This window comes from Thalassophryne amazonica, chromosome 14 (assembly GCF_902500255.1).
Source record: "Thalassophryne amazonica chromosome 14, fThaAma1.1, whole genome shotgun sequence".
Lineage (NCBI taxonomy): Eukaryota > Metazoa > Chordata > Actinopteri > Batrachoidiformes > Batrachoididae > Thalassophryne > Thalassophryne amazonica.
In genome coordinates, this window is record NC_047116.1 from 77191065 (window position 1) to 77460336 (window position 269272).

At 39.3% G+C, this 269272-nt stretch overlaps 3 protein-coding genes across 4 annotated transcripts; all 3 read left to right on the plus strand.

Moving 5' to 3' along the window:
• Positions 1–2309: 2309 nt before the first annotated feature.
• Positions 2310–19579, plus strand: LOC117524599 (interleukin-1 receptor type 2). Its single transcript, XM_034186412.1, has 8 exons — positions 2310–2459; positions 5162–5420; positions 6418–6592; positions 10739–10910; positions 11983–12048; positions 12148–12283; positions 18628–18773; positions 19011–19579. The coding sequence occupies exons 1-8, from the start codon at positions 2324–2326 to the stop codon at positions 19154–19156; spliced, it is 1236 nt and encodes a 411-aa protein (XP_034042303.1). The 5' UTR covers positions 2310–2323; the 3' UTR covers positions 19157–19579.
• Positions 19580–37338: 17759 nt separating this feature from the next.
• zmp:0000000936 (interleukin-1 receptor type 1) lies at positions 37339–167911 on the plus strand. The gene is given in 15 exon segments (XM_034186182.1): positions 37339–37643; positions 86182–86342; positions 113895–113972; positions 123321–123573; positions 126785–126977; positions 130933–131101; positions 135418–135480; positions 142323–142458; positions 148630–148732; positions 148734–148785; positions 150238–150381; positions 156157–156254; positions 156256–156325; positions 158993–159264; positions 167531–167911. Coding segments are annotated over 13 exon segments (1926 nt in total). The 5' UTR covers positions 37339–37643; positions 86182–86342; positions 113895–113896; the 3' UTR covers positions 167828–167911.
• Positions 167912–180466: 12555 nt separating this feature from the next.
• LOC117524413 (interleukin-1 receptor-like 2) lies at positions 180467–254673 on the plus strand. Of its 2 annotated transcripts, XM_034186184.1 has the most exons (12): positions 180467–180559; positions 185602–185723; positions 194718–194922; positions 212294–212462; positions 213171–213336; positions 216216–216287; positions 225525–225651; positions 233179–233318; positions 235325–235468; positions 247551–247715; positions 251365–251574; positions 254396–254673. In XM_034186184.1, exons 2-12 carry the CDS (start codon positions 185657–185659, stop codon positions 254587–254589), a joined length of 1659 nt encoding a protein of 552 aa, XP_034042075.1. In that variant the 5' UTR covers positions 180467–180559; positions 185602–185656; the 3' UTR covers positions 254590–254673. The 2 variants fall into 2 exon arrangements, with proteins under 2 accessions (XP_034042075.1, XP_034042076.1); XM_034186185.1 differs by lacking the exon at positions 216216–216287.
• Positions 254674–269272: the final 14599 nt, after the last annotated feature.

The window sequence follows — 269272 nt, forward strand, 5'->3', positions numbered from 1 at the left end:
AGCAGGTATTGGCACTGCTGTTCATCCTTCATTAGGATCTGATTAGAATCCTGGATAAGTGCAACTCATCGTTCAGCAAAATCACAGACAGCAGGAACGTTATCCAGGACCTGCTGTGACGACTGGATGGGTTGTCCTCCCACTCTGAGGGTCCTTGATGAGGAAGTCCATTTTGACATCGAATGCCTCAAAAATGAGACATGAGGTAGAGCTAACAAAATTTGCTACTAATGAACTAATGTATCCAGTTCATAACTCAAAATGTCACTCACACGCCACAAAAAACAGGGGCCGGGTGGCAGTGGTTAATATTTTTTAAATCTCATGAAATTTCAGATAATTAATTTTTCCCCCTAAAGGAACCAAAAAAAAAAAAGAAGAAGCACCTTGGAAAATATCGGTTTGTTTTTTTGGGACCACCCTAATATATAATTTATCGGTAACTGTCGTTATGTGGCAGGTAGTGCACCTTCAGAGAGATACAGTGAGGCAAATAAGTATTCAAAGTGTTTGACTGGCATTTTGCAGTGTGATTGCATAGGCTCGGGCCACAAGTTTTTACTTCCATTTCCCACCAATTTATAGCCTAATATTTTGCAAAATTCTTTCAAAGCAACAACTTTTCAGTGCTGAAAATCTTTACATTGCTGTCTGTGCTTAGTGTGTTTTTGGGTAGCTGTGAACTTTGACCCAGCCTAGCGTGCACTGCGTGTACTGAGATGCTGAATTGTCTTATTGACAGTAACATTTGGATAGTGAAGGGGTACAATCACAAAGTTGCAGTTGAAAGCCTTTCATGAGAGCAACCTGACGTGTGCGTGCGTGTTTGTGTCACCTGATTATCACTAAATTTGAACTGGACATCCTAAATCAGATTTCACCATGAAGGGGTTTTACCAACTGTTTTACTGAACAGTGTGTTGTTGATCTTCATCCAGCTGTAAAGTCAGCAGGGACACATGGAGTTTGACTGTTTGCGTGCATGTGAGTTCCTGATGCACTGATATAAATTACCAGTAGTGGATGTGTGACAGATTAGTGTGCATTTTCTAAAAATTGAAAAACAAACAAACAAAACAACAGATGATTGTCTTATATACAAATATCACATTTGATTTTTGTTGGAACAGGATTTCTTTGGACATTTCAAACATGTTGAAGCAGTGATGTGGAAAAATATGTGTCACGACTTTTCAGTTAGAATTGTCAAATCCATTCTCTGACAGCTCTTGGTTTTGATGTCGTCATCCTGCAGTTTCATGATGACGCATGTAAACATGCACAATAAATCGTACAGTGACACTCCTATGGGTTTTATGAATGGATTGCCCTCTGATGACACACTTTGATGTGGTTTTTTTTTCCCCTTTTTTTGGTGTCGAGGGGGGCGGTGGGGGAACCACTAGGATCATGCACTGCTTGTGTGTCACCAGATATTTCCATTCACAACTGAGGAAAGAGAAGCAAAGTGTTTCTATGGAAATGATGATTTTATTGGCTGGACAAGTTCTCTGCAAAATTGCAAAAGTTTCATGTCTGATACAGTCCACTGCGACAACAAAAATAATCAAACCGCTAAAGCATTTGGGAGAAAATTGATTTTTTTTTTTTTTATTACTACAGTCCAATAAAAAGAGAATGTGAATATTTTATCATAGAATATTTGAAAATGATAACTGTTATTGTGCAGATTTAAAAAAAAAACCTTGTTAGAATAGAAGGAAGAGATTACACCAGAGGGATTAAAATGATTAAAACAGTTAAATAGCTGATGATTTTAGATGTGAAGATACTCAAGTAGAAAAAAACAATATTTATATAGAGAATAAATAACTAAAAATAATTTCACAGGGTCACAGTTTGAATACTGTACATATCACTGCATTTTCAATTTTTTAAAACACAAAATATAAGATTAATTTGTCAATGAAAACAATTTTCTACATAGCTTTTTTGTACAGTTTTCATGTCTGGACACAACTTTTCAAATTGTTCTGTAGTTATATTGTGGCCTATAATGACCACATACGATGTAGTAATAATAATAATGCTGAGCTGTCATATGAGTTGTGACTCACATGTGACTCATGTCTTGCTGTGGATAAGCCCCAGTGGCTAATTCTGGCGTTTGTAGGGGCGGGATTACCGGGAGTGCCCATATTTTTTGATGACGGCCATTGTGATGTCATGATTTACACACTATAAATAGAGTGTTTTTCCAAGACAAATGTCATCAAAGCTCAGAGCTGCCTGAAGAATCAGTCAGCACACTGTCAATCCAGAGAACTGAAGCAGAATACGGCACTTGGATTAACACTGTCTTATGTCACTCAGCACACACTGGGTGATGCTTGTGTCTCTGCAGACGTCCATCATGTCCCACTTAGCACTGGTGATCGGTGTGGTCTTCATTCAATACATTCATGGAAAACCTGCATTACCTCCTCTGCCTATGCAAGGTGAGCACATAGTACATGACGCCACTGTCAGCCGCACACATACTCTATGTTAGCTTGTTGTGCTATCACTACTGTCACCAGAGGTTGCTATGGACTCTTGCTATGGACATTCCATTTCTAAGGTAGATCTTTACTAGTGTACACTAAGGTATATCTAAATATCATATTCGTACCTATAAATGATATGCCAATATGATTGGATAAAACACTAAAGAATAAATAGCAATACACCCTTTTCGCGGATGCGTAATATTTTTCATACCACCCAAGTAATCAGCCAATCCGGACAGCGGAGCGGTGCCATGACAAAGAGGTGCGGTCAGAGGAACTGTGAAATACTGGTGAGTCACTATTAATAATTTCTTACGTGTCCAACCTCATAGGTTGATTGTTAAAATTAAATCCATTAGTTCTAAAAGCCATCATAATTATTTATAGGAAAACGTTCTATTTTTTTCTACTAAGGTTTGAACTTTGAGTGTTTACACAGGAGAGAAAAGTGAGAAAATGTTAATGCCTGTTTGAGAAAAGTGTATAAAGTGTGTAGTGAGGGGTTTTACAGCCTTAACACATCTATAAAAATTGTAAAAAAATAACGCTGACTACTTCGCGGATTTCGCCTATCGCGGTTATTTTTAGAACGTAACTCCCGCGATAAACGAGGGACCACTTTATATGATAAAATCGTTATCAAGTTGTTCACCAATGAATATGGCTTTTTACACCCTTCAGAAAACCATACACCATATGGTTTTCTTATTCATTGGTGAACAACTTAATAACTGATAATATCTAAAAAAAAAATAGAAGAGTAGAACAGAGTAGAGCCACTTAGGTGCCTGGTCTTGAGAACCAGGGATGGTAGGTTGAAAAGCTTTTTTATCCCATGGGAACTCACCCAAGCGGCTCAAGAAAATGGACAGCATGTATATAAGTGATATTTACACAATAAGGGTAATAACATATACAAGAAATATAGTAACTACACAATATTATAGGAGTTAGCTTCTAAAACCTAAATATTCATACAGGAAGAGATTGTCATATACGTATACCTAGTCTATAGACTTGTAGTAAAATTAGATTATAGCTAGTAGGCTAAGATATAAATATGGTTATTTTATTAAAGAAACAGAAGCTATGATGTAATATGTTTTAGGTTTGTATCTAAATTTCACCCTGCTAGCTTAATATAGGAAGACAAAATACATATTCTATATGCTATCTAATGGAAACCCTGAACTTAGATACTATCTGTTGATATCTATTAAAGAACCCATAAACTGAAGAATCATTAAAAATCTTCACCATGTAAAATAAAAATGTAAATCACAAAAATAAGTTAACTATAGCTAGATGACCTACCATAAAATTAGCCATTCATAAGCCAACCGTACCTTGCTAGCCAACAAAGTTAAACAAAGCTGGTAATGTCATGTGTAATTTGCATATGATAGAAAGCTGGGCTCTGGGCTCAGAGGCATCCAAGTTGGACTGTCACACAGTGCAAATGGGTATTGTAGTCAGATGAATCAGTATTCCAAATATTTTGGGGGAGAAATGGACACTGTGCTTTGGTCCAAAGACAAAAAGGACTGAGCAGACTCTTATCAGCAACAAGTCCAAAAGTTGTGTCAGTGCTCTTGGCAAAGGTAATTTACACTTCTACACTTCAGTACACTGAGGTTTTAGAGCAACATATGCTGCCTTCAAGAATACATCTTCTCCATGGACATCCATGCAAAGACAATACAAAACCAAATTCTGCGCAGATTACAAAGGCATGGTTAGAGGAGAAGAGGATGTGGACATTGAACCAGCCTGCCTGCAGTCCTGACCTGTCCCCAATGGAGAATGTGTGGAGAATTTTGAAATGACAAATGCAACAATTGCTGTAAACCTTAAGATGCAGGTTGCAGGAAGAACGGGACAAAATAACACCTGAAATCACTTTGTATGCTCAATGCCGAGCTGTTGTTTAAGTGTTGTGAGAAGAAATGCCTTACAGATTGGTTAATGCTTTAATGTTCCAATGTTTTTTACATGGTGTTGCAGGCTGTAAATGCAGAAATGGATGTATATTAACAAATGAAATGAAGTTGATCAGTCAAAACATGAAATATCTTGGGGTTCATACGGTCTGCATAGGAATACAAGTCAAAGTAAATGTCAGAATCACTGCTTTTTGTCATTTTTTGTAAGTCTGAACTTTTTATGATTTGAGGTTGTACATCCTGAACAGTCAAGTACACGGCCAACGTATACAAATAATGAAAGCATTCTCAAATGAATGACATGGCAACTATGGTTGTTGCCATGGCCAAAGACAAGATGATAGGATTGTGGACCCATCAATCAAATCCTCTCCTACAGTGGATTTACAGTAGAAGAAGTAAATCCTACGCCGGCCCACAGGCCCATTGGTGCCACTCAAAACTCAGGATCACGTAGCATGAAGCAGATGAGATTCTACGGCCCGGGACACCAGTCTGTCACAGGTCACTTCCCCAGCCAAGGCAATTCCCATTTACAGAGTGGACTGGGACAACACAAGGTGTCCAGACTGCATAGCGGCATAACAGCGCAGTAAAATGCCATGCTAATGCTCCTTTTGTTGTAAGCTTGCTGTTGATGTCCATATGTGGCTGTTTTGTTAACAATGATTATAAAGTGTCATTGATGTGGGTGTGTCTGATTTGCAGAGGGCTGCTTCGTGGTGACTCCGGAGGTGGGAATATTCAGAGTGGAGGGAGAAGCCGTGATCCTCGCCTTCCCCATTTTCCACAGAGTCCTCGACGTGCGCAACATTTCACCTCCAACAGCAGTGTTCCTCATCAACAAGGCCAACGGGTCAGCTGTTGGTGCCAGTGAGGACGAGGGGCGTGTTCAGCAACATGACAGACAGTTGTGGCTCCTCCCAGCTAAAGCCTCAGACTCTGGAGAATATACCTGCATGTACAGGTACTGCAGGCTTAAGATGCCCTGGGTCTTCTGTACAGCTTTGTAGTTTCTTCTTAAATTATTATCACACCTCACACCACGTCATGTATATATATATATATATATATATATATATATATATATATATATATATATGTACGAGGTCTGTCAATAAAGTATAGGTCTTTTAAAAGTTTAAGGGCTGATGAGAGATTTTGAGGTGATACTGTCGCTTTAAGGACTTCCCACTGAGGGAGACGTCGCGCAGCGGTCCCAGGCGCCGTCGTCAGCCTGTTTCAATATATATATATATATATATACGTGTGTGTGTGTGTGTGTATATATGCACCCACAATGTGTAAATGTTTAATCTGAATTATTTTAGAAGCACTTAGCAATTTAACAAGATGAAGAACAGGAGATTTAACAGAAGTTGAGCAGAGTTAGTGCGTGAGCTGATGTTTCTCTACGTTCAGTGTTACCATTTGAACTGATCTAAACCTGATTTGTTTTACCTGCATGTAAAGTAAATCATTCTAATTCATAGCAGAATTGCATTCGACCTCTGCAGATGTGACAGATGTGAGAACAAACGTGCAAAGGTTCAACGTGGTGGTGTGTGTGTGTGTGTGTGTGTGGGGGGGGGTGTCAATGACTGTAGTGGCCTCAAACAATAGTTTGAATCATCATTTTCCTTTTGAAGAGAAAAACTAAGAATCAGCAATAATAATCAAAACACATTATCAGGACATTTAGTTTGATCTCTTCGGAAATGTTGATTGCATTACCATTTTTTCATATTATTTTAAAATGTGTATTTTCTTCATATTTTAGACTGAGGTCAAAGGTCAGGTTCCTGCTTCAGAGTGGAATCTCTGGAGCTGGCAACTATTTCAGATTTGTTTTTTCTTGAAGAAATTTTAAGAAGGCCTTATTGTTACCATTACCAGGATGTGTGACATGTGAACTCGTATCTTTACCTGCTGTTGACGGGTTCTTTTTGTCTTGTGTTGTGTAGAAATGAGACGTACTGCGTCAGCGGCAGCATCACTCTGCACGTGTTCGAATCCACCTCCGTAAATATGGACAAACTATTGTATCCCATCACAGCTGCAGCGGGTGAGAAGCTGACCTTCAAATGTCCGTCTGTCGGTTACTTCAACATCACAGAGCAACACGTGGAGTGGTTCAAGGTACGAGTGACGTGTCTGCCAGCTGTTCTCATCATCCTTTTCTACTTTATCATCATTCCAACACATTTTTTAAACAACCTGCTGCAGTATCTGCACTGGATAGTTGTTGATGGCTGATATGTTTGTTGTAAAAAAAAAAAAAAAGAGTAAAAGTGAGTAACTGTGCTGCAAATGATTTTGACTGATTTAAAACAAACAAACAAACAAACAAAAAAAAGACAAATCCTGTTAAAAACTTTCACAGCCACATTTATTCATAATACTATTACAGTATTATGTCCGCTAGAGGGCAGTGTAGTACAACTCAGGGCTGACCATCCTGTGGCTGTTTTATTTAGTAGTCCGGCAGCTAAGGGACAAATTTTAGGGGAATCATGCACTTTTATACAAAAGCGCCAAAACTTTATCAGAAGTACCTTATAGTGTCCTGAAGTATATAAGATCGGGAGACATTGAATCCATAAACGTCTACACTCTTAAAACTTGGGTTTAAGAGAATAACCATTTTCAGCCTTCTACAGCATATAATTCATGACAAACTCTTATCCAAATGTCTTTTTAAGTTCATAAGATAAACTTGAAGGTTATGAAAAATGTATTAAGTCTAAGTAGGAATGCTTCGAATGTACTTCAGTGTACTTACACTCTTAGAAAAAGCGTTAATCTAGGGAAAGTGACTAAATATTGTCTAACTCATTGTGAATATCAATATACCTATGCAATATAGCTGTTTGCGAGCTTAGGGCAAAGGAAAGATGCTACTCATGCACTCTAACATATTTACACTCTAAAATAACAACAGTATTTGAACGGAAAGAAATACTTTTTTATTAATTACAAGAAATCAGTTTTGTTTTTATGGCCATAACCATTATTATTATTATTATTGTTGTTGTTGTTATCATTATTATTTTATGTTATTGGTATTAAGATGATTATAACCATATTTTTAAACTGAAAACATTGTAAATACCTGGTTGGCAAACTTCCTAGATATGCACAAATGTTTCATGAATATTTTTAATGAACTACTCTCTACAGCTTTCATGCTAGGAAGATCACAGTGACCTAATTTTATGTCTCAGAGGTAGAGGCCTGTTAAAGATCCCTACAGGCCTGAAATGAGTCCTGTACCTCTTTCCATTTTGAAACATATCACCCTGCTAATGTATAAGGATGTACGACGACGTATGATGCCGCACGACGGACGATACATGATCACATAAGCTCAGTATAGCTTTGCACTAGTTGCAGTAGCCATTCTCTACAGCTTAACAATGTCCAATCTTGATCACTGGCCCCCTACATAATAACCATATGATCGTATTGTCATATGAATAGCAAAATATACACTGTATTATAACCATGCAAACACCCTTTTAAAAAAGCAGGATACAGGGCTAAAATCAAATGTCTCCCGCTTTGACATGACTTAATATAAACTAAAGAGTCCCTGGACAAAGTTTGGCGCTTTAGTAAAAAAGTGCACGATTCTATCCCTTAACTGCTGGACTATAGTGTTTTGTAGAGCTGGTCAAATATTTTTAAAAGGCCACAGAGTTGTGAAGTGTTGCTGCCACTTGAGCCGATTGACTGTTGACCTCCAGCAATGTGATGTAGTGTCTAACTGTGACCACTAGATGTCAGACTTTGTTTAGGACTGCTTTTGTCACGCCAACTTTAGATTAAAACTGGCAATAATAAAAACTGTAATAATAGTCAGGTTTCCCCCCCAAAAAAGTAATAATTATAATGATATATATATATATATATATATGCGTGTGTGTGTGTGTGTATGTATAAAGAATAAAAATTTTGTATTTAACAGTTAATACTGTTGAAGGGGAACTGTAACGAAAATGTATATTTTCATTAAGTCTGTTTAAATATTATGATCTAGGGCACACATATGCACATTTAAAAAACAGGTGGTGTGCTGAAACTGATTTTCCTTTCATAGATACTGTAAATCTTTTAAAACTGACCTTTAGGGGAGGTGATGGTCCAGTGGTTAAGCGTTGGGTTTCAGACCAGAGGATCCTCAGTTCAAACCCCTGCCTGACTGGAAAATCAGTTCAGGCAAGGTCCTTAACCTCCGAGTTGCTCCCGGTGTGTAGTGAGGGCCTTGCATGGCAGCACCCTGACATCGGTGTGTGAGTGTGTCTGTGTGAATAGGTGAATGTATTGAAATTCAGTCCATTTACCAGAGATGGGATGAAGTCACTGTCAAGTCATTTTCACATCATGAATCAGCAAGTCCCAAGTCAAGTCTGAAGTCAGCTTGCAAACAGTCGGTCATTATAACTTGAGACTTGATTTGGGACTTGCTGATTCATGACTTGAGAGTGACTTGTGACTTTGTCCCACCTCTGGTATTTACCATTTAAACCATGATAGATTTGACAGACTCATTTTTTTTTTAGTTTGTCTGTCTTCGTTGATAAATGTTTTGCAGACTAAATGTTAGCATCTTGCTGGTTCCATTGGTATCACAACACTCCAAATTAATCAAACTTAGTTTGCTTCACAAATTAAAATCCTCTCCCTCCCAACTCTTCTGTACTTTGCTGCATGGTGAAACCGTCTGATAAGACCGATGATTAAGTTGTGCACATATCATTCATCACAGAACCTACTGTGGACAAACTGTATCTGCATGAATTACCGACCAATTCCCATTTAAGTCAAAATGGGAGCCTTGCTACTGTCAAGACATGAAGTTTGTAAAATGTGTAAAAAAAAAAATTAGAATTTTGCCTGGGCTGAATTAACCTCGCCTGTGGAGCCTCAGCACCAAAGGGGATCCCATTCCCTGATTTGAGAACCACTGATTTGATGAGCTACTACAACACTCCAAATCTGAAAAAGTTGGGATGATATGGAAGTGTCCCTGCACACATGCAGGGATTCATACATTTATTTGACTTCTGTTTCACTGCCGACAGTATGAAGCCAAGATAATTCATGTTTTGTGTGGTCAACTTCTTTTCATCTGTTAATACATATCCATTACTGCAAAAAAGTTGCATGGTGGCTATTTAGGGCTCGTAATGATGTGGAGGAAAAAAATAAATAAATCACAAATGCCACTTAAATCTTTACTGTGTCAAAAAGAAGTCTTATGTTAAGCTTGTCCAGAAGCTCTGAGGCATCTGTGTTGGACCATCACACAGCGTGGGCAGACAAATCAGTATTCCACATCTTTATTTATTTTTTTGGATGAAATGGATGCCATGTGCTCCATGTCAGGCCACTTGACAAAGGTAATTTTGTTTTTTTTATAATTTATGCTTCTATGATGGCAGCATTAATGCAGAAAAGTACATTATGGTTTTGGAGCAGCATATGCAGCCTTCAAGAAGACATCTTTTCCAGGGACAACAAGACAATGCAAAACCACATTCTACACACATTACAAAGATCTGGCTGTGGAAGAGCAGGGTACAGATACGGGACTGGCCTGCCTGCGGTCCTGACGTGTCCCTGATGAAGAATCTGTAGAGAATACTGAAACAACATGAAAAAAGGCAACAACAGTGTCATTGTACTTACACACTGTAAGATGTGTTTGCAGGGAGAATGGGATAAAATAATACTTGGGACGCTTCATCTCGTGGTATCTTTAATGCCAAAACATCTTCAGAAGTGTTGTAAGAAGTAATGGCAACATTACAAAGTGGTAAATGCTTTTTTTTTTTTGGAATGTGTTGCAGGCCCTAAATCCAGGAATGGATGTGTTCTAAAAAATTAAATGAAGTTGACCACACGAAACATGATTTATCTTGGATTCGTTGGGGTTTTTCCGTAATTATTGTATGGCTTTGCCTTACAATATAAAGCGCCTTGGGGCAACTGTTTGTTGTGATTTGGCGCTATATAAATAAAATTGATTGAAAATTGATTGATTCATGCTGTCGGCAATGAAATAGACGTCAAAGTCCAGTTTCATTCATTTTCCATATTGTTCAACTTTTTTCTGATTTGGGGTTGTATAAAGTTTTAACCCTTTTAAGCACAGTATAAGCCAGGAGTCAGGACCATGCTTATGCAGATTGATGGTCCCCTTTAGGATTCTACCCATCAGCCCTGAATAGTATTAATGCCTTCCTCGTTCTCAGTGAGTGACTCACTTATTCTTCTTGTCAGGACTCCGTCCCTGCCAGTGTCTCTTCAGATGGTTCTGGGTCCAGCCTGAGAGGCCAGCTAATGATCCCTACAGTGAACCAGTCCCACCAGGGTCTGTACACATGTCAGGTCCAAGTCCTCATCAACAACCAGCAGTACAAAGTGAGCAGAGCTGTGCTGCTGCACGTGCAGGGTGAGTGTGTCTGTCAGAGCAACATCAGCCCGGCCCTCTGATGGACCAGGATTAAAAACAAAAAAAATCTTTTATTGTTTTCGAACACCTGCACTGCAGAGTCTGACCAAACATGGGACACGAGGAAACCTGTCAGGCAGTTTGGCTTCTTCTTCTTCTTCTTCAAATGCATTTGGAGGTCACTGTATAAAAGGTCATAATTCCTAAATGGTTAACGCCATATTTTTGTTGATCGTCATGACATAAAGCAACAATCTACACTACAGGCACATCTCGATGAAAATGAGTCACCATATCCTCCAAATCCTGATGGACCCGACTGTATGTCGACAGAAAAACAGTCAGAATAGAGTGTAATTAATTCCTGTGTTTCAAATTCATCCTTCAAGTACATGGATTGGCACAGAAATCATGCAGTCATCAATAAAGACAATATCATCACCTTCCTAAAATAACGGCTTAAGTCATGTTTTGGAAAATATATCTTAGGCCATTATTTTAAGAAGGTGATGTTACTTGTAAATTATTTTGACTAAGCATTATTTATTTGCCCACAAAGTTCAAAACCCTGAAAAGTCCAGTTTCTGTCACACATAGCCTATAATAGTACTACTACTACTACTAATTATTATCATTAATAATAATATTAATAACAATAATACAATATATTAACTATAATAATAATAATAATAATAATAATAATAATAATAATAATAATTATTATTATTATTATTATTATCAAATGTATGTTTTGTGTCTGATCTCCAACTTGAGCCTGATGTTGACCTCTCACCACCATTCACATTGAGTTATTTTGTAGATATTAAAGTCCTTCTGGAATAATTCAGTTAAACAGTATCAAAATCTGATAACGTGTGGTGAAAAATAATAGCACACTGAGACGGCTTTCATTGAAGATGTTTGTGCTCTTGGTTCACATCAATTAAAGCAAATAACTGAATCATTTTTATTTAGTTTCATGTGATGAATCTAAAATTGCTGTTACTGGTGTATTTATTGTGTGGCCAAAAATTGAGCTTCTTCTTGTTATGTGTATTTGTTTTTGTTACAGCTCCAACAGTTCACCCACCTGTGATTGTTAGTCCACTGAATGGGACCATCTTTGAAAGTTTGCACGGTGAGTGATGAATACAATCGTAATAAACTGAAACCTAATGAGCCCCCCCCCCCCCCCAACATATGGATGAATTAATCAAAGCTTTGTCACATTGTCTAGGTTCTGCTATGGAGATGTTTTGCAGGGTGCTCACCGACTGTCAATCAGCAGATTACACTCTGGTCACATGGCTGGTGAATGACCAATCAGTGGAGTCATCGTACCTTGATGGGCGGGCTCTGCAGGGAGGAAGGAGGTAACTTGATTTTTGAAGGTTATCATTCCTTTGAACTGAGAAATAAATAGACTGGTTAAAAAAAAAAGTCAGGTATTAAGATGGTGAATGAGCCTGTCTCCTCATTGTAGAGTTGACAGAAAGGAGGTATTACTGTGACTACTGTCTGATGAAGAAATACTAATTTGTTTGGCTGCCCAGATTATCCACCCTTAAGGTGCCTTGAGAGCGAGACAAAGAACACCTCCGTTTTGGAGTGTCAGAGGACAAGTTGGGACATGCCTATCTTGGCTTTCAGTGGCTTACCAGTCGAGTGAGTATAAGAGAAATTGTGGAGAGCTGGGCATGTCCCAACTTGTCCTCTGACACTCCAAAACAGAGGTGTTCTTTGTCTCGCTCCATCTGCGAATCCGTCGTGATGTGCGAAGCCTCCGCGCGGCTTTCCATGACAAAATCTCTTGTTAAAAGTGAAATCTGCTGGAAAATGGCTGATGTCCAGCTCTTGTGATAACCAGAGAAATTTCACACGATGGTCCCGGATTGACACAGCCATCCGTTTAGAAATGATCTGGTGGTTTCTGCCTGTCGATCGCGGCTTGGAGCGCGGCGCGCCGTGCGCCATTGTGGGCCGTCCTTAAAGCGGTAGTAACACTCCTTAATCTCTGTGAAGCCCATAAAATTTTCACCGAAAGCCATGTGAATTTTCTGAATGGTTTCCAGCTGCCTGTCTCTAACAGTTTCTGAAAAAATTCTGATGGAACAAAGCCCAAATCATTCCGCCATTTCCTCACAATGAAAAAACAACGAGAGGGGTGGACCAGTGCTCACTCAAAAGCCTGCCCACAGGCGAATGACGCAACCAACAGGCGTGAAAAAACTCACGCATGCGCACGAAGGTTCAAGCTTGGCTGACGTAAAAACATATGAATCAAATCCATATATTTTTTGCATAAAATAAAAAGGTCGGATACTTTTCTCACAGACCTCGTGTATATATATATATATATATATATATATATATATATATATATGTGTGTTCTCCACTCAGATTGCAATAGCCAATCACAGATTAGCCTTTCTGTCCATCATTTACCTGTATTTTGGCATGCTTGGTGCCAGAAAGTTATGTTGGATCCAAAAGGATCCAAAAAGGCTAGGACCAAAAGTTATATTGGATCATTTGCCACTGACCAATAGCTTTAGTGCTTACTGCCAACAGCTAGCAAATCAGAGCGCGGCATACGAAGGTCAGAAACTAGCTGACAGACGCTGGTTGAAAAAATGGCAACAGACATGTCAACAACAGCAGAAAATCATCTGCCAGCGAGGTTTGTTGAGTTCACAGAGGAGGAACTGGTGGAAATATTGAACTCCAAGGATGCCAAAAACACTAAGAAGGTAGACAATAGTGTTGTGACGTTCGCGAACGAGCCAATTCTTTTGAACGGCTATTTAATATGAACGAAGGGAGCTGAGTCGTGGCTGCGCGGGAGCCGTTCTTTTTGTCGTTCTTTTTTTCATGCGTGTATGTTTCACACGCTCCCAGGAACATAATCCAGTTGCGGTTGCGGCTGTGGCTCCCCCCGCATAGAAAGAGAGCAGCTACGGGGGGAGACGCACAGGTAGCAGCAGTATGTGCCTTCTCCTGCAGGGGGGAGGGGGGTTCTTGTGGCACGAATAAGCGGCGCCACGCCGAATCGCGCACATGGTGAGGGAAAAAAAGTCACCCAGAGTCAGGCCAGGCCAGTCTTGTGCCACCCACATACGGACGGAGGTGCTGAGGTAAATTTCTGAATTAATGGAGAACAGCATACAATTAGTCTTCAGTGTATTTTCACCATGGTATACAATGAGTTATCTTATGCCGAGTTCACACCGGGCGCGATCAGACGCTACAAATTTGCGTGGGTCGCGTGGCGACGGACGCGCCTCCTTCACCCGGTGTGTCACTCTGCTTTTGCTGCGAAAATTCGCCTCGGTGCGTCATCAAATAGGAGGAGCTTCCATTCCGCTCGCCGGCTCCGGTTGTAAGAGTCAAGTTAACATGACGGACCTTGATCACACGGAGCGAGTTGCTGTGGAAAGCTCCCAATACAGAGAGTATTTTTCCTGCAGTATATTTGCTGCAGGAGCTGCGTCTGGATGAAGGCTGCTTTCAGCGGTCTTTCCTCCTCTGCGGGACCCAGTTTGAGGACATCCTGTCCCGTTCATGCGCGCACATGTAAACAACAATAAAAAAAAAAGAAAGAAACTGCTGCCTGCTGTGGACTGCAGCTTGCTCTTCCCCCAAAACCTCTGTCATACTTATGTTTAGAAACCAGTCACCATTTGTTTTATTATACATCTGTGAAGTTAATTAATAAAATATTCTGGACAGACGATTCGCTCGCACGCGCACATAAAAAAAAAAAAAAAAGAATGAAAGAAACTCTGCTGCTTGCTGCTGAGGCTGCAGCTCGCTCTTTCCCCCCCAAAAAACCTCTGTCATAATTGTGTTTAGAAACCAGTCACCATTTGCTTTATACATCTGTGTAGTTAATTAATAACATAGTCTCAACAGACGATTCGCTCGCGCGGGCACGTAAAATAAAAAGAGAAAAAAAAAAACTCCTCTTCCCGCTGCTGTGGGGCTGCTGCTCGCTCCAAAAACTCTTGTCATAATTGTGAAATAAAGAACAAAAGAGACATAAGTCCTGCTCACAGGCTCCTATATATATATATATATATATATATATATATATATATATATATATATATATATATATATATATATATATATATATATATATAATATATATATATATATATATAATATATATATATAATATATATATATATATATGTATATATATGTCCACTGCTGGCAGAAAAGGTAGGGAGACACAAAATAGGGGAGCAAATTTGAAAAGTGACATTGAGATGGCTCATTTCTCTCTCTCTCTCAATATTTTTAGGCTTAATTATCAATTTATGTCACAAATGGCGCTAGGAAGGGCTCAGCATGTGCTCACAAAACCTTAAAAATTAGCACATTACTTTAAAACTAAAACATATATCTGATATTTTCACTTTATAAATCTTCAGACATGACAGTAATTTTAAATAACTTGTCCAAAATTAGTTTGGTAAAATTTGAACCATAAGTTAAAAATGTATGCCTCTGGATGACTTAGGTGATATTGCAAGCATATCTGTATGTTGTTAAAAGAAATGTTTTTTTTTTTACCACTTCTTTATCTGCAGATAGAAACATTTTTCATAGAAGCAGCTCTCTTCTGTTTGCAGAGGGTATAACTATACATCTGTTACAAAACGTTTAACAGATAGATGCCAAACTGATTTTAAATTTTAGAAATGCTTGTCGCTGTTAAGCTTTATTTGTCTAAAAGTTATCGGAAAAAAGTTAATCGGAAGATAATTGGTCCGATAATGGTTTTTAAAGTTATCTAAAAAGATAATCCAATAATGAAAACATTATTTTTGATAATTATCTGTTATCAGATTATCGGAACTGTGCCCACCACTGTTCACATGGTGTTCACAACAAAATATATTGATCTAATTTACTTGACTCTTTGCTGTTTGCTTAATTTGGGAGGGGGGTGGAGAACATAACAGTTGATGGATGGCAAGTCGTCCAACATAGAGAAATATTGGATGAAGAAAAGTTATATTGGACTTTGCTATGCCTCGTCCAATATAACTTTCATATATATATATATATATATATATATATATATATATATATATTCCGTCGTCAGCCTGTTTCAAGCTGAAAACCTCCACATTTCAGGCTCTATTGATCCAGGACGTCGTGAGAGAACAGAGAAGTTTCAGAAGAATTCGGTTTCAGCATTTTATCCGGATATTCCACTGTTAAAGGAAATTTTTTTAATGAAAGACGTGCGGACGGATTGCAGCGTCGGCTTGCAGCCGCCGCGATGCTCCGCCACAGGAAAAACACCTCTGTTGGAAGCCTTAAGGACAAGTTGGAACATGTCCAACTGTTAAACAATTTCTCAGATACTCACTCCACTGAAAGCCATCAAAAGCCGCCTGGATTTTACAAATGGTTATCAACACGGAGGTGTTTTTCCTGTGCTGTCCGCACGTCTTTCGAAATGTGGAGGTTTTCAGCTTGAAACAGGGTGACAACGGTGCCTGGGAGCGCTGCACGACGTCCCACTGCGTGGGAAGTCCTTTAAGCGACAGTATCACCTCAAAATCTCTCATCAGCCGTTAAAATTTTCACCGAAAACCAGCTTAATTTTTTGAACCATGTCCACTTCGATGTGCCTCACAGGTTTAGAAAAAATTTTGATCAAACAAAGCACCAGTCTCTCAGCAACTTCTTAGACAAAGGAATTCCGACGAGGGGCTGGACGACTCCTCCCACAAGGAGTGCTCACAGGCGGATGACGTCACCGACAGGCGTGGAAAAACTCACGCATGCGCACGAGGGTTCAAGCATGTCTGACGTAAAAACATATGAATGAAATCCATATAGTTTTTGAAAAAAATAAAAAGGACCTATACTTTATTGACAGCCCTCGTATATATATATATATATATATATATATATATATATATATATATATATATATATATATATATATATATATATATATATATATATATATATATATATATATATATATGTAATATAACCAATATAACTTTTCTTCATCCAATATTTCTCTATGTTGGACGACTTGCCATCCATCAATTGTTATGTTCCCCACCCCCCTCCCAAATTAAGCAAACAACAAAGAGTCAAGTAAATTGGATCAATTAATTTGGTTGTGAACAGCATATGATTGATTCTGATGAATGCTTCTAAAACATCAGTAGCGTGCTTGTCTACGTTCTTAGTGGCAGAATCACACCAGGAGAGAAAGTTCAGAGAGAAGTAAAGGCAGCTCCAGGTTTTGTTTTTGTTTTTTTAACATGTTCACTCGGGTTAAAATCCTCTCTCTGCTCTGCGCTCGCTGCGTGCACTGATGGTTCTCAGACGTGTCGTGCCTCCATTCAGGAATCTCCCTCCCCCACCCCCTCCCTCGCAGCCTGTTGACTCCGCGCGCGCGCACACACACACACACACACACACACACACACACACACACACTGACAGCTCCTTCGGTAAACTCCGCAATTTAGACGGCTTTTGAAGAAGACAGTCACTGTTTTAATCAACCGTCTTATCCAAACGGCAGGACGGATCGCTCCTCAGCCTCCATGTCATTGTCCTGTCTTAAGACGAGAGCGAAACAGAGTGAGCGAGGCTGCAGCACAATGACGTCAGATTCTGAGTTGTTTTATGCTTTGTGGATAAAATAAATAATTCACGGTAATCGCGAATATGAAAAATAATTGTGATTGGCGAATATTATAATAATTGTGACTGCCCTAGTTCCTGACCTTCGTATGCCACGCTCTGATTGGCTAGCTATTGGTCAGTGGGAACTGATCCAATATAACTTTTGGTCCTAGCCTTTTTGGATCCTTTTGGATCCAACATAACTTATATATAATATATATTACGCATCCGGCGTAAAACCTGTGCCAATTCAACATGCAGATCCACCTTGGATTTGCTGTAGCGATCCATATATATTATAAATAATTACCTTTGAGACAAGATTCCAAATATGTTCTCCACAGCACGACATGCATGACACAAACTGCAGCTGTAAATAATTTCTCTATGATTTTGGAAGTGATGAGAGAATAGTTTCATCAGCCAAATTCTGAGAGCAAATTATTTTACATAGCGTGGCGTCACGCAGGACAAAGTGCGGCAATAAACTCAGTGCGGGGATCAAATTTGTGCAAGTGTCAAGGTACCTTTCGTCAGGTTTCTACAGGGATCAAAATTTTTGGTATCAACTCTTTAACTTTTACACTATAATGTAAATAAGTACAAAATACAGTATCTTTTTTTGAAGAGAACAAACATAGTGTCAAATTTAAACAACAGATTCTCTAATTTATCCTTTGTGGAGTATCTTATGCTTTGCTGATGATATGCAGCTGTACATTTGCAGATGCAAATTTACATAGAACTAGGCTAAAAACTTTCAATTTAAATTTTCTCATGCTGTACACTCTCCATTGTATCAAATGAAAATATGTTGTCACATTGTCTATTTTACATTTTTGGTCATGCTAAAATGGCAGCAAATTAACACACACACACACACACACACACACACACACACACACACACACACACACACACACACACACACACACACACACACACACACACACACACACACAAAAAAAGTTGTGCACTAAATTGACCCTAAATGATGCAGCCTAGTGGCAAAATGTAAACACGGGGCCATATCTGTCTCTGTTGTCAGGGTAACCAAGGTGTCAGCTGGCTGTGAGATTGAACTGAGGCTGATTGTCATGGCGATGACAGAAGAGGACATAAATACGGAGCTAAAGTGTGTCGCTGAGAACAAAGGGGGGAGGCAAGAAGTTGTCACTCGCCTTCGACTTGAAGGTAAGCGTGTGTGAAACTGTGATGTTTCAGCTTTCAGAAAGTCAAGTAGCAGCGGAGCAGAGTTAGCAGGAATGACAGACGTACATCACTCAGAGAACGTCTGTCAACCTTCTTATGACACAATAAAATGTCTTTTTTTTATGCCCACAGTTAATGTTGATGTTTATACAGTACATTTTTTTTAACGTACGTAATGTAGCACTCCAACGTCCTGACCTGACGTGTCTCTGTCATCAGACCCTGTACTTATATGGCTGGTGGTCGCAGTGGTGGCTGTGCTGTGTTTCCTGTTGGTGATTTTCATCTTCCTGTACGTCATCTTCAAACATAAAAACAAAACAAAAATGGACTACATTCTGGCTCGGCAGAACAGCACCTTCTAGCACTTCATCAGATGTTACCCATCACTCCCGTCAAACTGTGTCTTGTGAAACGACATCGTCATGTCTGAAACGCCTCAGTGCTGCTTTTCCAGTGACTGAATGATTATGTGAATGTATGATTAGCAGCTAGCTCATACTACTGTATTACTGTTGTACTTTTATTGTATTATTGTACTACTGTACTGTATTATTGCAGATTTAGTGTATTGATGGGCTATTTTTTCAAGTTTTAATAATTGTTTAAACATTTTTGTGTATTTTAGTATTGCTTTATTGTGGTAATTTTTTAAATCAGAGTTTTTCATTTAGTGCCTCTTCCCTTTCCTTCCTGGGGGGCTGTAGATATCATTTAACTAATGTAGCTGATTCTGGGGAAGTTGCAAACTGTTTATTGTCCTTGAATTTAAATAAATCAAGTTGAAATTTAAAATAGAGTCAACATTTTTTGGTGAACATGATCTAAAGAATGAGCAATTAACCCTGAGTGCTTCACCAAGGGCCCCTTCACACATTGCAAATTTGGTCGAATTGCGCTTAAAGTTCGCATGAAGCAGGAATCGTATGCAAAATGTGTAAAATCGTACCTGCCTCTAACGCCTCGTACACCTGTCGCTACAACTATTTGCGCACACCAGCGGCTGAAAGACAGAGTGTGCACTGTGAGAGCCCATCAATCGCCATGGCGGCAGGTGTTAGCCAAATTCCAGCTGTCACACAGGAACATCTAATGCCGCTCACATGGCACTTAGAAAATGTGTGACCATTCGTACTACTACTCATCATGAAAACAGTCAGCAGACGATCACTGTCGAGCTCGATGTGAAATTTATCTAAGTGTCCCACGACTGTGGAGTTGCCGAATGCACATGTGGCATGCCAGAGTGTCACGTGTGCATGTGTGCTTCCTCCTGCTCTCCCCCCAACACGTGCATGCGTGTGGTTCACATGACCCCCCCCCCCCGCAGGTGAGGCGCCTCTCATCTGATCACAGTGACACCTTGGTCTGTGTGCTGAACAGACAGGGGCGTGGCAGCTGTTGACAACTCTGGTCCTGGACATGAGTGCTGCAGATCATCCACCATGTTTTGATGGACACGCGCATCTGTGTGCTTACTGTCCTCACATCGAAGTACATAAAAATGTATATCGCTTTTGCAACGAGCTGGAGAGCGCGCACATTGACAGGCTGTTCCAGCTGGACCGGTCCGTCAGTTTATGTGGACACACAGCAGGCGATCTGAACGTCACGACTGACAGGCCAGTGAGCTGCGTGCTGCAGGACCATATGACAGGCCAACAGTACGACAAATACGTCACTTTCAGTCACATATCAGCAGAAACATGCTGTACCAAACAACGTTTGGTCAGTTATACAGCACTTTTTTTAGAAAATATGTTTATCTGCTTGTTGATTTTGGCCATTTGTTACTACTGTGATAAGACAGTGATTGTGGTGTAGTGGTAAAGTTTCTGTCTGGAAATCAGAGTGTGTGGGTTCAGATCTTGTGAGTGCCATTTCTTTTTTAAACCACGGTTATTTCTGCATATTGCATCCCCTTTTATGTATTATTTATATCAACCCAGTGATATTCACTAATTATACAGCTAGTTTGATTTTATTTTCCTCCAAATCAGCGGCGCGATGTGGTGCACCTCGTCCCATGAAACACATGGAACACTCAAGCTTCACTTGAACAACCAAATCCCAATTATGAATTAAAAATATTCCCGGCCTCCGAAATCTTCATCATCATCTGCAAGGCACGCATCTGCTCCAAGATGTCATCCAATTTGCATCTGAGTTCAAGAGTCATCGCAGTCTGAGAATGCACTGCCCACCTCATTAATCATGACGGACAAGTGAGGGGCCGTGGTTCGCTGCCGTCTTGCCAATTTTCCGGTAGATCAGGGCAGCACATAAGCCAGAAAGTACCAGCCCTGCTACCATAAGACCAAATATGAATAAATCCTCGACGTCTTCAATGGAGAAAGGCGCCAAGCATGCAACACGCCACGACCCCCAGGAGTCGAGAACATAGCCCGCAGGATATGTTCCATCTGGGCAGGTAGGATCCCCTGGTCCTGACCTTCTTGTCGAAAAGATGGTGTCAATAGCGTTGAGAGACCAGCTGATCAATTCCATGGTTAATCCAATAGTAGTCCAATAGAACCAGTATCCAATATAATTTCAGGAATTCACAGTCTGTTGAAGTAGGGACTTGAAGGTTAAAGCAGAGAGCAGAAATAAGGGAGAGTGGAGGAGATGCGACTGCCCTTGTCGGAGTCCCAAGCTGTTATTTTGCAGGATACAGGTAAAACCCCAGGAACATCGATGATGTGAGCAGTCCTAGTGTCCACATAAAACTGGAACCTCCATCCAATTTTGGTGGTGTAGGTAAATCCATAACAGATTGAAGCACTTTTGATTGAGTTATAATGCAAAATGTACATTAAATGGGGTTATGTTAAATTTACATGGCCACAAAATCTGTAATCTGGATCAGATGCAGATCAAACTTTGTCAGTTGATAAAGTCGGTCCTACATAACCCGCTCAAATATGAAAGAAATCTGATCTTTTCTGACAGTTAAGATTAGTCCCGACTTTGACCTTTGACCTATGACCTTAAAAATTGAATCAGTTCTTGCTTATCAGGATATGAATCCTCTGTAAAAGTTTCATAATGATATATAAAAAATTGTGGGCTCCAGGCTGTTCACAAACATACAAACAAACAAGCAAGCAAACAAACAGGGGTGAAAACAGAACAAAACTGAAAAAAACAAACACACACACACACACACACACACACACACACACACACACACACACACACACACACACACACACACACACACACACACACACACACACACACACACACACACACACACACACACACACACACGTTCTTGTAGTGATCGCTGTGAAGCAAAATACTTTCAAACTCAAGAACTCTTCAAACACCAGAGTGAGTTTCACAAAGTGTCTAATTTGGTTGATTCGCCCGCTCTGTGGGACATCCTCACACGATAAGTGTTCCTGGACATCATAGTCGTCAATACACACAGGTGCTGTGATATGTCAAATGTTTACTGTAACTCCATGTTAAAACAGACCCCAGGTAAAAAAAAAAAAAAAAAATTCTCCTTTAAGCATATTGAAATAGGGCTCATTTGAAATGCTGCATTTAAGAGAAAGTCTTGCTGTCAGTTGACATGAGACCCTGCTGGATTAATATGCAGTGACATAAAAACACTCCCAAAACCACAGTGTACCTGAGTCACAGTCATGTCAGTGTTCCAGTGTTTTTATATTCCTCACTTCTGAGCTGGCTGAAGCTGAAGCTGATCGTCACAGGTAACCATGGCGACAGTCTTATGCAGCCTCCGTTTTCTATCCGCACATTAAATCCCAGCGAAGCTCATGATATCATTTTTCTTGGAAACAGTGGTTCAAAACATGTTGCACTTTCACCAACTGCCCAGACCCGGCGCCAGAAAAAAAATATTAAGGGGGCGATGACTTTATCACAGGGGGCGGGGTCGCCCCCCCCCCCCCAAAAGTGCGCACTGGAGGGTACCTGCCTCTGAGTGTGCGTAATGAATTGGGTGCACTCCTAGAAAGCTTGTGTATTTAGGCTACACCGTTGTAAGAGACTGACTGAGTAAGAGTAAAGAGTGATGACAGTATTTTTTTAATTATTATTTGAACGTATAAACCCTCGGTCAAGTGATCTCCTGCATACCACAAAACCAAACCAACAACTGATCTGAGAAACGACACGAGACACTAGATTAACCCCACATACAGCCCTCCATCACAAGCACAAACACAGCGCAACTGGGTCAAAGATAAACCTTTCATGTAGATATACAGTGGTCCCTCCTTGATCGCAGGAGTTACGTTCTAAAACTAGCCCGCGATAGGCGAAATCCGCGAAGTAGACAGCGTTATTTTTTTACAATTATTATAGACGTTTTAAGGCTGTAAAACCCGTCACTACACACTTTATACACTTTCCTCAAACAGGCATTAACATTTTCTCACATTTCTCTCATGTGTAAACACTCTCAAAGTTCAAACCTTAGTAGAAAAATAAGACCAACCTGTTTTCAGGCCCAAACATTTGTTTGAGAAATAAAAATAGAACGTTTTCCTATAAATAATTATGATGGCTTTTAGAACTAACAAATTTAATTTTAACGATCAACCTACGAGGTTGGACACATAAGAAATTATTAATAGTGACTGACCAGTATTTCACAGTTCCTCTGATCGCGCCTCTTCGTCGTGGAGCCGCTCCGCTGAAGGCCTCGCTGCAGGTGTCTTTTTCTGAGTGAAAAACACAGTTATGGGTAGTTGTTGGCGCTCTTTTTTCTTCTGGGTGAGATGATTCTTATAAACAGACACGCAGAACACAATGCACGTACTCTCCCTTTGCGGTGCCACAACAGGTGTCCCGTCATCTCGACAGAACACCGGCCTGCTTGATGAGGACGCAGAGCACAATGCGCTGTAAAAAAACAAAAAAACAAAAAACATGCAAAATTGGTCTAAAAAAAATCTGCGAAACTGCGAGGTGCTATATTTTCCAGTATGTCTTTTTCTTTCTTTTTTATTTTTATTTTTGATAACTCTCACATCTGAGGGGGCGAGGTTGATGACGTGAGGGGGTGTCGCCCCCAAACGCCCCCTCGTGGCGCTGGGTCTGCAACTGCCACAAGAGGTCAACAAGTCCCACAACCATACAGCACTGCAGGGAGCACCATGTGTTCAGGATTTACATTAAAACAAAAGGCAAAGATGGCATACAAACAAATAATTAAATCCAACTTATAAACCTGTTTGTATGCACTCCTTTTCCGCAAGGAAATGTCTCTCCTTGAATCACACACTACCTTGAACCATGTGCATGTGGATCTGCTTCATATCCACCCGACACACTGTAGATGGACAATGCAAAACACCTCATGAACATTCAAGCATGAAACACACGAAGCCTGAAAGTTTTACTGAAACAGAACCCGAGGTGCCTGTGTGTGTTCACAGCAGTGGGATGACTAAAAAACGATAAATGCAGTGAGTGGCCACACTCGGTGGCAACAATCAGTCCACAAGTAATTTGGTCCTTACTTATTGTGCTGTCTGTTGCTTCTTAATTTTTTATCCATGGATTTTTTTTGCCACTTATCCAGGTCTGGGTTGAGAAAGCAATAGACAGCTCAACACACACTTCCCTATCTGTAGGCAAGGGAATGCCTCAGGGGATTCTGAGGCATTCCCAAACCAGCTGGGAATATAATCCCTCCAACGTGTCCTGGTTCTTCTCTGGGACTTCCTCCCTACAACGAGGGAGCATCCGCACCACCTCGGCTGGCTCCTTTCATTTCAAAAAAGCAGTGGCTGTAACTGGAGTTCCTCCTCGCCCTGTCCTGAGTGTAAACCCAGATACCCAGTGGAGGAACTTCATTTCCACCCTTTTCATGTGAGACCTCCTTGTTCTTTTGGTCATTACCCAAAGCACATGACCATAGGTGAGGATAATAGCACAAATCAAGATCTTTGCCTTTAGGCTGAGCTTTTTCTTCAACATGAAATCTGATGGAAAGGTAAATAAACTTTTTAGCACAACCTTGGGTGTTTATGGAATATATTGTGTACTTTCAGATAAAAGTATTAATCAAAGTATGAAAACTGTCTAAATATGAGTCTTTCATTGAGTTTGAAGTGAAATAGGTTCAAAAACAGGCAAAAGCCTTCATATTTCTGTGACAAAATTATTTGAAGTATCACATATTATAAACTCTGTGTTGAATTTCAATAAAGTCATGGCTTCCTTTGAAACTTCAGTCTTCATATTCTGTTCTTGTGAATAAATAACAGTTTTAAACCATTTCAGCATATATTATGGCCATTCTTATAAGATGTTGCTGCAGAAGTCCAGTGAAAAAATCAAAAGGAAATTTTGCTCTTTTAGGTAAGAATTTCACTTAGTCTTCTTCCCGTGGTGATGGTTGTAAAGGTTTGTGTGCATGATACATCACTTTTTGTTATATTTAGTGGTGACATGATTGACTGCCCGAAATGTTCAATTATGAGTATAAGATCATTAAATTCCATTGCATTTACTAACCCTTAGGTTTTGAAAGTGTGAAAAAATACAAAGCATTGTAAAAAACAAACAAACAAAAACCTTAATCTCATTCAATTATGTTGCTCATTGAGTCACCAAAATTGATCTTGATGTCCCTACTTTGATATGATATAACAAGTTTATTCTGTATTGGCGTAATATTAGCCCTGAAAGAAGATTACCAGTAGTTTTTCTTTAACAACAAAATTATTGCCTTTTTACTGAAGAAGTTCTGAATGTTATACTGTAATCTGCTTGTTATTGCTTTAGTAAACCTAATAAGCAGCCAAGACCATCAGAACAAGTTTAAATTTGATTATTCTGAGGGACATCTGGAATCTGGAGTTAATAAACCCTCTTTTTTCTGTTGCACAGTGACAGAGCAGAAGAAGAATGCCTGAGCATGTTGCTGACCCGCTCTCACACTGGCCTACTTGAGGCAGGAATTTTGTGGTGGTGACAATTTCTGTTTTCTAGAAACATGTTGCTCAGTATGCACCAATATTTTGGGAAAAACTCTCAAATATACTTATTTAAGCATATGATTGCTATGATATTCCGAGACAGATTTTGTTTAAAACCTTTATGTTGCGGCCAGCCTTTTGGCTTCCTCTCTCCTTCCCTTTGTAACCTCTTTTGTGTAGTTTGTCTGTTTTCCCTTGTGCACTGCAGAGCCGAGGAACACCAGCTGTTCGTCAGCTACTCGCACCTGAGGCTCATCTGTGGGTCATCAGGAGTGGGTTACTTAAACTCCAGCTTTGAGCTCAGTCACTGCCAGATTCTACACGTGTCTCTCCATGAGAAATCCAAGACCTTGTCTACGCTGATGCTTCCATGCACTCTGACATATGAGCTTTTCACAGCTCATCTCAAGGTAACCTGTGGCCACTCTCTGCACAACGTCACTCCGGAACTCTCCGGCTCTCAGCTACAGAGTGCGTAGCTCTGCCACACTTCAGTTAAGTTCCTGCATGTCTGTGAGATCCTGTTCTCACACTGCTCGTGTTTGTGACTGTGCATGACTGAGAACTGTTTCCAAGAAAAAGTATGAACTGTTTTCCCACAACTGTATGAACTCTGATATTGAATCAAATCAAATCAATTTATTTATATAGCGCCAAATCACAACAAACAGTTGCCCCAAGGCGCTTTATATTGCAAGGCAAAGCCATACAACAATTACGGAAAAACCCCAACGGTCAAAACGACCCCCTGTGAGCAAGCACTTGGCGACAGTGGGAAGGAAAAACTCCCTTTTAACTGGAAGAAACCTCCAGCAGAACCAGGCTCTTGGCGGGGCAGTCTTCTGCTGGGACTGGTTGGGGCTGAGGGAGAGAATCAGGAAAAAGACATGCTGTGGAGGGGAGCAGAGATCAATCACTAATGATTAAATGCAGAGTGGTGCATACAGAGCAAAAAGAGAAAGAAACACTCAGTGCATCATGGGAACCCCCCAGCAGTCTAAGTCTATAGCAGCATAACTAAGGGATGGTTCAGGGTCACCTGATCCAGCCCTAACTATAAGCTTTAGCAAAAAGGAAAGTTTTAAGCCTAATCTTAAAAGTAGAGAGGGTGTCTGTCTCCCTGATCCGAATTGGGAGCTGGTTCCACAGGAGAGGAGCCTGAAAGCTGAACTACTAAGAAATTTCCAAGTCATTTCTAAAGTCAAGCCCTGCTTAACTGGAACTGCGTCACAAGACATGCAGCACCTGACCTTTGACCTCTGAAGATATTCATGAACTGTGAACGATTCCTGAACAGCAAACCTTATTTCCTAGACTGTGAACATTACTGTTTCCAGAACTGTGGACTTTCCTGTTTTAAGCCTTCAGTGAACTGTGTGCTGTTAAAGGCTTACCAGGGAAACTAATTCATGCATTTATTTCCTCTAGGCTGGACTATTGTAATTCATTATTATCAGGTTGTCCTAAAAGTTCCCTAAAAAGCCTTCAGTTAATTCAAAATGCTGCAGCTAGAGTGCTGACGGGGACTAGAAGGAGAGAGCATATCTCACCCATATTGGCCTCTCTTCATTGGCTTCCTGTTAATTCTAGAATAGAATTTAAAATTCTTCTTCTTACTTATAAGGTTTTGAATAATCAGGTCCCTTCTTATCTTAGGGACCTCGTAGTACCATATCACCCCAATAGAGCGCTTCGCTCTCAGACTGCAGGCTTACTTGTAGTTCCTAGGGTTTGTAAGAGTAGAATGGGAGGCAGAGCCTTCAGCTTTCAGGCTCCTCTCCTGTGGAACCAGCTCCCAATTCGGATCAGGGAGACAGACACCCTCTCTACTTTTAAGATTAGGCTTAAAACTTTCCTTTTTGCTAAAGCTTATAGTTAGGGCTGGATCAGGTGACCCTGAACCATCCCTTAGTTATGCTGCTATAGACGTAGACTGCTGGGGGGTTCCCATGATGCACTGTTTCTTTCTCTTTTTGCTCTGTATGCACCACTCTGCATTTAATCATTAGTGATCGATCTCTGCTCCCCTCCACAGCATGTCTTTTTCCTGGTTCTCTCCCTCAGCCCCAACCAGTCCCAGCAGAAGACTGCCCCTCCCTGAGCCTGGTTCTGCTGGAGGTTTCTTCCTGTTAAAAGGGAGTTTTTCCTTCCCACTGTAGCCAAGTGCTTGCTCACAGGGGGTCGTTTTGACCGTTGGGGTTTTACATCATTATTGTATGGCCTTGCCTTACAATATAAAGCGCCTTGGGGCAACTGTTTGTTGTGATTTGGCGCTATATAAAAAAAAAAAATTGAAATTGAATTGAATTGTTAAAGGCTTCAGTGTTCCGAGTGCGATCGCTCACCTCCTCTCTCCTCCGTTCTCCTAGTTCCTGTTCTTGGCTCTGTGTGTCCCACCTGGCCCCTGCTCCAGTACCATATACTCCAGGATTTCAGTTCTCTTACAAGACTGGCTCGGGAACCTGCAGCTCTCTAATTTTCACAGCAGGCTGACTCTCCACTCTGCAGGCAGCCCCCAGCGCAGCATTATTATTTATTTATTTACTGTAAATAAATCTCTTTTCGTTCACAACCAGTTCAGTTCCTTACTCCCAGCATTTGAGTTTATCGCCTGTAACGGTTCGGTCCCGTCCAGACCTCTAACCACAACACTTTAACCAACAAATGACCTGTAGCATCAAAAGTAATGATGATTTCGCATTTTTAATCTTCATTTTCATATTCCTGTGAACATTTTTACCTTAGAAACAACTACTTACAGACCCAAAATGAAGTGTGTCATATGATCTTTAATGAAAAACCTTTTCTGAAGGTGCTTTAATATCTATGAAAAACAGCTTTTCTTACAACACATATATTACACTGCAGAGCAGCAGGCAACATGTGAACTCCAGCTTCTGGATTTTCAGTGATCTGGTGTCAGAGGAGTGGTTTGGCTGGAATAGTTTACTCTGGGACAAGTTCAGGCAGAGCGGAGCGTGGGAACATCTGTTAGGTCCTCAACTCAGCTCACGCCTTCACACACAGAGAAACAGTCACTCCCTGTGCTTCCAGAGGGAACAGTGGTGTTTTATTTTTTACTTTGTGGTAGAAAACACGCTGACATTAAACTGTATCTGGGCTGCAGGTTGTCCTATATATTAAAAACAATCTCCTTTGTGTGGCTCTGCGATAAAACCACCACTCCAGACATAATTACACAAAGGACGAACTGATCAGGTGGGCTGCTTCTGTGGCTGGCATGAAGCTGGACTCTGTGGTGACGGTGGCAGAGAAGAGAACACTGGACAAACTGCTGGACATTATGGACGATGCCAGTCACACTGCACACCGTCATCAGCAACCAGAGGAGCCTCTTCGACCACAGACTGCTCCTGCCCAAGTGCAGGACCAACGGACTCAAAAACTCCTTTGTCCCTCAGACAATCAGACTGTACAGCTCCTCACACGGGGAGGAGGAGTAACAGGAAGACAGAGGATAGGAAGGAGAGGAACAGTAGTAGCCAGTAATGGGTGTGTTGCTGACACACCCATGCGTGGCTCATTATTCATGGTTTATTATTTGGTGGGACCCAGGCTTAAACCAGTAGCAATCAGTATGTCTGGTATTTATATTTGTGTATTTATATTTTCAAATTGTTTCACTTTTGATGCTGTGTGTGCTTCTCTGTGTGCTACTATACAATGCTTCTGGAACCTCAATTTCCCTGAGGGAGTCTTTCCAAGGGATCAATAAAGTTCTATCTAATCTAATTTAAAGTGTGCTAAAACTGAAAAGAAAAAAAAAAAACACCTGCCTTTGACCCAGGTCTTACCCCAGATAAGGTAACTACCCCTCAGTAAGTCTTTACATTGGCCGTTAGCTTACAGTGCATGAGAGAGGACAGAACCCACTGTGCCACATTTGGTGCATACTGCCAGCAGGAGTATGCAGAGGGTGGATCTAATGGAGGGTGCAGAGGGTGGATCTAATGGAGGGTGCAGAGGGTGGATCTAATGGAGGGTGCAGAGGGTGGATCTAATGGAGGGTGCAGAGGGTGGATCTAATGGAACAGAATATCTTCCCACCCTGGATATCAAAAAGCATTCTGTTGTGAAGACATTAAGACAGAATAGTCCAATGCACCAACCCAACATTCTTAACATTGTAACACTGCAAAGTAAAGAAAATGAGGGGAGGTCTTTCTCCAAACTTTAAATGTTTCCAGAGTATTGTCAAATTTTTACAGTGAATGAGTGAGGTGCTTCTCTGTGAAGATAACTGAATATTGTATAGGGTGACCTTAAACTGTTATCAAATCACTAGTGGACACCTGTTCATTACGCTCTTTAGTAACTACAAAAACAGTGTACATGCCCATGTTTCTGTTGTATCAGTGAAACATCAGATAAATCACGATTGCACAGTGTCATCATAGAGACTCACCTTGGCTTATAGCACGGAAATAGTGTCTATCAGGCGTTTATTGTAATCAGCTTGTAGTCTGGGAGCTCACAGTCCCCAAAATTTAAATGCTGTAAACAGAAACTTCAGATTTCAACATGTACTGCAACATACTAGGGTGCGGTCTGGGTGCAGATCCTGTCCATAGCGGTAAAGGCCTAAGCTGCAATACATCAAGATACATCCTGTTTTCCGTGCTCTCTGTAGTAAACCTCACTGAAAGAAGGGAAGTGGACACTGAGGTCTAAATACCCTCTGGTCACCCTTTGGGACATGATGGGTACTGAAGGAAAGTTACCCTGGGGGATAGTGCCAAACTGGGAGGTGGCTACAGAGTCGGAAATCATTATGAGTAAGATCAACCCAATCACACGGCAAAAATGTGATGTCGTCGTGAAAAGTAATTTAACATGGTAGTTTGTGATACCAGCACAAAATTGAGTACATGTTCCTGATGGTGACACAAAAATATTTTGTGATGGTATCAGAAAATTTGGGCTGATATGGGTGGTGGTGTGAGAGGGAGGAGGGCATTGAGATTATAGTTCGGGTTAAAAATAGTAACCAAAAGTTGACCGCGTTTCATGACGTATGATGAAAAAAAAAGTGGGACTGGTCTGAGTAAGATATGTAGTTCTTCAGCTGAGCTACATCTTCTTCTGGCAGTACAACGCAGTGACTTCCAGTGAACACTGACCAAACGTTTGAGTATCTGAGAACCTAGTAGTATCCAAGTGGTCTAAGGTGGTTAGATAGGAAGGACTGGGAATTGGTACTGTCCTCACAGAGTGCAGAATGTGCTTTTAGCTGGACTCTAAAAATGAGGGAATCTGTTGTTGTTGTTAAATCTGCTGTTTTGAAAGGACCTCCTTGAAAAACATGACAGCATTGTTTTCACTAAAATCCACTCAGATGTATGGAGTGGCCTTATGTGTGGGTACCACCCTGATAGGATCACCCCAGCCACCTGTGTTACGCACATGCTCCACTTGAAGTGAAGATATGTGCGCTGAAAAAAGAGAATAGTTGAACCAACTTAAAAAAGCATTACACTTGGTAAGACCTGAATGAATTAAGTCGTTTGAACTTACGTTTGTAAGTCAGAGTTGATCTAACTTGCAAACTTAAGTTCAAACAACTTAATTCATTCAGGTTTTTTTTTTTTTTTTTTACCAATTTTAACGCTTTTTTAAGTTGGTTATTTTTTCAGTGTGGGTGGTTAGTGGTCAAGTTAATTAACTGCCAGCAACAAAAGCAACCTTTACTAAAATGTCAAGTCTTGTTTTGCTGTTTGCACACTTCTTTCTCAGTATTCTTAATTTTTCTTTATTTTGGTAGTTGTCACCAAAGCCTGGTGTTGGTGGAATGGTGGCACGTTTACTTTTGTGAAATCATTTGGACACATGGTCAGTTCAAGGTGGTTAACAAAACATGGAAAAGCAAAAGAAACTACAAACCATTAAATTAAAAAGAAAATGCTGCAATAGACAAATACAAGACATGGATCAAAAAGTCAGTTTGAAGTCTTGGCACTGCAACTTTGAGCTCAAGTCCTGCATTAGCTTAACTGTCAGGAACTGGGACCCACCTCAGACCAGTTTTCTCATATTTAGTCAAAGACAGAACTGTGTTGTCTAGACTGAGTTAACTTCCAGCCGTGCAAGGTATCAGAATGCTTTCCCTCACATAAAAGAGCAAGGTGCCAGGCAGCAGGTGGACCAGATCAGCATTTTTTCTCATCGGTGTGAGTCACTGCACACTGTTGCTGAAGTTTCACATCCAAGCACATGGCATGAATCAGGTTCAACACACGCCTGAAGGAAAAGAATGTTCTTGGCTGGCTGATGCTGCCAGATAGCTGGCCAATGAGCACACAAGGTTGGAAAAGCTCAAATAGTTGTTGGAAAATGTAAAGTAACATATTCTGTTTTGAACACCTCCTCCCTTTTTGAGGTTGGGACTTTATTAAAGAGTCTGTGTTGTAGAGATTATTTTGTCTCAAGTCAAGTTAAGCCTTGGAGCATGTGCTCATGCCATGCGTTGTCACATCCACCACACCATAGTACCCTCCTGGGTCACTGATGGCAATGACCCAGGCAGACAACTACCCTATCTCTCTACTGCAACCCAATGAAACGTAGTCGCTGGGGTCCTCAGAACCCTGGCACCTGCATGCTGGTTCACACACACAGTGATCCACATGTGCAAAATGTCATGGCTGACACTTGCTCACATTGTAAGTGGTACTCCTCGTCTCAGTCTCCCTCAGTAAAGTTAAAAATAAACTGCTGCCACAACATGTCCAGGATCTGTTTAAACTGAGGGACTCCAGTTATAACTTGAGAGGAATTTTATTTTTTGAGAAATTAAGAATCCGAACTATGACAAAAAGTCATTGTGTTTCTGTCAAAGGTATTAACATCTGGAATAACTGTCCTGACAATATTAAAGTACTTGGTATTTTGGTAGGCTTTAAAAGGCATTACAAGAGTAATAAAACTGCTTGCTATAGTTCGAAGACTTAGGCTTATTGATTTTGTTATCGCTTTTGGGATTGTGTGTTGTGCGCCAGTGTTTGTCTGGTTGTGTTTTGTAAATTTGAGTTCATTGACTAATTTTTCATTGACTAATTTTAGTAGTTGTCATCATGGGTGTATGTGTATACGTAGGTACGTATGGATGTATATATCTATGTATGTATGTGTATATGTATATATACAGTGAGGAAAATAAGTCTTTGAACACCCTGCGGTTTTGCAAGTTCTCTCACTTAGAAATCATGGAGGGGTCTGAAATGTTCATCTTAGGTGCATGTCCACTGTGAGAGACATAATCTAAAAGAAAGAAAGAAAGAAAAAAAAAAAAACAGAAATCACAATGTATGATTTTTTTAATAATGTATTTGTACAGTATGTTACTGCTGCAAATAAGTATTTGAACACCTGTGAAAATCAGTGTTAATATTTGGTACAGTAGCCTTTGTTTACAATTAGAGGTCAAACGTTTCCTGTAGTTTTTCCACCAGGTTTGCACACACTGCAGCAGCGATTTTGGTCCACTCCTCCATACAGATCTTCTCTAGATCTTTCAGGTTTGGAGTTTCAGCTCCCTCCAAAGACCCCATCCATCCTCCCTTCAATACAGTGCAATTGTCCTGTCCCCTTTGCAGAAGAGCACCCCCAGAGTATGATGTTTCCACCCTCATGCTTCATGGTTGGGATGGTTTTCTTGGGGTTGTTCTCATCCTCTAAACATGGTAAGTGGAGTTGATTCCAAAAAGCTCTTTTCTGGTCTTATCTGACCACATGACCTTCTCCCATGCCTCCTCTGGATCATCCAGATGGTCACTGGTGAACTTCAAATGGGCCTGGACATGTGCTGGCTTGAGCAGGGGGACCTTGCTGCCCTGCAGGATTTTAAACCATGACAGCATCATGTGTTACTAATGTAATCTTTGTGACTGTGGTCCCAGCTCTCTTCAGGTCATTGACCAGGTCCTCCTGTGTAGTTCTGAGCTTGCTCAGAATCATCCTTACCCCACAAAGTGAGATCTTGCATGGAATCCCAGACCGAGGGACATTGACAGTCATCTTGTGTTTCTTCCACTTTCTAATAAATGTCTTCTACCAAGCTGCTGCCTGTTGTCCTGTAGTCCATCCCAGCCTTATGCAGGTCTACAGTTTTATCCCTGGTGTCCTTAGACAGCTCTTTGGTCTTAAAGAAAAATTAACAGGTCTGTGTGAGCCAGAAGTCTTGCTGGTTGGTAGGTGTTCAAATACTTATTTGCAGCAGTAACATACAAGAATTCAAAGGATTCAAGGATTCAAAAGAATTCAGTTAGGAGCAGAAGTCGCCTTTAGGCGCCCGGGGACCAGCTCCAGATGTATGTCCTGCCTTAACAAATATATATATATATACAAATAAATTATTTAAAAAATCATACATTGTAATTTCCAGATTTTTTTTTTAGATTATGTCTCTCACAGTGGACATGCACCTAAGATGAAAATTACAGACCCCTCCATGATTTCTAAGTGGGAGAACTCGCAAAACCGTAGGGTGTTCAAATACTTATTTTCCTCACTGTATGTATAAATATATATATATATATATATATATATATATATATATATATATATATATATATATATATATATATATATATATATATATATATACACACAGTAGTGTTCAGAATAATAGTTGTGCTATGTGACTAAAAAGATGAATCCAGGTTTTGAGTATATTTCTTATTGTTACATGGGAAACAAGGTACCAGTAGATTCAGTAGATTCTCACAAATCCTACAAGCATTCATGATATGCACATTGCACATATGAAATTGGGCTATTAGTGAAAAAAGTAGAAAAGGGGGTGTTCACAATAATAGTAGTGTGGCATTCAGTCAGTGAATTTGTCAGTTTTGTGGAACAAACAGATGTGAATCAGATGTCCCCTATTTAAGGATGAAGCTAGCACCTGTTGAACATGCTTTTCTCTTTGAAAGCCTGAGGAAAATGGGACGTTCAAGACATTGTTCAGAAGAACAGCGTAGTTTGATAAAAAAGTTGATTGGAGGGGAAAACTTGTACGCAGGTGCAAAAAATTATAGGCTGTTCATCTACAATGATCTCCAATGCTTTCAAATGGACAAAAAAAAAAAAGCAGAGACGCGTGGAAGAAAACGGAAAACAACCATGAAAATGGATAGAAGAATAACCAGAATGGCAAAGGCTCACCCATTGATCAGCTCCAGGATGATCAAAGACAGTCTGGAGTTACCTGTAAGTGCTGTGACAGTTAGAAGACGCCTGTGTGAAGCTAATTTATTTGCAAGAATCCCCCGCAAAGTCCCTCTGTTAAATAAAAGACATGTGCAGAAGAGGTTACAATTTGCCAAAGAACACATCAACTGGCCTAAAGAGAAATGGAGGAATATTTTGTGGACTGATGAGAGTAAAATTGCTCTTTTTGGGTCCAAGGGCCACAGACAGTTTGTGAGACAACCCCCAAACTCTGAATTCAAGCCACAGTTCACAGTGAAGACAGTGAAGCATGGTGGTGCAAGCATTATGATATGGGCATGTTTCTCCTACTATGGTGTTGAGCCTATATATCGCATACCAGGTATCATAGATCAGTTTGGACATGTCAAAATACTTGAAGAGGTCATGTTGACTTATGCTGAAGAGGACATGCCCTTGAAATGGGTGTTTCAACAAGACAATGACCCCCAAGCACACTAGTAAACGAGCAAACTCTTGGTTCCAAGCCAGCAAAAGTAATGCCTTGCAGATATACTAGTTTAGTGATTCACAGGATTGCTAAAAAATCAGTTTGAACATAATAGTTTTGAGTTTGTAGCGTCAACAGCAGATGCTACTATTATTGTGAACACCCCCTTTTCTACTTTTTTTTTTAACTAATAGCCCAATTTCATAGCCTTAAGAGTGTGCATATCATGAATGCTTGGTCTTGTTGGATTTGTGAGAATCTACTGAATCTACTGGTACCTTGTTTCCCATGTAACAGTAAGAAATATACTCAAAACCTGGATTAATCTTTTTAGTCACATAGCAGTACTACTATTCTGAACACTACTGTATATATATATATATATATATATATATATATATATATATATATATATATATATATATATATATATATATATATATATATATATATATGTGTGTGTGTGTGTGTGGGTGTGTATGTGTGTGTCTGTGCATATATGTGTAGATATGTACTATATATGAAATTGTGTTTATTTGTGCATGCATGTATATAGGTGTGTATATATTTCTTATTTTTATAGTATAAGGGGGTGGGGGTATTTATAAGCTTTGCTTCTGCCCTCACTGTTTTGGTCACATGGTTTCATTGTAGAGTTGTTACCTCCGCCAAGGAGGTTATGTTTTTGGTCGCGTTTATTTGTTTGTCTGTCAGCAGGATAACTCAAAAGGTTTTGAACAGATTTTGATGACATTTTGTGGAGTGGTTGGAAATGACAAGAGGAACAAGTAATTAAATTTTAGTGTTGATCCGGATCCCGATCCGGATCCCGATGCTAATGCATTAGCATGTCTATGGCATTTTCAATGTTAAAAGTTAGCATTAAGCAGTTGCAGCTGTCATCACATTCGGGTGCACTGTAATATTTCTTAAATTTATTTTTGTCGAAATTTTGTGGAGTGGTTGCAAATTACAAGAGGAACAAGTGATTAAATTTTAGTGGTGATCTGGATCACGATCTGGATCCCCATGCTAACACGTTTGCATGTCTATGGCATTTTCAATGTTAAAAGTTAGCATTAAGCAGTTGCAGCTGTCATGGTTGCTGTTTGGGTGCATTTGTTTTCAAATTGTAATATTTCTTAAATTTATTTTTGTTTAGGGTTACCCCTCTGTCAGCAGGATAACTCAAAAAGTTTTGAACGGATTTTGATGAAATCTTGTGGAGTGGTTGGAAATGACAAGAGGAACAAGTGATTAAATTTTAGTGGTGATCCGGATCATGATCTGGATCCAGGAATTTTTTAAAGGATTCTTCACCATTGCGGGATAGGGGGAATTTTTTGTTTGTCTGTTTTTCAGCAGGATAACTCAAAAAGTTTTGAATGGATTTTGATGAAATTTTGTGGACAAGAGGAACAAGTGATTAAATTTTAGTGGTTAGTCACGATCCGGATCCCGATGCTAACGTGTTAGCATTGCTATGGCATTTTCAATGTTAAAAGTTAGCATTAAGCAGTTGCAGCTGTCATCACGTTCAGGTGCATTGGTTTTCAAATTGTAATATTTCTTAAATTTTTTTCAAATTGTAACATGCAACATGCAAAAGTTTGGGTTGCCCACTCAGTGTAGCACCCGTCTGAGATTTTAGTAAATCAGGCTCTTGATCTCTTAAATTGAACTGAAAATGAACTTCCCACATCCTTCCAACAGCCTTATTGGCCACATTCTGGCAAAAAAAATTACATAAACTGTTGATTGCATTTTGTTATTTTTATGAGCAACTTTGTTTAAAAAAAAAAAATGCCCTGGAATGTCACGTGCACGTGGGTAGTACTGTACTAACTGTGAAACGATAACAATGTACAAAATACATGGAACGTTTACTGATATTCTATTATGAAGACATGAATCATCACTATTTGAAGACAAACATGCTGTGAGTCACGTCAGAAGCAGGATCCATGTTGCTTTCTTCCCAGTTATTGCTCAACAGATTAGAGCATGCACAGGCTTTCAACATGTTCCTGAAAAGGAAATTGTGTAACATCGTCCAGAGAAGAGGAAGTCAGAGCTGAGCCTAAATCAAAGAATTAAAAAAAAAAAAAAAAAAAAAAAAAAAATCAGCATGAAAATGATGTTTTTGCAATATTTCCACGTGGCCTGAAGAGACTGCTGCTCATTTTGGAGAACTGGAACATCAGGCTGGTGAGTTTGCTCTTTTAAACTATACGATTTGGGTTAAAAATCACATCTGTGATTCATGACAGTTGGTGTGTTGTGCTGTCAGCAAAACCTGGCTGCTACACCGTGGTACATCACTATTTCAACATGTAACACGACTATTCGTCTAACAAAGAATAGTACATGTACATTACTATTTTTACATGTAACACTACTATTCGTCTAACAAAGAATAGCACGAGTACATTAATATTTTAACATGTAACACTACTATTTGTCTAACAAAGAATAGCACGAGTACATTAATATTTTAACATGTAACACTACTATTTGTCTAACAAAGAATAGCACGAGTACATTACTATTTTAACATGTAACACTACTATTCGTCTAACAAAGAATAGCACAAGTACATTAATATTTTAACATGTAACTACTATTCGTCTAACAAAGAATAGCACGAGTACATTAATATTTTAACATGTAACACTACTATTTGTCTAACAAAGAATAGCACGAGTACATTAATATTTTAACATGTAACACTACTATTCGTCTAACAAAGAATAGCAAATGAGTACATTACTATTTTAACATGTAACACTACTATTCGTCTAACAAAGAATAGCAAATGAGTACATTACTATTTTAACATGTAACACTACTATTCGTCTAACAAAGAATAGCAAATGAGTACATTACTATTTTAACATGTAACACTACTATTCGTCTAACAAAGAATAGCAAATGAGTACATTACTATTTTAACATGTAACACTACTATTCGTCTAACAAAGAACAGCACGAGTACATTAATATTTTAACATGTAACACTACTATTCGTCTAACAAAGAATAGCACAAGAGTACATTACTATTTTAACATGTAACACTACTATTCGTCTAACAAAGAATAGCACGAGTACATTAATATTTTAACATGTAACACTACTATTCGTCTAACAAAGAATAGCACGAGTACATTACTATTTTAACATGTAACACTACTATTCGTCTAACAAAGAATAGCACGAGTACACTACTATTTTAACATGTATAACACTATTATTAGTCTAACAAAGAATAGCGCACAAGTACATTACTATTTTAACATGTAACACTACTATTCGTCTAACAAAGAATAGTGCACAAGTACATTACTATTTTAACATGTATAACACTATTATTAGTCTAACAAAGAATAGCGCACAAGTACATTACTATTTTAACATGTAACACTACTATTCGTCTAACAAAGAATAGCGCACAAGTACATTACTATTTTAACATGTATAACACTATTATTAGTCTAACAAAGAATAGCATGAGTACATTACTATTTTAACATGTATAACACTATTATTAGTCTAACAAAGAATAGCGCACAAGTACATTACTATTTTAACATGTAACACTACTATTCGTCTAACAAAGAATAGCACGAGTACATTAATATTTTAACATGTAACACTACTATTCGTCTAACAAAGAATAGCACGAGTACATTACTATTTTAACATGTAACACTACTATTCGTCTAACAAAGAATAGCACGAGTACATTACTATTTTAACATGTATAACACTATTATTAGTCTAACAAAGAATAGTGCACAAGTACATTACTATTTTAACATGTAACACTACTATTCGTCTAACAAAGAATAACACATGAGTACATTACTATTTTAACATGCAACACTATTATTCGTCTAACAAAGAATAGCACGAGTACATTACTATTTTAACATGTATAACACTATTATTAGTCTACCAAAGATTAGCATATGAGTACATTACTATTTTAACATGTAACACTATTATTAGTCTAACAAAGAATAACACATGAGTACATTACTATTTTAACATGTAACACTATTATTAGTCTAACAAAGAATAACACATGAGTACATTACTATTTTAACATGTAACTCTATTATTCGTCTAACAAAGAATAGCACATGAGTATGTCACTATTTTAACACGTATAACACTATTATTGGTTTAACAAAGAATAGCACATGAGTACAACACTATTATTCGTCTAATAAAGAATAGCACATGAGTACATCACTATTTTAACATGTAAAACACTATTATTAGTCTAACAAAGAATAGCACATGAGTACATTACTATTTTAACATGTAACATTATTATTCGTCTAACAAAGAATAGCACGAGTACATTAATATTTTAACATGTAACAATACTATTCGTCTAACAAAGAATAGCACGAGTACATTACTATTTTAACATGTAACACTATTATTTGTCTAACAAAGAATAACACATGAGTATGTCACTATTTTAACATATATAACACTATTATTAGTGTAACAAGGAATAACACATGAGTATGTCACTATTTTAACATGTATAACACTATTATTAGCCTAACAAAGAATAACACATGAGAACATTACTATTTTAACATGTAAGTCTATTATTCGTCTAACAAAGAATAACACATGAGTACATTGCTATTTTAACATGTAACACTACTATTTGTCTAACAAAGAATAACACATGAATACGTCACTATTTTAACATGTATAACACTATTATTAGTCTAACAAAGAATAACACGAGTACAATACTATTTTAACATGTAACACTATTATTCGTCTAACAAAGAATAGCACGAGTACATTACTATTTTAACATGCAACACTATTATTTGTCTGACAAAGAATACCACATGAGTACATCACTATTTTAACATGCAACACTATTATTCGTCTAACAAAGAATACCACATGAGTACGTTACTATTTTAACATGCAACACTATTATTCGTCTAACAAAGAATACCACATGAGTACATTACTATTTTAACATGCAACACTATTATTCGTCTAACAAAGAATAACACATGAGTACATTACTATTTTAACATGTAACACTACTATTCATCTAACAAAGAATAGCACGAGTACATTACTATTTTAATATGTAACACTACTATTGATCTAACAAAGAATAGCACGAGTACATTACTATTTTAACATGTATAACACTATTATTAGTCTAACAAAGAATAGCGCACAAGTACATTACTATTTTAACATGTAACACTACTATTCGTCTAACAAAGAATAACACATGAGTACATTACTATTTTAACATGCAACACTATTATTCGTCTAACAAAGAATAGCACGAGTACATTACTATTTTAACATGTATAACACTATTATTAGTCTACCAAAGATTAGCATATGAGTACATTACTATTTTAACATGTAACACTATTATTAGTCTAACAAAGAATAACACATGAGTACATTACTATTTTAACATGTAACACTATTATTCATCTAACAAAGAATAGCACGAGTACATTAATATTTTAACATGTAACACTAGTATTCGTCTAACAAAGAATAGCACGAGTACATTACTATTTTAACATGTATAACACTATTATTAGTCTAACAAAGAATAGCGCACAAGTACATTACTATTTTAACATGTAACACTACTATTCGTCTAACAAAGAATAGCACGAGTACATTAATATTTTAACATGTAACACTACTATTCGTCTAACAAAGAATAGCACGAGTACATTACTATTTTAACATGTAACACTACTATTCGTCTAACAAAGAATAGCACGAGTACATTACTATTTTAACATGTATAACACTATTATTAGTCTAACAAAGAATAGCGCACAAGTACATTACTATTTTAACATGTAACACTACTATTCGTCTAACAAAGAATAGCACATAAGTACATTACTATTTTAACATGCAACACTATTATTCGTCTAACAAAGAATAGTACATGAGTACGTCACTATTTTAACATGTAACACTACTATTCATCTAACAAAGAATAGCACGAGTACATTACTATTTTAACATGTATAACACTATTATTAGTCTAACAAAGAATAGCGCACAAGTACATTACTATTTTAACATGTAACACTACTATTCGTCTAACAAAGAATAACACATGAGTACAGTACTATTTTAACATGCAACACTATTATTCGTCTAACAAAGAATAGCACGAGTACATTACTATTTTAACATGTATAACACTATTATTAGTCTACCAAAGATTAGCATATGAGTACATTACTATTTTAACATGTAACACTATTATTAGTCTAACAAAGAATAACACGAGTACATTACTATTTTAACATGTAACACTATTATTAGTCTAACAAAGAATAACACGAGTACATTACTATTTTAACATGTAACTCTATTATTCGTCTAACAAAGAATAGCACATGAGTATGTCACTATTTTAACACGTATAACACTATTATTGGTTTAACAAAGAATAGCACATGAGTACAACACTATTATTCGTCTAATAAAGAATAGCACATGAGTACATCACTATTTTAACATGTAAAACACTATTATTAGTCTAACAAAGAATAGCACATGAGTACATTACTATTTTAACATGTAACATTATTATTCGTCTAACAAAGAATAGCACGAGTACATTACTATTTTAACATGTAACACTATTATTTGTCTAACAAAGAATAACACATGAGTATGTCACTATTTTAACATGTATAACACTATTATTAGCCTAACAAAGAATAACACATGAGAACATTACTATTTTAACATGTAAGTCTATTATTCGTCTAACAAAGAATAACACGAGTACATTGCTATTTTAACATGTAACACTACTATTTGTCTAACAAAGAATAACACATGAATACGTCACTATTTTAACATGTATAACACTATTATTAGTCTAACAAAGAATAACACGAGTACAATACTATTTTAACATGTAACACTATTATTCGTCTAACAAAGAATAGCACGAGTACATTACTATTTTAACATGCAACACTATTATTTGTCTGACAAAGAATACCACATGAGTACATCACTATTTTAACATGCAACACTATTATTCGTCTAACAAAGAATACCACATGAGTACATTACTATTTTAACATGCAACACTATTATTCGTCTAACAAAGAATAGCACGAGTACATTACTATTTTAACATGTATAACACTATTATTAGTCTACCAAAGATTAGCATATGAGTACATTACTATTTTAACATGTAACACTATTATTAGTCTAACAAAGAATAACACATGAGTACATTACTATTTTAACATGTAACACTACTATTCATCTAACAAAGAATAGCACGAGTACATTACTATTTTAACATGTAACACTACTATTGATCTAACAAAGAATAGCACGAGTACATTACTATTTTAACATGTATAACACTATTATTCCTCTAACAAAGAATAGCACATGAGTATGTCACTATTTTAACACGTATTACACTATTATTGGTTTAACAAAGGATAGCACATGAGTACAACACTATTATTAATCTAACAAAGAATAGCACATGAGTACATTACTATTTTAACATGTAACATTATTATTCGTCTAACAAAGAATAGCACGAGTACATTAATATTTTAACATGTAACAATACTATTCGTCTAACAAAGAATAGCACGAGTACATTACTATTTTAACATGTAACACTATTATTTGTCTAACAAAGAATACCACATGAGTACATTACTATTTTAACATGCAACACTATTATTCGTCTAACAAAGAATAGCACGAGTACATTACTATTTTAACATGTATAACACTATTATTAGTCTACCAAAGATTAGCATATGAGTACATTACTATTTTAACATGTAACACTATTATTAGTCTAACAAAGAATAACACATGAGTACATTACTATTTTAACATGTAACACTACTATTCATCTAACAAAGAATAGCACGAGTACATTACTATTTTAACATGTAACACTACTATTGATCTAACAAAGAATAGCACGAGTACATTACTATTTTAACATGTATAACACTATTATTAGTCTAACAAAGAATAGCGCATAAGTACATTACTATTTTAACATGTAACACTACTATTCGTCTAACAAAGAATAACACATGAGTACATTACTATTTTAACATGCAACACTATTATTCGTCTAACAAAGAATAGCACGAGTACATTACTATTTTAACATGTATAACACTATTATTAGTCTACCAAAGATTAGCATATGAGTACATTACTATTTTAACATGTAACACTATTATTAGTCTAACAAAGAATAACACATAAGTACATTACTATTTTAACATGTAACTCTATTATTCCTCTAACAAAGAATAGCACATGAGTATGTCACTATTTTAACACGTATAACACTATTATTGGTTTAACAAAGGATAGCACATGAGTACAACACTATTATTAATCTAACAAAGAATAGCACATGAGTACATTACTATTTTAACATGTAACATTATTATTCGTCTAACAAAGAATAGCACGAGTACATTAATATTTTAACATGTAACAATACTATTCGTCTAACAAAGAATAGCACGAGTACATTACTATTTTAACATGTAACACTATTATTTGTCTAACAAAGAATAACACATGAGTATGTCACTATTTTAACATATATAACACTATTATTAGTGTAACAAGGAATAACACATGAGTATGTCTCTATTTTAACATGTATAACACTATTATTAGCCTAACAAAGAATAACACATGAGAACATTACTATTTTAACATGTAAGTCTATTATTCGTCTAACAAAGAATAACACATGAGTACATTGCTATTTTAACATGTAACACTACTATTTGTCTAACAAAGAATAACACATGAATACGTCACTATTTTAACATGTATAACACTATTATTAGTCTAACAAAGAATAACACGAGTACAATACTATTTTAACATGTAACACTATTATTCGTCTAACAAAGAATAGCACGAGTACATTACTATTTTAACATGCAACACTATTATTTGTCTGACAAAGAATACCACATGAGTACATCACTATTTTAACATGCAACACTATTATTCGTCTAACAAAGAATACCACATGAGTACATTACTATTTTAACATGCAACACTATTATTCGTCTAACAAAGAATACCACATGAGTACATTACTATTTTAACATGCAACACTATTATTCGTCTAATAAAGAATAGCACAAGTACATTACTATTTTAACATGTATAACACTATTATTAGTCTACCAAAGATTAGCATATGAGTACATTACTATTTTAACATGTAACACTATTATTAGTCTAACAAAGAATAACACATAAGTACATTACTATTTTAACATGCAACACTATTATTAGTCTAACAAAGAATAACACATGAGTACATTACTATTTTAACATGTAACTATTATTCGTCTAACAAAGAATAGCACATGAGTATGTCACTATTTTAACAGGTATAACACTATTATTGGTTTAACAAAGAATAGCACATGAGTACAACACTATTATTCGTCTAATAAAGAATAGCACATGAGTACATCACTATTTTAACATGTAAAACACTATTATTAGTCTAACAAAGAATAGCACATGAGTACATTACTATTTTAACATGTATAACACTATTATTAGTCTAACAAAGAATAGCGCACAAGTACATTACTATTTTAACATGTAACACTACTATTCGTCTAACAAAGAATAGCACATGAGTACATTACTATTTTAACATGCAACACTATTATTTGTCTAACAAAGAATAGCACGAGTACATTACTATTTTAACATGTATAACACTATTATTAGTCTACCAAAGATTAGCATATGAGTACATTACTATTTTAACATGTAACACTATTATTAGTCTAACAAAGAATAACACGAGTACATTACTATTTTAACATGTAACTCTATTATTCGTCTAACAAAGAATAGCACATGAGTATGTCACTATTTTAACACATATAACACTATTATTGGTTTAACAAAGAATAGCACATGAGTACAACACTATTATTCGTCTACTAAAGAATAGCACATGAGTACATCACTATTTTAACATGTAAAACACTATTATTAGTCTAACAAAGAATAGCACATGAGTACATTACTATTTTAACATGTAACATTATTATTCGTCTAACAAAGAATAGCACGAGTACATTAATATTTTAACATGTAACAATACTATTCGTCTAACAAAGAATAACACGAGTACATTACTATTTTAACATGTAACACTATTATTTGTCTAACAAAGAATAACACATGAGTATGTCACTATTTTAACATATATAACACTATTATTAGTGTAACAAGGAATAACACATGAGTATGTCACTATTTTAACATGTATAACACTATTATTAGCCTAACAAAGAATAACACATGAGAACATTACTATTTTAACACGTAAGTCTATTATTCGTCTAACAAAGAATAACACATGAGTACATTGCTATTTTAACATGTAACACTACTATTTGTCTAACAAAAAATAACACATGAATACATCACTATTTTAACATGTATAACACTATTATTAGTCTAACAAAGAATAACACGAGTACAATACTATTTTAACATGTAACACTATTATTCGTCTAACAAAGAATAGCACGAGTACATTACTATTTTAACATGCAACACTATTATTTGTCTGACAAAGAATACCACATGAGTACATCACTATTTTAACATGCAACACTATTATTCGTCTAACAAAGAATACCACATGAGTACATTACTATTTTAACATGCAACACTATTATTCGTCTAACAAAGAATACCACATGAGTACATTACTATTTTAACATGCAACACTATTATTCGTCTAATAAAGAATAGCACGAGTACATTACTATTTTAACATGTATAACACTATTATTAGTCTACCAAAGATTAGCATATGAGTACATTACTATTTTAACATGTAACACTATTATTAGTCTAACAAAGAATAACACATAAGTACATTACTATTTTAACATGCAACACTATTATTAGTCTAACAAAGAATAACACATGAGTACATTACTATTTTAACATGTAACTATTATTCGTCTAACAAAGAATAGCACATGAGTATGTCACTATTTTAACAGGTATAACACTATTATTGGTTTAACAAAGAATAGCACATGAGTACAACACTATTATTCGTCTAATAAAGAATAGCACATGAGTACATCACTATTTTAACATGTAAAACACTATTATTAGTCTAACAAAGAATAGCACATGAGTACATTACTATTTTAACATGTATAACACTATTATTAGTCTAACAAAGAATAGCGCACAAGTACATTACTATTTTAACATGTAACACTACTATTCGTCTAACAAAGAATAGCACATGAGTACATTACTATTTTAACATGCAACACTATTATTCGTCTAACAAAGAATAGCACGAGTACATTACTATTTTAACATGTATAACACTATTATTAGTCTACCAAAGATTAGCATATGAGTACATTACTATTTTAACATGTAACACTATTATTAGTCTAACAAAGAATAACACATGAGTACATTACTATTTTAACATGTAACTCTATTATTCGTCTAACAAAGAATAGCACATGAGTATGTCACTATTTTAACACGTATAACACTATTATTGGTTTAACAAAGAATAGCACATGAGTACAACACTATTATTCGTCTAATAAAGAATAGCACATGAGTACATCACTGTTTTAACATGTAAAACACTATTATTAGTCTAACAAAGAATAGCACATGAGTACATTACTATTTTAACATGTAACATTATTATTCGTCTAACAAAGAATAGCACGAGTACATTAATATTTTAACATGTAACAATACTATTCGTCTAACAAAGAATAACACGAGTACATTACTATTTTAACATGTAACACTATTATTTGTCTAACAAAGAATAACACATGAGTATGTCACTATTTTAACATATATAACACTATTATTAGTGTAACAAGGAATAACACATGAGTATGTCACTATTTTAACATGTATAACACTATTATTAGCCTAACAAAGAATAACACATGAGAACATTACTATTTTAACATGTAAGTCTATTATTCGTCTAACAAAGAATAACACATGAGTACATTGCTATTTTAACATGTAACACTACTATTTGTCTAACAAAGAATAACACATGAATACATCACTATTTTAACATGTATAACACTATTATTAGTCTAACAAAGAATAACACGAGTACAATACTATTTTAACATGTAACACTATTATTCGTCTAACAAAGAATAGCACATGAGTATGTCACTATTGTAACACGTATAACACTATTATTGGTTTAACAAAGAATAGCACATGAGTACAACACTATTATTCATCTAATAAAGAAGAGCACGAGTACATCACTATTTTAACATGTAAAACATTACTATTCGTCTAACAAAGAATAGCACATGATTACATTACTATTTTAACATGCAACACTATTATTCGTCTAACAAAGAATAGCACGAGTACATTACTATTTTAACATGTATAACACTATTATTAGTCTACCAAAGATTAGCATATGAGTACATTACTATTTTAACATGTAACTCTATTATTCGTCTAACAAAGAATAGCACATGAGTATGTCACTATTTTAACACGTATAACACTATTATTGGTTTAACAAAGAATAGCACATGAGTACAACACTATTATTCGTCTAATAAAGAATAGCACATGAGTACATCACTATTTTAACATGTAAAACACTATTATTAGTCTAACAAAGAATAGCACATGAGTACATTACTATTTTAACATGTAACATTATTATTCGTCTAACAAAGAATAGCACGAGTACATTAATATTTTAACATGTAACAATACTATTCGTCTAACAAAGAATAACACGAGTACATTACTATTTTAACATGTAACACTATTATTTGTCTAACAAAGAATAACACATGAGTATGTCACTATTTTAACATATATAACACTATTATTAGTGTAACAAGGAATAACACATGAGTATGTCACTATTTTAACATGTATAACACTATTATTAGCCTAACAAAGAATAACACATGAGAACATTACTATTTTAACATGTAAGTCTATTATTCGTCTAACAAAGAATAACACATGAGTACATTGCTATTTTAACATGTAACACTACTATTTGTCTAAGAAAGAATAACACATGAATACATCACTATTTTAACATGTATAACACTATTATTAGTCTAACAAAGAATAACACGAGTACAATACTATTTTAACATGTAACACTATTATTCGTCTAACAAAGAATAGCACATGAGTATGTCACTATTTTAACACGTATAACACTATTATTGGTTTAACAAAGAATAGCACATGAGTACAACACTATTATTCGTCTAATAAAGAAGAGCACGAGTACATCACTATTTTAACATGTAAAACACTATTATTAGTCTAACAAAGAATAGCACATGAGTACATTACTATTTTAACATGTAACATTATTATTCGTCTAACAAAGAATAGCACGAGTACATTAATATTTTAACATGTAACAATACTATTCGTCTAACAAAGAATAGCACGAGTACATTACTATTTTAACATGTAACACTATTATTTGTCTAACAAAGAATAACACATGAGTATGTCACTATTTTAACATATATAACACTATTATTAGTGTAACAAGGAATAACACATGAGTATGTCACTATTTTAACATGTATAACACTATTATTAGCCTAACAAAGAATAACACATGAGAACATTACTATTTTAACATGTAAGTCTATTATTCGTCTAACAAAGAATAACACATGAGTACACTGCTATTTTAACATGTAACACTACTATTTGTCTAACAAAGAATAACACATGAATACGTCACTATTTTAACATGTATAACACTATTATTAGTCTAACAAAGAATAACACGAGTACAATACTATTTTAACATGTAACACTATTATTCGTCTAACAAAGAATAGCACGAGTACATTACTATTTTAACATGCAACACTATTATTTGTCTGACAAAGAATACCACATGAGTACATCACTATTTTAACATGCAACACTATTATTCGTCTAACAAAGAATACCACATGAGTACATTACTATTTTAACATGCAACACTATTATTCGTCTAACAAAGAATACCACATGAGTACATTACTATTTTAACATGCAACACTATTATTCGTCTAACAAAGAATAGCACGAGTACATTACTATTTTAACATGTATAACACTATTATTAGTCTACCAAAGATTAGCATATGAGTACATTACTATTTTAACATGTAACACTATTATTAGTCTAACAAAGAATAACACATAAGTACATTACTATTTTAACATGTAACACTATTATTAGTCTAACAAAGAATAACACATGAGTACATTACTATTTTAACATGTAACTCTATTATTTGTCTAACAAAGAATAGCACATGAGTATGTCACTATTTTAACAGGTATAACACTATTATTGGTTTAACAAAGAATAGCACATGAGTACAACACTATTATTCGTCTAATAAAGAATAGCACATGAGTACATCACTATTTTAACATGTAAAACACTATTATTAGTCTAACAAAGAATAGCACATGAGTACATTACTATTTTAACATGTATAACACTATTATTAGTCTAACAAAGAATAGCGCACAAGTACATTACTATTTAACATGTAACACTACTATTCGTCTAACAAAGAATAGCACATGAGTACATTACTATTTTAACATGCAACACTATTATTCGTCTAACAAAGAATAGCACGAGTACATTACTATTTTAACATGTATAACACTATTATTAGTCTACCAAAGATTAGCATATGAGTACATTACTATTTTAACATGTAACACTATTATTAGTCTAACAAAGAATAACACATGAGTACATTACTATTTTAACATGTAACACTATTATTAGTCTAACAAAGAATAACACGAGTACATTACTGTTTTAACATGTAACACTACTATTCGTCTAACAAAGAATAGCACATGAGTACATTACTATTTTAACATGCAACACTATTATTCGTCTAACAAAGAATAGCACGAGTACATTACTATTTTAACATGTATAACACTATTATTAGTCTACCAAAGATTAGCATATGAGTACATTACTATTTTAACATGTAACACTATTATTAGTCTAACAAAGAATAACACATGAGTACATTATTATTTTAACATGTAACACTATTATTAGTCTAACAAAGAATAACACATGAGTACATTACTATTTTAACATGTAACTCTATTATTCGTCTAACAAAGAATAGCACGAGTACATTACTATTTTAACATGTAACACTATTATTTGTCTAACAAAGAATAACACATGAGTATGTCACTATTTTAACATATATAACACTATTATTAGTGTAACAAGGAATAACACATGAGTATGTCACTATTTTAACATGTATAACACTATTATTAGCCTAACAAAGAATAACACATGAGAACATTACTATTTTAACATGTAAGTCTATTATTCGTCTAACAAAGAATAACACATGAGTACATTGCTATTTTAACATGTAACACTACTATTTGTCTAACAAAGAATAACACATGAATACGTCACTATTTTAACATGTATAACACTATTATTAGTCTAACAAAGAATAACACGAGTACAATACTATTTTAACATGTAACACTATTATTGGTCTAACAAAGAATAGCACATGAGTACGTCACTATTTTAACATGTATAACACTATTATTGGTCTAACAAAGAATAGCACATGAGTACAACACTATTATTCGTCTAACAAAGAATAGCACGAGTACATTACTATTTTAACATGTATAACACTATTAGTAGTCTACCAAAGATTAGCATATGAGTACATTACTATTTTAACATGTAACACTATTATTAGTCTAACAAAGAATAACACATGAGTACATTATTATTTTAACATGTAACACTATTATTAGTCTAACAAAGAATAACACATGAGTACATTACTATTTTAACATGTAACTCTATTATTCGTCTAACAAAGAATAGCACGAGTACATTACTATTTTAACATGTAACACTATTATTTGTCTAACAAAGAATAACACATGAGTATGTCACTATTTTAACATATATAACACTATTATTAGTGTAACAAGGAATAACACATGAGTATGTCACTATTTTAACATGTATAACACTATTATTAGCCTAACAAAGAATAACACATGAGAACATTACTATTTTAACATGTAAGTCTATTATTCGTCTAACAAAGAATAACACATGAGTACATTGCTATTTTAACATGTAACACTACTATTTGTCTAACAAAGAATAACACATGAATACGTCACTATTTTAACATGTATAACACTATTATTAGTCTAACAAAGAATAACACGAGTACAATACTATTTTAACATGTAACACTATTATTGGTCTAACAAAGAATAGCACATGAGTACGTCACTATTTTAACATGTATAACACTATTATTGGTCTAACAAAGAATAGCACATGAGTACAACACTATTATTCATCTAACAAAGAATAGCACATGAGTACATCACTATTTTAACATGTATAACACTATTATTAGTCTAACAAAGAATAGCATATGAGTACATTACTATTTTAACATGTAACACTATTATTAGTCTAACAAAGAATACCACATGAGTACATCACTATTTTAACATGTAACACTACTATCCGTCTAACAAAGAATAGCACGAGTACATTGCTATTTTAACATGTATAACACTATTATTAGTCTAACAAAGAACAGCACATGAGTACATTACTATTTTAACATGTAACAGTATTATTCGTCTAACAAAGAATAGCACATGAGTACATTGCTATTTTAACATGTAACACTACTGTTCGTCTAACAAAGAATAGCACAAGTACATTACTATTTTAACATGTAACACTATTATTCGTCTAACAAAGAACAACACATGAGTACATTGCTATTTTAACATGTAACACTATTATTTGTCTAACAAAGAATACCACATGAGTACATCACTATTTTAACATGTAACACTACTATCCGTCTAACAAAGAATAGCACGAGTACATTGCTATTTTAACATGTATAACACTATTATTAGTCTAACAAAGAACAGCACATGAGTACATTACTATTTTAACATGTAACACTATTATTCGTCTAACAAAGAATAGCACATGAGTACATTGCTATTTTAACATGTAACACTACTATTCGTCTAACAAAGAATAGCACAAGTACATCACTATTTTAACATGTATAACACTATTATTAGTCTAACAAAGAATAACGCATGAGTACGTCAGTATTTTAACATGTATAACACTATTATTAGTCTAACAAAGAATAACACATGAGTACATTACTATTTTAACATGTAACACTATTATTCGTCTAACAAAGAATAGCATATGAGAACATTACTATTTTAACATGTAACACTATTATTCATCTAACAAAGAATAACACATGAGTACATTGCTATTTTAACATGTAACACTACAGTTCGTCTGACAAAGAATAACACCTACGTACGTCACTATTTTAACATGTATTACACTATTATTAGTCTAACAAAGAATAACACGAGTACATTGCTATTTTAACATGTAACACTACTATTCGTCTGACAAAGAATAACACCTAAGTACGTCACTATTTTAACATGTATTACACTATTATTAGTCTAACAAAGAATAACACATGAGTACATTACTATTTTAACATGTAACTCTATTATTCGTCTAACAAAGAATAGCATATGAGAACATTACTATTTTAACATGTAACACTATTATTCATCTAACAAAGAATAACACATGAGTACATTGCTATTTTAACATGTAACACTACAGTTCGTCTGACAAAGAATAACACCTAAGTACGTCACTATTTTAACATGTATTACACTATTATTAGTCTAACAAAGAATAACACGAGTACATTGCTATTTTAACATGTAACACTACTATTCGTCTGACAAAGAATAACACCTAAGTACGTCACTATTTTAACATGTATTACACTATTATTAGTCTAACAAAGAATAACACGAGTACATTGCTATTTTAACATGTAACACTACTATTCGTCTGACAAAGAATACCACATGAGTACATTACTATTTTAACATGCAACACTATTATTCGTCTAACAAAGAATAGCACGAGTACATTACTATTTTAACATGTATAACACTATTATTAGTCTACCAAAGATTAGCATATGAGTACATTACTATTTTAACATGTAACACTATTATTAGTCTAACAAAGAATAACACATAAGTACATTACTATTTTAACATGTAACACTATTATTAGTCTAACAAAGAATAACACATGAGTACATTACTATTTTAACATGTATAACACTATTATTGGTTTAACAAAGAATAGCACATGAGTACAACACTATTATTCGTCTAATAAAGAATAGCACATGAGTACATCACTATTTTAACATGTAAAACACTATTATTAGTCTAACAAAGAATAGCACATGAGTACATTACTATTTTAACATGTATAACACTATTATTAGTCTAACAAAGAATAGCGCACAAGTACATTACTATTTTAACATGTAACACTACTATTCGTCTAACAAAGAATAGCACATGAGTACATTACTATTTTAACATGCAACACTATTATTCGTCTAACAAAGAATAGCACGAGTACATTACTATTTTAACATGTATAACACTATTATTAGTCTACCAAAGATTAGCATATGAGTACATTACTATTTTAACATGTAACACTATTATTAGTCTAACAAAGAATAACACATGAGTACATTACTATTTTAACATGTAACACTATTATTAGTCTAACAAAGAATAACACGAGTACATTACTATTTTAACATGTAACACTACTATTCGTCTAACAAAGAATAGCACATGAGTACATTACTATTTTAACATGCAACACTATTATTCGTCTAACAAAGAATAGCACGAGTACATTACTATTTTAACATGTATAACACTATTATTAGTCTACCAAAGATTAGCATATGAGTACATTACTATTTTAACATGTAACACTATTATTAGTCTAACAAAGAATAACACATGAGTACATTATTATTTTAACATGTAACACTATTATTAGTCTAACAAAGAATAACACATGAGTACATTACTATTTTAACATGTAACTCTATTATTCGTCTAACAAAGAATAGCACGAGTACATTACTATTTTAACATGTAACACTATTATTTGTCTAACAAAGAATAACACATGAGTATGTCACTATTTTAACATATATAACACTATTATTAGTGTAACAAGGAATAACACATGAGTATGTCACTATTTTAACATGTATAACACTATTATTAGCCTAACAAAGAATAACACATGAGAACATTACTATTTTAACATGTAAGTCTATTATTCGTCTAACAAAGAATAACACGAGTACATTGCTATTTTAACATGTAACACTACTATTTGTCTAACAAAGAATAACACATGAATACGTCACTATTTTAACATGTATAACACTATTATTAGTCTAACAAAGAATAACACGAGTACAATACTATTTTAACATGTAACACTATTATTGGTCTAACAAAGAATAGCACATGAGTACGTCACTATTTTAACATGTATAACACTATTATTGGTCTAACAAAGAATAGCACATGAGTACAACACTATTATTCATCTAACAAAGAATAGCACATGAGTACATCACTATTTTAACATGTATAACACTATTATTAGTCTAACAAAGAATAGCATATGAGTACATTACTATTTTAACATGTAACACTATTATTAGTCTAACAAAGAATACCACATGAGTACATCACTATTTTAACATGTAACACTACTATCCGTCTAACAAAGAATAGCACGAGTACATTGCTATTTTAACATGTATAACACTATTATTAGTCTAACAAAGAACAGCACATGAGTACATTACTATTTTAACATGTAACAGTATTATTCGTCTAACAAAGAATAGCACATGAGTACATTGCTATTTTAACATGTAACACTACTGTTCGTCTAACAAAGAATAGCACAAGTACATTACTATTTTAACATGTAACACTATTATTCATCTAACAAAGAACAACACATGAGTACATTGCTATTTTAACATGTAACACTATTATTTGTCTAACAAAGAATACCACATGAGTACATCACTATTTTAACATGTAACACTACTATCCGTCTAACAAAGAATAGCACGAGTACATTGCTATTTTAACATGTATAACACTATTATTAGTCTAACAAAGAACAGCACATGAGTACATTACTATTTTAACATGTAACACTATTATTCGTCTAACAAAGAATAGCACATGAGTACATTGCTATTTTAACATGTAACACTACTATTCGTCTAACAAAGAATAGCACAAGTACATCACTATTTTAACATGTATAACACTATTATTAGTCTAACAAAGAATAACGCATGAGTACGTCAGTATTTTAACATGTATAACACTATTATTAGTCTAACAAAGAATAACACATGAGTACATTACTATTTTAACATGTAACACTATTATTCGTCTAACAAAGAATAGCATATGAGAACATTACTATTTTAACATGTAACACTATTATTTGTCTAACAAAGAATACCACATGAGTACATCACTATTTTAACATGTATAACACTATTATTAGTCTAACAAAGAATAGCATATGAGTACATTACTATTTTAACATGTAACACTATTATTAGTCTAACAAAGAATACCACATGAGTACATCACTATTTTAACATGTAACACTACTATCCGTCTAACAAAGAATAGCACAAGTACATCACTATTTTAACATGTATAACACTATTATTAGTCTAACAAAGAATAACGCATGAGTACGTCAGTATTTTAACATGTATAACACTATTATTAGTCTAACAAAGAATAACACATGAGTACATTACTATTTTAACATGTAACACTATTATTCGTCTAACAAAGAATAGCATATGAGAACATTACTATTTTAACATGTAACACTATTATTTGTCTAACAAAGAATACCACATGAGTACATCACTATTTTAACATGTATAACACTATTATTAGTCTAACAAAGAATAGCATATGAGTACATTACTATTTTAACATGTAACACTATTATTAGTCTAACAAAGAATACCACATGAGTACATCACTATTTTAACATGTAACACTACTATCCGTCTAACAAAGAATAGCACGAGTACATTGCTATTTTAACATGTATAACACTATTATTAGTCTAACAAAGAACAGCACATGAGTACATTACTATTTTAACATGTAACAGTATTATTCGTCTAACAAAGAATAGCACATGAGTACATTGCTATTTTAACATGTAACACTACTGTTCGTCTAACAAAGAATAGCACAAGTACATTACTATTTTAACATGTAACACTATTATTCGTCTAACAAAGAACAACACATGAGTACATTGCTATTTTAACATGTAACACTATTATTTGTCTAACAAAGAATACCACATGAGTACATCACTATTTTAACATGTAACACTACTATCCGTCTAACAAAGAATAGCACGAGTACATTGCTATTTTAACATGTATAACACTATTATTAGTCTAACAAAGAACAGCACATGAGTACATTACTATTTTAACATGTAACACTATTATTCGTCTAACAAAGAATAGCACATGAGTACATTGCTATTTTAACATGTAACACTACTATTCGTCTAACAAAGAATAGCACAAGTACATCACTATTTTAACATGTATAACACTATTATTAGTCTAACAAAGAATAACGCATGAGTACGTCAGTATTTTAACATGTATAACACTATTATTAGTCTAACAAAGAATAACACATGAGTACATTACTATTTTAACATGTAACACTATTATTCGTCTAACAAAGAATAGCATATGAGAACATTACTATTTTAACATGTAACACTATTATTCATCTAACAAAGAATAACACATGAGTACATTGCTATTTTAACATGTAACACTACAGTTCGTCTGACAAAGAATAACACCTAAGTACGTCACTATTTTAACATGTATTACACTATTATTAGTCTAACAAAGAATAACACGAGTACATTGCTATTTTAACATGTAACACTACTATTCGTCTGACAAAGAATAACACCTAAGTACGTCACTATTTTAACATGTATTACACTATTATTAGTCTAACAAAGAATAACACATGAGTACATTACTATTTTAACATGTAACTCTATTATTCGTCTAACAAAGAATAGAATATGAGTACATTACTATTTTAACATGTAACACTACTAGTCATCTAACAAAAAACAGAACATGAGTACATTACTATTTTAACATGTAACACGACTATTCGTCGAACAAAGAAAAGCACAAGTACATTACTATTTTAACATGTAACATGATTATTTGTCCAACTAACAAAGAAAATCACAGCAGTACATCACTATTTTAACAGGTAACACTACTATATAAGTAACTAACCAAAAACAAACAAACAAAACAAAACAAAAAAAAAACCCCATAGCAGTACATCACTATATTAACATGTAACACAACTATTCATGTAACTAACAAATAAACAGTACGAGTACATCACTATTTTAACAGGTGACACGACCAGTGGTGGACACAGCTAACCAAAAAGTTAGCTTCAATAACCATTAATCTGCTAACTGAAAAGTTAGCGGATTAATGGTTATGATGTTAAACCGATAAACTGCTAAAAATATCTTTATTACAGATAACCGATAACTGATAACTTTTAGTATTGATTCAGACGCGGCCACATCAGATTACACTGTCGGCTTCTGATAAACCAGTTTCACTTTCACTTTGCGCTGCTGAGTAAATTCAAGGATCACAAACACATAAAAATGCATGAAACATGAATGAATAATTAAAAAAAACAAAACACTGTCATCATCTTTCAAAAGCAGTAAAACACAGTTTTAGAAGTCACAGTTTATCTCGGTATTAGATACACCATCATTTATGAACTAAAAAGCTGCTGCTTTTATCACACGCTTTGAACCCTGCGGCTTAAACAACTGAAATACGTCCATTAATGCATTGATTAATTAAAAGACACGTTGTAAATATAAATTCTTAATTCTTAGTTTCTGTGGAATTCATCTGAATAAATAATTCACTAAAGTGTCCCTTAAAAAAAAAAAATCCAAAACTGTGCCGTCAGCCACAAAGAAATAAAATAAAATTATGTTAAAATAAGTCCATTTTGTTTTTGTGTCAAGCTGAGGAAAACACTCGCTGTAACGTCCAAAGTGAACCTGAACTACACTACCCACAATACTCCCTGCATCGACCGGCCCATGGAAATAGAGACCTTGAATGGACGTCACGTGACTAGCGGCGTGCCTCACGGCGGCCATTACTAAGGGTGGAGAGAGCACCTTGAGCCTGTTAAACAGAAGCGAAATGAGGGGAAAAAAGGCAGCCAGTGCTTCACCATCAACTGCACCAACTACAAAAACAAATTCCTGAATACTAAAGTGAAGTGTACAATAGCCTTAATGTAATTATGTAAAACAAATGTCTATTTTAAAGTCGTTATGTCGCAATTTAATATCGATATACTGAGACTATAACTCAACGCCATAGGTTCTTTTCATTAAGCTGCGTTCACATGCATACACATGCGGAATCATGAATCATATATATATATACTTGCAGTTGTTGTTTAATATGATATGAAAATTTAGTAAGTTATATCTTATATATTATATTCCAAATATATAAAGGTATATCTAAATATCTAAAAAGGAAGAGTGAAATAGGAGAGTAGAAAAGAGTAGAGTAATATGGTGGTAATTAGGTGCCTGGTCTTGAGAACCAGGGATGGTGAATGGCTTTATATCTACTTGTAATAAAATGCTAGTAAAAATCATATATATGTTGTTAAAAGACTAGCAGTAATATTACAGTGGAAAAAACAGCAAGGTAAATGACCACAATGGCAAGGCATACTTCAGATTTATATTACATTTATGTTACATTTATATTACATTAATACATAAGCATTTTTTATCCGAGCTTTTAATCAGCTTGAATACAAATTACAAGGCTTCATTTATAAAAATCCATCAAGAATTATGATGACAGGAAAAAAAAAACAAAAAACAAAAAAAAAAACACAGTAAATTCCCCAAATTTCCACACTTTACATAAAACATTTTTTTCTACCCACGCATGTATGGGTTCATCAGAAAGAGCAATTAAAGGGCTTTAAAACAAGCCTACTTTTATTAAAATCTGTTAACAAATAGTGACAACAGAGTGAGAAAAGCAGCACAGTTTGTCATAATTTCCCCAAATTTCTGCATTTTACATAAAAGGTTTTTTTTTTCACCCACACATGCATAGATTCATTGGAAAGAGCTTTCAAAGGGCTTTGAAACCAGCCTACATTTATCAAAATCCGTTAAGAAATAGCGGCGCTAGTGCAAAAAAAATGCGGTCAGTTTATTATTGATGATCTGCACATCTCCACCCTTAGTAATGGCGCCTTCCTGTCCTGAGCGACACTAATAGATTGAGGTGTGCTCGTCCATTCCAGGTCTATATTTCCATGGACCGGCCAATCATGTTTTACGCTTAATGATGATGTCATCAGCAAGCAACAGGTAGCCAGTCTGCCACAAACACACAACAGATGGATTAAAATGTTGGTTTTAGGGTTTAAAACGTTTTTGACCGTTAAACATTGCTCACTTTACCAGCAAAAAAAAAAAAAAATGTTATTGGACTGAAAGTTATTGGAACTAAATTTATTGGAAAATAATTGGTCTGATGATGGTTTTAAAACCTATCTGAAAAGCTAATCCGCTAGCAAAAACATTAGCTTCGATAATGATCTGTTATTAGATTAGCTGAACTGTGCCCACCACTGAACACGACTATTCATGTCACTAACAAATAAAAAACCAGCAGTACATCACTATTTTAACATCTAACACTACTGTTCATGTAATTAACAAATAAAAAGTACATCACTATTTTAACATCTAACACTACTATTCATGTAATTAACAAATAAAAAGTACATCACTATTTTAACATGTAACACTACTATTCACGTAACTAACAAATAAAAAGTACATCATTATTTTAACAGGTACAACAACTATTCATGTAACTAATAAATAAAACACAGCAGTACAGCACCATTTTAACATGTAACACTACTATTGATGTAACTAACAAATAAAAAGTACATCACTATTTTAACAGGTAACATGACTATTCATGTAACTAACAAATAAAAACACAGACGTACATCACTATTTTATCATGTAACACCACTATTCATGTAACTAACAAATAAAAACACAGAAGTACATCACTATTTTATCATGTAACACCACTATTCTTTCAACTAACAAATAAAAACACAGAAGTACAACACATTTAACATGTAACACCACTATTCATGTAACTAACAAATAAAAACACAGATGTACAACACCATTTTAACGTGTAACACCACTATTCATGTAACTAACAAATAAAAACACAGAAGCACATCACTATTTTATCATGTAACACCACTATTCATGTAACTAACAAATAAAAACACAGAAGTACAACACCATTTTAACATGTAACACCACTATTCATGTAACTAACAAATAAAAACAGAGAAGTACAACACCATTTTAACATGTAACACCACTATTCATGTAACTAACAAATAAAAACACAGAAGCACATCACTATTTTATCATGTAACACCACTATTCATGTAACTAACAAATAAAAACACAGAAGCACATCACTATTTATCATGTAACACCACTATTCATGTAACTAACAAATAAAAACACAGAAGCACATCACTATTTTATCATGTAACACCACTATTCATGTAACTAACAAATAAAAACACAGAAGCACATCACTATTTTATCATGTAACACCACTATTCATGTAACTAACAAATAAAAACACAGAAGTACATCACTATTTTATCATGTAACACCACTATTCATGTAACTAACAAATAAAAACACAGAAGTACAACACCATTTTAACATGTAACACCACTATTCATGTAACTAACAAATAAAAACACAGAAGTACAACACCATTTTAACATGTAACACCACTATTCATGTAACTAACAAATAAAAACACAGAAGTACAACACCATTTTAACATTTAACACCACTATTCATGTAACTAACAAATAAAAACACAGAAGCACATCACTATTTTATCATGTAACACCACTATTCTTTTAACTAACAAATAAAACACAGAAGTACAACACTATTTTAACATGTAACACCACTATTCATGTAACTAACAAATAAAAACACAGAAGCACATCACTATTTTATCATGTAACACCACTATTCATGTAACTAACAAATAAAAACACAGAAGTACAACACCATTTTAACATGTAACACCACTATTCATGTAACTAACAAATAAAAACACAGAAGTACAACACCATTTTAACATGTAACACCACTATTCATGTAACTAACAAATAAAAACACAGAAGTACAACACCATTTTAACATGTAACACCACTATTCATGTAACTAACAAATAAAAACACAGAAGTACAACACCATTTTAACATGTAACACCACTATTCATGTAACTAACAAATAAAAACACAGAAGCACATCACTATTTTATCATGTAAAACCACTATTCATGTAACTAACAAATAAAAACACAGAAGCACATCACTATTTTATCATGTAACACCACTATTCATGTAACTAACAAATAAAAACACAGAAGTACATCACTATTTTATCATGTAACACCACTATTCATGTAACTAACAAATAAAAACACAGAAGTACAACACCATTTTAACATGTAACACCACTATTCATGTAACTAACAAATAAAAACACAGAAGTACAACACCATTTTAACATGTAACACCACTATTCATGTAACTAACAAATAAAAACACAGAAGCACATCACTATTTTATCATGTAACACCACTATTCTTTTAACTAACAAATAAAACACAGAAGTACAACACTATTTTAACATGTAACACCACTATTCATGTAACTAACAAATAAAAACACAGAAGTACATCACTATTTTATCATGTAACACCACTATTCATGTAACTAACAAATAAAAAGTACATCACTATTTTAACAGGTAACATGACTATTCATGTAACTAACAAATAAAAACACAGACGTACATCACTATTTTATCATGTAACACCACTATTCATGTAACTAACAAATAAAAACACAGAAGTACATCACTATTTTATCATGTAACACCACTATTCTTTCAACTAACAAATAAAAACACAGAAGTACAACACATTTAACATGTAACACCACTATTCATGTAACTAACAAATAAAAACACAGAAGTACATCACTATTTTATCATGTAACACCACTATTCATGTAACTAACAAATAAAAACACAGATGTACAACACCATTTTAACATGTAACACCACTATTCATGTAACTAACAAATAAAAACACAGAAGCACATCACTATTTTATCATGTAACACCACTATTCATGTAACTAACAAATAAAAACACAGAAGTACACCATTTTAACATGTAACACCACTATTCATGTAACTAACAAATAAAAACACAGAAGCACATCACTATTTTATCATGTAACACCACTATTCATGTAACTAACAAATAAAAACACAGAAGCACATCACTATTTTATCATGTAACACCACTATTCATGTAACTAACAAATAAAAACACAGAAGCACATCACTATTTTATCATGTAACACCACTATTCATGTAACTAACAAATAAAAACACAGAAGCACATCACTATTTTATCATGTAACACCACTATTCATGTAACTAACAAATAAAAACACAGAAGCACATCACTATTTTATCATGTAACACCACTATTCATGTAACTAACAAATAAAAACACAGAAGTACATCACTATTTTATCATGTAACACCACTATTCATGTAACTAACAAATAAAAACACAGACGTACAACACCATTTTAACATGTAACACCACTATTCATGTAACTAACAAATAAAAACACAGAAGCACATCACTATTTTATCATGTAACACCACTATTCTTTTAACTAACAGATAAAACACAGAAGTACAACACTATTTTAACATGTAACACCACTATTCATGTAACTAACAAATAAAAACACAGACGTACATCACTATTTTATCATGTAACACCACTATTCATGTAACTAACAAATGAAAACACAGAAGTACATCACTATTTTATCATGTAACACCACTATTCATGTAACTAACGAATAAAAACACAGAAGCACATCACTATTTTATCATGTAACACCACTATTCATGTAACTAACAAATAAAAACACAGAAGCACATCACTATTTTATCATGTAACACCACTATTCATGTAACTAACAAATAAAAACACAGAAGTACATCATTATTTTATCATGTAACACCACTATTCATGTAACTAACAAATAAAAACACAGAAGTACAACACCATTTTAACATGTAACACCACTATTCATGTAACTAACAAATAAAAACACAGAAGTACAACACCATTTTAACATGTAACACCACTATTCATGTAACTAACAAATAAAAACACAGAAGCACATCACTATTTTATCATGTAACACCACTATTCATGTAACTAACAAATAAAAACACAGAAGCACATCACTATTTTATCATGAAACACCACTATTCATGTAACTAACAAATAAAAACACAGAAGTACATCACTATTTTATCATGTAACACCACTATTCATGTAACTAACAAATAAAAACACAGTACAACACCATTTTAACATGTAACACCACTATTCATGTAACTAACAAATAAAACACAGAAGTACAACACCATTTTAACATGTAACACCACTATTCATGTAACTAACAAATAAAAACACAGAAGTACAACACCATTTTAACATGTAACACCACTATTCATGTAACTAACAAATAAAAACACAGAAGCACATCACTATTTTATCATGTAACACCACTATTCTTTTAACTAACAAATAAAACACAGACGTACAACACTATTTTAACATGTAACACCACTATTCATGTAACTAACAAATAAAAACACAGAAGTACATCACTATTTTATCATGTAACACCACTATTCATGTAACTAACAAATAAAAACACAGACGTACATCACTATTTTATCACATAACACCACTATTCATTTAACTAACAAATAAAAACACAGCAGTACATCAGTATTTTATCTCGTTCCCATGCTGGATGTGTGTGTGTGGATGTTGGTGTCAGTAGTTGAGCACTTTAGAGATTAATGCCTTGCATTTAGACACTGTCATTCAGAAACAGTTGGAGATTCTTTTCACTGGCCATTTAGTGAATGACAACCTGCTCTACTATGTGAGCTATAGTCTTTCCTTACTGCATTATACTCAACCTTCATTGTTCAAGTTGTTAAATGTAAAACAGTCTCATCACCATGAGCAGAGCAGGTGGATGAATGGAAGAATAACTTGGGTTATCATTCTGTTGAACAGAGATTGTTGTTCGGTCACACGATCTACCTTTGTTTTTGGACAAGACAATTCATCAGTTCACAAAGCTGTAACTGTAAACTGGCCTTGGGTGAGGAATTAACCTCACGGACATCCAACTGTAACATTGTAACTGTAACATCTTAGCTACTTCATAGCAGCGGACACCAATCCTGTTTCTGCAGATCATCTGCCCTGCATGTTTTCCATGTCTGTAGGTGCATCTCAAAAAATTAGAATATTGTGAAAATTTTTTACAAAATCTAGTTTCAGTACATATAAACTAAAATGTTTCAGTCATTTCTTAATTTAATTTTGATAATTATAACCTGCAGCTCCAAAACATACAGCATGCAAGTCTCAAAATATGACAATACTTCAATCAATCAATCAATCAATCAATCAATCAATCAATCAATCAATCAATCAATCAATCAATCAATCAATCAATCAATCAATCAATCAATTTTTTTTTATATAGCGCCAAATCACAACAAACAGTTGCCCCAAGGTGCTTTATATTGTAAGGCAAGGCCATACAATAATTATGTAAAACCCCAACGGTCAAAACGACCCCCTGTGAGCAAGCACTTGGCTACAGTGGGAAGGAAAAACTCCCTTTTAACAGGAAGAAACCTCCAGCAGAACCAGGCTCAGGGAGGGGCAGTCTTCTGCTGGGACTGGTTGGGGCTGAGGGAGAGAACCAGGAAAAAGACATGCTGTGGAGGGGAGCAGAGATTGATCACTAATGATTAAATGCAGAGTGGTGCATACAGAGCAAAAAGAGAAAGAAACAGTGCATCATGGGAACCCCCCAGCAGTCTACGTCTATAGCAACATAACTAAGGGATGGTTCAGGGTCACCTGATCCAGCCCTAACTATAAGCTTTAGCAAAAAGGAAAGTTTTAAGCCCAATCTTAAAAGTAGAGAGGGTGTCTGTCTCCCTGATCTGAATTGGGAGCTGGTTCCACAGGAGAGGAGCCTGAAAGCTGAAGGCTCTGCCTCCCATTCTACTCTTACAAACCCTAGGAACTACAAGTAAGCCTGCAGTCTGAGAGCGAAGCGCTCTATTGGGGTGATATGGTACTACGAGGTCCCTAAGATAAGATGGGACCTGATTATTCAAAACCTTATAAGTAAGAAGAAGAATTTTAAATTCTATTCTAGAATTAACAGGAAGCCAATGAAGAGAGGCCAATATGGGTGAGATATGCTCTCTCCTTCTAGTCCCCGTCAGCACTCTAGCTGCAGCATTTTGAATTAACTGAAGGCTTTTTAGGGAACTTTTAGGACAACCTGATAATAATGAATTACAATAGTCCAGCCTAGAGGAAATAAATGCATGAATTAGTTTTTCAGCATCACTCTGAGACAAGACCTTTCTGATTTTAGAGATATTGCGTAAATGCAAAAAAGCAGTCCTACATATTTGTTTAATATGCGCTTTGTATGACATATCCTGATCAAAAATGACTCCAAGATTTCTCACAGTATTACTAGAGGTCAGGGTAATGCCATCCACAGTAAGGATCTGGTTAGACACCATGTTTCTAAGATTTGTGGGGCCAAGTACAATAACTTCAGTTTTATCTGAGTTTAAAAGCAGGAAATTAGAGGTCATCCATGTCTTTATGTCTGTAAGACAATCCTGCAGTTTAGCTAATTGGTGTGTGTCCTCTGGCTTCATGGATAGATAAAGCTGGGTATCATCTGCGTAACAATGAAAATTTAAGCAATACCGTCTAATAATACTGCCTAAGGGAAGCATGTATAAAGTGAATAAAATTGGTCCTAGCACAGAACCTTGTGGAACTCCATAATTAACTTTAGTCTGTGAAGAAGATTCCCCATTTACATGAACAAATTGTAATCTATTAGACAAATATGATTCAAACCACCGCAGCGCAGTGCCTTTAATACCTATGGCATGCTCTAATCTCTGTAATAAATTTTTATGGTCAACAGTATCAAAAGCAGCACTGAGGTCTAACAGAACAAGCACAGAGATGAGTCCACTGTCCGAGGCCATAAGAAGATCATTTGTAACCTTCACTAATGCTGTTTCTGTACTATGATGAATTCTAAAACCTGACTGAAACTCTTCAAATAGACCGTTCCTCTGCAGATGATCAGTTAGCTGTTTTACAACTACCCTTTCAAGAATTTTGAGAGAAAAGGAAGGTTGGAGATTGGCCTATAATTAGCTAAGATAGCTGGGTCAAGTGATGGCTTTTTAAGTAATGGTTTAATTACTGCCACCTTAAAAGCCTGTGGTACATAGCCAACTAACAAAGATAGATTGATCATATTTAAGATCGAAGCATTAAATAATGGTAGGGCTTCCTTGAGCAGCCTGGTAGGAATGGGGTCTAATAAACATGTTGATGGTTTGGATGAAGTAACTAATGAAAATAACTCAGACAGAACAATCGGAGAGAAAGAGTCTAACCAAATACTGGCATCACTGAAAGCAGCCAAAGATAACGATACGTCTTTGGGATGGTTATGAGTAATTTTTTCTCTAATAGTTAAAATTTTGTTAGCAAAGAAAGTCATGAAGTCATTACTAGTTAAAGTTAATGGAATACTCAGCTCAATAGAGCTCTGACTCTTTGTCAGCCTGGCTACAGTGCTGAAAAGAAACCTGGGGTTGTTCTTATTTTCTTCAATTAGTGATGAGTAGAAAGATGTCCTAGCTTTACGGAGGGCTTTTTTATAGAGCAACAGACTCTTTTTCCAGGCTAAGTGAAGATCTTCTAAATTAGTGAGACGCCATTTCCTCTCCAACTTACGGGTTATCTGCTTTAAGCTACGAGTTTGTGAGTTATACCACGGAGTCAGGCACTTCTGATTTAAAGCTCTCTTTTTTAGAGGAGCTACAGCATCCAAAGTTGTCTTCAATGAGGATGTAAAACTATTGACGAGATACTCTATCTCACTTACAGAGTTTAGGTAGCTACTCTGCACTGTGTTGGTATATGGCATTAGAGAACATAAAGAAGGAATCATATCCTTAAACCTAGTTACAGTGCTTTCTGAAAGACTTCTAGTGTAATGAAACGTATTCCCCACTGCTGGGTAGTCCATCAGAGTAAATGTAAATGTTATTAAGAAATGATCAGACAGAAGGGAGTTTTCAGGGAATACTGTTAAGTCTTCTATTTCCATACCATAAGTCAGAACAAGATCTAAGATATGATTAAAGTGGTGGGTGGACTCATTTACTTTTTGAGCAAAGGCAATAGAGTCTAATAATAGATTAAATGCAGTGTTGAGGCTGTCATTCTCAGCATCTGTGTGGATGTTAAAATCGCCCACTATAATTATCTTATCTGAGCTAAGCACTAAGTCAGACAAAAGGTCTGAAAATTCACAGAGAAACTCACAGTAACGACCAGGTGGATGATAGATAATAACAAATAAAACTGGTTTTGGGACTTCCAATTTGGATGGACAAGACTAAGAGTCAAGCTTTCAAATGAATTAAAGCTCTGTCTGGGTTTTTGATTAATTAATAAGCTGGAATGGAAGATTGCTGCTAATCCTCCGCCCCGGCCCGTGCTACGAGCATTCTGACAGTTAGTGTGACTCAGGGGTGTTGACTCATTTAAACTAACATATTCATCCTGCTGTAACCAGGTTTCTGTAAGGCAGAATAAATCAATATGTTGATCAATTATTATATCATTTACCAACAGGGACTTAGAAGAGAGAGACCTAATGTTTAATAGACCACATTTAACTGTTTTAGTCTGTGGTGCAGTTGAAGGTGCTATATTATTTTTTCTTTTTGAATTTTTATGCTTAAATAGATTTTTGCTGGTTATTGGTGGTCTGGGAGCAGGCACCGTCTCTACGGGGATGGGGTAATGAGGGGATGGCAGGGGGAGAGAAGCTGCAGAGAGGTGTGTAAGACTACAACTCTGCTTCCTGGTCCCAACCCTGGATAGTCACGGTTTGGAGGATTTAAGAAAATTGGCCAGATTTCTAGAAATGAGAGCTGCTCCATCCAAAGTGGGATGGATGCCGTCTCTCCTAACAAGACCAGGTTTTCCCCAGAAGCTTTGCCAATTATCTATGAAGCCCACCTCATTTTTTGGACACCACTCAGACAGACAGCAATTCAAGGAGAACATGCGGCTAAACATGTCACTCCCGGTCCGATTGGGGAGGGGCCCAGAGAAAACTACAGAGTCCGACATTGTTTTTGCAAAGTTACACACCGATTTAATGTTAATTTTAGTGACCTCCGATTGGCGTAACCGGGTGTCATTACTGCCGACGTGAATTACAATCTTACCAAATTTACGCTTAGCCTTAGCCAGCAGTTTCAAATTTCCTTCAATGTCGCCTGCTCTGGCCCCCGGAAGACAATTGACTATGGTTGCTGGTGTCGCTAACTTCACATTTCGCAAAACAGAGTCGCCAATAACCAGAGTTTGATCCTCGGCGGGTGTGTCGTCGAGAGGGGAAAAACGGTTAGAGATGTGAACGGGTTGGCGGTGTACACGGGGCTTCTGTTTAGGGCTACGCTTCCTCCTCACAGTCACCCAGTCAGCCTGCTTTCCCGGCTGCTCGGGATCTGCCAGGGGGTAACTAACGGCGGCTAAGCTACCTTGGTCCACACCGACTACAGGGGCCTGGCTAGCTGTAGAATTTTCCATGGTGCGGAGCCGAGTCTCCAATTCGCCCAGCCTGGCCTCCAAAGCTATGAATAAGCTACACTTATTACAAGTACCATTACTGCTAAAGGAGGCCGAGGAATAACTAAACATTTCACACCCAGAGCAGAAAAGTGCGGGAGAGACAGGAGAAGCCGCCATGCTAAATCGGCTAAGAGCTAGTAGCTACGCTAAGCTAGCGGATTCCTAAAAACACGTAAAGTGAATAATGTGTAAATAATTTAGAGGTGATTCAGCAGAGGGAGTGCTTTAGTTAAGGCACGTAAAGATTACGCTGGGAAACAAATCGTAATCTAGATAACTAGATCAATCTAACTGCGCAGATTAAACAGCTAACAGATACAGATACAGAAAAACACCGCTGTGCTCCGGAACAGGAAGTGATACAATACCGCAGTGAGAGCCAACTACCAATAGAGGCAAGCAGCAGATCAGTTTTAAAAAATTTATAACACAGAAATGTTTAACTTCTGAAAGTATGGTGACTTGTGCACTCAGTACTTGGTTGTGTCTCCTTTTGAATTAATTCCTGTATCGGTGAGATGTGGTGTGGAAGCGATCAGCCTGTGGCCCTGCTGAGGTATTCTGGAAGTCCAGGTTGCTTTGAAAGCAGCGTTCACATTGCCAGTATTGTTGGATCTGGTGCCTCTAATCTTCCTCTTGACAATACCCTTTAAGGAATCTCTGAGGGATTGTGTATGGGGACATTCAAGTACAGTAACACAGTTACTAGTAGTTTGAACACTGTGGGCAAGTGCCAAGTCCTGCTGGTAAAGGAAAACAACATCTCCATAAGGACCCCGTCACACTAGGGCAGAAAGGCCATATGAATCACATGAAGTGGGAAAACAAACAGAACTCGAACTGCATTCATATGGGATAGACATTCGGACAGCCGTGTCCGAATGGCTTAAGGATACCCAGAATGTGGTACGAAGCCAACTCAAATGATTTGCACAATTTGGAGTGCAGCAGCTCCCAAACACAGGTCGACTACCCAGAGTGCAGGTCAAATGCGGCCATAAACCTTCTCCCATGAAAAAATAAAAACAGCATAACCAAAAAAAGACAAAAAATAAAAACAACACAGCACAAAACCCCACAATGCCAGCAGAATGCAGTAGGAATATGCAGAATGTCTCTTCAATGCCGTACGTGCCACCTGAGGTCTGGGTGTCACACTTGCATCATATTAAAGATATTAAAGACTGCTGTTAACCCACCTGCAGCATTGAGCAGAGATGCTCGACAGGGAAAGACGATTATTATCGGCTTTAGGGCACAGGCAGGATTACTTTGTACAACACCTTCCAGCCGAGCCGCAATCATGAGCCAGGCAAACGTGTCAACATGTTCCATGCTGCTAAGGGTTTTCCAAGAAGCAGTGAAGAAAGGCACCACCAAGGTGCTGCGCTCGTTGATGCAGAAGATGACAAACTGGTAATTGAAAGTAAAATCCTTCAGCCCAGAATGGCAGACGGCGCGCCACCAGTCTGTCATTAACGGGAACCTGGAGCTGGTAAAACTGCCGGTGATATCCGACTGGCCAACAGGGAAGGGTGGAGAACAGTCATTTATAGCTACACAGTTGTGCCAAATTTAAGGAAAAAAAAAAACAGCTTTACAAGCATCACCACCACCAACCCTTGCAAACCACACTCTTTGCGCTCTTTAATCCAAAATGCGCCTCTGCTTTTACGCATTGGTTCTCCTCAAAAATTTCAAATAAGATAAATAAAATGAAAACAGCCACGCTGGCCAGTTTGGTCTGTAGTGATGTTTTCCCCTTACGTGTGTGTTAACACTGATTGTGTGCTCCATTCCAATGGGAGCTGATCCGTGTGTATGTGTGTGTGCTTCACTGTGTGCGTGTTTGGAGTTCAGAGCGCAGATGGCACCCTTTTCACCCTCCACAGTCTCCTCTTCCTCAGCGGGGGAGTAGATACAACCTGTAACCTTTTATTTTTTTGTTGTTTAAACTTGTTTTATATTACAGTCAAACATGGCAATTGATGCTCAGCACCACGGTGACAGCCCGTTCAGCCACCTCTGAGATGCACTGACTCACTGTGCAGCTCACCTGACCGGCCTGTTACAGATACATGGTCATGCCCTCTCATGGGTTAATTAACACGTGTATTATGATCATCATCTTAGCTATAACATCACATGCAGCTGCGCGGTGCCAGACAGCAAGTCAAAGGCTATGTGCAGTAGATCCATTGACAGTCCACCTCATGTGTCAGAGGATTCATCTGATTCATCATGTTAACATGGCTGTTAGACCCCGTGCACACAGCCACAGTGCACGTCAATGCGTCAAGGAGATGAACTGACTTGCTGGGAAACAGAAAAAAAAAAAAAGAAAAGCTGTGACACACCAAATAAGGTGCGGGGGTGGTTCTGGCCCATCAGATGCACATGTGGGACATGCCATGGTAATCAGACTGCTCCAAATGCTGGTTGGTTGCCATTTCAGATGCCAGATGCCCAAAAGGCATTTGAACTGGCATACAACAGTTCGAATGCCATTTGGGCCAGCAATATTTCCCAGTTCAACTGCAGCATGACAGTAGTGTGCAAGTGCCACATGAATGCTGTGTGGGTAATTCGAATGCAGCTGGACTGCAGCACGACTTGCATGAATGTAGTTCGAATGTCACTTCGTACAACATTCATGCAATTCATGCTGCAGGTCAAATGCAGTACGACTGCAGGTTGACTTGCACGAATGATGTTCGACTGTCAGTTTTTACAGTAGTACAAATGCAGTATGATTGGCTCCACCACCATTTGTATGAGCCACACATGAATGGGCCGACTGCTGTACAAAGTTCAAATGCAGCACGAATTGCACGAATGTCATTTGAATGTCAATTCATATGGCATTTGTGCATTTCAAGCTCTAGTGTGACGGGATATAAGTGCCACACGAATGCTGTCCGAGGAATTCGAATGCAACTCGAATGCAGTTCAACTGCAGGTCAAATTGCATGAATGACGTTCAAACATCCATTTGTATGGCAGTAAGAATGTAGTACGACTGCAGCTCGACTGCCTTTCAACTGTTTTCCAGCATGAGTGAAACATGAATGTGCCAACTGCTGTAGGAATGCTGTATGAGGCATTTGAGTGCAGTTGAAATGCAGCACAAATGTCTTCTGAATGCCAATTTGTACGGCGTTTGCGCAGTTCATGCTGTAGTGTGACGGAGTATAAGGCTTGTGAGCAGATTGAACATGATATGCTCTAAATCCTCCTAGTAGACATGCTGGGTTAACATTGGAAGTGATAAAACACAGTGGACCAACACCAGCAGATGGCACGGTGCCAAACAGTGTTCACAATCAAACTGAAAGCACCATCTGTCACTGTGGGTCCATGTGCCATTGTGCGTGTCAGAGGCTCTGCACAGTGCCTGCAACACATCTGAACGGGACGTCACCATCGTATTACACAGATTATGACATATTTACCATCTAACGCTGTCAGAGGAATGACAGTGGATCTGTTTTGCCAGCCCATGACACCATAAATATACATGTGAACTCACCTCCGATAGAGACTCAGACGCATTTCACAGCGCAGGGCGAACAGCGGAAAGGGAAGCCCCACTTGCTCCAGCTGCACTGTTTGCTGATGACACCAGCCCAAAAATGCCCCATCCACCACTGCATAAATATATCCCACGTCAGGCGCAGTCCTACGTTGCACTGGTGAACCAACGGGTCAGCAGAAGAACCTGGATTACATGTTTCAGTTCATAAATTGGATTTCTTTTGAAATCCAGAGGAGAGAAACTGCAGGTCTTGATAAAAATGCAAATGACAGCACTCGCTCCCTCCATCTCTCACTGTCTCTCTCTTGCCCTCTCTCTCACCCTCTCTCTCTTTCTCTCCCTCTCGTGCTCTGTCTCTCTCCAGGAAATTGCTGGAGAAGCAATGATGAAGCAACAAGGGATGCTGAATTATATTTGTAGGTCCTGGCAATTTATGTTTATTAGGTTATTAATAAAAAGATTCATGGGGTTGTTTGGTTCAAAGATGGTTTCATATGTGTACCATATATGGGCATGCAGTGTTGCTATGGTAATCTCTCTGCGCTTGTCTGTGGAGCTCCGCTGACAGCGCTGCCCTGCTGCTGTTCCTGTTACATTAAAAGGGTTTTATTTAAGCTGAAATTAGCCTGTGGACACTACATACTTTGACATGATTCTCATTTGCTGATTGTGACTCATTGTAGTTATTTGACCCACTTGCTCCCGCCTGCAGTGACGTTATAACCTCCCGCTTGTACAAGATTTGCGGTGGGTACCGCTGGACCCAGTCTCAATGCACAGCTCTAACTGGAGGTGTCCTGCTCATCCGTGGCATATTTGGGACATACTGGCAGGACTTGATGTGCCTGACCACTTTGATGTCCCCTGTAATGCGAACACAATGCTGAAGGGATGCTGTCGGAATACGCGTGGAATTCCTCTGCACGTCTGTCTCAATGTGCCGAAAAAGTGCTGATGTCCATGTCTTTTCACAATTCCTGTGGTAGTCAGACGACGTTCCGGATAAAACACAGCGTCCAGTTTGGAAATGAACGGCATATTCCACTGTTACAGGAGTTTTTGCCATGGAAAGAGGAGCGGAGGCTTCGCGCGTCGCCTTGGTGCCGCATGGCGCAAAGCAACGCTGAGATGAAGCCTCACGGGACATGTTCTGGCATGTCCAGGCACATCCACAATTTCTCAGATAATCACTCGATGGAAAAACCACCGACAGCTGTCTGAACGCCATCTCAAAGCCGTCCTGTGAGACCAAAACGGAGGTGGTTTTGTCTTGCTCCAGTAGCGAATCCATCGTGATGCGCGAAGCCTCCGCTCGGCTTTCCATGACAAAATCTCTTGTTAAAAGTGAAATCTGACAGAAAATGGTTGATGTCCAGCTCTTGTGATAACCAGAGAAATGGCACACAATGGTCACGGATCCAGACAGCCATCTGTTTAGAAATGAAATGGTCGTTCAGCCTGTCGATGGCGGCTTCGGAGCGGGGCGCACCCCACAGCCACTGGGGGCCATCCTTAAAGCGACAGTAACACTCCTTATTCTCTACCAAGCCCGTAACATTTTCACCGTAGGCCAGATAAATTTTTCTAATGGTTTCCACCTGCCAGTCTCTAACAGTTTCTGAAAAAATTCTGATGGAAAAAAAGCCCAAATCATTCCGCCATTTCCTGGCAATGAAAATCCAACGAGGGGGCTGAACTACTCCTCACTCAAAGCCTGCTCACAGGCGAATGACGCAACCGACAGGCGTGGAAAAACTCATGCATGCGCATGAGGGTTCAAGCTTGTCTGACGCAATCACACGTGATTCAAATCCATATGGTTTTTGAAGGTCGGATACTTTTCTAATAGACCTCGTACCTCGACTCTTCTGGAATGTAGGTCAAATTTTCATTCCGACGGCATTCCAGCTCATTCCACCTCTAGTGTGACAGGGTATAAGATGTTTCTGACTGCATTTATGTGAACAACAGCTGGTGCACAAACGCCATGGTTATTGACAAGCATTGCCCGACAGACCTGGAATTTATCACCGTTAGATCCACGCTTTGTACCTTCCCCATGAGTTTACCATTGTCCGTATGACTGCTGTGTACATTCCACCCGATGCTAACGCTAGCATGGTTCTTAGGCTGTCCTCAGCACTAAGCACCAGCACCGGCTCTCCACAGGGCTGTGTGCTAAGCCCCCTGCTCTACACCCTTTACACCCACAACTGTACCCCCACCCACCTGAACAATACCATCATAAAGTTTGCGGATGACACCACGGTCGTGGGTCTCATATCCTCTGGAGATGAGACTGCCTACAGAGCGGAGGTGGAGCAACTGTCTGTCTGAAACAATCTCATCCTTAATACATCCAAGTCTAAAAGAACTGATTATGGACTTTAGGAGGTGTAAATCAGATATACAGCCCATCACGATAAATGGGGACAAGGTGGAGATGGTGTCAGACTTCAGGTTCCTGGGCACCTACATCAGTGAAGACCTGACCTGTACTGTAAACTCCACCTCAGTCCTGAAGAAGGCACAGCAGAGACTTTACTTCCTGAGGGTTCTCAGGAAGAACAGCCTGAGACCTGAGCTCTTGGTGTCCTACCGCTGCTCGGTGGAGTTGGTGCTGAGCCACGAAATTTCGCTGTGGTTCTCCAGCTGCAGTGCAGCAGAGAGGAAGCAGCTCAAGAGGGTTATAAACACTGCCCAGAGACTGACTGGCTGCTCTCTTCCATCTCTGGAGGAGATCTACAAGACTCACTGCCTTCAGAGAGCCCACAGTATTATCACGGACCCCTCACATCCCGGTCACCACCTTTTTGAACTTTTACCCTCAGTGAGGCATTTCAGGGCAATAAAGAGCAGAACAAACAGACCAAAGAACAGTTTTTATCCTAGAGCTGTAGCTGCCCTAATTTAATGTGCAATATGTTTTTATCATTCTTGTTCTAATTGTTTTTTTTTAACCTATTTTATGCATTTACTGCACTTTCATCTTTGCACTGTCTTTGAGGGCTGCTGTTTTGGAATTCCGTTGTGCTTCTTGTGCAATGACATTAAATGAATTCAATTCAATTCAGTTCAGTTCAATTCAATTCAATATGTTCAGGAGTGGCTTGGCAGTAGGATTATAACACTTGTAACCCATTTTGTGGACAAATCTGTGCATGTTGGCTCTTGATACACTGACTCCAGCCTCAGTCCACTAATTCTGAAGCACCACCAAGTTCTGGAACTTTCCTTGACAATCTTCTTAAGGCTATGGGGTCTTTCCATCTGAAATCACCCAGTTTTGAAAAAAAATTCCCAGGACACCCCTCAGCTTTATTCTGTCAATTTTCACATTCCAAAGTCAAGGTGAAATGCCAAATATTAGGTCTGTATCTTGAAAACCTTTGAAGTTAGAGCCTTTGGAAATTTTTTATGAATTTTTCCACATATCATGAAAATGGTGATTTCTACCAACTTTGCACGTTAATAATGAGCTCCCTTTATGCCTCACAGCTTTGAAACTGCTCATGACAGGCTAACGTTTGGTGTAGAGTTGGGAAATTGTGGCAGTTTTGGTGTATCTAGTGTGATCTGCCTTCCACAAAGGCCTCAATATGGTAAAAAACCCAAAATAGTACATATTGTTCGTATCTTTGATTAGTTCAAAATCAAAGAAATATACTAGCTATGGCTAAAGAACTTTTTGTATGATGTTTTGTGATATAATGGGACATATGTACACATTTAAATGATATACCAGGTTGTTTTAACAAAAATTATCGTTGCCGAAAAAATGCTAATTTGAAAAAAATATACTGATTTTTGGCACCCCAGATACCAATGTGGACAGTTGACTATCATATTCATATTTTTGCCCTATATTCTTACATATCTCAAGATGATATGCTGCAAATATGGTGTTGTTATTGAGCTTCCTTTGTGTGATTTTGTCTTCAAATCAGAATGTAGTCGCAACAATATTTTTTGGCTGAAACATGATAACTTGCATCTATGATGACAACTAGTATCTTGGAAGTATAGTCGAAAGGTCAGCTGAGCACTCTGATGCTCTGGTTAACTTCATGAAGAAGTCCAGGAACAGTGTGTTCTCATGGTCTTCAAGGTCCAGGAAGGATGAGTGCTGGATACTCTTCCAGAATGTGATTTGCACCATCATTGCGCCTAGTCCCTAAGGTAGAGGAGCTCGCAATTACACTCTGTGTCCTGCTGACCTCACAAAGATTGACACTCAGTACAAGAAGTATGACTAAATTTGTTAACTGTGTATTGTTTGTCATAATTTGTGTATCATAGATTAAGAAGAGTGTTGCTTATTGATGCTAATTTGTAATTTTTCACCTTCTTTTTCATAGTGAGTGACTTCATATTATTAGTCTAAGAATAATGTTCACAGCGCATGCGTGTGGTATCCGCATTTTACTTCTGATTTGATTAAGTAAAGAGATCAATGGCTTTCATAATAGGTACAATTAGGGCATCTAAAGAGTCTGAAGTCAATGTTAACTGTTGACAACATTGGTGATGATCATTGATTTTCAGTAAGAAAAGATTATTCCTCATGAATCTTTTAATACGTGATTCATTAACTTGTGTTGTAAAATAAAAGATTTTACCTGAAAACCAAATTAACATGTATTTGTATTTGATTGTACACACATTGGTAAAGCTGTAATACAAAAATGTCCAGTTTTGTATTTTTCTATAAACTCTGTTTAGTATTTTACTATGCGCCACTAGCATGTTGCTGATTCTGCCATTCAGCGCCATACTTACTCAGCTTGACTAAATGATTCTGCAGCTAAAGGCTAAAAGGCTAAGCTAATGTTATCTGATCATAAAATTTCATCAGTACACTATAATTAATCTTACCTCAGACAAATTTTCAGAAGCTCCTTTGCTGAAACTGGGTGTTTGTATATATCCAAAAGTGAGGAATTTCAGATTGAGTGGGTCTCAAACACACCGGCTGTTGTGCTTGCGCTGCCTGTTTCTGTGGCCTGAACACCGAATGCTCTGTGTGCCTCTGCCTGTGTCTGCGGTCTGAACACTGGCTGCTTTGTGTTGCTCTGCCCAGATCTGTGGTCTGAACGCCAGCTGCTGTGTGTTGCTCTGTCTGTGTCTGTGGTCTGAACACCGGCTTCTGTGTGTTGCTCTGCCTGTGTCTGTGGTCTGAACACCAATGCTGTGTGTCACTTTGCCCAGGTCTGTGGTCTGAACACCGGCTGCTGTGTGTGCCTCTGACCGGTGTCTCCCCTAAGAATTGGTCCGCCCTACCTTCACTGTGCATGCGTCATTTTGAAGCTCAGCAGCGTCCTTTTTGAGCGCCACCAGAAATTCACTGATTATCACCTCGTTTCTGCTTCAAACTGCACCCCCGTCATCGTCTATCTCATCGACAGATATCTGAAACTTTTGTACAACAATCATTTCCACATAAATTCAGCATGATTTCATCAAAAAAGATGGCGAACCAATCACAGCGCAGCAGCAACAGCTGCGCCTATGTCATTTCAGAGGGTCAGTAACGACTCACCGATTATTGCCTGGTTTCTGCTTAAAATGGCCTGGTTTCTGCCTAAAACTGACTTTAGAATGATTTTACCTTGTCATCACATTGATGATTGATTGCTTTGGGTGGGATTGATTGCTTTGCGTCATTTCGGACCACGAGCTGCTGTGGTCCGAAATGACACATGTGCAGTGAAGGCGGGGGGGCGTGTTTGGTCTGCGACACCTGGTCCATGGCTTGAACACTGGCTGCTCTGTGTGCCTCTGCCTGTGTCTGTGGTCTGAACACTGGCTGCTGTGTGTGCCTCTGCCCGGGTCTGTGTTGCGGTCCGATCAGTCCCAACGTCTGATCAGTTCTCCATCGGCTCGGCTTCATTCTGAACAGTCACTGAAAAAAAGCTTATCCCAGCAGGGTGATGGGTGACTTGTTCTTCTGGTTGTGGCTGTGACTGGCCGACTGTTTCACTTTTGTGATGCAAATCCAAATGGCGATTGTACTGCTCGATCACCAGGCTCTTGAAAAGCCAGATATTGACATAGGAATCCCGCCCCCCCTTGCCGTGTCTAAAGCGCCCAATGTTTTCAATGCAAGGGGTGGAGTCAAAATAATCAAATGATGTGTCCAGTGTGAAAGGCCCTTAATATGCACAATGTCTAACTTTTCAAAGAGCTTTTCTTCTCTACCACAAGACCAAGATTCTTTCCATTTCCTCAAGAAACAGTCAAATCAGTCAACTGGGGCAACTCCATCACTGACCACAGCAAACTTCCTGTCACTGTGGGGAAAAAAACAAAAATCTTCTCGTTGAAACGTCATTGCTGAAGAGAGAAAGAAGAGGTTGCTGTTATTTGTGAGTGGCTCATTGTGGTTCTTTGTGGCTGTGAAAGTTGGTCACATTTGGAAAAAAGTCACATCCAGTGAAGCACTTCAGTAACTCAGAGATATGTGTGTGTGTGTGTGTGTGTGTGTGTGTGTGTGTGTGTGTGTGTGTGTGTGTGTGCGTCACCTGGGATTCCTCCATCCAATGAGGGGGAATACCCAGGTGATGCATCAAACACCACGAGGCACCTTTTTGAGTTTTATACCCTGCGTGTGTGTGTGTGTGTGCAGCCCACTCTCACGTTTTTTTGTTCATGCGCCCGTCATTAAATGAGTCAAATTTTCATGACGGGTTTTTTTTAAACTCACTATTCCTAACCCTACTCCTACCCCCGACCCTAACCTTAACCATAACCTAATCCTACTCCTTTAGTGCAGCCATCATGGAATGAATTAGAATAAATTTGTGCTGCCGTGACGAAAATGAGGCGTTTTTCATCACAATATCATGAACCAACAGATTCATGTATATTTCGTGCTGCTTAATCACGACTTATGGTAAGACCAGGTTGGTGTGTACGTGCGTGGAGAGAAGTCCACATATAAGTCAGCTTTGAATCAAAACAGAACAGATTTAACCTTGTGTTAAATTTACAACCTTGTGTTGTTTGTTGTTATATCAAATATGACTCTTTTTTTTAACTCTTTTAGATTATGTAGTCATAAACTTATTGCTTTTTGAAAAGCTTTAGTATTTTTTAGTCTCTATTTTCCAAAATTGAGTTGTGCACGCTTGTGTGCATGTGCACAAACACAGTGCAACCACGTGAGAGGTGTGATACCACATCACGCTCACACAGCTGTGGAAGCAATTAAATGTTGTACAAATGTACATAAATCAAAGAAAATGTGTGAGGACCAAATAATGAGAGAGCACAGAACGTTATAAAAACAATGAATGTACTGTTTAAATGGAAGACAATTATGTGACTGGTAACAATGTGTAATTGATGCCTGATGACTTGACTTTCTGTGTTGGAATTGAGGAAACAAATGGATTTCATTTTGTCTTTTAAAATATTTAATTCCTGTTATCAAGAGCAGACAATAGAAGAATTACTGTTGTTCTGTTCCCTCATGTTCTTGAACCATGGCCATGGACAAAAACAAGGAATTAATAATGAATTGACATGAATGACTTGATGTGCTCATATCATGAACACATCAGCCGGCTCCGCACGTCCAGCTGTGTTGCACAGCTTACAGAAGGACAGACACTGCGTCATGTGCACGCTGCGCTGGACAGCGATGGCACTGCACTCTGGCCACTGTTTGAGCCTTTGCCAACTCAGCCGCACCTTGACAATGTTAGATCGTGGTGTGTGTGTGTGTGTGTGTGTGTGGGGGGGGGGGGGGGCACACTCACAAGCCATTTGTGTTGCTTGGGGGTGGACACGACACACTGACTGCCCTTTGAGATTTCACCACCTGGACTGCAGTTCAAAAGTGGAGTCCTGCGCTCTACATTCTATTCGATTTTTCACGACTGCCATTCAAATCCTCCTTTGTGCGCCATTTGGCCTCAATCGTGTCATGTGTGAAGGGGCCATTCATGTGGATACTGATTTGAGCATCTAACCAGAATAATTTTTACCCCTCTGAGCCATAGTATACTGCTGTCACCATGTCCATCCCTCTGTCTGTCCACCTTGTTCACAATACAAATATTAAAGGATTATTGACCGAACGCAAGAAATGGTTTGAGAGAGGGGTCAAGGAGGCATTCTATGTGAAACAGTTGAAACCCATAATTAACCGGGGAGGGGGTCTGAGACACGCTTTGTCCCCTGTTTACAATGGGGTACTCAGGTAAAAGCAGTTTCAGTCTTTTGTTCATGGTAATGAGTCATTCACGTCATCAGGAGAGTCGTCAAGGGAGCCATCAGGAGAGGCATCCGTTCCATCATTAGGAGGGACAGCTGCCCTGTCATTAGGAGGGTGCTAACTAGAGCACAATGGGTGCTAATTAGAGCTATTGTTTAGTCACTAGCCTTAGCAGTCTGCCTCTCGATAGGAGGGGTCTGGTTAGGTTTAAAACTCCAGCTTTTGTGGCTTCTGTTTATTCTTCTCTACAATAGTCAAGACAGAAGTCAGACTACCAGAGCAAGAATTTTAGCTGAGGAAGCTTCTGCGATTTGAAGGGAAACGTCCTCGCGTGAAGCAACCCAGTCCATTCGAAGATTCAAGCTTCTCTACTATCTGTCAGGAATGTTGTGAATCAGGTGAATTGTCTCCACACAACCCCCATATTCATGCTACTGTCAGCTGCTGAACAGTTCACATCAATCCAGATTGCTCCTTAACATCCAGATGAATCCACAGCAGAAGAAAAACATTGTGATTGCTTGCCTAGTTGGGCTCTGTGCCATGGAGTTGCCAGAGGAGGAGGAGACGGAGAGAGCCAGAGGTCTGGCTGCATGTGGTTCTCCTTTCGCTCGTTCTCCCAAACATCAGGCACAACAGCAGGTGGAACACCTGCAGGAGAGCACTGAGGAGCATTGAAACAAGACTTAAGGCCCCCTGACACTTGCACAACTTTGATCTGCGCACTTGCACGCACTCTGCCGTGCAGGAGAGTAAACTTGTCACAAACCGTTGTAAACTGTGCATGGCTTTGTGCAAGTGCGCAAAGAAAATTTTGAAATGTTCAAAATCTCCATCATGCATTAATAACGTGAACTTCACATGATCATTGCACAAACAATTAAAAAACACTGCCTGTGTGTATGAGTGATTGGGTCAGTGCACCACATCACAGTGCAGCTCGTCTGATCAATTATAACAAGATGTTAAATCTATCATAAACATAATTTTACAGCTACTCATGAGAAGGAATGAACATGCAACTGCTTTACCAAGCTATTACAATATAAACATTAAAAATAGTTACTTTTTAGATCAGGGGTCCTCAAGTTCGGTCCTCGATAGCTACCTTCCTGATACTCTTAGTTGTCTCCCTGCTCCAACACACCTGAATCTATTGAAAGGCTCATTAAAAGCCTGCTAAGGAGTCTTTCATTGGATTCAGGTGTGTTGGAGCAGGGAGACAACTAAGAGTATCAGGAAGGTAGCTCTCGAGGACCGAACTTGAGCACCCCTGTTTTAGATGGTTTCAAATGCCTTATCCACCTCCTGCAGTGGAAAAGAGTGAGAGAGAGAAAAAAGGTCCAGATGAAACGGTCCACTGTGTTTCTGGAAGCGATTAGAGGTGTTTTTAATATCCAACTCTGACAGAAAATGATTAATCGGCCACAAAATAATTATTTTATATAAGTAGCATCCAGTGCACTAAAGCGCAGCATCCAGACTAACAAAGCACGGCATCCAGCTGGGAACACAGTGTTTGGGATTGTCCGGACGAAGTCCATACAAATGCGCAGATCAAAGTCGTGCAAGTGTCAGAGCACCTTTAGCCAACTTGGTGCCACTGTCCTCCTTCAGCATACTGCAACAATGACACTGAATGCGGTGCAGCAGGGTTTAATTGTGCCTATGTGAGAGAAGTGATTCATAGTGGCGCACAGTGAAATGTGACACTGCGTTACAATTTGTGTCAAAACTTGACAGTTTCTGTGTCAATTCCTAACAACGAGTGACATTATGGGCTTCAAGAATGTGATGTTCGTGGAGTATGTTTTTGGCTGCCAAAAATCTTCCACCCTCATTTTGCCTCATGTCGTGGAGTTCGCAACTGAGTGTGTGGGTCAGTCTTGATTTGTGGTGATCCTTAATAAAGCGTGACAACGTTCGTAGTGGGGTGATTCTTAGACTACGGGCACTTATTATGTCCTTTGATCATATTGCATGAAAAACAGAAAAAAGGGGAAATTTCACACTTTTATAGTTATCTTTACAATGAAAGTGTTTTAAGAAATTTGTTCTAGTAGTCTATGATGACTTTTTCACCTTTTTTCAGCATCATTATATGCAAATATTGCCGTTTTGTGCTTGTCCCACACCCAGACTTTTGATCTTCAATGATATAAATGAATGGTAAAGAAACGTTTTTTCTAATGTTTTAAAATATCTCTGAATAAATTATCAGTAAAATAATCAAAACATAATTGGGGTATTCAATGTCATACAACTGTTGTGATTTTTTTAAACAAAATGTAGTTGTCCCACACTATTGCCGTAATTTCCACCACAACACTGTAATGTCCCTTTAAACAGTTTGTATGAAAGATTGTTTGGGTAGTTCCTATGGAGATAAACAGTGACATCAGAGCACATGTATATAGCGCCAAATCACAACAAACAGTTGCCCCAAGGCGCTTTATATTGTAAGGCAATGGTGTGGTGGAAATTACATTTACAAGGCCAATAGTGCCCGTAGTTAAAGAATCACCCAGTGGCTAATGTTTTTTGAATTTCCATTCAAGAATAAAGTTGCCCCCTATGTGTTGCAGGAAACAGAGCTTTAGAGGGGCATGTATTGTGGCCTATAAGGATTTTGTTGAAGTTTTAAGTTAGCCAGACCATCTTCAAGATGAGCCAGATCCAGTTAAATCTGACTCATCAAGATTAGTTTGTTTTGGGGAGCTTGCACACAATTTGGATGGAGTACTTCCAGACATGGACACAACTGATAACTCCAAAAGAATGTTAGAGGATTCCACTGGAGTCATGAATGTCCACAGGAGGAAGTGTTTCACCTGACAGCACTCAGAATATCATCCAGAGGAGCTGTAGTAGATGCCTTGGTGGAAAGTCTGGCCTTTATAAGGAGCTGAGAAACTGGGCTGTGATGGCGCTGGGGGCAGATGAGGTTTTTTGGGGGGGGTCTCTGTGATCTCTGCTCCCCTCCACAGCATGTCTTTTTCCTGGTTCTCTCCCTCAGCCCCAACCAGTCCCAGCAGAAGACTGCCCCTCCCTGAGCCTGGTTCTGCTGGAGGTTTCTTCCTGTTAAAAGGGAGTTTTTCCTTCCCACTGTAGCCAAGTGCTTGCTCACAGGGGGTCGTTTTGACCGTTGGGGTTTTACATAATTATTGTATGGCCTTGCCTTACAATATAAAGCGCCTTGGGGCAACTGTTTGTTGTGATTTGGCGCTATATAAAAAAATTGATTGATTGATTGATTGATCAGGTGACTCACCGTCTGTGGGCTTGTGAGTGTCAGCGTGCTTACAGAGGAATCAAACCACGATGTTCCTTCAAATCTACACTTTATCCCAAAGCAGTTGTGGTCAGGGCTGACACGGGCCTGATAGATGGCTCTGCTGTACTGCCCTTTGGGACCTGATAGCAGCAGTAGTATCAGCAGTTGTGGATCCTCCTGCTGAGATGTTAAGACATCCCCCAGTGCCAGGGACGAGCTGAGCATGTCCCAACATGTCCTGTGAGGCTTCAACACGGTGGCGCTTTTGCTGCGCCATCAGCTTCGTGCCGATGAATTTCGCTGCAACTCTTTTCATGGCAAAATCTTCTGTCACAGTGGAATGTGCTGAAAAAGTGCTGATGTCCACCTCTTCCACAATTTCTCGGATAGTCACATGACGGTCCCACATCATCACAACGTTCACTTTGGAATGATCCGGTCATTTCTACATGTTGATGGCTGACTGGAGTGTGGCGCACTCTCCACCGTTGTGCGGACGTCTTTAAACCGGTTGTACCGCTCCTTATTCTGTGTGATGCCCATAGGATTGTCACCGAAAGCCGTCTGAATAATCCGAATGGTTTCCACCTGGCTGTCGCCCAGTTTCTGGGAAAATTTGATGCAGTTGCGCTGCTCCAGTCGTTCCGCCATTTCCTTGCAAAGAAAAAACGACGAGAGACTCTACCCATCCTCACACAAAGGCTGCTTACGAGCAAATGATGCAACCGACAGGCGTGAAAAAAATCACGCATGCGCATGAAGGTTCAAGGTTTGCTCATGCAAGCACATGTGACTCAAATCCATCAGGTTTTCGAAAAATAAAAAGGTTGGATACTTTTCTAACAGACCTCGTAGTTCTATGCTTTTTACTCTTTTAATTCATTTTCTTAGGAAAGGGAGCATGCCGCAACCTCAACTTTACCCAAATTCTGGGCCTTTTAGTGAAGCTTAGGGCTAGTGACCTTTCAGCAAAGTTACTGCAGGAAATTAAATACCCCTGAGAAATTGTTACAATGTCTAGATAAAAATAGAAAGGATGACTTTCCGACAGAAAGGCAAGCTGATTAAAACTGTGAACAAATTACACGGACATCAACTTCTTTTAATACATCTGAGCAAAAAAAAAAAAAGAAGTCTGAATTAATTTATTTTGAAAAGCAAAAAGAGTAAAAGAGATGTTTCATCAACATATTTAATGCCCATTCAGCTTTCAGCAGCCAAAGTAACTACGTCTCTCTCTGTCTATATATATATACAGTATATAGTATGTGTGTTATATATATATATATATATATATATATATATATATATATATATATATATATATATATATATATATATATATATATATATATATATATATATATAGTAAGTAGTGATTTGATTTGATTTCAGTATTGCTGTGTTGTGGTTAAATACAAATGAGTTGGAGTCTGAAGCCTGTGTTCGTCCCCCAGATGTGGGTCAGAGCTGTTGAGTCATTGGCTGAGCTGAATGGCCGACCCCTCTGAGCTGCGTGCAGAGGTCAGAGGTGATGTTTCCTCTCTTAACTCGGCTCTGCAGTCTAAACGCTGTCATCCTTCCTCTGCCTGTCGCCGTGTCTCTGCTGATCTCTGAGGTGAGTCTTTAAGTCTGAAGTTTGCTTCTATCCTCAGCAGCTGCTCATGTTGGTTGTTTTGTCACAACTTTAGCATCCATCAGTTCTTCTGCCACATTTCAAACAAAAGTAACGGTGACGTTGAGGAAGGCAGGATTCAGTTTGCATGTTTATCATTTAGAGAGGTCTGTTGTAACGCCAACCACAAGAAGCACAGACTTCCTATTCCAACCTCACCTGCCACCAGCAGGAAATATCTGTTTTAAAACCAGTCACAGTGTGTTCCTGCTTGTGTGAGTCCACAAATCTAAGTGCAGTGTTCAGTTCATTTTACAGAAAAATGTGTAAACTGTATTTTATAAATCCAATGTATCAAAGTGAACTTATCTTTCAATATTATTATCAGGGCAGTAATTCAGAGCTCCTTGTAATCGTTGTGTTAAATGTGGAGACACCACGCTACTTTGTATTTTTACTCACCATCTGGATGTTGAAATGAGACACAAATTTTCCTCTAAAGCGTGCTCCTCGTCTGAGAAAGCAGAGGTGGTTAAACATGTGCTCACCAGTACCTCACTCCCTTTGACACCACAGGAGCAGAAGCGTGAAATTCAAGCAGCTTTCCCCGGCACCGTGTGTGTGGTTTACACTCGCTGGGTTTTACTGATGACTCACATCATCCGTAGTTATTCTGTTTTTTTTTTAGTTTGCTGGGAATCGGTTAGTTTCCAGAGATGTTCACAGCTTTTCATTGAACATGTTCATTTGTAAACACAGTGATTTGGAAAGCAGCACCTAAAATACAGATTTCAAACACTGTGGTTTGAAACAGTGACAGTGGTTAAAAAAAATCTCTACAGTTTCAAAAGTTACATGTTTATTATATCTTTTCTTTTTACCCCATTTCATTTAATTCAAAAAGCACATTTTTGATTTCAGTATGAAACACACTGAAGGTAAATGTCGCGCTGTGCAGTAGGAAGGATAACATCCATTGTTTTCCCTTTTTAGTATGGAGTGAGTCACATCTGAAAGCCTCCCACAGCCACAACGTCTCCAGCTTTGTCTCCATCCGTCTTCCCCTTCATAGCGCACACTGCCTGTGATGGGACGCTGTCAGCAGAGAATGATGGATTTCTGCTGTCTGCCACTTGAGATGAAAATCATAAAATCCCTAACTAGAAGCACTCAGAGAGTGCAAACCTCCGCCAAGGCCATGGGGTCACTGACGCCATACCATCTACACGCCGTGGAATCACTGAACCTAAAAAAGTCTAACAATGATGTTAAAAAAGTTTCATCTGCTGTGACTCGATAGCATGTATCCTTAGCGCTTCGCATCACAGTTTATTGCAACTTGCACCTTTCCCAGAAGCTATTGTCATCTGAGCACTGATATTGATATTGCATGTGCTTATAGACAAAAACAAACAAGAGACCAAATTCAATTTATTATTCAACTAAACTGCAAATATATGAATTTTTTAACATTTATGAAACACCTCTAAATAAATAACAGTAAATTCTGAAATAGAACTATTTTTTAAGTGTTGCATGTGCTACACAAGGCCATAGGGTCACTGACCCTAAAGAGATTCCCTCCTTGGCACAGTGATCTATTCAACAATTCAGTGTTACAACCAAAACACATACACTTTTCTTTCCTTTATATTTGACATCCTTGACCGTGAAAACATACCACTAGAACTTGGAATCACTTTTATGTCTTTATTAGTTCAAAGGTTATTGTATAAAAACCATTTTTCGGTAATGGCGGTTTTCTTCTGGATCTAGCTCCATAACATTTGAAGCTACATCACATCTGATGACACCTTACTGAATCAGTACAGATTCAGCTACAATTTGGTGTTAGTTGAGCATCTCTAGCTTCATTTGTCACATCACACTGACACATTTTCTATTTTCCCTATATTTTTGCATATTCTGGGTCACCATATCTGGAATCCGGATCCGATCATCACCAAACTTTGTTGTTTGATAGAACATTTGACTATGTTACACCCTAATTTTTTTTCAAGCCTTTCTGCCTTGTTTTTGTGGAGTTAGAAACTAGAATGTCAAAATTCCCCCTATCCCGCAATGGTGAAGAATCCTTTAAAAAATTCCTGGATCTGGATCGTGATCCAGATCACCACTAAAATTTAATCACTTGTTCCTCTTCACTTGTTCATCAAAATCCGTTCAAAACGTTTTGAGTTATCCTGCTGACAAACAGACAGACAAACAAACAAACAAACTCGACCAAAAACATAACCTCCTTGGCGGAGGTAATTAATTGAAGCTTACAATCTGGAGTTTTACAGATTTGGACTGTTTTAAATATTTTCTCATGCATGGTTCAAAATAAGAAGACTTCAAGCCAGAACATGGTGAACAATGTGCAGTTCCCAAATTGTAAATTGAATTGTAACACACACTGAGTCAGTGTGTTGAAGAAAGAGATCAACAAAAATTTAGGAATCTAAAAATTTCTTTTGAGAGAAACAAGATTATTAGGTTTTATTTTCAAAATATTTGTAAGGAAGAATTGGAATTTCAAACAACCATTTTGTTGTACAGATGAGACATACAACAAAACTTTGATCCAATGAATGAATTAATTATGTTGAGTAAACCAAATCAATTAACAAAACTAAAAAAAATTAAAAAATGTATCTGATTACATAATAAAGTTTAAGTTAAGTTAAAAGTCAACGTGTTTTAGTGCACAAATATTTATAGTACACGCTACATGTACCATTTGATTACAGTTAAATTAATGTGCTTAATAAGTCAACTCAACTATTTACAGTGACTTTAGTTTTTAGTTTAATCAGTGTTCTTATTGACACTAAAATTTGAACCGCTGCTTCAACAAGAAAAAAGTGATGTAACAATTTGCATAGATTTTTTAAAGTTATTTCAACTTAACTAGAGAAGTCTTGTGAAGTCTTGTGGCATTAACTCAGTCAAAAGTTGAAATAACTAAAAATAACTTAAATAATGTATGCAAAATATTACATCAGTTTGTCTTGTTGAACAGCGTGTGGGATTAAGAGCTTAAAATGAATAACTCCATAAACACACTCTTAAAATGCCTCAAACTATTTGATAGGTTCATAGAAATTTTTAAAGTAAACTCCTGAACAGGAGTCTTCCTAAACACTTCCTTCACTTTTTGTTTTTTGTGATCATATTTAGTATAATTTGTGACTGCATGCATAGTAGTCTCAGCAATCAGTTGGATGTTTTCCTGTTAGACACACACACACACACACACACACACACACACACACACACACACACACACACACACACACACACACACACACACACACACACACACACACACACACACACACACACACACACACACAATATCTGATTTCAGACTCACATTTTCACAGGAGAAATACAGTAGTGTTCAGAATAATAGTAGTGCTATGTGACTAAAAAGATTAATCCAGGTTTTGAGTATATTTCTTATTGTTACATGGGAAACAAAGTACCAGTAGATTCTCACAAATCCAACAAGACCAAGCATTCATGATATGCACACTCTTAAGGCTATGAAATTGGGCTATTAGTAAAAAAAAGTAGAAAAGGGGGTGTTTACAATAATAGTAGTGCTATGTGACTAAAAAGATTAATCCAGGTTTTGAGTATATTTCTTATTGTTACATGGGAAACAAGGTACCAGTAGATTCTCACAAATCCAACAAGACCAAGCATTCATGATATGCACACTCTTAAGGCTATGAAATTGGGCTATTAGTAAAAAAAAGTAGAAAAGGGGGTGTTTACAATAATAGTAGTGCTATGTGACTAAAAAGATTAATCCAGGTTTTGAGTATATTTCTTATTGTTACATGGGAAACAAGGTACCAGTAGATTCTCACAAATCCAACAAGACCAAGCATTCATGATATGCACACTCTTAAGGCTATGAAATTGGGCTATTAGTAAAAAAAAGTAGAAAAGGGGGTGTTCACAATAATAGTAGCATCTGCTGTTGATGCTACAAACTCAAAACTATTATGTTCAAACTGCTTTTTTAGCAATCATGTGAATCACTAAACTAGTATTTAGTTGTATAACCACAGTTTTTCATGATTTCTTCACATCTGCGAGGCATTCATTTTGTTGGCTTGGAACCAAGATTTTGCTCGTTTACTAGTGTGCTTGGGGTCACTGTCTTGTTGAAACACCCATTTCAAGGGCATGTCTTCTTCAGCATATGGCAACATGACCTCTTAAAGTATTTTGACATATCCAAACTGATCCATGATACCTGGTAGGCAATATATAGGCCCAACACCATAGTAGGAGAAACATGCCCATATCATAATGCTTGCACCACCATGCTTCACTGTCTTCACTGTGAACTGTGGCTTGAATTCAGAGTTTGGGGGTTGTCTCACAAACTGTCTATGGCCCTTGGACCCAAAAACAACAGTTTTACTCTCATCAGTCCACAAAATATTTCTTCATTTCTCTTTAGGCCAGTTGATGTGTTCTTTGGCAAATTGTAACCTCTTCTGCACATGTCTTTTATTTAACAGAGGGACTTTGTTGGGGATTCTTGCAAATAAATTAGCTTCACACAGGCATCTTCTAATTGTCACAGCACTTACAGGTAACTCCAGACTGTCTTTGATCTTCCTGGAGCTGATCAATGGGTGAGCCTTTGCCATTCTGGTTATTCTTCTATCCATTTTGATGGTTGTTTTCCGTTTTCTTCCACGTGTCTCTGGTGTTTTTTGTCCATTTTAAAGCATTGGAGATCACTGTAGATGAACAGCCTATAATTTTTTGCACCTGCGTATAAGTTTTTCCCTCTCCATTCAACTTTTTAATCAAACTACACTGTTCTTCTGAACAACATCTTGAACGTCCCATTTTCCTCAGGCTTTCAAAGAGAAAAGCATGTTCAACAGGTGCTGGCTTCATCCTTACATAGGGGCCACCTGATTCACACCTGTTTGTTCCACAAAACTGACGAACTCACTGACTGAATGCCACACTACTATTATTGTGAACACCCCTTTTTCTACTTTTTTTTACTAATAGCCCAATTTCATAGCCTTAAGAGTGTGCATATCATGAATGCTTGGTCTTGTTGGATTTGTGAGAATCTACTGAATCTACTGGTACCTTGTTTCCCATGTAACAATAAGAAATATATTCAAAACCTGGATTAATCTTTTTAGTCACATAGCACTACTATTATTCTGAACACTACTGTAAGTGAATTTAGACGTTTAAGTTGCACGTAGTCAATCTATAAAAGAACCCAGGTTCATGAAAAATGATCAGTTTGATAAACTCAAAAGGATGAAAAAGTCACAGTGCCTTAAATATTGAAGGTACAGTAGTCGTTTTTCAAAATATTTGTTATTATGTACAAGTTTATTCACAAAATTAAATTTACTGCAGTTAATCTATGTAATTATTTTGTGCGTGTGGTGTCAGGCATATTTTGGGTGGGGATGAAGATATTTTTGAGATTATTAAAGTTCTTTCTTTCTAATTCTTACCCGTGAAGTTTCACTTGCACTTTTATTGTCTGTGTAGACGATCGGCTGTGGGTGTGGGCTTCTTTCTGCTAATTTATTTGGGAACACATCCTCTTTTCTATTCTGCCTCTCTCAGCAGTTCTTTGTCACTCGAAGAACATGAGAATATTTCACTTATGTGTCTGACCTGCTCAGTTTATTGAGTTCAAATCAGCGCTAAACACATTCATGTTCTGATGGCGGAAAAAAAACCACATGGGATTTTTGATGGATCAAACTGTACCCTAATAAACAAAATAGGTCAAACATGCCTTTAACTAATGTCAAGAAACAGAGCAATTATCTTCATCAACCAGTGGATGTAGGGTGAAGTTACATTATTTCACTGTTTGATAAACACATCCACACTTACACAATTTAAAACACCTATTTCACAGAACCTGCATGTTTTTGGAAGTGGGAGGAAGCACCTGGAGGGAACCCATGCAAACACAGGGAGAACATGCAAGCTTGACACAGGTGGGAAGCAAACCTAGGACCTTCTCGCTCCAAGTCAGTGGTACTAACCAGAAGCAAATTTTGACAAACATTTTTGAGAGATGGTTGTTGGGTCAGGGAACAATTTACTGTATTTCAAGGAAGATTTGTATCTGATTCTAAATTATTTTTACACATATCTCCTGTCAGTCCTTAGAAGAGCTCACGTCTATGACAAAGTGATTTGAGCACATGTTTACAGAGCAGGAAAAAACTACCTGTTTTATTCACATCCAGTATTCAGCACTGTTTGTATGCTGTTTAAGGTGTTTTTTATCTTGTAGTTGTTGGTACTATTAATATTGCACAAGTAAAGGTTTCTGACAAACAGACGGACAAAGTTCACATGACCGAGCAGATTTTTCGGTCAATGCACGTAAGTAGCAGTTAAACCAAAGGCAAACAGAGAACTGGACAGATGTTACTTTCTGTCAGTTTGTTGCAGTGAAATCAAACATTGCACAAGTTTGTTCTGTGAGGAAGAGTCATTTCCCAATATCTGCATCTGGCCACTGCCATGTAAGCAGTTTGCATCTCACCGCCTTGGATTCCCGTTTGCAACATATCAGTAAATGAGATGACTTAAATTACAGCATTAACACATGAATTCAAATAGGCATCTTTCAGAAATTTCAACCAAAATTTGCTGTTTTTTCAAACAATCTTGTTCCCACCTGAACAGTAGTCAGTGTTAAAATCCAACCCCTGTCCAGCATTGTGACATCTGGGCAACGGATCACGTAGGAGATTGCCAGTTGCTTTTGTTAATCAAAAGCAACTGGACATCTTGCTTCAGATTACAGACTAATGGGCACAGAATAACACAGCAATCTTTAGTTAAGAAAACATGTAGAACCTTGATGTCTCAACCTCAGACTGTTTTCTGCAAATGCATCCAGTTCACGTGGAAAAGGGACTAAAGTTTTTGTGTCCCACAGCGTCGTTACATGGTGTAAAAAAGAAAGAAGACTCAGTGAGTAATCTGGGTGATTAAGATAAGTAAAACCTCCAGCGTCTCAGTTTTGGAAGAGTTATTTAAACTAAAAGCGGTGTTCTGGTTTTTACTGAGTATAGTTATTCAGACAACTCACAACAGCTGATGTCAGAAAAATGACTTTTAATCAGTCTTTCTGTCCATGCTGTAAAAATTCACAAGCAAAAATGACTACCTTGCGGCTTTTGTGTTAGATTTGCATATTCTCATTCTGGTGTGATGCAGAGCAGAGGCTCTATGGCAGTTGCGGGCAACCGTGTGCCATCACTGACTTGGACAGTACAGGTTTTCCTTGCAACCAGTCAAATGAGCAGGTGGTTTTATTGATAAGCTCCTCCCCTCAATCTAATCCACATCACTACACATCATAGAGAAGCTTGAATCTCCAACTGGACTGGGTTGGTTGTCAATCGAAGATTCAAGCTTCGCTACTATGGAAACCACCTGGACAACTTGAAAGCCTACACAGAATCACTACACATCGTGAAACTTACCGATCTATACACCCGGGTCTATGTGGACCCCACCAGAACTTCTTGTTTTTTTTTTGTGTATTTGTGCATCAATTGAAATCCAGAAAATGCTGACTTCCATCTTTTGGCATACTTATGCTTTTGTTTTATGCGGACACAAGCTGTGAAAATAGCAAGATGATCAGACCAATACATCTTCTTTTGGCTGTTTCATCACACCAACCACCTGCATGTTCTCCCTCAGCACATCTATAAACCTCCTGCTCTCCTGTTCTCCTGCCTGGTGGCTCCATCATCAGCCTCCTTCTCCCTATATACCCTGGGTCCTTCCTCTCCACATGTCCAAACCATCTCCGTCTCACCTTTCTACCTCCTGTCTATTTGTTAGTGTCACCGTCTCTAAAGCCGTGGTCACAACCCGCCGTACTTGCACGTGTGTGCAGTCTACTTGCAAAAACGTGGGCTAAATTTGGAGATCTGTACTTCATAAGTACTGCCTCAGTACGAATTTAGGAGCACGCAGACACACACAGACACGCCGTAGAGGTTTTAGTGCATGCAGAACTTTCGCTGCGGTCAGGCTGCGGATTCACCAGCAGTACAGATGACGCACGTTGTGAGTACTGCCTCAGTACGGATTCAAAGCGGCACATTTTCATTCACTTACTATTGAATCAACCAAATCCGTACGTAGGCAGTACGGATTTGGAGGCCGACAGACTTGCATGCACAACGCAGCTTCTCACTTGAACTTGGACTTTATTTCCAAACGTCAGCAACACACACTCCACATCTTCAATAACTAGCTGTAACTTTTCGAGGCAAGTAAACACTCGTACAACTGACCGCTGCAGGCTGGACATGCTCATGCATCGCCGACGCCGAAAAACACCTGCCGCTCCGGTACCCAACACACACACACACACACACACACACACACACACACACACACACACACACACACACACACACACACACACACACACACACACACACACACACACACACACACTGCATTATTGTCATCTTTCTTTATCGTTACGCTCCTAGAGACGTGCGTTGAACGTACTCCCTCCCTCCTCTTGCTACTGCCTCCGTACATTTTCACAAAAACGTAGTGGCCGTGGCATCCGCAGAAAACGTACGGCGAAAAAAAATGCACGGTGGGTTGTGACCGGGGCTTAAGGTGTACAGCATAGCTGGTCTCACTACTGTCTTGTAAAGTTTCCCCTTCACTCTTGCAGATATTCTTCAGTCACAAATCACTCCTGCCACCTTTCTCTACCCACTCCACCCTGCCTGTACTCTCTTCACCTCTCTACCACACTCTCCATTACTCTGGACTGTTGACCCTAAGTATTTAAACTCATCTAATTTCACCACTTCTACTCCTTGTAACCACACTATTCCACTAGGCTCCCTCTCATTCACACACATGTACTCAGTCTTGCTCCGACGGACTTTCATTCCCCTTCTCTCCAGAGCATATCTCCACTTCTCCAGGCTAGACTCAACCTGCTCTCTGCTGTCACTACAGATCACAATATCATCTGCAAACATCATAGTCTATGGAGACTCCTGTCTGATGTCATCTGTCAACCTGTCCATCACCATTGTGAACAAGATAGTGCCCATCGTGCTAAAATGCTGCTAAGTTTCAAGAGAGAGAGCAGGAATCCACTGCATGTGAGCAGAAATAAACTTTGGGCGGGGGGGCACACTGGTTACATATTCCTTCTCACTTGCAGCAGCTTTTTCCTCACTCAAGGAGAAGTTTCATCTTAGTGCGCATGCATGCATAGAAATTGGCGCGCGTGGTTACGCATGTGAAATAATATAATTTGCCCGAATGTATGTTTTATGCAAGACACGTTTTGGCACCGATCTCACGCCATACAGGAGAAATGTGTCAACAATGTCTCACACAGGCCAAAAAAAGGGGAAAAAAGAAATTTGATCTAATGTGAACGCTGTCATAATGCAAATATAAAACTTCAGTTATTCGTAATTTCTTTACATGGAATATTGTACTGGTTAAGCAGCTTCACAAAAGCTTATTAACAACACAAATTCATTTTCATAAAATTTAACACAACTGAAAAGAAATTAATCCTTCAATAAAGACTTTCATAAAAGCCAATAAATTTCTCTATGTCAATACTTAAAACTTGTAGCATAACTGTAAACAGATTTTCCCCAAATGTCAGCTGTCCTCTGTATATAGTACAAACGACCATCTAGAACCCGTGGTTCCCCACGGGTCAACGTCCTGGTTAACATTGCTTCATGTCTAACATTCTTGCAAGTGTGTAATATAACTAGATAGGGTCAGCTATTTTGAAAGACTTGAGCATCTCGCTGGTAATCCATATTTCATTTTGAAAGACTTTTGATCATTTTTTGAATATGACTTTTAAATACAGTAATTACGTGCTTACTCCTACTCCCTGTAGTCGTTCTGATGCAAATAGCCTAAATAAAACTGCTCTGACAGTCCAGTAGTTGTGAAAGATTGACACGAATATCAACATTTTGCTATGAGTCCGACTACATCATAGGTGTCAAACTGATTCCAGAAATGACCAAGATTCACTGATTAACTGATTCCATCTGCTCAAAGTGATGTTAATTAGTGAAACCACCTGATGGAGTGTGTGGTTGCAACAAAATGCCTTGATGCCTCTGGACTACATAAAACTGTTGTCCAAGTGGACCCCATAAGAAAAATATGGGGGACCCATAATATTTAATTACTGGATCAAAATAAGTGAAACTGAAGAAAACTGTATAGCAGTTACAAAACAGTAGCAATTACACAGAAATTTCAGCTGAATAATGACTCAAAAAATATAACAAAGTCCTGATCATCCGTGAAGTCACAAGGAAAACCTGCATCGTTTTGGCCCTTTCATGCTCATTTCTGCTTTGTGATATAGGAGTTGCACTACCACCAACCACCAACCACTACCAACCAACCCGGTTCAATTATAGTTGTCACTGCTACCTGTCTTTGTTCTTGGAAAAAGCACTTCTTCTGCATTGTCCCAGTCTGGAGGACTGGGATTTCATCCCAAGGGAGTTCTTAGTGTCTTCATTCACCCTATGGTACCCAGAGATAAACCAATGGGCCTTTACTTTACTTCTCTTATCATGTGGGCCTTCCCTTAGTCTTATCCTCACTTCATATTCTGGGGGATTGGTGAACTAGTAGCACCAATGTGAATGGTTTTACTTGTGGGTAAGGTGAATCAGCTGCTTGTGTTCCTTATCTGATTTCATGGTTTCATGGTCAGCCTGACCTGTAGCTTTCAGACCCTGACCTTAGATGTTGTGATGACCTCATTATCTTACAGTAAAAATATAAATATCTCCAAGTAAACAGGGTCATTCATGTAGCTGTATACAGTTACATCAATAACAATATCTATTTCTTTTGTATTTCTTTAAAAAACTATGAGAAAGGGTTGTAACATAAAATAGCACACTAAAAATAGCTGTACCACTTCCTCAGCATCACAAACGGATAGTCTCTCTCTCTTTCGCTCTTTTTCCCCCTTTATTTTCTCACTTGGGCTGAAAGTGCAATATTCTTGTTCAGTTTGTCATTCTGGTGCAATGTGGAAACAAAAGTGTCCTTGAAACAGAAAATTCACACTGGGTTTCTCCCCATCCATTTCATGCATTGAAAACATGACCCAATTGTCTCCCTCTTTAATTATTGATTGAACTGTTGACCTTTACAAACCCGTGCAATGGAGCAGATATGCAGGATTCACAGTGCACAGCAGGAAAGGGCACACTTAAACAGACTAATCATAAATATGTAATGTGGCAGCACCTGCTGTATTGTAGATTTCCTTCAGCTGACCAGTTCCCTGCAGAAAAGGAGTGTTTGTTGTCATAGTGATGGTACTCAACCTGATGCTGCAGCACTTGGCAGAGATGGGAAGTATTCTGAGAAATGTATTAAAATATGCATTTTAAATATAAGATTGGCAGATTGGTGGTTTAGTGGTGAACACTGTTGCCTCACAACAAGAAGGCTGTGGGATCGCTTTCCACCCGGTTCGTTCTGAGTGGAGTTGGCGTGTTTGCGTGGGTTCCCTCCAGGTGCTTCAGCTTTCTCCCACATCCAAAGACATGTAGGTTAGGTGGATTGGTAACTTTAAATTGGGCATAGGTGTGGCTGTGTTTGTCTATCTATACTTCACCTCTCGCCCAGTGACTGCTGGATAGGCCGTTAATTGGAGTAAGCAGGTATAGAAAAATGGATGGATCTCTCTGGAGTTAAAACCTGGGCAGCCTTGCTTAATATAAAGTCTGAAGACAAAGGGAACCGGTTAGCACCATTTTATTCAAAATATCTGGAAGTAATTGAGACCAAGCACCATATCAGTTTATACAGATAAGGGCTTACTGTTTGTTACTGCTTAAACACTGGTAATAATGGCTAACTAATAATGGGAAACGTTAAGTTGACCGTAGGTGTCGGGATGAGTTTGTCTGTCTATATGTGGCCCTGCGATAGACTGGCGTCCTGTAAAGGGTGTATCCTGCTTCACACCCCATGACTGCTGGGATGGCTCCAGCACCCCCCTGACCCTTGATTGGAGTAAGTGGATATAGAGAATAAACGCATAAATAAAAGTGTCCTATTGGCACATAGACATAGGATTTGCATTTGATGGTGTTCAAATGCATCATAATTCATATTTAAATAACCTGTGTTTCTGTATTTTAAAAATACTGAAAATACACCCGCTAAGGTTGCAAATGACTGTAAGAGATAAGACTCACAGAACACACACCTCACGGCAGGTTTCACTCACAACAGATGTATCAGTGAAGAATGGCCGCTAAGACAGCAGTATTATTGGGCGTGGCGATACAACAGTGTGGCCATGAGTGAATTGAAACCAGAGGTCAATATACTGCTGGTGATGAACTGAATGGAAAACAGGTGTGCGAGCTATATATGATGTGCAGCTGTGAGGAATGCTGGAGTGCCATGTCTACATCTCCAACAAACATACACAGAGACACAAGGAGAAGAAGCATGCAAATGTCCAGAAAATAAGAGTTGCAGAGGAAACCTACAACAGAGATCTTTGTAAAAAAAAGGACACATTTTTTGACATAACAATAAATAAAAAGGTAACTTGGGCAATCACACTGATATCAGCAATTCGTCTAATAAAATTCAGAATATTTGATTTGCTCAATATATATCATATGCAGAATTTAGGTGTTTTCTATATTACAATTTAATTATACTTTTTTTAAAATGTGCCATTGAATTATAAGGTCAAATTGGCTTTTGTTTTGTTGTTCCATCCCCCTTTTTGAGCATTTAAGCCTTCTTAAAATACAAAAATACAGTATCTTATTTTGACATATTTCATAGTTTTGGGATTTTGTAGATGATTTTAATACACTTTTTATACACATTTTTTTTTATTTTACATTTTATATTAAAATGTTAAAACACAATTCATTGAAACTCCAGATATACAGGAACCTATTCTGTGACAAAAATGTTCACTATACATTCATGTCTATTGTCATAGTCTGAAGGTTAAACAAGCAAATATATATCAACATTGGGGTAAAATCTGTACGGCTGTGTCTTTTTCCTCTTTGGATTAGTTCAGTGACAAAGTTAAATGAGATTAGAGGTGAAGAGGTAAACACAAGAGGTACGCAGGATTTTTCTCTGGGACAGAAGTGCACAACTGAGATGGTTCAATATGTTACCGTCAAACAACAGAGGAAACATATTTGTCCTGCTGTTGTCTCGTACAGAGTTTAAAAAATAAAATCAACCACCAGTAACTCTTTGTGCTTCCAGTACTGCAGGAAAGAACCAGTTGTTTTTCTTGCATGCAGTGTGACACATGCAGTCAGTTGCATTCTGCAGAACTTTGAGATCATTCACTCTCACGCTCCTTCCTGCCTGGACCTGCACCAGAGTAAAATACAGTACATCCGGAATGCATTCATGGTGCTTCACTTTTTCCACAATTTGTTATGTTACAGCCTTATTCCAAAATGGATGAAATTCATTTTTTTTTCCTCAAAATTCTACACACAATACCCCATAATGACAATGTGAAAAAGTTTTTTTTGTTGTTTTGAGATTTCTGCAAATTTATTAAAAATAAAAATAACTAAGAAATCACATGTACATAAGCGTTCACAGCCTTTGCCATGAAGCTCAAAATTGAGGTCAGGTGGTTTTCATGGAGAACATTTAACTGTGTTTTGCAGGAAGACAATGACCAAGGTCTACAACAAACATATTAATTTACACATACAACATTACACGACAGGTAGCACTAACAACAGCAAATGTTGTTTAAATAATGACAAAATTCAGACAGGGAAGGACACTAATTGTTGACATTATAGAGAGACTTAAAGTCAGAAAAACAGAAATGACAGTATGTTCTGGAGCATGATATAATGTACAGAAGGTAAAATAAATATTGAACACCAGTTGTGGGCACAGCTAACCAAAAAGTTAGCTTTGATAACCGTTAATCCAATTAACTGGAAAATTAACTTTTATAAAGCTAAACCAATAAATTGCAATAAATAAAAAAAATAAATAGCGGAAGCTACATACGAAAGCTGAACCGACAACTTTCTACTGACACAACAAGTCAGCGCTTCCATCTCAGATCGGCCTTCTCTCAGCAAAAAAGACCTGGTGATCAGAAAGAAAGCAGAGAGAGAGAGAGAGAGAGAGAGAGAGAGAGAGAGAGAGAGAGAGAGAGAGAGAGAGAGAGAGAGAGAGAGAGAGAGAGAGAGAGAGAACCTTTTCACACCGTACAGAACATTTCAGTCATTTCACTGGAGTCTTTCACAGGCAGACAGTTTTGACTTATGTTTATAATTTTAAACAAAGTAATTCCAAAAAGGTATTGAAATTAATATAACGTCTGCCATTTTACAAAGTGAAAATATCAGCTATATGTTTTAGTTTTAAAGTAATGCACTAATTTTGAAGTTTTTAGCGTTTAGACACACATGCCACATTTCATTATGGGTACATTAGTTTCCTGACATGGTTAGCTAGTCGGTATAACACACAGTTACTGAAACGTGGTGGGTTTTACAAATAAATCTGTATTTGCAAATATGTCATTTTTTTCATTTGTCAAAAAAAAAATGCAATTTGAAAACTGAAAATTCTGTTTGTTAAGTCCATCACTTTTCGTGAATGTGTGGCACACTGCCATCAACACTGCCATCTACTGGCAGTGTAGATGGCAGTGTTGATGGCAGTTTTCAAACTGCCTTTTTTTTTTTTTTTTACAAATTTAGCCAACCATGTTGTCAGGAAACTAATATACCCATAATGCAATGTGGCATGTGTGTCTAAATGCTAAAACCTTCAAAATTAGTGCATTACTTTAAAACTAAAACATATAGCTGATATTTTCACTTTGTAAAATGACAGACATGATGTTAATTTCAGTAACTTGTCCCGAATTAGTTTGTTTAAAATTATAACAATAAGTAAAAACTGTTTGCCTGTGCAAGTCTCCAGTGAAATGCCCGGCAGGTCTGTATAGTGTGAAGAGAAATAATTTTTTTTCTTCCCTCCCTCCCTCTTCGTCTCTGGCAGTCAGCTCTCCTCTGCCTCCAGAGGATAGAGTTCTATCATTCATGGCTGTTTTTCTGTGACAAAACATGTAACAGACAGACCCTAAAATGATTGATTTCAGAGTTTATAAATGTTTTTAACTGTTAAACCTTATTCACTACGCCTGCAAAAATATGTTAGCTGTTTAAAAGTTATCAGAACAAAATTTATCAAAGCTAAATGATCCGCTGATGGTTTTCAAAGTTATCTCCAAAGCTAATCCACTAATGAAAATGTTAGCTTCATTAATTAGCGGTTAGCAGATTAGTGGAACTGTGCCCACCACTGTTGAACATTTTTCTCAGTAAATATATTTCTAAAGGTATTACTGACATGAAATTTTCACCAGATGTCAGTAGCAACCCAAGTAATCCCAGCCCAGTTTCACGCTTTGTTTTGTGCTCCAGTCCCAAAATGAGCTACATTTTCATGGTGTGTTTTTTTTTTATTTTTATTTTAGCGTTTTTTTTTATTTTTTTTATTTACAAGTTATTTATTTATTTATTTATTGTTTTTGCCTTACAATATAAAGCGCCTTGGGGCAACTGTTTGTTGTGATCTGGCGCTATATAAATAAAATTGATTTGATTTGATTATTTTACCATTTCTAACCCTAGGCCTTCCCCTTCTTCTAACCATAACCCCCCACACCCCCCATGTCACCCTGCATTTTGTGATACAATCACAAAATGAATTTGTGCTCCCGTAATGAAAAAACAAGATGAGATTAAATCTATTTATCCCGAAGGAAATTATTTTGCCAGAGTACCAAAACAGTAAACTTTTTTTCACAATAAGTACAACAAATTTATATGAAATGACTGGAAAACATTTGCACAAGATGTCTGATAATATTGCACATAACTGAGTAACTCTGTTCATCATGTATTGATCCTGCAGAAGGGGGAGGGATTATACAGTCTGACTGCCACAGGTACAATAGGAAAGACCTCCTGTGGCATTCTGTGGTGGACCTCAGTGGTCTCAGTCTATGGCTAAAGGTGCTCTGACAGGATGGCAGTGTGACCTGCATGGGGTGGCAGGTGTTGTCCAGGATGCTGAGCAGTTTCCTCAACATCCTCCTCTCTGACACCTCCACCACAGACTCCAGCTCAACCCTCAGGACAGAGCCAGCCCTCCTGATGAGCTTGTTGAGTCTGTTTGCTTCTAAACTACAGTGTAGAAGATGACGCTAGAGACCACCAAGTGATAAAACGTGCAACAAATTTTTGCAGATATTGAAAGATCTGAGCCTCTTGACAACATACAGTTGGTTCTGACCTTTCTTATACACAGCATCTGTGTTTACAGTCTAGTAATTGCCCAGCTTGTAATTACCCAGGTAACTGTAGTAGTCCACAACGTCCACTTCAGGTCCATTGATGGTAATTGGGTTTGGACGGGTGCTTGTGGTGCTTTTTGTGATGGTATCACAAACTAATAGATTAATTTACTTTTCCTGAAGCCATCACAAAATGGCATGACATTGGGTTGAGTAATCCACACATACAAAGAAATAAAATAGATGTCCATAAATTGTTATGTGTAATAATGTAATAATAATGTGAAAAAGTACTGAACACCTGAAGAAAGGAAGATGCAAAAAGACACGCAAAGCAAAGACACCAATTGAAATCTATCAGTGATTAGAAAACAATCCTGCCCCTTATTAGTGCAAACTGATATCAGGTGGTTCAATCCCAACTGAAGGCATATAAAGGTGTCACGTTTGTATGGATTACTTGGGATTTTATGTGAGTAGCACTTTAGAGATATATTTACTGAGAAAAATGATGAGTGATGTGTTCAATACTTATTGTACCTGCTGTATAGTGTCAAAAATTCCTCTTGGAAGAGGAGAAATCCATATACGAGGGCTGTCCGTAAAGTATAGGTCCTTTTTATTTTTTTCAAAAACTATATGGATTTCATTCATATGTTTTTACGTCAGACATGCTTGCACCCTCGTGCGCATGCGTGAGTTTTTCCATGCCTGTCGGTGACGTCATTCGCCTGTGAGCACTCCTTGTGGGAGGAGTCGTCCAGCCCCTCGTCGGAATTCCTTTGTCTGAGAAGTTGCTGAGAGACTGGCGCTTTGTTTGATCAAAATTTTTTCTAAACCTGTGAGACACATCGAAGTGGACATGGTTCGAAAAATTAAGCTGGTTTTCAGTGAAAATTTTAACAGCTGATGAGAGATTTTGAGGTGATTCTGTCGCTTTAAGGACTTTTCACGGTGCGAGACGTCGCTCAGCGCTCTCAGGCGGCGTCATCAGCCTGTTTCAAGCTTAAAACCTCTACATTTCAGGCTCTATTGATCCAGGACGTCGTGAGAGAACAGAGAAGTTTCAGAAGAAGTCGGTTTCAGCATTTTATCCGGATATTCCACTGTTAAAGGAGATTTTTTTAATGAAAGACGTGCGGACGGGTCCGCGCATCGGGACGCAGCCGACGCGGCGCGACGGCACAGGAAAAACACCTCCGTGTTGATAACCATTTGTAAAATCCAGGCGGCTTTTGATGGCTTTCAGTGGAGTGAGTATATGAGAAATTGTTTATCAGCTGGAGATGTTCCAACTTTTCCTCAAGTCTTCCAACAGAGGTGTTTTTCCTGTGGCGGAGCGTTGCGGCGGCTGCGAGCCGACGCTGCAATCCGCCCGCACGTCTTTCATTAAAAAAATCTCCTTTAACAGTGGAATATCCGGATAAAATGCTGAAACCGACTTCTTCTGAAACTTCTCTGTTCTCTCACGACGTCCTGGATCAACAGAGCCTGAAATGTGGAGGTTTTAAGCTTGAAACAGGCTGATGACGTCGCCTGAGAGCGCTGCGAGACGTCTCGCACCGTGAAAAGTCCTTAAAGCGACAGAATCACCTCAAAATCTCTCATCAGCTGTTAAAATTTTCACTGAAGACCAGCTTAATTTTTCGAACCATGTCCACTTCGATGTGTCTCACAGGTTTAGAAAAAATTTTGATCAAACAAAGCGCCAGTCTCTCAGCAACTTCTCAGACAAAGGAATTCCGACGAGGGGCTGGACGACTCCTCCCACAAGGAGTGCTCACAGGCGAATGACGTCACCGACAGGCGTGGAAAAACTCACGCATGCGCACGAGGGTTCAAGCATGTCTGACGTAAAAACATATGAATGAAATCCATATAGTTTTTGAAAAAAATAAAAAGGACCTATACTTTACGGACAGCCCTCGTATAAGTCACACTGGAGAGTTTGGGTTGGACCTTTTCTCTGTATTATCAGCTCTTGATTTGGATTTTTTTCTGCATTGTTGTAGTGTACCCTCTATTATTTAATATTAGAGTTTAGTGCTTTGATTCCTGGGAAAGTCTAATATAAATAGTCATTATAAATCCTATTAACAAATGTGTGAGGGTTTTTTTTTGGAAAATAAACTGCACCAAAATAAAAGAAGGAGGGCCTACCAAACAAGTTAAAAAAAAAAAAGTCCTGCAAATATGATATGTCAGGATACCCACTGCTTTCCTATAGGTGGTGCTATTCTCCCTGTCTCTGAATGTTTGACTGTCTTTGTTGTGTTTCTTAATTTGACCAGGTTCTAGATCCTTAATAGACACGTGGACAAATAAATTAAACATTTTTAGTTATATTATCATACCAAAACAAGCAGAATAATGAAAAAAATAAATCCATTCATACAAAATGCATATTGAAGACCAGCACATACAGTACAGTGCTGTGAAAAACTTAGTGCCCCCTTGAGCTTTTACGTTTGAAATTTTTTTAGGACATCAAAAAACAAAAAAACAAAAAAAAACAGCAACAACAAAAAGGAACTTTCGGCTTTTGATATTAAAATTTCTAAAATTATTCCCTTTAAACTCACAGTGGAATCTAATCTCTACATCATGAATTAAAAGAAATATAAAAATCTAAAAGCCAAAATAATGATGTCAATAAGTTAGTGGTCCCTTAGTACAACACATATAAACCATCACTTTTCCATTCAGTTTTTTTTTTAGTCAAGTCAAGGGATGGATGCATGGACATTTCCAAGACACTGATTATGTCTTGAACTTTATTTACATCAATTTTGAAGAAATACAAACAGTAGAAATACAAACTCTATGGTAAATCTGTGTGGAGCAGACAGTTCTCAAAAACTAAGGAGCCATATAAGAAGAAGTTTGAGGAAAGCCACCAAGACACCTGGATAGCCCTGAACAAGTTTTAGGCTTCTGTGGCTGTGATTGGAGAAATTGTGCATAATACAAGTTTTGCATTTTGTACTGCATGTGCAGACAATCTGCCATAAGCGGATGAGGTTTGACACAGCCCTCACGTTCTAACAAACAGTTTCCAAAGTGCAGCACGTGACACTCGGTGTGGTTTGTGCAGCCACAGTCCACCTCCACAGGTGTCTCTTCAGGTCTGGGCTTTACTTTAAACAGGTCGACAGCTGTGGTTAAGTTTTCTTCTCTCAGGTGCAGCAAGTCACACGGTTGGTAACTTACTGCTTTTAAAGCAGGGTTGGAACGACCAATGAAAATCATCACTCAACTAGTCGGGTACCATTAGTCATTGACTATTCAGCAACTAAATCAGACATTGAATGAATTAAACCAATTTCAAATCTTCATGGTGAAACTCAAATGTGACATTTATTTGAACAAATATGAGCACAAAATCACTAATACGAAACACAGCATTAGCATCAAGACAACCTGCATTTATTTACTAGGCACAGATGACCCGTTTCAACTGACTAGTTCACCTGACAAGGTTCACACACTTTCTTCTCTGAGTAAAAGGAGCGATGGCAGCTCCAGCAGGTCTATTCTTTTAAGGGTTAATTTAACTTAATAAATGGCTTTCAACTAGTCAACTAATAAAAAATAGTCTACTAGTCGGATGTTAGCTAGTCGTAGTCGACTATTCTTCCCATCCCTATTTTAAAGGTATCTGTGATCACAACACTTAGCTATGAAACAATTTCGACAGCTTTAAATGAGTAAATTACCTCTTTGTATCAATGGGCAACCAGAAGAGGAGGGTGTAGGTCATGTGATCACTTCTGTCAGTTTGCGCATGGAGACTGGCCAGGCCACTCCAGGACCTTGAAATGCTTCTTACAGAGCCCCTCCTTAGTTGCCCTGGCTGTGTGTTTGGGGTCATTGTCATGCTGGAAGACCCAGCCGTGACCCATCTTCAATGCGCTCACTGAGGGAAGGAGGTTACTTGCCAAAATCTCGCAATACATGACCCCATCCATCCTCCCTTCAATACGGTGCAGTCGTCCTGTCCCCTTTGCAGAAGAGCACCCCCAGAGTATGATGTTTCCACCCTCATGCTTCACTGTTGGGATGGTTTTCTTGGGGTTTTTCTCATCATCTAAACATGGTAAGTGGAGTTGATTCCAAAAAGCTCTATTCTGATCTCATCTGACCACATGACCTTCTCCCATGCCTCCTCTGGATCATCCAGATGGCCACTGGTGAACTTCAAACGGGCCTGGACATGTGCTGGCTTGAGCAGGGGGACCTTGCTGCCCTGCAGGATTTTAAACCATGACAGCATCATGTGTTACTAATGTAATCTTTGTGACTGTGGTCCCAGCTCTCTTCAGGTCATTGACCAGGTCCTCCTGTGTAGTTCTCAGCTTTCTCAGAATCATCCTTACCCCACAAAGTGAGATCTTGCATGGAATCCCAGACCAAGGAAGATTGACAGTCATCTTGTGTTTCTTCCACTTTCTAATAAATAATCATAACAGTTGTTGTCTTCTACCAAGCTGCTTGCCTGTTGTCCTGTAGTCCATCCCAGCCTTGTGCAAGTCTACAGTTTTGTCCCTGGTGTCCTTAGACAGCTATATGGTCTTGGCTATGGTGGACAGGTTGGAGTGTGATTGATTGAGTGTGTAAACAGGTGTCTTTTGTACAGGTAACAAGTTCAAACAGGTGCAGTTAATACAGGTAAAGAGTGCAGAATAAGAGGGCTTCTTAAAGAAAAAATAACAGGTCTGTGTGAGCCAGAATTCTTGCTGGTTGGCAGGTGTTCAAATACTTATTTGCAGCAGTAACATACAAATAAATTATAAAAAAAAATCATACATTGTGATTTCCAGATTTTTTTTTAGATTATGTCTCTCACAGTGGACATGCACCTAAGATGAAAATTTCAGACCCCTCCATGATCAGTTCTAAGTGGGAGAATTTGCAGAATTGCAGCGTGTTCAAATACTTATTTTCCTCACTGTATAACAGGAGCGCCACCATATAACCTCATACATCATTTACTGAATTCTGGCTAAGTTTGAGTGTCACTGCTACTTTCCAAACAAACACAGTTGTCATTTTCATGCCCACTGCCCACACCGTTTAAATCTCTAATGTATCTGTGCTCCCTTGGGCATGTTGGTCTTGAAATGAGGTGTGGCCATGCATGGTGTTGGTTAACTGCTATCATGTGACAGCAGAACATGTTTGTGACATAAACCAAAAAAAAAAAAAAAAAAAAAAAAAAAAAATTGATCTGAAGTTGAATGCAGTTTTTTCTGCAATTTATTGACTTATTATTCACAAATGCCTGATGTAGGCAGGTTCACAACATGTACATACAGGGATACGCATCATTAATGCATTAATGCATTAATCATTAATGCATCAAACTACTATACGAGAAAACATTGAAAACAAAAATGAAAAAAGTAAAAGTAAAGGAAAAAAGGCTTTTCAAATGACTACTTTGTGCACAGAACTTCCCCAGAGGCTTCCTCGCCAGAAAACCACTCACTTCTGAGTCACTGGCACTCCTGCTTCTTAAAGACAATGACACATGGCACTTGTAATTGGTTGATTTGATTTTATGCCCAAAACATGCCCACGACAAATTGACTTAACCCCTTAATGCCCAAATTTATATAGCTGTATATAAAAAAAATGTTTTGTGTGTGTTTTTGCCTTTAAGTAGATGGTAAATAATGTTGAGATTATTAATTTCACTTTTGCACAAAAACTAGATAGTAATATTGGGTATTCTGGTAATGACTTTATGTTATAATGTTATAATAATAATGATGGTATGTTGTAAATTCGCGACAACAGGCATACAGGTCAATTTGCTAAGTGGCATATTTGAGTCAGAGATTGTAGCATATATGCGACGATGGGCGTTAAGGGGTTAACATAAACTGTTTGGGCCCTGCACTGTACTTTGCATTCAGATTATGTGTTGAGAAACTAGTAAAGTGGAGTTGGACATATATGAATTTAGACCATGTGTATTAGACCGTGTGCCGTAGATTGTCAACATGGGCCCAAAGACATCTGATTTTAAATCACCAGTGCAGTTCAGAGAAAATATCACAATGAGCAGAGTGTAGGAGAAAAGATGAAGTATGACTCCACAGCGTGGGTGCATGAGGGCGAGATTAGAGGTTTGACTGGAGGTTAGATTAGACTGATCACGATCAGCGGAGGAGCTTCCTGTCTGTTTGTGGTCTAACACCAATGATCTCACTATTTCAGCCTTCCATATTTCAGCCTTCTTCTCCTTGTTGTTTTTAATACAAACTCAGTTTTACAGTGTATATTACCCTGTATATAACATAATGTTCTCTTACACTAATCTAAATCTGGAGGAGCACAACTTTTGCATTTCTCAGCACTGCTAAAAAAGACGATATGGAACTGATATTTTTTGTTGATACTCGTGATCATTTATGTGTTTAAAAATGGACAAATTTTCATTTTATATGACCAGTTTTTGAAGTTGTTGGTGGTCACCTTTAGACAAGTAAATTTATGGTTTTGTCAGTGGTGCTACTAGACAGAAATCTCTGCCGGGGCTCAGAGCCCCCCATTGTTCCTGACACTTTTGAAAGCCTGCTACATGTATGAAATGATATACCAGAAACTGTAGAAGTTAATAACAAATCTGACTCAAGTCACTGAACCTTCTCACACATTTGCAGATATGTTAGTTAGTGTGGTGAAGGCAGCAGGAGTAGCAGTGTGACAGTATACAAATAATGAATGTTTATGAGTTCAATGGTACGAATATTTCATGATGTGAAAGCTGGAACATATCATTCAACGATGCAAAGCCGAGTTGAATGGTATGTTCCAGCTTTCACCGAATTATATATTCGTTTCATAGAAAGAATGTAAAAACATTCATTTGTTTTATATAATGGCTAAAATAGATCCTTGTCATTTGATATTTTATTCATTTATAAACAACAGAAAACGGACTTACATTTTGGCGTTCCACTGCTGCTAAAATCCAAATTGTAACGTGTAGTCCAGTGATGCTGTGCACTGACTTCGGACTTCCTTAAAAAAAAAGACTGTGTAGTTCCTCAGTCCAGCCAAAAATCACATCAGCTTTTCTTGAACAGTTCTTCATGCATCCAGACAGCTTACAGCAGACTGGATTTTGTGTGTGTGTGTATATGTGTGTGTTACAAGAATTAGCAGCGGCAGTTAGCTCAATCAAATCATCATGTCGTTGTCCCCCACGCGCACACGCACACACACGCAACCAGGTCGGCGCTTATGCGCGCGTGTACTACCAAAAAAAGACTGTGGACATCCTCAGTGCAGTGGAAAAAAAATCACATCAGAAATGAGTCCAGCTTTTCATTCTTTCTTCCTGTTAACAGCCTCCAGACAGCACAGTGGATTTGTTTTATGTGTGCATCTACGCGCACGTTGTGTGTGTGTGTGTGTGTGTGTGTGTGTGCGTGCACACGCATGTGTGGGCGCGCATTCATATGCGTGCACGAGCACGTGGGCACGTGTACATGCGCGTACAGGAGCATGTGTGCGCACATGTACGTGCATGATCACGTGTGCGTGAGCACGTGTGCACAAAGACGTGCGTGTGTGTGTGTGTGTGTGTGTGCAGAGTGCAATGGTACCAAACGTACAGAACCAAATTTGCACTCTAAATGGAACCAAGTTGCACTCTAAATGCAATGCAACACAAATGGGATGATCCATGTCACATGACATACAAAGCACCAATCAAATGACAAGGATCCACTCAGCTGTCACATCACCAACTATCACCAACTACAGCCAGATTTGACCTCCTTCATCCTCATCTCTTCTTGCTGCTTCGCTGTGTGAATTTCCTGATATCCATCTACAGGGGTCATTAATAATGTTTTTGTCAGTATAAGAACACTGGTCTTATTTAAAACTTGCTTTCCTCATGTCTGTGTTGTCTTACTACGCATCAATTCTAAACATCGATTTCTATTTAATCCACTAGATGTCGGGTGCAGCCTGTGAGCGGTTGCCAGGCAGCCACCATCTTGCTTAGTGTAATTTCACGTTGTCAGGCGTTGGATTAAATAGAAATCGATGAGGTGCTTACTTAAACTTGGGTTAAAGTGATCTGAAAATGCTGTTGGGGTGCAGCGACAAGCTGACAAAGGACTGTGGAGAGAGCTTTTGTAAGTCAGTATTATATGTAATATTAATGATGTGGGGAAATGACTGAAATTGCTGAATAAAGGTTAGAAAATTATTCATTTTTTGTGTCAATCTGTATTCTGTAAAGTAGTGACTTCAGTTTTACTGCCTGAATTCTTTGTGGTGATAAATATCTCACCATTCGTTTAGCAATTCAGTAGTCTCACTTTCATAAGTCTCAGTTTATCATTTTAATTAGCCTCAGGTTTTTTCTTCACATGAGGTTTTCCATCCTGAGATATTCCGTAGAAGCAAATTCATGGAATGGAAATGCCTTTTCTCTCAATTTGGTGGGTCACATGACAGTCGCTTTGACATTGTATATTTTACTAAATGGTAAATGGACTGCATTTATATAGCGCTTTTCCATCTGCATCAGACGCTCAAAGCACTTTACAATTATGCCTCACATTCACCCCGATGTCAGGGTGCTGCCATACAAGGCACTCACTACACACCGGGAGCAATAGGGGATTAAAGGCCTTGCCCAAGGGCCCTTAGTGATTTTCCAGTCAGGTGGGGATTTGAACCCATCATCTTCTGGACTCAAGCCCAACACCTTAACCACTAGAACATCACCTCCCCTGACTAATACTTACTCTACTTACTAATATAAGAATATACACGAATGAGATTAATTTGTCTCTGATATACTGAATATTCCAGTCTAGTGTTTTCAGATTTCTTTCAACTTGGTCCAGAAATGATTGAATAATCTTACTTTCACCCTATGTGGCTGTTTCATTTTATTTTTTTTATTTGAAATTTTCGCAGAGAAGCGCTCTGTAAAAGGCAGTGCCCCAGGTGGGTTAACAGCCATCTTTAATATTAATATCTTTAATATGATGCGAGCGCACAAAGCTTTTACTTTCATCCCTGATTATTTCCCATCTTTAACTTAACTTCATAAAGAAATTAATTAAGGATCAACCTAATATCTCGTGTCGTGGCAGACATAGTGTGTTTGATGAACTGATGGTAATATTCTCTATCTTGCTTCATAACATCTGGACTGGGACTAACAAATTCATTCAAGTCTATTATATAAATAGTCTGATTCTCTTCTGTATTTGTTTTGACAAATATTGGCTGTACAAATGTGGGACAGCGTTTGAATAAATGTAACAGCACAGAAAATGCAGATTTATGGTGAAACGCGCTCTTGAAAACATTGATCATGTCCATTGATTTCTAGAGCCATACTGAATTGCAGCTTCATTTTATATTTAATTTTTTTATAATTTCTTTGCATCATGTTGAATCGCATCGTATTGTACCAAATCGCATCTTATTGTACTAAATCGCATCATATCGCACCAAATCGCATCGTATTGCACCAAATTGCACCAAATCGCATCATATTGTACCAAATCGCATTGTGAGGAATTGAATTGCCATCAAATGCATATTCATATCAAATTGCATCGAATCGGGAACAGGGGTGAATTGTATCGTATCATAACATCAGTATCGTCATGTATCGGAAGATGTAATGTATCGCCGGTACTGTATTGAGATGCGTATTGAATTGTTGTCAGTGATGAGATTCACATCACTAGTAGAGAGATGTGTGCCTTTCCAACTCATTTCCAATCAACTGAATTTACCCCAGGTGGACTCCAATTAAGCTATGAAGCATCTCAAGGATGATGAGTGGAAACAAGATGCACCTGAGCTCAATTTTGAGGTGATTTCTTAGTTTTTTTTATTTTTAATTAATTTGCAAAAAAATAAAATAAAATAAAATAAAAACAACAACAAAAACAAACAAACAAAAAACTCTTTTAATCACATTGTCATTATGTGGTCTTGTGTGTTGAACCTTGAGGGAAAAAAAAAGAAGAATTTAATCAATTTGGGAATAAGGTTGAAACATAAAACATAACAAATGTGAAGCACTGTGAATACTTTCCAGATGCACTGTATGTTACTCTGGGGCAGGTCCAGGCAGGGAAGAGTGTGAGAGTGATGTCAAAGTTCAGCTGCATGCAACTGAATCCATGTGTCACACTGAGAAAAATTGGTGTTTTTTCCATGGTAAAATTTCAGTTCAGATTTTGTGTACTGAACACAAAATGACTTAATTAGCTGAAGTTGTTTCAGAGAAGCAATCAGTGACAGCTTTAAATTCTACAGAATCTACTGCCCCCTGTAGGCAGTCCATTTCCAACAACAGTAACCGTCAGTGTAGTTCTCTGTAAGTAAGTCCCTTCGGCTGCTCCCTTGTTTGCACTCGGGGTCGCCACAGCAAATCCAAGGTGGATTTGGCACAGGTTTTACGCCGGATGCCCTTCCTGACGCAACTCCACATTACATGGAGAAATGTGGCAGGGGTGGGATTTGAACCCAGAACCTTCCGAACTGAAACCAAGCGCATTAACCACTTGGCCACCACCCCTGCCAATGTAGTTCTCTGTATAGTAGTGAAATATATGTTTGCATTTACAAAATAGTGTAATTCAGTATTTCCTTTAAACTGTATTCTGCTTATATACTATATTTTATAGTATATAATAAATATATTTTCTCTCTAAGACTGAATAACTGCTGTGAGCCCCCCCCCCCCCCCCCAAAAAAAACACACACAAAAAAAACAAAAATCCTGAGTTGAGCAGAGGATGATGACTGCATGAGTTTACAGGCAGGGCTGCGTCAGAACAGTAACTGCAAGTTTGGCAGTGATCAGGAATGTAGGACCTCATTCCAGTTGTCCCTCCAGTCTTTCGTCTGAACTTTCCACACAGATGACTCCTGAAATACCAGAAAGTCAGCTGTGTGTGAGGGAGGAAGAGGCACAAAGGTAGAAGAAAAGTGTTTTCAGCTGGTTCCTGCTCTCGGTTAACACATCTTATGGCTCTCAGTCACACTGAACTGATGTCAGTTAAGTCTGGATCTGATTTCACTGTTTGCTCCTCTGTTACATCACACTCTGTTTGTGTGTTCGGCAGTCATGGGCCTACGTCCGTCACTGGGAAACTTTGTGGCTTTTCTCTACCTCTATGGGATCTGTGGAGGATCAATACCAGGTGAGTTGATCTGAATCTGGTGACTTGAATAAGTCACACTGTTTTCTTGTAAAACCCCATTAAACTTAACCTTTAAACACAAAAGTAGTGCTGCTGCTTTTGCAATATTGTACTTAATTCACTGAAATTAATTTTAAATTGAATTTCATTCATAATCATTTTGGAATAATCATATCATCAATTTATCAATTTTATTTATATAGCGCCAAATCACAACAAACAGTTGCCCCAAGGCGCTTTATATTGTAAGGCCATCAATTTTCAATACCCTAGTACTCCAACAGGGGGATGGAGCCTAACTCAGCAGTCATAGGGCGTGAGGTGAGGGACGCCCTGGACAGGACATCAGACCATCACATACTGACAAACAAACACATAATCATAATATCATATTATGTAATCATATTTGAAGAACTTCATCTGACTTGTACAGGAGCTCTTTGTTGACCTCTCATGGGAGTTGGTGAAACTGCAGCATGTTCAAATTTTTTAAAACAATTTTATCTGTTTATTGTTTTAATTGAACCCAAAACAAGTACACATTGTAAGTTCAATTTTACAAAGATAACATTAGAGGACTGTATGTTAGGGGGAAATATAGAGGTGTTAAACAATGACAGAGTTTAAATAAGGACTTGTTTTAACTGATTTGTGGTTTATAGAAGTGTAAATCAGAATCAGAATCAGAAAGGTTTTATTGCTAAATGAGTGAACAAGTTCACAACATTAGGAAATTGCTGCAGTTCTTGGTGGTAGCATAAAAGACCAAAAAAATAAATAAATAAATAAAACTGAGCAGTAAAACAAGTAATATATAATAAAACTTATAAAAATAAATAAATAAATAAAAAACATATTTCCTTTATAAAAACAGGAATTTGGTTTTATGTTAAGAAAATTTGCCTTTATCAATCTGAACAAGTTAGAGGTTTGTGAGAACTGATTTGTATTTGTTATGCTGATAGAAGCCAAATAATATTTGATTCTAAAATAAATGTAAGTGTTCAGAAATATGGTCATGAATGTTAGAACCAAAATAAGTCAATAATGGTTGTCCCTTCTGCTGCTCCCATTTTGTGTTCGGGGTCACCACAGCGGATACAACCAGATCCGCATCGATATTGGCACAGGTTTTACGCCGGATTCCCTTTCTGACGCAACTCCAGTCTAACCTGGAGAAACACACACAGCCGCTGGTGTTCCAAAGTGGTCTCCCATCCAAGTACTAACCAGGTCCCGCACAGCTTAGCTTCTGAGATCTGACGGGATCAGGCGGACACAGAGCAGATCGGCTGCAAAGTAAGTCAATAATTAATTATGGAATTTCATCCTCAGAAGGTGCAGTTTGTAGGAATATCTGCTTTGAGCTTTTTGAGATATTTTTTTCATCAGCTAAACATAATGAATTAACTCTTGTTTAACTTTGTTGTGGATTAAATTGTTATGTGTCGGACGCAGGCGGAGAACCGACCAGCGTTTGAAGGACCCAAGCATAAAATAAGCAGAGCATGGTACAAAGGATAACAGAATTTAATAACATAACAGTGACGTGCAGAACAATAACAAATAAGTGCGCGATCTGGCGAGGTGGAATTACGGTGCGCTCCCAGCAGCACAAACGGTCCGGAGCCAGAACAGTTCGGACCCAAGGACCCCGCCGACACCCCCCAGGTGGCCGCGACCAACCGAGTCTGTGAAAGAAGAAACCATCATGTGAGTCCACCACTCCACACACAGAGAGACCACTCAAAGGTGTACATAAACAGCAAACACTTCCTGGCTTAATTACCAATCAGCTTCCCACCCTGCAGGCATGGAACACCCAGTTCAATTCTCCACTGCAGTGGAAGCTGATTAAACGACTAACATAACAGCTCAATATAATAAGGTGTGAGGGACACCACATTTACTGACTGTACTCATGTTAGTCACAAAACCTAAAGTACCTCAGGAAGTGTGCGGACGAGCGTGAGACCTCACCCCTTCCTCTTTCACAGACCATGGCATCAAACCTGGTACGGTCTCTGCATCCATAATGATGAGATGGCTCTCTAGACGACGATCTCACCTGTCTGGTCACAAGGTCGAGTCTCTGGCCAATACACACTGTGTACTCTAGACTTAAATGCAACCATGCCCCAATCCATAAAGATGCACCACAGCTGTGAGTCCTGACGAGCTGCACATGACCAGCCTCAGGTGATCAGGGTGAGGTCCTAATTAACTCAGCCACACAACCACTCAGTCCTGAACGCATGCCACCTGGAAGGAAAAACAAAAGACAGAACAGAAGACAGAAACAAAAGGCAGCCAGGCACGCCAGCCATACAACAGCACCCCACCCTCATGGGAAGCCTCCCGGCGACCACACAAACCTGGCCCAGGAAAAACACCCCCCTCCAGGGACCATGGCTGGAAACAGTATCTGCATTCATCTTCCAACTGAATCTTCATTTAACAGAACTATTGACGTCATCTCCTCTGACTGCATCTTTGCCTTTGTTTCTGTCATTCAATTTGCACAGGTGTGGCCAGGAGTTCTTGAACCTGTGCGGTCAGCCTTTGTCCAACCTTGTTTAAAGTCTAATTAGTCATAAAACAAAAAAGACAAACACAAACAACCAAACCACCCCCCCCCCCTCCCCAGAGGACCGTCCCATCAAACCCCGGGAAGAGGAGAAAAGAAAAACACAACCCAAACTTAAGTTTGCAAACAAAAAAACACTAACACCCCCCCCCGGACGACATTTAGGGACCAACACCCCCCAGAGGACATCCCGCCAGCTCCAGGAGTAATAACCACAGCCGAGGTCCCTCTGGGATCCAAAGTCACCCACGGGGACTCCCAGCGCCTCCCAGAGGACCGTTCCATCAAACCCCAGGAGACGCCCCCCCTCATGACTAACGGACCCAGCCCCGGCCGTCTATGGCTAGATGGACCCACAGCCCTTTCCCCCCCAGAGGACACCACAGTCACACCCTGAGGGCGGAAACTGGGGGGAAAAAACAAAAGAAAAAAAAACATACAAACAAAACAACCCCAACCCCACCCCCTCGGCACAGTGGAAACTGGAAGTACGTCCAGTGTCACCAACCACGACTATACCCCAGAAGTCAACCGGGAGGAGTGGAACAGCGGTAATGGCAGACGGCACAAAACGGCGCCAGCCCTCCGACTTCCAAACCAGCCACCAGCTGCGGGTATATTCCACTGCACCAAACCTCAGCTACGCCGATGGCATACGGCTCAAAGGCGCGCTGAAGCCGGAGGTGGAACAGGGAATCAACAAAAAAAAAACAACACCCCGAACCCCCCCCTCCCAGGTGCAGAGGTTACCTGGGAAACGCCCAGCATAACCAAACTGCACCACTCCAGCAACGCCGACGGCCTACGGCTCACACGGCTGGAGCCAGAGGAGAAGAGAGGGCACAACAAAAACAAAAAAAAAACAAAGAAAAAAGAAAAAACAACCCAATTCCCCCCCATCACCCCCCAGAGGACCGTCCCATCAAACCCTGGGAGGTGAAACCAAAAGAAATAAAAAGAAAGACTAACAGACCAACACAAGGTCACCTGAGTCCTGTCCATACTCCAGACAGCCTGCAGGGTCATGACCCCAGAACACTAATGGTGTAAAACATCCCACACAAAAACCAACTCAAAAAACACCCACAAAAAATGAACCAACACAAAACTAATAAGTGATTTATACCGTCAAGCTCAAACAAATGGAACACACCTGTTCCACCTTAAGAACTATGATGGTAATGTGACTCAGTCACCAACAGAGGGAGCCAAAGTGCTAAAAATAAAAAACCCCTTTGGTAACCGAGAAAACAACTCATGCTGCTTTCCCTGTGCGCAGCTACGTGTAACACACAACCACAATGTGCCTCAACTAAATTGCGCCGGAGCTGACACAACAGACGCAGTAGTTATCTTCACCCGGGGAAACGGGGCTACAACTGTAACACAGGAAGCACAGCGACCCGTGCCACAGAACTCCGCCGTGCACGTTCACCCATTAAAGACACACTCATGCAGCTCCCGTTTTACCTCTTATCCGGTCAGAGTGTGACACGAAGCCGTCGCTATTCACACTCCACAACAACCCACGGATAAGGTAACACCACAAGAACACGGCTGCAAGAGAGCTCAAATCACTGTTCAATAATGGGTTCTCCGACATGCACCATCCGGGCGGAGAGCACCCGCAACTGATCCGGATAACTTCTGACGTCTGCTGCCGCCTTCCCGGCACAGTACCGCCTCTGCTACCGCTGGGTCCGTGATGTATTGGCCAGAGACTACTGTTATGTGTCGGACGCAGGCGGAGAACCGACCAGTGTTTGAAGGACCCAAGCATAAAATAAGCAGAGCACGGTACAAAGGATAACAGAATTTAATAACATAACAGTGACGTGCAGAACAATAACAAATAAGTGCACGGTCTGGCGAGGTGGAATTACGGTGCACTCCCAGCAGCACAAACGGTCTGGAGCCAGAACAGTTCGGACCCAAGGACCCCGCCGACACCCCCCAGGTGGCCGCGACCAACCGAGTCTGTGAAAGAAGAAACCATCATGTGAGTCCACCACTCCACACACAGAGAGACCACTCAAAGGTGTACATAAACAGCAAACACTTCCTGGCTTAATTACCAATCAGCTTCCCACCCTGCAGGCATGGAACACCCAGTTCAATTCTCCACTGCAGTGGAAGCTGATTAAACGACTAACATAACAGCTCAATATAATAAGGTGTGAGGGACACCACATTTACTGACTGTACTCATGTTAGTCACAAAACCTAAAGTACCTCAGGAAGTGTGCTGACGAGCGTGAGACCTCACCCCCTCCTCTTTCACAGACCATGGCATCAAACCTGGTATGGTCTCTGCATCCATGATGATGAGATGGCTCTCTAGACGACGATCTCACCCGTCTGGTCACAAGGTCGAGTCTCTGGCCAATACACACTGTGTACTCCAGACTTAAATGCAACCATGCCCCAATCCATAAAGATACACCACAGCTGTGAGTCCTGACGAGCTGCACATGACCAGCCTCAGGTGATCAGGGTGAGGTCCTAATTAACTCAGCCACACAGCCACTCAGTCCTGAACGCATGCCACCTGGAAGGAAAAACAAAAGACAGAACAGAAGACAGAAACAAAAGGCAGCCAGGCACGCCAGCCATACAACATAAATGGTAGATTGGGATGGAGCCAGACTTTCCTCCATGAGACACTATCGACAAATCAATTCCAGTATGAGGTGACAATGGAAATGTAATGATATCTTGTGACAAAAAGGATTTTATCAAATTTATCATGAATGTGGGGGAGCAAATTAAAACATAGTGTCGTAACAGGAGAATGTAATCAGCAAGTATGGACAGCTATTAAATCAAACCTCATTAAACGTAATTTAAAAAGGCGATCTCAGTGATGTGTCTTCATCACATTAAATGAACCATTCTGCATCGTTTTACTCATCATCTGTGCTTCCCAGCTGTTTCTGCACCATTAATAAAACCTCTCCGTCCAGTAAAGTACAGCCTCTTTCCTTCCTATCGAGCCTTTTTTTTATGTTGAGCCACAATGTCTGTCAACATTCTCCATCCTTCTTAACCTTCAACCAACCAATCTATTTTAGCAACTATGACGCGTGATTGATACGCTTTGAGCCTGATCCAGAAAAAGTCGGGCATGGTTCACCATCTTTTGCATTCTGAGAAATCCAGCATTTCTCAACAAGGTGCGAAGTTTTGACTCATTGGGTGCAGTGTTGTTTTATTACACTTTACTTGCTTCAACAGTGAAGTAAAACTCTACAACATCAACGTCTGTGCACTGAAAACACAGTACAATGCGTTTTACTCCGCCAGCATCTTACCACCTCCTGCATGTTCTGAATCACTGTTTCTAAATTAAATATAATTTATGTTATTATGACATCACTGCAGTGGCGGCTGGTGAAAAACAGTCTTGGTGGGGCTGCTGTGCCAATAGATTCCCTTGCCTTGTCCAGTATAGGCATTCAAGTGAATAGTCGGAAAATTACTACAATTCCACAATAATCATTTCATGTCCTTCTCAAAATCTGCAGTTTTACAGATAAAGTTAACCATTTACAGCTATATTAGGCCCCATTTCCACTTTGGAAAGGAACAGTATCAAATACAACACTCAAGTTCTTGAGCAAAGAACATTTCACCATTTGACACCAATTACACACATAGTACACCAAACTGTACTGCACTGCCATTATCTTCAGACAAACAGATCCTGGGGTTCACAATGACACCGACCTTAACAAAATAGAAAATATCACCAAATTTACACTCTTTCAAAATATGGAAAAAATTCTTCAATTGACAAAAGAACATTATGTACATACTACAGTGTTCACACCACCTTCAGAGAGAGAGAGAGAGAGAGAGAGAGAGAGAGAGAGAGAGAGAGAGAGAGCGAGAGAGAGAGAGAGAGAGAGAGAGAAAATGTTTGTGTGTGTGTGTGTGTGTGAGAGAAAGCGAGAAAGAAAGAGAGAGAAAGTGTTCGTGTGTGAGAGAGAGAGTGTGTGTGTGAGAGAGAGAGAGAGAGTGTGTGTGTGTGTGTGTGTGAGAGAGAGAGAGAGAGTGTGTGTGTGTGAGAGAGAGAGAGTGTGTGTGTGTGTGTGTGTGTTGTGAGAGAGAGAGAGTGTGTGAGAGTGAGAGAGAGAGTGTGTGTGTGTGTGAGAGAGAGAGAGAGAGAGTGTGTGAGAGTGAGAGAGAGAGTGTGTGTATGTGTGAGAGAGAGAGTGTGTGAGAGTGAGAGAGAGAGAGAGAGAGAGTGTGTGTGTGTGTGTGTGTGTGTGTGTGTGTGTGGTGTGTGAGAGAGAGAGAGCGAGAGAAAATCAAGGTAATATTTTGCATGAACATTACTGAGTGGAATGGAGGCAAACTAAAGAAGCTTGAAAAACTTAAATTAAATAACTTGACTAACTAATAACACCAAAACCTTTAAATTAAATTGGTTAAAATTAATTAACAGTGTAGAGGACAAAGAAAATTAAGTATACAAAACCACTTAATTAAATGCGTTGCTAAACTTGGGTTTGTCTGACTATAAGTGTCTTGTGTGTACTCAGTGGCTGAGTTAGAATTTCTTTAAAAAACATGCAAATTGCTATTTTAGGGTTTTGTTTTGTTTTTAAACTGAGCAAATAATTTGTTTTAGAGTGTGGAATACTCCAAAGAATATGTCACTTCTGTGAACTGATCCTCATAACGTGTAAAGTGAAATCAAAATACCAGCAAGGCTGCAGCTTTGAACACTGTTACAAACAGCCCCGGCCTCCCCTATCACCATTATAACTGGTCTGCTGTCCCAAAAAAGATCACAGCTTTGACCCCCTAAAACAAACAAAAAAAAAAACCCCATCACTCATTCGTTTTATCTTAAATTTTCATCCTCGTTTCCACACCAGGAGCAACATTCAGGAATAAATCCGAGCAGCTCGTCAGCTCACCAGCTGAGCTGAAGTGGATCCAGAGGAGTCAGTCCGCAGCTGGCAGAGGTGGATGCGCTCCTTTCCACCCCGCAGTAAAGAGCGCAGATCAGCAGCCTCCGTGACGTGTGCGCGCTGACAGTGTGAATGAAGCCTGACACGGTTTATAACGAGTCAGACAAACGTCTCTCCTCCAACCGGGACGTGCAACTGTCATTAAACCAGGAGAAAGATCTGATGTGCGGGGAGCCTCCAAAAGGCTCCCCGCCAAACTTTGGTGTCATTGATTTGATTAGTTTTGTCCCGTTTTAAACCTCCGAAGGGTTCTTCAACTTACTCCTGCAAAACACACGAGACAAAATAAAAATAAATAAATATAACCCAAACGTCGTCATCACCATCATCTCTTCCTGACTGACTGACAGCAGCAGCTGCAGCGTCACGTGTATCACTGACTGTAGCAATCTAACGTTCCCGCATTTTTGTAGCAAGGGCTAAAATTCCGGCGCCCCAAAGCCATTAATTTTGGCAATGTTGATTTGCCAAATATTTATTAATTTTCCCTAGCAACTACATACAATTGGTTATTTCGCTGCACTTCAAGGGCGCTTTGAATGAGCGCCCAAGACGAGGAATGATACGTTCTCTGCTTCTGTCGGTGGAAATGCACTGTTGAATGAGAGTCAGTTGGAGGAAGTGTTGTTTTAATCATTCATATTACATGTAGGCACATAGTATTAAGTAAAACTGACATTGATAATACTTTTTAAATATATATATATATTATGACTTTTCCCCTCCACATCTAGGAGGGCAGCGCCCTAGCGCCCCCTATGGGCCAGCCGCCACTGCATCACTGTAAGGTTTACTCTGATTAATTGTGTTCAGAAAAGTAGATACAACACCACAATAAAATTAATGTTGTTACCGTGGTTACACAAGAGGCTGCTTTAAAGGTCAAATCCTTGTTACTGCAGTGATTGCTTTTCCTAGAAATTAATTAAAGTTGAAGACTAACTTGACTGTTGCTAATTTTAGATAATTTTGGGATACAAGAAAATTTACAAGTCAATGAATTTCCCTCTTACAGTTTAGTAGACAATTCTGCAGCACAAAAATGGATATATCAATATATCAGGAGTCTTTCATTTTGTGATTCAAGCACAAAATTAGGCAAAATGGTACTTTTTGTCTACTTTTTGTATTAAAAAAGAAGCCATTAGCCACTTTATTTTTCAAGATAGTGACCATTTTTTCAAATGGTACCTGGAAATTCATATTTTGATTTATTTCAATGTTGTACCTGTTTAATATTGTACTGTGGTCTGGAGGGGACTTAAAATGAACATCAGGCAACATTGTCATACTTTGAGATGGACTGTATATGTCTTTAATAAGAGTACATGCATGCTGCAGAATGTGCACTAGTGTTTGGGATGTAAGGGGTTAGTATTAGAAATAGTATTTTTGCTTTTAAATTCAGCCCCGGCCTTTGGATGAACACTAGTCCTCACTGTTTGTCTAACTCTTGCCTGTTGGTCCGAGTAGTTGCTTGTGCACAGTAATGGCCACACCCCAATAAACCGCAGGCTAAACCAGGTAAAAGTGGCACACAGAGACATTCTCTGTGATGGAGTTTTCTTTGCTCCCATATCAATGCATAAAGACTGGAAACTTCCAGAATGGAATGTTGAACAAATGAAACAATGATGTCAACATTTTAACACCAATGTGGCCAATGGCTTTTTTGAAGAAAGTTACTTTTCAGAAGAATTTATATCAAATTTGGTGATTGTATCATCAACTGAACAATCTTCTTATTCTTATCTTCTTATCTTCTCTGCTCCTCCACTCCAGAGAACTGTACTAATGTTCCGCTCCAGATTGAGAAGGTCTTCTCTGTTCCTGGGCAAGTAGCCATGCTGAATAGTACCCTGGCATCTTCATATGTCTTCAATATCTCCACTATTCCATACAACATCACCTGGTACAGAGCAAAGACGGGCCAAGAGATGAGCAACCAGACAGGTCGCATCATCGTGCTGGCACAGACTCTGTGGATTCTTAACATAAAGATGGAAGATGATGGAGAATATGTGACCATCTTGAGGTACAGCAGCATGAGTGTAAATAGAAATGTGTGGTTGTGCTACAGGATGGATGACATTTCAAAATGATATAACCTCGGATCATACTATAATTTGAAAAAAAAATTGTTTGTGTGTTTGTTTGTTCCACTATGCCTCCAAATTGCTCAGACCAATTTACACCAAACTTTCTGTGTTCATGTAGGGTTAACCCAGAATTGCTCTTAATAAGTTTGTTTTGGCAGTAATCAAGGTCACTGCAGTCAAAGGTCAAAATAATTTTTCCACTCTGATTTGCACTAACCCTGATTTGAATGAATGAATGAATGAATGAGCTTATTTGGCACACACACACACACACACACACACACACACACCACAACACACACACACACACACACACACACCACACACACCACACACACACACACACACACACACACACACACACACACACACCACACACACACTTAAAAAATCTCTCAAAACAAAAAATGATATCAAAGGTCAGAAATTAATAAACATTCTGATTTGCAGTGAATGTAGCACACATATGGTGTTAGCTTCTGGAATTGCCCAGCAAGGACTGAATGCTTATAGTGGCTAGGGTTAGTGGGTAAGAACCATTTTCATGTTCATTCATAATTCACATAAACATAGAGACTCAATATGTTGGTGGGTGGGGGCGGGGGGGGGGGGGTGCCATGTTGGTGAAATGTCAAGCTTCCCTTCAGATGAATTAGCTACACACCGGGGCCTCATGTACAAAGGCTTGCATGGATTTCCTACTGAAACATGGCATACGCTAAAACACAGAAACTGTTGTAAGCACAAAAAAGTCAGATGTATCAAAGTGTGCATACGCATGGATCCAAGCAGATTCCTTTTGGACATTCCAATCAACGTGGAATTGAGCACACATGTGGAAGTACCAGACTCCTCCTTGTCCACACCCCCAGTTAAATATGCACTTATATTTAAATAGACCCTGGGACCTGGGATTCCCCTCTCTGTTCAATCATTCAACATGAACACAGAAAAGAAATTATACCGACTGTAAGCTACAGATGAATGGAAATGAAGTGGAGACATGATTTTTTTTTTTGGTACTATGTCAACTGGAATAACATGAATGGAAAATAAGTGAGTGGAAGCTTGTGTGTGAGGCTGTAATCACTGTGGGCTCAGAGCAATGCACACACACTAAAGTAAAAAAAAAAAGAGGTGTACCATGGCTGATAGTGTGTGACATTTATGCATGCATTTATTGACAAATACTGAACACAGGGAGACAATTGGGACTTGTTAAGAAGCTCTGCAGCTCTGCTTTCACCATCAAGAATAAACATAAAAAAAATGAATAATAAGAAAAATCATATTTGAATGTGCACATGCCCAAATGTGTCTGCACTGGTTTTCTTTTGGAAAAATTACACAAATAAATTATTTACTCACCAAATGGCCAGCTATCGTGCATCATGCCAGCCTCTAGAATGTTCTCAACCATGCTGTTAGTCAGGATGAATGAGTCATGCTTTAAACCAGGCCACCTAGCCACGGTGTTAGTTAGATGCCCATCACATATGATTTGGACATTGATGGAATGAAAACATTTCTGATTAACAAAACAAATTAATCATGTGATGGCACCTTTATAGCAATATGTGTGCAAGCAATAGCTCCAATTACATTAGGTACACCGGCTCTCACTGCAATTTGCACTTTAATTCGCACTTTAATGTTGGCCTGTTCAACAGCATTGTATGGGAATGTGATGTACCTGGATGACATTCAGATGATTCACACAACTGGCATGGCTCAGCTCAAGGTTGACTGGCACACTCCTGACTGATCAGCCAGCTCCTGCTGGAATTCCCCTGTTGCCAGGAACCCCAGTGGTCAGCACCTGTGTGGGCACAGGCAACCCCTGGCTCCTCATTATATTGCGCTCTGGGCTGGACGCAGTTCTGTGCACAATGCCAGTAACAGTGGCAATGGTGAACAAATTTAGCTTATGAGCACCATTGCAACGTCCTCTAACAACACCAGTGCAGCCATTGTTAACACACATTTTCTTCATCACATGATTTTATATCCACCCATATAATTGGGTATCTATCTAGTCAGATATCGTTGATGAATCCTTTGCTATATGAATTTAGCTGCTACTCCTTTTGGTATCACTTACAAAACACATTCATGCCTTATTTCTTGATTACTGTAATTCACTGTTCCCTAGCCTCAGTAATCTTTTGCCGGACCACCTACAAATGGTCCAGAATGTGGCTGCAAGGCTCCTATGGGTCTCACGTAACACCCATTCTGTCCTCTTTGCATTGTGCTCCCAATTCAGTTCAGATTGCAATTTAAAATATTGGTGATGACTTTTAGAGCTCTGCATGGTCAAATGCCACTTTACATCAGTGAATTCTTGCACTCGTATGTGACAAGCAGGTCTCTGAGGTCCTCAGACCAGAACCTGTAGGTTGTGCCAAGGTCCAAGGCTGAAGACCAAAGGAGACTGCATCTGAGGTGTGACACCCAAACTGTGTAATGCACTGCCACTACACCTATGTTCTGTGGACTCTGTTGGAACTTTAGCTCAAGACCTAATTATACAGACTTGCTTTAACTAGTTTATGTTATTGCTAGCTTTAGCTTCTGCATTTTATTTCTGTGTTCTTAAATTCTTGTACAGCACTTAATGATTTTATCTTGGAAGGTGCTATACAAATACTCAAATAGTCACTTTACTCAAATAATAATTAACTATATTTCACAAAAACTTGCTAAAAGAGAAACCTGAGGCCTGGAAAAAACCTGATATGTTTGGGTTTAATTTGCAAATTGCTTCACCTCAGAGAGCTATGGTAGATGCTGCTCCCATAAATGATTCAGTTACATGTTGACACCTTGCATCTAGATCTGATTCCTCACCAGAAAACATCTCACTTTAGTCAGCCATCAAAATAGCAATGCACCAGGTTCCGATGAACTCGACTCTTAAAGCGAACACAGGTCCTGCAATTTGACAGTAAGGTAAATTTGCCACAGGTCTGTCATTTGGGCCAAGATCATTTCTGCTTGTTTACTGTCCTCTCTGTTCTGGTTTTGCACAGCATAGTTGATAAGCATTCTAGATTTCTGGCCAGTCAATAAAATTAAATATATCAAAGAAGAGTGAACATTGTGTTCCTGAGAACCATTGTAACCTTTCTCTCTATCTTTCAGCAGAACTCCGACTTGGTGCTACAGACAGGCCACCAAGCTGATTGTGGAGGAGCCAGTCACTTCAGCGTGTGAGAAGCCGCGCAAAGCTGATCAGATCCTCATGAATGGAGTCACTGATGTTCTGTCCTGCCCTCTGCACAATTATGTCAAGAAACTGGATTCTTACGGCATCTCATCTTCCATCACATGGCACAGGGTGAGTGTCATATCAGTGTTGTTGGTGTCACAAATTATTCGTTGACTTGGTTAAATATTCTGCAATGTCAAATGCATACGTACAATCACCTGACAACACAAGTTTGCCTGAAAGTGACATCATCACAGAAATCAAACCCAAGGCACATTAAGTGCTACTTTTCATTTGAAAAATACAAGTGTTAGTTCTGTGCTTTTTTTTAATTATAATTAATACCTCAAATGGCTGTCAGGGTCGTATGCTTTCAGTTGGCAGTTCTCAAAAACTAAGTGACCATGCAAGGAGACGAGAAGCCACCAAGACAACTCCAAAGGACTTATGTTTGTGTGATCAGAGAGACTAGGGATAGTGCAATGAAATTTCACCTACAGTTGGCCAGAAACCACATGGGATATGCAACCCTACATTTGACCTTTTTTCCTGTAGCGGATTGTTAGGTTGTAAAGTGAAGGTAATGATAGAAAACGTCCCATGATACACTCACAACAAAAATGAATTGAATTGAAAATAATCATTAAAGAAAATCACTTCAAACACAAAGGGAAACTCCCCTTGCTGCTGCTGCATTGTTTCACCGCAGGGAGCTTTGGTGTCTGCTGCCTGCTGTATGCTCATACAGCTTAGCAATAAACTGTATCACGACTCCAGAAAACCTTTCACTTGAAATGACTTTCTTGATACTACAGGGCTGTGTACCTGGCACACCCTAGATTAAAACGGGGCCAGACTTGCCATTTTAATTAGTTGAAATTATCCTGGCATCCATCCAGGAGACAATAGTGTAGCGTCCAGTTTGTTTGTTTGTTTTTTGCTTTTTTTGTACACTTTTTCTATTCAAGTTCAATTCATTTCATTTATATAGCACCAAGTAAGGTCTAACCTTACCAACCCCAAGAGCAAGCACACAGGCGACAGTGACAAGGAAAAACTCCCTCCGATGATTTGAGGAAGAAACCTCAAGCAGACCAGACTCAAAGGGGTGACCCTCTGCTTGGGCCATGCTGCCAACATAGTTGACAATACAAATATATAGGACATTTTTGTCTTTTGTTTCTGTCTGCACCTGTGCAAATGACTTAGTCCAATGTGCGAGTGACAATCTCTGCTGCATTTGTTGCACGTGTACTGTGATACCTGCTGAGGCTGCCGTTGTCGCTCCTTCCTCCTAGCTCGTTGCTGAGCAAGGTCTTGGTTACTCTCCTCCTACACTGAAAAAAGTGAAACACAGTGCACTTCATTCAAAGTACTTATTTACATTGGTCTAATGGAAAATTGTGGTTTCCAGTTTAAATCTGCTTTACAAAGCTTCACTTTACAAAATTCTAAAAATACATAGTGAGAAACTAAAAAAATTAGCTGTAACAAATTACATCAATTTTTTTTAAGTTAATCCAAAGTAGCATTTTTTTCAGTGTAAGACCTCTGTGCACCTGTGCACAGTAAGGCGCCAGGCTGCACAGTCCTCTGCACACTGCTCCCACGTGTTGACACTGATGCTGCACATTTAGACTAACCCAGCTTTGTGACAGCACTTCACACTACTTAAACAGTCATGTGCACTTGGACATGCACCAAATGGATTTGCATGCACTGGTTTCCTTGTTTTTGTTAAGATCAGGATGAATACGAGGTCTGTCCATAAAGTATCATACCTTTTTATTTTTTCAAAAACTATATGGATTTCATTCATATGTTTTTACATAAGACATGCTTGAACCCTCGTGTGCATGCGTGAGTTTTTCCACGCCTGTCGGTGACGTCATTCGCCTGTGAGCACGCCTTGTGGAAGGAGTGGTCCTGCCCCCTCGTCGGATTTTCATTGTCTGGAAATGGCGGAATGAAAAGGACTTTTGTTCCATCAGAATTTTTTCAGAAGCTGTTAGAGACTGGCACCTAGAAACCATTCGAAAAATTTATCTGGCTTTCAGTGAAAATTTTACGGGCTTCACAGAGAATAAGGACTTTAACTACAGCTTTAAGGACCCCTTTAAGGACGGTCGGTGCGCCGCGCTGCGAGCTGCGACGATGCGGCACAAACCACTGGATCATTTCTAAGCTGATGGCTCTGTGGATACGAGACCGTCGTGTGCTCTTTCTCTGGTTATCACAAGACCTGGACATCAGCCATTTTCCGGCAGATTTCACTTTTAACAAGAGATTTTGTCATGGAAAGCCGCGCGGAGGCTTCGCGCGTAAAGACCGATTCGCTGATGAAGCGAGACAAAGGAACACCTCCGTTTCGGAGTGTTAGAGGACAAGTTGGGACATGTCTATCTCGGCTTTCAGTGCTTACCAGTCGAGTGAGTATAAAAGAACTTGTGGAGAGCACACGACGGTCTCGTATCCACAGAGCCATCAGCTTAGAAATGATCCAGTGGTTTGTGCCACATCATTGCAGCTCGCAGCGCGGCGCACCGACGGTCCTTAAAGGTCCTTAAAGGGGTCCTTAAAGCTGTAGTTAAAGTCCTTATTCTCTGTGAAGCCCGGAAAATTTTCACTGAAAGCCAGATAAATTTTTCGAATGGTTCCAGGTGCCAGTCTCTAACAGCTTCTGAAAAAATTCTGATGGAAAAAAAAGTCCTTTTCATTCCGCCATTTCCAGACAATGAAAATCCGACGAGGGGGCGGGACCACTCCTTCCACAAGGCGTGCTCACAGGCGAATGACGTCACCGACAGGCGTGGAAAAACTCACGCATGCGCACGAGGGTTCAAGCATGTCTGACGTAAAAACATATGAATGAAATCCATATAGTTTTAAAAAAAAATAAAAAGGACCGTTAATTTATGGACAGACCACGTATGTCAAACCTTAAAGCTCAAACAATTCAGTTTGAAATACATAAATAAATAAATGCCCATATTTTATCCTTGCAATAACCACATAATTTCCATGCACCCCAGACATGCTTTCATTACATTCATACAAAATCCTTTCTGCACAGTTGGGTGAACATCTGACCCGTTATTTCAGTTTGAAAGTGTAATTACTGCTATAAAATAATCAGAAAGTAATGGTTTCTATCTCTGATTTAGTACATTTCTGTGCAAAAATGGTCAGTTTCTCACAGACACCATTAATTGTGCACCCTGCTTGACCATCTCCTTCATGCTTCTTCTTCCTTTCATGGCTTTCTGCCTGCACTCACAAAATGGCTCTTTGGATGAACTAAATTCAATTATTTGCAGGATTTCCATCTAATAAATATATGTAGCCCCAACTCAAATAAACACATCCATGTAAGATAATGTAATTTAATTGAGTTGGGACTACATATATTTATTAGACGGAATCCAGTCCAATGAGTCAGTTTTTTGAGTGTATCACACAAACAAATGACTCATTGGATAAATTCGATTCACTTATGTGCAGGATTTCCATATAATAAATATATGTAGTCCCAACTCAATTAAATTACATGATCTTACATGGATGTGCTTTAAAGTATTTGAGTTGGGGCTACATATACACTCTAAAACATTGCAGCTACGTTTAGTTAAGTCCACTTGCTACCACTTGCTAAAGAGCTCTTACAAATTTTGGATGTGGAACTCAACTTTACAACTCAGCTCATCTTGTAAAGTTGAGTTCCACATCCAAAACTTGTAAACTCATTTCATGCTTCTGTCATGAAATGAGTCAAATCATCATGAGGGGAGCACGAAAAAAACTTGTGAGACTGGGTTGGGGTTATCACAATGGCAAAATAAAGATGATTGATTTGGTGCATCAAATTTTAACCCATTTTAATAATTTTACTGATTTCATATATCCCCTTTTAATTTGGTGAGTTCAACGATGACAATATTTTTAAATCTATCCCCTCATTGCATTTTTCTGAGGTCTGTGAACTTATTTCTTTTTAAGGACAAATTACTACTGTGGCAGTTTTCACATTTGCTTTATGTTTTTGTAACATGGGCTGTCTTTTTACATTTTTTTTTTAATTTTCCAGGGCTGTGACCTTATCAAGGATGGTACAGGGAAGTTTACCTATTGGGATAAAAAGCTGAAGATTGACAACGTGGATACAGAGAACAAAGGCCTCTACACCTGTACTTTGAATTTCACCCTAGATGGCTTTGAAGGATCTGTATCAGAGACAATTAATGCAACGGTCAAAGGTTAGAACGGGCTGAAATGTTTGGATATAATTTTTGACACAGATACAAAACCTTAGACTTATAAAACCCTATTGAATATGTGATTGTCTCTGCCATATTGGGAAGTTACAAATGCAGGTTTAAACAACTACCACTTTATGGCTACCTCCAGGCTTCCTTGAACAAGTGCAATAACACTTTTCCTGGTTTTTTGAACCACATAAAAATGTAAATTTGTGAAAATATTCTAACAAAAGGGCTTTCAAAAAGTGGTTCCCTCTGCCGAGGCCCAACAGATTTGTTATTTTGTTTTTTTTATTTGGGCATTTTTCAGAATTTATTACAGTGACAGTTAAGAAAGACAAGAAATGGTTGGAGAGACATACAGCAGTACGTGCTCAGGCAGAATCTGAGCCTAGGGACACTTCAAATCATATTATGAGGGCTGATTGAAAATTTTGAGCTTGATGCGGAAAAAGTAGGTCATGGCTCTCCAACTTCTGCATTCTGAGAAACCAACATTTCTCAACATTGCACCCAGTGAATCAAAACCTCACACATTCTCGAGAAATGTTGGTTTCTCAGAATGCAAAAGATGGAGAACCACGCCGTACTTTTTCTGGGCCAGGCTCAAAATTTCTCAATTTCCCCTGGTATGTTGCATGTGATACTTGCTTTAATACCTCAAGCTTGTCTGTCGTGTGAGTAGTACCAGTGGTGATGAACACAGTAGTGACAAAGATACAACATTCAGGAGTATTTAAATTGTGGTTCTCTCTCATGTTGGCTTGATTGCAAGTGACTTGAATCGCATTCTTCCACCAACTGTGGCGGGCATGCAGAGAGACTTAGCAGAGTATAATTCCTTTATAAAAATAAATAAATAAATAAATACTTCATTGTCCTTTGAATGTGGATACTGTTGTATAATCTCCCCATTCTATCATGTTCTCAGAGTATTGAATTAGGTTCCTGAGGGTTTTGGATTATTTTTCTGGACAGGCATCTGTTGGTCAAATTATACATTATAATAGTGAAAAATAATCCCACAACTAAGGATAAAACATATGTGAAATATACAAGATATTATTTGTATTTATAATGAGAAAGTTATTTTTTGTGTGTGTGTGTGTGTGTGTGTGTGTATATATGTGTGTGTGTGTATATATATATACTATATATATACGAGGTCTGTCCGTAAAGTATAGGTCCTTTTTATTTTTTTTCAAAAACTATATGGATTTCATTCATATGTTTTTACGTCAGACATGCTTGAACCCTCGTGCACATGCGTGAGTTTTTCCATGCCTGTCGGTGACATCATTCGCCTGTGAGCACTCCTTGTGGGAGGAGTCGTCCAGCCCCTCGTCTGAATTCCTTTGTCTGAGAAGTTGCTGAGAGACTGGCGCTTTGTTTGATCAAAATTTTTTCTAAACCTGTGAGACACATCGAAGTGGACACGGTTTGAAAAATTAAGCTGGTTTTCGGTGAAAATTTTAACGGTTGATGAGAGATTTTGAGGTGATACTGTCGCTTTAAGCACTTCCCACGCAGTGGGACGTCGCGCAGCGGTCCCAGGCGCCGTCGTCAGCCTGTTTCAAGCTGAAAACCTCCACATTTCAGGCTCTATTGATCCAGGACGTCGTGAGAGAACAGAGAAGTTTCAGAAGAAGTCGGTTTCAGCATTTTATCTGGATATTCCACTGTTAAAGGAGATTTTTTTTAATGAAAGACGTGCGGACGGATTGCAGTGTCGGCTCGCAGCCGCCGTGACGCTCCGGCACAGGAAAAACACCTCCGTTGGAAGCCTTAAGGACAAGTTGGAACATGCCCAACTGTTAAACAATTTCTCAGATACTCCACTGAAAGCCATCGAAAGCCGCCTGGATTTTACAAATGGTTATCAACACAGAGGTGTTTTTCCTGTGCTGCCGCACCGCGCCGGCTGCGTCCCAACGCGTGGACCCGTCCACATGTCTTTCATTAAAAGAATCTCCTTTAACATTGGAATATCCGGATAAAATGCTGCACCAAGTCTCTCAGCAACTTCTCAGACAAAGGAATTGCGACGAGGGGCTGGACGACTCCTCCCACAAGGAGTGCTCACAGGCGGATGACGTCACCGACAGGCGTGGAAAAACTCACGCATGCGCACGAGGGTTCAAGAATGTCTGACGTAAAAATATATGAATGAAATCCATATAGTTTTTGAAAAAAATAAAAAGGACCTATACTTTATTGACAGCCCTCGTGTATATATATATATACACACACACACACACATATATAATATAAATAATGAATGAATCTTTGATATCAGACTTAACAAAGGCTTTTAACTGAATAAGGTTCATTCATTTCACCTACAAAAACATGTTAGCGATCTCAAAATTATTGGACCAAAATTTATCGGAAGTTAATTGATCCGATGATGGTTTACAAAATTATCTGAAAGGCAAATACAATAATGAAAACATTAGCTTCGATAATTAGTGGGTAGTGGATTGTTTTTCTAAAGCCTGGTTCACATGGCAAGATAATTAGGCCAGTATCGAACCCAATCTTCTCCTTCCGACAATCTTAAGGACGTCCCGACAATCGTGATGACACTGAAGATAATCTTATCAGATATTCCTGCCGTGTGTGTGGTGTGTTAAGAGCGCTCTGAACTGCTCGGAAGGACGTCAGGGGATATTCAACATGTTGGACTGTCTTGACCCAATATCACAGCGTGTGTGGTGTCCCCCGACCACAAACGAGCACGCAGTCTGCTGAATGTGATGTGCAGCCAATCAGAAAGCGAGGTGACGGACGCACGGAGCGAAATGTAAAATCAAAACAGCTATGGCAGTTATGGCTTACCAGAAAGTCCAGTGGTCACACTGTCTCCACTTCTTTAAAGAACACCTTTTCTTTTTCTTTTTGTATCGTTTTTTCCCTCTATTGTAAATAGTGCACAAACTATCTCTGTCTGTTTACTCTGAAGTCATGTTTAATCTTGAGAGATTTTGCGAGATTTCCTGTCTGACCTGCGAATGTTGGTGTGTGAAATCTGATCGTGTGTGGTGTGTTGATGTCATCGTGTGTCTGAACACCACACACTGTACGACCAACACTGTCAGATCTATGATTTTTTATCTCCACGTGTGTGGTCTCAGGTTTTGGAAACCTACAGATAATTTTAAAATCCTGCCACGTGAACCAGGCTTAAGTAACAGAAACCTCCAGCTTTGAATCAATTAGGTGGGATTGTACCTTCTCAATATGAGTGTTGCAACTGAAAGAGGACGGTACAGGATGTCATCTACAGTATTATTGCAAACTTTGTAGGCACAGTACATATATGAGTGAGATGAAAGAATTTGCTGAATTTGCTGATATTTGTTCAGGAGACAAGAAGTTGTGGGCTGGCACAGAGCTGGTGCATTGATATCTTCCATCACCAAAAAGCGCTTGCACCTCTGGACTACATCCAAAGCCCAGTGCTGTATTGCACGCGAGAATGCAACAGTCACACGTTTTATACAAGCAGCTTCACAATGCACATACACTCTGTTTGTCTGCACATATCAGTCACCTGCAATAGTGTAATATTAAAGAGTCAGGTATTAAGAATACTGTGGGCAAAGGAAATCATAGAATCAGGAGACCCCTCTGATTTTATGTGAGACAGCCTTTCCTTCCCCATCACACACAGACATTATATGTAAAATACATGGTGAAAATGAAATGAAAATAACTATTAATTGAAGAGTAAATTGAAAAAGAGTCAACAGTAACAGCAAAACAAACAAAAAAGAAAGATCACATAACAAAGACAGTATAGATATAAATTAGTTCTGGTCCCTGAAATAATGAGTAACAACAGAACAGTTCAGGTTAACCTCAAGATTTTTTTTTTTTTTTTTTTTTGTAAAATGTGCAAAACATACTGCAGAAAAATGTATTTCATGTTCAGTTTTCAATTCTTATTCAATCTTTAGATTCATATTTGTTAGCCAGCAGACGGTGATGATGTCACTGAAAAGAAGATGGTAGATTTTAATTTTGTACTTATTATATTATTATTCTAACCTGAACCAAAACCCACACATGCATTTCTGACTGTGCATGGAAATTGATAGCAATATGATATGATACAGAATGCTTTTTGAGAATATGTGAAACAGTTACAGCTGTCAGGTCAGTTTACAGAAATTATACGAAAATATTTTACAAATGCTAAGTTGAACTGTTGCTAACAGAATGTGTGATGTGATATGAACTGAAGTGATGAGACATCCTGTGGAACCATCATCATCATCATCATGCCACACATTTACTGTCTGTCTTTTCAGTTGAATACGATCTGGTTCCACAAGTGCATGAACCTGCAAATGAAATCATCAAGGCAGAACATGGTGAGTCCGGAACACTGTGTCCTTAAAAACTCTACAGGTGTAAATGTCTTCAAATTCATTTGTGATATTTAGATTTGATACACAGCCTGAGGCAATTAAAAAAATGTGAGATGTAATTCAATTGACATTTAACCCTCAGGGGACTGACCAGTGAGTCCACATCAACTTTTTTATATTTCTGGACCCCTGAGGGTTAAATGTTGAGGAGTTTAATCTAAGACACCAGTGCTTGCTGTATGTCTTGTGTTAGCCACCACAGTTAAGGGCCAGACTGGAAAACATGTTTACCTCTTAAGGTGTAGTCACACTGTGACGGATAGAAAAATGGCGCCAGCAAGACTGGCTGCATATCCATGGAACTCTGTGTTTTTACCTCTTTAGCTTTTACTTTTTTAACCTCTTTAGTTTTTGCTTTATTCTCTGGAAATATGACTTGTTTACCACAACAGAGTAGCAAACTTGTTTATATACAAGAAGTCAGCTCCTTACCCTTCATAAGAATGCCTATGGGATTAGCACCGCTAATTAGCATCGCTATTGTTATCCCTGAGGAGTTATGGTGCCAAGCGAAGAGAAATGGTGGAGATACACTCAAAAAACTGTTGCATTGAATGAACTCAATTCAATTATGGGCAGGATTTCCATCTAATAAATATATGTAATCCCAACTAAATTCAATTACATTATCTTGCATGGATGCGCTTTATTTGAGTTGGGCTATATATATTTATTATATGGAAATCCTGCCCATAACTGAATTGAGTTCACCCAATGAGTCATTTGTTTTGAGTGACTCATTGGATTGGATTCTACCAAATAAATATATGTAGACCCAACCAGTGGTGGGCACAGTTCATATAATCCGATTACAGATAATTATCGAAGATAATGCTTTCATTATTGGATTATCTTTTTAAATAATGTTAAAAACCATTATCAGACTAATTATCTTCCGATAAATTTGATAACATAGTAAACAAAGCTGAACAGCGACAAACATTTTTAAAATTGAAAATCAGTTGACCTGTTAAAAGTTTCTTAACATATGTATAGTTCTACCCTCTGCAAACAGAAGAAAGCTGCTTCCAGGAAAAACTGCTCTATTCTCTACAGACAAATGAGAACTGGTCACAAAAAAAAAATAATTTCCTTTAACACCGTACAGATACGCTGGCAATATCACCCAAGTCATCCAGAGGCATACATGTTTAACTTATGGTTCAAATATTAACAAAACTAATTTTGGACAAGTTATTTAAAATTGCTGTCATGTCTGAAGTTTTATAAAGTGAAAATATCAGATATATGTTTTAGTTTTAAAGTAATGTGCTAATTTTTAAGATTTTAGTGAGCACATGCTGTGCCCAACAGTGCATTATGGGTAGGATAGGGTAATCTCAGTACGTTCACGACAGGACAAATGCATTTCAGACACTCTGTTCAGGCTCCACGGACAATAGCATTAAACTCTAGTGCCTAAAACTCTCATGAATATATTCTCTGGGTTTATAGATGTTATTGTATCTGCGTTTGTTAAATTCCACGCATCTTAAATGTAGGAGACACAGATTATCTGGAATTTTGTTTTGGCAGGTTTTCACAGTCTCTACTGCCATCTACTTGCCAGAAGTGTTCATAGCAGTTCATGGCAGTATTCGTCCTGAAGCTGGGCAGACACTGTATGATATTTTAATCACTGTACTCAGTTTCAGTTCAAACTGTACCACAGAACCGCACGGTGTAAAAGTTCAGAGCGCACAATTTATGTTCTCACACACATTGTACGTTCAAAAACCACACGTCGAACTCATGTTTCCAGAAGCAAAAAAATAAGCTTTTTTTTTCAAACTTAATTTACAAAAACCTTTGATGGGAGACATCAAAGTTTAAAAACAAAACAAAACAACAACAACAACAACAACAAAAAAAACATTAGAAGACAGCTCTACTGTGTTTGCACATGCACAGTGTGAGCGGTTGGATGCTTGTTGCTCTTCAGCAGGAGGATACCCTCACGACGGCCGATCAGAATAATATCAAACAGGTTTGATTTTCATTTGACCCTACGATCGGTGATCAGGAGGTGGTCGTGAGATGTTAAACGCAGCTTGTTACTCCATGTACACTACACGATGCAGGATACGCGATAAACCTGAAACTCGGTCCAAAAAATTCTTGCACAAATGAAAAATCATCTGAAAAAGGGCCAAAACTCGCACAGTGTAAAGCCAACATTTATGTGTCAAGACAATATTGAGTGCACGTTTTACAACATCATAAAACGTGTGCACAGCACTAATTAAACGTACGCACATTCTCTCCACATGCAAAACATTTTGCGATGACACTTCCAGGGCTCCGTAAAAATGCCTGTTTTTACAAATACAAAATGGAATATTTTATAAAAGCACATTTATCTGTAAACACCAACACATGACACACGTCACATTAATGTGTTGGTTTACATAATGAATGACTGAACCAATCAGTGTTTAGCAGAGCCACTTTTACCCAGAATCCTTTGCGATCTGTCTGTGTTTGTTACAAAACCTCAGAATTAGTGCATTATTCAACATTAGAAGATATATGTTATATTTTAACTTTGTACAAATGACAGCATTAACATTAATGGAGTTATTCTGTCAGTATTCAAGCCAAACCATAAGTCAGCATGACTTTATTTTCCAAGACCTCCACCTGACCGGAGCGTTGGAATTGGTAGAGAGCTGGCTTTGTGGCTGCTCTCAGCTTGCGGCCGTGCTGAAAGCAAAGCAAAGCAAAGCAAAGCAAAGCAAAGCAAAGCAAAGCAAAGCAAAGCAAAGCAAAGCAAAGCAAAGCAAAGCAAAGCAAAGCAAAGCAAAGCAAAGCAAAGCAAAGCAAAGCAAAGCAAGATTTCTCACAGTATTACTAGAGGTCAGGGTAATGCCATCCAGAGTAAGGATCTGGTTAGACACCATGTTTCTAAGATTTGTGGGGCCAAGTACAATAACTTCAGTTTTATCTGAGTTTAAAAGCAGGAAATTAGAGGTCATCCATGTCTTTATGTCTGTAAGACAATCCTGCAGTTTAGCTAATTGGTGTGTGTCCTCTGGCTTCATGGATAGATAAAGCTGGGTATCATCTGCGTAACAATGAAAATGTAAGCAATGCCGTCTAATAATACTGCCTAAGGGAAGCATGTATAAAGTGAATAAAATTGGTCCTAGCACAGTCTGTGAAGAAGATTCCCCATTTACATGAACAAATTGTAATCTATTAGATAAATATGATTCAAACCACCGCAGCGCAGTGCCTTTAATACCTATGGCATGCTCTAATCTATGTAATAAAATTTTATGGTCAACAGTATCAAAAGCAGCACTGAGGTCTAACAGAACAAGCACAGAGATGAGTCCACTGTCTGAGGCCATAAGAAGATCATTTGTAACCTTCACTAATGCTGTTTCTGTACTATGATAAATTCTAAACCCTGACTGAAACTCTTCAAATAGACCATTCCTCTGCAGATGATCAGTTAGCTGTTTTACAACTACCCTTTCAAGAATTTTTGAGAGAAAAGGAAGGTTGGTGATTGGCCTATAATTAGCTAAGATAGCTGGGTCAAGTGATGGCTTTTTAAGTAATGGTTTAATTACTGCCACCTTAAAAGCCTGTGGTACATAGCCAACTAATAAAGACAGATTGATCATATTTAAGATCGAAGCATTAATTAATGGTAGGGCTTCCTTGAGCAGCCTGGTAGGAATGGGGTCTAATAGACATGTTGATGGTTTGGAGGAAATAACTAATGAAAATAACTCAGACAGAACAATCGGAGAGAAAGAGTCTAACCAAATACCGGCATCACTGAAAGCAGCCAAAGAGAACGATATGTCTTTGGGATGGTTATGAGTAATTTTTTCTCTAATAGTTAAAATTTTATTAGCAACGAAAGTCATGAAGTCATTACTAGTTAAAGTTAAAGGAATACTCGGCTCAATAGAGCTCTGACTCTTTGTCAGCCTGGCTACAGCGCTGAAAAGAAACCTGGGGTTGTTCTTATTTTCTTCAATTAGTGATGAGTAGAAAGATGTCCTAGCTTTACGGAGGGCTTTTTTATAGAGCAACAGACTCTTTTTCCAGGCTAAGTGAAGATCTTCTAAATTAGTGAGATGCCATTTCCTCTCCAACTTACGGGTTATCTGCTTTAAGCTGCGAGTTATACCACGGAGTCAGGCACTTCTGATTTAAGGCTCTCTTTTTTCAGAGGAGCTACAGCATCCAAAGTTGTCCTCAATGAGGATATAAAACTATTGACGAGATAATCTATCTCACTCACAGAGTTTAGGTAGCTACTCTGCCCTGTGTTGGTATATGGCATTGGAGAACATAAAGAAGGAATCATATCCTTAAACCTAGTTACAGCGCTTTCTGAAAGACTTCTACTGTAATGAAACTTATTCCCCACTGCTGGGTAGTCCATCAGAGTAAATGTAAATGTTATTAAGAAATGATAAGACAGAAGGGGGTTTTCAGGGAATACTGTTAAGTCTTCAATTTCCATACCATAAGTCAGAACAAGATCTAAGGTATGATTAAAGTGGTGGGTGGACTCATTTACATTTTGAGCAAAGCCAATCGAGTCTAACAATAGATTAAATGCAGTGTTAAGGCTGTCATTCTCAGCATCTGTGTGGATGTTAAAATCGCCCACTATAATTATCTTATCTGAGCTAAGCACTAAGTCAGACAAAAGGTCCGAAAATTCACAGAGAAACTCACAGTAATGTCCAGGAGGACCATAGATAACAACAAATAAAACTGTTTTTTGGGACTTCCAATTTGGATGGACAAGACTAAGAGACAAGCTTTCAAATGAATTAAAGCTCTGTCTGGGTTTTTGATTAATTAATAAGCTGGAGTGGAAGATTGCTGCTAATCCTCCGCCTCGGCCCGTGCTACGAGCGTTCTGGCAGTTAGTGTGACTCGGGGGTGTTGACTCATTTAAACTAACATATTCATCCTGCTGTAACCAGGTTTCTGTAAGGCAGAATAAATCAATATGTTGATCAATTATTATATCATTTACTAACAGGGACTTAGAAGAGAGAGATCTAATGTTTAATAGACCACATTTAACTGTTTTAGTCTGTGGTGCAGTTGAAGGTGCTATATTATTTTTTCTTTTTGAATTTTTATGCTTAAAAAGATTTTTACTGGTTGTTGGTGGTCTGGGAGCAGGCACCGTCTCTACGGAGATGGGGTAATGAGGGGATGGCAGGGGGGGAGAAGTTGCAGAGAGGTGTGTAAGACTACAACTCTGCTTCCTGATCCCAACCCTGGATAGTCACGGTTTGGAGGATTTAAGAAAATTGGCCAGATTTCTAGAAATGAGAGCTGCTCCATCCAAAGTGGGATGGATGCCGTCTCTCCTAACAAGACCAGGTTTTCCCCAGAAGCTTTGCCAATTATCTATGAAGCCCACCTCATTTTTTGGACATCACTCAGACAGCTAGCAATTCAAGGAGAACATGCGGCTAAACATGTCACTCCCGGTCCGATTGGGGAGGGGCCCAGAGAAAACTACACAGTCCGACATTGTTTTTGCAATTCAATATTAATTTTAGTGACCTCCGATTGGCATAACCGGGCGTCATTACTGCCGACGTGAATTACAATCTTACCAAATTTACGCTTAGCCTTAGCCAGCAGTTTCAAATTTCCTTCAATGTTGCCTGCTCTGGCCCCCGGAAGACAACTGACTATGGTTGCTGGTGTCGCTAACTTCACATTTCTCAAAACAGAGTCGCCAATAACCAGAGTTTGATCCTCGGCGGGTGTGTCGCTGAGTGGGGAAAAACGGTTAGAGATGTGAACGGGTTGGCGGTGTACACGGGGCTTCTGTTTAGGACTACGCTTCCTCCTCACAGTCACCCAGTCGGCCTGCTTTCCCGGCTGCTCGGGATCTGCCGGGAGGGAACTAACGGCGGCTAAGCTACCTTGGTCCGCACCGACTACAGGGGCCTGGCTAGCTGTAGGATTTTCCAAGGTGTGGAGCCAAGTCTCCAATTCGCCCAGCCTGGCCTCCAAAGCTACGAATAAGCTACACTTATTACAAGTAAGCTAGCGGATTCCTAAAAACACACGAAGTGAATAATGTGTAAATAATTTAGAGGTGATTCAGCAGAGGGAGTGCTTTAGTTAAGGCACGTGAAGATTATACTGTGAAACAAATCATTATCTAGTTAACTAGATCAATCTAACTGCACAGATTAAACAGCTAACAGATACAGCAAAACACCGCTGTGCTCCGGAACAGGAAGTGATACAATACCGCAGTGAGAGCCAACCACCAGTAGAGGTTACAGCGGAGATCTATGGTGTAGTAAACAAGAGCTTCCAGCAGGAGCCAGGATGTTCAAACATAGAAGTGCGGGCTCATCATTTGGGTCTTTTGTCACTTTTGATGCTTCTAAAAGCAATTGTGGTGTTAAAACTCAAATTCAGCTTGTTAGTAGTTGCAAATGTACCAGAGACAATACTGGAATTTATCAGTTATCTGTAACTTCCTATACATTTTTGGGTGGTTTATCTATATCAAAGATAACTTTTCAGTTATCTGATTATCTGTTATCGAAGTTAATTTTTTGGTTATCTGGAAAAACTAGACCAATAAGTCTGAAACATTTTGAAAAAACTTTCCTTTTACAAAATGCAAACGTACAAAACATTAAAAGCTCTGAGTATTGACAGAACTAATGTTTTTTGTTTATTTATGTTTTTTTATGTTTATTTATGTTATTATGTTTTTATGTTTATTTATGTGTGTGTGTGTGTGTGTGTCTGTGTTTGTGCGCTCCTAGGATCCAGTTTTAGGAAGATGTGCAGGGTCTTTGTGCCATCTGTTGGGACTGTCCCCGACATTGACATTTTTTGGTTGGCCAGAGGTCGGTTCGTCAGTGAAGAACCTTCTGACCGCGTCCACATGGCAGAACAGGGGTCAGTCAATTTATTTTGTATTTATGTTTTCACAAGTACTTTTTTGGTTGGGCAGTGAACATTATATACCAAAGCTACAGTGTGTATATTTTAGGGGTGTTTATAAGCACAAACGGACTATACCTTCTGCAAGAATGAATCAGTGTGTTTTCTTGAACTTACAATGAGCCCTTCATATCTACATGGAAGTGGGCCACCCCATGCAGGTCGCCCCATTCAACAGCCGCGTTAATACAGTAGCCCAAAAGATACATATTTAAGGCACCTTGATACTTGCATGAATTTGATCCCCACATTGGTACACAATCTTGTGTGAAGAAAATTTGAAATATTCATTAATTTTGTGCCGCTTGCATGAATTAGTCATGAATGTGTCAGTGTGTGTCACTGTGCACAGGTTATCTGAATGATTAACCTGGCTCCTCTCCTGTGGAACCAGCTCCCAATTCAGATCAGGGAGACAGACACCCTCTCTACTTTTAAGATTAGGCTTAAAACTTTCCTTTTTGCTAAAGCTTATAGTTAGGGCTGGATCAGGTGACCCTGAACCATCCCTTAGTTATGCTGCTATAGACGTAGGCTGCTGGGGGGTTCCCATGATGCATTGTTTCTTTCTCTTTTTGCTCTGTATGCACCACTCTGCATTTAATCATTAGTGATCGATCTCTGCTCCCCTCCACAGCATGTCTTTTTCCTGGTTCTCTCCCTCAGCCCCAACCAGTCCCAGCAGAAGACTGCCCCTCCCTGAGCCTGGTTCTGCTGGAGGTTTCTTCCTGTTAAAAGGGAGTTTTTCCTTCCCACTGTAGCCAAGTGCTTGCTCACAGGGGGTCGTTTTGACCGTTGGGGTTTTACATAATTATTGTATGGCCTTGTCTTACAATATAAAGCGCCTTGGGGCAACTGTTTGTTGTGATTTGGCGCTATATAAAAAAATTGATTGATTGATTGAGCGTAAGGATGGCCCACGGCGCCTGACGGCGATCTGCGCTCCGAGGCGGCAGCGTCTCACTGTTTCAAGCTGAAAACGTCCTAATTTCAGGCTCTGTGGACCCAAGATGTATTGAGATAACAGAGAACTTTCAGAAGAATTCGGGATCAGGAGTTTATTCAGACATTCCACTGTTAAAGGACATTTTGTAATGAAAGAACGTGCGGGCAGATTCGCATGTCGGGCCGGACCCGACCGCGGGGGGTCGCCACAGGAAAAACACCTCCGTTGGAAACCTTAACGGACAAGTTGGAACATGCCCAAGCTGTTAAACAATTTCTCAGGTACTCACTTGTTGAAAGCCATCAAAAGCCGCCTGAATTTTACAAATGGTTTTCAACACGGAGGTGTTTTTCATGTCGTGGCGCAGACGGATTTGCCACGTCGTCACGGATCCGACTCGGCAAATTCGTCCGCACGTTCTTTCATTACAAAATCTCCTTTAACAGTGGAATGTCCGGGTAAACTCCTGATGCTGGCTTCTTCTGAAACTTCTCTGTTCTCTGACGACGTCCTGGGTGAATAGAGCTTTAAATTAGGATGTTTTCAGCTCGAAACAGCCAGACAGACGTCACCTCTGACCGCGCCGCGCCGATCCGCTTTGTGGGCTGTGCTTAAAGCGAAAGAAACTCCATAATCTCTCATCAGTCGTTAAACTTTACACCGAAAACAAGCTGAATTTCTCGAATAGTGTCCACACGGATATCCCTCACCGGTCCTTAAAAAAATTGATAAAGCAACGCGCGCCGTCTCCCTGCAGCATCTCAGACAAAGAGATTCCGATGGGAGGGGGAGTCCACACCTCACTCAAAGCCTGCCCACAGGCGAATGACGTCACCGACAGGCATGACAAAACTCATGCATGCGCACGAGGGTTCAAGCTTGTCTGACGAAAAAACATATGAATCAAATCCATTTATTTTTTGAAAAAAATAAAAAGGGCCGCTTTTTTTTTAATCACAGACCTCAATCAATCAATCAATCAATTTTTTTTATATAGCGCCAAATCACAACAAACAGTTGCCCCAAGGCGCTTTATATTGTAAGGCAAGGCCATACAATAATTATGTAAAACCCCAACGGTCAAAACGACCCCCTGTGAGCAAGCACTTGGCTACAGTGGGAAGGAAAAACTCCCTTTTAACAGGAAGAAACCTCCAGCAGAACCAGGCTCAGGGAGGGGCAGTCTTCTGCTGGGACTGGTTGGGGCTGAGGGAGAGAACCAGGAAAAAGACATGCTGTGGAGGGGAGCAGAGATCGATCACTAATGATTAAATGCAGAGTGGTGCATACAGAGCAAAAAGAGAAAGAAACAGTGCATCATGGGAACCCCCCAGCAGTCTACGTCTATAGCAGCATAACTAAGGGATGGTTCAGGGTCACCTGATCCAGCCCTAACTATAAGCTTTAGCAAAAAGGAAAGTTTTAAGCCTAATCTTAAAAGTAGAGAGGGTGTCTGTCTCCCTGATCTGAATTGGGAGCTGGTTCCACAGGAGAGGAGCCTGAAAGCTGAAGGCTCTGCCTCCCATTCTACTCTTACAAACCCTAGGAACTACAAGTAAGCCTGCAGTCTGAGAGCGAAGCGCTCTATTGGGGTGATATGGTACTACGAGGTCCCTAAGATAAGATGGGACCTGATTATTCAAAACCTTATAAGTAAGAAGAAGAATTTTAAATTCTATTCTAGAATTAACAGGAAGCCAATGAAGAGAGGCCAATATAGGTGAGATATGCTCTCTCCTTCTAGTCCCCGTCAGTACTCTAGCTGCAGCATTTTGAATTAACTGAAGGCTTTTTAGGGAACTTTTAGGACAACCTGATAATAATGAATTACAATAGTCCAGCCTAGAGGAAATAAATGCATGAATTAGTTTTTCAGCATCACTCTGAGACAAGACCTTTCTGATTTTAGAGATATTGCGTAAATGCAAAAAAGCAGTCCTACATATTTGTTTAATATGCGCTTTGAATGACATATCCTGATCAAAAATGACTCCAAGATTTCTCACAGTATTACTAGAGGTCAGGGTAATGCCATCCAGAGTAAGGATCTGGTTAGACACCATGTTTCTAAGATTTGTGGGGCCAAGTACAATAACTTCAGTTTTATCTGAGTTTAAAAGCAGGAAATTAGAGGTCATCCATGTCTTTATGTCTGTAAGACAATCCTGCAGTTTAGCTAATTGGTGTGTGTCCTCTGGCTTCATGGATAGATAAAGCTGGGTATCATCTGCGTAACAATGAAAATTTAAGCAATACCGTCTAATAATACTGCCTAAGGGAAGCATATATAAAGTGAATAAAATTGGTCCTAGCACAGAACCTTGTGGAACTCCATAATTAACTTTAGTCTGTGAAGAAGATTCCCCATTTACATGAACAAATTGTAATCTATTAGACAAATATGATTCAAACCACCGCAGTGCCTTTAATACCTATGGCATGCTCTAATCTCTGTAATAAAATTTTATGGTCAACAGTATCAAAAGCAGCACTGAGGTCTAACAGAACAAGCACAGAGATGAGTCCACTGTCCGAGGCCATAAGAAGATCATTTGTAACCTTCACTAATGCTGTTTCTGTACTATGATGAATTCTAAAACCTGACTGAAACTCTTCAAATAGACCATTCCTCTGCAGATGATCAGTTAGCTGTTTTACAACTACCCTTTCAAGAATTTTTGTAATGAAAGAACGTGCGGGCAGATTCGCATGTCGGGCCGGACCCGACCGCGGGGGGTCGCCACAGGAACCTCGTATATATATATAGACCTCGTATATATATATATATATATATATATATATATATATATATAGATATATCTATATATATCTATATATATATAAAATAAACTAGCATGTTGCCTATGGGGATCCACAGGCTCTATATTGGGTAGTGTTTATAAAAAAGGTAGCTGACATTTTTCAAGGGTGGTAATAAATTATACAAAGTTTCTAGAATGAGTTGGAATGGTGTGTGATTCCAGAATGTTTTAGAACCTTAGTCCTCAACAGTTTTTAGAAGAAGAACTCAGCTGTTTTAGTTCCTTGTTAATGACATAATTTTGTTTAATGTTACTTTACTGTCTGAATGTATTTATAAATTGTTTAGGTTCTTGTTATCATATACACACTATTATTATTATTATTATTATTACTACGTCTGCCAAGGACGTCATAAAATCATCGGCATTTATTATTTATTTACTTCTCTGTCTGTTAGCAGGATAAATTCAAAGTACTGGATGGATTTTGATGAGATTTTCATCACAGATATATATTAGGCGATGGAAGACTCCACTGAATTTTGGAGGTGATCCAGATCCATGTTGGTGGATTGGAGAAATCTGTGATTGCTCTTGTTTATTTATTTGTCTGTTCTGTCTTGTAGCAGGATTACATCAAAAATACTGCACTGATTTTGATGAAATTTTTACCATACATAGATATTAGGCCATTGAAGGCTCTACTCAATTTTGGATGCAATCCAGATTGGTGGACATCAGAAATGTCTTATTGCTCTTGTTGTTGTTGTTGTTATTATTATTATCATTATTATTATTTTATTTTATTCTTATTTCTATTTCATCATTTGATTTTTAAATTGACCACAATGGAAATAAGTGTTTTCACTTTCTTGTGTCATCCATGTATTTTTAACGTATTTAAAGTTATTTTATGTATTTTCATTGAACTTACTAAATAAAATCACATATGCACGTACGTACGCATGTATGTATGCATGTACGTATGCACGCACACTTTTGTTTTTATACACCCACAAACAGACGGTGGTGTAAGACATAAACAGACTATCTTTCTCACTCATGGTAACGGCAACATGACACTTAACTAAACTGACTAAAGCAATTGAACTACAAAAAACAATAAATCAATAACACTAAGAACACTGTTAAACTAACATGAACCACAATACCACCATTTACAACTCCACAGCCCCGAACCGTCATGGTGCATTGCAGCACAATGTTCATTGTTCACTGCTGGTGGCTAATATAGTTCATTTCTCCAAAAATATTAGTTCTGTCAACTTTTTGTTTTCGCAGCATTCACCCTTGACCCAAAATATATAAGCATACGAAATGGTAAATGTCAGTTCTCCCCAGTTTCTCCATGATTGAAGCCATACACACGCATACCCAAGATTCCAAATGCATTCTCCATCACACGACAAGCATGAGACAACCTGTAGCTGTAGATAATTTCTCTGTGATGCTGGGAACCCTGAGAGAATAGTTTCATCAGCCAAGTTCTGAGAACAAATGCGTCATCGGTTACGAAATTATTTTATATAGTGTGGCATCAAGCGGGACAAAGCGTAGCATCAAGCAGAACAAAGTGGGATGCATTGTCATGACAAATTGCGTGGCAGTGCAGGGATCAAATTTGTGCAAGTGTCAAGGTGCCCTTAGTTCATCTTTTACATTTTATAGCACATCCGGAATACAGAAAAAGTGCAGTGGTTGCTCCCTGTACATTGTCTAATGGTTGTTCATGAAGGCTAACAGATTTGAGAAATTTCCTTGAGAAAGTCATTTTTGTGAAATTATAAATATTGTTTATCACAAGAGATGTTAAGAGAGCATGCGTCAATGTCACCAAAGAAGTGAAAACATGATGGAAAATAAAATTATGACTGGCTATGGCATAATGTAATCACTAGATCACTGGACAACACTAAATCCTACAACACTGTAGCTTTATGCTATCTCATACAAAAGATCCAAACACAGCTTGAGGATGTGTACTATTTCAGTTTGTCTTGTGGAAGAAAAAGCTTTTTTTTTTTTCTTTTTTTTTAAGTATTTTTGGAGGAAACCTCATGATCCTTTATAAGCAACAAATAACTAATCTGGAAGTTGATGAAGAAATGGCTTATCCTCAATTATGGCTAAGGTGTTAGCAGCTGCATTTGTTAACAGCATTGTAACAATAGTTATGTGTAATGAATGAACACACAATTCCTAGATGTATTACCCTACAAAGTTATGGTGACATATTAGTTAACAACAATGTATCGCTGAAGCAATGAGTAAATTGTGAATAATTGTCCCATTAATGATTAGACCACACTTTGTTTATGCAATATTTAGCTGGGCAAATACCATGCAGCCCTGTACTTCACTGTAAACATTTTTTTTCTATTGATTTTTTTTCAACAGTTTGTCATACCATGCAGTCCCAGGGAAAGGAGTGTGGTTCCAGCGCCTGCTGAAGTTCTCTCGACTGATGGAAGAAGATTTCCACATAAACTACACTTGTCGGGGCGCACAGTGACCGAGGAAATCCTGAGGGATATTTTACTCTTCTGCCAGCAGGTACAGTACAAATGTTCCAAATGCTAACTGTGCTTTGTTATTTATTGATGTGTGTTTGTGCTTGCACTATAGTAGACTGCAAACCCAGCAGCAGTTCTGCTTCTGATAGAAAACATCAAAACATGCTTATATACCCTTCGCCCAAAGTATGAGGGATATCGGAACTCATGCAAGAGGTTCTCGGACAGTGTGTTGGCTTCCTCTCGCTTCCAAAGACATAAAAGGTTTGGTGAACTGGAAACTTTAATTGACCAAAGATGTGAGTGAGAGTGTGGTTGTGTTTGTCTGTCTATATATGATATGCAATAGACTGCTATCTTATCCAGGGTCTACCCCACCTTTCACCCAATGCACATTGGGATAGGCTTCAGCCTCACTATGATCCTTAATTGGACAAAGTGGGTATAGCAAATGAATGAACGAATATCCATAGAACACTGGTATAAAAAAGGTCAACTGTTTATTAGCAGCTAGCGAGTTTGCAGCGTTCATTTATTCATTTTCAAAACTTGTTCATTCCAGTTAAGGATCATGAGGGGTGGCAGAGGGTGAGGATGAAGCTCATCCCAGCGGCCACTGGATCGAGCTGTGGTACACATTGGACAAGCTGCCAGACAACACAACCAGACAAACTGATTCAGACTCTCACTCACAGCTATGACCAGTTTAGAGTTTCCAGTTCACCTAATCTGCATGTCTTAGGAAGGCCAGAACACTCGAATGGATAGCAGAGTTGATCACACAATGCATAAGGAGTTCATTCAGCAAAGGACTCTATGTTGGAAAATGCTTGGAGAGTTAAACATGGATACAAGCACAGGGTCAGAGCACAGCAGGAAATCTGTCCACAAGGAAACGGTGTCCATGAGAGAAACAGCAGTTAGGTTAACCAGAGCAACAGGGAGAGGGTGAAAACACAAAGTTCAGTCATATATCACATACTATAGAGAGTCCAGTGATGAGCAGGAAAGGCAACAGTGTAGGTCGGCAACAGGGAATCAAGCATGGCCAAACAATGTTGTAAGAAACTAGGCATGGAAGAAAGACAATCTGGCACTGGAGTGAGGGGCTGTGAACAGCTAAATCATGCAGGACTCCATCAAACATGGTAAAAGCATGCACACAAAGTGCAAGCCCAAGTGACCTTGGACAGGAAGAAAAGTTGAAGAAAATCAGAAGAAACAAATTTGCCAGAATAAAAGAACCACAAGTGAAAAATCATAAAAAAGCAACAACAAACAAAAAACAAGGGGTACTATATCAGAAGCACCTTTGCATCCCTCGTCACCCACACTACACATTTTAGAAGGGGCTTATTTCTTATCACACCAGCCAGAAGCTGAATAAAATGTGGTTGAGCCTCAGAGTCACTGACAGAGGTAAATGGTTGCACTGAGCAGACCACAATAGCAGTTAGTGTTACAGTTACATTTTGGATTTCTGTCCTCTCAGATCCCAACATCATACTTCCTGTTGGATTAGTGCTGATTACCGTGAAGGTTCTGTTTGCCAGCAGTATCATCATCTACTACCTTTTCAAGATTGACATCATCTTGTGGGTCAGGAGAGCATTCCCCTTCCTCTACACCAACAAAGGTATTTAACATCAGGCCATTAATAATGTGCCCCTGAATGCATAGAAAATGACATTATATTATTGTGTTTATAATCGTGCTTTTTCCAAAAACTCTGAGATGAAATAAGATAGATTTCAGTCTTGATTGTACACTTACAATGTTCACATCTTATGTCAACCTTTGTCAGTGTGAGACCTCACTGCATGAGTCAACACCAAGACAAACACAGGAAACATGCAAACCGCAGAGGCGCCTGCAGAAGTACATTTCTGGGGAACTGTCATTTCAGTACAGTGTTATGCAACATGGCAACTATAGTGGATTTACCAGACATTTAAAATTCTTCCCCTGCACATTTTCCCATCCCCTGTGTTTGGGGTTGAGTTGACCCAAAGATTAGTCAGTATGTGCTCAAGGTTCAGGAGCTGTCAGGAATCAAAATTTGACCAAAGATGTGAGTGAGAGTGTGGCTGTGTTTGTCTGTCTATATGTGGCCCTGTGATAGACTGCCATCCTAACCAGAATCTACCCCATCTTTCAGCCAATGCGCGTACCATTGGGTACCAGCCCCTAACAGACATCCCACTCCTCTACACAATTCCAATTTATTTAATTTATATAGCGCCAAATCACAACAAAGCTGCCTCAAGGCACTTCACACAAGCAAGGTCTAACCCTGCCAACCCCTAGAGCAGGGGTTTTCAAAGTGTGGGAGAGTGAGTGAAATGACTAGTTGCCCCCCGACACGTATCCACACAATTTCAATATCTGTGTTTTTTTTATTCTTTTACAAATCTTAAACACATTTTAAAAGTATTTGTGTGTTTTAAAGGAACTGCCTGCATTTACACATTTTACAGCCTTTGTAAACATTTTAAATGTTTTTAAAGAACTTTCCATTCTTTCACACATTTTGCACCTTTTTCAAACATTTTAAACGTGTTTTTAAAGAACTTTCTATTCTTCTATTTTTATCTTTTGTCATATTTTAAACATAGTTTGTTTTAAGTTTTAAACATCTCTGTGTGTTTTAAACGTCTTTGGCATAACTAACACATTTTAATATAAACAATAAGGGATGGGTATCGATAAGATTTTATTGATATCGATGCCATTATTGATTCCACTTATCGATCCAATTACGTATCAATACCGCCTGTGAATTTTGTGTGTACTAAAAGTAGGCTTTACAGGTTTTCTATGTCAATAACATTTTATTGAGTCTTAAAGTAAATAAATATGAAATTGGCCACTTGATCCTTGATCTTATAAAATAAAATAAAAATAAACAAAATCTGTAGTTTTTCTCAAAAGCATTTCCTTTCAGACATTAATGGCATGAATGTCACTCCATACCTCTGAGCTGAGCTCTAAGTCAACATCAATGTAATTCATAAAGAACGCAGGACGTCTCATTTTGGGAGGAAAAAACGTTTTAGTCTGTTTGTGTTACAACATTTGGAAAGAGGTGTCATTTGATTTCACATTAATTCTGACTGGACTCTGTCTCAGGAGAGAGCGGCGCAGTGTTTGGAGCTGTGCGAATGGAATGGAAGATAATTAAGAGTCCCACTTAGTGACATTAATCCGCACAAAAGTGACTCACAATTGACATTTATAAATTGCTTTGAGAGGGGTTAAGAAGCGGACTTGTCACTTCTGAAATGCAGCGAAGCAATTAACCAATGAAGCAGTGGATCAGAGCACTGCTTCAATCCACTGCTTTGTTGGTTCATTGCTTCGGGATTACAGACCCTGCAGCGGATCTGTAATCAACGTAAAGAAATGATCATTTTCCAGATAAAACACCCTCAAAAACAATGGCTGCTCTGAAGGACTAATAAGGGACTCGTTAAGCAAAAAGGCTATTGAGGTCGCTGGATCGAATCATTTCTTAATGATTCTCAAAAAGGACCATTCATAATCCCTTGCACCCCCCCCCAAAGTTTGAAAACCACTGCCCTAGAGCAAGCACACAGGTGACAATGGTAAAGAAAAACTCCCTCTGATAATATTGAGGAAGACACCTCAAGCAGACCAGACTCAAAGGGGTGACCCTCTGCTTAGGCCATTTTAACAGTTACAAGTTAAATGCTTCAGAAATAAATATAGTCAAATTTAATTTTGGGTCACTGAGAATGAAAATCATGTTTGAAACTGCTGATTGGCTCTAGGTTTTAAGATATGTTACTACTAATGCTACTAATATATAAACCTTTTGCTGATCTTTAAAGCATTAGAAAAAGAGAACAGGTGAGATATTATTATATACACAATCAGAGAAACATGAAAAGACCTGTTTATGATTTTTCTTGAAAACTCTACTATCAATGCAACATAATTATGTAGACATAAAATGTAAAAACTTTAATATCTTGGAAACAGTAGCCAATCAGCCATTTTATTGTCATATCTGAAATCAGCATACCAACATCCACAATAAATCGTACATTTTATTTGTGAAGCAGACAACTTCTAAAAACGTCTAAAAAACATATGATAAAAGGTGACATAAAAACTGAAGATCAGTACTACAATAGCACAATGTATTTACACACACAAACACACACGCATATATATATATATATATATATATATATATATATATATATATATATATATATATATATATATATATATATATATATATATATATAAACAAACAAACAAACATAAAAAGACCATTTCCACTTGTGGTGGCTAAAATAACTGGGTTAGTGTATTACTGTACATGGAAAGAAAATGAACATTTGCCAAATATTATGAAATTTCACTTTCAGTCATACTGTTATCAATGGAATATTGATTTAAAGTGAAAAACACAAAACAAAATTTGTTTGTTTAACAGACAGCAGTATCTAGCGCTCTTTAATGTTTTCAAGATTATCAAGGAAATTTCCCAACAGCCAATAAAATTGGATTATTAACCGAGTGCGAGGTCTGTACGGGAAAATATCAGAATGAGGTGCAAGTACGGGCCGAGTGTCAGCGAGGTCTGTGCGAAAAACATCCTGTACAGATCACGTAAGCAAGGTTAATCATTCATTTATTATATGGCTATTATATATATAAACACACAAACTTATGGTATCTCCCGAATATGAAAGCTGCCGACAGTTTTGGGCTCGTAGTCGGAGACCTGTTTGCTTCACTTCCATGAAGAACTTGCTAACAGTCTGTGTGTTTTTTCCGATGCTGTTTAGATATTTATGGAGTATGTTCATGTCCGACTTGGTTTTTCTAATCGTGTTTGGGATACACGTTACAGACCAATTGTCATGGTAACTGGTCGGATATGGGAAAATAAACCGGTAAGCAGCCAATCAGAGCGCATGTAGCATTGCAGGCATATTATAATACAACTTATAACGCGACATTACTGTTTCTTTTTCAAATATGTAAACACAACAAAATACAGATTGTTTGCCCTAATGTTTCCGAGCTGTTTTCTTTTAAAATATCAAAATTTCAAGTTTTACACTCTTTTATGACCCTTCTAAATGTGTACTGGTCACTCTGAACAGTTATTTTGGAATTCAAATCAAACCATTACTAAATGATTTCTAAATTTAAAACAAACCTTGTAATATTTGTTCAAACTTGTAATGGAATCACAAACGGTGGTCAGGTTTCATGTCAGTGTGTGCAGCCGTCTAGGCTCTGTGTTTCAGTGTGGCGGCTTTGCTGTCTTTCTTACACGTGTCTTAAGTGTAATTCCACAACAGTCTTGTGTTTTCTGTCATTAGTCATCTTACATTAGTTCCTGTTTTTCATGCTGTCCTTGTCGCATCAGTGCTTTATTGTGCATCACTCTGCTCATTGATTTATTTTACGTCATCATTCCCGGTCTCTCGTTGGTTTGTTTGTCTTTCCTCTTTCCTGGTACTGTTTGTCCTGCTGCTGTGTCCATGTCATAATTCCTCTTCTGTTGTTTTTCAGCTCTGTTTGTCTTCCCTGTGAGTGTCACCCTTGGACTGGTCTTTATGTGTACACGGTAAATTATTGCCCACCTCATTAGCTTGTACCAACTAGAGATATTAGGCTCACCTCCACGTGCAGTGTGGGCTCTGAATCCAGACTCCTGGAGAGGGGCTGGACTCCTCCTCCTTTCTCCAGAGTTTTCCAGGGTGAGAGGAGACAGGCGGATGTTGGGATACAAGTTAGAATATATACACCTCATAGAATGCTTTATTATTATATCAACACACAATTGATAGTAAATTGCCTCTTTGCAACTCTTAAGACCAAGACAACACTCACAAATATACATTAAAAATTCACACCAATCAATAAGCTTAAAAACTGCATGAAGCAGATCATACACCAGGGGTGCCCAGTATGTCAATTGTGGCTGTCCATTTGATTGCAAAGATAGTGTAAGTAGTTTGCATGGCATTAAAACCGGCCCATAGCCAGGGGAGGTCGACGCCCTCCAGGAAATTTAGAATTTTTAGGTGTTATATTCTGCATTTTGGTGCATATTTCTTCACAAAATACAATGACAGAGAAAAGATACTTTATAACCATTTTTTTTTATTAATTTGAACGTGTGTTGTACAGTCTTGAATGTGATGCTATGATGTTATGATGACAAGTAACAGAGAATATTTGAAATGTCTGTGGCTAAAACAAAAGTACTCCTTGATGAATCAGGTCTGGTATAAGTGTATCTAGCTGAGTCACTTGTTGCTGAATGGAGGGTTCAGAAACAACATTCAGTGGGTTTTTTTTTTTGGTCAATGAAAAGAGGGGCAGATGCTAGATCTGGCCCTGGCTGACACTCCTATGCAATGTCTCTGGAATGGGAAACTGGGGCAGTGGGTTCCTACTTACAAAAGTGCATTCCAGTTATAGATGAATCACACGCAGACGATGAAGGCCAGGTGTGCAGACACAGAGCACAGGCAGAGAAAACACAGAGAGCAAAGACAAGCCACAGTACAAGGAATGCTGACAAATTATACCTTAAGTGTACTTTTTCTGGTCGACTGTTTCTGTTTTCTGTTACTCTCTGTCCGAGATGTGGCTGGATCCACATGCTGAACTGGATGATTTCTGTGGCGGACGCAGGACGGACTCTGCTGTAGGAACAGATCCAACGAGTGGCTTGATGATCCCCTAATTCCTCCCCCACTGATGGTGGACTAGTCAGTTGTTGTTATGTTCTGTATTGTAAACTTTTTTTGGTAGAATGGCCTAAGCAGTGGGTCACCCCTTTGCATCTGTTCTGCTTGAGGTTTCTCCCTCAATATCATCAGAGGGAGTTTTTCCTTACCTCTGTCGCCTATGTGCTTGCTCTAGGGGTTGGTAAGCATTGACCTTACTTGTGTGAAGCACCTTGAGGCAACTTTGTTGTGATTTGGCACTATATAAATGAAATAAATTTAATTAAATGGAATTAATATGAACAATTACATCTGTTTTCTCTGTGCTGCTCGATGCTGGCGGCATGTTGACTGGCATGCACATGTTCATGGTGATTGTCTGTTTGCCTAAATAGTACCATGTTGTGTGGGCTCACGGTGTGATATGAGGTGTTGTCCGTGAGTCTCACCAGTCTGTTAACTGTCCTAATTCAGCCTTTAGAATCACATGGCCCCGCCGTAAACAGCTTGTAAACTCAGTCTGTTATCAGCTGTGGAACAGTTCTGATTATGGCATCACTGTGACATCACAGTGTCTCTCAACAGTGGCGGCTCATCAAAGAACTTATGGCATCACTCAAACAAAATGGAGACATGTAGGGTTTTAAAATGTATGCACACTGAAATGTTCTTTTTTAAAATTCTGTTAGATTTAGATGGGAAGCTGTATGATGCCTACGTGGTGTACCCACAGCAGTGTGAGGAGGGATTCAGCGAGGACATCCAGACGTTTGCTCTCCACGTTCTACCCTCAAGTGCTGGAAGCAAAATGTGGCTACAAACTCTTCATCGCCGGCCGCGACTGCGTGCCTGGACAGTGTAAGTCCACTTCTTTACTTTGATTCTGCTCTAAAGAAGATATCTGAAAACGACTTTCTGTTTCATGTTTTACTGCAAAGTTGACAAAGGAGTTTGTTTCTCAACTTAGCATTAGGAAATATGTTTAAAAATGACATTCTAAGCCTATTTTACAGCAGTTCTTTGAGATTTGATGGTCATGTCTGTTGATGTTAAGAATTAATTATCCATGGCAGTCTCTGAACAGTAAGACGCAATGTCAAATGAGAAAAGACACAGTGGCCTGAAAAACATACTTTGTAATGTCAGCTGTAATGCAGCAAGAAAACAAAAAAATTCCTGGCCGCCAACAGAAACAATTAAACAATCCATGAGTGAATTTTGTTCTTGAAGACACTGGGACAATACAACATCTGGTTCAGTGCAAGTACTCATGTTTTGACTTGATGAATGCAGCACAGTAGCTTAGTGGTTAGCACTGTTGCCTCACAGCAAGAAGGTCATGGGATTGATTCCCACCTTTGGCCTTTCTGTGTGGAGTTTGAATGTTCTCCCCATTTTTGCGTGGGTTCTCTCCGGGTGCTCCGGCTTCCTCCCACATCCAAAAACACGCAGGTTCTGTGGTTTTTCAACTTTAAATTGTTCGTAGGTGTGCCTGTGTGTGAGAATATGTTTGTTTGTCTATATGTGGCCCTGCGACAGACTGGCGTCCTGTCCCTGTGGTCACGCCCTGTGACCGCAGGGACAGTTTTATGCAGTTATAGGAGCTGCTGTCAACTTGCAAGTTATAAGTAATGTAACTAAGAAGGTAAGTAGTAATCTAACTTGGTTACGCTTAAGACTGAGTAATCAGCAAAGTAAGTAATCGGCAAAGTAAGTAATAGTTACTTTTGTGAAAACTCAATCTTAAAAATAACCAAGTTAGATTGCTAGTTACTTTATTAGTTGCCGACAAGTTGTCCGCAGCTGCTAATGAAGTAACTGTAAAATGTAACTGTATAAAGTAACTAATAAAGGAATTTTTCAAAGTTACTTTGGCAACACTGTTAATTGCAGTAAGCGGTTGAAGATGAGTGAGTGAGTGAGCAACTTGGTTACATCGAATCACTCCATAACCATTCATGATCATACTCCAGTATCTATGACCTGGAAGATCAATGAAGTATATAAACACATGACTAGATGGTGTTTTAATATGTCACTTTTTGAAGATGTGGATTTTGATTACTGCATCAAAACAGAATGAGGCCCATTCTTAGAAATAAATGACACCAAAGAAATGTCACCATCACAACTTTGGGGAAACAGGAAAGGCAGTCCTTAGTACTGTGTAAAGGTTTAGGCATCCCAGAGTTATAATAAAATAACATTTCATGCCCCTCACTTGACTCCCTTTTTTACTTGTATGTCAACACAAAATCAGTTCCAACAAAAGTGAATATGTGAACTATATGTTTATTCCATAATAATAATAATTTCTTTGTAGGTTAAACCCAATTACTCATACTTTAAGTTGCGTTATGCTTAAAATAGTTTTGAGGTCCTGCAACTTATATATGGAAAAATCACATGTAAATGGCACCCAATTTTCTACCCAATATTTATAAATTTTTATTCAGGTTTTCATAATTTAATGCTTTATGATTCATTAAATGGCCTAAACGTTTGCATGGTATGTATGTAACAATTGTACACATCAAATTTTTTAAATTTACATCAGATTTTTAATACCCCCCAAGACCACACACACACACACACACACACCACCACACACACACACACACACACACACACACACACCACACAACACCACTTACACACACACACCACCACACTCATTACTACACAACTAACAAAGTTGACTTTGAAAAGTCACTTTTTAGTTACTTTTTAGTTGCTTTATACAGTTACTTTATGCAGTTACTTCATTAGCAGCTTCATGCAATTACATTATTAGAGTCTGCCAAAAATGTGCAACTAATAAGTAATGTAACTAATAAGGTAACTAGTAATCTAACTTGGTTACTCTTACGATTGAGCAATTAGCAAGGTAACTAATCAGCAAAGTAACTACTGGTTACTTTTCTGAGTACAAAATCTTAAAAACTTTATTAATTACAGTGAGGAAATAAGCATTTGAACACACCTGCAGTTTTGCAAGTTCTCCCACTTAGAAATCATGGAGGGGTCTGAAATATTCATCTTAGGTGCATGTCTACTGTGAGAGACAATCTAAATAAAAAAAAAAAATCCGGAAATCACAATGTATGATTTTTTTAAATAATTTATTTGCATGTTACTGCACAATGTGTAATTATTTGTATGTTACTGCAAGTAACATACAAGTTAATTTCTCTTATGTAATAAACTCTGTATGGAAACCACACTCACTGACCACTACCACTGCTTCTCTTTTATCATCAGTCCAGCATGCTCTGTCCATGTGGGGCGTGGCCGACCGTCTTTGCTTATTGTCTTTCCTTATGTTTTTTTGGGTTGATTTAGTGCATTAAAAGTTATCCAGATTTTAAGAGTTTTTCTTCATTGTGCGTCCTTTTCATTGGCTGGGTTAGAAGATTATTTTTGAGTTATTATGATAAGAATGGACTGATGTGTATCTGTGTATTTTTTGAAGGCCATCATTTTTTTTTTAAATTAACATAATAACTGCTTGTTTCCTCCTTGCAGCTGTTATGGAATCAGTGGAGGAGAACATACAGGCCAGTCGCCGTCTCCTCCTGCTCTATGACGCATCCACGTTCATGTACAGACAACGCAAGAGCAGGACGAGCTGCATTAATAACAACATATCACAAAAAAACAGTGAGAGCGAGGAGAGTAACACGAATGAAAGTGGCACCAGCTGTATTGATACTGGTGATGGAGGAGGTCCAGATGTGAGGCAGCAGCTGGAGTGTATAATAGCGATGCACAGAGTGCTGCTGGAAGGAACTCTGAAGGTGAGGAAACACATGGGGTAATGCACATTCTGCAAAATAAATTAGACAGAGCTGCAGTGACTGTACGTGCACTATAATCTCCAGTCTTCAGTTAGATCAAATCAACACTTTCTCTTGACTAATCATATATTAGAATTAAAATGTTGTGACAAAGGTGAAACATAATTAGATGAATGGGATTATTATTATTATTATTATTATTATTATTATTATTATTATTATTATTATTATTATTATCAGCTGAAGAGGAGCTAAAATAAAATGTGACTTTCACAAACTCAGTTCGTGAAGGTGAAAGATTCCAGGAAAACATGCATTATAGGAGTTTGAGATGTGGAGGAAAAGACTGCAAAAATCTTTTCAGTTGTTGATACAAACATGAAATCTGACATCAACATTCATACTGATGTATTGTTCAAATTTTCCTGATGAGCCAAGTGAAAATCCACAATGGCCAATTTCTCCCATTTGTAGCCTGAATTCCATTTCATTCATGGATTTGAGTGAATAAGTGGGTCTGTTAATATTTTTCTTTTCACATCCTAAACCATTTGCTATCAAGGAACTTTGTTCATTCATTCATTCATTTTTTATACCCGCTTACTCCAATCAAGGGTGACCAGGAGGGGTTGGAGACTATCTCAGCAGTCATAGGGTAGAGGCACGTTACACCCTGGACAGGTTCATCAGTCTATCGCAGGGCAGGAGACCTTGTTGTGTCTCTAAATGATTGCAATATGTAATTATCCATCTCACTTAGCACTTTTTTTTCTTTTTTTTTGAGCATAAATTAGCATTTACTTTTTCTCTAGCAGGACAAGCATAAGCACATTTTATGTGCAGCAAACTATAAAACAGGATACAAATTACAAAGGATCCTTTTTCATTTTAATGTGAGTAAAATTTGTTCTCTCATTGTTCCCAATATAAAATACAATAAGTGGATGGAAACTTGAAATACATTTGAAATACATTTGAATCAGTACAAGTGAATAGTTTCACTGTTCAAATACAGACTAGTAGGGATGGATACCCCAAATCTGGGATTAGTTGGGCCCGGGGCTGAATTATTAAAGACCGGAAAATCAATAAGCTCCGTCTCTTCACAGCACTGGCTGTCAGGACTGAAGAAACTGAGGAAATACATTTCGAGTGCTTGCTCTCATCTGTTGTTTGGAGTCTTTCTCTGTGTGTGTGTGTGGTGTGTGTGTGTGTATGATGATGTGCGTGCGTGCGGGCAAAGGCAGGCCTTTTTGTTACGTGTCACGTCTTGTGATTCTGTTGTGGGGTGTTTTGTCTGTGTGTCTCTGGGAGTCCGCGTGCTGGCAGGGCAGCGACCCCTGGTTCTCCTCTTTTTTCTGTCCCACTCTTGCTATATCACTCATGCTCTCTTGTTCTTTTCACACTCATGTTCACAGAACTGACTATAGTGGAAAGAATTAAGTGCTCAAAAGTGTAGTTTTCCACTGTTCATGTTAAATTGTACAGCCCATGTGTCCTGTTTTTTTTTCCGTGCCCCCATCACAAAAAGCGCCCACTTTTCTTGTATAGAAACTAAAGCATTGTTAATTCTATTCTTCATTTGATTCTTTTTTCTCCAAGACGTACCAATAACTCTTAGTTTCCATGAGGTAGTCTTCCCAAGAGATCAGTAAATTTCTTGCTAATCTCTAATCTAATTTAAAATAATCTCATCTAATCTAATAAGAATACTGGTGAAAGACTGATCTGATGAGAGTAAATTTTTAACAATACCCAACACTCTAGACGATTTACATACATAAATGTTTTATATATGTATGTAAACAAAACATTACTACTTTAAATAAGTAAACAAAAATAAATAAATAAAAAAATCTGACTTTTTTTCATCACTATCCCAGCATGAATGTTCTTGGCAAGTTTCATGGTTTTATTCTCCTTAAAAACAGCTACTATCAAACTGTGTGTGATTTTATTTATTTATTTATTTTTGTGAGAGCGAACAGGCCCTCTGACACTTGCATGAAGCTTTGATTTCGCGCACTTGCACACACTCTGTCGTGCAGGAGAGTTAAACTCATTGTAAACCGTTCTAAGTGATTGCATCAGCGCACGCATCACAGCGCAGCTCGTCCTGAACGATTATAGCGAGAAGTTATATATCATAAACGTACTTTTACAGCTGCTTATGAGAAGGATATGAACATGTAGCTGTTTGACCAAGCCATTATAATATAAACATGAAAAATAATCCTTTTAGATGGTTCCAATACTTTCTCCACCTCATGCAGCAGACAAGAGTCAGAGAGAAAAAGGTTCAGATGAAATGATCCTCTGTGATTCCGGATGCGATTAGAGGTGTTTCTACAGCCAACTCTGACAGAAAATGATTACTCCCGCCATGAAATAATTGAGCGTCCAGGGCACTAAAGCACAGCGTCAAGCAGAACAAGCATGGCATTCAGTTGGGAACACAGCGGGTGGCATTGTCACGACAAAGTGTGTGCAAGTCAATCAATCAATCAACTTTATTTTTATATAGCGCCAAATCACAACAAACAGTTGCCCCAAGGCGCTTTATATTGTAAGGCAAGGCCATACAATAATTATGAAAAACCCCAACGGTCAAAACGACCCACTGTGAGCAAGCACTTGGCTACAGTGGGAAGGAAAAACTCCCTTTTAACAGGAAGAAACCTCCAGCAGAACCAGGCTCAGGGAGGGGCTGAGACTGGTTGGGGCTGAGGGAAAGAACCAGGAAAAAGACATGCTGTGGAGGGGGGCAGAGATCGATCATTAATGATTAAATGCAGAGTGATGCATACAGAGCAAAAAGAGAAAGAAACAGTGCATCATGGGAACCCCCCCACAGTCTACGTCTAAAGCAGCATAACCAAGGGATGGTCCAGGGTCACCTGATCCAGCCCTAACAATAAGCCTTAGCGAAAAGGAAAGTTTTAAGCCTAATCTTAAATTTAGAGAGGGTATCTGTCTCCCTGATCTGAATTGGGAGCTGGTTCCACAGGAGAGGAGCCTGAAAGCTGAAGGCTCTGCCTCCCATTCTACTCTTACAAACCCTAGGAACTACAAGTAAGCCTGCAGTCTGAGAGCGAAGCGCTCTAATGGGGTAATATGGTACTACGAGGTCCCTAAGATAAGATGGGACCTGATTATTCAAAACCTTATAAGTAAGAAGAAGAATTTTAAATTCTATTCTAGAATTAACAGGAAGCCAATGAAGAGAGGCCAACACGGGTGAGATATGCTCTCTCCTGCTAGTCCCCGTCAGTACTCTAGCTGCAGCATTTTGAATTAACTGAAGGCTTTTTAGGGGAACTTTTAGGACAACCTGATAATAATGAATTACAATAGTCCAGCCTAGAGGAAATAAATGCATGAATTAGTTTTTTCAGCATCACTCTGAGACAAGACCTTTCTGATTTTAGAGATATTGCGTAATGCAAAAAAGGCAAGTCCTACATATTTGTTTAAATGCGCTTTGAATGCATATCCTGATCAAAAATGCTCCAAGATTTCTCACAGTATTACTAGAGGTCGGGTAATGCCATCCAGAGTAAAGATATGGTTAGACACCATGCTTCTAAGATTTGTGGGGCCAGTACAGTAACTTCAGTTTTATCGAGTTAAAAGCAGGAAATTAGAGGTCATCCAGTCCTTTATGTCTGTAAGACAATCCTGCAGTTTAGCTAATTGGTGTGTGTCCTCTGGCTTCATGGATAGATAAAGCTGGGTATCATCTGCGTAACAATGAAAATTTAAGCAATCCGTCTAATAATACTGCCTAAGGGAAGCATGTATAAAGTGAATAAAATTGGTCCTAGACAAGAACCTTCTGGAACTACATAATTAACCTCAGTCTGTGAAGGAAGATTCCCCATTTTACATGAACAAACTGTAATCTATAGACAAATATGATTCAAACCACCGCAGCGCAGTGCCTTTAATACCTATGACATGCTCTAATCTCTGTAATAAAATTTTATGGTCAACAGTATCAAAAGCAGCACTGAGGTCCAACAGAACAAGCACAGATATAAGTCCACTGTCCGAAGCCATAAGAAGATCATTTGTAACCTTCACTAATGCTGTTTCTGTACTATGATGAATTCTAAAACCTGACTGAAACTCTTCAAATAGACCATTCCTCTGCAGGTGATCAGTTAGCTGTTTTACAACTACCCTCTCAAGAATCTTTGAGAGAAAAGGAAGGTTGGAGATTGGCCTATAATTAGCTAAGATAGCTGGGTCAAGTGATGGCTTTTTAAGTAATGGTTTAATTACTGCCACCTTAAAGCCTGTGGTACATAGCCAACTAACAAAGATAGATTGATCATATTTAAGATTGAAGCATTAAATAATGGTAGGACTTCTTGAGCAGCCTGGTAGGAATGGGGTCTAATAAACATGTTGATGGTTTGGATGAAGTAACTAATGAAAATAACTCAGGACAGAACAATCGGAGAGAAAGAGTCTAACCAATACCGGCATCACTGAAAGCAGCCAAAGATAACGATACATCTTTGGGATGGTTATGAGTAATTTTTTCTCTAATAGTCAAAATTTTGTTAGCAAAGAAAGTCATGAAGTCATTACTAGTTAAAGTTAATGGAATACTCAGCTCAATAGAGCTCTGACTCTTTGTCAGCCTGGCTACAGTGCTGAAAAGAAACCTGGGGTTGTTCTTATTTTCTTCAATTAGTGATGAGTAGAAAGATGTCCTAGCTTTACGGAGGGCTTTTTTATAGAGCAACAAACTCTTTTTCCAGGCTAAGTGAAGATCTTCTAAATTAGTGAGACGCCATTCCTCTCCAACTTACGGGTTATCTGCTTTAAGCTAGAGTTGTGAGTTATACCATGGAGTCAGACACTTCTGATTTAAAGCTCTCTTTTTCAGAGGAGCTACAGCATCCAAAGTTGTCTTCAATGAGAATGTAAAACTATTGACGAGATCTCTAACTCCCTTACAGAGTTTAGGTAGCTACTCTGCTCTGTGTTGGTATATGACATTATAAGAACATAAAGAAGGAATCATATCCTAAACCTAGTTACAGCGCTTTCTGAAAAAGACTTCTAGTGTAATGAAACTTATTCCCCACTGCAGGGTAGTCCATCAGGGTAAATTTAAATGTTATTAAAAAATGATCAGACAGAAGGGAGTTTTCAGGGAATACTGTTAGTCTTCTATTTTCCATACCATAGTCAGAACAAGATCTAAGATATGATTAAAGTGGTGGGTGGACTCATTTACTTTTTGAGCAAAGCCATAGAGTCTAATAATAGATTAAATGCAGTGTTGAGGCTGTCATTCTCAGCAATCTGTGTGGATGTTAAAATCGCCCACTATAATTATCTTATCTGAGCTAAGCACTAAGTCAGACAAAAGGTCTGAAAATTCACAGAGAAACTCACAGTACGACCAGGTGGACGATAGATAATAACAAATAAAACTGGTTTTGGGACTTCCAATTTGGATGGACAAGACTAAGAGACAAGCTTTCAAATGAATTAAAGCTCTGTCTAGGTTTTTGATTAATTAATAAGCTGGAATGGAAGATGCTGCTAATCCTCCGCCCCGGCCCGTGCTACGAGCATTCTGACAGTTAGTGTGACTCGGGGTGTTGACTCATTTAAACTAACATATTCATCCTGCTGTAACCAGCTTTCTGTTAGGCAGAATAAATCAATACGTTGATCAATTATTATATAATTTACCAACAGGGACTTAGAAGAGAGAGACCTAATGTTTAATAGACCACAATTAACTGTTTAGTCCTTGTGGTGCAGTTGAAGGTGCTATATTATTTTTTCTTTTGAATTTTTATGCTTAACATAGATTTTTGCCTGGTTATTGGTGGTTCTGGGAGCAGGCACCGTCTCTACGGGGATGGGTTAATTGAGGGGATGGCTGGGGGGAGAGAAGCTGCAGAGAGGTGTATAAGACCACAGCTCTGCCTCCTGGTCCCAACGCTGGACAGTCACAGTTTGGAGGATCCAAGAAAATTGGCCAGATTTCTAGAAATGAGAGCTGCTCCATCCAAAGTGGGATGGATGCCGTCTCTCCTAACAAGACCAGGTTTTCCCCAGAAGCTTTGCCAATTATGTATGAAGCCCACCTCATTTTTTGGACACCACTCAGACAGCCAGCAATTCAAGGAGAACATGCGGCTAAACATGTCACTCCCGGTCCGATTGGGGAGGGGCCCAGAGAAAACAACAGAGTCCGACATTGTTTTTGCAAAGTTACACACCGATTTAATGTTAATTTTAGTGACCTCCGATTGGCGTAACCGAGTGTCATTACTGCCGACGTGAATTACAATCTTACCAAATTTACGCTTAGCCTTAGCCAGCAATTTCAAATTTCCTTCAATGTCGCCTGCTCTGGCCCCCGGAAGACAATTGACAATGGTTGCTGGTGTCGCTAACTTCACATTTCTCAAAACAGAGTCGCCAATAACCAGAGTTTGATCCTCGGCGAGTGTATCGTCGAGTGGGGAAAAACGGTTAGAGATGTGAACGGGTTGACGGTGTACACGGGGCTTCTGTTTAGGGCTACGCTTCCTCCTCACAGTCACCCAGTCAGCCTGCTTTCCCGAGTGCCCGGGATCTGCCAGGGGGGAACTAACGGCGGCTAAGCTACCTTGGTCCGCACCGACTACAGGGGCCTGGCTAGCTGTAGAATTTTCCACGGTGCGGAGCCGAGTCTCCAATTCGCCCAGCCTGGCCTCCAAAGCTACGAAGAAGCTGCACTTATTACAAGTACCGTTACTGCTAAAGGAGGCCGAGGAATAACTAAACATTTCACACCCAGAGCAGAAAAGTACGGGAGAGACAGGAGAAGCCGCCATGCTAAATCGGCTAAGAGCTAGTAGCTACGCAACCTAGCGGATTCCTAAAAACACGCAAAGTGAATAATGTGTAAATAATTTAGAGGTGATTCAGCAGAAGGAGTGCTTTAGTTAAGGCACCAGACAGGCCATGAAGCAGCACAGGTAAAGCACGGCAACAGCGAACGCACGACAACGGTGCTAAAAAATAAAATAAAAACGAAAGCGTTAGCAAGCTAGTTAGCCTGCCAACGCTGATGAAAGTTAGCTGATGAAAGTGCTCCGTCGCGATGTTTCGACCGTTAGAGGTCTTCTTTAGGCGTTGGAGCACGGTGAAAAAGTAAAAAAAAAAAAATGTCTTGAAAAAGACTGTTAATTCAAAGTCCAAAGCAGCAGGTAGCAGTCTCTGTGTAAACAGATCCAACAGAGAGCCAAAATTCTGATGCAACGTCTTCCTCCGTGTGTACGTACGTGCAAGTGCACACATCAAATCTCTATTTGTGGTGCAAATTTGGTGAGAATCCATGAAGTAGTTTTGACATAATCCTTCAAAGCCTATATAAAGTGAAACTTGATCCAGAATCCGGATCCGGATCACCTCCAAAATTTATTGGAGTCTTCCATGGCCTAATATCTATCTGTGGTTAAAATTCTGTCAATCTGTGCAGTAGTTTTGACATAATCCTGGTAAAAGACAGACAGACAAAAAAATAAATGAATGACAATGATTTTATTCCATCCTTGGCAGACGTAATCAAACATCTGAACCAAGGTCAGCCTGTTGGCTTTAATTTTGGTAACTCAGAGATGGGGGCATTTTTGAGCTTCATTCCCACCCAGGTTACACAGGATATCACCAGCACTTCACTTCTTTACCCATTTATGTGTTAGCTGAAGTAGGATGAAAAATTGAAAATAATATTGACCACACACTCGTGTATCCACCCGCTCCACTTTTAATGCATATTTACAAGCTGAGTGTCCACAGGCATTCCAAAGCGTGAGTGCAGTAATTTAAATATCTCAACAGAAAAAACAGTTTGAAGTGCAGTTGTACAGTAGGTGTGCTTTGAAATTTTATTTTGTGTTTAAGAAGCAGTATATTACATATATTTTAGAAATAAGGTGTTTGTCAATGAAAATAAGCCAGTTACTGCTTTTTCCAGTTCTTTTAATTTAAAGTGCCCTAGGAGCCCTAGGAGGCTGCACAGCACAGACTTTTACAACCTGACACCAAGAAGCTGCTACTTTACCCAGAATGAAACATAACATCTGATTAAAAAGTATCTGCACGACCCAAGTGTGAAACCAAGTTATATAGTGATGAGTGAGACAGAGAGCAAATTCTATTTCTTTGGGTTCATTTCAGTCATTTTAATTTCAAAGTAAACGTTTTTAATGAGTACCGTGATTCTCATCTGAATGGTACTTTACAGGTGGTTCTGGTGGAGATGGAGGAGATGAGCCCGGCCCAGTTGGCTCTCCTCCCAGAGTCTGTGCGTTACCTGAGGAAGTGCCAAGGCGCCGTGTGCTGGTGGAAGAACCGCAGGACGAGACGAACATGGAGGACATGCGTGAAGGGGAAAGAAGAGGAGGACAGACGTGGAGCTGAGGCAGAGCTGTCACCATTCCTCTCCTCTTCCTCCAACTTTTGGAAGGAACTGAAGTACCACATGCCAGTCAGGGGCAAGAGGGCGGTGTACCCCTCGAAAACTGCCCTGCTGAACGTGTGACGGACAGCTGATGGACCGCAGAGCCTGTTTTCCAGTGACAGTGCGCCATGCTCCCAGCTGGCACCTTTTTTTTTTGCAAAATTCCAGCAATATATGTATATAAGGTCGACATTTTATTACTCAACAAAAATATAAACGCAACACTTTTGGTTTTGCTCCCATTTTGTATGAGATGGACTCAAAGATCTAAAACTTTTTCCACATACACAATATCACCATTTCTCTCAAATATTGTTCACAATCCAGTCTAAATCTGTGATAGTGAGCACTTCTCCTTTGCTGAGATAATCCATCCCACCTCACAGGTGTGCCATACCAAGATGCTGATTAGACAACATGATTAGTGCACAGGTGTGCCTTAGACTGCCCACAATAAAAGGCTACTCTGAAAGGTGCAGTTTTATCACACAGCACAATGCCACAGATGTCGCAAGATTTGAGGGAGCGTGCAATTGGCATGCTGACAGCAGGAATGTCAACCAGAGCTGTTGCTCGTGTATTGAATGTTCATGTCTCTACCATAAGCCGTCTCCAAAGGCGTTTCAGAGAATTTGGCAGTACATCCAACCAGCCTCACAACCACAGACCATGTGTAACCACACCAGCCCAGGACCTCCACATCCAGCATGTTCACCTCCAAGATCGTCTGAGACCAGCCACTCGGACAGCTGCTGGAACAATCGGTTTGCATAACCAAAGAATTTCTGCACAAACTGTCAGAAACGATCTCAGGCAAGCTCATCTGCATGCTCGTCGTCCTCATCGGGGTCTCGACCTGACTCCAGTTCGTCGTCGTAACCGACTTGAGTGGGCAAATGCTCACATTCGCTGGCGTTTGGCACGTTGGAGAGGTGTTCTCTTCACGGATGATGCAAAGGAGATGTGTTGCACTGCATGAGGCAAATGGTGGTCACACCAGATACTGACTGGTATCCCCCCCAATAAAACAAAACTGCACCTTTCAGAGTGGCCTTTTATTGTGGACAGTCTAAGGCACACCTGTGCACTAATCATGGTGTCTAATCAGCATCTTGATATGGCACACCTGTGAGGTGGGATGGATTATCTCAGCAAAGGAGAAGTGCTCACTATCACAGATTTAGACTGGTTTGTGAACAATATTTGAGGGAAATGGTGATATTGTGTATGTGGAAAAAGTTTTAGATCTTTGAGTTCATCTCATACAAAATGGGAGCAAAACCAAAAGTGTTGCGTTTATATTTTTGTTGAGTATATGAAGGAACTCACCAAAGGCACAGCGCCCACAGTCGATGAAAGGGGACGGACGCTTTGCTCAGGTGCTCAAATGAAGTGATGGCCTGGAAGCTGGAGCAGTGGACTTGTGACCAGATGATCTTCAGTTTGATTGTCCGTCAGAAGAGTTTGAGCAATGTCCTTAATCCCCAAGTTGAAGTTCTTGGTGCACAGTGGAGCACCTTGAGGTGTGTATGTGTATGTGTATGTGTATGTGTATGTATGTGTGTGTGAGAAAGAGAGGCATTATTGTAAAGAGCTTTGAGTGTCTGCATCAGATGGAAAAGCACAATATACTTTAGTCAATTTACACAAACTGGATAAACTGAGCCTCACAGTTTGCCTGAGCTGGACTTTGGGCAGCCAGGGTTTGCTGGCAGGTGCACACTGCACGATTAAAGTGTAACTGTGTCTCTAAATCTGTAGATTTCTACAACACCATGAAGAAAACAAAGTGTGAGTTTTCTGTTTCATGTACTCACACTTACTGTGAACTACAGGTAAGACATCTGTAACGACTAACGGTCAAGTGAGCAGAAATATTAAATACATTTTTGTAACTAAATGAGATTTGTGCAGCACATTTCATGCATCAACATAACACAAACTGACTCTATTGAAATCTCAATGGAAAGCGCATGAATCACAATTTCGTTTGTTTTTGAAGGTAATCAAAATTGTTCAAATTCGTCATAGGATAATTTTCCACTCAGTTTTATTTATGCAGCCATTATGGTGTAAGTGTAATTAAAATGAGCATTTATTTTTCAAATTCTTTAATTGGTTAAGTGTTTCTTTCTCTTTTTGCTCTGTATGCACCACTCTGCATTTAATCATTAGTGATCGATCTCTGCTCCCCTCCACAGCATGTCTTTTTCCTGGTTCTCTCCCTCAGCCCCAACCAGTCCCAGCAGAAGACTGCCCCTCCCTGAGCCTGGTTCTGCTGGAGGTTTCTTCCTGTTAAAAGGGAGTTTTTCCTTCCCACTGTAGCCAAGTGCTTGCTCACAGGGGGTTGTTTTGACCGTTGGGGTTTTACATAATTATTGTATGGCCTTGCCTTACAATATAAAGCGCCTTGGGGCAACTGTTTGTTGTGATTTGGCGCTATATAAAAATTGATTGATTGATTGATGTTCATCAGTTGCTCATCCATATCATTAACCAGTCAAATATTTACTAAAACATATGACCTTCCCCAAGGAAATGTTTAGACCACCTTGGTGTTAGATGATTCTACAAATATCTGCATTATACTGGCCTTAAAATTAGATATAGTTCTTTATGTTTGGTTTATCTCTTTTCTCCAAATTCCTCCAAATTCTTTGAACCATATAATTATACGAGCACAGCAGTAGATACCAAAATGTTTATGGAGACATAAATCTTTTAGACCCGTAGGTGCAACCACAAAGGGGGAGGGGGGGGGTGCATTTTCATTTGTATGAAAGGCTAAACATTTATATAAATGAGTGTTTATCCACACCATGTTGGCACACACAACTGCTATCATCGCCACCACCACCAATCTCCTCCTGCTCCTGTACCACCTTCATGGCAGCGGGAGTCACTTTTGCTGTCGTATTCTGACACCACCTGCTGCTTCTCAGAGGGACCCACAGGCGCCCCTGCCAGGCTGGCCCCCACAGCAACATCTGAATTTTTCTGCTCTTAGCAGCATTAGTTGTGAGATTTTTTTTCTTTTTCTTTCAGTTTTTATGAACCACCTTTCTACTTTTTGTCCATTTTGTGACTCGCTTGTTATTGGGTCCTGTTGTGTTGTTTCTCCCTCTCTCTTCTAATGATGATAGGTCATCATTAAAGGTGATTGGACGAAAGCGGTCTAGAACATGCGTAGGTGGGACTCCTGGACCTCTGTAGCCTATCATAGACCCACAATTGGGTTAGGTATTTTTGAGAAACCAAGCCGCTGGGCCTATGCTGTGTCTGTAGGCTGTAGTTGAGCTCTGTGGTCTGGTTGCATGTCCTCTCTCCCTAGGCCAGGAGAGCTACCATGGGAAGGTGCAGCAACCCCCCCCCCCCCCCCCCCCCCCCCCAAGAAACAACAACAACAAAAAACAGGCAGCCATCGGCCAATTATTGACCACGGTGTTTCTGCCAAGATGTCGTTCCTGTGACAGGCCAGCCTCATGCGCAACTGCGCATGCGCAGGTCCGTCGGGTTGATGTGCCTCTCTTTACCATGTTGCAAGTGACCGAGGAATGAAAATACAACAGCAATCAATTTTAAAAGTTAAATTTTGCATGTGCACGCTGTATTTACAGCACAATATCGTTGGGCTGCTCAACCTGGCAGAACATTCACACGTGGAGTTGAGCTCCCCCACTGAAGGAAACACACATAAATTTTGTCCTTACATGAAAATACAACAGCAATAAGTGTCTTTTCAATTTTAAAAAGTTAAAATTTGCATGTGCACGCTGTATTTACAGTACAATATTGTCGGGACGTGGAACTGTCGATTTATGCGACGAGACGCACAATTCGACAAGACCGCACATCTTGACAGAACACCGGCTCATCAGAAAAATCCCCCGTACTCCCAATGGCCAATCCACCCTTGCCACTGGGTTTAAAAAAAAGGGCAAGAGCAAGAAAGCCACTATCTGCTGCCTTCACTGCAGAAACATGGACACATTCACACATACAGACAAACAAAACCACACTCGTAAGGTCATTTCTGTTATGGATTGTGCACTGTAGAGGGAGAAATAATTAAATCTGTTACAATCAAGGGACATTGTTTTAAACCTTTCACAAATTTTCTCTAAAATTTGTTGACAAACGGAGATCCTCTGGCCATCTTTGCCTCCTCATAGTCTTAGCCATTCGTAAATACTGCTTTTGTATCAAATCATGGCTACCTGTTTACATCAAAATTATTACGCTGTAATAAAATCGTCAGCATTTATTTATTTGTCTGTCTGTCTGTTGGCAGGATTATGTCAAAACTACTGCATGGATTTTGATTTACTGTCATGGAAGAATCCATTAAATTTTGGAGGTGATCCAGATCCGGATTCTGGCTAAGTTCACTATATACGTATAGGTTTTGAAGGATTACTGTTAGCAGGATTACGCCAAAACTACTGCTCAGATTTAGATGACATTTGCACCACAGATAGATACTAGGCCATGGACAACTCCATTAAATTTGGGAGGTGATCCGGATCGGATTCGGATTTTGGATCAAGATTCACTTTATATAGGCTTTGAAGGATTACAGCAAAACTACTTCATGGATTCTCACCAAATTCGCACCACACACAGGTATTAGGGCATAGAAGACTCCACTGAATTTTGGGAGTGATCCGGATCCGGATTGGTGGACATCAGTTGTTTATTTATTAATTTAACCTTATTATTACCTCTAATCACCCACCCCTTTTATTTTCCTTTTTTGGAATGTTTTGCAAGCCTCAAATGCAGGAATGGATGCCCCAGTGTTTTCTGATCTCAGGTTGTAATAAAACTAATGATACCAATCTAATATATAAGGTAATACTAGAAGCACTCAGAGAGTGCAAACCTCCGCCAAGGCCATGGGGTCACTGACGCAATAACATCTACATGCCGTGGAATCAGTGAACCTAAAAAAGTCTAACAATGATGTTTGCTCAGTAGTAAAAAAAAGTTTCATCTGCTGTGACTGGATAGCATGTATCCTTAGTGCTTGGCACCGCAGTTTATTGCAACTTGCACCTTTCCCAGAAGCTACTGTCATCTGAGCACTGATATTGATATTGCATGTGCTTATAGACTAAAACAAATAAGAGACAAAATTAAATTTATTATTCAACTAAACTGCAAATATATGAATTTTTTAACATTTATGAAACACTTCTCTAAATAAATAACAGTAAATTCTGAAATAGAACTATTTTTTAAGTGTTGCATGTGCTACACAAGGCCATAGGGTCACTGACCCTAAAGAGATTCCCTCCTTGGCACAGTGATCTGTTATGTGTTGACGTGGGTTGAGGAGCGGACCTGCATCTGACGGAACCCAGCGCTAAAATAACCAGAAAGCGGTTCCAATAACAAAACAATTTATTTTTCCACCCTCTGGTGCATAACAAAGTGTATGAACAAAAAATGCGTCAGTCTGGTGGAGTGAAGGCTGGCACGCTCTCCAGCGCCTAAAAGGATCGAAGCCCGGCGCTTCTGGACCCACGTATTCCGCCAAACACCCCCCAGGTGGACACGACAAACCGACTCTCTGCGAAGGATAGAAAAGGTGAGGTAAGTCAGCAGCTACAACCAATATCCTTCAAAAGGCACACACTATCAGCAACACATTCAGGTCTGTATTTAAGCTTTATGTAAATGAGCAACTTCTCACAACAGGTGGAGGATTACCAGTCCGCACGCCATGGCAGTGAGAAGCGAGCTGCACAATTCTCATCACAATTCAAATATACTGCGTAACAAAATACCAAGTTACTATCAACAATTAGTCAAACAATTAATCACCTCTGATGTGTGCTGACAGCATGTGTCCCTCACCCTTCTTCCTTCACAGGCACGATGTGTCAAACCCAGGCGCGGTCCTCAGCGTCTCACAAACGAACATCACAAGGTCGAGTTCCCGGCAATTCTGCTTGAATCACACATGACTTAAATGCAGAACGCCATCTCATTATCTGCTTCAGCTGAAAGTCTTTAAGGTTGCACGTGAGCACCATCCACAGGTGCTGCACATAACGTTGATGAGGGTGAAGGACTCTTCTGCCAGCACCTTCTCCACAGACAATAAATCAGTTTGCATACCACCTGGAGAGCAAAGAAAAGAAAAGAACACCAAAATATCCAGCCACACGCCCCCAACACACAACAGTGATCTATTCAACAATTCAGTCTTACAACCAAAACTATGATACATACACTTTTCTGTCCTAAAAACTAGAATGTCAAAATTCCCCCTATCCTGCAATGGTGAAGAATCATTAAAAAAATTCCTGGATCCGGATCGTGATCCGGATCACCACTAAAATGTAATCACTTGTTCCTCTTGTCATTTCCAACCACTCCACAAAATTTCATCAAAATCCGTTCAAAACCTTTTGAGTTATCCTGCTGACAGACAGACAGACAGACAGACAGACAAACAAACAGACAAACAAACAAACGCGACCGAAAACATAACTTCCTTGGCAGAGGTAACTAAACTGCAAATATATGAATTTTTTAACATTTATGAAACACTTCTCATAAGGCCATAGGGTCACTGACCCTAAAGAGATTCCCTCCTTAGCACAGTGATCTATTCAACAATTCAGTGTTACAACCAAAACTATGATACATACAATTTTCTTTCCTTTATATTTGACATCCTTGACCATGAAAACATACCACTAGAACTTGGAATCACTTTTATCAAATCAAATCAATTTTATTTATATAGCACCAAATCACAACAAACAGTTGCCCCAGGGAGCTTTATATTGTAAGGCAAGGCCATACAATAATTACGGAAAAACCCCAACGGTCAAAACGACCCCCTGTGAGCAAGCACTTGGCAACAGTGGGAAGGAAAAATTCCCTCTTAACAGGAAGAAACCTCCAGCAGAACCAGGCTCAGGGAGGGGCAGTCTTCTGCTGGGACTGGTTGGGGCTGAGGGAGAGAACCAGGAAAAAGACATGCTGTGGAGGGGAGCAGAGATCAATCACTAATGATTAAATGCAGAGTGGTGCATACAGAGCAAAAAGAGAAAGAAACACTCAGAGTGCATCATGGGAACCCCCAGCAGTCTAAGTCTATAGCAGCATAACTAAGGGATGGTTCAGGGTCACCTGATCCAGCCCTAACTATAAGCTTTAGCAAAAAGGAAAGTTTTAAGCCTAATCTTAAAAGTAGAGAGGGTGTCTGTCTCCCTGATCTGAATTGGGAGCTGGTTCCACAGGAGAGGAGCCTGAAAGCTGAAGGCTCTGCCTCCCATTCTACTCTTACAAACCCTAGGAACTACAAGTAAGCCTGCAGTCTGAGAGCGAAGCGCTCTATTGCGGTGATATGGTACTATGAGGTCCCTAAGATAAGATGGGACCTGATTATTCAAAACCTTATAAGTAAGAAGAAGAATTTTAAATTATATTCTAGAATTAACAGGAAGCCATTGAAGAGAGCCAATATGGGTGAGATATGCTCTCTCCTTCTAGTCCCTGTCAGTACTCTAGCTGCTAGCATTTTGAATTAACTGAAGGGTTTTCAGGGAACTTTTAGGACAACCTGATAATAATGAATTACAATAGTCCAGCCTAGAGGAAATAAATGCATGAATTAGTTTTTCAGCATCACTCTGAGACAAGACTAATATTTGTTTAATATGCGTATTGAATGACATATCTGATCAAAAATGACTCCAAGATTTCTCACAGTATTACTAGAGGTCAGGGTAATGCCATCCAGAGTAACGATCTTGTTAGACACCATGTTTCTAAGATTTGTGGGGCACACGTACAATAAACTTCAGTTTTATCTGCGTTTAAAAGCAGGAAATTATAGGTCATCCATGGTCTTTATGTCTGTAAGACAATCCTGCAGTTAGCTAATTGGTGTGTGTCCTCTGGCTTCATGGATAGATAAAGCTGGGTATCATCTGTGTAACAATGAAAATTTAAGCAATACCGTCTAATAATACTGCCTAAAGGGAAGCATTTATAAAGTGAATAAAATTGGTCCTAGCACAGAACCTTGTGGAACTCCATCATTAACCTAGTCTGTGAAGAAGATTCCCTATTTACATGAACAACTTGTAATTATTAGATAAATATGATTCAAACCAACGCAGCGCAGTGCTTTTAATACCTATGGGCAGCTCTAATCTCTGTAATAAACTTTTTATGGTCAACAGTATCAAATAGCAGCACTGAGATCTAACAGAACAAGCACAGAAATGAGTCCACTGTCTGAGGCCATAAGAAGATCATTTGTACCCCTTCACTACTGCTGTTTCTGTACTATGATGAATTCTAAAACCTGACGAAACTCTTAAAGAGACCATTCCTCTGCAGATGATCAGTAGCTGTTTTACAACTACGCTTTCACGAATTTTTGAGAGAAAAGGAAGGTTGGAGATTGGCCATAATTAGCTAAGATAGGCTGGGTCAAGTGATGGCTTTTTAAGTAATGGTTTAATTACTGCCACCTTAAAAGCCTGTGGTACATAGCCAACTAATAAAAATAGATTGATCATATTTAAGATCGAAGCATTAATTAATGGTAGGGCTTCCTTGAGCAGCCTGGTAGGAATGGGGTCTAATAGACATGTTGATGGTTTGGAGGAAGTAACTAATGAAAATAACTCAGACAGAACAATTGGAGAGAAACAGTCTAACCAAATACCGGCATCACTGAAAGCAGCCAAAGATAACGATACGTCTTTGGGATGGTTATGAGTAATTTTTTCTCTAATAGTTAAACTTTTATTAGCAAAGAAAGTCATGAAGTCATTACTAGTTAAAGTTAAAGGAATACTCGGCTCAATAGAGCTCTGACTCTTTGTCAGCCTGGCTACAGTGCTGAAAGAAACCTGGGGTTGTTCTTATTTTCTTCAATTAGTGATGAGTAGAAAGATGTCCTAGCTTTACGGAGGGCTTTTTTATAGAGCAACAGACTCTTTTTCCAGGCTAAGTGAAGATCTTCTTAAATTAGTGAGACGCCATTTCCTCCTCAACTTACGGGTTATCTGCTTTTAAGCTACGAGTTTGTGAGTTATACCACGGAGGTCAGGCACTTCTGATTTAAGGCTCTCTTTTTTCAGAGGAGCTACAGCATCCAAAGTTGTCCTCAATGAGGATATAAAACTATTGACAAGATAATCTATCTCACTCACAGAGTTTAGGTAGCTACTCTGCCCTGTGTTGGTATATGGCATTAGAGAACATAAAGAAGGAATCATATCCTTAAACCTAGTTACAGTGCTTTCTGAAAGACTTCTAGTGTAATCAAAGTTATTCCCCACTGCTGGGTAGTCCATCAGAGTAAATGTAAATGTTATTAAGAAATGATCAGACAGAAGGGAGTTTTCAGGGGAATACTGTTAAGTCTTCAATTTCCATACCATAAATCAGAACAAGATCTAGATATGATTAAAGTGGTGGGTGGACTCATTTACATTTTGAGCAAAGCCAATTGAGTCTAATAATAGATTAAATGCAGTGTTGAGGCTGTCATTCTCAGCATCTGTGTGGATGTTAAAATCGCCCACTATAATTATCTTATCTGAGCCAAGCACTAAGTCAGACAAAAGGTCTGAAAATTCACAGAGAAACTCACAGTAACGACCAGGTGGACGATAGATAATACAAATAAAACTGGTTTTGGGACTTCCAATTTGGATGGACAAGACTAAGAGTCAAGCTTTCAAATGAATTAAAGCTCTGTCGGGTTTTTGATTAATTAATAAGCTGGAATGGAAGATTGCTGCTAATCCTCTGCCTCGCCCGTGCTACGAGCGTTCTGGCAGTTAGTGTGACTCGGAGTGTTGACTCATTTAAACTAACATATTCATCCTGCTGTAACCAGGCTTCTGTAAGGCAGAATAAATCAATATGTGATCAATTATTATATCATTTACTAACAGGGACTTAGAAGAGAGAGATCTAATGTTTAATAGACCACATTTAACTGTTTTAGTCTGTGGTGCAGTTGAAGGTGCTATATTATTTTTCTTTTGAATTTTTATGCTTAAATAGATTTTACTGGCTATTGGTGGTCTGGGAGCAGCACCATCTCTACAGGGATGGGGTAATGAGGGGATGGCAGGGGGAGAGAAGCTGCAGAGAGGTGTGTAAGACTACAACTCTGCTTCCTGGTCCCAACCCTGGATAGTCACGGTTTGGAGGATTTAAGAAAATTGGCCAGATTTCTAGAAATGAGAGCTGCTCCATCCAAAGTGGGATGGATGCCGTCTCTCCTAACAAGACCAGGTTTTCCCCAGAAGCTTTGCCAATTATCTATGAAGCCCACCTCATTTTTTGGACACCACTCAGACAGCCAGAAATTCAAGGAGAACATGCGGCTAAACATGTCACTCCTGGTCCAATTGGGAGGGGCCCAGAGAAAACTACAGAGTCCGACATTGTTTTTGCAAAGTCACACACCGATTCAATGTTAATTTTAGTGACCTCCGATTGGTGTAACCAGGTGTCATTACTGCCGACGTGAATTACAATCTTACCAAATTTACGCTTAGCCTTAGCCAGCAGTTTCAAATTTCCTTCAATATCGCCTGCTCTGGCCCCTGGAAGACAATTGACTATGGTTGCTGGTGTCGCTAACTTCACATTTATCAAAATTGAGTCGCCAATAACCAGAGTTTGATCCTCAGTGGGTGTGTCGCCGAGTGGGGAAAAACGGTTAGAAATGTGAACGGGTTGGCGGTGTACACGGGGCTTCTGTTTTAGGGCTACGCTTCCTCCTCACAGTCACCCAGTCAGCCTGCTTTCCCGGCTGCTCGGGATCTGCCGGAGGGGAACTAACGGCGGCTAAGCTACCTTGGTCCGCACCGACTACAGGGGCCTGGCTAGCTGTAGGATTTTCCAAGGTGCAGAGCCGAGTCTCCAATTCGCCCAGCCTGGCCTCAGGAGAAGCCACCATGCCAAACCGGCTAAGAGCTAATAGCTGCGCTAAGGTAGCGGATTCCTAAAAACACACGAATTGAATAATGTGTAAATAATTTAGAGGTGATTCAGCAGAGGGAGTGCTTTAGTTAAGGCACGTGAAGATTACACTGTGAAACAAATCGTTATCTAGTTATCTAGATCAATCTAACTGCGCAGATTAAACAGCTAACAGATACAGCAAAACACCGCTGTGCTCCGGAACAGGAAGTGATACAATACCACAGTGAGAGCCAACCACCAGTAGAGGCAAGCAAGAGCTAAATGTTTATGTATTTTTTTAGTTCAAAAGTTATTGTATAAAAACAAGTTTTCTGTAATGCCGGTTTTCTTCTGGCTCTGGCTCCATAACATTTGAAGCTACATCAAATCTGATGACACCTTACTGAATCAGTACAGATTCAGCTACAATTTGGTGTTATTTGTGCATCTCTAGCTTCATTTGTCACCGCACACTGACACATTTTCTATTTTCCCTATATTTTTGCATATTCTGGATCACCAGATCCGGAACTGGATCCAATCATCACTAAACTTTGTTGTTTGATAGAACATTTGACTATGTTACACCCTAATTTTTTTCAAGCCTTTTTGCCTTGTTTTTGTGGAGTTACAAACTAGAATGTCAAAATTCCCCCTATCCCGCAATGGTGAAGAATCCTTTAAAAAATTTGTGATCCGGATCACCACTAAAATTTAATCACTTGTTCCTTTTGTCATTTCCAATCACTCCACAAAATTTCATCAAAATCTGTTCAAAACCTTTTGAGTTATCCTGCTGACCAACAGATAGACAGACAGACAAACAAATTCGACCGAAAACATAACCTACTTGGCGGAGGTAATAATGAATGTTTATGCTTTGTTGAATGGAACATTCCACCTTTCAGTGAATGAAAATATTCTTTCCATTACATGAATGTGGGAAAAAAATTCCTTATTTGTTTTATATGACACTTAACTAGATCACCATCAAGGCAGAGTCTACATGTCATCTATCATGGATGCATTTTTATGAAAAAGTAGTGGAGTGTTTAATTGAGTGAAAGGCATGGAAGCAAAACAAAGTGTATATGGAACAAAATTGAATGAAAAATGACAAAAGTCATAGAGTGGACTAATTTTCTACACAATGAAACAAATAATCAATGCCGTAGGACATACAATTCACCAATGAAATTATTAAGATCTATTCAGGTGTTTTATAATGTTTGTGAGAGAGGTTTCTCAAAACCCCCTTTGTTGTCCTTTCATATGGATGCTTTACATCTACCCGCCCCACTGGTCCCACCTCACTGGCCATTATGTTGTTGTCAACATAACATGCTTTACATATACTGTAAGTAGAGTAAAATCATTTGGCAATATTGTCATTAAATGGTGTGTGTGTGTGTGAAAATGTTTTGCATTTCAGATTTTCTCCTGTGTGTGCATCTTTCTCAATAAAACAAACAAAAATGTGTAATTGAACAAGTGCCATTCTTATGAATGTATTAAAGAATAATGACGAAAACAGCAGCAAAGGAGTGTGATAAGGTTATATTTATATTTATTCATAATAAGAAGTTCAACATGTTTTTTTCTTCTCAAGAACACAATATGACAAAACAGTAAAGGTGTCATTTTAATAATTGGAACAAATAAGGCTTGATGACCTATATGTGAACCAATGAGACTGAATCACTTCACCACAAAGCAAGCAAAGTCTTTTTTTTTCTGTTGAGTGGAAATTCCATGCAGACATCATTAGGACAGTATAAAGGCTGTGAGAAGAAAAGGAAAGGCCCCAGCAGCTCTCTGTCAGGTCACGAAAGGAAACAAGCAGCGACATTCTGCATGGTAAGTTCATTCTGATTAAAATTCACAACACTTTATGAACGGACACACAAGTCTGATGGTAAAGTATTTCAACCCAACTCAAGTACTATCAGCTTTAATAACAATAACAATAATTATTATAAATAACTTTATGATTTAAAAAACAAATTACAATAAAGCCAGATTATTTGATTAGTTAACTGCAGTAGGTAAAAGGATCAAGTGTTAGAAAAAGCACATTTACTTTAACTATACTTCATAATCATAATCTTAAGTGTTTTTTAGTAAATTTGTAACCACGTTTGCCTCTAACACCAATGTTTGTTACCTCATTAATGACATACAGTGCATCCAAAAAGTATTCACAGAGCTTCACTTTTTCACATTTTTTATGTAACAATCTTATTCCAAAATGGAGTATGTTCATTTTTTTTCTCTCAAGGTTTGACTGACAACATCCCAAAATGACAAAATGAAATATGCTTTTTTTATTTTTGCAAATTTATTAAAAATAAAAAGCTTAGTAATCACATTTAAATAAGTATTCACACCCATTGCTCAATACTCAATACTTTATTGATGCACCTTTGGCAACAATTACAGCCTCAAGTCTTCTTGAATATGATGCCACAAGCTTGCTTCACCTATCTTTGGGCAGTTTTGTCCATTCCTCTTTGCAGCACCTCTCAAGCTCCATCAGGTTGGATGGAGAGAGCATCGGTGCACAGCCATTTTCAGATCTCTCCAGAGATGTTCAGTTGGATTCAGGTCTGGGCTCTGACTGGGTCACTCAAGGACATTCACAGAGTTGTCCTGAAGCCACTCCTTTGATATCTTGGCTGTGTGCTTAGGGTCATTGTCCAACTGAAAGATGAGCCGTCGCCCCAGTCTTAGGTCAAGAGTGCTGTGGAGCAGGTTTTCATCCAGGATGACTGTATTTTTGCTGCATTCATCTTTCCCTCAGTCCTGACTAGTCTCTCAGTTCCTGCCGCTGAAAAACATCCCCACAGCATGATGCTGCCACCACCATGCTTCACTGTAGGGATGCTGCCACCACCATGCTTCACTGTAGGGATGCTGCCTGGTTTCCTCCAAACATGACACCTGGCATTCACACCAAAGAGTTCAATTTTTTGTCTTATTAAACCAGATAATTTTGTTTCTCATGGTCTGAGAGTCCTTCAGGTGTGTTTTGGGAAACTCCAGGCAGGCTACCATGTGCCTTTTACTAAGGAGTGGCTTCAGTCTGGCCACTCTACCATACAGGCCTGATTTGTGGATTGCTGCAGAGATGGTTGTCCTTCTGGAAGGTTCTCCTCTTCCCACAGAGGAAAGCTGGAGCTTTGACAGAGTGACCATCGGGTTCTTGGTCACCTCCCGTACTAAGGTCCTTTTCTCCCGATCGCTCAGTTTAGACGGGCGTCCAGCTCTAGGTAGAGTCCTGGTGGATCTGAACTTCTTCCATTTACAGATGATGGAGGTCACTGTGCTCATTGGGACCTTCAAAGCAGCAGAAACATTTCTGTGCCCTTCCCCAGATTTGTGCCTCAAGACAATCCTGTCTCGGAGTCTACTGACAATTCCTTTGACTTCATGCTTGGTTTGTGCTCTGACTGTCAACTATGGGACCTTATATATAGACAGGTGTGTGCCTTTCCAAATCATGTCCAGTCAACTGAAATTACCCCAGATGGACTGCAATTAAGCTTTAGAAACATCTCAAGGATGATCAGTAGACACAGGATACACCTGAGCTCTATTCTGAGCTTCATGGCAAAGACTGAATACTTGCGTAATTTCTTAGTTTTTTTAATTTTAATAAATTTGCAAATATCTAACAAAAAAACCCTTTTTTCACAATGTCATTATGGGGTATCATGTAGAATATTGCAGAAAAATATGAATTTAATCCATTTTGAAATACGGCTGTAATATAACAAAATGCGGGAAAAGTGAAGCGCAGTGAATACTTTCCGGATGCACTGTACACGTCACATAAATCCCATGAAAAGCATATTGTGCTATTCAACAGAGATAGTTTTGAGATGTTAACAGATGCATTTTAGCTTTGTTGAAAAGTGTGGTAAGGGACTAGTCCACACTCAGGTGTAGTTGGCAATAATCTTAGGAAACACACAAATTTTGTTTGCTATTTTAATACATCAGGCCCAGTTTCCTCATGGTTGAAATTGAGGCCAAAAATCTGCATTGGGAATTTAATTTAGGTGCTTGCTGTTATTTATTTTTAGCCCATTTGGTTTGTTTTTGCATTCTAAATAACCACAATTACATATTTTTACCCCATCTGACAGCGGATCATAGTGAAAATAAAAAAGCTTCAGTTCGGATTGCACAATACGTTTGAATAAAGCATGTTATATCAAGTGTATAATTGGCACTACTATGAACATTTTGTAAGAATTGAGCACAGAATTTGTAACACCATAAGTTAAAGGTGAGCTGGATCTTCACTTTGTGCAGTATAATGTTCAGCATGAAGCTCTTTGGAGTGCGGAATAAGTCCACAATTATTCTCAGTCATTACAAATTGAATTTTTTCTTGACTTGCTGAAGAAAACCTATAGCACCACATTGCACTGAAACAACTCAACAAAATGCAACAAACTATTTCACTCAAGGTTATCTCCTGTGAGTTGAAGTACAGTGGTTCTTTAATAAATGAAAGCTGTATTCCATTTGTTTCTAAAAATTTCTGCTCATCAATTATATGCTTGAGCGTTTCATCAAAACCATATGCCATTAAAAGTTCTGTGTAGCAAAGAGCTGCAAGTTGAACATTCATTAGCACTTTGGGCAAGAACTTTCCAGACACATCATCCCCAAACATCAGGGAAAAATCATGGTCAGTCTTTAAACAGATATTCAGGTTACTTTACATTTAGCAGTTTTCAAATAATATCAGTCCGTATGTATCCGTAGCAATCCAGCTGTGTCATGAAAATGAGGGAAGAACATCTAAGACTGAAGATGTCGCACTCTGGTCATGAACCAGCTTTAGTCTGCAGTCAATAATAATCTGAGATGTATCTGATGAGTGTATTAATATAGAGGGAGTCTCCCTGCGGTACTCAAAGAAGAACTGTTCCCGAAGAAATTACTGATTTGTTTTTGGGTTGTCCTGGAGATTAGACCTGGAATACCCATTGGACTAAATAGTTCATATTTAACTCACGGTCATAGCAATCTTTATGCAATACAAATGCAACAAATATATTTCAGATATTTGGTAGCAGTTTTGTCCAGTGACAGTACAACTACAACACCATGTTGGATTTCAAAGAGACATTAGCATTTATACATCTGTTCTCTGAGTATGGGTCTTTGAGCTATAAATAAAGAGCCATAATCTCCAGTGTTTATCTTAGGCCTTGCCAACATGGTGCCCGCAGGCACAGGGTTTATATGTGTTCAAGGCAGTGCAACTTCTGAGCATGTAAACAATTAATTAAAATCAAAATTAGGAATCAATGTGATCAAAATTATGTGTTTGTCTGTCTATAGTATGTGGCCCTGTGATAGCTTGGCGTCCTGTCCAGGGTGGACCCCGCCTCTCGCTCTATGACTGCTAGGACAGGTTCCGGCCCCGTCACCCTTGAATGTAGGAAGCAGATATGGAAAATGAATGAATGAATGAATGAATGAGTGCAACCAAAATCATACATCTGAATAGTCACTGAGCATTTCCTGTAACATTTTCTATAAAATCAGAAAAAGCACAACTTTTTTGGTCATTCCATCCACTACCTGACTCGGACTCAATATCAACATTTTACTCAGCAATCATCACTGCAGGTCTGGTAAAAATACCAAAGAACATACTGATTTAACTGAATAGTGTTTTGTTGTTGTTTTTTAAAAACATCTTATTAATGTGTTCTATACTCAGAGCTGGGTAAAAATACTTTGACATGTAATCAATTACTGAATACAGACTGTAATACAATCAGAAAACCTTACATACAACATAATCTGAATACTTTTGAATTACTTCAAAATCAGTTACTGAAAATGATCCACTTAATACTAAAATGGACAGAACGGCAAATGTAATTTTTATCTGATATGTTATAAATTAATTACAAATTAAAACACAATGTGTCAAAACACAACAAGAAGGTCATGGGATCACTTCTCCCCGTGTTTGTGTGAGTTCCCTCCAGGTGCTCTGGCCTCCTCCCACTTCCAAAGACATGCGGGTTTGGTGAATTGGAAATTTTAAATTGTCCATAGGTGTGTGTGAGTGTGAATGTGTTTGTCTGTCTGTATGTGGCCCTGTAATAGACTGGCATCCTGTCCGGTGTGTACTCCGCCTCGTGCCATAGGACTGCTGAGATGGGCTCCAACCCCTTTTGACCCTTAACTTGAGTAGCGGGTAGAGAAAATGGATGGATGGATGGTTGTGTCCATTTTTACTATGAAGTGCATAGCTTTTGCGTAACTGATTTTGCAGTAATTCAAAAGTATTCAGAATATATTGTAAGTAATTTAAAAGTATTCCAATTGCGTTGTCATTTATATTTGTAACTGATGATAATCCTCCACAACTCTGTCTACAATACCAATGGAATTTTGTTATGGTTTGCAATTGACAATGTTGCAAATGAGGACAGAGAGTTTGTCTGTTTGAAGGTATGTATTCTACATGGTATTACTAAATGAGATGATAATTCTTCTTGGAGCACAGTTTCTGGGACATGAATTTGATATACTTTTAAAGCCCCGCCCAAAAGGCATGGCTGATCTGATCCAGTGTACACAGATCAGTGGTTAATGAGACTCCACATATATGGAAACTGGGCTTCTTATTGCATTAACATATAAATAAAAACTTTATGAGGATTATGTAATGCTTATGTTGACTTTTGACGTTTGAGACGACAAACCCTTTCCAAAGTACACGCACGGTGGAACTTCCTGGGTTTCTTTCTGGAAACGTTTCTCTCCAACCTGCTGTGTAAATGTTACCTCACACTTCCTTAATTACACACTTTAGTAGACAGTGAGTCGTCAGGAAATGTGAAAACAATCCTTCCTTATTGCAGAGCCTGCAGTTAACCTGACTGATGTGTCCCGCGTGTGATCTGTCAGACGAGCACGATGTCCGTGGAAGGCTGGCTCTGCTGGCTGAGTGTTCTGTTGCACTTGGGACACACCGACACACATAGTAAGTACTGACTATCACAACACACCCAGGAAGGCTTCGACTTATCAAGAATGTGTGTGAGGACAAAGTGAACTTTGAACGTTCTATGGGTTGCTTAATGATAATGTTAACTAGTAACTAAGATGATAGCTGGAGCTGATAAAGGATGGCGATAGTAAAGGCCCCCTCAGGCTGTCGTGTTTGTTGTAGTTTAAATTAAAATTTCTGAAAACTGAAAAAGTTATTTAGTGTACTATACAACAACATTTGTCAAGCATCTTGGGGTCTTGTTCGCAAGTGGTAGTAAGCTGGGTAAAGATTGAACAAGGTTGCAGATACAGTGGCTTTCAAAAGTATTCGGCCCCTTCATACTTCACACATTTTGATCTATTTATGCCATTTCAAATACAAAAAGTAAATCAGGCTTCTCAGTATAAAAATTTCTAAAATTATCTTCCTTAAACTCAAACTCAAAGCAAATCTCTACAACCTAATATAAATTAATTAAAAATATAAAATCCAAGATGATGGGTTGCATAAGTAATCAGTCCCTTTGGTATAATACCTGTAAATAATCAGTTTTATTGCTAGTTTTCTTCAGACAAGTCAGAGGATGGATACATGAACATTTCCAAGTCACTGAATATGTCTTGGACTTTATTTACATCAATTATGAAGAAATACAAACAGTATGACCCTCTATAATAAATCTGTGTGGAGTAGACAGTTCACAAAAACTGAGTGACTGTGCAAGAAGGAGAAGAGTGAGGAAAGCCACCAAGACCCAGAAGAAGTTATAGGCTCCACTGGCTGTGATTGGAGAAACTGTGCACAGTGCATGTTTTTGCGTTTTGTATCCCCAGTTATACGGCTTCATGATGGAGTGGTACGGAGGAGGGTTTTCTTTCACCAAAACATTAAATCTAGGCTTGTATCTCAGATGTACCTTCTAGCAAATTGTAGCTGAACTTTCGGCTCTTCTTTTTGAGAAAATCCTCTCACTCTTCTCCTTGTTGCAGACTCACTCGGTTTTTGAGAACTGTCTACTTCACACAGATTTACCACAGAGTGTCATACTGTTTGGTTTTCTTCATAATTGAGGTAACTAAAGTTCAAGACATATTCAGTGACCTGGAAATGTTCATGTATCCATCCCCTGACTTGTCTGAAGAAAACTGGCAATTAAACTAATTATTTACAGATATTATACCAAAGGGGCTAATTACTTACTCAACCCATCATCTTGGCTTTTATATTTTTAATTAATTTAATTTGTATAATTTGACTCTCAATTTATGTGTCTATGCTCACCTATGGTTGTGAACTTTGGGTAATGACTGAAAGAAAAAGGTTGTGGATATGAGCAACAAAAATGAGATTCATCCATTGGGTATCTGGGCTTACACTCAGGGACAGGATGAATATCTTGATTATCTGTGAGGTACTCTGAGTTGAGGAAGCACCCAGGATTATATTTCCAAGATGGCTTGAGAACACCCCAGGATCCCACGGGCAGAGCTAGAGGACTTGGCCGAGAATAGGGATGTGTGGGATGAGCTGCTTGTTCTGCTGCCACTGTCATCTGGCTAAATGAATGAACACATTATTATCCTGTCATTGTTAATGGACTGTGTTACTTACAAGATACTGATAAAACCAGTTTGTGGAACAAAAATGAAAACCAGAAACGTTTGGTATTTTGCTAGGAATGAAAACGAAACCATAAATTTGATATATTTTTATGTTTCTGAACAGAATAATTATTTTAAAATAATGGTGACAGGTTAATACTGTTATTTTTTTCATTCTTGAAAAGGTTTCTGTTTACAGTGACACACTGAGCTTCACTTCCTGCTGTTCACTTATTTTGGTTGTTGTTGGCGGGACAAAGTGTTGCATCCTGTGTTTCATGCTGAGAACCAGGAGCAGACAAACATTGAGGGACTTCTTTAAAAACACTGCATTTATTGGCATTATTATGATTTTTTTTTTTTTTTGAGGTGGGGGGAGATAATAGAATAAGATAACAGATGCCTGAATGCCATGTTATGATGAGGAAGTACTGTACATCTGCACACCAATCATATGCTTTTTGCACAGTCCCATCACACGACATATTATTTAACAGTGAACATAGTCTTGCCTATTTGACTATTTACTTCTTACAGAAGCATTTTTTTCCTTTTCTTTTTATTATTGTTGTTTATGAACCAATAACACAAAATCAAATTCCTTGTATGTGAGAACTTACTTAGCAACAAATTCAATTCTTATTCTGATTCTAAAAACGCTGTATTTTTTCAGTAATTTCTGTGATAAGGAATTAGAATATTTCCCAGACGTCATCTTCCAAAACATGGATGTCTTCTCGTCAGGTTGTGATGATGAATCCAACTGAAATGACGTAACGTGTGATTAAGACTTTATTTTTACTCAGTGTTGCTGGTTAGCGTTCGATCCATTATTTTGGTCTGTGAGGCTGAGAGGAACGCACCGCCGTGTCTTTTAAAAATACACAAACACACTGCTTCACTTTATTCACTTCGCTCTATTTCAGATGATCAGCGTGGATCCTCTTTCTCTTAAAAGGCTTTATTTTACTCAGTGTTCCATTTCTGTTGCCAGCTACAGACTGGTATATCGTTGTCTTCTCCGGTTTTCGTGGCAGCATTGCAGCAGAATTGTAAGTCATAATGTAACACAGATGGTAAACATAACTACATTAACTTAAAACTAGCTTCATTAAAATGCAACAGTCCATACAGTTTTGTATTAGAATATGGACATTAATCAGTCTGCAAGTACTTTTACTTTTAATACGTAAAATACATTTAAAAGCAGGTAATATTTACTTTTAGTTAAGTAGTGTTGTAATTGTCGTACTTCTACTTTTACTAGAGTAAATATTTATTTGGTTATTTGTACTTTTACTTTATTATTGGGACTCAGTACTTCCTCCACCTCTGGTATTTACCCCCGTGTCCCACGTCCCGCATGTGTGTGTGCGGGATGCCCATTAGGCCCGCACTTGTGTGGTTCTGGACACTCCCCCGGACCCCCCTAGTTATGCTTTGCCCCCTTGGCGCTGGCAGCCACATGTGGGTGTCCTACATTGGTAAATTCAAATGTTGGCAGGTATGGTGTTGAGTAATTTTTTTTCTGCACTCCTTTCTTTGAAAAATGACAGATCTTTTACAGAAAGGAAAAATAAGAAAACATTTGTTGCATTAAAAAACGTTTTACAATAAGGTGAAGCTGAAAATGATGACTTTGACTTTTAAGTTCCTCCAAAGTAGGTTTTGCAGATGCAAGGTTGAGATTAGTGGGACAGTTTTAAACCAAACTGTTAAGAGCAGCTGACTGAGAAAATCAGCAATGGGATGGAAAGTCGGGGTTGGCGGATCTTGACAAAACTCTTCATACATGCTTATTTAGGTTAAAAAATAGCATTTTCCAAAGTATTTTTGAAAAATTTAATTTGGTTGCCATGGAAATGAGCTATGCTGAAAAAGGGGCTAAATTAGCCATTGTGGCCACTCAGATGGTCGCATTTTCAGCACTTTTCATGTGCAAATTAGAAAAAAATTTCCTAGACCTATACATGAATGGTACACATCCCTGAAATGTGCATGCTGTATATTTTCAAATGAGGTGCAACATACATACATGCCCGTAAAGTGAAAAGAAAATATTGGCGTTTTATAACGTGAGCTCTATTCAAATTTTACAAGTTTGAAAATTCAAATTATTGTCAATTTTCCTTGCGCGACTGCCAGTGTTCAGACCATGGTAGGCCATTTTGCTAACATAAATATGAAAGATAGATTCGTGAGGTACACATTTATGGGAAAAAATCCAATTGCATCGGACCATTCGCCCAGATTCAAGTATTGGTAAATTTTGAAGAAACAGTGTAAATGGCTATTTTGATATGATCTTCCAGAACGTGAGGATCAACCTATCATTGTGTCATCATATGTCATTTATAGACTGACCCCTGTAGACCATGATAACACATTTAAAAAAAAAGTTATAGCAATTTTTTTCCAATGCCCATGTGTGTCATATAAATTTCATTTTATGACCATGGAACAGAAATTTGACAAAAAAAACGGTGAAAATGGTTAACTTCACATAATCTCATAGAATGTGAGGACAGTCCAATCATCCTGCCATCATATCTGATGTAAATAGTAATCCCTGGAGAGTATAAAAACACACTAAAAAGTTATTGCAGTTTTACTTCAATGCTGATACGTTATATATATATATATATATATATATATATATATATATATATATATATATATATATATATATATATATATATATATATATATATATATATATTATAGATGTAATCATATTTCGCCCAACAGCCAATTTTGAAGAAACTGAAGTAATGAAATTCTTGAAACACACTGCACTGATCTCCTCCTGGTGTATAAATTATGAACTGTATATTGGAATATAATTAATGCCAGAAATGCAAGCCATTCTAGAGTTGATAAATGGTCCAGGGAACTAGAAATTGTAGTAAGTGAAGATCACTGGAAATAATGTTTTACAAAGTTGAGATCCTGTACTGAAAATAGCCAACTGAGATCCTTCCAATATAAATTTTTGCACAAAGCTATTGTGACAAATGAAATACTAGTGAAATATGGCAAAAAACAGTTATACACATGCTACTTCTGTGGAAGCCACATTGAAACTATGGAACATCTATTCTATGATTGCATACATGTAAATGACCCGTGGAAAGATTTTGTACAAAGGTTTTACCATTTATAAGACCATATATGAATAAATGCAATGTAATGCTAGGAATAATTAGTGGAGAACACTTGGAACTAATCAATCTTTTATTTATTATCATAAAAAAATATATATTTACAACACAAAATGTTGTCAACGGGTAATCAGTATGTAGAGCCTATTACTATTTATCCAAGAACATTACAAACAAGATTCTGTGTCAAATAATTGTAATTGGGAGCCAATAAGACATGTATTTTTAAAAATGATGTTTTTGTTTCCCTTTCTTTTTCAGTTTTTTTTTTTTTTTGTGTGTGTGTGTGTGTGACCATGTCTTTGGTAATTTATAGCTGATGTATATGTCATGAAGATAAAATAAAAATATAAATAAATTAAAAAATATGAAACTTGCCAATACAATACTGATCGAAACAATTAAAAAAAACACAAAAAATACTTACTCTGTCCTATTTTCACTTCGAGCTGATCACTTCGAGTTGTGCACATGCTGTTGTTGTTCAACCACCAGGAAAGATCATCAAAACACACGGCGGAAAAGTTTCCTTGAACTGTTAGAACGACAAATATCACACTGAAAATGGCAGTAAATTCACATGTTTGGGCCCCCCCATTGATGCATTTTCCATCAGATGCAATTGAATTTTTTAACAGGCATGGGAAGCTACACTATTTTTCTCAATAGCTACCCAATATGAGGTCACAGATTAGGTCCGATCCCCGACAATTTAATTTTTAGTTAAGCATGTTTTTAACTAATTCGATAGCTCCACATAGGACTTGTTTTTTTTTGTAATTCCTTATTTCTCAAATTTCTGTTCAAAAGACACAGTATGTTTAAAACACCATGGAGAGTTATGCTACTTCACAAACAAGTGTTAAAACATTGTTTAAAAAGTGTTTTTATGACTTTTTCTATGTACTCAAAAATGCCATTTTTGGTCAACTTGCTGACTTGGAGGCGCATTTGCCTCAAAAAAACACGACTGGTTACCATGACAACCACTTAATATTATGGCCAAATATTTTGGGGAAGTTTTACACTAGCCAAGTACTGTTCACACAGCCAGTTTCATTAAAATCCGTGAGATGCCACTTTCCGTGTTTTGGACCCCTACGGTTGATTTTCTCAGTCAGCTGCTCTTAAATCAGTATGAACAAGCTGAACGCTGCAACACATATGCAGAGTTGCAACATTGCTTTTCTCGTTTATGACACAACAGGTGGTTTTGTGGTGTACTGTGGGAGTTGAACTTCTGACCTAAAGGCTGGGGCTTAATTCTGACTACGGCGTCTTTAATTTAATGTAATCAGGTTAGTCCGATTAAGATCGAAACCTCTTTTGCATGGGAGACCTGGACAGTTATAAAGTTTCCAATTCACCTAACCTGCATGTGTTTAGATGTGGGAGGAAACCAGGGCACCTGGAGAAAACCCACGCAAACACGGGGAGAACATGCAAACTCCACACAGAAAGGCCACAGGTGGGAACCGATCCCATGACCTTCTTGCTGTGAGGCAGCAGTGCTAACCACTAATGCACTGTTGAAACTACCTGTCTGTGCCCTCCATCTGGTGTCTGGTGTTACTCCATCCAGGAGTAACGTGATGGATTAATGTTAGAACCACGTGAAGCTGTGATCTCTCTTCCTCTTTATGCTACAGAAACCTGAGATAAGGCCCGGCCCAATGGTGTTGAGTTTCCTCACTTCCCCCTATCTGTTGTCCTGTGTGTTGCATGTTGTTGCTTTGTGGTGTTTTTACCTTTGTTTAACACTTTAGCCATTCTTGAGTTCTGCTTTAGTTTCTGTCCTCGGGTCTTAGGTTTATTTCCACTGATTTTAAGGAGTCTTGTGGTGTGTTTCTTTTGTTATACTCACCCTGGCATCTTTACAGTTTTCTGTTTTTGCTTTGTCTGTTGTCTTGTCCATCTGTCACCTGTTTGTGCACATCTGTTCAACATTCTAATCACAGCACTTGTCTCTCATCTGCTCACTGTTCTGATTTTGCTACCGGATTATTTTCCTCACATTTCTTTTTCCTGTGATGTTGTCCTTTGTCTCGTTTCTTGCTCCTATTCTTCTTCCTGACTCTTCCACTACAGAATGACTAGCCTCCTTCACCTAACTTTTCGGACTGCGTCCCATCTTTGGACTGCTTCAGCTCACTTTTGGTAAATAAACCACTATTCATGTTTTTGCCCGTTTATTTGTGAACAGCCTGGAAACCACAATTTTTCATATATCCTTATGAACTTTTTTTTTTTTTTTTTTTTTTACAGAGGATTCATATCCTAATAGGCAAGAAATGATTACATTTTTAAGGTAATAGGTCAAAGGTCAAAGTCAGGAAAAATCATGGAAAATTGGAAAAATCCCTATCCTTTAACATTGAATGAATTTTCAAAAATCTTAATCAATAGTATGAACAGGCTAAGTTTGATCCATATTGCAAATTTAGAGGATATTTGATTTCAACATTGAAAAGTCGTTTCTAACAGGACTTTGACCTTGAAATTTTTTCTCAGGTAAAAATTTATGGAATTGGAACTAGTGTTGGTGGAGGCTTGTGCTCTATGAGTGCTGTGCTTTAGTTTCCACTGTGTGGCTGGCTACTCTGTCTGTGTGCCACTGGACAGCTTCACTGAAAGTTTGCTGGCAGTTGGCCATACAGTCCCTCAGACAGAGCGCCTTTCCAGGGAACTTTATTTTTTCTTGTTTGCCCGCTTCAGGAGCACAGCACAACTCTGGACACCACGATGGTTGGATTATCACATGGAATTAATTTTTTCTTTTGAGTGAGAGGATTTTAACCGCAGGCTGCTGTCCCGGCTTCATGCCCACGTCCGCGCTGTGAAACACTCCTGGATTGCTGTTGGAGGTGAGATTCATGTTTATTAATGGTGTAACGGCCTGGCACAAATTCCATGTCATATCTCCTACAGAGTTTGAAAGTGATCATTTATTACAGCATGTGATCCGTGCAGCTCTGAGCCTGACATGTGCAAGGACGTGTTACTGCACAGGACAGAGAGACGCACCTGCCCGTGTTGATGGAGACAATAGTTCACATTATTTACGTCGCCCATGGGAAGGAATGGACAAATATCTGTACTGTAAGGTCTATTGTGGATATAGCAGCCTGTTCGGATTTGTGGTGGCATGTGCCCAGTAGTGCACGGAGCTTTCGGTTTGATAGCCGCTGTTCACATTCACTGTACATGATAATAATTCATAATTATTATCATGATGAAGCATGCCACATACATTTCAACAGTTCCTTTGCACGCTGGGGGCATTATTTTATGTGGCACAGGTCATACCAGCATGCTTTGTGGTGCCAGATCTATCTTGAGGTTCCCTTGTATACACTCAAATTGTTTCGGATCCTGTTTTTTCTCCATCAGAATATGTAAATTGTGGTCAGATGGTCCTCAGACTGCACATGGACCGCCATCGCATAGGTGTCCCATTTCAACCACGCCCAAGAGTTTTGAACATGTGCATTACACTCGGGGCCACTGGCCGATTTTGATCAACTGTGTCGACTTCTGCAGATGGCTGTCAGAACGTTCTGGAACTGAAATCCGACACTTTTGGGATGTGCGCCAATTCATAATTCCAACGCCATTCTGCATAATTCTGGCTATGTGTGACAGCGGTATTAAAGAGACTATAGAGCTGTATCACTTGCATAATGAAAATATCATTATATGACAGCATGCAGGTGCCTGAGTGTTGAGGACCACAGCAATGGGAAAAGAACAAGGGGAAGCCCACGTTTCCTGCTAAATGACAAATAAGCACAGACTGCATATACACAGAGCAGTACGGTGGGTTAGTGGTTAGCACTGTTGCCTCACAGCGAGAAGGTTGGGTTAGATTCCTGCTTGTGGCCTTTCTTTGTGGAGTTATGTGTTCTCCCCATGTTTGCATGGGTTCTCTCTGGGTGCTCCAGCTTCCTCCCACACCCAAAGACATGCAGGTTAGGTGGATTAGACACTTGTTCAAAATTGTCCATAGCTGTGCATGCAGGTGTGAATGTGTTTGTTTGTTTATATGTGGCCTGCCCAGGGTGTGCCCTGCCTCTATGACTGCTGGGACAGGCTCCAGACCCCCGTGACCCTTAATTGGAGTAAGTGGTTGAAGATGAGTGAGTGAGTGAGTGAGTGAGTGAGTGAGTGAGTGAGTGCATATACACATCTAAATGACTGATTTTCTGCTGTACTGTCACCCGCAGGCCACATGGGGGAGGTGGAGATCTACAAAGTCAGCACAGGTCACCTGTTGCTGCTGAGGTGCAAAAGTTCACATCTTCCCACCAATGTAACCTGGAGCAGAGGTTACAGCCTGAGCCTGCCCTCAGGCGTGGAGGTCAGAGACGGCGCTCTGTGGTTCCTGCCTGTGCAGATCCACCACAACGGAACCTACACCTGCGAGGAAAGGTCTGAACACACACCTAACTTCCTGTTTTCAGCAGTCAGGTTCAAAAATCAGTGCTCAGGTTCAAATGTTACAAATGTGATCAAAAATGAGTGATCAGGATCAAAGATTAGAAAAGATCAGGATCACAGAGCAACAAACAGAACTAAAAGTGAGCAATCAGTATCAAAGTCACATGTTGAGGACACATGTTCAGGATCCCATGAATGTCTGTTCATAGGTGTAGTTAAGCCCAGATTCAGATAATGATCTGAATCTGGCCAACAAAAAGTACTTTTGGATAGAGATGGTCCACCAGAGTTCACTAAAAATTGACTCAGGGCTTCAGATAAATTAAATGGGGCAATATTTTTTCTAGGAAATGTTGAATCAGAAAAAATCAGAACAAAGACAAACTTGAGTTTTCTCTGGTAGTAAAATGTAAATGGTAAAAGCACAGCGAGATATTGTCATGAAGGAGGCTCTGGAACCCTGTTGCAAATGGACAAAGTCTCAGAGATTCAAAAGGCTTTATTTTAACCTAAACTGAATTGACTTTTTAAAAGCTAAAGAGTTTGGTTGCAAATCCTACCTTTAAAAAAATGCAGCTCTGCACTGTCCAGAGGACAATAGTCTATTAGCAGTCTACAAGGGAACTCAAAGGGATGAACAACAGTCAAAAATACCATGACGTTTTGTGGTGCAACAGGTGAGCCACCAATCAATCAATCAATCAATCAATCAATCAATTTTTTTATATAGCGCCAAATCACAACAAACAGTTGCCCCAAGGCGCTTTATATTGTAAGGCAAGGCCATACAATAATTATGTAAAACCCCAACGGTCAAAACGACCCCCTGTGAGCAAGCACTTGGCTACAGTGGGAAGGAAAAACTCCCTTTTAACAGGAAGAAACCTCCAGCAGAACCAGGCTCAGGGAGGGGCAGTCTTCTGCTGGGACTGGTTGGGGCTGAGGGAGAGAACCAGGAAAAAGACATGCTGTGGAGGGGAGCAGAGATCGATCACTAATGATTAAATGCAGAGTGGTGCATACAGAGCAAAAAGAGAAAGAAACAGTGCATCATGGGAACCCCCCAGCAGTCTACGTCTATAGCAGCATAACTAAGGGATGGTTCAGGGTCACCTGATCCAGCCCTAACTATAAGCTTTAGCAAAAAGGAAAGTTTTAAGCCTAATCTTAAAAGTAGAGAGGGTGTCTGTCTCCCTGATCTGAATTGGGAGCTGGTTCCACAGGAGAGGAGCCTGAAAGCTGAAGGCTCTGCCTCCCATTCTACTCTTACAAACCCTAGGAACTACAAGTAAGCCTGCAGTCTGAGAGCGAAGCACTCTATTGGGGTGATATGGTACTACGAGGTCCCTAAGATAAGATGGGACCTGATTATTCAAAACCTTATAAGTAAGAAGAAGAATTTTAAATTCTATTCTAGAATTAACAGGAAGCCAATGAAGAGAGGCCAATATGGGTGAGATATGCTCTCTCCTTCTAGTCCCCGTCAGTACTCTAGCTGCAGCATTTTGAATTAACTGAAGGCTTTTTAGGGAACTTTTAGGACAACCTGATAATAATGAATTACAATAGTCCAGCCTAGAGGAAATAAATGCATGAATTAGTTTTTCAGCATCACTCTGAGACAAGACCTTTCTGATTTTAGAGATATTGCGTAAATGCAAAAAAGCAGTCCTACATATTTGTTTAATATGTGCTTTGAATGACATATCCTGATCAAAAATGACTCCAAGATTTCTCACAGTATTACTAGAGGTCAGGGTAATGCCATCCAGAGTAAGGATCTGGTTAGACACCATGTTTCTAAGATTTGTGGGGCCAAGTACAATAACTTCAGTTTTATCTGAGTTTAAAAGCAGGAAATTAGAGGTCATCCATGTCTTTATGTCTGTAAGACAATCCTGCAGTTTAGCTAATTGGTGTGTGTCCTCTGGCTTCATGGATAGATAAAGCTGGGTATCATCTGTGTAACAATGAAAATTTAAGCAATACCGTCTAATAATACTGCCTAAGGGAAGCATGTATAAAGTGAATAAAATTGGTCCTAGCACAGAACCTTGTGGAACTCCATAATTAACTTTAGTCTGTGAAGAAGATTCCCCATTTACATGAACAAATTGTAATCTATTAGACAAATATGATTCAAACCACCGCAGCGCAGTGCCTTTAATACCTATGGCATGCTCTAATCTCTGTAACCAGAGGGCAGTAGTTTGTCAGAAGTCTTTACAGGGATTCAAACTGATTAGTGGTGGTTTTTAAAAAAAGAAAAATCCATGAAGAGGTGCAGCACCAAAACAGAAACAATTCAAAGAGCAAACAGTTCCCAAAAATCAAAACGACCCTTCCAAAACGAGAAGGGGAGAAAGGAGTGAAAATGAATAATCTCTAACAACGGCAACTGGCTCAAGGCAGGATAACCAGGATTCACTTGTTTCACAATAGGAATCACGCAGACAATCATTATCAGAGACGAGGGCAGAGGCAGAGTAAAAATCATGGCAGTCAGCAGAGCTCGAACACAGAATCATCAGAGCCTTGGAAACATGACCATGTTAACAGCTCACAGAGAAACTCAAATGGAAATCTCAATGGTACTGATGGGAAAGCGCCATCAACTGCAGTGCTCTGGCACTCATATGAGGAATCACACTCCTCATAAAGGGCATACGCCCAACAATAGTACAAACACAGAGGCAAGAGGGCCTGCAGAGTAATACTGCCAGAAATGGGATTTCACAAGGGAACCAGGCACAGAGAAAAATGACTAATGAAGCCTTAAATCAAGATAAGCAAGAGGGCAAGAGGGGAAACAAAAAGGTGTAGAGAAAGGGCATGCTGGAGGAGGAGAACTAAAAGCTACAAGCGTGCATAACACAACAGTAAACTCAGGGACACCAGTCCACTGCCCCACGCACCCACGGGAACAGAACACATACAAACCAGCCAGAATCACAAGAAACGTAATATACAGCCATGAATACTGAGGAGTGTCAGGGGACTCAAGAGGAGGACAGAAAGACACAGACAAGAGGGAGAAAATAAAAGTAATGACAGCACATAAACCAAAAGTAAAAGAGACATTTGTTCCCTGCCCTCCTTGAGGATGTGCATACAGATCAAAGAGAAAGGACACCACCAGGCTGTTCTATGTGCAGACAGTGCTGCAGTGATATAACAACCCAGTCTCACGGCATGTTGTGATTCAGGAGCACAAAATATACATTAATCTATTAGTTTGTGATATTGTGACGAAAAGCACCTCATTTTCGTCATGGCAGCGCAAATTCATTCTCATTCATTCCATGATGGCTGCACAAAATTAAAAGTGAAGCGAGTGGTTCGGGGTGGTTATGGTTAGGGTTGGGGGAAGGAGTAATAGTCAGTAATAGTGAGTTAAAAAAACCCCGTCATGAAAATTTGACTCATTTTGTGACGGGAGAATGAACAAAAAAAAAAAACATGAGACTCGGCTGGATATAACCTCAAATATGCAGTGCAAGACAACAAGAAGGGAAAAACCTAAAAGAACCAAGGTGCTGAGTAAAGTAATGCAGTCAGCAAGAGAGACTACCCACGAGGGGGATGTGGGTGAAATACAAAAAAAAAAAAAAAAAAAAACCACGAGAGAGTGACTAGCAAAAACCCAGATAACCCGTGCACCAGTCAAACCACCAAAGGCTCGTGACAGATATTAGCAAGTTAAAGTTACTGATCTTTTTTTTCAGCTTCCTTACATATATCCTTCCTTGCTGGAGTCAAAAATAACCAAAAAGGCTCTATATATTGCAAAAAGGTGCAATATAGCACTAAAAGTGGCTTCTATGATTACGAGCCCATAAGACACTTTTTATGCTATTTAGCACCATTTGTTTTTTTGTGTGAATGTTTATAACAAAACCATAACATTAAACAGACACTTTCTCAACATGATTTCTGTAAGAAAGCTGAAGGCCTGAATTGACGACAGTGAAAAATCCAGATCTACATGTCAGCATTAGTACATTAAAGTAATTTAAAAGTTACCATAAATTCGGAGGTCACATGAGTGATCACACAATCCTGTTATATTTTTCAAATTTAATGGTGCTAATTTATGACACATATGTTATGATGTGTGTATTTTAGACCACAATGTCTTAAAAAAAGATTATATTACCGGTGAAGCCCAGCAGGCATTACAGTACACAGAATCAGTGTAAACATGACTGCCATGGTCCCACACTTAGGCTGTGGTGGTTTTTTGGAACCTCTATGAATGAGTTACCTTTCTTCAGATATACATTTATCATATTTTCAGTTTTCTCTCACCATAAGTTGGTGGTTCCAGACAAGACAAGATGATGAGTCCCTGTGGACCACAAGAAGTTCAACTTTTACTGTTTATCGTGATTAAAACATTAAGAACCATAAGACAACAATGGATTGATGAACCAAATTAAATTTATTTTGCACATGTATATTACAAGACATATTTAAAGTCTGACACACTTAAAAAAATAAAAAAAAATCTTCGAAAACTTTTCGGACTAATTTCGTTTTCACACACTAAGTAGCTGTGGTGCTGTCAGACATCGTGCTCAGTTTCCTGACCACAGGTCTGACACTGTGAGGAAGTGAAAAGCACTTGCTGTCGTGCTTTCAGTGACTTTTTTTCTGGGACAAAAATAAATAAATAAATAAATAAATCTCTCTATATTAACTGTTTCCCAGGTGGGTGATCATGTGCTGCCCCCTGGTGGCCAGCTACAGCTGAGACAGACGTCCTAAAATAAGAAAAGCTCAACCAATAAAACAGAGCATGCAAAATTTGTAGCGAGAAATGATATTGCCACCAAAGTTGTAATCAGCACATTTGGTTAAATGTGAAATTATTATTTTTATCTTTCAGTAATCAAAAAGTATGGAAAAACTATAAATTCATAATAATATCACCTAAAATTGAGAAAATGTATGTAATCTCTGAATAAATTCTCTATGATAAGCATGGAAAGCATAATGGAGTCAGAGAGATGGTCTGCAAAATTTCTTAATATAATAACATAATAATAATGACTGCATATTCAACTTTGAAATTTTGATCTGAGAGATATAGATTAGGAACACAGGATCTCTTATTTTTGGCAGTGTTGCCATCTTTTATTTTAATACTTACTTTGGGACCCGTCAGTTCTTATTGGATCATTGAGGTTCTTACAAAGAGGGAAAAGTGTGGGCAGCAATAGACAACAGGTTTTTATCCCAACATTTATACAATTTGAACAATACGTATATATAACAATAAGCATTACTGTACTGCCTCAAGCAATGCTGGTTGTTGAACTTACAATGTTGTCTGACATTGATTATATGTGCATGTGATCTGTTTGCACAAACTGTGTAAACAGTGTAACACATGCATGTTGTTTGCACATGCACAATGTTTGAAACATCACATGTCTGATATCCTAATTGTACTGATTAGTGAAAAGCTGAAAAAACTTAAATATCAGATTTATCAGATCACTTGCAAAACCAGTCATGTTTGCGGAATGTCATTCCATCTGAAAGAAAATTATAATTACCATCAATATCAAAATAAAAACCATATGCTGCATTTATGAAAAAAAAAAAAAAAACCTTGGATGTACCTGGAATGAGATCAATGAAAAGACACAAACAACAGTTAGAAAAAATAAGTTTCACAATAATATTAAATATTATTGTGAGATATTGTTTGGGATGACTTCATGGTCTCCACATTTCATTGATTTCAATTATCAAAATTGGGAGCCTAAAATTTGAAAGAAAAATGAGAGAAAAGGAATAAAGATCAAGAGAAGAATGGGCAACAAAGCAATAACTTTTGAAATTGTGACAGAGGGATCAAAGATAAATGATAAGCACAACTCTACACAGCAATGTAACAAAGATAACTGAATATTCAACACTTACGATGGCAGGGGACAAACATGATCGAACACCGACATAGACCATGGTGAAGAATCTGTCAGCAAAACAGGAACTAATGCAGGATTAAATAATGAAACATAAATTAACAAATGAGTGAAAAAAATAGGGGAGACCGGAAAACAACACACACACAGAAACTAACACAAAAAGTAACTCAAAACTCCAGAATTCAATGTACAGCCCCTCGACCTCAATCCAAATGGTTCGACTTGCATATGCATTGCCGTACGAATATTACAACTGCAACCCAACCGCTGTCCGATTGTTTTCCAACACGAATGTAACATGAATGTAGAGTGCATGTGCTCTGGCCACACAAATGTGCCGAATGCTGTATGAGGCATTCGAGTGCAGCTCGAATTTGCACCAGTGTCGTTCGAATGTCCATTTGTATGGCATTTATGCTAATTCCTGCTCTAGTGTGACTGGGGTATCAAAACAAAACAAAAAAACCATGGCTTTGAAATTTTCGTTTCACCGAATACAAATGGCGATATGTCGGACTGGGTGAAAAATGACTGTAGCCCGTACAAAATACAGGCAACCCATATAGATTGTAAGGTATGTAATATTAATTTGGAGTTAGTCTTTATAAATACAGTTGTTGTTGTTGCTCCAAATTTGGCATCGTGTTTCTCATAGAATAGAATAGAATAGAATAGAAATACTTTATTCATCCCAAGCTGGGAAATTTCTTTGCATTTACACTTAGACAGTGCACCCTTGTTCCCACTATTAATAGTAGAATAAAATAAGGAATAAAATAGAAATAAAATATATAAAATTAAAATTCAAAATAAAGAAAAAAATATAATATGTACAGCAAAGTGTGCAATAATAATGTACAATGTGCAGTAATAATGTACAGTAACAGTATATTAGAGCCGATATATGGATTAGCAGTATACACCAGATGTCATGGGGTGTCTCAATATACTGATAAAGGATAGATCAGCTTTTATTATACAGTGTGATGGCATGGGGCAGGAAAGATTTCCTGTATCTATCCCTTCGACAGCGGAGCTGAAGCAGCCTGTGTGAGAAGCTGCTCCGCTGTCCGACCACTGTACAGTGGAGAGGGTGCTGTTCATTATCCTTATCATGTTATTACTTAACATATCTGCCGCCGTTAGCTGTCCCCCAGCAGATCCCGAGCAGCCGGGAAAGCAGGCCGGCTGGGTGACTGTGAGGAGGAAGCGTAGTCCTAAACAGAAGCCCCCTGTACACCACCAACCCGTTCACATCTCTAACTGTTTTTCCCCACTCGGCGACACACCCAACGAGGAACAAACTCTGGTTATTGGCGACTCTGTTTTGAGAAATGTGAAGTTAGCGACACCAGCAACCATAGTCAATTGTCTTCCGGGGGCCAGAGCAGGGGACATTGAAGGAAATTTGAAACTGCTGGCTAAGGCTAAGCGTAAATGTGGTAAGATTGTAATTCATGTCGGCAGCAATGACACCCGGTTACGCCAATCGGAGGTCACTAAAATTAAAACAATTTTGGACTCTGTAGTTTTCTCTGGGCCCCTCCCCAATCGGACCGTGAGTGACATGTTTAGCCGCATGTTCTCCTTGAATTTCTGGCTGTCTGAGTGGTGTCCAAAAAATGAGGTGGGCTTCATAGATAATTGGCAAAGCTTCTGGGGAAAACCTGGTCTTGTTAGGAGATACGGCATCCATCCCACTTTGGATGGAGCAGCTCTCATTTCTAGAAATATGGCCAATTTTATTAAACCCTCCAAACCGTGACTATCCAGGGTTGGGACCAGGAAGCAGAGTTGTAGTCTTACACACCTCTCTGCAGCTTCTCTCCCCCTGCCATCCCCCCAATACCCCATCCCCGTAGAGACGGTGCCAGCTCCCAGACCACCAACAACCAGTAAAATTCTATGTAAGCATAAAAATTCAAAAAGAAAAAATAATATAGCACGTTCATCTGCACCACAGACTAAAACAGTTAAATGTGGTTTATTAAACATTAGGTCTCTCTCTTCTAAGTCCCTGTTAGTAAATGATATAATAATTGATCAACATATTGATTTATTGTGCCTTACAGAGACCTGGTTACAGCAGGATGAATATGTTAGTTTAAATGAGTCAACACCCCCGAGTCACACTAACTGTCAGAATGCTCGTTAGTAGTCCCAAAAAACAGTTTTATTTGTTATTATCTATCGTCCACCTGGTCGTTACTGTGAGTTTCTCTGTGAATTGTCAGACCTTTTGTCTGACTTAGTGCTTAGCTCAGATAAGATAATTATAGTGGGCGATTTTAACATCCACATAGATGCTGAGAATGACAGCCTCAACACTGCATTTACTCTATTATTAGACTCAATTGGCTTTGCTCAAAATGTAAATGAGTCCACCCACCACTTTAACCATACTTTAGATCTTGTTCTGACATATGGTATGGAAATTGAAGACTTTACTGTTGTGTGTTGGGGGGGGGGGGGGGTGGCTGGACATTTTGGTGTTCTTTTCTTTTCTTTGCTCTCCAGGTGGTATGAAAACTGATTTGTCTGTGGAGAAGGTGCTGGCTGAAGAGTCCTTCACCCTCATCAGCGTTATGTGCAGCACCTGTGGATGGTGCTCAAGTGCAACCTTAAAGACTTTCAGCTGAAGCAGATAATGAGATGGCGTTCTGCATTTAAGCCATGTGTGATTCAAGCAGAATTGCCGGGAACTCGACCTTGTGATGTTCGTTTGTGAGACGCTGAGGACCGCGCCTGGGTTTGACACATCGTGCCTGTGAAGGAAGAAGGGTGAGGGACACATGCTGTCAGCACACATCTGAGGTGATTAATTGTTTGACTAATTGTTGATAGTAACTTGGTATTTGTTACGCAGTAGATTTGAATTGTGATGAGAATTGTGCAGCTCGCTTCTCACTGCCGTGGCGTGCGGAGTGGTAATCCTCCACCTGTTGTGAGAAGCTGCTCATTTACATAAAGCTTAAATACAGACCTGAATGTGTTGCTGATAGTGTGTGCCTTTTGAAGGATATTGGTTGTAGCTGCTGACTTACCTCACCTTTTCTATCCTTCGCAGAGAGTTGGTTTGTCGTGTCCACCTGGGGGGTGTTTGGCGGTAAAGTGAGTCCAGAAGCACCGGGCTTCGATCCTTTTAGGCGCTGGAGAGCGTGCCAGCCTTCACTCCACCAGACTGACGCATCTTTTGTTCATACACTTTGTTATGCACCAGAGGGTGAAAAAAATTAATTGTTTTGTTATTGGAACCGCTTTCTGGTTATTTTAGCGCTGGGTTCCGTCAGACGCAGGTCCGCTCCTCAACCCGCGTCGACACATAACATTAACAGTATTCCCTGAAAACCCCCTTCTGTCTGATCATTTCTTAATAACATTTACATTTACTTTAATGGACTGCCCAGCAGTGGGGAATAAGTTTCATTACAGTAGAAGTCTTTCGGAAAGCGCTGTAACTAGGTTTAAGGATATGATTCTTTCTTTGTTATGTTCTCCAATGCCATATACCAACACAGTGCAGAGTAGCTACCTAAACACTGTGAGTGAGATAGATTATCTCGTCAGTAGTTTTACATCCTCATTGAGCACAACTTTGGATGCTGTAGCTCCTCTGAAAAAGAGAGCCTTAAATCAGAAGTGCCTGACTCCGTGGTATAACTCACAAACTCGCAGCTTAAAGCAGATAACCCGTAAGTTGGAGAGGAAATGGCATCTCACTAATTTAGAAGATCTTCACTTAGCCTGGAAAAAGAGTCTGTTGCTCTATAAAAAATCCCTCCGTAAAGCTAGGACATGTTACTACTCATCACTTGCTTGCCTCTACTGGTGGTTGGCTCTCACTGCGGTATTGTATCACTTCCTGTTCCGGAGCACAGCGGTGTTTTTCTGTATCTGTTAGCTGTTTAATCTGCGCAGTTAGATTGATCTAGTTATCTAGATTACGATTTGTTTCCCAGTGTAATCTTTACGTGCCTTAACTAAAGCACTCCTTCTGCTGAATCACCTCTAAATTATTTATACATTATTCACTTTGCGTGTTTTTAGGAATCCGCTAGCTTAGCGTAGCTACTAGCTCTTAGCCGATTTAGCATGGCGGCTTCTCCTGTCTCCCGCACTTTTCTGCTCTGGGTGTGAAATGTTTAGTTATTCCTCTGCCTCCTTTAGCAGTAATGGTACTTGTAATAAGTGTATCTTATTCGTAGCTTTGGAGGCCAGGCTGGGCGAATTGGAGACTCGGCTCCGCACCGTGGAAAATTCTACAGCTAGCCAGGCCCCTGTAGTCGGTGCGGACCAAGGTAGTTTAGCCGCCGTTAGTTACCCCCTGGCAGATCCCGAGCAGCCGGGAAAGCAGGCCGACTGGGTGACTGTGAGGAGGAAGCGTAGCCCTAAACAGAAGCCCCGTGTACACCGCCAACCCGTTCACATCTCTAACCGTTTTTCCCCACTCGACGACACACCCGCCGAGGATCAAACTCTGGTTATTGGCGACTCTGTTTTGAGAAATGTGAAGTTAGCGACACCAGCAACCATAGTCAATTGTCTTCCGGGGGCCAGAGCAGGCGACATTGAAGGAAATTTGAAACTGCTGGCTAAGGCTAAGCGTAAATTTGGTAAGATTGTAATTCACGTCGGCAGTAATGACACCCGGTTACGCCAATCGGAGGTCACTAAAATTAACATTAAATCGGTGTGTAACTTTGCAAAAACAATGTCGGACTCTGTAGTTTTCTCTGGGCCCCTCCCCAATCGGACCGGGAGTGACATGTTTAGCCGCATGTTCTCCTTGAATTGCTGGCTGTCTGAGTGGTGTCCAAAAAATGAGGTGGGCTTCATAGATAATTGGCAAAGCTTCTGGGGAAAACCTGGTCTTGTTAGGAGAGACGGCATCCATCCCACTTTGGATGGAGCAGCTCTCATTTCTAGAAATCTGGCCAATTTTCTTAAATCCTCCAAACCGTGACTATCCAGGGTTGGGACCAGGAAGCAGAGTTGTAGTCTTACACACCTCTCTGCAGCTTCTCTCCCCCTACCATCCCCTCATTACCCCATCCCCGTAGAGACGGTGCCTGCTCCCAGACTACCAATAACCAGCAAAAATCTATTTAAGCATAAAAATTCAAAAAGAAAAAATAATATAGCACCTTCAACTGCACCACAGACTAAAACAGTTAAATGTGGTCTATTAAACATTAGGTCTCTCTCTTCTAAGTCCCTGTTGGTAAATGATATAATAATTGATCAACATATTGATTTATTCTGCCTAACAGAAACCTGGTTACAGCAGGATGAATATGTTAGTTTAAATGAGTCAACACCCCCGAGTCACACTAACTGTCAGAATGCTCGTAGCACGGGCCGGGGCGGAGGATTAGCAGCAATCTTCCATTCCAGCTTATTAATTAATCAAAAACCCAGACAGAGCTTTAATTCATTTGAAAGCTTGTCTCTTAGTCTTGTCCATCCAAATTGGAAGTCCCAAAAACCAGTTTTATTTGTTATTATCTATCATCCACCTGGTCGTTACTGTGAGTTTCTCTGTGAATTTTCAGACCTTTTGTCTGACTTAGTGCTTAGCTCAGATAAGATAATTATAGTGGGCGATTTTAACATCCACACAGATGCTGAGAATGACAGCCTCAACACTGCATTTAATCTATTATTAGACTCTATTGGCTTTGCTCAAAAAGTAAATGAGTCCACCCACCACTTTAATCATATCTTAGATCTTGTTCTGACTTATGGTATGGAAATAGAAGACTTAACAGTATTCCCTGAAAACTCCCTTCTGTCTGATCATTTCTTAATAACATTTACATTTACTCTGATGGACTACCCAGCAGTGGGGAATAAGTTTCATTACACTAGAAGTCTTTCAGAAAGCGCTGTAACTAGGTTTAAGGATATGATTCCTTCTTTATGTTCTCTAATGCCATATACCAACACAGTGCAGAGTAGCTACCTAAACTCTGTAAGGGAGATAGAGTATCTCGTCAATAGTTTTACATCCTCATTGAAGACAACTTTGGATGCTGTAGCTCCTCTGAAAAAGAGAGCTTTAAATCAGAAGTGTCTGACTCCGTGGTATAACTCACAAACTCGCAGCTTAAAGCAGATAACCCGTAAGTTGGAGAGGAAATGGCGTCTCACTAATTTAGAAGATCTTCACTTAGCCTGGAAAAAGAGTCTGTTGCTCTATAAAAAAGCCCTCCGTAAAGCTAGGACATCTTTCTACTCATCACTAATTGAAGAAAATAAGAACAACCCCAGGTTTCTTTTCAGCACTGTAGCCAGGCTGACAAAGAGTCAGAGCTCTATTGAGCTGAGTATTCCATTAACTTTAACTAGTAATGTCTTCATGACTTTCTTTGCTAACAAAATTTTAACTATTAGAGAAAAAATTACTCATAACCATCCCAAAGACGTATCGTTATCTTTGGCTGCTTTCAGTGATGCCGGTATTTGGTTAAACTCTTTCTCTCCGATTGTTCTGTCTGAGTTATTTTCATTAGTTACTTCATCCAAACCATCAACATGTTTATTAGACCCCATTCCTACCAGGCTGCTCAAGGAAGCCCTACCATTATTTAATGCTTCGATCTTAAATATGATCAATCTATCTTTGTTAGTTGGCTATGTACCACAGGCTTTTAAGGTGGCAGTAATTAAACCATTACTTAAAAAGCCATCACTTGACCCAGCTATCTTAACTACGTAATTATAGGCCAATCTCCAACCTTCCTTTTCTCTCAAAAATTCTTGAAAGGGTAGTTGTAAAACAGCTAACTGATCATCTGCAGAGGAATGGTGTATTTGAAGAGTTTCAGTCAGGTTTTAGAATTCATCATAGTACAGAAACAGCATTAGTGAAGGTTACAAATGATCTTCTTATGGCCTCGGACAGTGGACTCATCTCTGTGCTTGTTCTGTTAGACCTCAGTGCTGCTTTTGATACTGTTGACCATAAAATTTTATTACAGAGATTAGAGCATGCCATAGGTATTAAAGGCACTGCGCTGCGGTGGTTTGAATCATATTTGTCTAATAGATTACAATTTGTTCATGTAAATGGGGAATCTCCTTCACAGACTAAAGTTAATTATGGAGTTCCACAAGGTTCTGTGCTAGGACCAATTTTATTCACTTTATACATGCTTCCCTTAGGCAGTATTATTAGACGGTATTGCTTAAATTTTCATTGTTACGCAGATGATACCCAGCTTTATCTATCCATGAAGCCAGAGGACACACACCAATTAGCTAAACTGCAGGATTGTCTTACAGACATAAAGACATGGATGACCTCTAATTTCCTGCTTTTAAACTCAGATAAAACTGAAGTTATTGTACTTGGCCCCACAAATCTTAGAAACATGGTGTCTAACCAGATCCTTACTCTGGATGGCATTACCCTGACCTCTAGTAATACTGTGAGAAATCTTGGAGTCATTTTTGATCAGGATATGTCATTCAAAGCGCATATTAAACAAATATGTAGGACTGCTTTTTTGCATTTACGCAATATCTCTAAAATCAGAAAGGTCTTGTCTCAGAGTGATGCTGAAAAACTAATTCATGCATTTATTTCCTCTAGGCTGGACTATTGTAATTCATTATTATCAGGTTGTCCTAAAAGTTCCCTAAAAAGCCTTCAGTTAATTCAAAATGCTGCAGCTAGAGTACTGACGGGGACTAGAAGGAGAGAGCATATCTCACCCATATTGGCCTCTCTTCATTGGCTTCCTGTTAATTCTAGAATAGAATTTAAAATTCTTCTTCTTACTTATAAGGTTTTGAATAATCAGGTCCCATCTTATCTTAGGGACCTCGTAGTACCATATCACCCCAATAGAGTGCTTCGCTCTCAGACTGCAGGCTTACTTGTAGTTCCTAGGGTTTGTAAGAGTAGAATGGGAGGCAGAGCCTTCAGCTTTCAGGCTCCTCTCCTGTGGAACCAGCTCCCAATTCAGATCAGGGAGACAGACACCCTCTCTACTTTTAAGATTAGGCTTAAAACTTTCCTTTTTGCTAAAGCTTATAGTTAGGGCTGGATCAGGTGACCCTGAACCATCCCTTAGTTATGCTGCTATAGACGTAGACTGCTGGGGGGTTCCCATGATGCACTGTTTCTTTCTCTTTTTGCTCTGTATGCACCACTCTGCATTTAATCATTAGTGATCGATCTCTGCTCCCCTCCACAGCATGTCTTTTTCCTGGTTCTCTCCCTCAGCCCCAACCAGTCCCAGCAGAAGACTGCCCCTCCCTGAGCCTGGTTCTGCTGGAGGTTTCTTCCTGTTAAAAGGGAGTTTTTCCTTCCCACTGTAGCCAAGTGCTTGCTCACAGGGGGTCGTTTTGACCGTTGGGGTTTTACATAATTATTGTATGGCCTTGCCTTACAATATAAAGCGCCTTGGGGCAACTGTTTGTTGTGATTTGGCGCTATATAAAAAAATTGATTGATTGAAAAATTGATTGATTGATCACTAATTGAAGAAAATAAGAACAACCCCAGGTTTCTTTTCAGCACTGTAGCCAGGCTGACAAAGCTGAGTATTCCTTTAACTTTAACTACAACTCCTGGCAAAAATTATGGAATCACCGGCCTCGGAGGATGTTCATTCAGTTGTTTAATTTTGTAGAAAAAAAGCAGATCACAGACATGACACAAAACTAAAGTCATTTCAAATGGCAACTTTCTGGCTTTAAGAAACACTATAAGAAATCAGGAAAAAAAAATTGTGGCAGTCAGTAACGGTTACTTTTTTAGACCAAGCAGAGGGAAAAAAATATGGAATCACTCAATTCTGAGGAAAAAATTATGGAATCACCGGCCTCGGAGGATGTTCATTCCGTTGTTTAATTTTGTAGAAAAAAAGCAGATCACAGACATGACACAAAACTAAAGTCATTTCAAATGGCAACTTTCTGGCTTTAAGAAACACTATAAGAAATCAGGAAAAAAAAAATTGTGGTAGTCAGTAGCGGTTACTTTTTTAGACCAAGCAGAGGGAAAAAAATATGGAATCACTCAATTCTGAGGAAAAAATTATGGAATCATGAAAAACAAAAGAACGCTCCAACACATCACTAGTATTTTCTTTCTCTGATTGCTGTTGCCAGATCAGCTTTGCAGGTTGGACCCTTGTCATGGACCATTTTCTTCAACTTCCACCAAAGATTTTCAATTGGATTAAGAGCCGGACTATTTGCAGGCCATGACATTGACCCTATGTGTCTTTTTGCAAGGAATGTTTTCACAGTTTTTGCTCTATGGCAAGATGCATTATCATCTTGAAAAATGATTTCATCATCCAGAAACATCCTTTCAATTGAAGGGATAAGAAAAGTGTCCAAAATATCAACATAAACTTGTGCATTTATTGATGATGTAATGACAGCCATCTCCCAAGTGCCTTTACCTGACATGCAGCCCCATATCATCAATGACTGTGGAAATTTACATGTTCTCTTCAGGCAGTCATCTTTATAAATCTCATTGGAACGGCACCAAACAAAAGTTCAAGCATCATCACCTTGCCCAATGCAGATTCGAGATCCATCACTGAATATGACTTTCATCCAGTCATACACAGTCCACGATTGCTTTTCCTTAGCCCATTGTAACCTTGTTTTTTTTCTGTTTAGGTGTTAATGATGGCTTTCGTTTAGCTTTTCTATATGTAAATCCCATTTCCTTTAGGCGGTTTCTTACAGTTCGGTCACAGACATTGACTCCAGGTTCCTCCAATTCGTTCCTCATTTGTTTTTTTGTGCATTTTCGATTTTTGAGACATATTGCTTTAAGTCTTCTGTCTTGACGCTTTGATGTCTTCCTTGGTCTACCAGTATGTTTGCCTTTAACAACCTTCCCATGTTGTTTGTATTTGGTCCAGAGTTTAGACACAGCTGACTGTGAACAACCAACATCTTTTGCAACATTGTGTGATGATTTACCCTCTTTTAAGAGTTTGATAATCCTCTCCTTTATTTCAATTGACATCTCTCATGTTGGAGCCATGATTCATGTCAGTCCCTTAGTGCAACAGCTCTCCAAGGTGTGATCACTCCTTTTTAGATGCAGACTAACGAGCAGATCTGATTTGATGCAAGTGTTAGTTTTGGGGATGAAAATTTACAGGGTGATTCCATAATTTATTCCTCAGAATTGAGTGAGCCCATATTTTTTTCCCGCTGCTTGGTCTAAAAAAGTAACCATTACTGACTGCCACAATTTTTTTTTCTTGATTTCTTATAGTGTTTCTTAAAGCCAGAAAGTTGCCATTTGAAATGACTTTAGTTTTGTATCATGTCTGTGATCTGCTTTTTTTCTACAAAATTAAACAACTGAATGAACATCCTCCGAGGCCGGTGATTCCATATTTTTGCCAGGGGTTGTAGTAATGACTTCATGACTTTCTTTGCTAATAAAATTTTAACTATTAGAGAAAAAATTACTCATAACCATCCCAAAGACATATCGTTATCTTTGGCTGCTTTCAGTAATGCTGGTATTTGGTTAGACTCTTTCTCTCCAATTGTTCTGTCTGAATTATTTTCATTAGTTACTTCCTCCAAACCATCAACATGTCTATTAGGCCCCATTCCTACCAGGCTGCTCAAGGAAGCCCTACCATTAATTAATGCTTTGATCTTAAATATGATCAATCTATCTTTGGCTATGTACCACAGGCTTTTAAGGTGGCAGTAATTAAACCATTACTTAAAAAGCCATCACTTGACCCAGCTATCTTAGCTAATTATAGTTTATTATAATTATGGTTCTCTCCCTCAGCCCCAACCAGTCCCAGCAGAAGACTGCCCCTCCCTGAGCCTGTTTCTGCTGGAGGTTTCTTCCTGTTGAAAGGGAGTTTTTCCTTCCCACTGTCGCCAAGTGCTTGCTCACAGGGGGTCGTTTTGACCATTGGGGTTTTTCTGTAATTATTGTATGGCTTTTGCCTTACAATATAAAGTGCCTTGGGGCAACTGTTTGTCGTGATTTGGCGCTATATCATAGGTATATATCATACATATATCAAAAAAGTCATGACATTTTAAGGAGAAAAGTGATTTGGGGGTAGATTTGGTGGCCATGGTGAGATGGCAGCTCCAATCATAAATAATATACAATTCGCCATGATTATTAGACATATCAATCAAGTAGGAGTATTTTATTATTGCAAAAAAAAAAAAAAAAAAAATAGGTGGGTCATTTTGCAGGCCATTTTGGAAAATGGCTGCCGTCTTGAATTTTCAAGTGACCAATAGACCAAATCTTTTGAACAAATCTGGTCTATTGGTCACTTGGGAGTCATGATGCCAAATCAAATCACCAATTGTATCACCATTCGCATGACTTTGTTGTAAAATAGATGTTATGTACTCCTCTAAAACATTTTGACCTGAGTTTATTGCATGGCTCTCTGCAGGGGTCAGGGAGGATCATGGGAGATGGAGTTTCTGGTGCTAGTGACCAGTGAAGAGTGTCCTGATCCTGCCTTTTCTATATTTATCGCTCAGGGAGTTAGGAATGTTCTGCAATGTCCACTGAGTGAGATTCTCAGTCTGAACACCTCAACACATATACGATGGCTGAAGGTAAAAAAAAAAAAGTAATTTGGTTCACATATGGGAAAATAGAAAAGCCGAGACAAAAGTTTCCCATTCCACTGAATGGGAAACTCTCTCTCTCTCTGTCTCTGTCTCTCTCCCTCTCTCTCTGTATCTGTGTGACAAACTTGGCACACAGATACTTGTGGCATAAACTTGACCTTGTGGCATAAACTGTGTGTTGTGTTAATGGTATTTTAAAATGACAGATATTTAGTAAAAGAGCGTCTTTGTATGTTAAAAGACTTCCTATGACGATAGTCTGATGCCTTCATTATCAAACTGCAACTTGGTAAATTGGAACGACCTTCGGGTTGGTGAATTGTGTTGATTTTTGTATCACGAGTGCATAACATGAAGATGTCTGGGTAATGACACATGCACTTCTAAGGGTACTAGATATGACCACCTTGGTCTTTGCAGGCCCGAAGGGAGCACACAGATGGAATTGTTGGATTTTGAGAATGTTTACCATGAATCATATTTAAATGTAATTTTTTTTTATGCAATATAACCTCTTTACAGTTCCTTCTTGTAAAGTCTTGAAATTAACTTCTTGAGGCTGGTTAGTAACAGCAGGTTTAAGAATGTAATCAGTATCTTGCTACAGTCTGTTAAACAGTGTAAAGCACCAAACAATATAAAAACATGAAAGACATGTTAAAGAAAAAAACAAATTCTGTTTTATGTGTGCAGGACGGCAGTCCCATACGGCAGAGAGGGGTGGAAATCTCTGAGGGTGTCATTTTCCTGCCTGCATCCTCAGAAGAACATGCTGGGAAATACACGTGCCTGGTAGACATGCATTTGAATGGCCAGAATTACACTGCAGCACGCAGTGTCCAAGTGAAGATCAACAATGGTATGTGATTCAGGAAGTGGGTGTGTGTACATACGTATATACAACATACAACCTCAATTCCAAAGAAGTTGGGATGCTGTGTAAAATGTAAATAAAAGCAGAATACAATGATTTGCAAATCCTCTTCAACCTATTTTCAATTGAATACACCACAAAGATAAGATATTTAATGTTCAAACTGATAAACTTTGTTGTTTTTGTGCAAATATTTGCTCATTTTGAAATGGATGCCTGCAACACATTTAAAAAAAGTTGGAACGGGTAACAAAAGACTAGGAAAGTTGATAAACACGTGAGTGCCATGATGGGGCAAGGATCACCACTTTGTGAAGAACCGCATGAAAAAATAGTCCAACAGTTTAAGAACAATGTTTCTCATTGATCAATTGCAAGGAACTTAGGGATTCCATCATCTACAGTCTATAATATAATCAGAAGATTCAGAGAACCTGGAGAATTTTCTACACGTAAGTGGCAAGGCAGAAAACCAACACTGAATGCACTGCATTAAAAACTGACATCATTGTGTAAAGGATCTTACCGCGTGGGCTCAGGAACACTTCAGAAAACCATTGTCCGTTAACACAGTTCGTCGCTACATCTACAAGTGCAAATTAAAACTCTACCATGCAAAGCATAAGCCATACATCAACAACATCCAGAAACATCGCCACCTTCTCTGGGCCCGAGCTCATTTGAAATGGACAGACACAAAGATGAGTCCACATTTCAAATTGTTTTTGGAAATTATGGATGTCGTGTCCTATGGACAAAAGAGGAAACAGACCATTGAGATTGTTACCAGTGCAAAGTTCAAAAGCCAGCATCTGTGATGGTATGGGGGTGTGTTAGTGCCCATGGCATGGGCAACTTACACATATGTGATGGCACCATCAATGCTGAAAGGTACATCCAGGTTTTGGAGTAACACATGCTGCCATCCAAACAACGTCTTTTTCAGGGACGTCCCTGCTTATTTCAGCAAGACAATGCCAAGCCACATTCTACACGTGTTACAACAGCGTGGCTTTGTAGTAAAAGAGTGCGGGTACTAGACTGGCCTGCCTGCAGTCCAGACCTGTTGCCCATTGAAAATGTGTGGCAAATTATGAAGCGCAAAATACGATAACGGAGACCCCGAACTGCAGAACAACTAAAGTCATACATCAGACTCAGAATCGCCTTTATTGTCATTGTAATTTGCATTACAACGCAAGAATCATCAAAGCTTCAACAATCACTGTCCTCTGTTCCCAAATGCTTATTGAGTGTTGTTAGAAGGAAAGATGATGTAACACAGTGGTAAACATACCACTGTCCCACCTTTTTGGAAACGTGTTGCAGGCATCCATTTCAAAATAAGCAAATACTTGTATTTGCACAAAAACAATAAAGTTTAAAAGTTTGAACATTAAATATCTTGTCTTTGTGGTGTATTCAATTGAATATAGGTTGAAGAGGATTTGCGAATCATTGTATTCTGTTTTTATTTAAATTTTTCACAACGTCCCAACTTCATTTGAATTGGGGTTGTAATTCAAAAATGGTGATTTGATTTGGACCGAACTTGGTGGAATGATTGAGGGTTAGCCCAGGACAAAGTGATTTGATTTTGATTTAAAAAAAGTAGCTAAAAATCAAGATTTGATGCCAAAGTCAAAACTTTGGGCCAATACTTATATACGTACAGGCAGAGCAGATGGCTTGTAGCGTAGGTTTTGTTTGACCAGTATTAGACTCTAGACTTGATTCTTCAAGGAGTCTGTAGCAGCAAACAACATCTGGAGGCAGAAAATTCTTGGGGCTTGTCTGTAGGCTGGAAAAATGCAGACTTTTCCATGGTTTGGCCTGGATACAGCCAGAATACAGCGCAAAGGTCAGGTGGTCATCCTGGAGGCCAGATTCCGACCAAGTTGAGGAGCTGAACAAACAAGATCTGGTGAGAAGAGCTGACTAACGAGTTCCTCAGACTCTCTAAAAGTTACTAGAGAGGTGCATTGGTCCTTGGACTCTGCAAAAGTTGTTTATAGCTTCACTGGCCCTCAGACTCTGAGAAAGAGTACAGAGTGGTGTGTTGGCCTCTGAGATTAGAGGTGTGAAATCAAGATGGAGACAAGACAGTGCACTCCCACAAACAATGAAGAAAAAAATCACAACATTGAAACACAGAGAGACCGAATGGCTGTGACCGAATGGCTGTACAGAACAGGAAAAACTGAAGTGGCAGTCAAACATAAAGTAAAAACACAACAGACACATACCAGCACAGGCTGTTGTATCGTGTGGGACATGTGAGAGCAAGCGCTTCTTGGAGCACAGACATGGTTCTAACCATGCTGTCAGAAGAGCTGTTGTCAGTGATGCCCAGTCAGCAGTTGATGCAGTCAGGAGGCTTAACATGTACAGAGACTGGCCTTCTTAGGCTAATACCGTAATTTCCAGTCACACCGGATTATCAGTCACACCTTTTTCTGTGATATGAGCTTTTTCATTTGGGATTTTTGTGCATTGTTGTAGAGTATTTTTTATTGCTGACATACAATTATTTTATTATTGTAGTTTATTTTGTTTAGTGCTTTGATTCCTGGGAATGTTCTTTATGAATAATCATTATAAATTACTAATGTTAATAACAAACATGAATTTTTGGTATGTAGGCTGCACTGGAGTATACGCAGGGCCTCCCAAACTAGTACACATCAAGTAAAAATATTACTTATACTGTGGAAAATACTGTAATTTATAGACATTAATAAGTGTTATTCTGTGAACCTGGAGCTTGGTGTAAACTGCTGGTGATCAGCCCAGCAGGTGTGAGCTGTGCTACAAAACTCGTGCACTTGTTCATTGTCTTAATGATATCTGTTTGTTATTGGCAGACACAGTGGGAAATATATTTAAACCGCCCACAGTGGTGTGCCCTCAGAACAAAGTGTTTTTTGTTGAATTGGGTGAGTACAGTAACACAAATCATCACATATGTACCCCCCCCCCCACACACAAGAACCTCACAGTGATCCTTATATTTATTTAACTTCTATTTCATTGCAGACAGTGTGAATTGAAGATATGTCTTGTTTCATGTGCTCAAATTCATTTTATTTATTAATATACATCAATTCTTGCATTTAAGGCCTGCAATACAAAAAGGTGGGGCAGGGACAATTTAATCTAAATGTTAGGGTTAAATAATAATTTTTATAGCCAGTTTCCTTGACACAAGTCAGAGGATGAATACATGAACATTTCCAAGTCACTGAATATGTCTCATACTTTACACCAATCATTAAGAAATACACACAGTACTGTTTGGTCAGTCTATGTCAAGTAGGCATTTCTCAAGAACTAACTGATCAAGTTAGAAGAAGATGAGTGAGAGAACCTACCAAGACACCCAGACAACTCTAAAAGGATTATAGCCATTGGTGGATGTGAGTGGAGAAATTTGGAATGGTGCAAGCTTTGTTATACTGTTTATTTTTCTTAATGATTGATGGAAATGAAGTTCTCAACCTGGTCCTTATTTTTAATTAATCCATTACTTGGCTTTTATTATTATTATTATTATTATTATTATTATTATTATTATTATTATTATTATTATTATTATTTGGATCACCTCCAAAATTTAAAATGGAGTCTTCCTTGGCCTAATATCTATCTGTGGTGCAAATTTGGTGAGAATCCATGAAGTAGTTTTGATGTAATCCTTCAAAGCCTACATAAAGTGAAATCTTGATCCAGAATCCAGATCTGGATCTGGATTACCTCAAAAAATTTAATGGGTTCTTCCATGGCCTAATATGTATCTGTGGTAAAAATGTTGTCAAAATCTGTGTAGTAGTTTTGACGTAATCTTGCTAGACAGACAGACAGACAAATAAATAAACACAGATGATTTTATTACGTTCTTGGTGGACGTAAAAATTGCAGCAGTACTGAGTCAAAATGTTAGCACCATCTTGGGTGAAACATGGAGAAAATTCAAACCCTCACAGCAAACCCCTTTTTGCTGACACCAAATAGATTGGCTTCTGAGAAACAAGCCCCTCATTGATAATTGACTTGTAATGACTTGTTCTCAAGCTGCATTGCCAAAATACCCGTCACACTTGAATGAGCGTGAATCCCGGCCAGACCAAATGACAATTTGAAGCACACTCGGAAAGTGTCGAAGTGCATTCGGAAACGTCAGACAGCATTCACAGAGCAGTTGAACAGGTGGTCCCAGTCGTGCATTCACCCCAAATGTTGAAATCCCCATCACACTGGAGGCCAAATGAGCCCGAATGCTGACTGAATGAAAATTTGACTGCCATTCGGCCAAAGTTGCGGTGCATTCAAACACCTCGGACAGCCATCTGAGTGTAACCCACACAGTTGGGCACATTCACGGGGCCAGGCCGAATGTAGAGCACATGCACCCAACTGTCAAACTGCGTTTGAGGTGGCAAAAGCTTGAACAGTGGTCCGAGTGCAGTCTGACTGCAGTCTCAGCATTTGAAACACCTGAACGGGTTGGCTGACATACTGCAATGGCCAGCCAATATAGAACCCGGTCGAATGCCCTGAATGTGGCACGGATGAGCTGGAATGCACCTAGTGCCACCACAATGTCCCAAGTGGGGGCCAAATGCAACACTGATGCGAGCTGAATGTCCTGTGTGGCCCCTCAATGCAACGTGACTGTGAGCCGAATGTCCCAAGCCCCCCCCCAGCCCTGATGCAACACAGATGAGGTGGGAACCACCCGCCTGGGCGTTGACCGTGGTCGGACCACATTGACTGCAGCAGTGGATAGTATTAAAAGGTGGGATGTTGGCGCACCATCCAGTGTCTGCATTGAATACTGCTTTATCAACTGCCAACGAGAGAGAGAGAGAGAGAGAGAAAGAGAGAGAAAGAGAGAGAGAGAGAGAGAGAGAGAGAGCGCTGCAAATCAGTCGAAGTGGCTTCGGCCCACGTTCTGGGCATTTGCATGGCATTTGTACAGAGCTGGCCAAAGATTTGTTCTTCCCGACTGGGTCTCAAACTTTGTTTCCCATTCGGTCTGATTTGTCTTCATTCATGCTCATTTGTGCTACATGTGACGGGGCCCTAAGGTAAGTCATTTGCTGAATAATCAGTTGTTTTAAAAATATTCCTTTGCCTTTACTGAGGTAAACATACATACATGTACATTGGGTTCTCTCCATTCTTCCAGACATTTCTCGTTATTTTTTCCCATTCGGTGATGAAAAAAAAGCAGTTTATTTTGAGGTTTTTTTTTTTTAGTTTGCCTGATTATTTTTTAGCTCACTGATTAACCTGTGACAGTGTTAGTGTTGTATCTCAACACTGGATTGATCCAAATTGTTTTGCCCCAGGTTGAAGAGCCAAACCATAAAATACCTAAAAATAAGACCCAGGTTGAAAAATCCCAGAGTTTGTCTTTAATAAAGAACAATATTTTTTTGTCTGGTCATCTTACAGAGTATTTTCTGAACATGCTATTTTCTGACAAAGCAATATTTATCTATCTAAAAGACAACTTGAGCACTGTATGCATTTCTCTTCTGAAAATCATGTAATTACCTATTGATATGGTGAATGAAAATCACTTTGAATTCAGATCAAGGGCCAGGTATTGAATACAAGATCAAACCAATCTGCATTTAATCTGTGATCAAGATCAAAAGTGAGTAAATAACATACATAAGTGATCAGGATCAAAGTTGTTTTTTTTTGTGAAAATGAAGACTGCATCAAAGGTTAACAATGAATTTTAGGCTTGCAGACTTGGTTTGTGGTTTTGCTGTGGTTTCAGAAATCATGTGAAATGTAAACATTTAAACTCAACATAATCAAAAATGTGTAATCAGGATTTGAAGAACAAATATGCATTTTGGACAGACCCCTCCTACTGAGAGGCAGACTGCTATTGGCTAGTCAATCAATCAATCAATCAATTTTTTTTTATATAGCGCCAAATCACAACAAACAGTTGCCCCAAGGCGCTTTATATTGTAAGGCAAGGCCATACAATAATTATGTAAAACCCCAACGGTCAAAACGACCCCCTGTGAGCAAGCACTTGGCTACAGTGGGAAGGAAAAACTCCCTTTTAACAGGAAGAAACCTCCAGCAGAACCAGGCTCAGGGAGGGGCAGTCTTCTGCTGGGACTGGTTGGGGCTGAGGGAGAGAACCAGGAAAAAGACATGCTGTGGAGGGGAGCAGAGATCGATCACTAATGATTAAATGCAGAGTGGTGCATACAGAGCAAAAAGAGAAAGAAACAGTGCATCATGGGAACCCCCCAGCAGTCTACGTCTATAGCAGCATAACTAAGGGATGGTTCAGGGTCACCCGATCCAGCCCTAACTATAAGCTTTAGCAAAAAGGAAAGTTTTAAGCCTAATCTTAAAAGTAGAGAGGGTGTCTGTCTCCCTGATCTGAATTGGGAGCTGGTTCCACAGGAGAGGAGCCTGAAAGCTGAAGGCTCTGCCTCCCATTCTACTCTTACAAACCCTAGGAACTACAAGTAAGCCTGCAGTCTGAGAGCGAAGCGCTCTATTGGGGTGATATGGTACTACGAGGTCCCTAAGATAAGATGGGACCTGATTATTCAAAACCTTATAAGTAAGAAGAAGAATTTTAAATTCTATTCTAGAATTAACAGGAAGCCAATGAAGAGAGGCCAATATGGGTGAGATATGCTCTCTCCTTCTAGTCCCCGTCAGTACTCTAGCTGCAGCATTTTGAATTAACTGAAGGCTTTTTAGGGAACTTTTAGGACAACCTGATAATAATGAATTACAATAGTCCGGCCTAGAGGAAATAAATGCATGAATTAGTTTTTCAGCATCACTCTGAGACAAGACCTTTCTGATTTTAGAGATATTGCATAAATGCAAAAAAGCAGTCCTACATATTTGTTTAATATGCGCTTTGAATGACATATCCTGATCAAAAATGACTCCACGATTTCTCACAGTATTACTAGAGGCCAGGGCAATGCCATCCAGAGTAAGGATCTGGTTAGACACCATGTTTCTAAGATTTGTGGGGCCAAGTACAATAACTTCAGTTTTATCTGAGTTTAAAAGCAGGAAATTAGAGGTCATCCATGTCTTTATGTCTGTAAGACAATCCTGCAGTTTAGCTAATTGGTGTGTGTCCTCTGGCTTCATGGATAGATAAAGCTGGGTATCATCTGCGTAACAATGAAAATTTAAGCAATGCCGTCTAATAATACTGCCTAAGGAAAACATGTATAAAGTGAATAAAATTGGTCCTAGCACAGAACCTTGTGGAACTCCATAATTAACCTTAGTCTGTGAAGAAGATTCCCCATGTACATGAACAAATTGTAATCTATTAGACAAATATGATTCAAACCACCGCAGCGCAGTGCCTTTAATACCTATGGCATGCTCTAATCTCTGTAATAAAATTTTATGGTCAACAGTATCAAAAGCAGCACTGAGGTCTAACAGAACAAGCACAGAGATGAGTCCACTGTCCGAGGCCATAAGAAGATCATTTGTAACCTTCACTAATGCTGTTTCTGTACTATGATGAATTCTAAAACCTGACTGAAACTCTTCAAATAGACCATTCCTCTGCAGATGATCAGTTAGCTGTTTTACAACTACCCTTTCAAGAATTTTTGAGAGAAAAGGAAGGCTGGAGATTGGCCTATAATTAGCTAAGATAGCTGGGTCAAGTGATGGCTTTTTAAGTAATGGTTTAATTACTGCCACCTTAAAAGCCTGTGGTACATAGCCAACTAACAAAGATAGATTGATCATATTTAAGATCGAAGCATTAAATAATGGTAGGGCTTCCTTGAGCAGCCTGGTAGGAATGGGGTCTAATAAACATGTTGATGGTTTGGATGAAGTAACTAATGAAAATAACTCAAACAGAACATTCGGAGAGAATGAGTCTAACCAAATACCGGCATCACTGAAAGCAGCCAAAGATAACGATACGTCTTTGGGATGGTTATGAGTAATTTTTTCTCTAATAGTTAAAATTTTGTTAGCAAAGAAAGTCATGAAGTCATTACTAGTTAAAGTTAATGGAATACTCAGCCCAATAGAGCTCTGACTCTTTGTCAGCCTGGCTACAGTGCTGAAAAGAAACCTGGGGTTGTTCTTATTTTCTTCAATTAGTGATGAGTAGAAAGATGTCCTAGCTTTACGGAGGGCTTTTTTATAGAGCAACAGACTCTTTTTCCAGGCTAAGTGAAGATCTTCTAAATTAGTGAGACGCCATTTCCTGTCCAACTTACGGGTTATCTGCTTTAAGCTACGAGTTTGTGAGTTATACCACGGAGTCAGGCACTTCTGATTTAAAGCTCTCTTTTTCAAAGGAGCTACAGCATCCAAAGTTGTCTTCAATGAGGATGTAAAACTATTGACGAGATACTCTATCTCACTTACAGAGTTTAGGTAGCTACTCTGCACTGTGTTGGTATATGGCATTAGAGAACATAAAGAAGGAATCATATCCTTAAACCTAGTTACAGCGCTTTCTGAAAGACTTCTAGTGTAATGAAACTTATTCCCCACTGCTGGGTAGTCCATCAGAGTAAATGTAAATGTTATTAAGAAATGATCAGACAGAAGGGAGTTTTCAGGGAATACTGTTAAGTCTTCTATTTCCATACCATAAGTCAGAACAAGATCTAAGATATGATTAAAGTGGTGGGTGGACTCATTTACTTTTTGAGCAAAGCCAATAGAGTCTAATAATAGATTAAATGCAGTGTTGAGGCTGTCATTCTCAGCATCTGTGTGGATGTTAAAATCGCCCACTATAATTATCTTATCTGAGCTAAGCACTAAGTCAGACAAAAGGTCTGAAAATTCACAGAGAAACTCACAGTAACGACCAGGTGGACGATAGATAATAACAAATAAAACTGTTTTTTGGGACTTCCAATTTGGATGGACAAGACTAAGAGTCAAGCTTTCAAATGAATTAAAGCTCTGTCTGGGTTTTTGATTAATTAATAAGCTGGAATGGAAGATTGCTGCTAATCCTCCGCCCCGGCCCGTGCTACGAGCATTCTGACAGTTAGTGTGTGTGACTTTGGGGTGTTGACTCATTTAAACTAACATATTCATCCTGCTGTAACCAGGTTTCTGTAAGGCAGAATAAATCAATATGTTGATCAATTATTATATCATTTACCAACAGGGACTTAGAAGAGAGAGACCTAATGTTTAATAGACCACATTTAACTGTTTTAGTCTGTGGTGCAGTTGAAGGTGCTATATTATTTTTTCTTTTTGAATTTTTATGCTTAAATAGATTTTTGCTGGTTATTGGTAGTCTGGGAGCAGGCACCGTCTCTACAGGGATGGGGTAATGAGGGGATGGCAGGGGGAGAGAAGCTGCAGAGAGGTGTGTAAGACTACAACTCTGCTTCCTGGTCCCAACCCTGGATAGTCACGGTTTGGAGGATTTAAGAAAATTGGCCAGATTTCTAGAAATGAGAGCTGCTCCATCCAAAGTGGGATGGGTGCCGTCTCTCCTAACAAGACCAGGTTTTCCCCAGAAGCTTTGCCAATTATCTATGAAGCCCACCTCATTTTTTGGACACCACTCAGACAGCCAGCAATTCAGGGAGAACATGCGGCTAAACATGTCACTCCCGGTCCGATTGGGGAGGGGCCCAGAGAAAACTACAGAGTCCGACATTGTTTTTGCAAAGTTACACACCGATTTAATGTTAATTTTAGTGACCTCCGATTGGCGTAACCGGGTGTCATTACTGCCGACGTGAATTACAATCTTACCAAATTTACGCTTAGCCTTAGCCAGCAGTTTCAAATTTCCTTCAATGTCGCCTGCTCTGGCCCCCAGAAGACAACTGACTATGGTTGCTGGTGTCGCTAACTTTACATTTCTCAAAACAGAGTCGCCAATAACCAGAGTTTGATCCTCGGTGGGTGTGTCGCCGAGTGGAGAAAAACGGTTAGATATGTGAACGGGTTGGCGGTGTACACGGGGCTTCTGTTTAGAACTACGCTTCCTCCTCACAGTCACCCAGTCGGCCTGCTTTCCCGGCTGCTCGGGATCTGCCAGGGGGTAACTAACGGCGGCTAAGCTACCTTGGTCCGCACCGACTACAGGGGCCTGGCTAGCTGTAGAATTTTCCACGGTGCGGAGCCGAGTCTCCAATTCGCCCATCCTGGCCTCCAAAGCTACGAATAAGCTACACTTATTACAAGTACCATTACTGCTAAAGGAGGCCGAGGAATAACTAAACATTTCACACCCAGAGCAGAAAAGTGCGGGAGAGACAGGAGAAGCCGCCATGCTAAATCGGCTAAGAGCTAGTAGCTGCGCTAAGCTAGCGGATTCCTAAAAACACGCAAAGTGAATAATGTGTAAATAATTTAGAGGTGATTCAGCAGAAGGAGTGCTTTAGTTAAGGCACGTAAAGATTACACTGGGAAACAAATCGTAATTTAGATAACTAGATCAATCTAACTGCGCAGATTAAACAGCTAACAGATACAGAAAAACACCGCTGTGCTCCGGAACAGGAAGTGATACAATACTGCAGTGAGAGCCAACCACCAGTAGAGGCTAGTGACTAAACAATTGCTTTAATTAGCACCTATTGTGCTGTAGTTAGTACCCTCCTAATGACAGGGTAGCTGTCCCTCCTAACGATGGGACTGACGCCTCTCCTGATGGCGTGAATGACTCATTACCACATCTGGCTAGGTTTAAAACTCCAGCTTTTGTGGCTTCTGTTTGTTCTTCTCGACAAAGCTCAGACAGAAGTCAGACTACCAGAGCAAGAATTTTAGCTGAGGAAGCTTCTGCGAATTGAATCGAAATGTCCTCGCATCAAGCAACCCAGTCCAGTCGAAGATTCAAGCTTCTCTACTATGGAAACCACCTGGACAACTGAGAGCCTACACAGAAACTTCTTTCAAATACACAAAATAGCACATAATGTCATTCTAGTGCATTTACTTTCAATGAATATGCAATTTGGAGCTTGTTCACCCAAGTGTACAACATCCTAAAAGGTCAGGTTTGCAAATGCAACCCAATTTATCAAGGTCAAAAGAAAATTTGTGGTTACTGACTGCATCTGTATTTTGTATGTTTGAAACTTTGGTGTTAACTTATTGCACTTGACAGACTGCTGTTCCGGCCAACATGCAAAGCCACCTTGGATCTGCTGTGGCAACCCCGAACAGCCAAAGAGACTTACAAACTGGTGTTCCAGCAGCAGAGAGACTGCGGTCAACTGAGCGTCCTCATACACAGAATTAAAAACCAAACAAATAAAAAATATTCATTGTAAACATCAGCAATATTTAAAGAGTTAATGGTTTCTTGATGGATAAATGCCTCCCTGTGAAACACTTGGGCCACACACAGAAGCACATATCAATGTCTGTGTGTGACACTCAGGGACACACAGTGTTTGAACATGCTCATATACTGACTATTTAAAAAAACAACAACAACAACAAACCCGAATCTCCTATTTCAAGCATTTACTTATTGTTCCATCCACAGCATTTAAGCAAACTGGTGAATAATTATTCTGCATTCTGCTGGCAGAACACAGAATCATTTTTCAATAAATTAAATCTGAATGTGTGTTCTTGAGATATCCTGTTAATCATCAGACAGACAGAGACAGATGGGGGTGTAATTATTCAGAGAGCAAAAGGTGCCACCAAACAATAGCTTGGTTTGGAGTCGCTTTCAGTCGCAATGATCAGGTTCATGGGAATGTTAACTTCTTAAAAACAAAATGATGAAAAAAGTAGCTCTAATCATTTCCATGATTAGAGCTACTGTCCCCGTGTCATCTTTGGGGAAAATGGTTCAACATTCACTTCACTTATTGACCCATGTTCTGTACAGTGGACATAGTGGTATTGATTGAGATGATATACAACCACTATGGGTGACAAGAGAAGTTTTTGCTTCATTGTTGAGGAACTAATGAATCATGGAAGACTGAATGAAAAAAATATATTCTTTGATACACTTATGTCAATATAATATCTGTTTATTGTGGCCCTTTTATTGTCTTAATAGCTTTAGATTTGGTTGAACATGTCATGAGGCCACTCAGTGCACACCTGCAGCAGAGGGTTTGCCTGTTGTTTTGGTGTGTAACAGTTACTAACCTCCTGCTGTTCGTGTCGTTGATGCTCAGGTGCGAGAGCGGAGCTGCAGTGTTTGGCCTACTTAGGCTCCAGTGAGGATGCTGAGACGGACATGTACTGGACTGTTGGCGACAGCCACATTGAAGAGTATCCAGGCTTCAACGACAGCAGGACATTGTGAGTTTCTGCCTCCTGTTTAAATCTGAACTGCCCAAATTAGTTTTTTTTTTTCATTAAAATAATTACCAAGTTCTAAATTCTGACTTTACAAAGCTTGTTTTCAAAAGAACCACTTGCCAGTGAACACTCAACAATACAATTATTGCAAAATATCCTGATTAAATACATATCCCCCTCCTTTTTTTAAATAAATATATGAACTGAAAAAGAGTTGATGATTCATGAGGTCAAGGTGCTTGGCAATGCCAATACCTTTGCAGGGGAATGAAGGCCCAAAATTTGGGGTCCTGGGGCCTCATTTCTAACCACTGCGCACACAAAAAATGGGACCTAAAAGATCTGCATGACAATTTTAACACATTTGTTGGAATTTATAGAAACATACTGCATGGCAAAATGTTCACATATATACACAAACTGTGATGCATGCATATGAACATTTTGGAGAGTGTTAAAATGATGCTGTCTGCAAGTGAGTCATAACACACATTTAATTCCACTTAACAAGGCACAAAACATTTGCATTAGATGTGATAGTTCACCATAATTATTCCAGAGTGACTTTCCAATGGTTACATATATAGTCCATCTCTGATCCTACATATTTAACCATCTGGAGTTGTCACATGTCACATGACCGAATTAAGCAGACGTACCATCCAATACTCCACAGTCTGAGTCTCCACAAAAGTGAAAGTGTGGACTTCAATCTATATACCAGAGGTGGGAGTAAGTCACCATCAAGCCACTCTCATGTCATGAATCAGCAAGTCCCAAGTCAAGTCTCAAGTCATAATGACCACCAAATGTTTAACAGCTGACTTGAGACTTAACTTGGGACTTGCAGATTGATGACTTGAGAATGACTTACTCCCACCTTGGTCATATACCAGTTTTTAAATTGTGTTGATAGATCTAGTATAACTTGGATCATGGTTTTGGTGGGTGTTTTTGCAGATACACATAGCAAACGTAACTTTCACTTCCTTGTTCTCTTCTATTTCATTGTAGCAGTTGCAGGGAAAAAAATACATGACTTTTCCGTTATCATTGATGGAAAAATGCATGGCCTAAACCAATTAAAAATAATCACCAAGTCACGTATTTGGTTGCTGAGGAGATCCTGGGGACACAGCCACCAAAGCCAACACTGCCTCCAAGTGGACAACAGGAGGAGTGACACCCCTCTTGCAAACAACTGCAGCAAACAAATTTGTTGTTTGCTATAGTTGTAGCAGCAACACGCACAAGGGTAGAAAACAACTGTTTGCTACATTTGTACATATGTTTTTGAAATTGACAATTTATATTTGTATCATTACTTATAAAAATGGTTTGTGAAACATGTTTGTGGTTTTCACAGTAAAAAAACTAACTTTTTTCTATTCGGATTTTATGTTTTTAGGTGAATTTAGGTCCATTGTGTTAATGCATTATGTCAGAATGAAAGAAAAACTGTAATGTCACACAGATGACGTTGTGCCGAAAAAAAAAAGACACAGTAAAGCAGTCAAAAATGGCCAATTATACCTTTGACCTCAGAGGGTTAATATTTCATCAGCTCACTGCAGCTGCTATATGTAAATATATTAGTGGATTTATCATTTGGAAAACATCCTGCCTGCTGCTACTAGCAAAGAAAGATTTTTATCTTAATGAAGATAGTACCACTGTGACATATCAGTAACTCAAAGGATTTTGAGACAACTGTGACAATAAATAATTGTTTAGTATTCTCAAGTTTCATGCTGGTGTTTGTTGTGGGCTTGCAAAGGCCCCCTTTTCACAGGACGGGTGCAACTGTGAGTCTGTCATGTAGTTTAAAATGTGCCCGATCCTCAGAGGTGATGCAGAATCACCTTTCTGTGTAACCGCTTCAGCGGCCCTTGTGCATGTTGTTGTCTCACATAGACTTTGTGTGCGACAGATGATGTCACATTTCCATGAAGAACTGCTGATTTTTTGACATATATGTTGGATTTTGAGTGGTTTACCATCATATTTCCTCACTGTGTGTGCGCACTGAATGAGAGAGAGAGAGAGAGAGAGCTGGAATGGAGCTCCACACAGCGCTCTGAAAGTCAAAGTCTGGATTATGCAATTCATGGAAAAAGGATAAAACTGCAGTGCGTCCACAATGAACTTAATGTACCTCCTTATATATTAAACTGTTTCAGATGAGGTGTTTCAGGCAGGTGATATCCAGCATAAGGCAATAGACAAAACAAAAAAACAAGCATGCATAATCCAACCTGAACACGCATGTGCAGAAACGTGGAAAATGATTCATTTGATATAGAATCATAATCAGAATAGAATCAGAATAGCTTTTACTCACCAAGTATCCACAGAATACAAGGAATTTGACTTCAGTTTGAGCTGCACTGTCTCTGTATAGACATGTAGAAATATACACTAAATATGGAATAATTCACAATAATAAAATGTGCAAATGAAATGTGCAAGAAAAATAATATGTGCAATAAGAGGAAAAGTAATGTGTGAAACAGACAAACAGATTGAAGTAAGTTGTAAATTAGGTTGGTGATTTAGTGAGTTTTTTTGGCAGGTTAAATGGTAAATGGACTGCATTTATATAGCGCTTTTCCATCTGCATCACAACACCTGAACCAAAAGACCATCACCTCCCCAGGTTAAGGTGTTCATCAGTGTGATGGCCTGTGGAAAGAAACTGTTCCTGTGTCTGTTTGTTTTGACGTACAGAGCTCTGTGACATTGACCAGAGGGCAGGAGTTTAAACAGTGTGTGTCCAGGGTGTGAAGGGTCTGCAGAGATGAGACCAGCTTGCTTCCTGGTCCTGGACCCGTATAAATCCTGGATGGAGGGCAGGCTGGCTCCGATGACTTTTTCTACAGACCTGACAATTTGTTGACGTCTGTGCCTGTCATTTTTTGAGGCAGAGGGAAACCAAACAGAGATGGAGATGCACAGGACAGACTGGATGATGGATGTGTAGAAGATGATGAGCAGTTCCAGGGGCAGGTTGAACATCCTGAGCTGTATGAGGAAGTACGTCCTCTGCTGTGCTTTTTTTCTGATGGAATCTATGTGGGAGGTCCACTTCAGCTCTTGGGAGATGGTGGATTCCAAGAACCTGAAAGTGTCCACAGTAGACACAGTGTTGTTGAAGATGGAGAGGGGGAGAGTGATGCTGGGTTTCTCCTGAACCTCTATCATCTTCACAGTCTTAAGCGGGTTCAGTTCCAGGTTGTTCTGACCACACCAGAGGACCAACTGTTCTACCTCCTGTCTGTATGTAGCCTCATCACTATCCTGGATAAGACCAATGATGGTGGTGTCATCCGCAAACTTGAGGAGTTTAACAGAGGGGTTCCCTGAGGTGCAGTCATTTATGTAGAGGCAGAAGAGCAGTGGGGAGAGCACACACCCCTGAGGGGCGCCAGTGCTGATTGTAAGTGTACTGGATGTGATGCTCTTAGCTTATTTTGTCTGCCATGGTGACAGATTTTTAGTTAGTTAAGCGTTACAGGTTGTCATCTTAACAGTAATTGGGGTGCAGATTATTTGCTTGATGTGTATGATAGATAGATAGATAGATAGATAGATAGATAGATAGATAGATAGATAGATAGATAGATAGATAGATAGATAGATAGATAGATAGATAGATAGATAGATAGATAGATAGATAGATAGATAGATAGATAGATAGATAGATATACTTTATTGATCTCACAGTGGAGAAATTACATTTACACTCCAGTTACTTCAGCAATTAGTCCATAATTATTACTTGTTTACCGTAATAAGGGCACACATCAGAATTAAAGGCAACACATACACATTTGACATTGTTTATGTGCACTAAGTTTGAAGAAGTCTGTTATCCGAATTGAGGCAAGTAGGTGAAGGCCACGCAGCAATCCTGAGATGCACAGCCCACAGCTTGGGGGGAGACGTGGGCTGCAGCGAAAACTGCACTGCCCCCGCCGAAGGGGCAAGGAATGACGTTGGCAGGAGCCGGAAAGGGGAGGTGTTGATGGGGATGGAGGGGGTGGGGGAAGGGAATGGAACATGCTTCAGTCCTGTGAAAAGCAGTTTATTGTCTTTGTGAGACGAGATAAGAAACAGCCAATGTTCCCCAGGCCGAAACAAATCCCTCTGGAAGAGACAGTCGGGCAATTTGACCTCCAGGCTTGATAAGCCTGTAATGTTATTGTTACAGCAGTGAAATCACGTTTTAACAGTTCCACTTGCACAACCAAATCTCAATTATGAATTAAGAATATTCACCAGCCTCTGAAATCTTCAGCTTCAACTGCAAGGCACGCATCTGCTCCAAGATGTCATCCAATTTTCGTTTGAGTTCAAGAGTCACCGCAGTCGGAGAATGCACTGCCTTGCCAACCTCAGTTCCAGGGGTGATGTGACTCGCACTTTCTGTGACAGCAGAGCTGCATGTCCACTTGTGCTGAATTGACATCGGAGCTTTCAGAAGTCCACAATGAACAATCAACTGCTGGAAAAGTAGAAGACAAAGCTTTCTGCCTGATCTTCACTCAAAGTTTTCAACACAAACAAAACTTTCTGATGAACTCCGCCGACATCAGCTGACAAAGAACTCATTTTGACAAATACTGAACACAGGAAGAAGTTCAACAGCTCTCACCATCGAGCAAAAATAAAAAGCAACCTTAATAATAATAATAATAATAATAATAATAATAATAATAATAAACATATTTGAATGCGCACATGCCCAAATGTGGGTGTGCTGGTTTAAGTTCGGATAAATTACACAAATACACCATTTGCACAGCAAGCAGCTACTTAATTGCCCCTTGTGGGATTAATAAAGTTGTTTGATTGATTGAGCAGCTGCCATCGTGCACCGTGCCAAATACCAGCCTGATGCGCATCTGCGCATCACATATGATATGAACATATGTGCAGTCAATAGCTCCGATTACATGGAAACCAGCTCCTGCTGCAAATGGCACTTTAATATTGGAATGGGATGTATCTGGATGACTTTCGGATGATTGTGTTCCACACAGCTGGCATGGCTTGGCTCAAGGTTGACTGGCACATGCATGACTGACTGGAATGCCCCTGTTTCCAGGAAGTGCAGCGTGGTCAGCACCTGTGTGGACACAGACATCCACCTGGCTCCTCGCCGTATTGCGCTCTGGGACAGCCGCAATTCTGTGCAAAAAATACTTGTTAGCTCACTGTCACCACCTAGTGGCATCACTTACTGCATTTCCTGTTTTATTATCATCCCAGTGCTGTGATTATACACAAGCACCTGAATTTCTGTTTCATATTTTTTTCCTGCTCTTCTTCTATGATAAGTATAAATTTTAGGCTTCATGTGAATTTTTCAATATGCATGAGGTGTTTTCCATTTGTGGATGTAAGTGGGAATGCAGATGAGAATTACCTGCATTGTGATTCCAGCTGTGACATTTTGGCCGTGAGGAGTGTTTGTCAAGGCATGATCCACAATGCAGGTTCCTGAGGGTTGAGGACTCCAGTGGCTGCAGAAGGGAAAGGAGGCCCCAACGTTTTGCTTGGTTGTGGCAGATTTATAGTTACTTTGGAGAGGTGGGGATGAACCGTTGGCTGCTAGTTCTGCAGTGTGATGATGCAGGAATGGCTGGTGTCAGCACGTGCACCTAGTCCTGATCTATTTTGCACAGTTACACTATGAACATCCATACAAAGTTGATTTGTACTGTGAAATGAAAGCCTTTGATTAAACACAACAGTGTACCTGGTTGTGTACTAACATTTTATCTGTTTTTCAATCGGAACATGCTGACAGACATTTGAAGTTTCATTACCCATAAACCCACAAAGCCATGTGACAGCTTTACTATCTCCTTCACAGGAAGTGAAGGGCCTCATTCTTTTCATGGGTGGATACAAGTATTGAGGTGTTTAAAGTGGAGTGAGATTACACATTACCAGACTTCTAATAAAATACAATGCATCTGGAAAGTATTCACAGTGCTTCAATTTTTCTGCATTTTTTAATGTTACAGCCTTATTCCAAAATGGATGAAATTTCTTTTTCCCTCAAAATTCTAGACACAGTACCCCATAATGACAGGAGTTTTTGCTTTTAGATTTTTTATTTTATTTTGTAAAATTTATTTAAAAAAAACTGTTTCCACTGAACATCCTTGAGATGTTTCTACAGCTTAATTGGAGTCCACCTGGGGTAAATTTAGTTGATTGAACATGATTTGGAAAGGCACACTACTGTCTACATATAAGGCCCCAGAAAACAAACCAAGCATGAAGTCAAAGGAATTTTCTGTAGACCTCCGAGACAGGATTGTCTCGAGGCACAAATCTGTGGAAGGGTACAGAAACATTTCTGCTGCTTTGAAGGTCCCAATGAGCACAGTGGCCTCCATCATCCATAATTGAAAGAAGTTTGGATCTACCAGGACTCTTCCTAGAGCTGGCTGCCCGTCTAAACTGAGCGAGTGGGAGAGAAGGACCTTAGTCAGGGAGGTGGCCACAAACCCGATAGGACAACCAATCAGCAATCCACCAATCAGGTCTGTGTGGTAGAGTGGCCAGACAGAAGCCACTTCTTCATAAAAGGCACATAGCAGCCCACCTGGAGTTTGCCAAAAGGCACCTGAAGGACTCTCAGACCAAGAGAAACAAAATTCTCTGGTCTAATAAGACAAAGATTGATCTCTTTGGTGGTGTGAATGTCAGGTGTCATGTTTGGAGGAAACCACACACCACTCATAACCTAGCCAACACCATCCCTACATTGAAGCATGGTGGTGGCAGCATCATGCTGTGGGGATGTTATTCAGCAGTAGGAATTGAGAGACTAGACAGGATTGAGGGAAAGATGAATGCAGCAATGTACAGAGACATCCTGGATGAAAACTTGCCCCAGAGCACTCTTGACCTCAGACTGGGGTGGCGGTTCATCTTCCAGTAGGACAATGACCCTAAGCACACAGCCAAGATATCAAAGGAGCGGCTTCAGGACAACTCTGTGAATGTCTTTGAGTGGCCCAGCCAGAGACCAGACCTGAATCCGATTGAACATCTCTGGAGAGATCTGAAAATGTCTGTGCACTGACGCTCCCCATCCAACCTGATGGAGCTTGAAAGGTGGTGCAAAGAGGAATGGACAAAACTGCCCAAAGATTGGTGCACCAAGCTTGTGGCTTCATAGTCAAGCAGACTTGAGGCTATAATTGCTGCCAAAGGTGCATCAAAAAAGTACTGAGTAAAGGGTACAAACGTACATACATGTGGTGTCATTTCTAATCTTACCTGAATTAAAGCTGACTGTTTTCAATTTCAGTATGATGTGGGACAAAAAAAAAACAAAAAAAAAACTGGCTGCATCCCATTGTATTTATTGAACATACAATTTGCTTATTTTACTAAATATGTTGTGAAGTCCTGTGTGAAATTTTAATTATATGATTAGTTTCTTGACCCCCCCATTTGACAGTATTTCTAATGAATGGACTTTTTGTTCAACTCTCTCCTTTCTAGAATTCATGAAGGACAGACAGTTTATTCACAGTCCAAACTGTCCATCCCTAAAGTTCTTCCTCAGTTCCTGAATGTTCCTTTTTGCTGCCACATAATGAATCCAACGGATCGGGTTAACTGCACAGTTTGGCTTCAAGCAGGTATTTTATTTCATTCGACTATAGTGAATTGTTGTTTGACGAATCTCTCCACAAATGGTCATCTGGTTGTACAATAAAAGCTTATTTTAGGAATGTCAGACACACACACACACGGAAAGCTTTGTGCTTTTTCACTGGTCAGTTCAAGTCATGTTGCCATCCAATGACGACCCTAGTTTTCATGGTTGAGCTCGTGAACAAGCAGTGCTGCTCCACACGAGATTCATCTTTGAGAATCTCACTGAAGTTTTATGAAGCTGATCTTGATTAGCTCATGTTGTCGTTGAGATGCCGCTTCCAAGAAGTTTGAAGGTGAAGCTGCTTGTTTCCTCCTGCTGCACACTCCTCCATCCACTTAACTCATCATCTCGCACGCCAGCTAGATGACACTGTTTCTGTCCATTATTTAACATTTAGGGGTCCAGAATCTGAGCTCACAATCTCATAATCAACCTCCATCCCATTGCAGCATGTGACTACTTTGGGTCTTTGACACCTAGTAATCAGTTATGAAAGTAAAACTAGCACCTTGTCTCCTTTTGTCAAATTTTTCAGTCGATAGTCTTTGTTTTACAGATGCTACCATTGTTCCTGTCACTGGAGCAATTTGTCTTGTGATCAAATGCCCAGATTATACAGTTTTATTCCCATATCCAGATGTACTGGATTCCACTTTTGGTTAGACTTTAACTTTTTCTTGGTGGTTTTCTTTAACCAAGTCCAAGATACCCCAGAATTTACAGGCACATAAAGTTCAAACAAAGAAAACACTGTAAAGACCTGAGGTAGTTCTTACACTACCAAGTGTCCAAAGTTTATTTTAGTAAAGTGCTCCACCAAGTTTTGCATCTGGATATTAAGCATTTAACTTAGTGAGTGCACATTGAGAAGCTTATACAACTAGTGCATGACGTGGAGACATGAAAGCTGTACTCCGAGTAAATCAGACTCTAATTTGTACTCTAGTACTCTAATTTTTGCTGTTTTTACTACATAACATTTAGTCATAGATAGTCCAAACTATGCCTTTTTGGAATCATTATGATCAGACAACTAATGTGGTATACCTCTCAATACGATCGGAGGATTTTTAAATTTTGACGTCTGTAATTCTCCATTGACCCCTACCTGGCTATAGCTACCACCACAGGATGGCTATCAGACATGTTTGTGAAGGCCATGGTGTACTGATGATGGATTGAAAGAGTCTTTTAGTCCCCTTAGGTGATACTGACTAGGTCAAAATTGACTACTGCCTCATAGACTGCATAGGACACAATGATGAACAGCGCGTGTGCCGTAGGTTTTGCTGACGTATTATGTGGTGGCACTGCTTCAGGACACAGAGTTGTGTCATCTTGCAGGACTAACACAAAACATCCATGAGCACTGCACTCTTTGGCCCAATTAGGTTCATGCCTTCCTGTTCAGAAAGGATCTTAATCAGCTGGAGAAACCACAGAGCAGCACCTGAAGCATTGCTCTTGGGTTAATGAGAGGTGGCACATTACTATACAAACATCAGGTAGTGATGAGTTGTCTGGAAAATACACTCAGGGAAATATGGAAATAGGGCAAGAAACTCAAATATCCAGGAGGGGAGGTAAAGAGCCACTGCTCCTGTGGTTCTGGCATATGTTGAGTATGCTCCATGGCAACCTCTCTTTGGAGGTCTTCCAACCATTTCCAACTGGGAGGAGGCCTGGGGAATTCCCAAGAAATGTTGGAGGGATTACATCTTCCAGCTGACGTGGACACACCTTGGGATCCCTCCCAGAAAGCCTTAGAGTCCTTGGCTGAGGACAGGGAAATGTGGGAGAGCAGCTTAATCTGCAGACACTGTGACTGAGATCTGTATAAACTGCAGAAAATGAATGATTGATTGGATGAAGGAAGGACATAAAATTTCACTTAATGCTCATGATAAACACCACTCGGATATCAGAAGACTTTCAAACTTTTGGTTCTAGTTTTTTCAATTGTTTTCTGTCTCCACCTTTGTCCAGTTGACCACAGCGCCATCTACACCAGCGTGGCTCTCTGCTTGGCTGCAGTCATCACCACTGTCATCCTGATTGTTGCCTTCCAGTTCTTAAAAGTTGATCTGGTGTTGGCTTACAGAAAATTATTGCCTTATTTTACAAAACAAGGTGAGTGTGTCATCTACGGCAGCTACGCTTTTTTTGCTTGAAACATGTGCCTTGCGATGCTTCACCATACTACAAAAGAAGGACGTTCAGAGTAAAAAGAGCTCCACCCACAGCCATTTGTGTGATATCAGTGTTTGTTTACAATCACCAAGCAGAACTGTATTATCCATGACATAACTTTACACCACATAATGACAAATGATTAGTTAATCGATATAAGCTTTGGATCACATCTCTAGTCCTTTCAGTTGAGGAGATATCATCATCATCATCAATTTCATCAATTTTATTTATATAGCGCCAAATCACAACAAACAGTTGCCCCAAGGCGCTTTATATTGTAAGGCAAGGCCATACAATAATTACGTAAAAACCCCAACGGTCAAAACGACCCCCTGTGAGCAAGCACTTGGCGACAGTGGGAAGGAAAAACTCCCTTTTAACAGGAAGAAACCTCCAGCAGAACCAGGCTCAGGGAGGGGCAGTCTTCTGCTGGGACTGGTTGGGGCTGAGGGAGAGAACCAAGAAAAAGACATGCTGTGGAGGGGAGCAGAGATCAATCACTAATGATTAAATGCAGAGTGGTGCATACAGAGCAAAAAGAGAAAGAAACAGTGCATCATGGGAACCCCCAGCAGTCTAAGTCTATAGCAGCATAACTAAGGGATGGTTCAGGGTCACCTGATCCAGCCCTAACTATAAGCTTTAGCAAAAAGGAAAGTTTTAAGCCTAATCTTAAAAGTAGAGAGGGTGTCTGTCTCCCTGATCCGAATTGGGAGCTGGTTCCACAGGAGAGGAGCCTGAAAGCTGAAGGCTCTGCCTCCCATTCTACTCTTAAAAAACCTAGGAACTACAAGTAAGCCTGCAGTCTGAGAGCAAAGCGCTCTATTGCGGTGATATGGTACTATGAGGTCCCTAAGATAAGATGGGACCTGATTATTCAAAACCTTATAAGTAAGAAGAAGAATTTTAAATTCTATTCTAGAATTAACAGGAAGCCAATGAAGAGAGGCCAATATGGGTGAGATATGCTCTCTCCTTCTAGTCCCCGTTAGTACTCTAGCTGCAGCATTTTGAATTAACTGAAGGCTTTTCAGGGAACTTTTAGGACAACCTGATAATAATGAATTACAATAGTCCAGCCTAGAGGAAATAAATGCATTAATTAGTTTTTCAGCATCACTCTGAGACAAGACCTTTCTAATTTTAGAGATATTGCATAAATGCAAAAAAGCAGTCCTACATATTTGTTTAATATGCGCTTTGAATGACATATCCTGATCAAAAATGACTCCAACATTTCTCACAGTATTACTAGAGGTCAGGGTAATGCCATCCAGAGTAAGGATCTGGTTAGACACCATGTTTCTAAGATTTGTGGGGCCAAGTACAATAACTTCAGTTTTATCTGAGTTTAAAAGCAGGAAATTAGAGGTCATCCATGTCTTTATGTCTGTAAGACAATCCTGCAGTTTAGCTAATTGGTGTGTGTCCTCTGGCTTCATGGATAGATAAAGCTGGGTATCATCTGCGTAACAATGAAAATTTAAGCAATGCCGTCTAATAATACTGCCTAAGGGAAGCATGTATAAAGTGAATAAAATTGGTTCTAGCACAGAACCTTGTGGAACTCCATAATTAACCTTAGTCTGTGAAGAAGATTCCCCATTTACATGAACAAATTGTAATCTATTAGATAAATATGATTCAAACCACCGCAGTGCAGTGCCTTTAATACCTATGGCATGCTCTAATCTCTGTAATAAAATTTTATGGTCAACAGTATCAAAAGCAGCACTGAGGTCTAACAGAACAAGCACAGAGATGAGTCCACTGTCTGAGGCCATAAGAAGATCATTTGTAACCTTCACTAATGCTGTTTCTGTACTATGATGAATTCTAAAACCTGACTGAAACTCTTCAAATAGACCATTCCTCTGCAGATGATCAGTTAGCTGTTTTACAACTACCCTTTCAAGAATTTTTGAGAGAAAAGGAAGGTTGGAGATTGGCCTATAATTAGCTAAGTAATGGTTTAATTACTGCCACCTTAAAAGCCTGTGGTACATAGCCAACTAATAAAGATAGATTGATCATATTTAAGATTGAAGCATTAAATAATGGTAGGGCTTCCTTGAGCAGCCTGGTAGGAATGGGGTCTAATAGACATGTTGATGGTTTGGATGAAGTAACTAATGAAAATAACTCAGACAGAACAATCTGAGAGAAAGAGTCTAACCAAATACCGGCATCACTGAAAGCAGCCAAAGATAACGATACATCTTTGGGATGGTTATGAGTAATTTTTTCTCTAATAGTTAAAATTTTATTAGCAAAGAAAGTCATGAAGTCAGTACTAGTTAAACTTAAAGGAATACTCGGCTCAATAGAGCTCTGACTCTTTGTCAGCCTGGCTACAGTGCTGAAAAGAAACCTGGGGTTGTTCTTATTTTCTTCAATTAGTGATGAGTAGTAAGATGTCCTAGCTTTACGGAGGGCTTTTTTATAGAGCAACAGACTCTTTTTCCAGGCTAAGTGAAGATCTTCTAAATTAGTGAGACGCCATTTCCTCTCCAACTTATGGGTTATCTGCTTTAAGCTGCGAGTTTGTGAGTTATACCACGGAGTCAGGCACTTCTGATTTAAAGCTCTCTTTTTCAGAGGAGCTACAGCATCCAAAGTTGTCTTCAATGAGGATGTAAAACTATTGACGAGATACTCTATCTCACTTACAGAGTTTAGGTAGCTACTCTGCACTGTGTTGGTATATGGCATTAGAGAACATAAAGAAGGAATCATATCCTTAAACCTAGTTACAGCGCTTTCTGAAAGACTTCTAGTGTAATGAACTTATTCCCCACTGCTGGGTAGTCCATCAGAGTAAATGTAAATGTTATTAAGAAATGATCAGACAGAAGGGAGTTTTCAGGGAATACTGTTAAGTCTTCAATTTCCATACCATAAGTCAGAACAAGATCTAAGATATGATTAAAGTGGTGGGTGGACTCATTTACATTTTGAGCAAAGCCAATTGAGTCTAATAATAGATTAAATGCAGTGTTGAGGCTGTCATTCTCAGCATCTGTGTGGATGTTAAAATCGCCCACTATAATTATCTTATCTGAGCTAAGCACTAAGTCAGACAAAAGGTCTGAAAATTCACAGAGAAACTCACAGTAACGACCAGGAGGATGATAGATAACAACAAATAAAACTGGTTTTTGGGACTTCCAATTTGGAAGATATACAGCAAAATATGTTTTCCAGATTTTTGGAGCAAATCAGTCAAAGATTAAAGTCAAGCTTGTCCAAAATACAATCATCTGGAAATGCTCATATAAGAAATGTTCCTCCCAATGTATATATTAAAAGACAAGTGGCCTCTGTGTACATGTATGCATGTGTACATGCATATGGCTTTGATCATGGACAAACTGGGGAGAGCTGACATTTGCCGTTTGGTATGCTTACCTAACACATTTCATTTTGTTAACATTATATTTAGATTATTGATATCAGAAAAGTTTCTAGAACATTTTCCGAACATTATTACTTCCTTTAATATAATGACAAGTCATGTTTAGAGTTGAGGGAAATTTGTGGTAATATTATTGCCAAATATTCTGAGAACCAAAAAGAAACTTTCCTCTGAAACATTTGGAGAACTTTACAGCTAACATTCTGATAACATCTGACAAACATTCTGAAAATATTTTGGGAACTTTATTTTGTCTCACATTTACTTATTTATTGATTCTTTTTTCTTTTTGTGCTCCCGTTACGAAATCAGTCACATTTTCATGACTCAGTGTTTTTTATTTTACTTTAACCCTACCCCTTTCCCTAACCCTAACCATAACCATAACCTGACCCTACCCTTTCCCGTAACCCTAACCCTAACCTAACCCTACCTTTCCCCTAATCCTAGCCATAACCTAACCCTGCCTTTCCCCTAACCCAAACCCTAACCTAACCCTACCCTTCCCCTAACCCTAACCATAACCTAACCCTACCCTTCTTCTAACACTAGCCATAACCTAACCCTACCCTTTCCCTTAACCCTAACCTTAACCTAATCCTACCCTTCCCCTAACCCTAAGCATAACCTAACTCTACCCATCTCCTAACCGTAGCCCCATGAATCCCCACGTGTCACTCCACATTTCATGAAACCGTCACAACATGAATCCGTATTCCTGTTATAAAAATGTGGTGCTGTTCGTGACAGTATAACGAACCAATTGGTTAATGTACTTTTCGTAATGCCATCACAAACTGTGGTGAGAGTGGGTTGTATATTTTGGGTCAAGGTTAAACGTTGCAAAAAGGTCAAGTTGATAGGACTAATATTTTTGGAGAATTTAGGGATATTAGGTAAGAACAGTGAACAATGGACATTGATAATTAAATTCTGGAATCACACACCATTCCAGTAGATGGTGGTAAATCATTGGTAACAGTTTTCTTAAAGGTATCGTCATAATAGTGACGTGACACTGTCATAACCATTACATGACACAGTCATGAAGGTGTCATAAACATTATGTCAATGTCAAAGTGCCATTCGGTTTTTGTAATGACAAGTTGACAACTTGGCATACAACCAGAGACCAAAAACGCCAAAGACAAATTCTGGTCATGTCACTTTGATTAAAGTCAAGTTATTATAATCAAAACAACACAAAACATGTCAACTTGTCATTATAAAAACCGAAAGACACTTAATGACAGCGGTCATAAATGTTTATGACATTGACATAATGTTTATGACACCTTCATGTCTGTGTCATGTAACACTTATGATAGTGTCATGTCTCTATTATGACGATACCTTCAAGTAAAGTGTTACCAGATCATCTATATATTAAAAGCTCTGTGTGTGTGTGTAACTTTGATCATGGAAAAACTGGGGAGAGCTGACATTTACCGTTTGATATGTTTATGTATCAAGGATTTTTACTGCAAAAACAGAAAGTTGATAGGACTATTATTTTTTGGAGAAATTAGGGATATTAACTAACAACAGTGAACAATGGACGTTGATATCACCTTTAATTAGTCCCTGGTGACCAGACAAACTCTGGACAAAGGAAATATGTCAACCTTGCTTCTTGTAAAACATGACATCAACTAAATTTGCCAAATAATAAAAACAATTATTCACAAAACTTTCTCATTTTAATTTCCTGCACTTTCAGTTAAAATCATTAGCACAGCTACTAGCTCTTAGCCGGTTTAGCATGGCGGCTTCTCCTGTCTCTCCCGCACTTTTCTGCTCTGGGTGTGAAATGTTTAGTTATTCCTCGGCCTTCTTTAGCAGTAATGGTACTTGTAATAAGTGTAGCTTATTCGTAGCTTTGGAGGCCAGGCTGGGCGAATTGGAGAGTTGGCTCCGCACCGTGGAAAATTCTACAGCTAGCCAGGCCCCTGTAGTCGGTGTGGACCAAGGTAGCTTAGCCGCCATTAGTTTCCCTCTGGCAGATCCCGAGCAGCCGGGAAAGCAGGCCGACTGGGTGACTGTGAGGAGGAAGCGTAGCCCTAAACAGAAGCCCTGTGTACACCACCAACCCGTTCACATTTCTAACCATTTTTCCCCACTCGGCGACACACCCGCCGAGGCTCAAACTCTGGTTATTGGCGACTCTGTTTTGAGAAATGTGAAGTTAGCGACACCAGCAACCATAGTCAATTGTCTTCCGGGGGCCAGAGCAGGCGACATTGAAGGAAATTTGAAACTGCTGGCTAAGGCTAAGCGTAAATTTGGTAAGATTGTAATTCACGTCGGCAGTAATGACACCCGGTTACGCCAATCGGAGGTCACTAAAATTAACATTGAATCGGTGTGTAACTTTGCAAAAACAATGTCGGACTCTGTAGTTTTCTCTGGGCCCCTCCCCAATCGGACCGGGAGTGACATGTTTAGCCGCATGTTCTCCTTGAATTGCTGGCTGTCTAAGTGGTGTCCAAAAAATGAGGTGGGCTTCATAGATAATTGGCAAAGCTTCTGGGGAAAACCTGGTCTTGTTAGGAGAGACGGCATCCATCCCACTTTTAAGTTAAATGTGGTCTATTAAACATTAGGTCTCTCTCTTCTAAGTCCCTGTTAGTAAATGATATAATAATTGATCAACATATTGATTTATTCTGCCTAACAGAAACCTGGTTACAGCAGGATGAATATGTTAGTTTAAATGAGTCAACATCACCGAGTCACACTAACTGCCAGAATGCTCGTAGCACGGGCCGAGGCGGAGGGTTAGCAGCAATCTTCCATTCCAGCTTATTAATTAATCAAAAACCCAGACAGAGCTTTAATTCATTTGAAAGCTTGACTCTTAGTCTTGTCCATCCAAATTGGAAGTCTCAAAAACCAGTTTTATTTGTTGTTATCTATCATCCTCCTGGTCGTTACTGTGAGTTTCTCTGTGAATTTTCAGACCTTTTGTCTGACTTAGTGCTTAGCTCAGATTAGATAATTATAGTGGGCGATTTTAACATCCACACAGATGCTGAGAATGACAGCCTCAACACTGCATTTAATCTATTATTAGACTCAATTGGCTTTGCTCAAAATGTAAATGAGTCCACCCACCACTTTAATCATATCTTAGATCTTGTTCTGACTTATGGTATGGAAATTGAAGACTTAACAGTATTCCCTGAAAACTCCCTTCTGTCTGATCATTTCTTAATAACATTTACATTTACTCTGATGGACTACAGTGGGGAATAAGTTTCATTACACTAGAAGTCTTTCAGAAAGCGCTGTAACTAGGTTTAAGGATATGATTCCTTCTTTATGTTCTCTAATGCCATATACCAACACAGTGCAGAGTAGCTACCTAAACTCTGTAAGTGAGATAGAGTATCTCATCAATAGTTTTACATCCTCATTGAAGACAACTTTGGATGCTGTAGCTCCTCTGAAAAAGAGAGCTTTAAATCAGAAGTGCCTGACTCCGTGGTATAACTCACAAACTCGTAGCTTAAAGCAGATAACCCGTAAGCTGGAGAGGAAATGGCGTCTCACTAATTTAGAAGATCTTCACTTAGCCTGGAAAAAGAGTCTGTTGCTCTATAAAAAAGCTCTCCATAAAGCTAGGACATCTTACTATTCATCACTAATTGAAGAAAATAAGAACAACCCCAGGTTTCTTTTCAGCACTGTATCCAGGCTGACAAAGAGTCAGAGTTCTATTGAGCCGAGTATTCCTTTAAGTTTAACTAGTAATGACTTCATGACTTTCTTTGCTAATAAAATTTTAACTATTAGAGAAAAAATTACTCATAACCATCCCAAAGATGTATCGTTATCTTTGGCTGCTTTCAGTGATGCCGGTATTTGGTTAGACTCTTTCTCTCAGATTGTTCTGTCTGAGTTATTTTCATTCGTTACTTCATCCAAACCATTAACATGTCTATTAGACCCCATTCCTACCAGGCTGCTCAAGGAAGCCCTACCATTATTTAATGCTTCAATCTTAAATATGATCAATCTATCTTTATTAGTTGGCTATGTACCACAGGCTTTTAAGGTGGCAGTAATTAAACCATTACTTAAAAAGCCATCACTTGACCCAGCTATCTTAGCTAATTATAGGCCAATCTCCAACCTTCCTTTTCTCTCAAACATTCTTGAAAGGGTAGCTGTAAAACAGCTAACTGATCATCTGCAGAGGAATGGTCTATTTGAAGAGTTTCAGTCAGGTTTTAGAATTCATCATAGTACAGAAACAGCATTAGTGAAGGTTACAAATGATCTTCTTATGGCCTCAGACAGTTGACTCATCTCTGTGCTTGTTCTGTTAGACCTCAGTGCAGCTTTTGATACTGTTGACCATAAAATTTTATTACAGAGATTAGAGCATGCCATAGGTATTAAAGGCACTGCGCTGCGGTGGTTTGAATCATATTTATCTAATAGATTACAATTTGTTCATGTAAATGGGGAATCTTCTTCACAGACTAAGGTTAATTATGGAGTTCCACAAGGTTCTGTGCTAGGACCAATTTTATTCACTTTATACATGCTTCCCTTAGGCAGTATTATTAGATGGCATTGCTTAAATTTTCATTGTTACGCAGATGATACCCAGCTTTATCTATCCATGAAGCCAGAGGACACACACCAATTAGCTAAACTGCAGGATTGTCTTACAGACATAAAGACATGGATGACCTCTAATTTCCTGCTTTTAAACTCAGATAAAACTGAAGTTATTGTACTTGGCCCCACAAATCTTAGAAACATGGTGTCTAACCAGATCCTTACTCTGGATGGCATTACCCTGACCTCTAGTAATACTGTGAGAAATCTTGGAGTCATTTTTGATCAGGATATGTCATTCAAAGCGCATATTAAACAAATATGTAGGACTGCTTTTGTGCATTTACGCAATATCTCTAAAATTAGAAAGGTCTTGTCTCAGACTGATGCTGAAAAACTAATTCATGCATTTATTTCCTCTAGGCTGGACTATTGTAATTCATTATTATCAGGTTGTCCTAAAAGTTCCCTGAAAAGCCTTCAGTTAATTCAAAATGCTGCAGCTAGAGTACTAACGGGGACTAGAAGGAGAGAGCATATCTCACCCATATTGGCCTCTCTTCATTGGCTTCCTGTTAATTCTAGAATAGAATTTAAAATTCTTCTTCTTACTTATAAGGTTTTGAATAATCAGGTCCCATCTTATCTTAGGGACCTCATAGTACCATATCACCCCAATAGGGCGCTTCGCTCTCAGACTGCAGGCTTACTTGTAGTTCCTAGGGTTTGTAAGAGTAGAATGGGAGGCAGAGCCTTCAGCTTTCAGGCTCCTCTCCTGTGGAACCAGCTCCCAATTCAGATCAGGGAGACAGACACCATCTCTACTTTTAAGATTAGGCTTAAAACTTTCCTTTTTGCTAAAGCTTATAGTTAGGGCTGGATCAGGTGACCCTGAACCATCCCTTAGTTATGCTGCTATAGACTTAGACTGCTGGGGGGTTCCCATGATGCACTGTTTCTTTCTCTTTTTGCTCTGTATGCACCACTCTGCATTTAATCATTAGTGATTGATCTCTGCTCCCCTCCACAGCACGTCTTTTTCTTGGTTCTCTCCCTCAGCCCCAACCAGTCCCAGCAGAAGACTGCCCCTCCCTGAGCCTGGTTCTGCTGGAGGTTTCTTCCTGTTAAAAGGGAGTTTTTCCTTCCCACTGTCGCCAAGTGCTTGTTCACAGGGGGTCGTTTTGACCGTTGGGGTTTTTACGTAATTATTGTATGGCCTTGCCTTACAATATAAAGCGCCTTGGGGCAACTGTTTGTTGTGATTTGGCGCTATATAAATAAATAAAATTGAATTAAAATTGAATTGAACCTACATGACCCAATCTAGAGCCCATGAATCCCCACAGGCAACATGCTAGTTTGGTGTAAATCTGATTACCCATTTCCAAGTTATATGTACGTACATAGATTTTATAAAGTTCTGCCAATTTATTCAAGATTATGTTGTCATTTTGTGGCTCTCTCATGTTCTAACTTGATTGTTTCATTTTGATCAACTGATTTTGTGCTTTTCTCATTTTGTTTCTGTGAAGCACCTTTTTTCATGGTGTGAAACTGGTTTTTATTTCTTAAGTGTGTGTAGCTCAGCACAAATCCACAGATTAGTCACTAACATGAAAAGATGTGATCATGTGGTGGGTCTGTATTTCATTTATTTGACACTTTTGAAATATTCTGGCACCTTAAATTTATTCATTGCATTGTCGCATCAATTTAAAATTAGTAACTCTTGTTGTCTAACAAATAAAATATTAAAACAATGTTCCCAATGCTCCCCCTCTAGCTGCCACCTTATCGTGGTGGGGGAGTTTGCGTACCCGGATGATCCTAGAAGCTATGTTGTCGGGGGCTTTGTGCCCCTTGTAGGGTCTCCCAAGGCAAACAGGTCCTAGGTGACGGGTCAGACTAAGGGCAGTTCAGAATCTCCATGACCAGTAAAAAATCAAGGACCGAGACTTCGCCCGGTATGGCGGAGCCGGGGCCCCACCCTCGAGCCAAGCCTGTGGTTGGGGCTCGCGCATGAGCGCCTGGTGGTCGGGCCTTAGCCCATGGGGCCCGGCCGAGCTCAGCCCAAAAGAGTGACGTGGCAAACCGTCCGACGCCTCAGGAGGCAGAAGCAGCTCTCCACCAGCACTGTTTGCGGTGCAGGTGGGGAGCTGTTGACCCTGACTGGGGTTGTTGTCGGGCGGTGGAAGGAATACTTCGAGGATCTCCTCAATCCCATCGTCACGTCTTCCGAAGAGGAAGCAGAGACTGGGGACTCAGAGGCGGACTCATCCATTACCCAGGCCGAAGTCACCGAGGTGGTTAGAAAGCTCCTCGGTGGCAAGGCTCCTGGGGTAGATGAAATCCGTCCTGAGTACCTTAAGTCTCTGGATGTTGTGGGACTGTCTTGGCTGACATGCCTCTGCAACATCGCGTGGCGATCAGGGACAGTGCCTCTAGATTGGCAGACCGGGGTGGTGGTCCCTCTGTTTAAGAAGGGGGACCGGAGGGTGTGTTCCAACTATAGGGGGATCACACTCCTCCTCCCCGGTAAGGTCTATTCCAGAGTACTGGAGAGGAGAATTTGACCGACGGTCGAACCTCGGATTCAGGAGGAGCAGTGTGGTTTTCGTCCTGGTCGCGGCACACTGGACCAGCTCTACATGCTCCATCGGGTGCTCGAGGGTTTATGGAAGTTCGCCCAACCAGTCCACATGTGTTTTGTGGATCTGGAGAAGGCGTTCAACGATGTCCCTCTGGGCACCCTGTGGGGGGTGCTCCGGGAGTATGGGGTCCGGGGTCCTTTGCTAAGGGCTATGCGGTCCCTGTACAACCACAGCAGGAGCTTGGTTCACATTGCCGGTAGTAAGTCAAACCTGTTTCCAGTGCACGTTGGCCTCCGCCAGGGCTGCCCTTTGTCACTGGTTCTGTTCATTATTTGTATGGACAGAATTTCTAGGCGCAGCCAGGGTGTAGAAGGGGTCTGGTTTGGGAACCACAGAATCTCGTCTCTGCTGTTTGCGGACGATGTGGTTCTGTTGGCTTCGTCAAATCAGGACCTTCAGCGTGCAGATGGGGCGGTTTGCAGCCGAGTGTGAAGTGTCTGGGATGAGGATCAGCACCTCCAAATCCGAGGCCATGGTTCTCGACCTGAAAAAGGTGCTTTGCCTTCTTCAGGTCGGTGGAGTGTCTTTGCCTCAAGTGGAGGAGTTTAAGTATCTCGGGGTCTTGTTCACGAGTGAGGGACAGATGGAGCGTGAGATCGATAAACGGATCGGTGCAGCATCTGCAGTGATGCGGTTGCTGTATCGGACCGTCGTGGTGAAGAGAGAGCTGAGTATGGGGGCAAAGCTCTCGATTTACCAATCGATCTACGTTCCGATCCTCACCTATGGTCATGAGATTTGGCTCATGGCCGAAAGAACGAGATCGTGAGTACAAGCGGCCGAGATGAGTTTCCTCTGCAGGGTGGCTGGGCGCTCCCTTAGAGATAGGGTGAGGAGCTCGGTCACTCGGGAGTAGCTCGGAGTCGAGCCACTGCTCCTCCACGTCGAAAGGAGTCAGTTGAGGTGGCTCGGGCATCTTTTCCGGATGCCCCCTGGACGCCTCGCTGGAGAGGTGTTCCGGGCACGTCCCATTGGGATTAGGCCCCGGGAAAGACCCACGACATGCTGGAGGGACTACATCTCTCGGCTGGCTTGGAGTTCCCCAGAGGAGCTGGTGCAGGAATGTGTGGATCGGGAGGTCTGGGCGGCTTTGCTTGAGCTGCTGCCCCCGCGACCCGACTCCGGATAAAGCGGAAGAAAATGGATGGATGGATGGATGGATGGATGTTCCCATATTTGAATAAAATAGAAAATGAAACATGTATGTACGTAAGCATATAAGCTTACGTGACATAACTGAACAAGTTTTACAATCGACATACGCAGAATCTAAAAGGTGCCAAATAAAATAAATGAAAACCATCCAATGTCTGTGTTTTCTGCAATGAGATAAGTACCACTGCTTTAGTGAGGCAATGAGCAGACCTGCTGCTCTTCTTCACAGTACCAGATGGGAAACTGTATGACGCCTATGTGAGCTTTGTCCATGCTGACGCCTTGAGTTCATCTGAAACCGCAAGCTTTGTCCTGCAACTGTTGCCTGAGAAGTTGGAGAAACAACAAGGCTACTCGCTGTACATCAGAGAAAGGGATGGCTGTCCTGGTGAAGGTTGGTAACTCAACAAGTTCACTTTCCCCCATGATTGTTAATTTTTCCAAACCTTTTTGCACATTCTTATTTTATGGTTCTTAATGAGCTTTATGTAGCATCTGTGATCTCATGATTCAGATTTACTATGTTTTGAACGTTAAGGAAAAAAGCAGGAAGTAGAGATATTCTTTATCATTGTCCTTCTTTCTGGCAGAGTCTTTGGGCAGATATTAAAGTCCAAACTGTGTTCAAGGCCTGCAATTAGTACATGGTTCTAGATTTAAGTACATTTTGTTGGTGTGTATTTATGTATTTGATGTTTTGATTTATGATCACATTTTATGTTTTTTTAGTTTATCTTTTGATGCGTTAGATTTATCACTGAAAGTTTGTGACTAGTGGTTTCAGTAGGGCTGGCAACTTTCTCCTGGACAGACTGCTGGCTTGAACGATGCTCTTCTAATTAATGCAAGGTTATAATTGTTTAATTGTAATGGTTGTAACTGTAATTATTTCTATTATTTTTAGTGTCTAAAACGTCTGTTAGTTTTTAGGTACAACCAGCGCACATTTTAGCTCATTATTTTACTCCTGTGTGAATCTTAGGTGGTTATCTCTTTCATTAGTGGTTAGCTTGCACTAGCTTGGCCACATGGTTGGATTTTCTGGTGCACAAATTACATTGCGCTACTCTCTACATTAATCTTGTGCAATGCTAACTGAAAATGTTTCTCTCTTAGAGAGCCATGTCCGTAAGCTACAGCAGCGTCTTAGCTCAGTAGTTAGATGTTATAACATAAGCTTGGTGTCGGGTCGGTAGCAAATCCATTAGCATTAGCTTAGCTTTGGACTGCTGTTAGGCAGAGGAAGTCATGTAGGGCCTGGTACCTGGCTCACAGTCGCCACTGTGGTCACTGTTTGCTGCTCTTCTGAAGCCCTGCTGTGTCACACTGCTCGGTGTCAAATGGCATCCAACCCATGGTCCGATTACATGCAAACCAGGGTCCCCTGACCATTGCATCAGTGGAGTGCATGTGTGATTGGATTATTACAGATATCTGATCACCGACATGCACACCCACAGCCTTCATTACCAGCAGGGGTGAAAGTAAGATTAGTTTGTTGCAGGAACTGTGCTACTCAAAAAACTGTTTTGCTCAGTTCCTGCATCATATTAAAGATATTAATTACTGCTCTTAACCCACCTGTGGCATTGAGCAGAGACGCTCGACAGGGGAAGATGATTATTATCAGCTTTAGGGTCAGCAAGATTACTTTGTCCAACACCTTCCAGCCTAGCTGCAGTCATGAACCAGGCTGATGTGTCAACTTGTTCTGCGTGCAGAGGGTTTTCCAAGAAGTGGTGAAGAAAGGCAACACTAAGGAGCTGTACTTGTTGTGCAGAACATGACAAACTGCAAATTCAGTGTCAATTCCTTTAGCCGAGAAGGACAGATGGCCCTCCGCCAGTCCATCATTGATGGGAACCTGGAGCTGATAAAACTGCTGGTGAGATTTTGCGCAGATACAGTCATTTATAGCTACACAGTTGTGGCAGATTTAAGGAAAATAAAACTAAATAAATAACTTTGCAAGCATCACCACCACCAACCACTGCAAAGCAACCAAATGTGGCACTCTTTGCACTCTTGAATCCAAAATGCTTTTATGCAGTGCTTCTCCACAAAAATGTCAAATAAAGTAAATAAAAGAAAACAGCCACGCCGGACAGTTTTGTTGGTACTGATGTTTTCTAATACATCTTTGATGTTCCTCCAAGGTAAGACCTGAAACATCCAGGTGCATAGGTTCTATCTCATTATCAGTATGATTAGTCTCACAAAGTGGAGTGAGTTCAAGACCCATCGTCTGTGTTGGTGAGGTGTTATGATATGATTGGTGAGGAGGGTGCATGTGAATCCTGCTACATCTCTGGTGTGTCTCTCTATATCTTTCCCTTTGGCAGTTATCAACTCACATAGCTAAACATATTAGCTCATTGTGTGTCTTGGATTCCTCCCTGGAAACCAAATCATCCTTTGTACAATCAATTAGGGCTCTCTTGAACATGGCTCGCAGGGCTGCATCCCCACCCGCTGTATTTGCCCAGCATCCAAAACTCAAATGCTGTGTGTTCTTCCTTGTTATAAAGATAAAAGTCTTCGAGCTGCCTCGTATCCCTGAACAGGATGGTCAAAAACCTCTCATTTTCTCACTGAATCGATCAAATGAGGAGGTCAGATCTGGTCATTTCTCCCATACGGTCATCAAATATGACACCTTGGTTATGTGTCTGCTGAATCTGGAAGGTTGTAATTCAAATACCAAGGATATTCACAATAAAAAATCTCTACAGCTCCCTAAATCTCCAGAATATGATGGCGGAGGGGAAGCTTACACCTCGATAGAAGGTGGGTCAGCTGGAGTGGTGGCCCCTGCAGGGGGTGAACCAGCTGAATCCAATTGTTTGTTCAATGATGGTATCATGTGAAATAAATCTGTTTTGTTGTTGGAGGCATTGCAATACCTGATTGTGCTGCCCAATCATCTTGTTACGGTGACCCAGCAGTTGACCTTGCTGTGTCAAAGCAAGATGATCGGTATCAAAGCCATCTGCCTGAGGAGCAGCACTTCCTGTATCTGCTGTGGCCATGCTGGCTGGAATATTCTCTTATGTGTCTGGGCAGGGGGAACATTATGGGCAAGTACAGAATGAGTCCAGTTATTAAAAAACAGTGATTTATAAGCAACGATGGGTGAGTAATCCTTGTGCTTTCACAATATATGCACACATATGCAGTTTTTTTCTCAGAATATTCATAACACTCAGTTTCACCAAAGTGTCTATGAAACCTCTTCCCACACAAGTTCCTTCCAGTGCTCTGACAAGTCTTTGTGATGTGTCCAGTGCTTCTCACACATCTCCACCCACAAGTGACTTGCCCAGCAGCACTGTGAACAGACACAATAGGATTAACAAGAGCCACAACTGACTGGAAACACATAACATACACTAACAATGGGTACATCCCAGCAACGACCCTCTTTCAACTTTTAAAGGGGAGCTTTCAACACTTGTAGGTGTGTCCACACTCTGCACCTAAAAACATTCACACTTCAGAACAGTTTAGAATGGGAAAGCAGAGAGACTATCTCTCTCCCACAAGTTACTGAGTGGCTGCAGCTCCCTGAGAGGAGTGGCAGACCGATGCAACCACATCAGGAGCAGCAGTGGCCCTTGTGGAGCGGCGGTCTGCTGCAGGAGTGTGCAATGCAATGGCCCCGTGTAGGGGCAGACGTAACCCTGACATGTGAGGGATAGTGATACGCTGCGTGTATCGAGCAAAATTTTGCAAAATCCCTAGCAGTTGCCATTTGCAAGCTGTCACAGCCCGGTGAGATACTACGCTTAGTGTTCATGTGTCAGAGTTGAGGCAAATGTCAGCTCACCACAGTGACAGACTGAGAGGAACACTGGACTGGAAGTCCACAGATAATAAGGGTTGCAACAGAGAACTTCCTTCTTACTATGAAACACAAGGTGAACTGTTTAAAAAAAAAAGTATAATCAGTGACCTAAACATGACCCTGTTTTGAATAGATAACCTTTCACTCTGTAGCAACTATTCATTTGTGTGTGTGTCCCTCTCTCTGTGTTCCCCTACAGCCATGCATGATATCATTTCTGCTACAGTGCGCAGATGTCGGAGGCTCATAATTGTTTTGTCCACATTGGATAGCTCTTCCCCCAATGGTAAAACAGAGGAGGCGTCACTCCTTTGTGACAGTAATCAACACCAGCTGTGGTATGATTGGACTGTGGGCCTTCACGATGCCTTGATCCAGAATGACCCACGGGTCATTTTAGTAGAAATAGGTATGTATGATTCTGGAATGACAAAATGTTTTGTACCTGTGGCTCCATCAGGTGGGACGAGTTACCTTGAATTTGATAAAGATCTGTTCACACTGATTAACTGTCCACATTACCATATTTTCCACAGTATAAGTCGCACGGGAGTGTAAGTTGCAACTGTTAAAACTGCCACTTGAAGAGGGTGAAAACAACTGTATAAATCTGTCTGGAGTATAAGCTGCAATGGAGTCACACTTTTTCTGCCTGTGGCACAGACTGCATAACACGATGCTTCCCTGGGGTCAAGTAGCACATGTGCGTACCACTGAATGTGCTGTTAATTAGCCAACCCAGTCTCACGGCAGTTTGTGGGACTGGTTTGACTTTGTGACGGGGGCACAAAATGTGGAGTGAAAGGGGCGGAGTCTGTGGGGGTCATGGTTAAAGTTTGGTGAGGGTACACACTCACGCTATGGTAATGGTTAGAGGTAGGAGAAAGGGAAGATTATAAATAGCAAAATAAAAACCATGTCACGAAAAGTGGGCACTTTTTGTGACGGGGCACGGAAAAAACACCCTGTGGCCGGGCTGTAATTAGCAAAAGGAATTTTTAATTCCAAAAATAAGCAGAAACAAATTAATGTGTGTTGGACAACATACTGGATAGTAATTGATGCAGTTTGGAGAATATAAAATGTGAGATGGACACAGATGCAGAAAGTGTTGTGGTTGATCATGCAACTGACTGATTGGACTCAAAAGACAGAGAGAGCAAAGGCAGGTTAAATAAGGAATAAGATTTATTTAAACAGAAAATGAGATGATTGCACAAGAGAATGGATAAATTTATATGCCGAATGAAGGCCAGAAGGAGCAAATCAAATCAAATCAAATTAAACAACTTTATTAATCCCACAAGGGGCAATTCAATTTGAGCAGTCCGTTAAAAAAACCCAAAACAAAACAATAACATAAGAATAAAAACAAAAAACTAATAAAAACAAATAAAAACCGCCTTAAGGAGTTAAAATGGATAGCCAGAATGAATGAATAAATAAATAAAAAGCATGGCAGACCTTTGGAGCATTTACGTAAAAGTCAAATTGCCAACGGGATAAACGACTTTAAAAAACAGTTGGTTTTACACACTGGCGAAGCATAACGGTGTACTGAAGGAAGCAGAGAAAACCCTAAAAGAACATGACCTGACAAGGACAGAATACTTTCAGCCTCCTGGAGGATCTGTTGATTCCAAAAAGAGTTTAAATCTCTTTGTTTCACTCCGATCATCTTTGAACAGATTTCAGCAGCGTTGTTCAGGCTGTTTCTGTCTTTCACTGAGAGGCTGTGAAACCAGCAGATAAATGAAAAACACAAAAGACTCTCAATAAAAGACTGATAAAAACGACAAAGGATGGCAGGCCTGACAGAAAAGGAATTCCATTTGTGGAGAAGATAAATTCTCTGCTGTCCTCACTTCACAGTGGTGTCTGTATTCACATCAAAGTTCAGTTTGTCATCAAAAATAGTCCCCAAATACTTATATGATGTGACAAGTTCCACTTTTTCATTGTGTATAATACATTCCTTGGCTACATCCCTGTTATGTCTAAAGTCAATGATCACAGTGGATTTTTGCAGGAAGCCTTCAGCTTGCGGTGTGCAACATACAAAATTTTATACTGCAAACATATTCAAGATGGCAAATAAATGTGCACTGACAACATATTTGATGTTATTTGATCCAGTGAACATGGACTGGAGTCCATTTGATTGTGTTTTTTTAATCAGCTCTTTATTTTATGATTTTTGTGCTTTGCTGTAGTGTACTTTCATTATTGGAGTTTCTTTTGTTTAGAGCACTGATTTCTGGGAAAGCCCTATATTTTGTAATGAATTTTTTTTTTTCTTGATACATAGTAGAGGTCGCAGGACCTCTTGAACTAGTGAAAAGAACTGTGACTTTTACTTGGGAAAATATGTTATAGAAAAGTTGCTATAGTAATGAGAACATGCCCAGCAGACTATGTGAGTCAATGTGGAACAGCATATTTGAAAAAATAACAAAATTAGAACATCACCTTAACCTCTTATTCTGTCTTGTTCTGCTTTCTCCAGGGATTAAAGCAAAAAAAATAAATAAATAAATAAATAAAATAAATAAATAAATAAATAATAAAAAAAAAAAGTCTGACTGAAATTTTTTTCATACCCAAATCATAAGCTGTTCACCATCTACATTTATATAGAACCCCTTTTGCGACTGCATCCTACAGTTTAAGGTAAAACAAGGTGGAGTCAGAAAGAGGGAGACAGAAGGCTCCGCTGACTGATTTGACAGAGTAACTGTGGTGCAAAGTACTCTAGAGGGACTTTTCTTCGGCCACGACAAGGAATTAAAGTATTTTCAGATGTCGTTTTCCAAAATCAGGAGGCTTTATGTGGATAATTTTTCTTCAGGACATGATGATGAATCCACTAAAATGAACAGGTAAGACTTTATATTTACCCTGTGTTTGAACTTACGCCACATGAGGACTGCAGCTTTCAGCCAATCAATGGACAGCATCAACTGATGTAGTTCGACTTATGAGAAAGCCAGTAAAAATGCATAAATTAGCCGTGTCATTGTTTAAGTGGCAGTGTTCAAAGCGTGTGAAAAAAGTAGCGGCTATAGTCCGGAAATTACGGTACACAAATTGGATTTTTACTGGCAGTGTGAGCACAGCATTTACTGTAAAACACAGTTTGCTGTTTTCACCTGAGGTGGAAGGTGATCATGGATTTAAGAAGTCATTGTGACAGTTTAATTTTACAAAATGATTCTGTTTTGTTTTGTCAGATAGTCCTTTGGATTACAGCAGCCTGCCCGAGTCTCTGCGCCACATCAAAAGGAGACAGGGAATTCTGAAGTGGAGAAAAGACACTTGCAGAAGTCGAAAACTCACCAAGTTTCTCTCAAACAGACACTTCTGGAAGCAGCTGAGATACCACATGCCCTCAGTGCCTGCAGTAAAACTCAAGAACACTTTCTAAACCAAGTCAAACAGCTTTGCATGTTCTGTTGCATGGCGACCTGCAGAGTAGCATGCAGTAAACAGGGGATTACTTAAACAGGCCTCATCCTGGCTCTGCTCAGGACATCTGAGGATCAACCAGAGGAAAAACATTAGAGGGAATGCTTTGTCCACAGTTGTGCACAGTCAGACTCAGTGTGCCGATGTTAGTGTGTGATGTGTGTGGAGAATTGTTTCTATATCAGACATGCTGGATGTTTACAACAAACTGCAGTGTGTCACTTTTTCAGTGACAGGACTCAGAGGTGCATGAAATCTGTATGGACACTACCTGAGTTTGAGGTCTGTATGTGTCTGTTTTAAATTTTGTGAGCAAATGAAATAAAGTTGACATGAAACTAGACTGCACATTTCCTTTTTTTCTTTTTGCTTCTAGACCCCCTCCCAGTTGCTCGGGGTTACCATAGTCGATCCAGTACATCTGTATTGAGACGGCTCAAGCTTAATGCTGAATGCCCGTCCTCACTCAACTCCAGTTCTACGCACAGAAATGTGCAGCTCCCGGTGCTGCTAAGCCTGTCTCCAACCATGTACTAATCATACTCTGCTGAGATCTGACCAGATGTGCACAAAGCTGCATGGCTGCAGAATGGCACTGCATTAAGTGTGTGTATTTCTGATAAGGCCCAGAACTCTTCATATTGGACTCATAAGAAGAAGATGTACAGTATGTCCTGTATGTGAAAAAAAAAATGGCAGTAATATGAGGTAGTGTAGATTTACAGTGGACTCTGACTCTGGTCAACATAAAGTCACTCTTAACTTTTATTCTGTCACCAACCCATCTGTTTACTTGGATGAAGCAAGGGATGGATCTCTTAGGGCCCCTTCACACATAGTGTGAAGTTTGGACGAAGTCCACACTTAGTGCTCATGACACAGAAAATGTGTGCAAACCGTGCAATGTCGTCCCTGTCGCCAATGCCTCGTACATCTGTTGCTACAACTATTTGCGCACACAAGCGCCTGAAAGACAAAGTGTGTGCTGTGCGATCCAATCACACCCTCTCATGGCAGGTGTCGGCCAAATTCCAGGTGACACACACGAACACCTAACACCACTCGCTTGGCACTTAGAAAATTTGTGGCCAGTCGCACTCGTGGCACGTCAAGAGACTGCAGACAATCACTGTCGCACTGCTGTGAAATTTGTCTATGTTCCCCACAAGTGTGAGTTTGCAAACACACACTGACATTTGGGTTTTTGACACTAATAAGGGTTTAGCAAAAGACCTAAAAGCAGAGAACCTCAATGAAGGAATGTAAAAGCAGTTTTATTGTCCATTAGGGGAAAATATTCTTCTTCTCCCAATTTTACTGTGGTAGCAAAAGCTTTTATATAAAGAAAAAAAAAAAGAAACCATACAAAGTTCTCTTTTGTGAAATCCTGTTTTATTTACAGTGCATCCAAAAAGTATTCACAGTGCTTCACTTTTTCCACATTCTGTTATGTTACAGCCTTACTCCAGATTGGATGAAATTCATTTTTTTTCCTGAAAATTCTACACACAATACACATGACAGGTGCCTGAGGGTTGAGGACTGCAGTGGCTGGAGAAGGCAAAGGGTTTGTCTGCTTGGGTGGTTACCATCCAGAATCCAAGCCACTTTGCACAGTAGTGTACACTATGAACATCTATACAAAGTTGAATTTGTGCTGTGAAATGAAAGTCTTTGATTAAAGACAACAGTGTACCTGGTTGTGTCTGAAGGTTTTATCTGTTTATCAATGGGAACATGCTGACAGGCATTTTAACTTTCATTACCCATAAACCGACAGAGCCATTTGACAGCTCTGCTATCTCCATCACAGGAAGTGAAGGGCCTCGTTCTTTTCATGGGTGGATAGAATTGTTGAGGTGTTTAATAAAGTGGGGTGAGATTACACGTTACCTGACTAATAAAATACAGTATGGTGTCCTTTTTTGAACTTGCAGTCCAATTACGACAAACTCCGACAAGACAACTACTTCATGGTGCATTGTGGACCTACTCTATCATCATTGTTTTTGGGGGGGGGGGGGGGGGGGTCTCGTAGTAGGTGGGTTTACCCCTTAACAGCTTGGCCAGTTTTTAATGCCATCAGCACATTACTTATCATTTGGAGTTTAAGGTTCAAGCTACATTTGTTGCAACACATCATGGACCACCCTCATAGGCAGCATGGCTTTTTTTTTTATAATAAAACTTTCTATAAAGTTACACAAACATTTCCTGTTTCTTCTTCTGCTGCAACAGATAAAACTTTCTGCCAAGTTAATGAAAAATCGATTCCACTTGAGCAAAGGCCTCCATAAGGTTATCTCAGATAAGACATCCTGTTAGTTCAGTGTGTCTGTTGCATGAGACACGTTCTACGCACAGACTCGTGCGCACACATGGGGTGGTAGGAAAACCCCTCAAAATGCTTTCTTGACCTCAACAAATATTTACACAGTGTTGTTGGTGTATTGTTCTACCACAAAATAAGTGATTCATAAGCAGAAACCATGTCTGCTCAACCTATCCTGCCCTCTCACTGTGCACTGGGCTGCATTTGTCAATCAGACACCAACACTCAAAGCACTTTACAATTGTAACCTATGTTGCATCTGTGCGTCTGTGTCCGCTGTCCGTGCTTCATCTGTCAGTTTAAGAATAAACAGACTTAGACTTGTACAAAATACAATCATGCATCAGGCTGAATAGCATACGGGGTCTTTGTGATACCAGTGCTAAAACCATATTTTTAAAATGTTACTGAGGCTTTTTCTGTGCCTGAACCCATACTTAAAAAACAAAAAAACAACTCCTTGATTGACTACATTAAATAATGGCTTTAAAAAATAATACCACCAATGCTGCCTGAAGAGTATCCTCCACATCAGGTGGGAAGACTATCGTATCAATGTCATCATCAAGAACCATCTTTGGTGGGTGGGTCACACGCTTACGATGGATGACGGCTGACTTCCCAAGCAAATCTTCTACTTCCAGCTGAGTGAAGGAAAACAGTCCAGTGGAGGCCAGAAGAAATGCTATAAAGACCTCCTGAAGCACAACCTGAAGAGCTGCTCCATCAATTGGAAGAGCTGGTAAAAATAAGCGAAGGACAGAGCCAGCTGGTGAGCAATAATCCACACAGGAGTGGCAGTCCTCAAAAAAATGCAGACAAACAACACGTAGGAGAAGATTAGAAGGAGGAAGGAGAGAAAGAAAGATTCTGGCCGTCAGAAGCTTTCCACAACAACCATGGACAGCGTCTGTCAGAAACTGGTCCTCTTCAGTTCTCTCCGCATCCACCATCCCATCTGAGAATCCATCAACAGACGATATTCCTTGCTGCTGAGGGATTACCATGAGGATGGATATAGGTAGAAAATATACACAACATACAGTTGTGCTGAAATGTTTGCAGAACCTGGCAGAATTTTGATTTTTTTGGACATTCAGAGAATATGAATGATATGTCCAGCTCTCCACAAGTTCTTTTATACTCACTTGACTGGTAAGCACTGAAAACTGAGATAGACATGTCCCAACTTGTCCTCTAACACTCCGAAACGGAGGTGTTCCTTTGTCTCGCTTCATCAGCGAATCGGTCGTGACGCGCGAAGCCTCCGCGCGGCTTTCCATGACAAAATCTCTTGTTAAAAGTGAAATCTGCCGGAAAATGGCTGATGTCCAGGTCTTGTGATAACCAGAGAAAGAGCACACGACGGTCTCGTATCCACAGAGCCATCAGCTTAGAAATGATCCAGTGGTTTGTGCCGCATCGTCGCAGCTCGCAGCGCGGCGCACTGACCGTGCTTAAAGGGGTCCTTAAACCTGTAGTTAAAGTCCTTAGTCTCTGTGAAGCCCGTGAAATTTTCACTGAAAGCCAGATAAATTTTTCGAATGGTTTCCAGGTGCCAGTCTCTAACAGCTTCTGAAAAAATTCTGATGGAAAAAAAGTCCTTTTCATTCCGCCATTTCCAGACAATGAAAATCCGATGAGGGGGCGGGACCACTCCTTCCACAAGGCGTGCTCACAGGCGAATGACGTCACCGACAGGTGTGGAAAAACTCACGCATGCGCACGAGGGTTCAAGCATGTCTGACGTAAAAACATATGAATGAAATCCATATAGTTTTTGAAAAAAATAAAAAGGTATGATACTTTATGGACAGACCTCGTACATGTATCTTTTTTTAACAAGTTTGCAAAAACTTTTTTCATATTGTCATTATGGGGTAATGTGGACAGAATTTTGAGGAAAGAATGAATTTCATCCATAATGGAAAAAGGCTGTAACATTTAAAAAAATGTAGAAAAAGTGAAGCGCTATAAATACTTTCTGGATGCACTGTATTTTTTCCCTCTCCAAAAGCCATTTTTGACACCCATAACCAAAGGCTTAAACCTTCTTTTTTTCAGGTACGTCAACCCTATTCCTGTATAGATGACTTTTTCATTGATAGTGCTTTAATGCCAAGGGTGACTTCCTCAAACTATCATCCACACAAATTGTTCTCATGTGTAAAGACACTCTCTTTGTAAAGGTCTCTGATTGTTCTGATACCTTGATTATGCCACATAATGTAATTAATTAGGCATTAGTAAGACCAGGAGGAAATGAATAATTTTTTTTTTTAATAACAGCATCCTCATAGAGGGAGACACAAACTTAAAATAAGACCTAAATTAAGGCCAAATCCATTAGATGTAAACCATATCAGTAAAGGTAGTCTCAATGTGGAGACTTTACTACCACACAGGAATAAAGAAATAATTTGGTGTAATGATTTAAAAAATGTTTTGGTAAGGACAAAGGGATGCACTGAAACAGAAAGAGGAGTCTGGGCAAGATGTTCATCTTGACTATATTAATTTTGCCTATTAGTGACAAGGAGAGAGAGCTCCACCTCTGAAAACCTGCTTTGATCTGTGCAACCAGGGTAACAAAATTGGCAGAGTAAAGGGATGGTAAAATACGGGTAACATGAATCCCCAAAGATTTAAACCCTGATTGGCTGAGTTTGAAAGGGATATCAGATTGGTTGAGTTACAGGGCTAAAGAATTCAGAGGGCACTAAATAGCTATCAAGGAAAACATAATCTATATGAGAATAAGATTGGTGTACCTGAAAACAGAAGGAAGAAGCCCTTGTTTATGGGTTATGAACTCTCCAAGGATCCACAAACCCATTTTGAAGCAGAAAATCAGATAATGATTTAGACACAGAGAACTGAGTGATGATGCGAGAAGAGTAATGGTCTAAAAATGAGTTCATGACACAACTCAAATTACCTGCAATAATTAAAAGATGGGTGTCAAGAAAAGGGATAGTATGCAAATAATACCGCGCTGTCTGTACCTCTGCCGCGCTGACTGATTACTTATGTACCAAACCCAAGCCTGGATTAAAGACCATGATTTCCTCCACACCTAAGCCTAGTTTGCGAGTATGTATTGCGGGTCCAGGCGCTCCTGGTGACGGGCTCCTGCCCGACCTGACAGATTCAACATCCAAGGTCAGCAAGAAATCATTTACTACTTTTGTTGAGGGAGTTTCAGTGGAATGATGAACCCTGAAAGCTGACTGCAGCTTTTCAAGCAGATCATTATGAGTGAGAGATGTTTCCCAAGTTGGGTTGAGACAACTTTCTCCAAGATCTTTGACAAAAATGCCAAATTGAAGAAGGCCTGTAACTGTCCATAATATCAGGGACTAGACCAGGTTTCTTGAGAAGTTTCAGAATTGTGCCTTTAAAACTCACAGGAAACACCCCGGTATATGGTGACAGGTTCACCATATTAAGGACACAAGGTCCAGGGATGCGCCAGAGATCCTTATCATCCAAGATGGAAAAGGATCAAGAGCACATTTTGATTTTAGTGCCTTGAGTGCTCACACAATGAAATACCTTCAAAGGTGGTCAATACACATCCAGAGACATATGACACATCAAAATCCGTAATATGGTCTTTTACATATCCAGAGACATATGCCACATCAAAATCTGTAATATGGCCTTTTACATCTCTGATACAAAGTTATTTTAGCTTGTACATCATCAATCTTATGACCAAAAAATGTTCAAAAAAATCACCAGTTGATAAACTTGAATCATAGGCAGATTGATGATCCTGAGTTAATGCTGCCACAGAATTAAATAAAAATCTAAAAGTATGTCTGCTGTTGTTAATTAAAACAATGTTTTAATTACCCAGTGAAATACTCACTGGGTAATTTCTGTTGTCATTACGATTTTAAAAGCGTGAACACAGTTGTTTGGCAATTAATGGTTTCACACACCCACTAACCATGAGTGGAATAAGGTTTTTGTGTCATTCATATTCTCTGAAAAATGCCCCCCCCCCCCCCCAAAAAAAATATATATATTCTGCCAGGGTATGTAAACGTTTGAACACAACTGCATAATAGTGGAGGAAGGTGCACAGATGTGGACTACATTCTTTGTAGGAGATGCAAGCTGAAATAACTCGGAGACTATAAGATGGTGGCAGGGGAGAGTGTCGTTAAACATCAGATGGTGGTTTGTAGGATGACTTTTGAGGTGAAGAAGAGGAAGAGAGTCAGAGCTCAACAAAGCATCATGGTGGAAGCTGAAGGAGGAAGACTTGTATGAAATTCAGTGAGCAGGTGAGACAGGCAGTGGATGGAGGGGAACCAGTTTTGGACTACTGGAAAAGTACTGCAGCTGTGGTAATGGAAACAGCTAGGAAGGTAGTGGGTATGATATCTGGACAGTACAAGGAAGACAAAGAGACTTAGTGGTGGAATGATGATGTCCAGGAAAGTACTAGGAGAAAGAGCAGCATGAAGTTATGGGAAAACAAAGTGGAGATCTGTGAGAAGCAATATGGTTTCATTCCAAGAAAGAGCACCATGATATAAGGTTTGTTCTGCTGGAGAAGCTGTGGGTTTCATTCATTCTGAGTTACTCCTGGATTATTTTGGACTCTTTATCCCACATCCCATTTTTGTCATTGATTTGGATTGTTTGCCACTGCCTCATTGCTGCATATTGGGTTCAACTTGACCTTGTCAACAGCAACAATCAGAAGCACTCAGTGCAAAGAGCTCTCAGTCAATTACTGTACATGGAGTAACTTGTTGCTGCTTGCAGGCCGTCAGCTGTGAATGCTTTGGGATGAGGGAGAAGCGCAGTCCTATGGAAGCACCTCCTGCTCACCGATATGTGCTTTCCATCAATTTCTATTTAATCCATCAATGATGGATGCAACCTGTGAGCTGTTACCAGGCAGCCTCCATCTTATGTAGTGTTATTATGAGTTTTCTCTGAGAATACTGATGGAGAATTATAGACATGGCCAGAAGGAGTTACATTGTGTGTTTATGACAAGGTGGCAAGATAAGAGCTGTTGTATTGTATAAGGATGTCTGGAGTGGCAGACAAGTATGTGAGGGTAGTGCAGAACACATGTAAGGATATTGTGACAGTGGTGAGATGCACAATTGGAATGACAGTCTTATTCAAGGTGGAGGTGGGATTACACAGACCAGTCTCACGTTTTTTTTTCGTGCTCCATCACAAAATTATGCTGCATTTTAACAACAGAGATTTCCTCAGACAAAAAGTCCAGGGACTTTTTGATATCGTCTCCCTCCTCCGCCGTCAGTGCCTTCTTCGGACCCATGGTCAGATAACTCCGCGCTGGCGCCTCGGTAAAGCCGCGCCGGTGGATGTGCGCTGACGCCTCGGGCTTCAGGTGGAGCCGCGCCGGTGGATGTGCGCTGACGCCTCGGGCTTCAGGTGGAGCCGCGCCGGTGGATGTGCGCTGACGCCTCGGGCTTCAGGTGGAGCCGCGCCGGTGGATGTGCGCTGGCGCCTCGGGCTTCAGGTGGAGCCGCGCCGGTGGATGTGCGCTGACGCCTCGGGCTTCAGGTGGAGCCGGCCCGGTGGATGTGCGCTGACGCCTCGGGCTTCAGGTGGAGCCGCGCCGGTGGATGTGCGCTGACGCCTCGGGCCTCGGTAAAGCCGCGCCGGTCATGGAATGAATTCGAATAAATTTGTGCTGCCTTGACAAAAATGAGGCACTTTTCATCACAATATCAGAAACCAATAGACTAATGTATATTTCGTGCTGCTGAATCATGACTTGCCGTGAGACTGGGTTGGATTACACCAAGGATCACATCTGCGTCCTTTGATGGATGAGAGCAGACAGGAGTCTCCATGGACTAGAGTAAAGAGCAGGTTGAGCCTTGCCTGGAAAGGTGGAGATATGCTCTGGAGAGAAGGAGAATGAAAGTCAGTAGGAGCAAAACTGAGTACATGTGTGTGAGTGAGAGGGAGCCCAGTGGAATAGTGCAGTTACACGTGGCGAAAGTAGATGAGTTTAAATACTTGGGGTCAACTGTCCAAAGTAATGGAGAGTGTGGTAGAGAGGTGAAGAAGAGAGTGCAGACAGTGTGGTGTGGATAAAGAAAGTGGCAGGAGTGTTTTGTGACCAAAGAATATCTGCAAGAGTGAAGGGGAAAGTTTTCAAGACAGTAGCGAGAGCAGCTATGCTGTACGGCTTAGAGATGGTGGCACTAACAAAAAGGCAGGAGGCAGAACTGAAGGTGGCAGAGCTGAAGATGTTATGATTGATGAGACTGGACAGGATTAGGAATGAACATAGAGGGACAGTTCGAGTGGGAAAGTTTGGAGACAAAGTCAGAGAGGTGAGAATGAGATGGCTTGGACATGTGCAGAGAGGGGCCCAGGGTATATAGGGAGAAGGATGCTGAGGATGGAGCCACCAGGCAGGATGAAAAGAGGGAGGCCATAGAGGAGGTTCATGGATGTGCTGAGGGAGGACATGCAGGTGATTGGTGTGACAGAGGAAGATACAGAGGACAGGGTGAGATGGAAACGATTGATTTGCTGTGGCGACACCTAACAGGAGCAGCCGAAAGAAGAGGATATAAACACAAAATTCAACTCTGGTTTGCTTATTTAATGTATTTTGTAGGTGCGTGTTTCTTGATTTTCAATGGTAGTTGTTATTCATTGGTCATTTTTACATTTTGAAGTCTCTTTCTTCCAAACCTACACTTTAATCTACCACAGGCACAGACAACAACCCTGATGTACTGCCACACTGGCTCGCCTACAGACTGACCTCAGGTGCCAGGGATCTGATCCACCAGTCAGCTGTGATCTCTGAGTGTTAGTGAGATGGCAAAGGTGGGGAAAAGTTGGACACAATGGAATTCTGCCTCACATCAGGGGTAAGCTGTCGTACGTTATTTAAAAAATGAAATAAAACACTTCCTGCTGAAGGTTTGGGGAGTAGTTAGATACTGAGATATTATCTGTCTCTTCAGTGTCAGTCACTTTCTCACACACACGCACACATGTGGGCAAACAAGCACACACACACAACACACTGTGGCATGTGTGTATGGTGTAGATAGGGAGCAAAATTTGTAGAAATCTGTGTTTATTCCTGTGAAAGAGGTCTGAAGTGGCTGTTTATTCCAGTAATTATGATGGACTGGAAAGTAAAGGGGCACAGGGTGTGTGTGTGAATGACTCATTGAATGTATAACTTCATGAATACAGAATATGTGTTTGTGTCACTTACTGTTATGTGTAATTTCAGAAATCATTTCCTTTTGGTCGTGTTAGCCAGTGCTGCTTGCTCACTGTGCTGAGCTCACTGATGGAGGAGGTCATATAAAAACCATTGAAAGGAAGAAGACACACACAGTCTGACTGCATCCACTGTGCCTGACATCTTCACTAATGTAAGTATGGAACTTTTTTCCTTTGCATGCCGCTGCGAAACTACAACAGCTTCATAAAATGTGAAGCTTGAGTTTATTCACCTGGAAGCTGGGCACCTGAGTGATTGAAAATAACATTTGACTGGTCTGAGAAACATTCAATAGGACAATGTAGTTGGTTTAATTTCTGCATGGTAAGGCTTTGTTTATTTTGTTGCCTGGGCCAGAGAAGCTTGTATCTCTTTCAGAGTTGTCAAAGGTGTCTTGATGGCTTCTTTCACTGGTCTTGCACATGTTCTGAGAACTGCAGTGTCTAGACACTAAGACAAACCCTGACACTCAGATGGTTCACTTGGGTTGTCAGCTGCTGTAATCAGAGTATGCAGACACAACCCGATCTCTTGCCAGCTTGTGATTGCAACACAAAAAGTGATTTAATTAATTATTTTGTGCTACTGTTGCAAAATGTTACATTTTCATTACAGTATTACAAAGTAATTTTGTGAAGGTATCACGAAATAAGGGGTGACCCCTCCGGGGGTGGGGGGGGGGGGGGTGGGGGGGGGGGTGGGTTATGATGTGATTTGGGTTAGGGTTAAAAACAGTGAACTAAACTTGATTGTGTCATGAAAATGTGCTTCCACTGTACATTCCATCTAAACATAAGCCTTTTCAATTTTTGGCTGTCAATAGTCATTTCTCATGGTTTTATTTAATGTTTTATTTTTTTAATCTATTTCTATTACTTCCTTTTAAAAATGTTTGTGTTTTATATGGCTGGTGTTTTTGTCTTTTGTTGTGTTTTATTGTGTGAAACACTTTGTATGTATGTTTCAAACTGGTATACAAATAATATCACACTTCTCTTTTGTTGAATAATCTGCTTTTAGAGATTCAATTTTAAAATTCCATACTTTATAATATAGATTAAAAACACATCTAATCTTCACAATACAGTGTACTGTATAGTGTAAGAACAAATTGTGCTTTGTGGTTATTATTGTGTCAAAATATATGTCACAATCAGTTTTTTGCCCCCCGATCTAAGTAATTCTACATTGATTACACTGTCAATAAATAAATAAATAAATAAATCTTGCATGGAGTTTGAGAACTGATTTAGGGCAATTTTGGGGTGCTGGATACAAATCTGAGCTCAGATTTCCTCTATCATATCATGCATTTTTTTGCAATCTGCGTGTTCCGTATTGATGGATTACACAAAAGTTGTTCATTCACTCACACGTTTGATGCCACTAATCATGCACAAAAGCAGCTTCAAAAGCATAGTTTTTAAACCAGGTTAATGAAATGTGAACAAAATGCCACAACATCATTTATGGTGTTGAAAAGGCGTGAGACTGCAGCTTTTGCTTCAGTGTGAGCTAACAAAGTAACATACTGTGTTTGGACAGACATGGACTAACAACTGACCACTGTGACACGTGTATGTCTGTTTTCTGTTATCAAGTGAACATAAATAAAAACATATATCGCCATGGCAACAAGCTGCAGCAAGTGAGCACGTGCACAGAGTGGACAATGACAGCCTACCAGGTTGAAACGGACCGTCAGATCAGAATACTCAGCGGGCAATCTGACCGTCACTTCACCCACGTGAGCTCTGTTCCACATGACATGGTGTCAGTGCTGTGGCGCGCCATCCACAAGACACGCATGTCGGGCAGAACATGTGCCCGTGGGGCGACTGGACGCACCAGACCAGTTGATGTGGACATGATCAGTGCATACTGCTTCAGACTTTCATGACCATGGGTCTATGGTGACTGACATTACATGGTGTGTGATTTTAATTTTTTTTGTAATACTTCCATGTCCTTCCAGATATGAGGCAGATTCTGACAGCTTTCAAAGGACAGTTCCGTAACTGAGTGGTAAAGTTTCTGACTGGCAGTCAGAGCTTTTGGAAAGCGCGGGTTTGCGTCCCACAGGTGGTATGTTATTTTCATTTTTTAAAATTTATTCCACATAAGTGGCCCAATGTGGTCCCCCAGGTACCAACTGATTTTTTATTTTTTATTTATTCCACAAAAGTGGCACAACGTGGTGCACCACGCACTGTGTTCTTGCTTGAAAGACACCGTCATGTGCACAAACTCTCGCACCGGGATTGTGCACGTCTGCCCATTGGTGCGATGTTTCCTGGTGTGCAAATTCAAACTGTTTCGCGCCCTTTACAGTTTAGTGAAGACTTTGTGAATACTTAGCCCTGATTCTTCTTTACGCTGAGGTAGTTAACATGTCTATGACTTCCAAGCAAAGGAAGTGTTGCAATGACCCAGATATTTTCTGTTATATCTGTGGTTGCTTCACTTTCCACCACAAAGAGATAACATCAGTGCTTTTATCAAAAAGTGTACCTTGCTTATTTCAGAGTACAAGTACCACTTGGTGACCAGGACAAAAATTGGGCGCCTCACCAAGTTTGCACAACTTAGGTCAAAACACTGAGATCCTGGCCTCAAGGAAAGAATGCTAAGCTCAAATTTGGTGTGCCAACGGTTTGGAGAGAACTGAAAAACCACTAAGATGACTGCCACTTCTGCCTTGTAAACGTCAAGAGATTTAATAATAACACAAACACTTGCAACAACTGGTTCCCCACAGTGATGAAATACCCGTACCCATTTTCACCAAGCTTCCAGACATTCATGATAAAGTATCATGCCTGTGCACAAAATCTGAGGATTTAGAAACCACCTGAAACTTTATTCAAAGCTGAATGCACTTGGTACTATACAAAAATGGATTTAATTAATGCTGACCATGTGGAATTAATCAATGTGGTCTGTGTGCCCAGTCTGGATTGTGTGATATTGTGCCTTCATCCTGAAGAATTTGGAAGCTGGAACATATCTTGAGGGCCCCTTCACACATAGTACGAATAAGTACAACTCAGGGCAACTCAAAGTGAAACAGCTTGTATGAGCGAACCACGAAAAACACTGCACCAACGTGCAGGCATGCACGAACCATCACAGTGTCTTTCGAGCAGAAACACAGTGTGAGCAGCTGTACCACATCATGCCGCTGATGTGGAGAACAATAAAATAAAAACAGCTGTATAATTAATGAATATCACTGGGTTGATATAAATAATACACAAAAGGGAATGCAATACAGAACCCCGCGGTTAAATAACCTTGGTATTAAAAAAAAGCTCTGTAAGCTCTGATTACCAGATGGAAACTTTACCACTACGCTACCATCGCTGGCCTGTAATCAGTGTGGAAAAATGTCTGAAATCAACAAAGACATGGACGAGGTGCGCTGTGTGCGGCTGTTGCAACACAGTGCAAAGGCGAAAGATGTTTTATATATTTCCATGTGAGAATAGCAGGCAGAGACACGCGCCTCACGGAGGAATGTTGTAAGTTCATGTCCTTCCAAACACGGAACATGTTCTCAAGCTGGGACGTCCAGGAGCACAGATCTTTACAGCTGCGGCTGTGTGCAGACATCCCCCCTGTCCATTCAGCGCCCAGACCAATGAGTCAATCTTTATGTGGTCATTCAATTTTGTTATTTGTTATGTAATTGTGTATGTTGGTATTGTTGTAATTATTTATATAACTGTCTTGGTGGTGGCTTCTGTGTTTTTAATCAAATCAAATCAAAATCAATTTTATTTATATAGCGCCAAATCACAACAAACAGTTGCCCCAAGGCGCTTTATATTGTAAGGCAAGGCCATACAATAATTACGGAAAAACCCCAACGGTCAAAACGACCCCCTGTGAGCAAGACCTTGGCAACAGTGGGAAGGAAAAACTCCCTTTTAACAGGAAGAAACCTCTAGCAGAACCAGGCTCAGGGAGGGGCAGTCTTCTGCTGGGACTGGTTGGGGCTGAGGGAGAGAACCAGGAAAAAGACATGCTGTGGAGGGGAGCAGAGATCAATCACTAATGATTAAATGCAGAGTGGTGCATACAGAGCAAAAAGAGAAAGAAACACTCAGTGCATCATGGGAACCCCCCAGCAGTCTAAGTCTATAGCAGCATAACTAAGGGATGGTTCAGGGTCACCTGATCCAGCCCTAACTATAAGCTTTAGCAAAAAGGAAAGTTTTAAGCCTAATCTTAAAAGTAGAGAGGGTGTCTGTCTCCCTGATCTGAATTGGGAGCTGGTTCCACAGGAGAGGAGCCTGAAAGCTGAAGGCTCTGCCTCCCATTCTACTCTTACAAACCCTAGGAACTACAAGTAAGCCTGCAGTCTGAGAACGAAGCGCTCTATTGGGGTGATATGGTACTATGAGGTCCCTAAGATAAGATGGGACCTGATTATTCAAAACCTTATAAGTAAGAAGAAGAATTTTAAATTCTATTCTAAAATTAACAGGAAGCCAATGAAGAGAGGCCAATATGGGTGAGATATGCTCTCTCCTTCTAGTCCCTGACTCACTCAATTCTGAGGAATAAATTATGGAATCACCCTGTAAATTTTCATCCCCAAAACTAACACCTGCATCAAATCACATCTGCTTGTTAGTCTGCATCTAAAAAGGAGTGATCACACCTTGGAGAGCTGTTGCACCACGTGGACTGACATGAATCATGGCTCCAACACGAGAGATGTCAGTTGAAACAAAGGAGAGGATTATCAAACTCTTAAAAGAGGGTAAATCATCACGCAATGTTGCAAAAGATGTTGGTTGTTCACAGTCAGCTGTGTCTAAACTCTGGACCAAATACAAACAACATGGGAAGGTTGTCAAAGGCAAACATACTGGTAGACCAAGGAAGACATCAAAGCGTCAAGACAGAAAACTTAAAGCAATATGTCTCAAAAATCAAAAATGCACAACAAAACAAATAAGGAACGAATGGGAGGAAACTGGAGTCAACGTCTGTGACCGAACTGTAAGAAACCGCCTAAAGGAAATGGGATTTACCTACAGA

Bases quoted from the DNA above. Each gene is read 5' to 3' on its own strand.
- LOC117524599 (XM_034186412.1), top strand. From the start codon at position 2,324: ATGTCACTCAGCACACACTGGGTGATGCTTGTGTCTCTGCAGACGTCC. The intron at 5,421-6,417 runs GTACTGCAGGCT...TGTGTTGTGTAG, and splicing joins GAATATACCTGCATGTACAG to AAATGAGACGTACTGCGTCA. The intron at 12,049-12,147 runs GTGAGTGATGAA...CACATTGTCTAG, and splicing joins CATCTTTGAAAGTTTGCACG to GTTCTGCTATGGAGATGTTT.
- LOC117524413 (XM_034186184.1), top strand. From the start codon at position 185,657: ATGTCCGTGGAAGGCTGGCTCTGCTGGCTGAGTGTTCTGTTGCACTTG. The intron at 213,337-216,215 runs GTATGTGATTCA...TGTTATTGGCAG, and splicing joins CCAAGTGAAGATCAACAATG to ACACAGTGGGAAATATATTT. The intron at 225,652-233,178 runs GTGAGTTTCTGC...TCTCCTTTCTAG, and splicing joins TTCAACGACAGCAGGACATT to AATTCATGAAGGACAGACAG.